The 288358-nt window shown below is 41.4% G+C and overlaps 6 protein-coding genes across 7 annotated transcripts; 2 read left to right on the forward strand and 4 right to left on the reverse strand.

Annotated features, from left to right (window-relative positions):
• Nucleotides 1-1911: 1911 nt before the first annotated feature.
• Nucleotides 1912-86140, reverse strand: LOC128125730 (phospholipid-transporting ATPase ABCA3-like). The gene is made up of 28 exons (XM_052763379.1): nucleotides 85561-86140; nucleotides 80612-80698; nucleotides 79985-80249; nucleotides 77773-77900; nucleotides 75284-75434; nucleotides 67822-68081; nucleotides 57924-58023; nucleotides 57147-57325; nucleotides 52224-52358; nucleotides 50893-51022; nucleotides 43016-43170; nucleotides 42212-42367; nucleotides 41699-41909; nucleotides 38083-38233; nucleotides 36615-36756; nucleotides 35345-35642; nucleotides 30184-30430; nucleotides 29841-30045; nucleotides 26980-27196; nucleotides 24015-24188; nucleotides 18663-18841; nucleotides 16338-16463; nucleotides 15920-16114; nucleotides 10678-10865; nucleotides 8674-8844; nucleotides 7201-7382; nucleotides 2513-2586; nucleotides 1912-2122 (listed from the first exon to the last, which is right to left on the reverse strand). Exons 2-28 carry the CDS (start codon nucleotides 80669-80671, stop codon nucleotides 1982-1984), a joined length of 4620 nt encoding a protein of 1539 aa, XP_052619339.1. The 5' UTR covers nucleotides 80672-80698; nucleotides 85561-86140; the 3' UTR covers nucleotides 1912-1981.
• A 4147-nt stretch (nucleotides 86141-90287) lies between these two features.
• On the reverse strand, nucleotides 90288-194171 carry LOC128124843 (phospholipid-transporting ATPase ABCA3-like). Its single transcript, XM_052761581.1, is given in 36 exon segments — nucleotides 90288-90534; nucleotides 90927-91000; nucleotides 95891-96081; nucleotides 96422-96592; nucleotides 97242-97429; nucleotides 101946-102140; nucleotides 102823-102948; nucleotides 110601-110779; nucleotides 113445-113603; nucleotides 118678-118900; nucleotides 124000-124204; nucleotides 124331-124577; nucleotides 131327-131393; nucleotides 131395-131430; nucleotides 131432-131464; nucleotides 131466-131579; nucleotides 131581-131610; nucleotides 132060-132077; nucleotides 133468-133630; nucleotides 134609-134707; nucleotides 137589-137739; nucleotides 140246-140456; nucleotides 141100-141255; nucleotides 141454-141608; nucleotides 147869-147998; nucleotides 152111-152242; nucleotides 157385-157566; nucleotides 161108-161281; nucleotides 161564-161681; nucleotides 162006-162122; nucleotides 176936-177195; nucleotides 180726-180885; nucleotides 183111-183238; nucleotides 187562-187811; nucleotides 188155-188276; nucleotides 193808-194171. Coding segments are annotated over 35 exon segments (5049 nt in total). The 5' UTR covers nucleotides 188215-188276; nucleotides 193808-194171; the 3' UTR covers nucleotides 90288-90387.
• A 2241-nt stretch (nucleotides 194172-196412) lies between these two features.
• Nucleotides 196413-210971, forward strand: Crym (crystallin mu). The gene is made up of 8 exons (XM_052763284.1): nucleotides 196413-196680; nucleotides 197240-197393; nucleotides 199243-199305; nucleotides 200220-200321; nucleotides 202008-202191; nucleotides 207552-207673; nucleotides 208302-208386; nucleotides 210649-210971. The coding sequence occupies exons 1-8, from the start codon at nucleotides 196511-196513 to the stop codon at nucleotides 210711-210713; spliced, it is 945 nt and encodes a 314-aa protein (XP_052619244.1). The 5' UTR covers nucleotides 196413-196510; the 3' UTR covers nucleotides 210714-210971.
• Nucleotides 210972-213009: 2038 nt separating this feature from the next.
• Nucleotides 213010-225107, reverse strand: Anks4b (ankyrin repeat and sterile alpha motif domain containing 4B). Its single transcript, XM_052760134.1, has 2 exons — nucleotides 224944-225107; nucleotides 213010-215624 (listed from the first exon to the last, which is right to left on the reverse strand). Exons 1-2 carry the CDS (start codon nucleotides 225105-225107, stop codon nucleotides 214511-214513), a joined length of 1278 nt encoding a protein of 425 aa, XP_052616094.1. The 3' UTR covers nucleotides 213010-214510.
• An 18873-nt stretch (nucleotides 225108-243980) lies between these two features.
• Zp2 (zona pellucida glycoprotein 2) lies at nucleotides 243981-255758 on the forward strand. Its single transcript, XM_052763534.1, has 18 exons — nucleotides 243981-244071; nucleotides 244166-244254; nucleotides 245150-245233; nucleotides 245799-245893; nucleotides 247548-247697; nucleotides 248462-248506; nucleotides 248670-248831; nucleotides 249943-250039; nucleotides 250137-250321; nucleotides 251021-251147; nucleotides 252024-252211; nucleotides 252289-252380; nucleotides 252479-252603; nucleotides 252734-252923; nucleotides 254093-254228; nucleotides 254305-254401; nucleotides 254717-254794; nucleotides 255609-255758. Exons 1-18 carry the CDS (start codon nucleotides 244022-244024, stop codon nucleotides 255752-255754), a joined length of 2136 nt encoding a protein of 711 aa, XP_052619494.1. The 5' UTR covers nucleotides 243981-244021; the 3' UTR covers nucleotides 255755-255758.
• A 12222-nt stretch (nucleotides 255759-267980) lies between these two features.
• Ldaf1 (lipid droplet assembly factor 1) lies at nucleotides 267981-283869 on the reverse strand. 2 transcript variants are annotated; one of them, XM_052713078.1, is made up of 5 exons: nucleotides 283737-283869; nucleotides 281413-281611; nucleotides 271417-271585; nucleotides 270788-270926; nucleotides 267981-268780 (listed from the first exon to the last, which is right to left on the reverse strand). In XM_052713078.1, exons 2-5 carry the CDS (start codon nucleotides 281506-281508, stop codon nucleotides 268699-268701), a joined length of 486 nt encoding a protein of 161 aa, XP_052569038.1. In that variant the 5' UTR covers nucleotides 281509-281611; nucleotides 283737-283869; the 3' UTR covers nucleotides 267981-268698. The 2 variants fall into 2 exon arrangements, with proteins under 2 accessions (XP_052569038.1, XP_052569039.1); XM_052713079.1 differs by lacking the exon at nucleotides 283737-283869 and adding an exon at nucleotides 283580-283724.
• Between the last annotated feature and the right edge of the window lie 4489 nt (nucleotides 283870-288358).

Here is a 288358-nt window from a genome sequence, read left to right on the forward strand (position 1 = left end):
CGTATTCTAGATAAAGATTTGTCCCTGTGTCTGTTTTCAAATAACTAAATTTTGTTTTCACTGATGTTTCCCTGTTGTCAGTTCTTTTTTTGGTGGTGTTGTTTGCTAGTGTATGCTTCCCCTATTTTTCTACTTCTTGTATTCTTAGGCTTACAGTTTGAAATTATTTCTTCGTTTTAGAAATCTTCATTTATAGCTACACATTTCCCTCAGCTCGGCTGTTGCCTTTTGAGGTTTGGTATGTTGTGATCTTATTTCATTTTCTGAAGACATTTTGTAATTTGTTTTCTTTTTTTGACTCATAATTCGTAGTATTTAATTTTCAAATACGTGTGAATTTTCCACTATTTCATCTGCTATTGATTTCTAGTTTTATTAACCATCTTGGGTAGATAAGGTTGTAAAATATCAGAATTTTTAAATTGAGTCTTGCTGTGTTTTTCCTGTTAGAGCTGCGAACCAAACCCAGGTGCTTGCTAAGCAAGTGCTCTACCATTGAACCAAATCACCAACCCACCCCTACTGTGGCTTAAGATTCAGTGAATTCTAGAGAATGTTCCAGATACACTTGAGAAGGATGTATATTCTGTTGTTATTTGTTGGAATGTTTATCATATGTATGTCTAAGTTCCTATTGGAGTGTTGTGCTGTTCCTACATTCTGTTTCCTCATCATGGCCACCATGAAGGTATTTTTATTGCTCAATCTATACCCTATGTATATGAGTTGTTGTAAGGCCAAAACAGAAGCACAGCTTTCCCCACTCAGTAAACAGGATAGCAATGAACGTTGCTTTAGACATTAATCATACCTTTCTGCTAACTTGCATCACGCTACATATACCAAAGGAAAAGCTACAAAGAGTGTTGATGGTCCTAGAGCTTCATAAAAATCAAATCCTTCTTTATATAAAAAGAACAGAAATGTGTCTTCTGTGTACAATTCAAACCATTTTAAATTACATTTTATTTATTTGGGGTAAGGGCATATCACTTGAATGTGGAGATCAGAAAACAACTAGCTGGAGTCAGTTCTCTCCTTCTACCATGGGGGTCCTGGGGATCAAACTCAGGCTGTCAAGCATGACAGCATGTGCCTTTACCCAATGAGCTGTTTCACTGGCCCTGGATATTATTTTATAATTGAAAAGTTCCAACTAAAGACTGAAAACTGAGGAAACCATCCTGACACACAGCAGCTTCATAGACTGTCTTGGGGATCCTACTTGTCGGCTCATGAATTGCAGAGAGATGGTAAGATGTCAGAACTCCTCCTAGAGGATACCAACTTCCTAGATAAGAATCAGGAAGAAAAAAAAAAACCTTTGTATCGCTCCATTTATACTTTACTCTCTTATTCTTTATTATAGGGGAAGCAAGAATAGAAAGAAAAGTACATTATTTTTAAAGGAACATTTTTTTTTTCTGTCCATGCCCTTCAATTTCTCTTTTTACTCTTGAAGGAAAAGTCCATTATTTGGAATTTTGGAAATAGTAATATCAAACTTTGATATTGATTTAACTTAAACATATCAGGGAATAAGTTGGTGTGTGTGCATATTTTTGTGTGCATGTTTGTGGAAAATTTGATTTGTTGCGTGTTTATGCTCTTCTTGTCCATAGTCAGCTGCTAAAATGAATGCATTTCTACTTGGGCAAATATGATGGCACCATCACTGCTAGATGTTTATGCTCAAATACTTAGACTCTGGGAGAATAGGTCCTTACAAAGATGAAAGCTGCACTTTCATTTTTCTAGGAGAGAAAAATGGCTCTAAGAAATTTTTTAGATTTTTTTACATATTAGAAACAGGACATTCAGATATATCTTCAGTGAAGAGGACACATTTTTTTTCTTTCAGGGAAGTATTTATTACACAAATATATTTACATGAAGATATACAAGCACAAGATGTCCTTCCCATCTACCCAGCTGATGTACAAAAAAAAAATGTATCAGAATCACCAGTTGTAACTGAATCTCAAGGCACCTCTGTCTCATGATCATTTCCTGTGTTGTCTTGATTAGCAAAAGCCAGGAAGACTTGGTCCAGGGTGATTTGACTGATGGAATAATCTTCTAAATTGAATTGTTCCTTTGCTTTCTCCAAAATGCCAAACATCTTAAACAACAACAAAAGCATGCAGTTGCCATTACAGTCTCCCTCTAGCTCCCAGAGGAGCCTCTCCTCCTCCTTTCCCCAGTTTCTGTCAAGTATATTAAGTTAGACAAAAGGACACACAGAAGGGCAAAATCAGAACGCAAAAGAAACAGGTAGTTGAGAAATGGAGAAGGCAGTTTTCTGTCTCCATTCTTTTGATGGACATGAACTAGTAATGGAATTTAAGGGTAGTAATTAAAGACATTTAAACTCTAGGCATTTGAAGAGGAACATAAACACTCCACAGCTTCCACAATGTCAGGCACAATTCCACTGCCTGGATCCCAAGTACCCCCTAATTGTTAGTGCTCCCCTAACATGCAGTGGTAGAAGGGCACAGTTTCTGATCACCTTTCCCCAGCTGTTGTCCTTGCTTGGAATGTAGTAATTAAGGATCCCTTGATTCTCTTGCTTCAAGTCACTACCTAAGACAGGAAATTAGGACAGGTGAGTAATCTTACAGATTTCTTTAAAAATTATCAAAATAGTGCTGTATCTGCTTAATGTTATATATCATATAAAGGTGAAGAGTTGGGTTAACACAGGAGGAGATGTGATCCCCTCCCCCCAAAACCTGCTATTTTTTGGTATACATATATAGTAAATTGTTGTAGAGAATTGACAACAATTGTTGATGCTTTTAAGTTCAGTAAATTGTCAACTCATGTACCCAATGTAAAAGTTTGAGCTTTTAAAATACTAATATATTTATTCCTAAACATAATGCTGAGGATAGATAGAGATTTTCTGGTTGTGTGTATATGAGGGCACAGTTTTGAGAGAGGAAGAAGAACAAGTATGATGGTTGTGATGAGAATGGCCCCCATAGGTTCATATATTTGAGTGTTTGGTCCCTAGTTGGTGGAATTGTTTGGGAAGGATTAAGAGGTGTGGTCTTATTGGAGGAGGTATGTCACAAAGGTGGGTTTTGATGTTACAAAAGATCATACCATGCCCAGATAATTCTCTCTCTCTCTCTGCCTCATGCTTGTGGATCAAGATGTAAAGCTCTCAATTACTGCTTTGGAACCATGTGTGCCTACCTGCTGCCATGTTCCCTGCTATGGTGGTTATGGACACTAATGCTTTAAAATTGTAAGCCCCTATTAAGTGCTTTCTTTTATAAGTTGCCTTATAAAAGACAAGATCATGGTGTTTTTTCATGACAATAGAAAAGTAACTAAGACAACAAGGTTGTCTCATGATTATACATTGTCCTTCCATGTGCAAGGAGAAATCATGTACAGAAACTACCAATCATACTACTATGATCTTGGTTTTGTTTTTTTGTTTTTTTCAAAGATAAGACTCTATGAATACAATTGAGGAAAGAAGTGAGTTCATAATTAACTTATGCAAATTTATAAATGATTACAACTTTAATTAAATGTTTTAATTTAAAATGTTTTAAAGAAAATGACATATTTGAAATGTGTGTGGATTTTGTTAATATTAATCTTAATGCATATATTATTGTATGATCATGTAGAGCTCCTTTCATTGTGGCATATTTCAAATATAAAGCATAATACATTTATTTTTAAAAGTACGGAAAAAAACCACCCATCCAGGTCAAGTAATATTTACCCATTCATTATCAGGTGCAATGTTCCAGTTTCTACACCCCATACAAATAAGCAATATCTCCAAAACTCCTGAAGACATTTCCATTTTTTCAGTTCATCTACTTACTTATTTAAATTAATATAGCAATAATAATGAAGTACATATGGATGCAGAAGGGCTAAATTGAGTTAAGAATATAGTATCTCTTGGAGCTAGAGAGATGGCTTAATGATTAGAAGTAGTTGGTTTTGCAGAGGATGCAGGTTCAGTTCCCAGGGCTGACATGACAGCCAACAATCATCCATAACTTTAGTTCCAAGGATCTGACACCCTCTTCTGACCTCTGTGAGCACCAGGCACATGTCTGGTACATAGACATATGTGCAAATAAAATAGTCACACATATGTAATTAAATAAATCTAAAAATGTGTCTCAAATACCTATCTTTTTATGTTTATAACAGACTATTAAGAGTATACTATATTAACTATAGTCATCACACTATATAATTTATCTCCTTTTGTTGTCGTTTTGAATAAGAATGTCCCCCCATAGGCTCATATATTTGAATGGTTTCAAAAGCCCACTCCAGGACCAGTGTCTCTCTCTCTCAGCCTATGGATTAGGATGTAGCTCTTAGTTACTTCTTCAGCACCACAATTACCTGCTACCATGCTCCTTGCCATGATGATAATGGACTAAACGTCTGAAACTGTAAGCAAGCCTCCAATTAAATGCTTTATTTTATAAGAGTTGCCTTGGTCATGGTGTCTCTTCACAGCAGTAGAACAGTGACTATGACACATTAGTATTCTTTGTTCAAAATCTCCCCAACCTCACCCCACCATAGCACCCACTAAGTACCAATCAACTGTACTTCCATGCAACTTCCTTAGATCCAATATCTAAATGCTGATCAGTTAGTGAGATCATATGGCATTTGTTTTTTTATGCATGGCTCTTTTCGTTGAATATAATGCCATCTAACTTCATCCATGTTACCGAAAATGACAAGATTTCCTTCTTTTTTAGGGTTAGTTTCCCTACTGTGTATGTGCATGCTAGCTCCCATATGTGTATCATATTTATCCGTCATTCCTCAATAAATCCTTAAATTGTTTTCTTTTTTGACTGTTGTGAGTAATGCTACAGTAAACATGGGAGTGCATGTATCACTTTGACATTTTTTTTACTTGTTTTGGATATATAATCAGCAGTAGTTTGCTAGATCATAGGCTAGTGCTATTTTTATTTTTTTAAAGGAATTTCCATTTTTAAAAAATACTGGCTATACTAATTTACACCCCCACCAACTTTTTACTGATTTCTAAAATAGAAAAGCTATTGACTTTTGTCTTAGTCACTGTTCTGTTGCTGTAAAGACATACTATGACCAAAGTAACTCTTCTAAAGGAAAGCATTTAATTTGGGGCTCACAGTTCCAGAGGGTAGTAAAGTCTATGATCATTATGGATGGAAGCATACAGGTATGGTGCTGTATCAGTCACTGAGAGCTTTACATCCTGATCTGCAGGCAGCAGGCAGGGAGAAAGCTAACTGAGAATAGTATGGCCTTTTTGAAACCTCAAAGCCCACCCCCAGTGACACACCTCCTCCAACAAGGCAGCACCTCCTAATCCTTCCCAAACAGTCCCACCAACTGGGAACCAAGCATTCATTCTCATTTAAACCACCGCACAGCTTTATACTATAGAACTTGATGTCAGCTGTGGGCTTGTGGCATATGATATTATAAGTATTGAGGAGAATTCCTATTGTATCTAATCTGTTGAAAAATTTTAAAATCACAAAATGTTGGATTTTGTCTAAAGGTTTTTCTGTTTCCATTAAGATGAGTGAATACATTTGTTGTTCACTCGGCTATTTGGTATTACATTTACAGGTTTGTATATGTTAAGTGATACATCAGCCATTTGGTGATGGTGAATGATCATTTTTGTGTGCTCTTGAATGAAGTTTGCTAGTATTTTGTTAAGGATTTCTTTGCCATGCTCATTAGGGACACTGGCCTGTAATTTTTTTGTAGTGTCCGTGACTAGTTTTGGCATCAAATTTGAAAGTATTCCCTGTCCTGCAGCTTGTTGGAAAGAAGAAGGTCCTGCTCTTTGTTCTTTGAATAGTAATGAAATGAGAAGCATCCAAACTCAGCTTCTTATCCCCACGACAGGCATATCACCCATTGAGCCATCTCAGGTCAGAGACACATCAGCCAGTCCAGGCTCAGGGAGAGATCTTGCCTTAAAGCATAAGGTGGACAGTGATAGAGGAAAATGTCCTACCTCGACTTTGCCCTCCACACATTCATGCACAGGTGGTACATACCTGCACATATATATATGCACATATACATACCACATATAGGAACACATACAACAGGTTTGCTTAGTAAAATTACAAGTACATTCTTTTTTCTTTTGATGTAAAATTTTTATTATGTGAAGATATTACAATTCAATGTTTTTTTCCAACATAATGTTTTTATTATTTGGGAATTGTACATCATGTACCCCTATAAGTACTCACTTCCCAGTCTTCCCAGGGTTGAACCCCACCCTTTTGACCTCCCCCTGAAAAAAATAGAAGAGGAAGAAAAGAAAAAAGTTCAATTTATATTGCTCATATACTCACTGGTATGGAGCACAGTCAATTCTTTATGGATACCTACATCTGTATGTCTCATGGGGAAATCATAGTCACTGAGGCCAATGCTAAAGTGATTATTTGGTTTTCCTCACATCTGTTCACAATGTCTGCTCTACCATTGATTGTTAAAATATATTTTCAAAGTTACATTCCTACAGTATAACAAATAATATTTTCCATGGCCCAAAAGATGAAATTGCAGCTCAGCAGCCTGAGACACACCAGAAATTCCTATAAGAGTTTGCTAAAAATTGTTCTTGTATCAGTGCTTTATGGTTAGGAAAGAGGCTGAGAAAGAGAAAATACTTGCTAGTGCTTGCACTGTTCTCTGTGGGCAGAGAGGTGCTTACTGAGTTGTCACTCAAAAGCAGAAGGATTTTCGTCAGGAGAGACACACCTGCTAGAGCTTGCCTGCATTTCACAATTGTTTATCGGCACTGATAGCCGAAAGCCAGAATAAGATGCTTAATGACAAGGTGAGCATCCCTTAAACATTTTGCATAGATAATGTGTGAAAAAAAATGAGAAATGTGTTAAAATATGACTTTAGAGGTGTAATTTATCTGGATAGGACAAATTAGGAAGAGGTCCTAGAAGGTGATGTCAGAGTTTGGTGCCAGCCTCTGTTGTCTGGGAGACTTCTTAGTGTAACCTGGCAACAGAGGTTTGCGGTGACAAAGGAAGTATGGAGGATCACTGAACATCAGTAACACGTGGAGATGAGATTTCAAACATAGACATTATGCATGGTGAGAACAAACCACAGAAGTTAACACATCTCTAACACCATTGGAACAATTAAACTTACCTGGAAATGTCAATCTGATGAAACTTTTAAAGTCCTTTACTGTTTCCTCAGACTTGACCTTGGCCTTCAGAATATAAATATCACCAAACTTGTTCTTGAGGTACTGAGGGCTACCCAGGCATGTGAGCTTTCCTTTCACCATTATGGATAGCCTTGTACAGAGAGCTTCACATTCTTCCATGCTTGCAAAACAAGGAGACAAAGCAACATGAAACCAAGACAGACATTCATTGAAAGCAATTGTACATTGTACATCCAAACATTGCCAGGATCTTGTTTTCAACCACAAGTATTAAAAAGAAATCTTGAGCCGGGCGGTGGTGGCGCACGCCTTTAATCCCAGCACTCGGGAGGCAGAGCCAGGCGGATCTCTGTGAGTTCGAGGCCAGCCTGGGCTACCAAGTGAGTTCCAGGAAAGGCGCAAAGCTACACAGAGAAACCCTGTCTCGAAAAAAACCAAAAAAAAAAAAAAAAAAAAAAAAAAAAATCTTGTAAATGGAGAATGTTGTAAGGGTATTGAAAAGAAACAGTCTTTTAAATCAATAACTATGAGAGGCCATCCTTTTGGTAACACACAAGTTGTGTTTTCCAATAACCAAATTCATGGTTAGGAAGTATATTGTGATGTCTAGAGGTAAACCTTGGGTGTCATCCCTTTAGCGCCATCTGCCTTGTCTCTGACTGGGCCCTGGGGTGAGGGCCACTGATTGAGGCTAGGCTGCCTGGTCGGCCCCAGGGTTCTACCTGTTTCTGTCCAGGACCGGGATTGCAAGCATGCATCACCACATCCACCTTTAAACATACTTTACAGTTTATTTTTCTATGTATGGGTATTTTGCCTGCATGCGTGTGTGTGTGTGTGTGTGTGTGTGTGTTTATGTGTGTGCATGTGTACAGTGCCATGAAGACCAGAAGAGGGCATTGGATTCTTGGGACTAGAGTTACAGATGGTGATGAACTGCCATGTGGATGCTGGGAATTGAACCTGGGTCCTCTGGAAGAGCAGCTTAACTGCTTTCAACTGCTGAGCCATCTCTCCAGTCCTCACACCCAGTTGTTTTTTTTTTTTTTCTTTCTTCCTTTTTTTTTTTTTTTTTTTTTTTTTTTTTTTTTTTTGTATGTGAGCTCTGGGGATTCAGCTCAGGTCCTCATACTTGAATAGCAAGCACTTTACTAATTGAGCTATCTCCCCAAGCCCTGAGAAGTGTGTATTTTTAAAGGATAAATAACAGAACACTGAATCCTCAAATGTAATACATCTCCAACTTTCTGTTTTCTATTCTTCATTTTTAAAAATACACTGAAGATTCTTTGCTATCCCATTTATTAGGATTAACACAAATCTTAATTCCTAACAATAAACTTATCACTCAATCAAGTATACTGCTCAATAGTCCTAGACCCCAAATAATTGGCCTGTATAGCTACTATATTTCTTGCCTATCCTTAGCCAAGCCTTCCAAAGAGCCATACCTGTGGGATGTTATAATGATGGCCTTTCCACTTTCTCGAGTCTTTATTACTGTGTCCCAGAGAAGGCGTCTAGCTTTTGGGTCCATGCCAGTTGATGGTTCATCCAGTAAGATAACTGAAGGCTTTCCCATTGTGGCAATAGCAGTGCTCAGCCTACGTTTATTTCCTCCACTTCAGATCAATGAAGGGGGAAAAATGGAAGAAGTGAAACTATATCAGTTATATCCAGGAAAGACTTAGCACAGACACTCCTAGTACTGACAGTTCCAACAAAACACAAGTGTAGACATCTTCATGCAGATTCAATATGGCTTTAACAAAGCATCAGGTCCAAGTACATACACCAAGTGCGTGCACATATATAACGTAGAAGGTGTGGTTTTGGTTCCATTTGTTTACCTATTGCTATTAGGATATATAATCCCCACCCTAATTTGAAGGCCTACATTTCTCTCTGTTGCAAGACAGAATTATAGGAACAGTAGGGGGAGGAAAACACACCCTATTTAGGTTTCAGAAGCCGTATTTCAAATAGAGTCAGGATATGAAGTTTCATTTCTGAAATGTGGAACTGTTACTGGCATCTGAAACCCAATAGAATAAGATGTTATTCAACTTAGCATTAACTGTCGACATAGCCTCAAATCACCTGAAGAAGTCTCAATCAAGTAATTAACTTCCCTTATCAGGTGGGTTTGTGATTATGTCTGTGAGGAACTGATTCAAGAGGGCTCATCTAGGTAGGTGGTCCTGAGCTAGATAAGAAAGTTCACTAAATGTGAGCCTGTGAGCAAGCCAGCTAGCAAGCAGCATCCTCTGTACATTCTATCTGTACAATATTGGTTATGAGTGAATTCCCCGGTTGGAGGTAATGGTGCACAGAAAAGTAAGCAATCCTGACCAGGTCTGGGCCTTGACTTCCTTTGATGATGGACTGTGACCTGGAAGTGAAAGTCAAATGGACCCTTTTCTCCCTGAATTTGCTTTTGCTCAGAGTGTTTTAACACAGCAACAGGATGAAGCTAGGACATATGGTAACACAATCAGTTAACTGTGTGGCAGAGAAGCTTAGGTGGAGCTTTGGGCACTTGTATCAAACACCAGGAACAAAGGGTTCTGTTGGCAAATATTATTTTTAAGCTATGTTACTTTTGCTTATGTGTTTTAGTTTAAGTCCGTGAAGCTGTGTTACTTTGCCTGTCTAAAATACCTGATGTTCTAATAAAGAACTGAACAGCCAATAGCAAGGCAGGAGAGAGAGATAGGTGGGGCTGGCAGGCAGAGAGAATATATAGAAGGAGAAATCTGGGAGGAAGAAAAGAAGTAGCCAGAGAACGAGGATGACTTCAGGGGCCAGCCACCCAGCTACACAGCAAAACATGGAGTAAGCCGGGCGGTGGTGGCGCACGCCTTTAATCCCAGCACTCGGGAGGCAGAGCCAGGCGGATCTCTGTGAGTTCGAGGCCAGCCTGGGCTACCAAGCGAGTTCCAGGAAAGGCGCAAAGATACACAGAGAAACCCTGTCTCGAAAAACCAAAAAAAAAAAAAAAAACCATGGAGTAAGAGTAAGATTTATAGAAGTAAGAGAACAGGAAAAGCCCAGAGGCAAAAGACAAATGGGCTAATTTAAAGTTAAGGAAAGCAGGCAAAAAATAAGCCAAGCTAAGGCCAGCATTCATAATTAAGAATAAGCCTTCCCGCCGGGCGGTGGTGGCGCATGCCTTTAATCCCAGCACTCGGGAGGCAGAGCCAGGCGGATCTCTGTGAGTTCGAGGCCAGCCTGGGCTACCAAGCGAGTTCCAGGAAAGGCGCAAAGCTACACAGAGAAACCCTGTCTCGAAAAACCAAAAAAAAAAAAAAAAAAAAAGCCTCCCTATGTGTGATTTATTTGGGAGCTGGGTGGTGGGCCCCCCAAAAGAGCCAAAAACCCCCAACATCAGGATACTTAAATATTATGTGCATCAATGACAACAGTAGTCAAGAAGCTATGGCATAATGACTCACCTGTAGGTGCTGATAAGATAGTTGGAATGGGGCTCCAGATCCAAGGAGTTCAAGTACTTGTTCACATAGGACTGAATCTGATGCTCAGGGACTCCCCAAATTCTTGCATACATGATCATTATTTCCCGACCAGTCATGTATTCCAGCAGAGCATCAAATTGAGGACAATAGCCAATTTTTGACCTCACCTAATTACAATAATTGCTGTAAGTGAAAACCCAAGCCATCTAGCACCATGTGGATATTCGTAGACAAGGCAGGAGGCCTGGGGTTCTCCAGACCATGTTTCTAAGAGTCCTATCAAGAAGTTTTCTTTTTTGAAGGGCTACAAAATTATAGCTGGTGAATCTATTGTAGTCTAATGGAGTGACTGGTTCTCATATTCAGTTCTAATGGTCATGGGGATTAAAAAGTCAGAAACCAAGTCCCAGGTCTCGTTCAGTTTGAAGGAGTGTTAAGATGTATGTCTTCCTCTTAATTGGGGGCTCCAAGGAGCATGACCAGCATGGATCCTTTCTTTACTGTTCAGCCTGCACTGCCCTGTACATGCCTGTCACTTAGTGAGGTTGAACAAAACCAAAGATAGCCCTCAGCTTTGCAAATAGGAGCTCAAAAGTTATGGTTGCTTTAGGACTTAAATTTGTTTCCAGTAGGTGCACACAGCCTAGTTAGCTAGAGAAAAAGGCTATGAACTTAAATTAATAATTAATATTTATCCTAGATTATTCATGCTTGTAGAGTTGGCATGGTGCAGTTCCCTTCCTCTCTGGCTAAAACGGCTCTTAATAATGTATTTTCCACTCACACCTTTATTTTTTTTCTCTTGACCTCTCTTTAGGATCCATACACTAAAGATATAATAAAAAATACAATTAGCACAAGTAAAGTTAGAAAATTTATTACCTGTGTACAGAAAATAATTCAGACATTATCAGAAAATACCCATGATGACCCTTAGCTTCTATCTCAGGCTGATTCTAAGCACAGAGATGGTAAAAACAAACAAACAAACAAACAAACAAACAAACCAAAAACAAAACAAAAAACCCCATTAAACTCCCTAGAAACAATAAACAACATCAAACAGAGAATGGGGAAGACTGTAATTGCTAGAGTTACCACACTGTCAGTCCAGTTTTTAGCAAAATCGACAAGCATACAATGAAATGGACAATGCAGTTCATTGATGGGAGCAGGAATCAGAAACTCTGCCAACCTGAAAGAAGTTTTGATGGCAAATCTGCTCGCCAAAGACTTTGAAATAGCCATCTTTGATGCTAAAGTAACTAAAAGAACTTGTGGGGAAAGTCAAGAAAATGGCATATAACTATTAATAGAGAGATAGAAACCCCCAAAGGAAACATAATAGGCATGCATTACTATAAGGGCAGGGTGTGGGAACTCCAAAGGTGTAGAAGTTAAAGATCTCATTAGTCAATGAATGGATTATGAAATAAACCATAAAAGAATTTAGAAATTATTTAGAGATTAGTGAAAAATGAAAATACAGCATATCTCAGTTTATCAGACTTAGTAAAATCAGAGTGTGGAAGTATTTATAATTATACTGTCTAGCTGAGCTCATAGCTGGAGTTGTCCCAAAGTAGTGACTGGTGAGTTACCAAAGGGACTGGCCCAAGCCACTCAGAGGTGGGTAGTGACTTGAAAGAGACGCACAAAATACAGAAGGCAGCAATGTCCTCTCCATAGATGGTAGGAAAGGAAATATATGACCTTAAGTGAAGGGGTGCTCTGTGGAGTTCATATGAAGCTTTGTGGAACTCAACTTGGAATTGGGGCTAATTTCTACATGGTTAACAATATACCTAACCCTTTGGTTTGAAGTAACAACCTAAAAATCTCGGTATATTAAAATGGTCCTTCACACCATGCAGGCCCTGATCATTTTTCTCCGAGCAAAGATTGCAACTGCATGGCTCTCATAGTAGTCCAGGGCCCTGTGCTTTCTTGATCAGGGATCAAATGTAAAAAGCAGGGGGATCTGGAGGACAGGTACACACTATAAACACACTACAAAGTCAGAAAACAGGCTGCGGTCATCGAACATGCCTCTAGTCTAGCACTTGGAGTGTGGAGGCAGGGGCCTGATTAAAGGTCCTCTTTGTTTGAATAGAAGGTTTCATGGTGAACAGGTGTTCTGGGAAGCCAAATTGCAGCTTGGCCCTGAACATGGCAACTAAAGTCATTCTTTCTCTAAGTTCACATATTACTTCATCAATGTCTCCTCTGGATGGATTTTGTTTTCTTGAGTTCTCTTTTCTCAAACCCCTCATTTTCTTAATCTGTTAACTTTTATGTTTTTTAATTTGTAATATAACATGTTTAATATATTGAAAGTATTGGTTCTACTTGTATTCACTAAATATATAATCTGAAGGGATTCTAAAAATACAATTCCATTTATAACATCAGTCAATATAATAAAGTAGAAAAAGGGGTTAATCAAAGAGTTTAAAATGTTATATACTCAAAACTATAAAACACTTCCGAAATAAGCAGGTGTATAGATAAATCATGTTTGTGAATTGAAAGACTTAATATTGTTAAGAATCCAAAAATACCCCCAAATTTACAGTTTTGAGGTAATCACCATCAAAATTATAATGATACAATTTCCTTTTTGTGAAAACAGAAAAACCTATTCTAAAGATAATCTGTAATCTTCAGGGAGCCTAATCCCCCAAAATATCTTAAAAATGAAGAAGGAAGTTGAAGGACTCGTCTCAAATTAAAAATGTATCAAAATGTTACAATAATCAAACAACTGGTACTGTCAATAAAGGCAGATATATAGGCCAGTGCAACATAATAAAGACCTAGAGTAGAACCTTAGGCCTGGCGTACTGGCTCCTGCCTGTAACCCAGCATTCCAAAGGCTGAGGGAGAAGGAGTGCCAGGACTTTCAAGCCAGTTCGGTTTACATAGAAATTTCCAGCCCCATCTTTCAAATACCTTAATTGGTTAATTATTTTGATAAGGATGCCAATGAGTAAAGGATAATCTTTCCAACAAATGCTACTGGGAAGACCAAAGTTGGACCTGTCACACAAAATAGAACAAAGAGCTAAATACAGAATTTATGAAGTTCTTAGAAGAAACCATATGGAGAGAGCTTCATTATAGTGACTTGGCAATGGACTTTTGGATGTGGTAACAAACTCCACAGACAACAAAATAAAAATTGTTCTTCATGAGATTAAAATCATTTGTATACTAGAGAACAAGGGAAGGGAAACATCAGCTCATAGAATGGGTTAAATATTTACATATAGCGATTAGTGTATAGAATACATAAGTGCTCCTCCAGCTCAGCAACAGAAAAGCATCCAAAGGACTTGAATACACACTTTCCCAATAAAGACATAAATGGCAGCAGTATGTAGGAAAAGTGCCCAATATCACTAATCTTTAGGGAAATGCGAATCAAAACTACAGTGGGAAACGATTTCACATATTAGCATGCATACTATAAAACAATCCAGTGACACAAGAAAGAGAAGCGCCCATCACGTACAGAAATTGCAACTGTTATGTGCTGCTGACAAGGATGTAGATGGTGAAGCTCATGTGGAATATACTATGACACTCAAATCTCTAAATATATACTTTAAACAACCTGAAGCGGGTACCCAAATGAATGTTTGTTGCTATGGTTCTGGCTGGGATATGTATTGAATGCTGGCTCCCTGGCTTGGCCTATTGGGAGGCTGTGGACTCTATGATGTGGGACCTGGTGGGAGATCCAGAGGTCAAGTTCTTGAAGAGGATAGTGGGTCCCTGTCTCCTGCCATTTTCTTGTTTGTATCCTGGCGGTGAAATATATGGTTTTGATCTGCCATGCATTCCTGTCATGATGTGCAACCTTGCCATAAAACCAAATGCCACAGAGCCAGCAAATCATACCCTTGAACATTTGAAACTACACAAAATGACTCTTTTAAAAAACAAGTTGACAAAGGTATTTTTTTATAGCTATAGAAAGCTGATTAGTGCATTTCATACTGATGTGATACTATTATTTGTAATAGTCAGATAGTAGATGAATGGGTAAACAAAATGTCCTATAATTATACAATAGAGTGAACATCTAATACATATATTAACCTTAAAGACAGTGGCAGCTGAAATATGCCAGGCAAAAAGGAACATTTTTATGTACAATATCTAAAACAGAGTCAAATTCTTACAGTCAGAAAGTAGGACAGTGGTTCCCAAGGGGTGAGTGAAGGAATGGACAGTTATTGTTTAATGGGTAAATTTTTCAGTTTGGGATGACTAAATACTTCTAGAGACAAACTGTGGTGATGTGCACAATGTCACTGAATTATAGAATTATTCAGAAATGCATTAGATAGTAAATTTTATATCATCTATTGCCATCACGATAAGAAGATATGCTAAAGAACATTTTAAAGACAAAACAAATTAAATATCATCACCAGTCACATAAAATGTGAGAGAATTTCAAATGGCAACCTGGAAAGATGCCCCAGGCTTGAGAACATTTCTCAGACTTTGTGATGCAGAGCCAGCCGCTGGCAAGCTTATGTTGGGCTTGTGTGCCTGGTCTCCTTTTAAATTTGGTACTTTCTCTGACCATGATGTTGATTCTTAATGCAGGCTTTGTTCCCTGGTGATAAATCACCTAATTCCCTTTGCATCCTGACAGTCCCAGGTGGGCAGTGGGACTTCTATCTCCTCAGGGGCCTGATAAGTGCTGTAGACTTCTGGAATGTGAAACTTTGACATTCTTTTCTGCTTGAAGCTCTCAGCATATGTCATCTCCAGCTCCTGCAGCCAGTAGCCAGCACAGGTACAAAGGCTGGTGGTTTTGCTTTGATTTGCAAGCATTCTGAAAGGCCATCCTGTTTCAGAGCTCTCAGTGACATGGATCAAGGCCCTGGTTGCAGCTAAACTCCCTACAGGCAGGTCATCCTCTGCTTATTTTCGCTGCCTTACACCCTTCCAGCCCCATGGGATACTTGTCTTCTCCACTGTGGTGAGAACTTGCCTTTCACTCCTACAGTTTCAGAAGACACTCTTGTCATAGGTTATGCTCTTATTACCTTACTTTCTCTTTGAAAATTTATTTTCCTCTCCAGAAGCCACAGCATCGGCATCTGTACCTACCACCATTGCCATGTGTTATCCCTAGCATTCTGCCTGCTGCCTGCAATCTAGAGTCATCGCTCTGTTCACCTCTTAGCCTGGAATAGCTTACCTTTAGGATGTTCTTGATGATGCTAATGCCATCAATGAACACATCTCCGGTGGTAGGAGTTTTTTCTCCGGTCAAAATTTGGAAAGTAGTTGTTTTACCTGCTCCATTGAATCCAAGTAATCCAAAGCACTCCCTCTCTTGGACAGCAAAGGAAATATTTTTCACAGCCAGAATGAATGGGTACTTAAAGTATATCTTTAAAAAAACACACACACACAACACAACACAATTTAGTAAAGGATATTTGTAGGTTATATAAAGAAATATCATGGACAAAGCAGTCATGCCCTCAGATAGTGTCACAAGAAGTTCACAGAAGAGTTTGCAAAGGTCCTGAAGAACCACAGTGAGACTGATGCCCACAGTGTTCTCTTGATGGAGCTGAAGGCAGAATATGAGTGCCATGGAATACCCTTACCTTTGTGAGCTCCTTAATAAGAACTGGGGAATTCAGAAACTCTTCAGGCTGGTGTAGAATTTTCTTTCTCTCATTTTCTACATCTTTATCTTCAGATTCCCCAGATAATTCCTTGGAAATTATATCCTGTATTTTTCAAGACAAGAATCGTACATGTGGATATCTTGTTAGAGGCATCTGTCCTAAATGTAGTGGATTTGTGAAATCTAAACACATGTCTAAATGGATGCTTTGAGCAATTTCCAAGGGGCTTTCTGAGTATTATTTCAGTGGTCACATCCAAAAGTAACAAGTAGTTCATCACAGAAATGAAGGTGGGGAGCCAAGAGAGGGAAAAGGGGCTTTCTGAGTATTATTTCAGTGGTCACATCCAAAAGTAACAAGTAGTTCATCACAGAAATGAAGGTGGGGAGCCAAGAGAGGGAAAAGCTATTCTCAAGGTAGAAACCATGAATTTGTGTGCTCTAAAGAATGACTCAAAACTTTCAAACACTTATGGGCATGATTGGATCTCTTTATCTATTTCTGTGTCTTGTGCCTTTTCTTTGGCTCTTTTCCTTCTGTTCTGTCCTATTCTGATTAGTTTGTTTTTATTTTATTTTATTATATTATATCTTATTGTTATCCTTTAGAAGCCTATTTGTTTTCTAATGAGAGAGAAAGGGGGTGGATCTGGATGGGAGGGGACGTGGGAAGGAGCTTGGAGTAGGGGAAGGGGAAACTGTTATCGGGATAGATCATGTGAGACAAAATATTTTTAGTAAAAACAAACATGCAGAGAAGTTATTTTGTCACCTGAACCTAAGGATGGAATTCATCCAAAGAGATGAGGGAAGCTGAAACACATGGTAATGGGGATGGAAAGATGGCTCAGCAGTTAAGAGCACTTACTGCTCTTGCAGAAGACCCAGGTTCAGTTCCCAAGACCTGCATGGCAACTGACAACCACTTCTAACTCCAGTTCCAGGGGAGCTAACACCTCTGCTGGCCTCCACAGGCTCTTGCACACATGTGGGACACATACATTCACCAAGTCACATACATATACATAAATAAAAATAAATAAATCATTGATGCCTTTAATCTCAGCACTTAGGAGGCAGAGAGGCAAGCTAATCTCTGTAAATTCAAGGCCTGGTCCACATTGTGAGTTCCAGGCTACCTGGGACTACATAGTAAGACCCTGTCTCAAAAAAAGAAAATGCATTTTTAAAATGTGGTAATAAGTAAACTTTGAAGATCTAAAAGGGAATTAGATGAACATGGTGGGGAACACTGGTAACCTCAGCACCTGGGAGGTAGAGGCAGGAGAATGTGAGTCCCAGGCTAGCTTGTGCTTTTTGTAGGTAGTTGTGTATGAAGGTCTTTGAGGATGAATCCTCTATCACAACCATCATTTTGTAAAACCAGGAATGGAAGCTGTAGGATTCTGATTACCACCAAAAAGAACTAGATTCGTGTCAAATCTCATTCAGAACTGCCAGTGTCTTCAGTTGAATTATTTGGCTTGCCTTTTAGATGAAGCTGCTGCTCCCCTACCAGGAAGCCATGTGTCTGGAGCTGCATGTGGCTTGGTTCCCTCTCTTTCATGGGTACCCATCTTTACCTCGGTATTCTTTAGCTGTACTGTCATGTCATGACCTTCATGAATTTCTCCAATTACCTCTTTCAGCCTTTAGAATACAATCTACTCTCTTATACTAACTTTTCCTTACCCCAGTCACGTGGAAACAGCTCTGTCATCTTACCTAGGAGCCTACATTATTACTTTCCACTTTTGAGACAGTGTCTAAGTTACCTAGGCTGGCCTTGAACTCCCTCTGTAGCCCAGGAGTGCCTTGAACTTGTGATCCTCTTGTCTCAGGTTCCTGAGTAGCTGGAACTATAGACCTGTATCACCATATATGGTTTGATGTATGTATTGTTAAATGCTCATGTTGGAATCAATGAGAGCTTTAAGAGCCATGACTTTAAGCTTGCTAAAAAGAAATCGGGAAACATAACAAAGGAGAAGAAAAACTGAAAGTGAGTAGAACAAAGGAAATTAGAAAAGTAAATATAAAAAACTGAATGCAAGAGAAAGTTGTCAGCAATAGATAAAATTCATAAAGACAAACTCTAGCTCTTCAAAATGATAATCGAAATGAATGTACTTTATTGTAGGTAATATCTCAGCAGGACTTTAAGGACAGACATTCCAGTAGACACTGTTATTTTTCTCTATTAACTGAGGTAGTAATATACAACACCTACTTTCCTTATCTAATTTCTATGCTACTAGAGTTTTTTTTTTTTTCTTGGCTTGTTCCATGCTTAAGTACTTACTGACTTGTATTTCTTGTAGATACCAAAGTAAATGTATTGATGGATAAGCATTCTTAATTTCCAAACAATATTCTCCCAAAAGAAAATAAAGAGAAGGAAAACTAAGCCTGTGATGCTCATAGCAATTAAATACTTTCCGATCATATGCTCCTTTAAAGAATAAATATTCTTCTCAATACCTGAGGATGGAGGGGAGAAAGATGAAGGAATCACACTTAATCTTATTGTGCAACACTGACATAATAAAACGCCAAATAAGAAACAGGAAAAAGTGAGATGTTGGGCTAAACTTAGACACAGTATTCAGAGCTTGAGGAGTGTTTATTCTGCTCTGAAAATGCAGTTTGAGAGAAAAACTTTGAAGACTGACCCTCATTAGTATATTGCATAGTAACATAGTAAGAATATAGCAGAGACAGCTAACAATATAACATCAAATAGATACTCAAGTCAATATTAGTAGAACTAATTCACACTGATAATATCCACCTCATTTTCTTTTTTTTTTTTTTTGGTTTTTCGAGACAGGGTTTCTCTGTGTAGCTTTGCGCCTCTCCTGGAACTCACTTGGTAGCCCAGGCTGGCCTCGAACTCACAGAGATCCACCTGGCTCTGCCTCCCGAGTGCTGGGATTAAAGGCGTGCGCCACCACCGCCCGGCCCCACCTCATTTTCAATATGATGAAAGGGCACCTCCATGGGCTTCCTTTCCAAAGACAGCAACTATATTCTTACTATGTTACTATGCAATATACTAATATAGTACCAGATTCAGTCACATTTCCTAGCTTTTAATGTAATGTCTCTTTTCTGTTCCACATTACAATTCCAGATACATTATCCTTAGTAGTTATCTGCAGTTTCTTGGCTGATTATATTCCTGTTCATGATTATAGTGGTGTTGCTGTCTTTGGAAAGGAAGCCCATGGAGGTGCCCTTCATCATATTGTAAGAAAGCAGGCTGAGAAAGCCATGGGGAGCAAGGCAGTAAGCAGCATCCCTCCATGGCCTCTGCACTAGCTCCTGCCTCCAGGTTCCCGCCCTGATTTCCTTCAATGATGAACAACCATGTGGAAGTGTAGGCCTAATAAATCCTTTCCTTCCCAACTTGCTTTTTGTCATGGTGTTTCATCACTATAGTAACTACAACTAGGACACCAAGAATGAGAATTTTCCCAAACTTTCCCAATACATCAAATCATAAACCCTGTAAGTTCTCACAATATAAGCAGAAGAAATGTTGATTTACCCTAAGCTACATGGAAATAATGCTAATCATGAAAGAGAATAAACATATTAACAATAAATAGCTTATTAAATTTTCTTATGATCTTAGGCAGTTAGTCTCCCAACACAGAACATAATAAAACACACAAGTCAATACATTGGAAACAAACACAAAATGAATCAATAAAATTGAAAGCTTATTTTCTGACAAGTCTGATAAAATTGATAAGGCATTTCAGGATTGATCAAGACACCTTAAAATTTATGAGCCCGAATGTAGCCATTATAAGACCATTAATTATGCTCCTTGTGAGCTGCCTGTTTTTTCTTTATGGTTCTTAGCTGTTCTTTTGCAGAGCTGCCAGCTTAAGTCGTGCTGGGATCAAGAAAAATGGGCCTTAGCTGTTTGTGTTCCTGGAGTTGTATCCATGCCAGTGGATGCCCACAAGCTCAGAAGAGAATTTGACATCGCTGCTGCCATTGTTGCTGTTATAGCAGTGGCAGCCACCGCTGCTACTGTTTCTGGGATTACCATTTCATAATTGCTTACTACAGCTAGCACAGTGGAGACCCTGGCAGCAAAAGTAGCTACCACAGTTAGTTAATCTTTCATTCTATTGGGCATGATAAATTTAATTCAATAGTTACATACATTTCGATTGGCTTTGAAAATTATAAATTTATAAACTCAAGTTCCATTTGCTTTTGGGATACCATCTTATAAGGATTCCAATTTGCAGTAGGGCTCATTAAGGAAGGGAATGGCTCAGTTGCCTTTAGCCTACTGGCTATGGGTGGGTTAGGACTTCTGTTGGTCTTTTTTGTGTCAAACACACAGATTGCAAGTCCAGCGCCACTTTGAGATCTTTGGCAGCAGTTAATTCTGCAGCTCACACACGATTGAGCCTGTATGATAATGAGTATTCAGAGACAGGTAATGTCTGGGGGGCCCTCACCAACCTAAGACAGAACGCCTGTATGGCCTGGGCAGGCATCTCCATGACGGGTAAGGTGACCTGCTAATGTCCCACGCAACCTAAGTCAGAAGCTCATTTTTTAGTAAAAGGGGGACCTGTAGGTTCCTGGCCCCCGTTTTGGATAACTGTTGCCTTGCTTGCTGACCTTGACCTTGATATCCTCCCTATGCTAATTCCCTGCCTGGTTCCACCCTCATGAATGCTTAAGGGAAGTTCCTTGTCTGTGTATCCTGCATAATGGGCATTAACAGCTTAGATGCAAGATTGTAAAACATCGCTAGTGAACTTCTGCCCTCTGGAGTTCTCCCATTGTGCTATAAGCCTGTATTTAAGACCTCTTCCCTCCTTCAATAAATGGCATTTGGCATTAAAAAAAAAAGGATGAAAAGAAGGGCCAGCAAGATGGCTGATTGAATAAAGGCACTTGACACCAAACCTGATGACCTGAGCTTGACCTCAGGGTCTACTTTGTAGAAGAACTGATAATTATAAGTTTTACAAGTTGTTTTCTGACCTCCATACATGTGCCCCCAACAGTCCCTCAAAATACATGCACGTACCTGTTGGGGAGTATTATTTTAAAGTGTGTTGCACTATTTCATACTGCTTTTGTTAAAAATTCAAAGATGTGTTTGATTAAATAAAGTTAACTGGGAGCAGGAGGCTGAGTCAGCAAGTAGGTGCCAGGAAGTGGTAAGGAGGAACCACGTGTAGCAAGGGTTTTTTTAAGTGGGCCTGAGAGAAGGACGCTGGGTTTTTTGGAAGATGCAGCAAAGGGAGAAGGTTAGCTACTTGCTATTCAGTCTTTCTGAGAGAGCAGAATTCCACCTGAACCACTGAATGTGAGTTCTTTAGATTTAGGTAAAGTTTCCCTTAGCAGCTTGAGGGAAGAGAATCCCCTCAGGCTGTGGCCCTTGTGGCTGAACTTATTGCTGGTAGCAGTGGAGTTGCAATCTCTGATTAGGACAGCCATTACTTAAGGGGCAGCCACTGTAGATAACAGAAAACAGATAACAACACGTACACACACACACACACACACACACACACACAGAGAGAGAGAGAGAGAGAGAGAGAGAGAGAGAGAGAGAGAGAGAGAGAGAGAGAAAGTCAAGTGGCAACAGGATATTACAGATGCTAAAACTATCCTAAGGTATTCTGAATAAACTTACCCCAATAAAACTGAAAGTTTAGATGGAATGAAATAATCCCATGAAACCATGATAAACACCTCCCTCAATGTATTAAATAACCAAAGCATGAGACCACAGAATGCAGGCTTTATTTTCAAAAAAACCAACTACAAGCAATACAGCTATACCCATAAAACCCTTAGAGGAAGTATAGGGCTAATTGTGACAACTTTGTTGTTTTGCTATAACATCTAAAAACCTCAGGGACAATCACTGAAACAGTAGAGAAGCCAGGCCTCATGTGCATTGTAATTGTATTACACTTGATTTTGCCACTGTCCTACATAATTCCATTAAAACTATTGGGCATCAAAGAAAGAGAAGCAGATCACAGAACTGAAGAAAATGTTTATAAGTCACATATCAAAGGGACATCTAGTGTCTAGAATATATAAAAACAAGGGGCCCAACTAAAAATGGGCAAAGACCTTTTTACAAGAGAAAAGATACCCATGTGGGCAATAGGCACATGGAAAGAGGCTAATGTCACTAGACATTAGGGAAAAGCAAATCAAAATCTAAATGAGATTCGACACCTGCTAAGATGGCTGTGATAAACGGAAAGGAAAATAACAAGTGTTAGGTGGGGATATGATGAAACTAGATCCCTCCTTTATTCCTGCATGAAAATGTTACCAGATTTCACTGAGACCCAACCATACCAACCCTTGGTGTTTATTTTCTGTACAGTTGACCCAGTTGGATGCCCTCTGAGGCCACTCATGATTGTTTTAGATACGACCAATCTTATTAAACACTCTTTCCCTTCCCCATTCTCCTGCAAATAAGACATTTTCAGAATTACATATTGAGTGATGCTTTCCACCATAAGGGATTCCCAAGGTCAATGAGTCATTCTATGCTTTCCTTTACCACAAATCTTTTTTTCTTGCTTTTGTTTCTAGCCTTTCACTCTACATTGTACTGATTTCTTCACCCAAATGGCTGCTGCCTACTTTAATTTACCTATTAAAAAGTCTTGTTGAGTCCCTCATGTACCAGGTACTACTCTGTTAGACACTGAAAATGGGTTTTGCCTGCTCCTTTATAAGCTGTGGCCTGGCGAGGGTGTGAATTATATGGGACAGTGGTATAACAAAAGCAAATATAACGCAGTTGCAGTACAGATCTTTCCCCTAGAAGCTCTGTCCCTATGGGAGTTCTGGTTCATAAAGGCTGTGGGACAGGGGCTAGGGAGATGACTCAATGGATAACATAATTGCCTTGCAAGTGTGAGGACCAGATTCCACCTACCACACATGTAAATGTCCAGCAGGCATGGCAAGGGCAAGCTGGCTACATAGACTAGCCAAATTGGTGAGCTTTGTTTTCAGAATGAAACACTGTCTCATTAAACAATGTGGGGAGTGACCCAGGAAGGCACCCAGTGGCAACCTCTGGCCTCCACTTGCACATTAACATGTAAATATGCACTCCCACATATAGATATACACATGCAAAATAAAAAATAAAAAATAAAAAAGGCTGTGTGACACAGGCAAAAAGTCAGTTTTCTTAAGTGAATACAAAAACCATAACTTGAGTTTGCTGTGAAGATGTAAAGCTCATAGACAGCTTATTCCTAGTAGATCTTTTTCCCTGTATGATCACAGGCCTTTAAGCTTAACTTGGACTTGATTTTGATACCACATTCATTGCTCTCATCTCCCTAGGCTGTGTACCAAATCTAGGGACATATGCATACCAGAAAGGCATGCTGCCACTGAGTTAGAGCCACAGCCTTCATGACAGTTGTGCTAAGTCGCCCAGGATGACCTTGAACCCGAGACCCCAACTCACAATCCTCTGTCAGTGTTCCAAGTAGTTATAGACCTGCCTAGTGAAAATGGTTTGTGAATTAAGACTGTTCCCTTTGAAAGATATGCAGGTTCCTCATCCCATCCATGCTTTGGGCATCTGATAGCCTAGAGACTTAGACATCCCCAATATACTTACTTTCTTTGCTACAATTCAGGTATTTGGGGACATTCTTTTTCTGGATGCACTGTATTTTCCTCTGGTAAATGACAGTGTAGTCACCAATGCACTTCCCAAGGTTGTATGTGGGAAAGAGCAGCAGTGCGTTGAGCAGGAAGGTTTTGGTGGTGTTAGACATGGTGGTTGGTAATTCTAAAAGGTGACAAGAACAGGTTATGTAAGAGGAAACGAACCACCTCCATGATAAGACGTCCCCTAGGAACTATCAAATCAGGCTCAGGGAACTGAAACCCACATGATTATCTTGCTAACAGGTTTTGGCATCGTTTACAGCTTGAGTTTGTGCTGATGATTACAGAATTCTGGAAAGTCTTTTTGGTGAAGTAGAGCTACCTGTGGCTAGTATTTCCTCTACGAAAAGAATTTTAGCTAACTACTTGATGCTCATAGTATATTTCCGATTTTCTACCTTTTCTGAAATCTGGTTTAGTAAATTGCACTTTAAGAAGTACAAGTTTTTGTTTGTTGGCCCAAGCTTGTCATGTGTATGAGGACATTTTTTCCTCCCTCCCTCCCTCCCTCCCTCCCTCCCTCCCTCCCTCCCTCCCTCCCTCCCTCCCTTCCTTCCTTCCTTCCTTCCTTCCTTCCTTCCTTCCTCATGAAACAATGTGTTTGCTTCGTAGGTACCATTTGTCAACCTCTCCCCACTGTCTTGTCCATCAGTCCTAAGAAAGGTGTAGAAAAATCTTCTTTTATGATAGTGTGTTTTTGCAGCTACTTGGAGTAGTTCTGGAAATTCTGAGTATGTTTACTTCCTGATTATATTGTCAGGTAAATAAAATTTTAGAATTCTTAGCAATTTATGCTAAAGTGAATCTGTTATCACGTTGTAATCCTCTGTGTCTCCAATAATTTTAACATGAAAATACATTTGCTCATATTACTGTAACAGCTCAAGTTTTCGTTTTCCATATACACATCTTTTGTGACTACTTACTTTGTGTATGTTAGTTTCTGAAACCGTGCTTCTTGTAAACAGCATGAACCTAGAACTCGGGCTGGGAGAATCCATTCTGCCAACCTTGTCATTTATCTAATGATCCTGCTTTGTCACTTAGCTCTAGTACTGGTGTTCTGGGCTAATAATTACTGTCCCATCTCTCTCTATCTACTGTTTCCCACTTCCCTCTCTCCTCTCCCCTTGCTTCCTCCTTCTGGACTGGACACATTGTGCTTTGCAAGTTAAACTTTAAGGTGTTGCTCTAGCGGTGACACTGGACATTCAGAAACGTCCCTTTCTGGTTCAGCTTTGGGCTGTGGCTGTGGCTGTGGCTGTGGTATTCCTTTAGCCTCACTTGTTGGAGCCTGGACATTCTAAAGTTTTCAAATACTAATTGTTTGTCCTTTACAATTTCTTTCTAAACTTTATTTGGCTATATATTAGAAACTCTCTAACCTCCAATGATTTTAATTTTCATGTTTTTTGTTGTTTCTGTGTCATGGGATAGCTTAAGTATATTTCTTTTGTGTTAATCTTTAACCTATTCCTTCTCACTTTAACTATGGATGATATTTTAAAACTCTAATCTGCAGAAGCTGTTTTAGCTTTATTTTTAATTGGCTTGAAATAATTGTATATATTTATGGAATAATATATGTTATGATAGATGTACATACTGTGGAATGATCAAATAAGAATAGTTAGAGTATTCCTCACATCAAATATTTTCATTTGTGGTGAGATTATTTAAAATAATCTCTTAAATATTTAATTACGTATTACTATGAAGAATAATTACCTTGATGTGCAATATAACCCTAGAATGGATTCTTCCTGCCTAACCATACTTGAGTTTAAGTATTTTCATTTAAAGGTTTTATTTGTAAATACTTTCCAAATCTATTTGTTTTGAGTGTTTTTATTATTTGTTTATACTCTGAGACTCTGTTACTGCGTACATTTTAAAGTATACACTATATATTTAGGTTTGAAGTATATTCAGGTTTGGTTCTTTTACTTCAGTATTTTCTTTGGGGGATGGATGGATGGCTCAGCAGTTAAGAGCACTGACTAATCTTGTAGAGGACCTGAGTTCAGTTCCCAGTACCCACATAGTGACTTATAACCACCTGCATCTCTAGTTCTAGGGGTTTGATGCCCTGTTCTTGTCTCCAGAGACATCTGTATGCACATAGTATACACACAAACAAGCAGACACACATACACAAAAGTAAAAACAAATGAAAAATTTTAAATCTTATGTATATGGAATTTAACTTTGAGATTATCAGGAAGCCAGGGAATTTGTATATGTTTTTATTATTCACCTGGGACCATAGTCATCTGAAATTATTTAAAACAAACTATCAATGTTTTTTGTTTTTTCTCACATAGTTACTATACTTTTAGAATAAAATGTATGCAAGTACTGATGAATTCTTAAGAAAAATACTTGTTTCTGTATCTATCCAGGTCAAATAATCCTGAGTTTTCTGAAATTGGGTGTAAAAGGTCCATGTAACTACCAGCCTTGTGAGATTTGTCAAAAATGCCAAAAGTACACAATGAAGAAAAAAAAATACAGCATTTTCAACAAATGGTGCTAGAAAAAATGGATGTCTACATGTAGAAAAATGAAACTAGATACGTATCTCTCACCCTGCATTAAATCAATTCCAAAGGTTCAGAGATCTCAATGTATACCCCAAACTCTAAAATTACTACAGAATCATTGAATCTAAACTATTGGAAGTGATAGAGAGGTTCTACTGAGGACCTGAAGCTCAGGCTGGGTCTTCACTTTAATACAAGGATTCTGGGTAGCATGATCATAGAAACTCAAGAAAGATTATTGAGATATACCTAATACAGATGTATCCCAAACTGTCTACTAATGTCCATCTCTTTGGGCCTGTTGCTGCTACTGATTTATTTATTGCTATCTCCAGGGAAGGGGACATTTTGTGAAGTGCTCACACTTACGGGATACTAATACAGTATCTATCAAGATACTGAAAATGCCAGAGACATAATTGAACATGATAAGCTTGATATAGGCAGAGGTGCTTTTAGAAAACAGGAAGCTCATCAGGTATGTGAGGGGAATGGCAGACCATCCAAACAGTGTGAGGATCAGCATTGTTTCCAGAATGTGGTAGTCTGTAACATAAATATCAATTTTGCAGTATTTGAACACAACCTGAAACAGAGGGGACAGAGACAAAAGTTAGGCCAGGGTCTCTCTCTCTCTCTCTCTCTCTCTCTCTCTCTCTCTCTCTCTCTCTCTCTGTGTTTCTCTCTCTCTCTCTCTCTCTCTCTCTCTCTCTCACACACACACACACACACACACCCTAAGCCACAACACTCAAAAAAAAATTCCAAGACTTTAATTTTTTGCCTCTTTGCAGTTAATAGCACCCATAGCTTATGAGCATGGGTTCAGGCCAGGTGCACATTCTCTTCACTAGAGGACATTCCAGCAAGCAGAATCATTACCATGGTCATTTCTTATTTAATTTTTCTCCTTAGAAGAGTTTCTCTAAAGATTCTTACACAGATATTAGACACAAAGCAAAGGGTAACCAGGCTACCATCCACAACCCAGAGAAGCTAGGTAACAAGGAGAGACATGCATGGAATGTCTAGGAAGGGGAAATAGATAAGATCTCTTGAGTAAATTGGGAGCATGGTGAGGGGCGGTGGTGGAGGTAAGGGGAGGTGGCAGGAGAACATGTGGGAACGGGATGGTTGAGTTGGGAGAGGGACAGAGAGGGAGATCAATGAAAGAGGTATCTTCATAGAGGGAGCCATTATGGGGTTAGGGGGAAACCTAGTGCTAGGGAAATTCCCAGTAATCCATAAGGATGACCCCAGCTAAGATTCCAAACAGTAGTGGAGAGGATCCTTGAACTGGCCTTCCCCTGTAATCAGATTGATGACTACCCTAATTGTCATCATAGAACCTTCCTCCAGTAACTGATGAAAGTAGATGCAGAGACGCACAGCTAAGCACTGGGTGGAGCTTCTGGAGTCCAGTCGAAGAGAGGGAGGAGGGATTGTAGGAGCAAGGTGGTGGTGGGGGGGTCAAGATCATGATGGGGAAACCCACAGAGACAGCTGTGACAGTTGGATCTCATGGACTCTGGACCAACAGCTGGGGAACCTGCATGGGACGGAACTAGGCCTTCTGAATGTGGTGACAGTTATATGGCTTGGGCAGTTTGTGGGGCCACTGCAGTGGGACCAGGATTTATCTCTAGTGGCATGAACTGGCTTTTTGGAGCCCATTCTCTATGGAGGGATACCTTGCTCAGCCTCTATACAGGGGGAGGGGCTTGGTCCTGCCTCAACTTGATATGCCAGACTTTGTTAACTCCCCATCGGAAGCCTTACCCTCTCTGAGGAGTGGATGGGGGTGGGAGGAAAGTGGGGGGTGAGCGGTGGGGGGGGCTGTAGTTGGTATGTAAAATGGAAAAAAATCTTTTAAATAAAAAAAAAGAAACTAAAAAAATTCATATACAGAACCAGGAGACTCTCATACTAACGACAGCTACCAGCTTTCCTAGAAAATAGATGATTTCTCTAAACATTTTCCTCATATTTCATCAGTTGCCTCTCATTGATATTCCTTGCTTTTGTAGTTCTAGTCTACTTCTCACAGTCATTCCAGAACCTCCTTCTTTGTTACTTATAATTCACATGGAAAACCAGAAAAGGAAACGTAAATTTAGAGAGACCTAAATTGAAATCTTGTTTGACTGAATCTTCTCCAAAGGCCTGGAAACCACCATTCTACACTCTGATTCTCGGAATCTGACTGTTTTGTATATTTTGTAAAGTAGAATCACACAGTGTTTGGCTTTGGGTGGTTGCTGTATTTTGTGTAAATATCTTCTGCCTTCATCTACAGTAACAGCAAATGTGAGGAGCAACTTCTTTCTAAGGGTAACTGATGCTGCATTGCATGCAGATACCATATTCTCTTTCTCTATGCGTCTGTTGGTGGTCATAAGGTCTCCTCCACATTTTGACTGCTGTGATTAGTATATAGTGAAAGTAGGAAGATGATGTATCTTTGAGATTCTGGTTCTATCTCTTACATCTACGAATGGGATGTTTAATTATAGGGTAGTACCATTGAATACCTTGAGAACGCTGCCATGTTGTTCTTGGCAATATCCATCTTTCTGATTATCACCAACAGGTTGAAAGTTTTCCAATTTTTGGAAAACTACTTAGTTTGTCGTATTTTTTTGTAATAGCTATACTAACAAATATTTGAACAAAGGTTTAAGATAAATTGATGGAGACTTAAAGCTAGGAAAGGTGGCAATAGTCTAGTTCAGAATACTGGGAGACAAAATTTAACACAGCTGGCTAGGATGAAGTATGAAGCACAGTAAGAAGCGTTCTACTTTCAACAGTTTTAGAACTCAGCAAAAGGTTCAAAGGAAACACTGGGAAATCAGTTCAGAGATACACTTGTACTATGACAAAGGAAGGCTACTTCCTTTAATAAAGCACTTGGAAGTTATTTTCTTAGTCTACCTTAAGACTTTTGGATTACTTGTTTATTTAGACAGGTTCTTGTGCACCCCAAGCTGACTTTGAACTAGGTATGTAGTTGAGGATGAACTTGAACTCCTAACCTTCACTTCTCCACCTCCCAAGTGCTGAGATTCCAGATCATCACCACCATTCCAGTGCTGAAATGTGCTTGATAAGATAATGAGCAAAGATTGTTTATTGGCATAGCTATGTTTATGAGAACATCAGTTAGAAGAGGGATTTTTCTTGTGGAACCAAAGGAAAATAAACCCTCACAAACATTGTCTGGCACTCACCAGTAGTAGGCAGCAAGAAATGAAGAAGATGATGAAGTCAAACATGAGAGCAGAAAGCCAGTACACAAGGACAGGGACCCCACTCAGAAACTGCATGTGCTTTGCCTTGGTGGTTCTTTCAGTCACTGTCAGGAGGCAAAAGCCACTGACCAAAAGAGCCATGCCCAGCTGGATTTTTAAGGCAACCACCTTTCCTTCTATACTTCTATAGAAGAAACAAAAAAAGATAAATCAGAAGATGCAGATTTCCATCAATGGCTATTTTTAATCACAGAAATATAATTGGATAGGGTGGGAAGAATGCATTTCAAGTGCAAAAGTAAAAACATGGAACAAAACATACCCTAGACTTTTCTTAGCCTGATTGTATGGCTGAGGTTTATTGGAGACCGTTATGGAAGCATCAGCACCAGAAAGTGACATGAAAAGAATGTTGTCTAAAACTGCCAGGGACAGAGATGGTGAATGGTAAGCTTCATTGTTGAACAGAACAGTAAGCTCTGTTCTATTTGCAACCACCTCCATAGAAAGTGCAATAATACATGAATGGATGCATTCTTCATTTCTCTCCAAGTATTTGAGTAGGTCACCTAGGGCGAAGATACAATACTGGTCAGTGAATCCGACATACAGATCACACTAATGTATGGCATCCAAGAACAAATAATTGCAGTTTTCACCTCATTAAATTTTGTCAAGATAATTATTTCAAAATTTTGCTGTTATCCTTGGGACTTTATTCCATCATTAAATTCCAGGATTTCTCATTGTATTTACTATAACCCAGACTATAATTTTGCTGAGAAAACACAGCCCTATGTAACTCCTTCAACTTACCTACCTGTCTTTAACAGATTGGTAAGAAATGCCACTCACATCACAGAGGTCACAAAACTCTGCTCTGATAAAATGGAAAAACTAGGTGAACAATTTTTAAAATCACCTTTTGAGAATAGGGCAGAGCTAGAAAGCAACAACAGTTTTTGGTCCAGACCCTAAGAGGAATAAAAGCATGGAGGGGAGCCCAACAGTCTGCTCCCTTCTAAGTGGTGGGAAAGCTCCATAAGCCCCCAGTATCCTGCCCTGCACAGTAGTGAGGAGGAGACAGACTAAGCTGGACAAATGTCGTCCAGCCCCAAATAAGGATCACACAGCCCTGCAGTGGGTTGGATGATGCCCACCCACATGGGTATCAGCTTGCAGATTATTTCACTGTGTCTACTGATTGTAACACTGATCTATTCTGGAAATACCCTAATGGGCACACTTGGAAATGGGTTTTACCAGCTATGGGCGAATCCCAGTAAAACTGACATCAGATTCACCACAAGGTGTGTGTAGAGTCATTTATAATAGCACTTCATTATCCTTATTATTTTCAAACCACTTGTCTTCTATTCCCCAATCTATTTCTTAACCCATTTTACAGGCTAGAATTACCTTAACATCCAAGAAATACAAACCTAACATTTAAAGAATTATGTACCCTGAGAAATGGAATCTATCTCAAGAATATAAGGCTGGCTCAATGTGTGAAAACAAATACTATACATGATACCCATTGGCTAACCAAAATTACATACTCAAGTAAGTCTATGAAGAAAAAGTTTAAGGTACAGAAGAACTGGGTCATTTACATATTACTGGGAAAACTTCAGATGTCTTTCAATGAGTGAATGGCTAAATAAACTGTGGTATGCCCATGTGAAAGAATAGTAAGTAGTTAGCCATTAAAGAGACAAACGTTGGATACACACAATTATCACAAAATCACGCTAAGTGAAAATGCCCATTCCAAAATGTTATACACTGTGTGATTCCATTTTTATATCACTCTTGAAGTGATCAATCTACAGAAACAGAGTAGAGACTAGTAGTTCCGGGATAAGGGCGGGACTAGACAGGAAGTTAGTGTGGTAGTGAGGGCAACAGGAAGGAAAAATGTGGTGGAAATGTTCTTTATGTTAACTGTATTTCAATAGCCTGACTCCATTTTCATATTGTAGCTTTGCTAAAGGTTCCATCAGTGCACAATGTGTCTCAATATTTTGTAAATCTAATAAACCACAAAATAAAATATTAGCAAAACAATACAGCTAAATGGTACTTATTCTGACTCTCTTCCACATATAGAGAATAAAATCTATGCAATCCACTTAGTGTATCTTTTGAACACATCCTCTTTCCTCTAGCCCTGTTATTCTTGTTCTGCTGCCTAGACTGCCACTGTAACGCCACAGCTGATTTGACTGTAGTTTCCCCCTTTTTCGGTGTTTTCCCAATATTGCATATGAGAAGATGATGTTGATCTGTATGCTTGTTACGTGACAGGAACTGGGTTAGGAACTAGAGATTCAGAGAAGGTTCTCACCTCCTCACAATTTCTGTTGAGAGGCAGATAACTAATGCACAGTTGCCATTTGGTGTGATGAAGCCCACCAGTGAGCCATGCTTCTAAATGAATGAAGGGGAGGCAGTTTTGTTCTGTCTAAGAAGGCAGGCAGTGCTTCCTAAGTTACTACGATGCTAGAATACTCTTCCAGAGCTCACGTTCTGTCAATTCATGGTGCTGCATTGCTCCCAGAATTGACAGGAAATGAGTCTCAGTGCAAGGTCTGACTTACTTATTGCATTACCTGTAAGTAACTGGGCAGCAAAGCCCCAGAAGTCTCCAAATCAACTATTGCCACTGCCCTTGGTCACCCACCCTAATGTCACAATAAGACCATATCACTGAAGATGCTACACATTTGTCTATAGGACAGAGAAAAATGAATCCCCAATGGACCAGGGACCCCCCCCCCCCCCCCGCTTATTGGCTAGCCTTCGTAGTGCTAGCAGGTGCTGTAGAGATTGGTGAGGGGAAAAAAGACAATGGTCTACCCCAGCACTGGACTGCATGCTACAAACTGACCTATCAGGCAAGATATAACCACTGGTACAGTAGTGCCATGATTGTTATGGGGTAACTAATCACTTTGTGATTGGATTTGAGATCGGCTCCACAGGAGGGAATTTCACGCATAGTACTGAATTACTGGTCAAAAGCCCATGGAGTGGGAGGTCCAGATAAAACGTGCTATTTTTATTTTGCTAAATAGTCATACTGTCAAATTAATGTCTAAATATTTACGTTTAGACCAATAGACCTGAGGTCACTCAGCCTTGACCAGAGAAGCTTCTTTTTGCAGTGGGCACCAGTCAAGGGGAAGATGCACAGCTGGTAATTTTGCTGAGAATAAGAGATTGCATGCTCAAGCCTAAATATGGGGCATCTATATTAACCCTCTAACCACAGCTCAGGGGATATCTCGGAGGAGGAGGCAGAAAGAGTGCAAATGCCAGAGGATGGGGAGGAGTGCTATGAAACGCTGTCTTTTAGACACCACGTGGCAGTTGCACCCATGGACTCACAGCAGCTGTGATCGCCTGCACAAGACCTTCACAAGATCAAGCCAGTCAGAATTCCAACACAGATGGGGTAGATGATCTCTATACCTCATACTTTACTGAGGAGCTATTAGCAATTAATAGTTTCTAGGGGACAGAAATTACTTTTTGAGTGTGTGGCCACTGGTAGGCTTCCCATGGTCCAGAGGCTGGTTCCACGCATGCACATATGGGAAGCACTAATTGGTTTAGTGGGTTATAAAGAAAAATATTGTTGTGAGAGGAATATGTTGGGAAGATATGTGAGGAATTGGAGGGGGAAAATAGGTGGTTTATATTTTTGTATTTTGTTGTACATCATTATGAAATTCTTAAGAATTAAAAATATTTAGTGTTGCTAAAGCATAGATCATTTCAAAAGAAAAGAACAGATCCAAAATTACCTAGAATCTATTTCCCCACTGGAAAACATTTTTCTATTGTCTATGGCAAAGAAAGCAAGTTCTAAAGGATTTAATGTCAATTCTTTATCATAAACAGCAAATTTTATATGCATTTTTAAATATAGAGACAATACAAAACTTAATAAAACATACTTATGAAAGGTCTGTGACTAAGATAATTAGAACAAAATTTAAAAATTGATGTGTCAATTTCTTAAAAGAAAGTTGGGTTGAGAAAGTATAAAGATATTTCTCTGTACTTGACTAAGTTTCAGCAAAGGAACAGATATTAACATTTCATTGAAGGCAGGTGATAATGGTGGGTCTATTATATTATTCTGTTGTGTTTCTACCCTTGTTCTTAATAAAATATAGCATATTCAGTTATTTATTTGATGTTTTAATGTACAAAACATCCTTCAATCTAACCAATCTTTTCATGAGTCACGATACTGCTTTCATCTGGTATCTTTTCCGTGTGGTTTTGGTTAACAGCTGCTTATTTCTTTCTCTCCCTTTCCCCGTCAGCCTCTCCATGTGGGCCTCATGCATAGTATTCAAGTTCTATTCCACTGAACTAAATCCTATGCCTTGTTTGAGTCTCACTGTGTAGCCCAGACTGGCCTTGAATTTGTGATTCTTCTTTCTCAGCCTCCAGGTAGAAGGGATAAGTTCAGCTCATCTATTATTGTGAATAAAAGGATTGCTCAAATTAAATGACAAGTATTCTGCAGAGAAAATGTAAAATTTATTGCTGTGTTTTTAGTACCCTGCCCTGACAGTCTTCAGGATTCTTGTTTTAGGTATAATTAATAGATTTTCTGCCTCCCCCCCCATAATAAGTTTGTCCACCAACACAGTAAGCCAGATCAAGCCAAACAGAAGTATAACAGGTATATTGAGCAAAGTAACTCCCAGGCAGGTTCACTGGCCTCAAAGAATGAGGCCAGAGAAGTTGTGCCCTGAAGTAAAGCAGGGAGATTTTATAGAGTGTAGGTGAGGAGTGATGATGTGTCTGCCACAAGCTGTGTTTGTGCCCAAGTCTGGTCAAAAGTTGAGCACTTAGGTGGGGACTTGGGAGGCTGGTGGCATCAGGGAGGAAGCTGCAATAGTTGCCAAGAATGCAGAACTGGGCTTTTGGCACCTTTCCTTTGTTTGGAGACTCTCTGGGCAGGCGAGGTTTGGAGAGAGAGAAAGAGATAGGAATGGGGCTTCTCAGACTGTACAGAGGCAAGCTGGAGGTTCCAACTGAACAGTTATCACTACAAGAAAACTGAAGTTCAGAACTGGAGGCCACAACTTCATGCTGTCTTTCATTGTGCCCAAAAAGTACAACTGTGCTCAATTTCATAAAACTTGTACTTGGGCACCTCCTTTTATCTATCTATCTATCTATCTATCTATCTATCTATCTATCTATCTATCTATCTAGTGTGTTTAACTAGAAAGAAACAGTAAATGCTCACAGTCAAAGTGCAACCAATACCAATTAACTTTTGAGACCAGTAGCTTTAATAAGGACATTGCTATTGTTTAATTTTCTCTGTGGTATAATGGGTGTCAGGAAAAGAATGGACCAAGTTAACATGTTATATTATGACTTTTCTTTGGAAGTGACCCAGGGACATCATTGAAAAGACAACTTTCTGTTTCTTTCTAAGTTAGTGTCACCTTGTACTTCCTTAAGCTTGTGGTTGCCAGGTTTTAGCATATTCTCAAGGTGTGTTAAGAGACTTGTCATCAAATTAGATTTCCCAGAAGTAGAAAAAGGCACAATAGTTTGACCATATTCATCCAAATTCATTAGCCTTGTTTTCTCATCTTCATAACTAAGGTCATGAGACTTCAGGAGAAAGAGAGCAGAGATGACAAGTCCCAGTATCTGCACCAAAAGTATATTCCAGTTTCGCCAATTGTACATCATCCTCTTTATGAACATGGCGTGGAACTGCTGACAGTAGAGGGAACACTAAGCAAAGAGGAGAGAAAGAGCATTACCGCAACCCTTAGACCTCAATACATCATTCACACTGATATTCATTGACATCGATGTTCTGAATTTTTGTGGTGTGAAAGTTTTATGGCATAAATACACACAATTTAAGCACACACAGCTTATGTAAGTAAATAAGTTCTTGGAGGAGTCCCCAAACATATAATGTGGCACCAAATAATATGATCATCCATTTAGTCTAAGGCAAGGGACAACAAACCATGGCCTTTTTATAAATAACTCTTTACTAGAATGCAGCCAAGCATATTGTTCCTATACCCTTGTGGCTGCTTCTTGTGCAATGATAGTTGAGTGATGGTGACAGAGACCATGTAGTCTACAGAACCCTCAACATTTGTTATCTCTTTACATTGACTTGTCTGACTTCTGACATAGCATAGTATGTGAAGTGCTTAAGTTTAATGTATATGTTACCAAAAATGGCAACAGGATGATTTTTCCTGACTGCTGGAAACTACTATGACTAGGATGTGTTATAGATGCAAAAACCAGGAAGGAAATGCTTGGCAGCCCAAACGGGCTTTTCATGGTGAGGCCCTCACTGATTTGGAAACAATCTCATATACAGAAGCTACTCCTCTTGAAAGACTTAGAACTCCCAGTTGATAATTTGAAAAATCAGTCTTCCTAGTATGCTATGCCAACTTGAAGGAGCAGATAAGTTTCTGGGTTTTCAATGTGGGAAAAAAATAAGAAAACAAGAACTGTAGAATAATGGTAGTGACAATAAAAAGTGGATCTGTCTTTCTGGAGTCCATCCCTCTGCATTGAAACACTCATTAGGCTGGGGTCCCAACTGCTTCACACCATGTTGGTCCTGCAGTGGCTGAGAACTCTACATTCTTTTGGTTTATGTATTAATACAAAAAGAAACTCTTGAATCCTAACTCTTGCTTCAGACACCTGTTTCTTAGCAAAGGTTCTTACCCCAGTGTTTAACACGGTGGGCGGGTCTTCACTCTGGGTGGGAAAGCCTCCCCTCGTGCTTCTTGGAACACCCTTATTTTTGTTCTCTTTGCTTCCCACTGTGGGAGACTGAGTAGCTTGGATATCTTGCATGTGACTGACCCTATATTAAAAAACAAACAAAGCTGGTCATTTCAACTTATCCCACTATCCCTTGCTTGAAGAATGTGAGTTGCAACCCCTGACTCCAAAGGCCTCTTGGGTTATTGTTTAATGGTGACCCAGTAAGTAAGAGTGATGTTAGTTCCCAAACACCAGCACACCTCCAACCCTTGTCATGCTTAAATTTCTAACGTGTACAATCTCCAAGTTTGTCAAGAGTCTTTCCCTCTGAGGATTTCCCTTTTCCTGTATACACTTACTAACCTAAGGAAGACTTCTTCCATGGTAGTGATAGAGACGCCAAAACTAGAAATGCCAAGTCTCTCCTGATTCTCTTCCAGAGCAGTAAAGAGAGCTTCAAACCTCAAGTAGGAGAAGAAAACAGGCTTGGACTAAAGGAGATGATTTTCCTACTTAATTCTTTTTATTTGAAAGTGATATCCCCTCACCAACACTTCAATGCTTATTATAAATTCATGCTTCTGTTCTGTTAATTCAGAAAGGTGAGACAAACAGACAAAGCAAGACAACAACAAACTGTCATAGTAGATTGTTTTCCATGATACTTTATTCTTGGCTACATATAATTTTGATTTTCTAATAAAACGATTAAGATATTCTATGAGGAGCTTGACAGTTGATGGCTGACAGTCAAAGGAGAGTCACTATTCTTTGGAGGCATGGCCACTGTAAGGTTGTACGTGGATCACACACTGTTGGATCACACACCAGCTTGGCCACTGTAAGGTTGTACGTGGATCACACACTGTTGGATCACACACCAGCTGCCTATTCCTGGTGGATTTTTGTCATCTTCACTCCAAGAGCCACCATTTAAACTGTCCTAGTTATTTTTCATTATATTTTTGAGACAGTGTCTCACTTTATGGCTCATGTTGGCAACAAACTCATAATCCTGTTTCATGTCTCATTCTAGGATTGCAGGTATGTATCACCATACCTAGTTTTGAAGGCTGTTATTATGGGGAGTGGTGGAGTTTGTATGCATGCTCTGAGATTGAATTTAGAGCCTTGTGCATGCTAGCAAAGCACTTTACCACTACCCTTTCATTATCTTAGTACTTTTCTTCACTCCATGTACGAGTAGTCACATTGACTCTATTTACAACAAAACACTCAACATCACTAGTCAACCCTGGGAAGCTATAATAAGCAGGTGACATCTGTCTCTTCAGTGCAAGTGGCCATTATAACAGAAGTTTTGACTCCTTAAATAAACAATATTTGCTAAGCCAGAAGAAACAAGGAAAAACAATTATTTATAAGTCTTTAAAAACCAACTGGTTAGCATTCTCTATAGCCATACCTCTGAGTATATTCTAGAGGTAGAATAAAAGATAACTCATTTCCAACATTAGTCTTCAGAGTGGCTGTTGATGCATAGTCATGGATCAGTTTTGAGATTTCATCAGTGTCACAGTGAGGTTCCTTCACCATGACTACGTGGTATCCAATACCTGAGAAAACACATTCAGAAAAGCAAATTGAATGGTTTTGTACTTCCCATATTCTCATGAGGCCATACCTGCTTTCTGTGGTTTGGATAAACTAGAAGAAGATAGAGTATGTCACAAGTTATTTGACTACAACTCTAAGAAGCACAGCATTGTGCAATATGGTCATAATTAATGATATAATTGTAAATAGGTCTACAAGGGATTAATGATGTTCTGGATTATAAAATCAGATAGAGCAGAGATAACATTAAAAGCTACCTGACCTCTCTTTCTACTGATGCTGAAATTAGGGAAATCAAGATTAATATTCATTGAACAGATGATTCCTGGGTCCATGTTATACGTCAGAAACTACATAAATTGAATGACATTTATTCCTTCAGAGATTTTCACAGCAGAGAAATCTTTGCTGAATATTCTATGTTTACACTCTGTCATCATCTCCTCCCCACTACCCTGCACCTCCTCCTTTTTCTTCTCTCACTGTTCCACTTTAGACTCCTCTTCTTTCTCCTCCTTCTTCACAAATCTTCCCAAAGGTGTGGGAAATCCCTCCATGGTACTCTAGGATCTGTGCTCCTAGCAATGACATTCTGGTACCCTAGGCTTGGGCAGCAGAACTAAGGGAAGTACCTCTGGGATATCTGGGCCCATCACCTGACAAGAGTCCTTTGAGAAAGGAAGGGGGAAGGGAGGGAGAGAAGGAGAGAGGGAGCACAAGAGAGCAAGTGAGAAGCAGGGTACTGAAGAAATTAATGAGGTGGGTAAGGAAATCAAGGAGGATATGCCAGAGTCAGAAGGCCTGTGATTGGGTCACAGCCTGAAGGGAGTACCATCTTCCTATATGTATGGAAGCTCATGTCTCAAGCTCTCTTAACAGTAACATTCTGTTTCCTTCCTAAAACATTTGAAGACAATGATGAGCAGAATCCACACAAAGCTGTACCACATTGCAGGATTGCCCAAATATAGATTCTGTTGACTTTGTCTTTCATAAACATGCCTGACAAAGATAAGGTTATATGCTTCTTTGAGATAAATATTACATACTTTAGTTTCTACTGTCATTTTGTTCATAAAAATTATAAACTATGCCAATAAATAAGCAAGTATATATAATAAACATAATACTATATATTATGGAAAGTTAGAAGCAGAGATTGGCCTAGATGTAGAAATTACAGGATAAAGACAGTAAAATACCATGATAAATATATTAACCAATCTACTAGAAATAGGAAAACAAGGTGTTATGTCAATCAGACATTTTTCAGACTAATGAAAACTATAAAAGAAAGCCAATGGGAACAGCAGAAAAGTACAAATAAAGGGGTCACTTAATAGTCTCAGTGGCAGAGTAGAAAGAGGAAAAGAAAGAATCAATAACTCTGAAAAAAAAGATCACTAAAAGTGATCCAAATGGGAATTCAAAATGTTAAGTGTAAAAGAACAGAGAAGACCACAAGTGGAAAATCACAGTTATCATGAAGTAGAAAATAATTGGAGAATTCAACATGTCCTTGTAAAATTCCATCCTGAAAAATCAATCAAAATGCTGTCAAACAAAAATTGTATATCCATTGAAAACATAAGAAATGAGGATGAGTTTAGTTCATGGCCCAATGATGTCAGTGTATCCTAACAGAACTTCCACTGTGACCATCGGAAAGAAATGGGCAAATGTGAATGCACAGCTTCAGTTGGCAGACAAGAGGTGGCTGAGGGTGTCCACGCCTGTGAGATGAAGACGAGATGAGATGTGCGATCATACCACTTTTGCTTTGAGGTGCAGCAAAGGGGAATACCAACAGCTTCCAGTGCCACATCTGAATCGAGAAGTTGGAAATCAGAGTGAGGGAAGACTCAGACTACAGCCACAAGTTGTGAAGATGATTTGAGTGCAGAGCTCTGCAGCGAAATAGCTCTGAAACCAGAACTAGAGAGACATGCATGTGTGGGAACCTGAGTTTGAATCCCTGGCACCAACATAAACATCCAGCATGTCATGCATGCCTCTAACTTTAGAGTGGGAGGGTGAAGACAGGTAGATCCTGGTGCCTATAACCCCAGAGTTGGAGGGTGAAGACAGCCAGATCCTGGGAGATCATTATGTGATTCTGGTTCACTGAGAGACTCTGTCTCGGGAATAAGGCAGAGAACAATAGAGGAAGATGCCCAGTGTCTTCCTTTGGTCTCTATGTGTGAGCACATAAGCATGTACACCAGTACACACACAACACGTACACACACAAATAAACATTAAAAGAAGTAATCACAGAAACCTTATAAGGGTGTCTCCGTTAGTCTTTGCTGAGTGACAGGGTATATAAACACCAAGAGGAATTCTATGTGATTGGATTTACATTTTTATCCCTTTATCACCTCACAAAAGACTAGAGCTCACATAGCTAAACCAAAGTGGAGAACCAGTGATGATCATCCAGGATATTTAATGAAGACTCCATGGGGCTCATGCTTTGGCAGTAGAACTGAAATATGCTTAGTGGATGGTAACCTAGACACACATTAGAAAAAGTAAAAAGTGGGTCTCGATGAACAAAATGCTCCAACTGGATGTTGGAAGAGAGCACAAAATTCTTGAAAGATACATCCTCAACAAAAGTCTACATATTCAACAACACAGCATATAAGCTTTAGCAGCTGGTCAAAAGGTTCTGGGTACATAAGTAGCATGAAATGATGCTTAGCCAGGGATAAAACAACACAGAGGTGGACCCAGAAGCTAAGGCATAGCAGAAAAGCAAAACCTGAGAGTTCACCAGCGTTAGGCATGTCTAGAGACCTCTCACAGGTCTTCACAGTGAAAAAAGAGAAGCTTCACAAAAGACAGAAGTAGGGAGTGCTCTGACACAGCAGAATGCCCATTCTTTTGTGACCATGGGACCATCTCCAGAATAGAACACAGAACTACAAATCAAGTATAGATTTTAAAAGATAGGCAAAGGATCTTTTTAGACAAAAACATGGTGAAGTTAAAAATCAGTAACAGAAAAAGGCTGGGGACTTCAGAATTGTGAGGGAATTAAACAGCATACACCAAAGAGCCAAAAAAAAAAAAAAAAAAAAAGAAAGAAAAAAAAAGAAAGAAAGAAAAAAGAAAATCACCAGGAAAATTAGAAAGTTATCTACCCCCCTCTGATTTTTATTTCTATAGCTCTGTATCTACTCACAATCTCACTGATGGACAATTGCATTAGATCATATTTATCTAGAAATCATATGAGAGAAATGAGTGTCAGCACCAGACAATACAAAAAACACAGAAATGGGAGATAATTTTGAAGAAAATAGAACCACCATTCAAAGGACTTACAGCTGAATGTTAGTTGAATACAGCATAGGGATCACTCAAGTTTTGACTATATATACAAAACTAATAGGAATTAGGTTAAAAGAATATTATTAAGGCAACAACCACCCTAAGAATAATCAAATGAAATGGACCATATTGTCTTTTCAGGAAGACAGAAGAGCCGCAGCACCGCAAGGTTCCCTGGACCATGATAGCAATGCGATCTCCCAGCACATCAGCTTCGTCCATGTAGTGGGTGGTCAGCAGGATGATACGGTCCTGTTTATAGGCTTGAAGGCGATCCCAGGTGGCCCTCCTTGAGGCTGGGTCCATGCCGGATGTTGGCTCATCAAGTATCACCACCTAGAGACAGAACAATTCTATGACTATGTAAAAATGCACTGGTCCCACGGGTGTCCTACCACTGCTGGGCTTGTTCTTATTTTTATTTTTAAACCAAATGTTCAACTGAGCAAAGATAGTAAGTTTACATAAAACTAGGACTTCTGTACTAAAACCAAATCCATGGTCATTTTATACCAATGAGGTTGACAGTGTGAATTCCATCTGAGCTGCTTTCAGTGTTAAAATCTATGTCAGCTTTCAGGTTTGTGTCACTGGATATTTAAATCAGCCACAGTACAGAATTCGTTTGTCCCCTTTACCTTGGAGCCCCCTATCAGTGCTATAATGATGGCGAGTTTGCGCTTCATTCCTCCACTCAGTGACTTCGAAAATGCGTCATGTTTTTCCAGCAGGTTAAAAGTTGACAGCATGTTGTTAGTTTCCTCAAGATACACCTTTTGAGGTACCCCTTTTACCTAAAAGAAGGAGGTAGAGCTTGTATAGCACTTTCAACTTTAGTCTTAGAAGTTTCTTTAGAAAATCATTTTCTGTTTTTGAGATTTCTATATGTGTATATAATGTATTTTGATCGTATCAATCTCTCCCCTCCTCTTCTGACCCCTCTCAGCACTCCCTACCATGTTTCCCTCCCAACTGCACACTGACTTTCATAACCCACTGAGTGAAGTCAGTGCTGTCTGTCTGTGGATGCATGTGGGGCTGTCGACTGGAGCATGAGTCACCTACCAGCAGCCACCTTTCTTATTCAGCAGCAATCAACTGCCAAAGCTCCTCATCCAGAGGCAGGGCTTTATGAGTCCCTCTACAGTCTATGCTGGGGTCTTGACTGGCTCTATCTTGCGCAGGCAAGCCCAGCCGCTCTGGGTTCCTGAGCATAGCTGTCCTGAAGTAAGGTTTCACTCCAGTCCTCCTGACCTCTGGATCTTACAAATATCTCACAGTAGCTCCTTCCTCACATCAACTCCAGAGTCGTTTATCCCCCTTTCCATTCCTTAAGTTTAGAGGAAAATTAATCTAAAATCATTTCTTAAACTTTATAAGAGTAAGAATATTGGTAGTTGGTGATCTGAATGAATGAGGAGGAAAAGACCTCCTTGACTCACCCTACAGTAGAAATAAAGGTGTTCTGATACTGTCAAGTGATCAAACAACAGGTTCTGCTGAGGACACAAGCCCAAGGATTTCCTGATTTGTGCCATATTCTGTGAGATGTCATATCCGTAAACATAGGCCTCTCCTCTGGTTGGGGGATAGAGACCTAGAATCAGGCAGATTATCAAACAGAACAGCTTTTGTGAGAAAACATGCTCATTAGCAACTTGGCCAAAATCTCTACATGGTTTGTTCACTAATGTTGTAGATTACAAAAAAAATATTCGTTGGCCACTTTTGGGATCATATTAGAAATAGTTTACAGCATTTTTCCTGTTTAATCTGAATATTGTGTTTTTTATTATTTAGTGGAGAAGGGATAATAACTTGGAGTAATAAAGGTATGAAAGTGTAACATAGGGACAGTCTAGTACCACCACCAGCCACTTGTCAACAGTTACTATTTATAGTACAGCCTGTTCACAGCAATAGATTCGGGCACACACCTTTTAAACTGGAAAACCCACACCATAAAACTGTTATCCTTGAAGAACTTAAATTTTGCTTGGAATAAAAAAGTACACAGTCACCTAAAATAATTTCAAAATGGTTCAGATGGTAATACAGCCTTAGGCAGCTGTAATGAGTGGTTAATTTTAATAAGGAGAAATATCATGTTAAATGTGATAACTCAAATCTTTTTCGAGAAAGGATCTTATGTTGCTCAGAGTGGTCTGTTGAACTCCTGGGCTCAAGAGATCCTCCTACCCCAGTCTCCCAAGTAGCTGGGACTGCAGGCTTGCTGGATTCCCTATCAATAAATTCTGTTTGAAAACAGCCAGAGTGACCATGGTCATAAAGTGCCCCTGTTGTCCTGGAATCTGATCCCTTTTCATGATTGTTACAAAGTTTTCATAATAAACAAATTACCCTAATTTTAGTTGTTCTAAAATGAAACTATCATTTTCTGACATCTAGTTTTTATCATGGACCTTCCACTCCTGGGTTTAGTAATTATAAAGTATGCCTCTATGCTTCTAGTCAGATTTTGTTTAAAAGTTTGTTTTGTCTGACATTTGGATTTCCACTCCAACTTTCTTACCATTGCTATTTGCATGATACAATTTCTTTTTACTGTCAATGTATTTCCACTTTAGCATTTAACCTGTGTCTCCTAAAGAAAGGTATTATAGTGATGAAGCTTAATATTTTATCCCATCTGGCAATCCTTTTTTACATAGACCAATGATCTGAATTTTTAAGTAATTTTATTTTTGAGAACTTCATATATGAACATTACCTCTGTACATCACTTCCACCCCCATTTAGCTCCTTCAGTATCCCACTCCCAAATTCATGGTGTTTTGTTATTGTTACTTGCACATGCACATATACACACATATGTATAAATGTATGTATATATGTATATGTATATGTATATATAAGCTACCAAGACCACTTTGCTTTGCCCATATGTAAGTGTCCAGTGCTGACCACTTGGGATTGAACAACTGATGTATGAGCTCTTCTCTCCATCTCTCAGCAGTTATTGACCACCTGTAGCTTTTTGTATAGGGATGGGACCATATGGAATTTCCCCTGTTTTCATTAGCATGTCAATTCATTGTGCTAGTCTTGCTCAGGTAACCATGTTGTTGAGGGTCATGGTGTCATGTCCAGGGGGCATGAATAGCATATTTCCTGGGCCTCTGGCTCTAAACAATCTTTCTGCTCTCTTTTCCTCAATTTTCTTTGAGCCTTAGATGTAGGAGTTGTGTTGCAGGTGTATCAGTCGGGGTTAGCATTTTGTGCAGTTGTGGACTTTCTGTAATAGAATCCACATGTTGCACAAAGAATTTTCTTTGGTGAGTGGCAAAAACTACACCTATCTGTGAGTATAAGGGTGAGTATTTAGAATACAGTTAGAAATTTTGTTTGCTTAGTAAAATGGTGGTAGTAGGTTTTCCTATAGGATCCATAGCCTCTCCAGCCATGGGTAGTTGGCTAGGTGTACAGTACCAGGCAAGAATTCCTGTTGTGCAGGCCATACTGCTGTGGGATGGTCTGTATGTCAAATGTGTTGCTGATTGGTCAATGAATAAATCACTGATTGGCAGTGGCCAGGCAGGAAGTATAGGCGGGACTAACAAAGAGGAAAACTGAGAGAACAGGAAGCTGGAGGGGGAGACACTGCCAGCCGCCATCAGGATAAGGAAGATGTAAAGTACCGGTAAGCCACAAGCCACGTGGCAAGGTATAGATTAATAGAAATGGATTAATTTAAGCTGTAAGAACAGTTAGCAAGAAGCCTGCGGCAGGAAGTATAGACGGGACTAACAAAGAGGAAAATTGAGAGAACAGGAAGCTGGAGGGGGAGACACTGCCAGCCGCCATCAGGATAAGGAAGATGTAAAGTACTGGTAAGCCACAAGCCACGTGGCAAGGTATAGATTAATAGAAATGGATTAATTTAAGCTGTAAGAACAGTTAGCAAGAAGCCTGCCACGGCCATACAGTTTGAAACCAATATAAGTCTCTGTGTTTATTTGATTGGGTTTAAGCGGCTTGGGACTGGCGGGTGAGAGAGATTTGTCCTGACTGTGGGCCAGGCAGGAAAACTCTAGCAACACCATACATTCAACCAGACAGCAGTTGGCTACCCCCCAGATAAAGTGCCACTATTGTACCCTCGGGACCTCCTGTCATGAGGGCCATTGTTATGGCTCATGCGCTTTACATTTGGGTAGGGCTTTTCTCCCTTGACAGCTTGCATATCCCCTTCTGATACTGTGAGAGCTAGTCCTAAGGAGGAGGCTGATGGGTCCGTCCCAGGTCATTGCCTTCAAATCCTGTGTGGTATCTTCAAAAAAAAAATATTATACTGAGTGAGGTAATCCAAACCCAGAAAGACAAATGTGTATGTATAACCTATAGTAACCCTAGAAACCAGGACAGTAAAAAGGGACCGGAGGTCAGGAAGGAGTGCCAGAAGGGGGGAAAAAGCAGGACACAGGTGCTATGAATGGGAGAATGGGAAAAGGTGGGGAAGGGATTCAACTATAGGGGGAGAGAGAGGCAGGTGGAAAAACTAAACACTAAGGATATTTCAAAAATACATAGGGAATCATATTAGTTTGTATTTACATAAAATTATATATATATGATATGATATATGTGTATATATATCATTTTATTTTAAATGAAGTTATGCCATTTGGGATAATAATGCTCTTCCAGGATCAGGTCTGAGAAACCCTATCCAGCATTTTCTGGGGCATCTAAGAGACACCTGAAACAACACAGGCCATTGCTATTGTTCCTGCATGCCTCCTGGATTTTGAAGCAAATAATCCATATTTAATACAATTATTGATGCAGCTGGGTTTCCAGCTGCCACCTTCTTTTGACTTTTGTGCCTGTGTTCTTTAGTCCTCTAAGTCCATTGGTGCTTTCTTTTGCATTGAGTAAACATTTCTACCGTAATATTTTTATTCTTTCATTCTTTCCTCACTATTGCTTGTTTGTTTGAGATAAGGTCTCATGCAACCCTAGATGCCTTGAACTTGGTATGTAGTAAGGATGACCTTGAACTGCTTATCTGCCTGCATCTACCTCTTAAGCACTGGGTCACAGGCACACACCCTCACTCTTGACTGCCAATGGGTTTTGTTTATCTTTATAGTTGTTTTGGAGCTATTTCAAATTCATAGTAATTTAATTCCAGAGAAGTGAATGATTGTGACCTCTGTATAGCTCCCCTGCCCTTCTTTCTGATACTATTGATTACACATGGTATCTGTATGTGTTACCACTATAATGTAGTAGTATATTTTGTTTATTAAGGGAACAGTAAAAATATATTAGTAGAGACTTTTACATGTCCCTTCTTCTTTAACACTTGTGGTTGTTTGAATAGGAATGGCTCCAGTAGACTCGTAGATTTGAATGCTTGGTCACCAGAAAGTGGCTCTATTAGGAGGTGTGGCCTTATTGAAATAGATGTGGCCTTGTTGGAGGAAGGGTGTCACTGAGGGTGGGCTTTAAAGTTTTAAATGTTCAAGCCAGGCCCAGTGTCTCTCTCTTCCTGCTACCTGCTGATCCAGATGTAGAACTCTTGGCTGCTTCTCCAGCACCATGTCTGCCTGTGTGCCATCATGCTTTCTGCTATGACAATAATAGATTAAACCTCTAACCTGTAAGGCAGCCCCAATGAAATGTTTTCCTTTATAAGAGTTGCCATGGTCATGCTATGTCTTCATCTCAACAGAAACCTTAACTAAGACAGAAGTTGGTACCAGGGACTGGAGTATTGTTGTGATAGGCCTGGCCATGCTTTTATTTGGAGGAATGTGGACTTTGGGCCTTTGGGTTAGGAAAGCTGTGGAATGCTGTAAGTGGAGCTTACTACTAGGCCATACTAGTAGGAGCATGGGGGACAGTGGTGCTGAGGGTGACTTGAACTGTGGGGGCCTGGCTCAAGAGATTTCAGAATAGAGAAATATTAACATGTGACCTAGAGACTAGTCTTGCGATATTTTGGTGAAGAATGTGGCTTCTTTCTGCCCTTGTCCAAAAAAAGCTGCCTGAGACTGAATTGAAGAGTTTTTGATTAATTCCGTTGGCAGAGGAAAATCTCAAAAAAGCCTAGTATTGACTTTGTCATGTGGTTATTAGTGTTCCTCTTGTGAAGATCTATAATGAAAAGGAGCAAGTTGAGCAAGGAAAAATATGAAGTGTACAGTTTAAGGAGCAAAGGGACCCCAGGAAGTGGGATGGAGCTAAATCCTATGTTCATGGAGATAAGCAGATTAAAGAGAAGCCTGTTGTGAGATGGAATGAAGGGAGCGATGACCTTAGGGCAAGACCCCACTCAGCTGAGTTTCCAACTTGTGAGAAGGAGTGAAAGAAAAATGTAGGCTGGCATAGTAGTTCACACCTTTAATCCCAGCATGGCAGAGGCAGAGGCAGGAGGCAGGAGGCAGGAGGCAGGAGGCAGGAGGCAGGAGGCAGGAGGCAGGAGGCAGGAGGCAGGAGGCAGAGGCAGAGGCAAGCAGATCTCTAAGTTTGAGGCCAGCCAGGTCTACAAATCCAGTTTCAGGAAAGCCAAGCTTAGGTAGTGAAGGAAACCATAAAAACCAGAAAGATGGTGAAGATGTAATTGGATGAGAGGGCCATGTTCCAGTCCCAGCAAGCAGCAGAACTTGGCACCTTCACCCATGTGATTCTGGCTTTAGAGTCAAGGATAGAAGAAAGGGGTTATGGAATTGCCCTAACTAAGGAAAGCCACTGAGGCTGGGCATATGGTAGGGGTGTCCCTGCATGGAGGTCTAGAGAGGCCATTGCGTAAAGCTGTGAAGGCAAAGAAGCCTGGATTGCCCTGGAGGTCCTAAGATGTTGGAGATGCCAGAGCTATGGGATACTTACTGAGAAGAGCTGCTAACAAGGAGTGGAATCAGCCAAAGGGAAAGAAATGTGTTGCAGTCAACAAAGCTGGAAGAGTTGGGAGATCTGAATAAAGAGTGCTTGACATCAGACCTGGATGCAGAGTTTGGAGTTTGCTCAGCTGGTTTTCAGTCTTGCTTTGCTTTGGTGCAGTATTTCCTCATTATTATATATATATATATATATATATATATATATATATATATATATATATATATATATAAAATTTTGATTTTACAAGGGGTTGCAGTTAAGAGATTGCATGAATCTCAGAAGACACTTTGAATTTTGGACTTTTAAACAGTATTGAAACTGTTATAGGCTATTAGGACTTTGAAGTGGGACTGAATACCTTTTTGCATTATGATATGGCTACAAGCCTATGGTGGCCAGGGAGAAAAGTGGTGGTTTTTTAGAATTTACTATAACATGTTAGGTATGGACTTCAATTTATCTTATTGAAGATTTGTTGATTTCTTGCATAAGACATTTGATGTTTTCAACAAATCTGGCAAATTTTCAACTTTTATTTTCTAGAATACTTTTCTCCTGCTTTCTCCTTTTCTTCCCCATCTGACACTGATAATACACATACATTCAGTGCACATAAAGGTGCCTGTATTTCTCTGATGCTGTTAATTTTTCTTTTTCTGTTACTCACATAGTGTCTATCAATTTTTCTTCAAATTCACTGATTATTCTGTCATTTCATACCAACTGTTAATTTCTAATAATGAACTTTTTACTTTGGTTCCTGTACTTCTTCTGTAAGTCACACTTGATCCCTCCTCCTCCACTTCCGTCTCTCCTCCTCCTTCCCCTGCTCTTCCTCCTCCCTCTGCTCCTCCTCTCCCTCCTCTTGCTCCTGCTCCTCCTCCTCCTCCTTTTTCTTTTTTTTAAGCTATCTAGGTCTGAGGAGATGGATTAGTTAGTAAGGTGTTTGCATGCTTGTTGTACAAGCATGAAGCCCTGAGTTTGGATTCCCAGTACTCACAGAAAACCCAAGTACAGTGGTATGACCTACAACCCCAGCAGTGAAAAGGTGGTGGAGGGTAGAACTGGAGTAGGGGCTTAGGCAGGGACAAAGTCATTCCTGGGGCTCCCAGACGAGGCATAATAGCTGAAAGGCTGAGCTCTTGTTTCAGTGAGAAACTGTCTCAAAATATATAAATAAATAAGGTGGAGAAGTGACTTTTAGCCGCCTCACACAAGCACACACAACTGTAGTAACTTTACATACTGATTACCCTGAATCCTCAGCAGGCTGTTGTCTGTTTGTGTATTGAATTTCGGACTTAGCTGGAGGATTTCAGTAAATTCCCTTTCTCCTGCGATGTGATGTGGAGTGTTGGGTGTTACTCTGTGAAGTAGCTATTTGTGGTCTTTATTTAGATGGCTTTCTTGGGTTGTCTCTTTCTTTTCTCAATTAAGCTTCCCTGATCCGTTGGGGATTATGCCTGGCAGTTAGACTCAGTTATGGATTGGTCTTCTGTCCTTTGCCATAATATACTGGGGCCCATTCTGCTTTGCAGTTGGATTGGGGGGACGTTTTTAAAGCAAGTCTTCGCGGTTGTTCTGACCCTAGCAGGACTCCTGCCAGCGATCTTGATTCTTAGCTCCCTAAGGACCATCTACTCCGTTGTTCGTCTACCTTGTTTTTCTCAGTTTTCAGACACTGCAAATGGTTTGGTCTTTTGTTTTTCTTCTAGCTTTGTCAGCTTCACTGGAGCACTTGATGTGGTTGGCCTTGTGGGCCAAAAGTTGAATATTGTTTTTATCTAAGTGTTTGATAGATTCAAAAGGAAAATGTATATATAAAAATGTTGAGATTGTTTCTTACATGTATCGATGGTTTCACCATATTTGGTACTCTTGAATTCTTCTTAAAAATCCAAGTTTCAGTCTAGAATCATTTTCTTCCTGCCTGAACATTTCATACTTCTTGGTTCTCTCTACCCCTTTCCCTGGGCAGCCTAGGAGCTGATGTACCAGCTCATAGTGGGCTATAAACAATGTGTGCTTGGCTGTTGTCGGGCTGCCGCTTTCCAAAAACAGGAACTGGAGCCTGGTGACTAAGTCCTCAGCATTCTTCCCGCTGTCCTGTCTACTGGCTCCACCAATGGCTGCAGGAGTGGTGTGGAAGCCTCTAAATGCACATGTGTCTGCTGCCTTTTCAAATCTTTCAGGTTGGGCTTTGAGGATTTTGGTGCTCTGTTTTTAGACACATACACATTAAGAAACATACCTGTCTTCTTCATAAACTTTTAGTCATTATGTAATCCTCCCAGAACACTAACTTTTACATTTTTATATTATTTACAAACACTAACTTTTATATTTTTATATTGTTTACAAAGTGGACTATTACACTATATCATGTCAGTTTCATTGCATTAACCCCAGTGTCTGGGTAAGGAATGCCTTCTTGATAGAGCTGAACACCGACCTGAGAGGATGGACAGAGTTGTGGACTTTCCTGCCCCGTTGTGACCTAGAAGAACAGTGATCTGTCCCTCATATATGTTCAAAGACAAGTCCTCAATGGCTATCTTGGTGGTGTTATTCTCTTGGAATACCTGTTGGTGGAAGCCCGTAAATGTTATGTAGCCTTCGTAGCAGTTTGGAAGAACAAGAGCAAAGAGCAACTCTTTACATAGAAGAAAAGGACTACACATTAATATAATGGGAAATAGAGTGTAGTAAGGAGGAACAGCAAAGAGGGAGGATCTATTTGAAGAAACAAGGTGAGTTTTAGAATTTCACAGTAGGGGTGCAATCTTTCCATGGTCAATCCCATCCCTCCCTTCGTTGTTTCAGTTACCACCTTGAAGCTGGCAATGCCACAGTCTTCTTCAGTCAGTCTTTATTTTGCCCACTGAGCCATTTGAGGAAATGGGTCAGTGGGCAAAAGCACTTGCCATAAAAGTATAAGGATCTGAGTTCAAATCCCCAGAACCCACATAAAAACCAGACACATCCTTGATCCCACCAGGGACATGGAAGGCAGAAACAGGAGAATTCTTGGAAGCTAGTGGGCCACCTTATCTGGCATGTACAGTCAAAAAACAACAGAGACTATATTACAGTTTACTAACATCCATAAAAAAAGTTTATCAAAATGTTTGGAGTTCTGGAGAAGTCTAGGGAAAAAGCTGAATTTTGCACCTAGGTTGAAAAAAGCAAAATAGAGATGTCTTGTAAAATAATGAAGCTGGGAAAGGTCTATAAGAGAATAAACACTCTCTACCCTCCAGAGTCTTTTGCAGCTCTAGAGTTAGGAGCTCAGATCTCAAGTTTATGCAGACCCTTGAGAAGGAAGGAAATATCAGAGAACATGAACCACCTGAGCTGCACGCCTGCAGAAAATCCAGCAAAACTGATAGATCAAGTGTCGCCTCCACCCTCCCCCAACAACCACCCAGGCCAAAGAGATCACAAGTAGATGAATGGAAAGCATCAGTGAACAGAAATTAATGTTTACCCACTCAAGCCACAAAGCTCCATTAGATACACTTTAAAATGGCAGCACATATAGACAACATGGCACAGGTCAGAGGGAATCTGATTATCTTCTAGTAGAAAGATCCACTATTTACTAAGTACTGTACAGATACCATTTTTATCTTTCTCTGGAGAAGTAAATGCAATGGCTACGAACTCTTATTAGCATAAATAAATAAAAATTGGTGAATATTTGTGTATTTCTCATATTGAAGGTTTACAGTGAATACAAGGTAAATTCCAGCTTCATTAGGAAGGGAGGTCATGAAAGAATACCTTGTGCAGGTGTTTGATCTGGATGCCTGGCATCAAATCAGCTGGTTCAGTTTCAAAATACTTGCTTTGAATTGTCTCATGAAATTGGGTGATTTCAGGATTTGTTTGAGGTGTGTCTCCAAACCAGTAGGAGCGCTAAGAAGGAATAGAACTGATGTAACTGGTGGCATGGAAAAGAAAACACTAGAAAATACATTGACCCAACAGCGTTTGCACTGAGCTAGGCTGCATACAGTTCTTGATATCAGATTTTAGAGCAAGCTAGCTATAGACTACCCATGTCCCCCTCCAGGGTCTAGCCTGGTAAGTATCCCCTACAAGCAGATTCTATTTTTTCCCCTTAACCCACCAGACTTATCCCACATCCCACAGCAAGTGCTCAGTCCTAGTCTGGCCTCCCACACCTGTGCAGCATGGGACCTCAAGACCCCCAACAGGGTCCCACATCCCATACCACTGCCTAGTCAACTCCTCCTGGGCTGTAGCTAACTTCCTAAGTTTCTGCCAGGACCTAGCCTGGAAAGTACCCCTGATCCCATCATCCACACCTTTCCCTTAATCCCACCAAATTTAGCCTGGTTCTCATAACCTGTGTATCAGCCTAGTCTGGCCTTCCATTGCCTCACTTTGAAGGAGCTTAGGCTTGAGTCAGAATCTTCCCCACCCAGCCGCAAACCACAGGACTCTCTCACATAATATCTGACCTTTCCACTCAGACCTATCTATCCTCACAGTCTGGCTTCAAGCAGGAAACACATGAATACCAGGACAGTCCCCTCTGTCCACCTGACTTTATTCCACCCAAGACATTCCCAACCTCTAGTCCCAACCCACTCCCACATCTTTTTGTCTTCCCTAGCCTGTTGTGTCCATAACAAATTTAGAACTAAAAGGAAAGCTTTGCGAGTAGAATGAGGCAAGCAGAAGACAGAACATCAGGTCTCAAAGATAAAACAGAGGATCAAGACCAAATGAGCAAGGAACAAGAAAATTTAACTGCCCCCCAAAAATATGAAAAGAAACACATGGGAAATGTGGGACACCATGACAAGGCCAAACCTTCAAATCATAGGAATAGATGAAGCAGAAGCATTTCAAGTCAATGGTATAGACCAGAACCTTAAAAAGATCACAGAAGAAGACTTTCCCAAACCAAGGAAAGACACACCCATATGGATACAAGAAGCACACAAGATACCAAATAGACAATAAAATAGAAATAAAATAGACAATAAAATAGAAAATCCCCATGGCATACCAGAGTTAAAACACTAAGTATATATTACAAAGAAAACATATTGAAAGTTGCAAGAGAAAAATATTCCAGTCACATATAAAGAAATATCAATAAGAACAATAGTTGATTTCTCAATGGAAACTTTGAAAGCTGCAAGAGTTTAGAGCAATTCATTCCAAGTCCTAAAAGACTATGACAGCCAACATAAAATAATATACCCTGCAAAGCTCTCTGCCATGTTTGAAGGAGAAAGAAAAACTTTCTACAACATAAGGAACCTGAAAAAAATCTATATCCAACAAACCAAAACTAAGAAATGCCATGGACCATGATATAAATGCAGCAGATGGCAATTGATATTCAAGGGAGTCAACACACTAGGTTCTCTGATGGGGGAACCTTATTCAAGCAAGGCTTATGAGGCCACAGACTCTGGAATATCATTTTCTTCTGTCTGTAATTTCACTTGTGCAAAACAGCTATGGGAATCTCCCCACTACCTATACTGTAATGTGTCTATCTCATGATTATATTTCAACCTTACGGGCATTTACATCTGTGGACTGTCTAGAAGATGACTGACTCCTCATTAAGCTGTATTGTTCATTTGGTATCTATAATGTTAGCTTACACAGAGATTGATGAATAAATAAGAATACAAAGAATTACTACACAAGTCAGGAATTATATATTCCTGAGAACTGTTTAATATCACAGCTTAGGTTGACATAAGAAAATAGTTGCATCTCCCCAGCTCTAAGACAACTGTATACCATTAGCTGATTTAATGCTTCAAAGTAACTTTAGATTAAGACCAAGTGCCTTGGTAATGGGTTTTTAGATAACCACTCCCTATCTTAGTTCACAAGGACATACTGAGCTGTCTGGCTAGGTTGTAAATACAAAAAAGCCCAGTTATTGCTAGCTGGCAAATGATCTAGTCTTTGTATCCATTCCTGACCTCAACTTGTGAAAATATATTTTGACTAGTCAAGGCTACAGATAATAACTTGACTCTGTAGCCCCTAATGAGGGCTGCAGGTGTTCTTAGACAATCAGAAATTACATGCAAAATAGGAAAATATATTTCAAGATTTAAAACACTTTTTATGTCACTGTGCCTTGGAAAATGCCAAGTAGGCTTATATTAGGGGATTTAAGATAAACCTGAGTTCTAACCAAAGCATTTACAACACAACTCTCTTTCTGTAAACACTTCGAGAAAGCCCAGCATTTCTGTTAATCACAAAATCTTAGTTTAAAATGTTACTACATTTAGAAATATAGGATGTATACACAAATTCCTTATTTTTCTTAGACTCCTCAATAGCTTAGTTTTATAAAGCTCTCTCTCTAAATAGATAACAATAACTAGATCTTTCTTTGTAACTGCAACTACACTTTACAGCCAATTAAGAAGTTGAGGTTTCTGATTAGTATGTTATCAGGATGGCTCTGTCCCTTGTTGTTTACTGAAATGTGACCTTACAATGCAGTTCCTATATTCAACATGAAAGTTTCTGTTGAGTATATATAGCTGTAAGAACAAAGAGAGTAGGGAGCCAACATGAGAAAATAGGCAGGGAAGCTAACATGAGAAAAGAGAGCAACATGAGAGAATAAAGAAAGTTACCACCAGAACGAGTGTGTTCCTTTCCTAAAACCCTCAGATAGAAAAAGTTCCTGAAGCCCCACTACTCTGCAGGGTCCTCTCTACAACCCTGGAGCAGCCTGGATGCTGCTCTTACAGGCTGCATTAAAGAAGCAATATTTTTGATTGAAGAGAAAAATTCGCATAGCAGAGAGACTGTGGAAAGACATATGAGGTCATAATTATTAAAACATGAAGGACCAGTGAGAAGACAAACAAAGTCAAAAATCAACAACACGTTGATCACAATGAACACACACATTTCAGTAATAATTTTAAATATCAATGACCTCAATTCCCTAATCAAAAGACCCAGACTGACTGAATGGATCCAGAACAAAATCCACCTGTCTGCTGCCTACAAGAAACATATCTTAGACTTAAAGATAGGCATTGCTTTAAAGTAAAAGGATGGACAAAAGTAATCCAATGGAAGAGGACCAAAAAGCAAGCAGGTGCCACTATCCTAATATCTGAAAGCATAGATTTTAAATTAGAACTAATTAGAAAAGATTTTTAAAGGGACACTTCATTCTAATCAAGGGAACAGCTAACCAAGAAGACATTATTATCTGACATATTGGCACCGAACTCAGTGTCCCCAATTTCGTTAAAAAAAATCTATCATTGGATTTAAAGACAGAGATTAACATCAATCAATTAATAAAAGGTGATTTTGATATATCACTTTGTCCAATAGACAGGTCATCTGGACAAAAAATAAACAGAAAAGCTTCCATGTGCTGCAGAGTTGAACGTGAATTCTTTGGTGTTTGAATAGAATAACTGCAGATCTCTGTTAAGTCCATTTGCCTTTAAACCCACAGATATGTGTTGTCTGCACCCCTCGTCAAAGAAACTTCTCTTTGCAACAGATGGAGAACATAACAGAAAAGCACAACTAGTCAAAATACAGAGTTGTGGAGCCCAGTCCCAATGGATACATTTACAAAACACTCCCCCACCTAAGGCTCAGAGAACATTACAGAAGTGGGCCTCAAGGATTCTAAGGATCAGGGAACTTGCTGTGATTATGTCTCCCAATACTATCAGAAGCTACTCCCATAGAGTCACCAACACGACTGCCCAAAAGTGAGCTGAACAAGGAACATGCTGAACTCGAAAGAGGAGCTCATGAGTCCTCAGCCCTACACAAAGAACTACCGGCAGCTGAGGAAAGCTGGGAATGGGAGGGGCAGTCTTACCCAGGGAAGAGCACACCAACTGGTTGTCCAGTTTTAAGAGGTCAGCCCTGAAAATTTATATACAGGTAGCATTACATGGACTGAACAGGCTATACTTAGGGATTTTTATGTATATACATATACACATATAATAACAGATTTTTTTTAAAGAGGCCATGATTTTGAAGGAGGGTATGGAGAGAGGAAAATGACAGGAGAAATGTACTTAAATTATAATCTTAAAAAAAAAAAACCTGACACCCCCCCCCCAAGTAAATATTTGAGAGGGGTAAAGGGAAACTATTGCCAACTGATGTCGGAGAGAGAGTGCTATATCTCTGTCACATCTTCTCTAAGCAACACGTAGGCCAAAGATTTCCATGCTATTTTCTGGAGCTCGGTAAGAAATCTGGACCAAAGGTGATGAGGATCCAGACATAATTAAACTTCTCTGTGTTAGTGTCCAGAGTCTCAATGCTGTTACCTTCTTTAAGCATAGCCTTTCTGAAATACACTCCTGACAATGTGTGGACTCGTTGCTCACAATTTATACACTTTGGTTAGTTTCCAGCTCTTACCCATGGGTTATGTTTCCCCACATATAGTTATAGATATCTGCAATAATAACTTAGGACTCCACGATCTTACCTACATCATCTATCTATGTAAGTATGAGGGCTCAGGCTGTGTTAGGGAAACAGTAGTGGATTAGTATGGCAGGAACATAGATAAGGATGGCTCTCCTACCTCGTCTACATACTCAGTGTAAAACTGACTACTGATTTTCTTTTAAGATGTTTTAGAACAAATTCACAAGGATTCACCTATGAATAACAGGCACCAAGACTCACCATCATGAAAAAGTTCCATGGCTTGGGCACACCGTACTCTCCTGGAAAGACAGCTTCTATATACCAGGCCACAAGGGCATATAGGAAAGCATCAACTAAAAGCATTCCTAGCACGTAGGCAAATGAAAAGCTGTCTTTATCCGCTGATGAGAATATGTTACTCCATTTCACTCCAGTTTCTAAGATAAATTATGAAACATTCAATTAGATGCCAGAGGGACTAAAATAGTTCTTCATCTGTATCATAACTGAGTGGTGTGTTGGTGCTCTCTAGAGGTTCCTGTATGAATCCACTACCTTCTTACACCCTTAGCATGTCAGACTGCAAGAGGACATCTGAGTAAGTTATCAGGAAACTGTCTCTCACTATACCCAAACAGAGAAACAATTGGAAATGAATTCAATAAAAATGAACTACACAAACTTCAGGAAAATAGAATTTAATAAAAATAAGCAGACCTATGGACTAGGATGATGATTCCTCTCGTCACTGCTTTGCATGCTAGAAATCTCACTGGAATGCATAATTTTGGAAAAACATAATCATTGAAATGTAGGGATAGATTCCTGCTCCAGAAGAAACAGAAAGGGGCTCTTTTGGACTCCTAATAAATTTTTGGAGAGATTGTGAAGTCATTCATATACTAATATGTTAGTATAAAGTAGAAGAAAATTTTGGAGGACAGTTTAGCAATCAAAATTAAACTACGAATAACCAGCAAGCTATTAACTATGCATCTTCTAGAACACAGCAAAGTTTACAAGGTCACTACTCACTCTTTGTCTCTGCATCGATTAGGAATTTAAATCCAAATGCCATCCCAACATTGTAGTCGAAGGACCAAATCAGCTTTTGCTTGAATGTCATCTGTTCATACTTAGAATACATGATAACATATGGGAAGTAGGTGAGGAGAAAAAAGGAACTTCCTAAGCTCATAGCAAAATTGACTGCAAATGTAAAGGGAAGTGTGGTCAATTTAAGCAATTTTGAGAAACACAACATATAAATTGGCTTTTTTATGTGTACACTAAGTAAGCGTTACAAGAAATCAAAATGTCTGTTTTGTTTACCACTATTTTCCCCAGAACATAAATGCCATGTTTGGAATGCAGTGTGTGCACAAAGATATTTCTGGAAGAAAAGGGCTAAAATCAAACACACAAAGAGCTCATATTTCTGGATTTGTTCATTCTATACGCAATGAATATGAATATTCTAACAGTTATTAGAAATTTATAATTTTATTACCACTCAACACCAGAAATTATAAATATAAACAAACTATCGGAAAAATCAAAATATTCATCCAGGCATTATGAGATTGGTCTAAGTCATGGTAATGGATGAAAAGAAGGATTCCTGAATAAGTCAAGAAACTACAATTCAGTGTTTAAAACAACACAACAACAAAAACCCAACTATACAGTTTTTAAAAAAAATTTTCTTTATTTTATTTTACATACCAACCACAGTTTCCCCTCCCTCCTCTCCTCCTATTTCCTCCCCCCACCTCCCCTCTAACTCCCCATCCATTCCTCCTCCCTCTCCATCAGATAGGGTAAGGCCTCCCTTGGGAATCCACAAAGCATGGCATATCAAAGCATGGCTCTGTTGCTGCAGGACCAGGCTCCTCCCCACTGCATCAAGGCTGAACAAGGCATCCCACCATAGGGTATAGGTTACAAAGAGCCAGCTCGTTCATCAGGGACAGTTCCTGGTCCCCCTGCTAGGGGCCCCACAAAAGATCAAGCCACATAACTGTCACCCAGATGCAGAGGGTGGATGGGTTTTAGAGTATTTTTGGAGTTCCAAAATTTGATTTTCAGAGTTGCCATTTAATAATAGTTAAAATATTGCTGTATTCAGTCAAGAATTATGAAGAATGCAAAGAATATGATACAAGCTATTCATATACAAAAGCAAAATGAAACAAACAATACCACAAAGAAAATACTTGCCCCTGTGGAAGGCCAGAGGCTGGACTTCTGTAAACAATCCATCTTAAATAAGCTGGTTCCTGAAAGAAAGAGCTGAGGGGAAGTAGGAAAAAGAGATCTCTACTTCTAGAGATTATCAGTGAAGTGATGGACATTATGAAAGGAACCAAGCAGATGCTCAGACTGCAAAGTACACAAAATGAAGACTTTACATGGCTGAGTAGACAAAGGGGAAAATCAGCAGTTAAAAATAGCACAATTGGCATTAAGGAGCAGTATGAAAATAGAATAAAAACTTGACAAAGCCTAAGAGGCCTGGGACTGCTCTCAAAGTCACCTCCATATGCAAAGAGCAGTCACAGAAGAAGAAAGCAAGTATCTGATTTGAAGAATTGTGGTTGAAAATCTTTACACTTAAAAAAAAGGGCACAAACCTCATCTAAACAAAACAAAACAAAAACACCACTTCAAATAGGGCAGTCAAAGAAGCTTACGCTGAGACACATCTAGAATTTTTTTAAAAAAGTCAAATTCCAAAAGCAGAGAATTGGCAAAATAAAGTGCTGAAGGTGTCACTCAATGGTAGTGTGCTTGCCTAGTATACTTGAGGTCCTGGGTTACATTGTAGCATTAGAAAACAAAAGGCTATAGAGTCTTAAGGGAGAGAATTCTGTCCAGTACAAGACTACGGCATACTTCCCTCTTGGACTCTAGAGGCTAGAAGTCACTGGAGTGACACTGTGAAAACAAAATAAAAACTTGTCAACCAATAATTCTCTGTGTGGCAAAAACCATCATTTAAGAATCCAAAAGAGACTTCTTGGTTCTGGGACCACATATCAGGAGTTTGGTGTCCTTAGCAAATTTATTATTATTTTATTATATTATATTATTTACTAATAACAAACATAGAGCTGGAGAAAACATTTTTACTCTAGTGTCTTTCTGAGAAGAGAGGGGATACCATTGATACTCCAGCTCAACAAAAGTCTTTTTTTTTAAAAAATGTTATTGAAGCTAACGTCATAAATTGCTCATGATTATGGCATCAACTATAATTTATATAAGAAAATAATCAAAAGCTATATAGGAGAGGAAATGAGATGGGAATCAAAATGGAAGACACAAGGAAGAAAAAGATGAGGCATATATAAAATAAATGGCTGACGGGCAGATGCAAACCCAATTAGTCATTACTATACTTTGTCAGTGTACTAAATGCAATGGCATGAGTTAAATTCGGGAAAGGCAAGGTGTCAGAATGTATTAGAAGTCAAAGATACAAATTAATCATGAGTCTAGAAAAAGTCATCCATGCCAGAGGGAAGTGGCTAAACTATCAGACAGAATGATAGACTTTAAGAAATAAAGAAGGATGTTGTGAATAAGTTTTTGAGATGGGGTCTAGCTATGTAGCCCTGGCTGGCCTGGAACTCACTATGTAGACCAGACTGGACTCCAACTTTTGGTACTCTTTCTGCCTTGGCCTCCCAAGTGCTGGGATTATAAGTGTGTGCTACCACACCTGCCCAACATGGCCAAATTTTCCAGAAGAGAAAATACTCCTGAATCATTACACTTAAGCTTCATTAGTAACTGATGAAATGAAAATTTATTTTTAATTTCTCTTCTGTGGTACTGAAAACTGAACCTAGGGTATCACATATGCCAACCAAGGGCTCTGCCATCTAACTATACTTCCAGTTTGAAAAAAAAACGCAGATTTAAATTGCTTTTATATAACACTTCGTATCCCCAATTTGGTACAAGTCTATTATTATTATTTTTTTACAGCCTTAAGTCAAAGTTTTTATTGATTCAAGACAAAACTTTTTTTGAAAAGACATGAGAACAATTTTTCCACAAAGTTCATTTTTTAGATATAATATTTGAACATATATGATATACACTTCAACACACGTGAAAGGATAGCCAGTCAAAGGCCATTCTTTCCCCACCCAGCTGGCAATCATCTACTATTCCTGTTTTAACATGAGACATAGAAAAATAGGAATTCTCACATTCCAGTGGGACTGTAATTTCACAAAAATCCCTTGGCATATGAACCCTCAAAGGGCAGAAGGAAAGTTTTATTTGTCTTTGTTGTTAGAGACCATGCTAAGCACAACTTATGAGAATGTGTGAGTGGATGAATAGATGGATGAACGAATAGCCATTGATTGTACTTTCTTTCTTTCTTTTTCTTTTTTCTTTTTTTTTTTTTTTGGTTTTTCAAGACAGGGTTTCTCTGTGTAGCTTTGCGCTTTTCCTGGAACTCGCTTTGGAGACCAGGCTGGCCTCGAACTCACAGAGATCCGCCTGCCTCTGCCTCCCGAGTGCTGGGATTAAAGGCGTGCGCCACCACCGCCCGGCTCTATTCTCATCTTTCAATCCTCCAAAAACTTTCAAAACCTACCTACTACCTCTTAAGTCCACTTTCACTTGCAATATTGTGATCTAGGATCTTCTTGTATGTATGCTATGACTTATTAATTTTCATTGCTTGCTGCATGTCTTCTGGTGGCTAGTTTCATACATCATCCTGAATGTACTGTGGGACACACAGATTAAACATTATTTCTGTGTGTGTCTGAGTGCCCCTAGTTAAGGTCAGCATTTGAATCTGTGGACTTAAATCAGTTTGATTGTCCTACCTTACACTGAGAACCCCGAAGGAACAAACAGAGGGTGGGAGAATTCTTTTTCTTCCTGACAGCCTTCATGGCCAGAACACTAGTCTTATCCTGCTTGGTACTAGACTGACTCACTAACTCCTCTCCTTATTAGGTATTAGGACACATACTGAAATTAATCAATGGCTTTCCTGGATCCCCTGGTAACAGATTTCAGATGTGTGTGTGTGTGTGTGTGTGTGTGTGTGTGTGTGTGTGTGTGTGTGTGTGTGTGTGTGTGTGTTGGGGGGCTTTTTGGCCTCCATAACCAAATAAACCAATTCATCATAATATCCCTCTATCTCCCATTGTTTCTGCTTCTTTGGAGAATTCTACAATAATTTTTGTGCATATGATATCCATACTCCAGAGGTCAAACCCAGCTCTGTGGGGGTAGGAACTGCATTTCAAATACCTAACAGACCAACAACACACATTTAAAACACACAAAAAGCAATTCTGCTCTTTTCTGGATTTTCTCGTCATCAAACTAGCAGACACTGGTCTCTTCAGGTCAAAAGCTATCTGCATCTCAACAGTTTCTGGTGGAAGGGCTAGATGGATACAAGAGGCAGTTCAGGTTAGAAAGAACACCCACATGTGATCAAATATGATCATAGCATCACACAAATGCTGTACTTATCAATTTTCACCACTCACCTCATTCCATTTCTTCTTTTTTAAAAGACAAAATCTCATTAGTCCGTGCTGGCTTCGAACTTACTATATTGTTGAAGACATCCATAAACTCCTGATCCCCCTACTTCTGCCTCACAACCGCTGGTGCTACAGGTGTAAACTATCACTCTACATTTGCTCTATTTCAAGGGCACAGGCCATCTCAGAGCACAGAGGCTAGGGGTGTGGTGGTAGATAACATTTAGAAGGCGTGTTCAAACACAGTGTTTGTTTGTTATTGAGCCTCGTTCCCAGGAGGAATCATGTACTCACCTCTATTAAACAGTGTGCTAACCATAAAACTGAAGAATATTGATGAGCTGGCATAAAGTGACAAAAAGACAAAGACAAGGATTGGGTCATTGTAGTGGAAGATTCGTGCAGGTTCAATCTAGCAAAAGAATTAGAAATCTGGTTTAGTCATGTATGATGTGTTATCATGACAAAGTATAAGAAAAGAAATGCCCTTAAATACATTATTGTTCCTGGTCAACACGAGTGACACACTCAAGGAGATGAAAAATTAATACTTATTTTGGACAGGGTCTCATAGAGGCCAGACTGGCCTTGAACTCTTGGTAGCTGATGATGACCTGCCTCTGCCTGCTGGGATTCCAGGCATGCGCCATTACTCGCTGTTTATGCAGGGATTTGTATATGTTAGACAAGTACCTTAAAAACCCTCATCTCCAGCACCAAATGACTCATTTCTCACAGAAGGTCCACCCACCTAGGCTTGAACTGAAGTCTGCCGAGAGACCAAGCAGCTCAGATTCTACAATGACGTCCACACAAGCTAAGTTTTCCTTTCCTAGTAACAGAGATGTTAGGCTGGTTCTATACTTCTGTTTCCCTCTTAAAGTTTAGCCACAACATACTGGACTCAAAAAGACACTTGCCTTGAAAAATAAAATCATGCATATAAATATGATGTTAATAAAATACAAACAGAAGAATGTGACGAAATAGGCAACCCAGAGCATCCAGTTGCTCAGTCCTATCATGAGCTGGTATTCCTGTGGGAGAATTACCACAAATTAAATAAACATGAAAAAACACATACACAACCACACAGTGCCTTAGAGTTCTCAAAATGTACTGACACATTATCTAATTTCGTATTTATGGCCCAAATCTCCAAGTTAAAGAGGATAAAATTTGGCCCAGGATCTCCTGTAATTTCATTAAAATTGTTCAGCTAGTGAATGAGTCCTGTAGTTTTTATAAGTTCAGAGGTCATTTCTTCAATAATTGCCTGATACTGTTAAAGACACAGAGTGCATGTAAGCAAAGCTACAAACCACTTAAATATATCTTTCTTATAATTATATTTCTAGAAAAAGATATAATAATATTTAAATTTAATCATAAAACTTGAGAGTCCTAAAATTAAGATGAAAAGAGGGAAATTCTCACAGCTTTAGCAATAATCCTTATAAACAATCTATTTTCTTCAGAAGTAGTTATTTATAGAAATATGAGGTATTTTGAGCTTTAACAAAAGCATATTTAAAGCATTTCATAATGAATATAATGTTAGCCTAGATTAAGAAAGGTCAGTTGAGCCGGGCGGTGGTGGCGCACGCCTTTAATCCCAGTACTCGGGAGGCAGAGCCAGGCGGATCTCTGTGAGTTCGAGGCCAGCCTGGGCTACCAAGTGAGTCCCAGGAAAGGCGCAAAGCTACACAGAGAAACCCTGTCTCGAAAAACCAAAAAAAAAAAAAAAAAAGGTCAGTTGAAAGGTCTGAATATTCAGAGGCTACTTAAAATATTTTTATTGAATTTTACTAATATGTCAATATTTAAATTCTATGACTATAGCCCACCCCCTAATTTCTACCTGCTTGATACATACAAGATTCTCAAGGAATGTCTTTTGAATTAATTAATGTATGACTAGAAAGTGTGAACATATGCATGCTATTCAAATCTCTTTAGAGTGGTTACAGGTTCATACTATTACCTGTAAGAGACAAATACAAGATAAAATGTGCCATTAAATTTTCTAGCGTCTAATACTTGAAACATATTCAATTTGCAAAATTTTACCTATCTATCTATCTATCTATCTATCTATCTATCTATTATTTATTCTTGTGTCTGTGCATGCACATGTGTGTGCATGAGGTATGCATGTGGCATGGTGCACATGGAAGTCAGAAGACAATTCTTGGAAGTTGGTTCTCTCCTGTCACCTTCTGGGATCCAGGTTTAAAATTCAGGTCATCAGGCCTGTGTGCAAGTGCCCTGCCTGTGAGCCATCTTATAGACCCTTACTTAGCAAACTTTAATAAGCACTTACAGTGACAAAGTACATTTAACAAAAGTAGTGCAAGACTTGTACATAGAAAATGCAAAACACAGTTGAATGAGATGACAGAAAGTCAGAATAAATGCAGAGCTCCCCATTTCATGAACCAGAACACTTAATATTGCTAACATGGTAAGATCCCTTAAATTAGTGTACAAACTAAACACAATCCCTTTTCAAAGATCTTGGTACATAGTTACATGAAACTGCAGAATCTACATAAAGCCCAGAATGGCAGCATGTCAGTAATTTTAATACTCCTATGACAAGATAAGAGGTGGCAACAGGGGACTCTCTAGAGGCTCATGAGCCAGCCTGCTGCACACAGCCATGAAGAACAAAGAGACCCTGTCACAAGCAAGGTGGAAGGTGAAGACCAACACCCAAAGCTGTCCTCTGACAAGCATGGTGTGGCATGTAGGCACCTGCACTCAGACACATAAACATATACACAGATATGTATCATATGCACGTACATAAACTTAGAGATTGACAAACACTAATAAAATTCATATGGATATTCAAAAGACCCAGGGTAGTCAAAACAGTCTTGAAGAAACCATAACACTATCTGGTTTCAACACACACTGCAATGAGCTTGCTGTGCACAGATCACCAGAAAGGTCTGAATGTACCTTACAGCTCACCTTAGACATATATCATTAATCTCGATGAACTTCACATTTGCTAACAGGTGGGAATATTTTCTAGTTTTCCCTGTATTATTCTTCGATCTATATGTTGTTTATATAAGTTTGTTGTTTAATTGCTAAATAACTGTGAGATCTATTCTTCACTCTGCTGTTCCCAGAGAAAAACACGCTTTATATTGTTCAGGCCTTTTCTGTTCCCTGAGACATGTTCTGTGACTGTTTCATATCCAGTCTTGGTTTAATGTTCAAATATTTGTGTTTTTCTACTTCTGTGACTCTTATTAAATATGTAATTTAATTCTCTTGGGATAGAGATCATACTCTATTATTTCAGGCTTCTAGTGTACCCACTATACTTACAAAGAATGTGATATTGCAGATGCATTGGATGTAGTATCTATAAACATCATTTAATATATTTGTGAGTTTTGTTGAAATTCACCTCATATCTAACAACAGAATTGAGTTGAAGTGGAAAGACAAAAATATATCCTATGAAATAGTCACTAAAACGGAGTTGAGGTAGCAATAGTAATATGAAACAAAAATATTTTTACATCAAAATTATTATAGAAATCAAGGATATTGTGTTTTGAAAAAAAAGGGCCATTTTATCATGAAGATGCTACAGTGAAAGACATGTATGAACCAAAAGCAACATCAACAAAATACACGAAGAAAAACACCAACAGAATTAAATGAGGCAATAATCACTGGAGACTTCAACATAACATTTTCAGTAACAGAAAAACTGGACACAAAGAAGCTCCGTGAAAAATGGAAGATTTCAAACAACACTCTACCCAACTGTACTCAAGTGACAGAACATGAAATCAAACAAAATAAATTCTCATCTCCTCCTTAACCATCTCCAGAATAAACCTTAGCCTATAAAGAGAGTCTTAATATATTTCATTTTTTTACATCTTAGTTTTTTGTTTACTTTGCCTATTGTAATTTTAAATTTTATTCTTTTCTATGGTGGTATTTTATTTGTACTGAAATGTGATTTTAATTGTATGTTAATAAATAAAGTTGCCCGGGGGTCAGAGCTATTAGAGCCATAGCAAAAGCTGGACATTGGTGGTGCACGCCTTTAATCCCAGCACTTGGTAGGCAGAGCTAGGTAGATCTCTGTGTGTTCAAGGATACAGTCAGCATTGGAGACACACGCCTTTAATTTCAATACCATAGAAGACCTGGAGGGCTGAACATACAGGCAGTGACGAGGCAGTCATGTGTTTGGGTTTACAACCAATGAGAAGGCAGAACAGAAAGTCTATATAAAGACAAACAGACAGGAAGTAGGTCTCTTTCGGAGAGGTCTCTTGGCTGAAGAGGCTAGCTTCAGCAGGAATGGTAAGGCTCTTAGCTCTGATCTCTTGGCTTTCTTCTTTGCATTGGTTCTGTGTTTCTTATTTAATAAGACGGTTGGTTACATCTACACTTTTCTTTTTTTCTGAGCCTGATATTATGTGAATTATCTTTTCTTATCACAAAGGGATGAAACCAGAAATCAATAACAGGAAAACTGAAAAAAAAATCATTAACAGGAAGAAATTAACAATGCATCCTTCAACGACCACTCAAGAAATAACAAGGAAAAGTAGAAAACAAAAACACAAGACACCAAAACTTATGGGACGTAGTGAAAATGGAGCTGGAAGAGAACTTTACAGCTAGAGAGGCCTAAGTTAAAGAAGAAACAACTATGACAAATAGCCTAACTTTATACCCCATGAGCCTAGAAAAGAAGGAGGAGCTAGACACAGGGAGAGGGTAACCCAGATTAGAATGAGATAAATAAAGCAGAGAAGTTGCAGACAGCAGAAAAAAAGTCAACAACACCAAAATTAATCAGAATGGCAGAAATCAGTCAGACCGACATGACAATTGAGAAAACACATTACTCAAAACCAGCAAAGAGACTGGTAGCATTGCTTCTGATTTTATAGAAATGAGTCACAAGAGAGGATTGTGAACCGCTGAATGGCAAGCAAAAATTTGAATAATGGAGAGAAAATGGAGAAATGTGTAAGAACATGATACCTATTAAGATCAGATAAAAGAAGAACAGAAAAAATGTCCGGACTTATAACTAATGAGTATTCAAAAACCACCTGATAAATCACTAACCCTGGACTGGATGCATTGAGGAGTTTGTGGGTAGTTGATATTCAAATTATATCTGGAATGTTCCTTAAAGTAGTTTTCCATATACTGAAACTAAGAGTCATCTAAAAAAATTTGAATAAAGACAAAATTATAGAGAATTGCCACAAATGTGTGTGCTGAATGGCTGCAAGTGAAACCAAACTACTGGTTTTGAACATGAAGAGCTAATTCAACCTTCCATGTAAGTTCACCCCACACTTTCAATTTTTTAATATAAATGCTGTCTACAAGAAAAATAGAGTTACCTTCAGTTGGTTTTCCTTTTCCCACACAATGGACTGAACCAGGGTAAGATAATTCATAAAGAAGGTACACGCCACTGTTAGAGGGATGAAAATATTAGCAAGTTTATGGAAGAAATCATGATGAAAAGCAGGGGTTGGGAATCTCTGAATGAAAAGGCTGGTGTCATTAAAGAGTGCTGTCGCAGCAGCACCGCCATGATGTAGCATGATGGCCTTGTCTAAGGCGTGTTGCATGGCCAGGAACCCTTCACTGATGTACCCTAAATGAGAAAATAAAGATTCTAAGTAAAATGCCTAACAACATCTGAGCTGAACAAAGAAAAACAGTGATTCACGTACAGCCATGCATTGTATATAAATGTTCTGGCAACGAAGGTGATCTCATACCTTTGTCATCTATGACAAAGTGAGACAGCCACCCTAGCCTGTGTGAACTCACGTTGATGTCCACATGATGAGATGGGAGGTGTCTAGCAATGTCCCTCTGAGGCCTTATGCCCTTGGTAGGTGACAAATGACTAGATGTCAATGAGAAAGAGCAAAGTTAATTTTATCCAGGCTCTTCTCTTGGTCTAAGATCCTGAGCAGCCCCCACAGTTTCTCCACACAAACTCAGAATGAGTCCATCTGCTGTGAATAAAGATAGTATAGCTCTTTCAAGCGTTAGGACTTTCTAGTTTCTCTTTCTGGGACAGACAAGAATTTAGAGTAATTTGTTGCACAGAATTGGTGAGAACAAATATATTTGCTTTGTTCCTGACGTTAGGAGGGGAATGCACAATGTTGAAGTGGTAAACTACACATCTTCCACAGGTGTGCTGTACTGGATAGGGAAAATGTACTTTTATTAGTACCTTTGGGTGAGGGAGTTTGGGGTTAGTTTTTTAAAAATATGTTTTCATGCTGGAAAAAATCAATATGATGGAAAATTACAAAAGCAGTACAGAGGGTTTCTGTATGCCAAGCATCCTCAAAGGGAGGTTGGATCACCCCATGCCATCCTGCATAAACAGAAATATCTCTGTGATGTTGAAATTTCATGAAAGGGAAGGGCTAGGTTTTTTAAAGTCCCCAAAGGCTCTTAGAGGGGCAATAAATACAAAGACTGAGGAAAACTGCTGTTGACCGTGCATCATGCTTCCTTAGTCTCAGATGCTATGCTATCACAGCACAGTTCTCAAAACTAAGAACCTAACACGGGTGCAATACTATGTATAATACGTAAGCTCCATTTGCATTTCATCAAGTGTTTTTCCTCAGTGTTCCTTCTCTGTTCCAGTTTCCTGCACAGAATGATGCATTGCACTTACTTAGGAGGCTGACATGCTCTCCTCTCATCTATGGAAACTGCTCATGTTGTTTTTCCCTCTTTTTTTTTTTTATCAAAAATAGATATGTTTCCCTCATAGAAAATATCATGATTACTGTTTCCCCTCCTCTGCTCCTACCAGTCACTCCTCATCTCCCCTCCTATCCAAATCTATACCTTTTGGTAGTCACTCATCAGAAAACAGGCTCCTAAGGGGTAATAATAAAATAAAATAAAATAAGATAAGATAAGATAAAATAAAAACTAACACATCAGAATAGAACAAAACAAACAGAAGGGAAAGAGCCCAAGAGAAGGCCCAAGAATCAGAGACCCACTCATTCACACATTCAGAAATCCAATAAAAACACTAAACTAGAAGCATGTGTGTGTGTGTGTGTGTGTGTGTGTGTGTGTGTGTGTGTGTGTGTGTGTGTGTGTGTGTGTGTATATATATACACACACACACAAAAGACCCAATATATATATATGAAATTCATATATTTATATATGAAAATAAGGCAAAATTTTAGAAAAAATAAAAAGCCCTGACATGATATTATGAGACAAAAAAAAAAAAAACTCTCCAAAGATGCCGTTGAATTCATTTTCTGTTGGCCATCTATGGCTGGGCCTGCAGCCTACCATTAAAAGTCGTTTGTTTTACCCACAGACTCCTTTGTAGGAAACTAAATTTTCATTTGCAAGTGATTATCAATTGGAGACTGCTTATGGGTTAGGGATGGAGGCATGTGTCCATTTCTTCTTTCCACTCTAAGACTCTATCTGGTGCAGACCCATGCAGGCCCCATGCATGCTGCCAAGTGTCTGTGAGTTCATATGCATGTCGATCTTGTTGATTTAGAGGGCCTTGATTTCTTGGTGCCCTCCATCCCCTCTGTCTCTTACACTCACTCCACCTCTTCTTCCACGGAGTTCCTTGAGCTCTCAGGTGAGGGATTTGATGGAGATATCCCATTTGGAGCTGAGTATCCCAAGGTTTCTATTTCTGCATGATATCTGTCTGTGGGTCTCTCTGTATTTGTTCCTATCTGCTATAGGAGGAAGCTTCTCTGATTGGCAGAGCAGGGCATTGATCTATGAGTATAGCAGGAGGTCATTAGGAGTTATGTGAGTAGTATTTTGTTTTGTCATAAGTTCCTAGGCTATCTAGTCTTGGGTTCTTGGTCACTCAAGCAGGGCTGGGTATAGGTTTTATCTCCTGGATTGGGCCGTACGTCAAATCAGATATTGGTCGGTTACTCCTACAGGCCTTGTGCCACCCTTGCACTAGCAAATCCTGCAGTCAGGACACCATTGTAGATCAAACAGTCTGTGACTGGGTGGCCGTTTACGTTTCTCCTTTGGTGGTGTTAACTGTACCTTCCTGTACCAAAAGTGCTACCACGTAGGAGTGAAGGCTCTATGTAGGCATCAGCTTGACTTATCCATGTTCAATGAGTTGCCTAAGTGTAGTCTTCAACAATGGGGTTTGCCTTAAGTTTGTGGAGAGCAACCTGTAGTCTTAATAACAGCCTTGGTAGTTTAAGGGTTCCCATGGGACCCCTTTGGCCAACATCTGAAATAGAGGTAACTAAAGTCTGGTACTGGAAACTTCATTTGATGACAAGAGATGTCCAGTTGGGGGTCTGTCTCCACATTATTTGGTGACTTTATTTAGATCACCTTCACATATATATACATGAAGGCTTCTACTGTATTAGGTTTCCATACTACCCCTCAAACGGCCCTTACTTTTTAGCTGTCTCTTCCTATATTCCCTTCCCTTTTTCCCCATTTGCATCCCCTTCTCCAGTTGATCTTCCTGTTCCAGTCCCACCCCCATCCATCCATAAATATCTATTCTATTTCCCTTTCCTAGGGAGCTCTATCGATCTATCTCTACTTCCCTAGTTCCTCCATGGGACTATGGATTGTAGCTTGGTCATCACTGAGTTAACAGTTAATATCCCCATATAAGCAAATACATAACATATTTGTCTTTCTGGGTTTGAGTTACCACACTCAGGATGATTTTTTTTCTAGTTCCATTTATACCTGTATAAGTATAAATGAGCAGCAATGAATATGGTGTAGCAAGTGTCTCCATGGTATGATGAAGCATCCTTTAGGTATATGCCCAAGATTGGGAGAGCAACTGCCATACTGATTTCCATAGTGGAAGTACAAGCACATTCCAACCAACAAAGGTGAATGTTCCTTAACTCCACATCCTTGCCAGCATGAGCTGTCACTTGTTTATTGGCCTTAGCCATTCTGATGAGTGTAAGATGAAATCTCAAAGTAGTTTTGATTTGCATTTCCATGATGGCTAAGGGTGTTGAAGATTTCTTTAGGTGTTTCTCAACCATGTGAGTTTCCTCTTTTGAGAATTCTATGTTTAGATCTGTACCCCATCTTAAAATTGGGTTATTTGTTTTCTTTATATCTAGTTCCTTGAGAACTTTATATATTTTGGATATTAGCCCTCTATCAGATGTGTAGTTGGTAAAAATATTTTCCCATTTGTAGGCTGCCACTTTGTGCAAATGATGGTGTCTTATTCTGCATAGAAGCTTTTCAGTTTCATGAGGTCCCGTGTATTAATTGTTGATCTTAGTGCCTGTGGTAACAGTGTTCTGTTCAGAAAGTCATCCCCTATGCCAATGAGTTCAAGGTTATTGGCCACTTTCTCTTCTATCAGGTTCAGTGTATCTGGTTTTATGTTGAGGTCTTTGATCCACTTGGAGTTGAGTTTTTTTTCAAAGTGATAAGTATGACTCTATTTGGATTCTTCTACAAGCAACCATCCAGTTTGACCAGTATCATTTGTTAAAGATGCTGTCTTTTTTATCCAGTGTGTATTTCTGGCTTTTTTTTTTAATCAAAAATCATGTCTTCATAGGTGTGTTGATTTGTATCTGAGTATGCAATTCAACTCCATTGATGAACATGTCTGTTTTTTTGTGCCAATACCATGTTGTTTTTATTACCATAGCTCTGTAGTACAACTTGAAATCAGGGATGGTGATAACTCTAGCAGTTCTTTAATTATTCAATATTGTTTTAGCTGTCCTGGGTTTTGTGTTTCCTATGAAGCTGAAAATTGTCCTTTTGAGATTTGTGAAAAATTGTGTTGGAATTTTGATGGAAATTGCATTCAATCTGTAGATTGCTTTTGGTAGGATGGCCATTTTTACTATATTAATACTACTGATCAATAAGCACGGGAAATACTTCCATATTCTGATGGCTTCTTCAATTTCTTTCTTTAGTGTCTTACAGGTTTTTTTCATACAAGTCTTTCACTTGCTTTGTTAGAAATACCTCAGATATTTGATATTATTTGAGGATATTGTAAAAGGTGTTATTTCCCTGATTTCTTTCTCAGACCATTTGTTGTATGTGTATAGGATGGCTACTGATTTTTGTAAGTTAATTTTATATCTAGTTACATTGCTGAAAGCATTTATCAACTGTAGGAGTTTCCAAGTGGAATTTTTAGGGTCACTTATGTATACTATCATATCATCTGCAAATAAAGATACTTCTTTCTTTCCAATTTGTATCCCTTTGATCTCCTGTCTTATTGCTCTAAGACTTTAAGTACTATATTGAATAGGTATGGAAAGAGTGGACACCCTTGTCTCATTCCTGATTTTAGTGGAATTGCTTTGAGTTTCTCTCCATTTAAGTTGATGTTAGCTATAAGCTTGTAAACTATAATTATTATGTCGAGGTAAGTCCCTTGTATCCCTGATCTTTGCAAGACTTTTATCATGAAAGGGTGTTGGATTTTGTCAAAGACCTTTTCTGCATCTAATGAGATGATCATGTGGTTTTTGTCTTTTAGTTTGTTTATATGGCTTATACTATATAAATTTATATATGTTGATCCATCCCTGCATCTCTGGAATGAAGCCTACTTGATCATGGTGGATGATTTTTTAATGTGTTCTTGGATTCAGTTTGCAAGTATTTTACTGAGAATTTCTGCATCTAAGTTCATAAGGGAAACTGGTCTGTAATTCTCTTTCTTTGTTGGGTCTTTATGTGGTTTGTGTATCATGGCCATCTATGGTGATATTTTAATTGTACTGAAATGTGATTTTATTTGTATGTTAATAAATAAAGTTGCCTGGGGGTCAGAGCTAATAGCAAGCCATAGCAGAAGCTGGATGATGGTGGTGCATGCCTTTAATCCCAGCTCTTGAGAGGCAGAGCTAAGTGGATCTCTGTGTGTTCAAGGATACAGCCAGCATGGAGACACACGCCTTTAATCTCAATACCAACCATAGAAGACCTGGAGGTCTGTACAGACAGGCAGTGACCAGGAGGTCATGTGTTTGGGTTTACAACCAATGAGAAGGCAGTACAACCAATAGAAAGTCTATAAAAAAGACAAACAGACAGGAAGTAGCTCTCTTGCTGAGAAGGACAGAAGCGACAGTGAAGGGTAAGGTTTTTAGCTCTTAGCTATTACTCTAACCTCTTGGGCTTTCATCTTTGCATTGGCTCTGTGTTTCTTATTTAATAAGACGGTTACACCTACAGCCATAATATTTTATGGCCTCATAAAATGAATGGGCAATGTTCTTTCTGGTTCTATTGTGTGGAATAATTTGAGGAGTAGTGACGCTAACTCTTCTTTGAAAGTCTGATAGAATTCTGCATTAAACCATCATGCCCACTTGGGCGGTGGTGGCACATGCCTTTAATCCCAGTATTCATGAGGCAGAGGCAGAGGCAGATGGATCTCTGAGTTAGAGGCCATCCTGGTCTACAGAGTGAATTATAGGACAGCCAGAGCTACACAGAGAAACTCTGGAGAGAGAGAGACAGAGAGAGGAAAAGAAAAGAAAAGAAAAGAAAATAGAAAATAAAATAAAATAAAATAAAATTAGAAAACCCATCAAGCCCTGGGCATTTTTTATTTGAGAGACTTTTAATGACTGTCTATTTCACTAGGTAATTATAGGTATGTTTAAGTTGTTTATTTGACCTTGATTTGACTTTGGTAAGTGGTACCTATTAAGAAAATTATCCATTTTTTAAGATTTTCCAATTTGGTGGAGGACAAGTTTTTAAAGTATGTTCTTTTGAGTCTTTGGTTTTGCTCAGTATCTGTTGTTATATCTCCCTTTTTTCTGATTTTATTAATTTAGATATTCTCTCTCTATTTTAGTTAGTTTGGATAAGGGTTAGTCCATCTTATGTTGTTAATTTTCTCAAAGAACCAACTCTTTATTTCATTGATTCTTTGTATTGTTCTTTTTGTTTCTATTTTATTGATTTCAGGCTTCAGTTTGATTATTTCTTGCCATCTACTCCTTTAGGGTGTGATTTCTTCTTTATGTTCTAGAGCTTTTAGATGTGCTGTTAAGTTGCATGAGATCTTTACAGCTTTTTTTTATATAGGCACTTATTTCTGTGATTCCCTCTTAGCACTGCTTTCATTATGTCCCATAAGTGGATATGATGTATATTTATTTTCATTCAACTCTAGGAAGTCCTTAATTTCTTTATTTATGTCTTGACCCATTTTTCATTTAGTAGAGAGTTATTCAGTTTCTGTGAATGTTAGCTTTCTGTTGTTTCTTTTGTTGATATCCATCTTTAATTCTCGGTGGTCTGATAGGATTCAGGAAATTGTTTCAGTTTGCTTGTATCTGTTGTTTGCTTTGTATCTGAGTATGTGATCAATTTTGGAGGAAGTTCCATGAGGTACAGAGAAAGTATATTCTCTTGTGTTTGGGTAAAACGTTCTAAAAATATCTGTTAGGTCCATTTGGTTTATAATGTCTATTAGCTTCAGTATTTCTCTGTTTAGTTTTTGTGTGGATGACCTGTCTACTGGTGAGAGTGGGGTATTGAAATCTCCCACTATCCATGTGTGAGGGTCAAACTGTGATTAAAGCTATAATAGTGTTTGAGAGTGGGGGCAATGGGAGGAGTTGGAGGGACCTTACCTGAAAGGGGTGGGAGGGAGAAAAGGGACGGGGAAAAGTAATGTAATTCTATTTTAATTTAGACTGTATTAAAATTAATTAATTAATTGATTGATTAAACACTTTTCACTGCAGGACTGAAGAAACATGAATTGGCCCATCTTACAATACAATGAGATAATAAGTAGGTTAAACATCTGCTCACCAGGACTGCCTCCATCTTCATCAAATAGGTTTCTGGGTCCCTCAAGATGCCCAGGCGGAAAGAGAAAGCTTGTAAACCAGCTGTGCCCTTGAAAATATGCGCTAGCCTTCCTGTTCTTTTTAATATTACTAAAACGCAGGTGGTATTTTACCTAAGAGGAGCAATAGAAACAAATTATATATATGAAAAACATGGCAAGAATCAGAAACAAATGGCAAAGTGTATCAGGAATATGAAATTCTGAGGGTGTATAGATGAGTATCTGAGTAGGTTCTGGACTTCAGAAAGTGACAGCAAACCTGTCATGTGGCACATCACGTGTGAGATATTTTTGAAGTGTCAACAACCGTTAGATTTTTGCTGTGGGTTTGTAGTAAGCAAGCACAGCAGGAACTCATGGATATAAAGAACGCATTTTCCCTAGGAGGACGTCTGACAAGCATACTGAAATGAGATGTTCCAAAAGGGAGTATCAATTTACATTTCCTGTATGTTAGCCAACTATTCCTAAAGACAAATCTCTTCCTTTCCTAAAAGTGGTCGAGGAGGACAGAGAAGGAAGGAGTTAAGAGAGAAATGGGGAAAGTTGCATAATCCCCGAAAGAAAAGATCACTAATCTTAGAGAGCTGAGAAAACTTCAGGGTACATTATGTTAGGCCAAAAAAAAAAACCTCTCTGAGACAAACAGGTAATTGTAAGAGTCAGACCAGAGAAATTGGTTCGATTAGCAGGGACAGGCAGGTGTGAGTAACTAACCATATGTTGAAATTTCAATACAAACATTTGAGGCATTACTCCACATTCGAGGACAGCTGCTGCTTCTGGGAGAGCTCCTGTCCTAGTCAACGATGTGTTTACTCACGGCAAGTTCAAATTTGGTGATCATGGTGTGTTTAGAATATTTGTGGGAGGGTGGAAGAGGCTGCGGGGTTAGGAGACAACGTGGAGCCTAGCAGAGGAAGGCAAGCAGGTAGACAGGACCGGGGAGACTGAGATGAAGGCGGAAGAGGGGAGTTTTGAAGCTGCACTGGAAACATTTCTATACACTGATGAGCCTACATCAGCTCTCAAGGAGCCAATAACTTGAGGGGCGGGGGGTGACGGGTAGAAGCACCAAAGGGACAAAACAGAATGAAGAGAAAACAATGACTCCCTGCAGGCCCCACCTTACCTCCCATTGACAGCTGCTTGTACCTTGAACACAGAATTTTGTCTCTATACACATCTACATTCTATACTTTGTTCATTTCCCCCAGTACCAGGGACATTAAATTCAAAACATTGTCTATGTCTCTCCTTCTTGGGTGCAGTTACCAGAATCATCCCCAGTGTTTGTAAATGTTCTATTTCTAATTCAGTGTGGCTTGGTTGAATACATGTTGTGGTGGTTTGAAAGAAAATGGCCCCCAAAGGGAGTGGCACTATTAGGAGGTGTGGCTTTGTTGGAGTAGGTATGGCCTTGTTGGAAGAAGTGTGTCACTGTGGAGTTGGGCTTTGAGGTCTCATATATATTCAAGATCCCGTCCAGTGTGACAGTTCACTTCCTGTTGCCTGCAAGATATAGAATTCTCAGCTACTTTTCCAGTACTATGTTTGCCTGCATGCTGCCATACTCCAGCCGCCATGCTCCCTGCCATGATGATAGTGGACTAAACCTCTAAAACTGTAAGCCTCCACCTCAATTAAATGTTTCCCTTTGCTATGGTTATGGAGTCTCTTCATAGCAATAGGAACCTTAACTAAGACACATGTGTTCTCAACTACCATTTAGTTCCTTGAGGAATAGGATCTGTCCTTGACCATGCAAAAAGTTCTTAAAACTTCTGTCTTGAAATTCCATTTGAATATTCACTTATTACTCTGCATCTACCTGTGATCCTTACCCAATGGAAAGGGGGCATTCTTAGCATTTGTGAAGATACACTCACTTTATCATAGTAAGCTTTTTGAACTAGGAAACATGTGCATACTCCAGCAACATCAGCAGGGTACATGCTGCTGCCACCTTGGACACAGCAGCAGAAGTAATATCCTTACCTGTCTATATTTCTCAAGACCCCAGTTTGTGCAGAAGGCCTGGAAGGCAGTAAATACAATCCTTTCCTCCTTAGCACAGTAATAGACACTGGAATCAGTGAGAATTGGACCTAAATCCATGCTGTGGTCAAGGGGCAAGTTATTCTCTTAATTATTAAATGCATATGTGTGGTTCATTAACTCCAGAAATCAGAAGTACAGCTATGAGGCTTCTCTTTTAAAAACTTTTATTTTATTTATGTATACTTGTATGTTTCTATAGAGGGGTATATATGCACATGGGTGTGTCAGATCTCTTGGAGCTGGAGTTACAGGTGGTTATAAACTGCCCAGTGTGAGTGTTAAGAATTGAACTCAGGTCCTCCGGAAAAGCAGTACACTCTGTGTATTCTTTTCCACTGAGCCACCTCTCCAGCCCCCAGCCACAGACGTCTGTGGAGAACTGTCTCACCTTCTTTGACAGGGGGTCATTACTGTTTGTGAAGCTGTGGTCAAACACAATGGCAGCCAGAACATTTTTAGAGTTGACAGTTGACCTCATGTAGTCTTCAAAATCACTTTCTGAAGAAAACCCTGTAACTGTAGAGAGAGGAAAAGTCTAGAAAAGCAGAGTGAATGACAGCGCTTCCTACCTGTAAGATAGGAGCCACGAACACTTGCTGAAGTAAGCTGGGTGATCAAAGTGTCCCAGTGCTACGGAAGTTCCAGGTTGAGGAGAAATTAGGGGAAAGGTGTTATGCCATGGTTTCATAATATTTTAATATCTAAATTGAAAATACACATGATTTTAATGTTTGAGGTGAGTATATTTCAGTAATTGAGATTTTCAATCAATGAATTGAACTTTGAAATTCAACCTGATTGACCTTAGGAAAGGTGTAATTTATATTTTCCTAAGTCGAAAAATTTAGTCGCTCAGTATACAGTACATTTGTGCACAGTCTATTGTATACCCTGAAGATTTCCCTAGAACTGCGTGGTTGATGTAAACGGAACGTCCAAGATTCAACAGCTGCTGCAGGGAAAACCATGTCCCATGTAGTTTTACTCCTCAGACTGCAATGGCTTTATTGGTGTAATTTTTCCTCCAGCGAATCCCTGATTCCCCAAGACATGCAATAAAAGCTCCACCGTGGACTCTGTCGACGGTGCTGGCTGGCGTTCTCACTCCTGCTTCAGAGTTCCCACTCTCAAAACACACTCTCCTCCACACTTGCCTCCTGTGCTTCCGGGAGTCCCTGTTTCTCTATCTCACCAGAACTATCACGAAGCCAGTTCCCTCCGCTAATTTTCTCCATTCATTTCTGTAAGCAAATCCATAAGCAAAAAACCAGTCCATTCTAAAGAATTCTCCATCATCTTAGCCTGTATTTTCTATCCAGTAAACATAGGAAACCTTGCTTGAGTTCACCCTTTGAAAGGCCTGCATTTAAGTGAGTATGGTGGCTGAGTATTCATTTATGTTTGCATAAAAAAGAGTCACTCCTGTGCTGTTTGGAAACCAAAGGTATAGCTAGCCATGCTCTAAGAAAGAAGGTAGGTTGAGGTTACAGATTTAGGAGCTGACTCTGATTCTGATGCTCCTGAGGCAGAGGAGTTGGACTGTATGCTATTTAAAGAGAGGACAGTATTAGAGGGAAGTCCACAAAATTTCTAATAGTATTTGCCCCCATGAGAAACGGGAGAAATTGGTCTGAGAGTGTGAAGGTAAGTGAGGAAGTGGAAACTTAAAATAATTCTACATAGCTCCTCTACCAATACGTGGTGGTCTGGACATGCTTTGAGCATGTCCCCCAAAGGCCTATGAGTGTGTAGCTCCATTGTCATTGTCACAACTTGGAGGAGGTAGAAACTTGAAGAGGTGCCTGTGGAAAGTAGTTAAGTCATCGGAGGGACTGCTCTGGGGAAGGGTTAAGGAAGCTTTTGCAGGACTCAGGTTTAGCTCCTGTGTGAGAGGGTGGTTAGAAAAGGGCCGGCCTGGACCTGCTTTGTATATCTTGTAGCCTCCTGTCTCTCCAGGTGATCTCTCTCTATCAAATGTGCTTCCATCACAATGCCATCAATTACAGTGTGATGTAGCCAAGATGGTCCCCAGGTGGGGGCTGAATAGATGGGGACACCAATCTTGTTCTTTTTGCCTCCAAAACTGTGTGTTAAATAAACTTCTTTTCTTTATATGCCACCTGCCTCAGGTACTTTTTTATATCTAAATAAAATGGACTCAGATATAATCTTCTACGGATTGTGCAGTAATGTTTTAAATAATTGACCACAAATTTAGAGTAAAGACGTATTTATCCTGTATGTACCTGCTGCACACAGCAATACTCCTGATATTATTCTTGCCCAGAGTTTAAAAACTCATTCAGAAACAATGAGGACTTGGCATCACAGAGCTGGATAATAACTTGGAAAACATCAATTGATCATCCAGTGCTAAAATATTACTTTGTTTTTTGGGAGGGTTATAGAAAAAAATTTATATGAACTTAACTTCAAGTTTAACCAACTTTATAATAGTATACTTAGAAAGCTGACCCTTGGTTATGAGGATATCCTGTAGTATTTTGTGTGGAAGATAATGCCCACTTAAAAAGATAATTTTTTCCTAAAATAATTAAATAATATGCTTTTTTTAAAAATAATGAAAATCTTAAACTAACCTTTCATATGGACGTTTAAATCCCTTTTCACATTTTCAATAATATTCTGTACCACGATGCTGTTGGCAGGCACATAAGCCAGTTCCCAAGGATGAGAATAAGTGGTGAAGACTTGGATGAAGGAAGGAACATTACTGACCAGTTGAACAGGATAATGGAAAGATTCCATCTTCTTTATAGCAAGAAGTTTGCGGGCTACCAAAAGTATACCACTGCATACAAACATCAGGATTATTTCGAAAACCAAAGCCCTAAACTTCCGCTTCTAGAAAAAAAAAAAAAAGAAAGAACAATACCATTAGTTTTTCCAAGAGGTCAATGATTGAACAAATGGTAATTTGTATGTATTAAGGTAATAATTTACTTCATTCAGACTACATAGGTGACTAATAGGCCATGCTTCACTCTGGGAGAGACAAAACTTCATAGACTGTAATTGTTCTCTCTCCCATGTAACATTCTGCTATGACCTCACTCTGTGTAGAGTCTATGTTTGGAATAGATAGCCCCAGCTCTGGAACAGAGAAGAGTAAAACTGTGTAAATTAAAAGGCAGTGACTGCGGCGTGAGAATCACCCTTTACTATCTCTGAGCTGTTGCAACAATACTATGCAGAGTTCAACTTACCTTTAAAGTAAAGTTCTTCCACAGTAGAATCAAAAGCTTTTGGGACTCCAGTGAAGCCATTCCTCTGAACTGAGTGGGAGTTCAACTCTGGAGGAAGAAAAGATGTTTTTTAGAGAAAAGAAAATTAAGATTATCTGAATCTTCAGATATGTGTGTTTCATTTGGAACACCCATTGTAGGTCAGGAAATCGGGGGGAGGGGGAAGGGGAGGAGTTTCAACAGGCAAGAGAGACAACTAGATGGTATAAATACAAAGGGGGGGGGAATAATGAATTAGGAAGTGTTAAATTTGGGTAGAGGATGGGAGGGCAAGGTAAAGGAGGTAATATAGGGAGAGATAAATAACTCCAAAGACCTTTAGGAAATTCATATGAAAACCTAACTACTACTTTAGAAGCATACACACACACACACACACACACACACACACACACACACACACACACACACGAGAGAGAGAGAGAGAGAGAGAGAGAGAGAGAGAGAGAGAGAGAGAGAGAGAGAATTAAAATGGAATCATCTTTAATGCCCCACTAGATACCACAAGCTAACTAAAATTCCAATACCAAGAATGGGTTACCTCTTTTGGAGTTGTTGGCCAGTGAGGGACCATAGACTTCCCCCTAAACATCAAAGGCTATTGCCAATGCTACACTCCAGAACTTGGCTGTAAGACCATAATTCTGAAGACACTGCACACTTGAGTCAGAGAACATGAAAAAAAAATCAAGTTAGTTTTCACTGGAAGTTTCATCCCTAACTATCTAGCTTTTGTGGTGCCAGAAGATGCTATTGGTACAACCGAATTAAAAGTTATCATCAGTCTCACCTAGCTCTGAACTTTGTGAACTACAGTAATGGCTGACCTGGTAAGACATGCCCACTGGTACAATAGTAATCATAAATGTTATGGGAGAACCAATGGCTGATTTAAGGAAGATAAAACCTATACCCATCACAATTATCAGGGCCAAGAACCCTGAGCTTAGATAGATCATGGGCCCTCAGGGAGAACCTATTACTGTTATTCTGCTAAATGGACATAGTATTAAACTGACTACTAATGACTTGTCATTATACCAATAGCTTATTAATCCATCTCCCAATCTTCATCAGACAAACATCTCCTTGCAGGAAATAGTGACTAACACAGAGACCTACAAATGATCAAAGTCCAGAGAATAAGAGACTGCAGAATGCTTAGTCCTACATGGGCCATCCATATCATATACACTACCCCCAAAAGATCAGGGAGCCTTGTGGAAGAGGGGACAGAAAGACTGTAAGAATCAGAGGTACTGCACATGTCTTCTGGACGTAACAGGGCATCCGCACATAGGAACTCATAGTAGTTATGACAACATGCCCAGGACCTGAGAAAGTGAAAGCTAGATCAAATCCCAACATGGAGAGGGGGAGGTGTGGTGATATTGTGTCCCCCAATATATTGTGCACCCTAATAAACTTATCTGGGGTCAGAGAACAGAACAGCTGCTAGACAGACATAGAGGCCAGAAAATGGTGGCACACACACCTTTAATCCTATCACTTGGAAGGCAGAGATCCATTCGGATCTCTGTGAGTTCAAAGCCACACTGGAAACAGCCAAGCATGGTGACTCACGCCTTTAATCCCAGGAAGTGATGGCAGGAAGCAGAAAGGTATATTAGGCATGAGGACCAGAAACTAGAGGCCTTTTTAAGCTTTTAGCTTTTAGCAGCAGTTCAGCTGAGATCCATTCGGATGAGGATTCAGAGGCCTTCAGTCTGAGGAAATAGGATCGGCTGAGAAGTTGGTGAGGTGAGGAAGCTGTGGCTTGTTCTGTTTCTCTGATCTTTCATCGTTCACCCCAATACCTGGCTCCAGGTTTGTTTTTTATTAATAAGACCTTTTAAGATTCGTGCTACAGGGAGGTGAACACAAAGTCCCACACCTATCCAACTAGGTGTTGGTAAATGATATGATCTGGCAGAGGAAGAGTTTCCTTCAGGAGTGTGGCCCCTGCTATATCAATCATACTCCAGTGGAAGATCACACACCCAAAAATATATGGGCAGCAGAAACTGCTCAATTAATTTTTTAAAAAAAATAAAAGATGACAAAGTCGAGTGACTAGGGAAAGGGAGGAGTTGGTGGAGGAGGCAAATATGATCAGAACATATTGCACAAAATTCTCAAAGAACTAATACAAAGTTTTAAAGCAAAAAATATTATCTAGCAGCGTGTGGCTTTTAGACAAGGAAATTACTTAAATTGTATTCATTTAATTTTCTAATACAGTTTTAAAATAACCAATCATTTGGGATAGCCGAGTAGTTATATATCCTACATTTTAATGTGTCTGGCATCTGTGGAGATCTTAATATCTACAAAATGCCATGCTCAGAACAAAGATTAATTAGTTATTCAAGTTTCATGTATGAGAGTAACTACCAACAATCACAATGCTAATTGGGAAATGGTTTGTAATGGACTGAACATCTATGTTTATGTCCCTACCAAACTCATATGTTAAATCTTAACAGCAGAGATGATGTTGTTTGGAAATGGGGATTTTGAGTGGTGATATAAATGGGATTGGTGTATATTAAGCCCTGAAGACAGCCTCTCATCTCATCCCTCTGTCATGTGAGTACATAAAGACATTATAGCTGCCTGTGAGTCAGGAAAGGGACTTCCCAAGACACTGAATCTGCTGGCCCTTTCATTTCAGACATTCCAGCCTCCAAAACCTCACCAAAAGGTTCTGCAGTTTATAAGCCATCTAGCTTATGGGTTTTGTTATAGCAGCCAAAATGAACTATGGGGAGATTAATTCTTAAATTTAATGACTATTTTATCTATCATATGCTTACACTAGGTACACATGTATAATTGGGAAAAATGAAATCCATTCCTCATGGAATGGATGGCATGGCAGGTATTGACATTAAAACCTCAGCTCTTATCTTAACAGGAATAAGAGACAGTTTCTGGAGCCATTATGAGTGGCCATCGCCCAGGAACACAGATTTTGGTTACTCCAAATTTCATGTTCCTATGTGGTGGTAGTTTCACAGGGTTTTTACAATTTCACAGAACAATGAAAGTCATACATCAAGGCAACTTTAAAATACATTGGTGGGTACATCAGAGAGGCGGGTACAACGAGATGGGGGGAGCTGTTTTCATAGGCCCCAGATGCTGTCTGATGACATTCTGAGCTCTTGATGGGTGGAAGCTAGTGTTCTGCTAAGTCAATAGCTTCTAAAATGTTCTTATTTATTATCATGAGGTATCAGTTCAGATACAGAACGGGGCAAGGAATGACTGTTCCTGAAGGCTAAAACTAGCCCCAGATAAAGAAATTACCTTCTGAACCTACAGAATTCCAGACTCTCCACAGCACTGGAATTCCAGTTGGTCCATCAGTCTCTGCAGACAGAGACTCCTTCCTGGAGGTGGTTGTTGCTGTTGCTCACAGCCGACAGAGCTTCTGCTCAGGGATTGCCATTCACTTGGGCAATGATCAGTGCCTCCTTCTCTGCAATCAGGCTGTTTGGGTCCAACGCTGGACCACCAACAGCACGACCTTGCACAACTGACAGAAATTTGGGGGGAGGCGGCTCTGAGGAGAAGAGCTGGAGCTCACAGCCATAAAGGAGAGTCATTAGATTAAAGCTTCATTTAATCTTAAGGAAAGTGAGGATAGACCTGAGGGAGATTGTCAATTACAGGGACTGTAATCCAAATTCAGGCACAGCAATCAGATCAGGAGCCTTATCAGCATGTGCATACACACACAAACACAAATATTCTCTGGGAAAATGATGTCTGAGTAAAGGACATAATATTTTGGAATATAATAACAAAATATAAATAACCATAACATTACTTTTTTTTTTTAGTTTTTTGAGACAGGGTTTCTCTGTGTAGCTTTGCGCCTTTCCTGGAAATCACTCTGTAGACCAGGCTGGCCTCGACCTCACAAAGATCCGCCTGCCTCTGCCTCCCGAGTGCGGGATTAAAGGCGTGTGCCACTACTACCTGGCAAATAACCATAATATTACTAGAAAAATCTTTACTACTGTTTTTAAATAATTATTTATTATTGTTACTATGTATATGCATCACATGACCAAAAACAAAAGTTAAAAATAAAATAAAATACATCCCAAGCAAATGGTAACCAAAAGAGTACAGAAGTAGCTGTATTGGTTAAAACAGACACATGCTTTTAATTTCAACCACTCAGGAGGCTGAGACAGGCGCTAATGGAGACTGAGCTTGCTTCATGGATCTTTTCTGACAACAGTGTTATGAAACTTTGATATAAATAACAGGAAGTACTTTCAGAAAATCCACAGATACATTTGGAAATTACAACAGCATACTTCTCATGAACAAAGGTGTCAATGACATTTTTTAAAAAGTGATTATTGGTAACTTGAGACAAGGAAATAGGAACAACATACCAAACTTACAAGAGGCAGCAAAAAATCACTCTACCAGGAAAGTTTAGAGGGTTAAAACTCACACCCCAGACTCTCAGATAAACAACCTGCCAACACACCAGGGAACTAGACTAACAGGAATATAACTAACTGAGCACAAAACTGAAGCTCAGGGGCCATCGCATCCAAACCCCGGAAGTCCGAATGTCTCGCTAGTCTGTGTTCCAGGTGAAGGAAAAATTTTTCTTTCGAGACAGGGTCTCACTGTGTAGATTTGATCTACAACTCAAGGGACACTGATGGAGCATCCTGCCCCTTCACTTTTAACCTCCTGTGACCTTACACCCTGAGCTGTGGTCCTGGCATCCCCCTTCCTTATATAAAGGGGAGGGGGTGAGGCGGGGAGGGGAAACAGAGACAGAGACAGAGAGACAGACAGAGATAAAGAGAAAGGGAAACTGAGCATCTGAACGCTGTGTCAGAGCAGGGAACACAGGGAAGGCTCGAAGGACTCACCACTGCCGCTCCAATTCAGCAACTTCAACCACTAGCACCTTTTCCACTGAAAAGCACCAGACCTCCTAGTTGGGGAGAATCATCCTGCACACAGCGCTTTAGCCAACCCTCTTGCAGGGCAGTGCTCTCCTTCCCAAGGTTGTGGCCTGGGCCTCCAGCAAACCAATTCAAAGTACAGACGTGGGCGGACCCAAAGTCACGTGCCAAGTGCGGTGAACGGTCAAGGAGAGTCAGGTGCAGGGGAGAAGACCGAGGCACGTGCTGAGGGAGGAACAGGGGATGGGTTGGGAGCAGTCGCAGCCAGCAAACAGGACCACGGAACATAGGCCACGACCATATGTTTCTCCTGCTCCCCAACTTCATCAGTACAGGGGGAAACAGTATGTGAGGGGTGGTGGGAAGCTTCAGATATGCACAGTAGCTGGCGAGGGGCCACTAAGGGGCGCCAGACATAGTAGGTGATGCTTGCTCCAAATCCTTCTCAGCATCACCTCCTACTTAGCCCAGCACTCACCATCCTTTGCTTACTTTCCAAAACGTGGGGTTGTCTGTCCATGACCCCAGCAGCGTAGGGTTTCACTCACTCCCCTATCTTCTCCCCCGCCCCCCGCCCCCGTCCGTCTCTCTGTCTCTCCTACGCTCCCCCCTCCCCCACCAAGTCCCGGATAGATTGCTACACTTCTCAGTCCTTTGTAAGTCCGCACTGATTTAACCCTGCGCCTGGGTGCAGGAGCCACCTCAACCCTTTGGCGACTCCCAATCCGCTTCCTCTGGGTTCATCAACTAGCCTGTCAATCACCCAGCGGACTCCACGCCTATATCACACATCCCCCAGCTGTGCAGGGTCATGAATGCTCACTCTTCTCGGATCTATCCCATCCAGATCCCCTCTTCCAGTGTAGCTTCATGTTAGAGTCACAGGTTGAGTTCTGGCAAGCACCGCAAGTTTTCTATCTCTCTGATGTGCGATAGGAGTGTTATTGATTCTTGGCACCAGAGGAGCAGGAACTAACGTGGCGTTACGCCTTGTCAGGAGGGGGCGCTGTAGGAACACCGCAGAAGCTTCTCTCTCAGCTTGTCTCTGGCGTATTTCTGGCTCTGGCCTGTCACCTGCCCTCAGCAGTGTGAACCATGAGTTCCCTTGCGCTCACAGTCCAGGATCATGAGAGCCAGCCGCAGCAATCTACTTCTCAGCGGGAGCCTGCCAACAACCCAGACCCAATAGCTGTTTCCACTGAGACTATTGCTGCTTGAAGAAGAATCTCTGCAGTAGCTGTGGTCCAGAGCTCAGGACCTTCCCCACACTGAGGAGGAGACGCCTCTATCTTGATCCTTGGATGTTTTCATTCATCAGCGATATCCCGTCAGGGTTAGTAACTCTTTAAACTTTCGCTGTGCAAATTGCAGCATGACACCTTGTCTCGAGGGGAACAGTGACTGGCACACCTTGGTCAAACCTTTGAGCACCTGCCAATCTCGATGACGGAAATCAAGTAGCAAAACCTACCTTCCTTGGTCCTGAGACGATTAGATGATGCCGTCATGGAGAGTGAACAGTGGAAGCCCCAACACATGTTTTCTGTTACGGAGAAAACCCAAAGAAAGCTGTACTGTTGATAAAACAATAAAACGCCGATTGACTTCTCAGTGTCATTTTGTTGCCAGTTTTTTTTGTTTGTTTGTTTTTGTTTTTGAGGAGGGTGGTGGTCTGGCCAGGGTTTTGCAGATGCTTAGCCTCTTATCTAAAGAATTAAAAACAAGGACTCGCCGGGCGGTGGTGGCGCAAGCCTTTAATCCCAGCACTTGGGAGGCAGAGGCAGGCGGATCTCTGTGAGTTCAAGACCAGCCTGGGCTACCAAGTGAGTTCCAGGAAAAGGCGCAAAGCTACACAGAGAAACCCTGTCTTGAAAAAAAACAAAAAACAAAAAACAAAAAACAAGGACTCAAACAGATTTGCAAAAGTAGCAAGATAATCGTATGCATGTAATTAGAGGATTCTCTCTGGAAGTTCTCTTGACGGGAGTTTGCATTCCTGGACATGCACCCCAAACTAGTTCAGGCCAGACCAGCCTTTTCACTCCTCCTACAAGGATAGTTGAGACTATTCTTGGGTAGTAATCATTTAAATTTGATTTTTGCTGGGGGCAGAGAAATGTATAGTACAGTTCACAGAGAGCCCAATCAATGCAGGTAAAGATGTGAGTGGGTTATGGGGTTCCTAAGTGCACTGTGCACAGGTGTTTGTGCACAGTACATGCAGGCAAAGGAACAGGCTGCCACGTGTATTATTACAAGAGGGGGCACACTTTTAACCAAACCAAATAAGGTCCCAGGCTCCTAACCTGTCTCCTATGCTTGCCTGCTTTCATTTCATTACTCACAGAATCAACTGAGAATGCAAAAGCCTTGAACGAACCACCCCAAAGCACAGCAGCCACAGACTGTTTGCTGGACAATTCCACATTGCCTATCCTACTTGTCTGCTTCTCTGTGAATCCTGAAGAGAGAATTAGTTCCTCATGGTACTCACAGCTCGATCCCCCTGCCTAGACTGTAAGAATTCATCCCACCTGCTTTCCATCTTGAGTTGGGCCAGAGTAGAAACGAAGACACATAATTCCTTTTTGCTGTGGTTTTGTTTTTGAGACAAAGTCTCATGTAGCCCAGGCTGGTCTCATAGCTGCTCTGCAGCTGGAGCTGGCTGGCCTTAAACTCCTGATCCCCCTGCTTCCACCTTCTTAAAAATAGGGTTACAAGTGTATGTGGCTCAAAACACACAGAAATGTTTCCTTTCTGTTCTTTGACTTTGCATGTTCTTGGTGAAAAGACTCCTGATTTGTTCTCATCCACCATTCTTTGCCCTTCATTACTGCCCCTCACTCCCAGTTTGCTTATGTAGATTTCATCTATTTCTCCTTCGCTGGGCTATCTATGTGTCCCTCTTAGGCCCCTCCTTGTTAGCTAGCTTCTCTGGAGCTGTGGGTTGTAGTCTGGTTATCCTTTGCCTTACATCTAGTAACCACTTATGAGTGAGCACATACCATGTTTGTCCTTCTGAGTCTGGGTTACCTCACTCAGGATGATATTTTCTAGTTCTATCCATTTGCCTGCAAATTTCATGATATCATTGTTTTTTACTGCTGAGTAGTACTCCATTGTGTATATGTACCACATTTTCTTTATCCATTCTTCAGTTGAGGGGCATCTAGATTGTTTCCAGGCTCTGGTTATTATGAATAATGCTATGAACATAGTTGAGCATGTGTCCTTGTGGTAAGATTGAGCATTCCTTGGGTATATGCCCAAGAGTGGTATAGCTGGGTCCTGAGGTAGATTGATTCCCAATTTTCTGAGAAACTGCCATACTGATTTCCAAAGTGACTGTACAAGTTTGCATTCCCACCTACAGTGGAGGAGTGATCCCCTTGCTCTGCATCCTCTCCAACATAAGCTGTCTTCAGTGTTTTTGATCATAGCCATTTTGACAGGTATAAGATGGTATCTCAGAGTCATTTTGATTTGCATTTCCCTGATGAGCTGAAACAGGGACAGAGTAGGAAAGCAAGGAAAGAGATACCATGGTAAATGAAGACATCATGGGAACAGGAAGAGGCAGGGTGTTGGGGAAGGTCCCAGGAATCTGCAAGGATGACCCTACCTTGGACTAATGGCAGTAGTCGAGAGGGTGCCTGGACTGGTCTACTCCGATGACCAGATTAGTGGCTACCCTAACTATCATCATAGAGCCTTCATCCAGTAACTGATGGAAGCAGATGCAGAGATCCACGGCCGGGTGCCAGGCCAAGCTCCAGGAATCCAATCAATGAGAGAGTAGGGATTCTGTGGGCAGGGCACGTTGAGATCATGATGGGAAAATGTGAAGAGATGACCAGCCACACTAGTGGAAACCCATGAACTGTAGACCAATCGCTGTGGAGCACCCAGAGGACTGGACTAGGCCCTCTGGATACATGAGACAGTTGTTTAGCATGAACTATTTGGGGGGCCCCCAGGCAAGGAGATCCATCCCTGGTGCATGGGCAGACCTTTTGGAGCCCAGTGCCTAGGGTGTGACACCTTGCGCAGGCTTGGTGTAGGGGGAGGGCTTGGACCTGCCTCAGCTGAGTGTGCCAGGCTCTGCTGACTCCCCATGGGACACCTTGACTTGGAGGAGGTAGGAATGGGGAGGGATTTGGGGGGGAAGCTGAGGGGCGGAAAGAGGGGGGAATCTGTGGTTGGTATGTAAAGTAAATAGAAAATCTCTTAATAATAAAAAAGTTCAATGTCTCTTAAAAAATACTCTTGAATTGAATTTGGGAAATTACTATTTAACTGACCTTTTAATTATTGACATTAGCTGTGTGCTTACATGAATATGTGTATGTCGTGGGAAAGATGATTTGCCCTGGGCCTTTTCCTCCTCCTATGCACAAGTAGCTGCTAAAACACAATGCTATTGCTTTTCATGTTGTCTTATCTATACTGCCATCCTTTTTGGATGTCTCTGTTCTCAGAACACTACAGAAAAAGACCTTGTCTCCACCCTGGTAAATGCTGCTCTTTCATGTTTCTAGGAGGGAAAACAGGATATTTTACCAACACCTTTACATTTGTACATGCTAGATACACCAGTGACTGAGTCTATAATGAAGGGTTTACACTTTCTCCAGCAGGAAAGTCTTTATTATGTAAACATATTTACACAAAGTTTTATACACACACACACACACACACACACACACACACACACACACACACACACACGTCCCTCTCCAGATCCCAGTACAGGTGAATAAAGACATCGTAATTACTGGCTGGAACGGAATCTCAAGGCACCGATTTTGCTTTTGCAGAATCACTTTCTATGTTATCTGGGTTGGCAAAGGTCAGGAAAACTTGCTCCAGGGTGATCTGACTGATAGAATAGTCTTCTAAACTGTATTGCTCTTTAGCTTTCTCCAGAATGCCAAACACCTTCAACAGCAACAGAAAACATGCAGTCACCATTGACAAGTTCCCTCCAGACTCCAACCGAGAGAAGTCACCCCTTCCTCTCCCAGTGTCCACTGGGTTCACATTAGAGGACAAAAGGCTCTGAAGGGTGAGAGGGGAAAGCTGGAGAAATAGGTAATTGAGAAACTAAGAGCAGGCAGTTCTCTGTCTCAGTTCTCTTGATGGACATAGACTAGTCATAGGATTTAGGGGCAGAAATAAAAGGCAACTAAATTCTAAAGGTGTCTGAAAAGTAACATAAATGTACTACTGACACCATAATGCCAGGCATGATTCCACTGCCTGGACCCCCAGCACCCCATCATTAGTGCTCCCCTAACATGCAATGGTAGAAGGGCACTGTTTCTGATCACCTTTCCCCAGCTGTTGTCCTTGCTGGGAATGTGGTAATTAAGGATCCCTTGATTCTCTTGCTTCAAGTTACTACCTAAGACAGGAAAATAGGACAGGTGAGTATTCTTCCAGATTTGATTTAAAACTGACAAAATAATAGTACATCTACATAATATTATTATATACAGTGAAGAGACTAATGGGTCTATATATAAGTGGATAGGACCAAGTACTCAGAAACATGTGTCTTATGGGGAACATTCTCATCCAAGCCACCATGGACAGTATGGCTCATGTTTTCAGAAGATTTATTACTGAAAATCATATTATTATGTGGAGTACATGGCAATTATTGAGCATATATTTTTCAACTCACATGTCTAATGTTAGATACTGATCCTCCTAAAATTAACATTATGAGACTTTACTCCTAACCCAATGCTGAGAATGTGGGCTGGGGCAATGTACTCCTGGCTGTGCATCTTTCTATGGTGGCTTTGGAGAGCAGGAAGACACTGCCACAATAATTCTTGTGATTATACAATCTCTCTGCCACGTGAAAGGAAATATCCATACTGCATACAGACCGCCAAAGCCCGTTAGTTTGCTTTACAAGTGTGTAAGAATTCACTAGTACAATTACAAGGAAAACAGTAGTATGCTTTATGAATTTTGAACAATACTTGTTTATACCTGAATTGTGTATTTGTATATTAAGTTGACTTGGTTTTAAAATTGAAAGTAACTCATATGCAGTTATAATAATGCAAGATTTTCTTTACTATTAGACCTAAAGGATGTATTGTCACACAAATCTTTTTATTATATACTGTTTCAAACATAGAACTTAATTATTTAAAATCATCACACAGGAAACCTCTCATTCAGGTCAAATAATAACAATTCAATTACAGATGTGTACTACCTAATAAACCCAGCCCAACACTCACTGTTAGTTCTTATGCAGATGCTTCTCCAATATTTTCAATTGATCTGTAGTCTTTCACCTGCATATTTTTCAGAAATGACTTATGGGAACAATAATGCCTGGATGTGCTTATGTTCATGTTTTTGTGACTCTGAATCTTTAAGATCATTTTGGGGTTAAAAATTGTTTTTTGCAATTTTCCTTCCCTGAGTTTTAAAAAAATATATTACATGCTGTCAAATCTTAAAACATTCTTGTCAAAGGCTGGGAGATGGCTCAGTTGGTAAAGTGCTTGTCATATAAGCATGGGGACTTAGACTTGAGCCCCAGAACCCACATACAAACCTGGGTATGGTGGCATTCGCTTCTAATCCTTGTGCTGGGAAGTAGAGACAGGTGGATCTTGGGATTCACGGGCCAGCCAGCCTGGCCTACTTGGTGAGGTCTAGACCAGTAAAAGACCATGACACAACAAAAACAAAACACCATCCCTGGGGAGATGGCTCAGTGGGTAAAACTCTGGCTGCACAAGCATGAGGCCCTGAGTTCAGGTCCCCAGCCCCCACATCAAAGCTGGCAGTGGTAGCATATGTTGTAACCCCAGCCTAGCAGGGCAGAGACAGGTTACTCCTTATTACTTCAGTGAAAGACAATGCCTCAAAATATAGAGAGCAACTGAGGACCTCATTGACCTGAGGACTACACTGACCTCTGTCCTCCACAATTATATATACACATACACTTGAATGTATAGGTACACATACCCACAGGACAAAAATATACACTACACACATATGCGTGTGTGTGTGTGTGTGTGTAGGTAAGATAGGTAGCTTGTGAGGAAAGATATCTGAGGTTTTCTTCTGGCTTCCTCATGCATTTATATATATAAACAGACACCCACAGCCACACACACACACACACACACACACACACACACACACACACACACACACCCACACACACACACAATCTACTTCTGCTTGTCACTGACTTGGCTTTTGGTCTACAGAGTGAGCTGTACCTCTGTACTCCATTACCAAAGGGCAGTGATTTCATTAGAATATGCCCTGGTGCTCAGTTTTTCCAGATACCTGGTTGACTTTTTCATGTTGGGTTTGTCTTCTTTGGCTTCGGGACAATGGCTGACAAGTTTCCCTATAGCTTCTCTTTTGCTGACTTCACGCCCCCTTGTGACTGGCTTCCACCGACTTGTCATCGCCTTACTTTACTTTCTCACAAATGTACACCTGTCTGCCTTTTTCCTATTGTTCTTTTCTGCAGTCACCATCCCTCTGCACATTGCATGTTGCTTGCTCTTTAGTTACATATTCATGAAACTTTGCTGAGAAAATCCTCTCTAATGCCATTGGCTGTAGATACTTCTATTAGTCAAGCAATTTCTCGGTTACTCTTTCATGATAGCTGTCCCACTTGTGGCTTGTTAGGCTCACACTGTGAGATAATATTTTTCTGTTTTATAGCATTGTAAGTGCTTCCATCATGTTAGGGATTCTACTTTGTACTAGCAGCGTTTTTCTGTGGAGACCAACCACAACCTTTCAATTCTTTGTGCTTATGGGAGATGAGTTGCCTTGTAGTTTAGGAATGTAAGAAATGGAGTAGGACAAAATAATGTCCGTAGCTTCCCAGCTGAGAGTCTTCCGGGATCTATTAAATAACAGACACCAGCGAGGTAGCTCTGCCGTGTGCTCTTCTGAATCTCCTTCCCTTCCAAGCCCGGCTAAGGAAGGCTTTCCTCCAGAGCAGAGCTGTGTTGGCTTCTGCTGGGAGTCAGAAGATGCTGCTAAGGACTGACTTTTGTCCTCTTTGAAGGTCCTGCCTTTATGTGGCCCTCTCAGTACACACTCCCCAGAGGTAGCCCAAGGCATCACCTCAGATCCCAGCCATGCCATGGCCGTTAGCTTCTAGGATTTATAATTTCTTATAGTTTACTTTCCTGTTTTGTGTCTTTTATGTTTCCCTTCCTTTTTATTAATCTTTTATCTTTGGGACTAAGAGGGATTATTCTACTTTTATTTTTGAGCCTATTATTGCATTAAAACCTTTTGTTGTAATTTTACAAGATTCTAGTTTAATTTTACCCACATTGCCTTTCAGAGATAAAAGATAAAAGACTCATCCTATTTGTGACTTTTTAATAGAATGAATATATGGCCATTTAAATTTCCTTGAGATTATATAAAATTTATATGCTAAAAACATCTGCTTTCTTGTGGTAACCCCTTTTAGAAATGCTAATTGAAACTGCCCTTTGGCTAATGTTTATTTCTTATTTTTAAGGGTTAATATCTATGCACACATCCAACATCAGTTCCCTCCTTTGTTGTCATATATAATAGCTATTTGCTCAAGAATAATATAGGGAAGGACTGGGAAATGACATCTTACACTTAAGACCTTTCTCAAACCCACATTCCCATATGTGTGTCCACATCCTTAATGGGAGTTAGTATTTGGTGTTCCTCCTTCAGAACAGCAGACAGTAAATGAATTTCTGGGATCACAAGGCACCACAGAAAATAAAACTTTGATAAAATGAGTACTCAAAAAATGTTTGCCAAATGAACACACAAGCAGATGTTTAACTTTTTGGACATATGCACCTGCATTTTCATACCACATCGTTATTACCATGACCAATGCTTAGGTGATGATGTCTCCACACATCTATTCTCCACATCTGTTCTACTATTCATTTACTTGGTGATCCCAATTTCTCTTGTGTTATTTCCTATTGCTTTAGACTATAAAATTCCAAATCCTTAGCTTAACTCCAGTGGAATTTCTGTTATGTTTTGCTCAGCCCAATAAGGTAGAAATGAAGAAAAAACCCACCCATGTTAGAATCCTGCTAGGAATGTGCTTTAAGTTTGGGAGGGAGACGTGAGAAACTGAAAGTAAGGACAGCCTGTGACTGGCTGTGCCGTACCATGTGACCAGCAGACAGATTCTAGCTGGATTTAACATACAGAAACAGAATTCTTTTTAATTTTTCTTCTCAAATGAATACGGCATCAGAGTCATAACATTTATAAAATAAATTTCTTGGCATCATTGAGTTATCAGATTTTTAAGACCAACCAACATCAGAAACAGAATTCTTGAGAGGGAAGAAACCATACTCATTTGCATTTCAAAACCATTTCCTGGCTGAGACAACAAAAGGTCAGAGCTACAATTTTTATTACAAGACAAAAAGAACTTAATATTTTTCTAGATTATGCTATGGCCTGAATTTTTATCTCTTTCAAAATGCATACATTGAAGTCCTAACTCCCCAGGAGACTTTGGAGATAGGGTCTTTATGGAAGGAATTGAGTTTAAATGAGGTTGTAAGTGTGACATTGCTAATCCACTGTGTCTGGTGTTCCTTTGCAGAAACAACAACAAAATCAACAACAACAAAAACTAGAAACCAGGGCACCAGGGAAATGCAAAAATATGGAAAACAACCCATGACAATAAAGTGGGAAAGCCGGTGTCTGCAGTGTGAGCCAGAAAGGACTCAGATGAAGCTGCTGGCGGCTTGACCTTGGACTTCTGACCTCCAAAGCTGTGAGAAAATACGTGCTGTTGAAGCTACTCATTCTTTTGGCCATTTAAATTTCCTTGAGATTATATAAAATTTATATGCTAAATTATATGCTGTTGAAGCTATAGTTTGCTATTGGAGTCAGTCCTAGCAGACTGATATGGGATAGGAATTTTGCTTAAAAAAAAAAAAAAGTAAAGAAAACCCAAACCTTCAAACTTTAAATCCTATGACTTCAGATAGTAAATCATATGCCCGCTCATATGAGTAACTATCTGACTCATTCACATAAGAGATTAACAAATACCATTTTTCTTGAACTCTTTGCACGAACAGATACAGTTACAGACACAAATATCTGCCCCCCCCCCACAAGACCTCATTATTGGGTGTCAGACACACCAAAAGCTCATGAGAAACTACTGTTAGAGACACACAGCATGGAGGTGGTGAGACAACAGATACGGCTTAACCGGCAAAGTTAACCTGACCCGACTTACCTGGGAAAACGTTGGTAACAAATTTATTAAAATCCGTTATCACTTTGTCACCAGTGCCAGTTTTGAACTTGATAGTCATGGTGTAAACATTGCCAAATTTGTTCTTGAGATGCTGAGGGCTACCCAGGCACATGAACTTTCCCTGCACCATGATGGCCAGCCTGGTACAGAGAGCTTCACACTCCTCCATACTAGAAAAACAAGATGCCAGAAGGACAGAAGGCCAAATGATCTCTGTGGGAGGATATTCAAATACCCGATATTTTGTGATCCCCTTTGAAGAGATGTTTTTTCATTTGCCTATTATCAGGGCCACAGGGAATGGAGGCATTTCAAAATTCAAAACAGTAGAGGAGCAAGTCTTCAAATGGAAGAGCTCATGAATATCCTTCCCTTATATATTCAAATAGTCCTTAGGATTCCACCCATAAGAAGCTCACATACTCAGGCAAATTTTCTATACACTATTCCTGGCCCCAGAGATTCCCTCTCATAGTCATAAACTTCTGCCCCGCCCCATGTGAGCCACACCTGTGAGAGGTTATGATGATGACCTTGCCACTCTCTCGGGTCCTTATCACTGTGTTCCAGAGCATGCGCCGGGCTAAGGGGTCCATGCCAGTGGACGGCTCATCCAGGAAGACGACTGACGACTTTCCCATTACGGCAATAGCGGCGCTCAGCCTACGTTTGTTTCCTCCACTTCAGAGTCAAGGGAGGGCAGAAGCGGCAGCACATATAGCTTTACGTTACAGTAATTTAGTAGGTAACACATCTAATTAACACTCGGATTTTATTTAGAGGAAGAAAAACTGCTAAGATTTCAGGACTGAGTACATTTGCTAAAAAACATTAAAAAGCACTGATTACATGTAACTGTACTAGGACGTGAGACCAAACCCAACTGTACACAGCAATTCACTTTCATCTGCAATGCAGAAAGATGACTTTTTTTTTCCAATTTGTTTTTAGCTATACTCTCAGTTAAACTCTCATTCTTGCAGTTCCTTGGAATTTTCCTAACATATAAGCTACCTGGTGGCCAGGCAGAACAATACAGAGAACATCATCTTTGTCCTTTATGAGGAGATAAAGAGCCACAGCAGACAGGAAGAGAGACACTCGTTTTTCTAGTTCACTGGCTAGAATTCCAAGTGAACCAGGTTTGTGAGTTTATTATCTCTACAAAGCAAAGTTGCAATGCTGCTAAGGTCTGCTTCATTGCAGAACACGTGAGTACACCAGTCTTTGCCTGTCTGTTATGGAGCTTGGTTAGACTGGTGGCAATTCATTCCAAACATGAAAGGTGTCAGAATACTGCTGCAATGGGAGCACCAGCATATGATCTCACCTCAAAGTGTAAATAAACTTCTCAGCTTGTGGTTGCAGGTACAGCATTTCCAACAAGTTGTCCACATAGGGTCTAATATTCTTCTCTGGAACCCCCCACACCCTGGCATACATGGTCAATATCTCCCGAGAGGTCATGAAATCCAGCAAGGCATCAAATTGTGGACAATAGCCAATTTTTGACCTAACCTAAAAATAAGAGAATGTTTACAGAGATAAGATAACTACCACACTGAGCATCACACGGTGAATATGGAGAAAATAAAAAACGCAAAGTTTTCTGGCCTATGACCCTGGGACAAATTGATGCACTTCTAGCAAAGAATTGTGTGTCTTCCAGTGGTCACAGAATCACTATGGCTGGGGGTGACTCCATGTATTAGAACTCTAACGCATGAAGAACTTCATGCATGAAGGTGCATGTGCCCAGGATAACTCTTAGAAGCTGATATCAGAGCTAGAGCCATAGAATTATATTTGCCTGGAGGAGGCTGATCTTCCATTGCTCAACCTATATAGTCTTTGTAATCAGTGGTGTGAAATCTACCCTCAACAAGTAAATGGATGCTTTTGAAACTTGGGACTTTTTTCATTAATTAAACCTTCATTTTTTCTGTCCCAAGGGAACACCAGGATATCAAGAGTGAAGCCTACTATAGGGGTGAGAGGATGATTAGCAATATCTAGGTTAGGTTTAGTAAGGCCCTAACTTCTTAGTTGTGATGGTAAATGGATGAGTGAAATGTTGTGGGATATTTTGATCACACACTGACACTCCTGAGACTGACAATAAAGTTTACCTTTAATCAGAGGGCAGAGCTGGCTACTAGCTGACCAGAATTAGCCATAGAGGTTTTGGAGGACCCAGGACATATAGAGAGACAGAGAAGTAGTAGGAAGGGGCTTAGAAAGATGTGTGGGCCCCTTTGGATGGAGAGAGAGAGGAGGTCACTGTTCACTAATCAGCTGCTTCTCTAATCAATCAGGTTTTTACCCCAATACTTGACACCTGAGTTTTATTTAATAATAGAATAATATAAACAATCACTTCGGTGGAGTCCTTAATCATTCTCTTATGTGTAATGTGGCTTTTTGAGCGTTTTCTAAAATATAAGTAAGTGTAGTTGGGATCCTAGCTCTTATTTTAGACATCTTAGTCATAAACTAACATTCAAAATATACTACAGAAAACAAATTACCTAAAGACAAAACATTTACCCACTGTGCAATTAAAAGTCAACAGTAAAGTGATTAACAGTTCAAATGTTTATTTTATTGGAAGACTAATAGTTTTAGAATCTCTGTATTTTGGAACTATCAAACAAAGTTCTCAGAGAACAATCCTAACTCATGGGTTAAGGGAATTGAACGCAATTTCTGGAACATTTTAAGCATTGTGAGCTTCAGTGAAAGGGCTACTTTCAAACACAGAGGAGAAACAAATAAGCTAAATGACTAAAAAGTCAACTCAAAAGCTGTGGAAGGAATACATACTAATTTGTTTAAACTCAAGGCTTAAGTTTGTGGATTAATTCTTTGGGGAAAAACACTGAATGATGCTATCTATGTAAGACATGTTTTAATATCTCACTTAAAGCACTGGAAAGCTGTAACTATAATGAAACAGAATTAAAATTGAAACCAAGTATATTTTTAGAAAATCATGTCTTTAGGAATGGATAAATGAAGTCCAGGTGTATGGTGGTCTAGGGTTAACAGCCAGTTGTAGTGGTGCAGGTCCATAGGGTATGCTGAAAAGGAAGAGGCAGGAGGAACAAGGAGAAAGATTGAAGATTAAATACAGTCATCAACAGGGTCATGAATCTGTGTAATGAACCTGTTTTCAGAGCTAGGTTTGTGACTAAATAAATAAATAATGCAGTGCTAGGTGTGGTGGTGCACCCTTTAATCCCAGAACTTGGGAGGCAGAGGCAGGAAGATCTCTGTGAGTTCAGAACCAGCATAATCTACATAGTGAGCTGCAGGCCAACCAGGACTATACAGTGAGAACCTGTCTCAAAAACACAATAGAAATTGTTTAAAATATGGAAGACCTGAAAAAGGAACTAATTAACAGGTCAACATTTTTAAGAGGTCAAGAATACTGAGAAATAATTATAATGTCAAAGCTGTGTTCTCTCTAAAAGCATTTAAAGATCTGGAGAAATAGAAATTTTATAATTGATACATATAAGAAAAAGCTAAGATATTTGAAAAATGAAGACATGTTAATCAGGGATTCCAAAGTATCTGGATACAGAGGATGAACCTACACTGTACATATTTCTGACAGTATCTGGAGGTGTTGACAAAGACCAGGTTAGGTTTATTCACATCCTGACTCATCCTGGAAAAGCTAAATGGAAGGAAATCGACCCATTGCAGCTTCTGGGCATGGAGCTAACCCCACACATGTCCTTCTCATTTCCTCTCACGTTGTCGAACAAGTCCCAGAGAATCCCAAAGCATAAATTTAGTTTAAAATGTTCTGAAATTAAAAAAATATTTATCTTCCTAGTAAACCAATTTCCTTGTTTGTTCAAGATCTTAAATTACTCCCGAACATTATGCTTTAAAAACAATGTAACAGAAATTAAAAACATATATATATATATATATATATATATATATATATATATATATATTTGAGTATACAAATTAATAAGCAGTTACAAATGGCATACAACAAAGTGGTGGGCAATCAGAGAAAATATATATCTGATACTGAAATTAGCATATCCAGATGGCAGAAAAGCTATGTTGATCACTTGAAGAAAATAAGAGACTGCCATAAATGTTTCCCCCCATTTTATTTTGAAAATTTCCAAACATAAAAGAGAACTTAAAATAACAGTCCATGAACACTCTTAGAACCTGCAAGGAGAAGAGCTGAACAAGCTTTGTTCCAGCAATAGGAAACACTCATCCTGCACCGGCGTACACAAGACCAGACCCAACATCTAAAAGTGAAACGTGCCACAATTAAGATGACTATAGAGGCTGGGCTTAACACCGCCTAACTGCAGCTGAAGCGCTATGAATTAGAAGACTCGTCTGCCGTGGAAACTATTTATATATCCGCTTCAAGAGGTATTGTATTCAGCACAGTAATGTACTTTAAGAACTCTCAAGTTTCTTGGTTCATATTAATTTTTCAATAAATGTCAAGTACAACTGCATAATAATGAAGGGAGTCAGGAAATAACCTCAGCGGAGTTCTTTTCTAATTGGAGAGCTAGGTCATATGTCTAAGATAGGCATGGATTATTTCAATTCTCCTATTATAGGTGCATTCTTTGAAAAACAAAAATAATCCAACAAATCCTAAAATCAGGAACAAGGCAAGGATGTCTATTCTCTCTGATTATGTCGACTACAATGCTTGAAGTTGTAGCTTCATCAATTAACGTGGTTTAAGTAGGTGCTTCTCGATTCTCCCTCTTCCGTTTAGGTGGGACTAATGGCCTGAGCTTGTTGGAGTTGAGCATTTCCTTCACCTTGCTCTTTCAGGCTCTGGTTAAACAACTCCTCCTGTGTGCAGACTTCTTAAGGACAGAATGCGCTGTGTATTGGTTCCCGTTTCCTTTCCTCCTGCAGGCTGTCTAAGGGATTTTTTTCTGTCAGTCACACTAAGAACCTGGTTGAGATAAAATTCACAGAAGTGTGGGCCAGCCAGATGTGCCAGCCAGATGACCAGCTCCCTGTTGAAGGTTTGTGTCCTTGCCTGCTGAAGAGTTGAAGATGTGTTCTGCCTGAGCTTCCAGTAATTCATCATTAAAGGTTCAGTTCTTTCTATTCCAATATTATAGTCCCCCCCCCCCTCACTGGAATTTCTACTCTGAAGTTGTTTTGTCTGGGTCTGGATGTGTCTGGATGTCTAATGTGTCTATGTGCTCACATTGATCTGAGTATGGGGACTCACACGAGGTCAGAGGACAACTTCTACCGTATTTGAGGCTGTGTTTCTTGATTTTCACCACTATGTACACTCAACTAGCGGCCACTCTCCTTCCTCTGCCTTCTTGCCAGAGGAATGCTGGGGTTACCTGTGAGTGTCCTACTGCATCTGGCTTTTATGTGGGCTCTGGGTATCCAAACTCAGATTGTCAGGCTTGGACATTGGGCACTCCTGATCCTGCCTTGGAACTTGGTGGTGATTCGCTGTTTTCACTTTCTCAGTGCCTTAATTTGGGGTGTCAGTTGGTTTCCAGTTCAGTTTTTCTTTTTTTGAGACAGGGTCTCACTGTGTAGACAAGGCTGGCCTAGAACTCCAGAGAGCCACATGCCTCTGCCTCCTGAGTGCTGGCATTAAAAGCATGTGCCACCATGCACATCTGGTTCAGAGTTTTAATTATTAGGCTTGGACTGGGAACCTCAATTTTCTTCTTAAATACTAGGCTGGAGATTCCGAGTCTATTGGGTCTGCACACACACCAAGGACATTGTGTGGTGTGTTGATGTTGCTGCTGAGAGAGCTTGTAATTCACTCAGAGCATACTTGTGACTTAGCTCTCAAGGTGACACTGCCCTACATACCCCCATGTGTCCCCTTACATTTTACTTCTCTTCCCAGAAGCGTCTGATGGAATGTACAGAATCATCTCAACACCTGTCACAATTCCTCTTTGGGGTCTCCTACCATTTGTTCCCCTTCAGCACCCCTAAGTCATCATGCTTCTCACTTTCAGACTGCATACTAGCATACCTTTCGGATATTTTTGGTGATGCTGTAGCCTTCAATGAACACATCCCCAGATGTAGCAATCTCTTCTCCAGTCAGAATTTCAAAGGTAGTAGTTTTTCCAGCTCCATTTAGTCCAAGCAATCCAAAACACTCCTCCTTTTTAATGGTGACAGAGATATTTCTCACAGCCAGAGTGGGTGGTATTTTAAAATATATCTTAAAAACAAAGAAAACACAAAATACATGGAAACTATGTATTTGGATGGGTCAAACACAAAGTTTCAAACCTTTACAGACCACAGTTTGTCAGAAAGTTTCATAAGAGCCCTACTTAGAGAACAGCCATAGATCCCAAAGGTCCACAGTAAGCCCTTGGTGCTCATCTTAGGGAATGGAGCCATATGCTGGCCACTGACAATTATGGTGGTATTTTACTTGTACTGAAATGTGATTTTAATTGTATGTTAATAAATAAAGTTGCCCGGGGGTCAGAGCTATTAGAGCCATAGCAAGAGCGTGGCAGTGGTGGCACACGCCTTTAATCCCAGCACTTGGTAGACAGAGCTAGGTAGATCTCTGTGTGTTCAAGGATACAGCCAGCATTGGAGACACACGCCTTTAATCTCAATCCCAACCATAGAAGACCTGGAAGTCTCTACAGAGAGGCAGTGACGAGGCAGTCATGTGTTTGGGTTTACAACCAATGAGAAGGCAGAACAGAAAGGCTATAAAGACAAACACACAGGAAGTAGCTCCTTTTCGGAGAGCTCTCTTGGCTGAAGAGGATCGCTGAAGCAGGAAGGGTGAGGCTCTTAGCTCTGACCTCTTGGGTTTCTTCTCTGAATCGGCTCTGTGTTTCTTATTTAATAAGACGGTTGGTTACATCTACAGACAATACCTTTATGAGCTCTTTTATGAGCACAGTAGATTTCAGTGCCTTCTGAGGATACTTCAGGATAGTCTTCCTTTCATTTTGTACATCTTCATCTTCAGATTCCCCGGATAACTCTTTGGACACTCTAGCCTGTATTGTGAAGACGAGAATGGACAGTGAGTACCGTTTGAGCATCTGGTCTACACTGGATGAATTTATGGATGTTAAACTGGAGGATTATTTCAGAGTATCAAAACGAAAGTCAAGAGACTTCCTGCATATGACCACAGCTCTCTGGTAAAAACTTATTTCCCATTTCCAAAGCTTAGAAACTAGGCTTCCTGCCATGAGCAAGCAGAGTTCTCTCAAAGCAGATGTCACAAAAACTACAGCTACAGCAAATACCATTTATTATGATTAAAAAGCTGTTTGCTAATAATAAAGTATAGATGAACAATCAGAGAAATAATATTTTCAGTTCTCTCTCTCTCTCTCTCTCTCTCTCTCTCTCTTTCTCTCTTTCTCTCTCCCCACCCCCACTTTTCTCCCCCACCTTGTGGTTGGGGATCAAGATGTACACTCTCAGCTCTCTCCCTTTGCTCTGCCATTAGGGACTCTAACCCTCTGAAACTGTAAGCCAAATTATATGTTTCCTTTTATTAAAAAATTGAAGTATTTTCTCAGAGAAAATGAGAACTAGGGGACAGTTCAGTGTATGAAATGGCTGAGGTGAAATCCATAAACAGAAGCTCAGCAGTCCACTCACAGCAGGGAACAGAGAGGGAGGAAAGGGCACTCCACCCGATGCAGGGTGAAGGGAGCTTGAAGAGCCAGCCCATGTATCTAGTTCATTTCAAGTGATAGACTTCTTATCTTGAAACATATTTGACTAAACTCTTAACTAAGAGTTTACAGTGTAGCTCTGCTTAAGGTTAGCATTTCCTAAGGGTGGCACCTTAAACAACTTTGGTTCCCTGGTCAAAGGTAAGAAACTAACACTGGGTTCATTGTCTTTACTCTAGACCTTACTCAGTACCATTTTTAGTGTCAACTCCTGAAGTCTGGCATATTTCCAGACAGATGAATAAATCACAACCTACCTCTTCATGGATTTTCACAAAGTGTGTGTCTGGCTGTGCTTTTCATTCCAGAAAAAATATTCTGACAATAACTACAGTCCTCACTTTCTCAGCTTATAACACCATACATATCTATTACATACTAGTTTCATCTATTTTGTGTCTAGTTCCTTTTGTGTCAAATCATATATGAGCAAGTTATAGGCTGTCCCTTCTCACCACTGCCTGCTGTAAGACACATTTTTGTCCATTATAGAGCTTACAATAATGAGGCTTTTGTCCTGTTCTTTTATGGCTAATGCAGTACAAACATTCTTTTACATATTTTACACATATTTTTATAAATATACATTCCACACACATATCTTTAGAGGATAAATATATGCATTTCTGTCATGTATGTGTGTGTGCCTGAGGAATGTATAAACCTACATTGTGGTGTCCCTCAGTGGCTCTTATATACTTTTATCTTATAAATAGAACATAGTGTGGCAGTTTGAATAGGTATGGCCCCTATAGATTCATGTGTTTGAATGCTTGACCCATAGAGAGTGGCATTACTAGAAGGTATGACCTTGTTGGAGGAAGTGTGTCACTGTGCGGGCAGGCTTTGAGGTCTCATATGTCAAGCTATGCCCAGTGTGACAGTTCACTTCCTGTTGCCTACTGATCAAGATGTAGAACTCTCAGCTCCTTCTCCAGCATCATGTCTGCCTACATGCTGCTATGCTTCTCACCATGATGATAATGGGTTAAATCTCTAAAACTATAAGCCAGCCCTGATTAAATGTTTTCCTTTATAAAAGTTGCTGTGGTCATGATGTCTCTTCACAGGAATAGAAACCCTAAGACACATAATATGCCTTTATATGTGCTTATGGGATATGTAGATTTTATGTGGCCAGTATCTAAATCTTACCTGTTTTTAAATCAAGCTGTGTCTGCCTTCTCCTTACTGATTTGATCCAGAAACCACTGTGACCTGCCTATTCACTCACTTCATGATTGATATCTTTTGCTACCATGAGGTTTTTTTCCTTTCGTTTGTAGTTGTGACTGTTGTTACAAAACTTTATTTCTACTGTTGGGCCTCTAAGAGTTAAACCTATAACTCATCTGTAAGGGACAAAGGCAGAGTCAAAGTTCATTATTTTCAGATGCTTACCTAAGAGTAGGAGTGTCATTTATTGAGAACATTCTTTCCCTACTGTACTCTGTGCCAAGCTTGTCACAAGCCATATTACTATGTATTTGTGCCCCTGTCTGTCTCTAGACATCCTATTCCAGTTGTTCTCGGGCTACAGCATGCACTGGTTTTATATAGGTGGTGTCTTAAAACGTACTATGTGGGCTAGAGAGACGGCCCAGCTATTGAGAGCACTTGCTGCTGTAGCAGAGGACCCATGCTAGTTCCTAGCACACACATCAAACACACAAAAACATGTAACTCTAGTTACAGAGATCCAACCTATTTTCCGTCCTCCACAGGCACCTACACACATGTGGTGATACACACACACACACACACACACACACACACACACACACACACACACACTCAGGGACACACATACACATAAAATAAAATCAATAAATCTTTTGCAAAAACACAGAATGCCAGTTTCTACCAATACAGCATCTGATTTACTAGGTTTGGGGTAAGGATTAAGAATTCGCATTTCGAATGGAAACACATGAACTATGAACCAATGGCTGAGGGGTCCCCACTGGATCAGGCCCTCTGAATGGGTGAGACAGCTGATTGGCTTGGTCTGTTTGGGAGGCATCCAGGCAGTGGGACCGGATCTTGTGCTCATTGCATGGGTTGGCTGTTTGAAACCTGGGGCCTATGCAGGATTGTTTGGCTCGGCCTGGGAGGAGGGGACTAGACCTACCTGGACTGAGTCTACCAGGTTGACCTCAGTCTGTGGGGAAGGCTTTGCCCTGGAGGATATGGGAATGGGGGGGGGTTGGGGGGAGGGTGAGGGGGACGGGAGGGGGGGAACGGGGGAATCCGTGGCTGATATGTAGAACTGAATTGTATTGCAAAATAAATTTAAAAAAAAAAAAAAAAAGAATTCGCATTTCTAGGCAATCCCTAGCTGACGACAAGGGCCGCACATAGACAAGTGTGGCTCCTTCCTAGAACATATTTTTTTCTTGATGTGTTGTTTTGACTAGCTTCTTTCTTAGAGGTTTAATTAATTAATTAATTAATTGTGTGGGGGTGGCATGTACCACTGCATGTATGTGGGTCAGGGGATGAGTTTGTAAAATTCCTTCCCTTATTCCACCTTTACATAGGCTCCATGGATGGAACTCATATCACCAGGTGTGTGGGGCAAGTGCCTTTGTGTGCTGAGCCATCTTGCCAATCCCTTAAAGTTTAAAGATATACTGATCTGTGTGATGGCCTCCTTTTGCTCTGTCTCAAGATTTCCTTAGTTATCTGTGGTCCTTTACTTTTCCCACACTTGCAAAATTTAGAGTCTTCTGGTCAGCAAATCTCCAGAACTTGAAATCATGTGCTTGGCTGGGATATGAACTGAGATTACATTGTCTGTTCAATCAGACCTGACAAGGAACAATCATCTTATCATTGTCAAGTTTCCTAGCATGATCATGGTATGTTGCTACATTTATGTAACTCTCCTTTGGTCTTCCAAATTATAACTTTCTGTGTGAAAGTTTTCCATATTATTTGTTAGAGTTCATCTTAGTTATTTTTTTTTAATTTCTGTGCTGTTTAAGTGGTATCCTTTTGTGTTTTACTTTTTGTGGATAGCATCTCAATACATACCTGACTTTTATACTCATTTATACTGACTTTTCATTTAGTAATGTTAATGCTAATACTTGTTTATAGATTTCCTTAGATCATATACAATACTACCATCTCTTATGAATTTTACATCTCTTTTTCCCAAACTTTATGCTTATATCTTATTTCTATCTTATCACACTGGCTACAATCAGCAGGAAATAGTTGCATACAAAAGCTGAAAGAAGACGTTTATATTCCTTTGATCTAAGAGGGAAACTTTCAAGAGTCTATCATGATATTTGCTGTGCCTTTTTATACATTTGTAACTACTCTTTTATCCCATTAAAAAGTTTCAATTTTTCTATTTCTAGTTTGTCTAGACATTTTATAATGAATTTCACAAAATGGTTTTTCTGAACTTGTCAATATTTTTTTTCTAATTTTATTAATGTGATGATTTTATTTTGGATTGTTACACTGTTGTCATGTTTCTGGAATAAACCTGGCCAGGTCATGAATTCAAGCTGCTAACACTTTTGTCAAAGATTTTGGCCTCTATATCATGACCTATCTTCAACCTTCTTGTTTTGAAAATTAGTCTCCATGTCTGTTGTTATGGCCTCATAAGAGAATGGATTAGAAATTTCAGAAGGTAAGAATGGAGATCAGTGAAATTGGGTGAAACATGTAAAAAAAAAAAAGGTAAAAAAACAAAAACCAAAACCTAAAGTTTGGAGCTTTGGAGATATTAACAAAACGAGTGAGGCCCTAGCAGGGCTAATGGAGTAAAATAAAATAAAATGAAAAAGAGTAGGTGGGGAGAAACCACAAATTTCTAACAAACATCAAATATACAAAAATCAATTGTAAACAAACGATTCTTCTTCTGATCATCCCCTAATGTCTCAAGATAGTCCTGTGTCCTCCTAGCACTTGTGAGGATTTCCCCGACTTAGTCTGTCATCATCGAGAGGCTACCTGCACTCAGGTCTTGACCTGTGGAATCCATTTGCAGTTCTTTGAATAGACTTCATTGCCTGAGTTGATACCCCCCACCCACCCAATGCCTTGAATTTACTCCCTTAAGTATCACACAATTGCCAGAACTTAGTTTGGTTCCTATTAGATACAGTCCCAGCATTTCATATTTCCTTTTATCAAAAATCTTATTCCCATGACTGGTATTTGTCTGGTCTCTGATTTGGTTCCCATCCTGGGGCCCTTTCTTTGGAATACCTACAGATTTCTCCTTTTACCTCTCCTCCAAGACCTGGGATCTGCTTGTTCCTCCCAGACATCTAAAGAAATTGAGTCCTGTCCAGCATTCACTGTTACGTTGAGCAACAGTGGCACTTGAGGGATATCTTTCAAATGTATTGCAACCCTGGAATTGAGCATCAGGTTTTACTTCCAAGGAGTAATATTTCTACTGTTGGCCAGCTATATGCTGATCTGGCCTGATTCCCTAGTCCTGAGGCTATGCCCCACCATTAAGGTAATTCTTCCTTCATTCTGTAGATGAGTGTCTCAACTGAATAGGAGACTCTCATCAGCTCTGGACACCAAGCTGCCACTAGTGCTGTCCTCAAGGCTGAGTCTGTGTTTTGGGGTCTGTCCAACCTATACAACACAGCCTGGAAACTCCTGCATTCTATACCTCACTTAACCTCAATATTCATTTCTATGAGCAGCAGCAGAATCACTGGGGGACATGCTACATATGCAAATTTTCAAGGCATACCCTAAATTGACTACGTCAGAAACACAGGAGGTGTAGAGCAGCAATTTATAGTTTAACAAGCCCTATACATAAGTCTAGGGCATGCTGCATGATGGGAATATCTATCACACAGCCTTTCTCTGGAATATGTGTTCTGTGGATTGGCAACCTAGGAGAGCTTTTACAATAGCCAGAGCCAAATTGGGACAAATGGGCAGACTGGGGAGGAAATGTGCACCTAACATACGGATTATTCAAAGGAAAAATTTCAACAATAATCAATGTATTAAAATTACAATAAAATCACAAATTCACATTTTATGTAGACCTCTGATTCATGTAGATGTCAGTCAACAGAGATTGATTTCCTTGATACACTGTTATGATTTGAGTATGAAATGTTTTCCACTGGTTTGGTTGTAGTGGGTAGCTGTTCCAGTTTTGACCTGGAAGTATTACCCCAAGTGAGGCTTCTGGTAACTATCACGCCTACCTATGGCCTGCCCCTGAGGCAGGACCAAGACAGGAGCGCTTAAGACTTGAGATCTGGATGTGCCAGCTCTCTTGGTCCTGGTAATACTGAATGTTGGATGGTAGACTGAGCAGAGTTCTCCGGAGAACACCACTGGACTGCACTTCACCTCTCCCAGGCCCTGTAACCTATCCCTTTACTTGTTGCAAGTAAAACTCCCAAATAAACATCCCTTTTAACTACGTGGAGTTGCCTTAATACTTCCACCAATATTTGGTCCCCAGGGTGTGGCATTATTTGGGAACCAAGGGGTAGAACTAAGCTGGAGGAAGTAGGTCCTTGGGAGCATCTTGTCCTTGGCCCCCTTTTTGTTTCATTCTGTGCTTACTCGTCATGGGGTAAAAATCTACTCAGCCATACACTTCTGCTTCCATGATGTTCTGCCCAAGCACATGGTGCCAAGCAACCATGAGTGAAGCCTTGGAAGCCATGAGCAAACTCCTCAAGTTGTTCTATCAGATGTTTTGGTCATGATGATAAAGCCAATAAATCCAGTAATGGAGTTAAGCATATGTATGTATGTGCTTTTCATTTTAAGAGTTACCTCTAACTCACAACTGGACAATGTACAGAGCGAGAGATTTTGAAACACTCAGTCCTAAATAGAATGTCTTCATCAAACCCCTCTCTTAAGGGCTCAGGGAATATGATGGTTTGAATAAGAATGGCCCCTGTGATAGTTTGAATGTAATTGGCCCCCATAAGCTCATTGGGAATGGCACTATTAGGAGGTGTGGCCTTGTTGGAGTAGGTGTGGTCTTGTTGGAAGAAGTGTGTCACTGTGTGTGTGGGGGTGGGCTTTGAGGTCTCATATATGCTCAAAATACTGCCCAGTGTCTCACACCACTTCCTGTTGCCTACAAAATATAGGACTCTCAGCTACTTCTCCAGCACCATGTCTGCCTGCACCCTGCTGTGTCCCACCATGATGATAATGGAATGAACCCCTGAACTCTAAGCCAGCCCCAGTTAAAGAGTTGCTGTGGTCATGGTAGCTCTTCACAGCAATAGAACACTAAGACAGGAAGCTGTGTGGAAGAGGAGGCAGAAAGATTGGAAGAGCCAGAGGGGATGGATGACACCAAGGAAACATGGCTGTCTAGACACAACAGGATGGTCACACATATGAACTCATAGAGACTGTGGCAGCACGCACAGGCCCTGCACAGTTCAAGTGAGACAGCATCCCAGCACTGAGAGGAAGAAGTGGACAAGATCTCCCATCTCTAACCAAGAAGCTATCTCCAATTGACATCCACTTGAAAAAGGAAAAATTAGTTTTCTCCAATGGAGTCTCACTGGGTTTGTAAACCACACTTGAGGGCAGGCCCTCATGCCCAGCAGTAGATGACCAGCACAAAATGAACTCAAAGGTATTTTTCTAGATTTTTTTTTGTCTCATATTGCTTTGTTCAGGCATATTTTGTCTTACTGGCCTTTTGCTTATATAATAGAGCTTCCGATTTTGTGATTTTATGGGCTGTGTGTCTGTGTTTCTACTTTTTTTCCTATTCCAGTTTGTTTCTTTGGCTGTTTGTTTTCTAAAGAGAGGGAGAAAGAAATGGCATAGAGTTGGGTGGGTGGGGAGGATCTTGGAGGAGTTGGGGGAGACAATGATAAGAATATATGGTATAAAAAAACTTTTTTCAATAAAAAATAAAAATGTATTTTAAAATGGATATCTAAGGTCTGTATTCTGCTACTTACCTTACTAAATATCTTATAGATTCCAAAAAAAACATAGCGATATATGAATGTTTTTAAATTCCATACGCTAAACTCCAGAAGGAAAATGAGGAGGAGGTATAGCACTCCTGTGGCAGCCATGGCAGTTATGTGCCTTCCAATTGCGTTTTTGTCCATACTGTAGATGGAAATTTTCATTACTGGTGAGAAGAACAACAAAAGAACGTTAACAGAATGAGGTGTTACCAAGGTGCTGGAGTGGGAGATCCCTGCCTTCACTCCCCTCACAAGTAGACCAACTGTCAGCTATTAGCAGAAATGCTTTGCTGTAACCCACCAAACATATGAAAATAAGGAGACACAGCTGTGCTCCAAGGGCCTGAGCAAAAATCCATATCAATTGATTTAGAGAAATGCACTCCTATGGAATGGTTCTCAATTCCCTTCCCATGGGATGGAATGGCAGCACACAGAAGAAACACCCCCAGGCAAAAGAGAATGTGGAGAGCAGATACCTAGTTTCCCTATCATTCTAAGGAGCCTTTTGAGAATTCTGAATCTTTTCTCAATTACTGGGAACCCTAGCAGGAAAACTTAATGTTGGACCACACACAGAGTCAACCACATACAATAGAAGTAAGCAGGCCAAACAGAGTCCCATAGAATCATTTTACTGAATGAGAAATACACCTGCCAGCAGCAGTACACTACCAGCCAACACAATTCTTCAGCTTAGCTACTCTCTCTGCTCCCAGAAGAGGTGGGCAGAGCTAACTTGGATTGATTTCAAAGAGAGCTAGCTCTCAGGTATACCATCATCCCATCTCCTCCCATGTGGCTTAAGCACCACTCCAGGAGGAATCTGCTATAGTATGAGAAAAAAACATCCCTGATCCAGCCAGATCAGTGGCATTTTATGCTAATTATATTCTATATCAAGTGATTTTTCTAGATAAGGGACAAAGGCAGTGGCTGCACCTAAATCAGAGCACAGCCAGTAACCAAGAGACCCAAAGAACAGCCATAACAACAGAGCACAAATGGAGCCTTGAAAACTACAAAATGTGTGGAGTGGGTGTAAGCAGGGGGATGGGAGAACACAGCTAAAATATAAAATTTTCTTTTCTTTCTTTCCTGTAATCAACATCACTAATCATGAGAGATGTATAGCTTGAAACCACAATAGTATTACCTCATTCCTTATGATCAAAAAGAGTAAAGATATCAAGGGCTCATGATGATATAGAGGCAAAGGAGAGGTGACTATTGGTTGGATATGAATTGGCATAGAAAATGAAAAATGTATGAAGGTCCTCAAAAAGTTAGTTGTAAAATTACCAAGACTCAGTAACAACAGTACCATGTTTATATCCAAAGGAAATGGAATGCAAGAGACATCTGTATATCTATGCTTATTGCAACACTAACAATGACCAAGGAATGAAAAATATAATGTCTATCTCCTGAAGACCAGGAAAAACATGGTATCAATAATATACAAGCAGGGGTACTACTCAACCATATAAAAGGATGAACTCTTGTCACTTGTTACAACCTTGATGGAACTTGGGGACATTAAATAATATAAAATAGGCACACACACACACACACACACACACACACACACACACACACACATACACACACACACACACACACACACACAGAGCGAGAGAGAGAGAGCGAGAGAGAGAGAGAGAGAGAGAGAGAGAGAGAGAGAGAGAGAGAGAGAGAGAGAAAGCTTTTACAAGCATTAAAGAGAACTGTTCTGTGGTCTGCATTGGTGAGCATTCTATGCACACACATGAAAAACATGCATTCTGCTGCTTTTGGATTGTTCTGCAGAAAACATGAACTTGGTGTAGCTGGTGGCTAGAACTGATCAGATCATATGTGTCTCCTCTGATCCCCAGACTTCTTGTTCTATTAATTCTTTTCAAAGAGCACTAAATCTCTAGCCAGCACTGTGAACTTACTTTTCCATTTGCTGCTCTCAAATTTGACTTCAAACTTCCTAACTCTTCTGAATTGATGAATGATCTGACTTCTTTGCTACACACCTACTGTGCTTCCATTCATACTTATTCTTACACGGTTTGCTGTATTCTGAGGCAAGACATTGGAAATGAGGCTGATAATGTCACCTGCTGTATCTTTCGCCAGACTTTACACAGACTCCCGCTCTTCTCTCGCTTCCCCTCTGGCTCCATCCTTTGAACTTTCTTAGCATGACTGGAATTTGGGGCACAACTGCTTCTATTTTCTCCTGTCCCACAAACCCACATTTACTGTGACATTTAGAGCCTGGCTTATGTTTTCTAGGCGCACTTGCCTTTCATCTTTCCATTTCCCCAGGAGTGTGAAAGCACTTCATAGTGTCACTTCATAGTGCAGCCTCCTTACTAGACGTCGCTGGAGTGTTTATCCCTGCCTCTGCACTGAACTTGCATCCTTTCTCTCGCCACGGAAATAACTCTTTCCACCCTTTAATCACTTGTTCACAAATATTTAAGTGTCTCTCGTGTGCCCAGGCCCATGTTAGACAAAAATTAATTCAACATTGATTTGGTACCTTCCCTTTAAATACTAGTGTGTAGGCAGGGCAGACTGACAAAAGCGTAAATTCAGTGCAGAATGTAACTCCTCTCTCTGGAGACTGACCCTTCTCACCAGGAGAAATGTGTATACATTGTTAATCTTAGCCAAGGCTGTGTTGGTGACATAGTGCAGGGTATACTCTCACACAGAGGGGGGCAACGTGTGCCTTTAGTGGTTGCACAGATGCATGGTGACACTGAAAGTTGTTTACAGTGTAAAGTGATTGTTCTTGACTCTCGTGAATCTCAGAGAACCTCAGATACTTACTTTTGTTTAAACACAAATCAGTGTCAGTAACATTTTGTGAAGAACACCATTTCTTCATATTTTGGATGTGATGGTATTTGAAGATGCTCATCCCAAGGTTATAAATGGGTAACAGCAGCAGCGAGTCAACTATGAGTGTCTTAGTACGGGTCGTAATGTCTGTGATTTAAAAGATAACATTTGCATGCTTTATGTAAAGTGAACTATGTGGAGAATATCTCAAGCTGACTAAATTAAACTGAGAAAATTACAAGGCATAGTATTATTCGCAAAGAATTCTAATTTCTTGCCATTATCTAGTCTACCTTTGATATCCTAGAACACAATTTATTTCAATGATTACAGCTTAGGAAAACCCTTTAAGAAGTTGATGTGCATATAATCTGTCATCTGAGAGAACAGAAGAGCAATGGGCATTACTTCTTGCATTTCCTTTCCTGTGTGATCCATGAAGAAGTAAAGTTACATCAGGCATGGTGGTATGTACCTGTAATCCTAGAACTCAGGAGCTGAGGCAGGAGGATCAGGAGTTTGAGAGCAGCTTGAACTACACAGTGAGAGTTCTAAGCCAAACTGCCTAAAGGAAATTTAGTTTAAGATTCAATGGTAAAGAGTGGATAAGAAGTGGTTGATCAATGAAGGAATGTATCTTTAAAGGAACAAATTTAAAGGTGAAGTTTCTCTAAGGAGTAACAGAACATAGCAGCTGGTAAGTGCGTGTGCAAGGACATAGGAACATACTGAAGGGTTAACATTCTGAATTCACACTTTTGAACTTAAAGAACAAGTTCAGATTGCTGGGAATGAAAATAAAGTGTTAATTGTGGGCAACATACATATTAATTATACAAAAAGAATATGTTTCATCAGGGCATTTTATTCTGATGTGTTATTTTAACGATATATAATCTATATATTTACTTTACATATTTATAAGAACAAAGTTGGCCACTGGTTCAGAAGAACAAATGATAGAGGATGAGAAGTTCTTATGTATTTCACCGTTTTTTTCAGTGGTTGATGTCACAACAAGCCTATTATAAAGAAGGTCATAATTTCTGTTAGTACATAAAGTCTGGAAGCCAAAAATAATTTGGGACATTGGCTTCTCATTTTGGGAGATACCAAAGCTTACAGGATAATGTTAAAGGGCAGTCACTTGGCATCTGTCACAGAACATAAAAATATCTTCTAAAGAGTAAACTGACTCCTTGGGAGATAACATGCTAAAAGCTGACATAATGGGGTATAGAGCAAGATGAAAATGGACAAAATGCAATGCAAAGGCATGGGTATTAAGTTATTTATCCCCTAGCAAGCATGCCACCTTCTGTGGCCAAGTATTGACCAATCAGAGAAGAATGCCAAAAACATCACACCATGTACCAATCATAGCGGCATGGCCTTCTTGTTGGTCTGCCACACAAGATTCCCCAGCCTACACTTAGAAAGTTCAGGGATCCACTTGAGGTCTTGCCATGATTCATGTGGCGAATTTGTGCCACCCTTTGAGATTCCACTGTAGCTTTAAATTCCATTTTCTAATGTGTAGTTAGGCTGAACATCTATCTTCTCATGTAGTTGGGATTTATACATCTTTCATGGGAATTGTCTATTTAAAGCCCTTCAATACACTTTATTGGGGGATATCTGTCTTTTTTGTTGTATTTTCTGTAGGACAGATTATGATAGATCATTGTCAAATATGGACATTGGAGATACTTGCTTTGATGTGGTTTGCTGTCCTTTTCACTGTCTGTCATTTGATGCACAAAGTGTTCCATTTTGGTGATGGCAGTCAATTCACATACTTTTTCCCTCATAGCCTGTACTTTTGGTGTCACATCTAAGAATGCTTTGCCAAGTTCAGAGCAATCTAGTCCTGATTTCTTCCCTAGATTTACGTTTCATCTCTGGAATAGAGACCACTGGGCTCCCTTTTGTCAATGGTGTAACACAAGGTTCAACGTCCCTCTTCTGGGTGCCACACTCATTTTTCTTGGCACAGTTTGTCAAAGACTCTCTATTCCACTGGATGATCTTGGAGTCTTGTTGCAAATCATGAGACCCTAGTATGTGAGGGCTTTGTATTTTGTAAATATCTGGTCTTTCTGATGCATTCACACAGCCTATACCTTTGTCACTGCACCAGTACTATAGCATTTTAAGGCTCTACATTCACAATAAGTTTTGATGACAGAGCCTGTGAGAGGTCCACCTTTGTTCCACTGGAATTCCTCGGGAGTCTGCGCATGCTCATTTCTGAGAAAATCAATGCTGGCAGAATCTTTCGAGGGACCAAGCTGGGTGTTATCTGTCAGTTTGGGTAGCATCTTAACACTGTTGATACATAGGCTCTGTGAAGTGGGCAGCTTCACCTTTGCTCCATTTTCAGTGAGGTTTTGCAATTTTAGTGCACAAGTTTTTCGCCTCCTTAAGAGTTTCCTGAAATATTTTCTTTAAATCGTATGATAAATTAAATTTCTTTAAGCTCATTTTAGATTGTTCATTGAAGATGTAGGGAAATAAGCTGAGGCTTATGTGTTAATCTTTTAGCCTGGAGTTGCACTGAATTTTCCTTAGCTACAATTGCTTTCCTATGGATTTCTTGTGATTTTTCTCTCTATATAATCATATTTCATTAATTATACAAAACAATGGGTTTCATTATCATATTTTATACATGTATATAATGTACTTTGGTCATGCACACACTTCCCTGTCCTGAGTCTCACTGATCTCTCACTCTTCCAAAATGTTCCCTAATCTGCTTCCATATCTTTAAAGGGGCTATTAGTGTATTCTAGATGTGATGTAAATTACACCATATATATGAAGGCTTTTGAATGCTCTAATTTCCATGTTTGGGGGTTTGTTGTTGTTCCTGCCCTTGGACATTCTGTTTTCTATCTTAACTGTAATGTCATCTTCCAAACATTGAAGAGTCATTTCATCATCTACAATCCTACTGAGCCACACACAGTGTCTCATAACAACTGGATTGTGAGCAAAGTGAAGCAAAGAGACAGTCTCTGAGCAATCCCTGGTTAGGGAAGAATGGACCAACACACAAACTTATGAAGAAATCTTGCTCCATTTTATCTACAGTCAAAGATTGGGTTCCGTACTGGTAGCATGAACTCCTTCAAGACTTCAGGACCGCCACAAAGCTGGCAAAGGGGTCAGGCAAGACATGTAAACCTGCCATTAATTTTTCCTACTGTCTTGTATTGCTTCTATATTGATCCAGTAGTCATTTATTTCCAGTAAGTTTTTGACACTTTCTAGAGCTCAGTCAGAGTCAGTTCTCATAGTTTTTGTTGCATTTCCCTGATGATTTTGTGAGGAGAAAATGGGAGTTTGGTGCTTGATATACAGCTATTTTTCCAATAAATAAACTTCTATTAGCTAAATATTCCTAGTACTTTTTATTACCTTCATTTTACAGTAGAGTTTTCAAGGTAGCAAAAGGTAAATACAGTTTCCCACAAATCCTTCCATGAAGTCATTTAGATATTCCAATGACTCTTTTTTCCCTCCTTTTTGATTCTTGAAAATTCTAAAGTTGTTCTCTCTCTCTCTCTCTCTCTCTCTCTCTCTCTCTCTCTCTCTCTCTCTCTCTCTCACACACACACACACACACACACACACACACACACACACACATTTAACCATTCAAACGGTTTATGCTGCCTATATACTCTTAGCTGTGGGGGCTTCACTATAGGACAGTTAACTCACTAGGGGCCACACCCTTAAAGAAAACCGACTCTTCCTTTCCCAGGACCTATCAACTGCCAATAGATGGAATTGTAGGTGGCTTAAGTTTGCCCAGCTCTTGTACATGCTGTCTCAACTGCTGTGCAACTGCCCTGATGTGTCCAGAAAACAGTTTTCTTGTAGTCATCCACAGCCTCCGGCTCTTCCAATCTTTCTGCCCACTCTTCTGGCATGATCCCCGAATCTTAGGAGGAGGGAATGTGATACAGATAACTTGTCAGGATTGAGCATTATCAAGTCATTCTCTGCACCTTGATTGGTTCTTTTATTTCCACGTGAAACTTCTGAAAGTCTCTAAAGATTCACGAGAGGAGATGTTCCTACATCTGCTCAGAGTTATTGCTAAATCAAATTCCTCTCATTTTAGGCAAACATGTAAGAGACTCTGTGCATTCAGATACTGGTTTTTTTTTGGTGACTGAAGAGTATTTTTTATTCTTGTTGCTTTTCCAATTATGTGAATAGTTCTTTTATCTAAAGTTACTATTCATCAAACCTATAAAAATGAAATGATACGCAGCAGCAATGATCTTCCTATCAAAGAATAGAATCCATCTCAAATCAGTCACTCTTGACTCACTTCTTGAACACCTGATCCCCAAATGTCAGGCAGATTTATGGGACACGTAACATGTAGTCATGTTTATTCAGTGGAGGTTATTAAATCAATATGAATTCTATATTAGTGATAATTTGTTATCACAAGGAAATAATACAGAGATAGCAATGTGATTAATTTGGGGAATAAGACTGAAGAATAACTTCTACAAATTAGAGAACAATTTCTTGCATTTGGCTTTAGCAGCACCCCTTGAAAAGTTACAAATATTAAAGTAGTCTCAGATAACCAAAGATCTAGTGGGAGGACAAGACTTGATGTCAGGGGGTTTGTCTCTTTCTTCTGGTTTTGGCAACACACATTGCCAAATAACTGAAAACATCAGTGTTTGCACTGTGCTTTGGAGAAGGAGAGGCATCCGTCTTCAGTTCAAGTCTCCCTATTTGTGAGCATCACCACTCCAGTTAGTTGTCCTTGGATGTCATGATCAAAGGAGGAAACCCAAGAAAACAAGGTCTTAAAAAAGTGATTGGTTTGTATTAGTGGCTCAATGTGTCCTTGGTTTCACTCAATATAGTGTTATAACAGTAAAAGTACTTAATAAAGTTGTTAACTAATATATTTTCCCCAGAAACCCAGAACAAAAGAACTTTGTAGTGCTACTTTTCCTCAAAGCCATTTTTCTTTACTTATAGGAAGTTCCTGTACCAGCACTTGGGAGGCAGGGGCAGGCAAATCTCTGTGAGTTCTAGGCTAGCCTGGGCTACAGAGTGAGTTCCAGGAAAGGCGCAAAACTACACAGAGAAACCCTGTCTCAAAAAACAAACAAACAACAGAAACAAACAAACAAACAAAAGAAGTGCCTGAAAGGAAGAAACTTTGTGAATTCCTTACCTGGTATTATCTCTACCACATCGTATATAATTATACTCATAAACCCTAAACAGTGGTTGAGGATGAAGATCTTGATATAGGCACTGGTGCTATTGTTGTACCGGAAGCTTAGCAGGTAGATGAAAGGGATGACAGACCATCCAAACATCATGAGGATGAACATCGTGTCCAGGAAGTGGTACTTCTCCAACAATATGTCTACGTCAGTGATTAGGAACACCAGCTGAGATAGACACCAAAACACAAAGCAAATGATGTGTCTTAGCTACTTTCTACATTGCTGAGTTCATGTTGCTGACAGTTTGCAGGGACTTTAGGTAGAAGCTCCTCAAGTTTTTGGCTGGCAAGGAGGCAAGGAGCTGCTGGAAGTAAGGGCTGAGCTGATAATGTTAAAAACTTGCCTGTCTTTTAGTACCCACAGCCAAGCACTGGGCCTAGCTCCAGGAGTCCAGTTGGGAAGAGGGAGGAGGGATTGCACGAGTCAGGAGGGGTGAAGGTCATGACAGGAACCCATAGAAATAGCTGACCTGAGCTAGTGGGAGCTCAGACTCTGGACCAACAGCTAGGGAGCCTGCATAGGACCGACCTAGGTCCTCTGCATATGGGTGACAGTTGACTAGCTTTGTCTGTTTGTGGGGTCCCTAGCAGTGGGATTAGGACCTGTCTCTGACTCATGAGCTGACTTTTGGGAACCTATTCCCCATGCTGGGTTGCCTTGCCCAGCCTTGATGCAGGGGGAGGAGCTTGGTCCTGCCTCAACTTGATATGCCATGCTTTGTTGACTCTCATGGGAGGCCTGCCCCTTTCTGAACAGGAATAGTGGATGCGGGGGTAGATAGGAGGTGGGGGGGATGGAATTGAAGGAGAGGAGGGAGGGGAAACTGTGGTTGATATGTAAAATAAATGAAAAAATCTAATAAAAAAAAACCCTTGCCTTTAATGACCTACTTCTGTAGATATAACCAACCGTCTTATTAAATAAGAAACACAGAGCGGATTCAGAGAAGAAAGCCAAGAGGTCAGAGCTAAGAGCCTCACCCTTCCTGATTCAGCGATCTTCTTCAGCCAAGAGAGCTCTCCGAAAAGGGGGCGTACTTCCTGTGTATATGTCTTTATATAGTCTAGCTGTTCTGCCTTCTCATTGGTTGTAAACCCAAACATGTGACTGCCTCGTCACTGTCTGTATATACCGCCCTCCAGGTCCTTAAAGGCGTGCGCCACCACCGCCACGCACTTGCTATGGCTCTAATAGCTCTGACCCCCAGGCAACTTTATTTATTAACATACAATTAAAATCACATTTTAGTACAAGTAAAATACCACCACATACTTCTGCTAGCTAGACCCCATCTCCTAAAGGTTCTATAGCCCCCAGATAGTTTTACCAAAAAGGGAACAAATTCTCCAACTGTGAGTCTTTGTGGGGCAGTTCAGATTCTGACCACAATACTCAATCCCTAACCTGAAAGCCTGAAAACTTAGTGAAGGGAAAAAGGGTCCCTTTGATGGACCGGACTCTTCACCAGCCAAACCGTTTTGTTGATGAGTGACTTCCTCACCACTGAGCATGGCCACAGCACTTGCCTTTCTACTTTGCCTTGATTTAGAATGTTTTCATTCTGTTCTTCTTCTATGGAATCAAATTGTATTTTTTCTTTTAACCCCAAGTAAACCCACTCTGGATATTTCTGTTTTTACAAATCAGTTCATTTTGTAGAAAAACTTCCTTTATTTCTTTCCTTCTTTTTATTGGCTTCCTTTTGATAAGGTGTAACACTAAAGGGTCACAACTCCATGTTGTAATAGTAATTAAAATAATGCTGTACTTACGTTGGTTATATTAATTACATTAGCTTAAATTTTCTCATCATTATAAGGTCCTATAAATCAATGTTAAGCTTGCTTCAAAAACGATTGTTGAAATAACTTTTCAATTACTTCCTAGTCAACTAAAGTATGAAAGAAATAATCTGACATTTCAATCCTTAAAAATGTTTTATGCAGTATACATTATGAAGAGCTAGTGGGAGAATAGAGAATCTGAGAGACGTTCCTCAAGTGCTTGCTCGGGAAGAAAGGAAAGGACAGCCCTCATCAAGACTGAGTGACTGCAACACAGCTTCTGTCACCACAATTTCTGACTAGATGAGGGGCTTTCTCTCTGTGTCAGCAGCTACCAGAGGCATGGCTTAAGACTCTAAAGGACATTAAAATCACGATGATTCTGTGGTAATTTCATTTCATTGTGTGACTTAATAAAGAATTAGAAGGAATACCAAAAGATCAAATGGTCAAAAACTGAGAGAAAATGTAAAAACAGAAACATATACCTACCTCAAAGTGCTCCAGATAGAAATTTTCCCATAATAAACTTAAAACATATGCATTTGAAATAGCCATTTAGTTAATAAATACAGTTAAATGGAAAAGTGGAAAGTACACGGCAGTTACTATAGTGAATGATATTTTGTTATATATTTTAGAAGCACCTAGAAGAATGGACCAATACAAACAACTGATAAGGGGTGAGGGCTGTGCTGACCACACCTATCTGATCATTGCATGCTGTTTTCACTTTCCAGAATAACAAACTTTACCCTGGAGCAGGCACAGCTGTAGTGTGTAAACTTACACAGATAGTAAAAGAGACAGAGAGCATCTGCTGATAGGTGAAGAATTTCACAAGATAATTTACATTTCAAAAAACAACCAGAAATTTTATACTCAAAGAAAATAAATGTGAACCTGAGTAAATGAGAAGACACAACATGAAACAAGGTTCATAAAATGGAGGAGCTGCTCATAGAAACCATGCCCAGAAATGCTCAATGGCAGAGGCAATATAATAGTGTGAGGTATGTGAGTGACCGAAAAAGAAGAAGCATGGTGTGTGTTCATGGAGCTATAAAATGTGAGAACATAAGACATCAAATCCAAGTGAATCACAACTAAACATCCAGTGATAATCTCTTACGGAAAATGAACATAAGAAATTAAAATGCTTGATCACAGTAGAGCAAAACCCTGAATAGGCTTGACTGGCATACTAAGGTTCTAAGATCTCAGATCTATCAGAGAAATGGAACAGCAATAGCTCACATGATAGTAGTTGATCACACATGCATATTCATCTTCAGGATGGATATGAAATAAGGTTTAACACATCCTAAGTAGGGAACAGAAAAAATGGTAGGCACATAAAATACAACAATATGATAATATAAACTCAACTATATGAATACTTATTTACTCCAATTGTAAGGCTCAGGTTGTCAGCCTGAAAAACAAATTAAAGCTAAGATTATATTACTTATGAATGATATTTTAAATTATGAGAATTGAAGTCTGATCAGTCACACATGTGCAGTTCCTGGTCCACAGGCTGGCCCCGGCCCTACATTCTTTGCACTAGTCTAGTCTGATCAGCCCACCTGTCCATGCCACATCTAACCTCCAGGCCTTGTTCAGGTTGCACATACCATACTCAGTCTGTTGAGTTCCCTGAACACTTGTTCCCTGAACATCCTCTCGAATACTCATACCTAGCCCAGGTTACACATCCTGTATGGATACTCAGTCTGATCAGTCCTGTCATTCTTAACCCTAAGCCTTTGTCATGGTCACAAATGCCCTGTACCAGTCTAATCTGGTGACTCCCTAGGACCCCAGACTACTTGCACCATATCCCACATCTATGCCTAGCCCATCCAGCCAATGAGTCCCTGAAACCTCATCTACCTATGTTACCCCCAACCCTCAAACCTCTCCTTGGCCATTCAGCCTGCATGTTAGACAAGGTGGAGCCAGTTTAGAATCTTGCATCGGACATACAAGTCCACGTACTCAGGTCTCACTGCAAAAACACAAATAATATGAAAGGCCAAGACAGTACATCTCACCGAAATCCACCAATCCAATAGCAATGTTCTTCAATGAAAGGCAATCATAAACTCCAAAGATTCAAGGAGTTTAAAGAAGACAAGACCAACATCCCAATAATCTTAAAGAAAATAAATAGCAAGAAATTCCTAAGCGATACCTAACACAAATATATGACTAAGTGAAATGATGAGTACAGCCCAAGGTTTAAAAACTGAATTCAGTGAAGAGATGCAAATACTGGAGAGAATCAAGCTGAAACGAAGATGGAATAGAAAAACTCGATAACCCAACTAGAGAACCTTACAAGTAGAATGGATCGAGTAGGGAAAAAAATGTCAGGACTATTAGATAAAGAAGGGAATTAGATCATATATGCTAAGAATATGAAAAATTAGGCAGGCACCCAAAAGGAATTCACAGCAACTGTGGAAAGCCATGAAAAGACCAAGACTTCAAATTATAGATATAGGAGAAGAATTCCACGTCAATAGCATAGACCAGATCTTTAACAAGTTCATAGAAAAAAATTTCCCCAAATTAGGACACACCCATAGAGATACACACATAACATCAAATTCTTCACCTATCAGCAGATGCTCTCTGTCTCTTTTACTATCTGTGTAAGTTTACACACTACAGCTGTGCCTGCTCCAGGGTAGAGTTTGTTATTCTGGAAAGTGAAAACAGCATGCAATGATCAGATAGGTGTGGTCGGCACAGCCCTCACCCCTTATCAGTTGTTTGTATTGGTCCATTCTTCTAGGTGCTTCTGAAATATATAACAAAATATCATTCACTGTAGTAACCACTGTGTACTTTAAGATTATTATGGGAAAATTTATATCTGGAGCACGAGAAAATAACAAATGTAAACAGACCAATTTTTCTCCTGGTCTTGTTTATTGAAGACTTGCATTCAGTGTTTATTTGGTATCTATTCTATTACCTGTGGGCTTCAAAACAAAAGGTTTACCCATATGTGAGTACACAGACACCCATGCACAATTTGAATGGTCCATGACATAATTTCAAAATTTCTAGAGAATACCTTTAAAAGGTGAGTACAGATATCTCTTGCATAAACCAGAATTCCAACACATGGGGAAATGGGGAAGCACTGGGAAGAGGAAAATTTCTGTAGTGTTTGTTACTATACCACTAGTCTGTTGTGACATATCCTTCCATACAGAAAACAGTTTTGAACGCAATATATCTTGGTGGCCAAGTATGTCAGGAGTTACCTGTTTCATTAAAAGAAATATAAGAGAAAGATTTTTTTAACTCTGAGAAATATTCCAAAATAGATTCTCTGACTTGATTGATTAGTCAAACTATTTTTATCTTTTCTGGAAAAATTTTGGTTTTAGTAAGTGTCAGACAAGTAGAAAATGTCTATAGTGTATGAGAGGCGGCCCTCGAGACAATGTGTGTAACACTTACCAGCAGTAGGACACAGGCAACAAAGTGGATGACGAGATCCCACAGCAGAGCAGAAAGCCAAAAATTAAAGGTGTAGACCCCACTCACATACTGGATATGCTTTGCTTTACTAACTCTCTCAGTCACAGTCATAAGGCAAAAGCCACTGGTGAAAATACTCATCCCAAAGAGCAAGTTAAAGACTATCTGGATTCCTGAGCTGTCTCTAAAAAAGAATAAATAAAGGACACACAATTGCATGATGACAACACTCAGTACTAACAACAGACATGGTGAAACAGGAAGAAAAGGATCGATTTAAAGTATCTCAGCTTAACAAGAATATACATACCTTTTCTCAGACTTTTTCTCACGTTGAGGCTGGGGCTTGTTGGAGACAGTAATGGTGGCATCGGGGCCGGAGAGAGACATAAAAATAATATTGTCTAAAACTGACAAGGATAAGGATGGTGAATGGAATGCCTCATTGTTGAACCAGAAGGTGAATTTCTTCTGGTCTCTAGTCACATCAAGGGAAAATGCAATGATGCATGAGTAAATGCAGTCTTTATTTTTCAGCAAGTAGGTCTGCACATCACCTGGAACGAGGACATAACAGTGGTCATGAGGTCAGCTGCAGGAAAGATCATGACTACATGGTTTTTTTTGTTTTTTGGGGGGGCAGGGAGCGCTGTTTTTGTTTGTCTGTTTTTTTTGTTATGGTGGTGGTTATTTTTTTGTTTTGGTTTTGGGTTTCTCTTTCTTTTTGTTTGTTTTTATTTTTTTTGTTTTGTTTTGTTTTTTTGAGACAGGGTTCCTCTGAGTGTCCCTGGCTGTCCTGAAACTCTTTCTGTAGACCACACTGGCCTCAAACTCTGAGATCCACCTGCCTCTGCCTCCCAAGTGCTGGGAATAAAGGCGTGCACCACCACACCTGGCAATTCAGTGTTTTAAAGAGAAATAACCCAATAGTTTACTTGTCTGGCACTTCACAGCAGCCTCAGAACATCTCAGCCATTAACTCCAAGAATCCATAACTCAGCCATACAAATGTTATGTCTTTTAGTTTAATTTCACTAAGAAAAGAAAAAAAATTATAGGCTAGTGATATGAACACTCTCAAATTTCTTTCTCACTCTCAGACCTTTCCATTTCTACATGAAAATGTTTGTAAGAACTCCTATTCCTAGCTTTTCCAAATTACCTCAAAGAAAATCAAACTCTTCCTCAGAGAATACAAAGGCTAAATAAAAACATAAGATAAGTCTACATGAAGGAGCAAAGGGCTACTGGGAATTGTGAAGACTTAAGAGGAAAAAAAAATCAGACAATTAAGTCCAACAATCTGTATGACTCTTTTTGTCCTGTCTTTGTAGAAAGATAAAGCGTGCCAGATCAGGGTGTTAAGAAGTACAGCAAAAAGGTAAACAAAAAGCTATACATTTGTAAGAACTTTCAGAGATTCCATGAATCCAAGAAGACACAAATTAAGAATTATAAATCTGGGCCGGGCGGTGGTGGCGCACGCCTTTAATCCCAGCACTCGGGAGGCAGAGCCAGGCGGATCTCTGTGAGTTCGAGGCCAGCCTGGTCTCCAAAGCGAGTTCCAGGACAGGCGCAAAGCTACACAGAGAAACCCTGTCTCGAAAAACCAAAAAAAAAAAAAAAAAAAAAAAAAAAAAAAAAAAAAGAATTATAAATCTGCCCAAACAGCTCCAAAATAAAAATCTAAGATCTAAAAAAAGAAGTTCCTACAAGTAAACTTCATATTTACAACAGACTTGTAAACTATTACCTATGACCTTGAAACTAAAAATAATTTTTAGATTCTTAATTGATAAAGAAAAAGAGGAGAAGGAAGAGGAGAAAGAGGGGGGATACCATTAGCTAAATTATCCAAAAGAAAGAGAAAGAAGGCAAAAACAATAAACTTAGAAATGAAAAGGAGACATTTCAACAGATACAAATAAATTTAGAAATCAGACTTAGCTTCAAAACTCATGTTCCACTCAATCGGAAAATTGAAAAAATTTTTAAAATGGATGAATCTCCAGACACATAAAACCTGCCAAAGTTAACTCAAGATGAAGTAAACAATTTAAACAGATTTGAAATGAAATTGAAGTAGTAATTAAAACTCTCCTAAGTTAAAAAGAAAATCAGGACCAGATCAATTCACTGCAGAATTCTACCACCCCTTCAGAGAGATACTACCAATACTACTAAAGTTATTCCATTAGATAGAAAAGGAAATAATGCTTGCAAACTGCTTTTTATAAATCCACAGTTACCTTGACACAAAAACCAAATAAAGACACAACAAAAAAAAATAAAATTATACACCAAGCTCTCTGATGAACACAGATGCAAAAATTCTCAACAAAAAACTGCCAGAATGCATTCAAGATTACATCAAAAAGATAATTCATAACAATCAAGTTAGCTTGGTACATACATACATACATACATACATACATACATAATCAAATTCATCACAGATAGATGCAATTACAGAAATCATGATTTTATCAATAGCTGCAGAAAAGGCTTTTTACAAAATCCAACATGGACTCTAGGGCAGAAATCACATGATCATCTTAATACATGCAGAAAAGACTTACTGACAAAATTCAAGACCCCTTCACAATAAAAGTCCTGAAGAAACTAGGAATTGATGGGACATCTCTAAACATAATGAAGGCTACCTACAACAGTATCTTAGTTACTTTTCTATTGCTGTGATAAAACACAATGACCAAACGCAACTTGGGGAGGAAAGGGTTTATTTTTCCCCTTATAACTCTCAGGTCACACTCTATTACTAAGGGAAGTCAGGGCAGGAACTCATGGCAGAGAACTGGAAGTAGGAACTGGAGCAGAGACCACGGAGGAACATTACTTCATGGTTTTCTCAGCTTTCTTTTTTTTTTTTTTTTTTTTTTTGGTTTTTCGAGACAGGGTTTCTCTGTGTAGCTTTGAGCCTCTCCTGGAACTCACTTGGTAGCCCAGGCTGGCCTCGAACTCACAGAGATCCGCCTGGCTCTGCCTCCCGAGTGCTGGGATTAAAGGCGTGCGCCACCACCGCCCGGCTTCAGCTTGCTTTCTTATACAACTCAGGACCACCTGCCCAGAGGTGGCACCACCTACAGTGAGCTGGGCCCTCCAGCATCAATCATTAATCAAGAAAGTGCTCTCCAGACCTGCGCATAGGAGAATCTTACAGAGACATTTCTCAATTGGCATGCCCTCTTCCCAGATGACTCTAGCTTGTGTCAAGTTAAGAAAAACTAACCAGGACAAACAGACATATTGCCAACATTATATGGGTAAAAGCTCAAAGTATTTTTGCTAAAATCAGGAGCAAGACCAGAGTGTTAATGTTCTTCATTCTTGTTAAATATCGTCCTGGAAGTCTTACCTGGAACAATAAGACAAACAAATAAAAGGAATATGAACAGGTAAATAAGTCAAAGTGTCCTTATTTACAGATCATATAATTTTATAGAAGACAATAATGACTTTGATAGAAAACTATTAGAGCTGATAAGTACTTAGCAAAGTGGAAAAATATTAAGGTAACACTGAACACATAGAAGAAAAATATAGTGGCCTTCCTAAATACCAATTACACACACACCAAGAAAAAGACCTAGGAGATAGTCCCTTCACCAGTGCCTACAAAATACCATTATATTAATTTAACCAAGGAAACGAAAGGCCTACACAAGAAAAACTAAAATACTCAACAGAAAAGCTGCAGAAAACATTACTGGAGAGAAACACCCCTGCCTCGCCATTCCCCGCTGCTGTGACAAATACCCTGAGAAGTAACTTAATGGGGAATGGGTTTGTTCTGGCTCACAGTTCAAGGGCAGCCCACCATAGAGGGGAAGTCAAAATGGAAACGCTGATGACATCACATCTGCAGTCCGCAGGAGGGTGAGGAATGCAGGCAGTAGGCTGCCTACCTCCTTTTTATGCGGACCAGGCCCAGGCCCAGCAAAGGGTGCCACATACTTTTAGTATGGGTCTTTCTACTTCAATTAACTTAACAACAACCCAATCATGTGCTTATGTAGAGACTAAATAATCTCTCTCAAGTGGGCCTGGGTGCTCGTCTCCTAAGTGATTCCAGATCCTGTTCAAACAAAAAGCAATACTAACCATCACAGTCTCCCTCGTTCATGTGCTGGAACGAGCAACATTGTGAAAAAGGCTGTCTTACCAAAGCAATCTAGAGGTTCACTGAAGTCCTTGCCAAAATTCCAATGTCATTCTTCACAGGAACATATAAAAGATTATTTAGGAGTGCAAAAAACCTCAGTTAGCCAAAGAAATATTAAGCAAAACTAAAGTAATAATAATAATAATAAGTCTGGAGTGTCCCCATAGCTGATTTCAAGGTGCATTACAGAACTCTAGTAACAAAAATAAAGGCATGGTACTGGAACAAAAACCATGCAGATCCATGTAGAATACGTTCTACAAATGAGACAATGTAGCTATAGTTACCTGAGTTTTCATAAAAATGATCCAAACATTAATTAGAGAAAAGAAAGCCTCTTTAATAAATGGTGTTAGAGAAACAGAGGTATCTACACATAGGAGAAGGAAACTAAATATTTATTTTCACTCTGCATAAAAACTCACTCCAAATGGATCGAAGATGGTAACATAGGGCCTAAAATTCTGAAGAGGAAAAGAGTAAGAGAAATACTTCAAGACAGAGGCAGAGGTAATGGTTTTCTGAACAGGACTGCAGTTGCTCGGAAAATAGAGGCAATACTTGACCGGCTGGATCTTATAAAATTAGTAACCTTTTGAACTGCAAAGGGGATGTTGACTGAGTGGAAACACTATCTACAGAACAGGAGAAAATCTTTGCCATCTATTCACTTGGCAAATAACTAATATCTAGAGTATACAAAGAAATAAAAGCAAAAACCAAACATCAAGAAAACAAACAACCCAGTATTGGCATATTCATTTATCACCTATAACAAAGTGTGTGTGTGTGTGTGTGTGTGTGTGTGTGTGTGTGTGTGTGTGTGTGTGAACAGAAATAGTTTTGCCTCTATAATCTCCAGCTGGGTGTCTTTCTATTTTCTATTTCTTGCCTAAATTTTCTAGGAGACGAGCACCCAGGCCCACCTGAGAGAGATTATTTAGTCTCTACATAAGAACATGATGGATTGTGTTAAGTTAATTGAAGTAGAAAGAACCATACTAAAAGTATGTGGGCACCCTTTGCTGGGCCTGGGCCCTGGTCTACATAAAAAGGAGGTAGGCAGCTACTGCCTGCATTCCTCACGCTCCTGTGGATTTCCAGTTTTATTCCATTAAGATCTTGCCCTAAATTTTCTAGGTAGGACTTAAAGTTTTATATGAGTAGAAGTAGAAAATCTACTTGCTATCTCTGCCATGTTCCTAATCTGAGAAAAGTCTGCCAGTCTTTTTGCATTATGGATGATGTTTACCTTTAACTCCAAGAATGACGTCCTACTTGATTGTGGAGTATAATCCTGTTAAATGATCCACTAAATTGTTTGCTACTATTTTGTTATAAACTTCTGCACCAGCACTCATCGGGGATATTAGCCCATAGTTTTATTTCCTTATAGTATCTTTTCCTGGCTTGGGTATTGAAGGAATTCTGGCCTTATAGGATTCATTTGGAACTATTCTTTTCTTTTCATTTTTTTTTTTTTTGGAATATTTTGAGGAGGGTTGGAACTCAACTGTCTTTTAGTTTTAGTAGAGACTGATAAGGATATCTGGTCTTGGATTGCTTTTTAATGGGCAGATATTTTTTATTACCAGCTTAATCTCATCAGTCACGGATCTACTGAGCCTTTATATGTTTTATGTTTGAATCTTGGTAGCATGTGAATTACTGAAATTTTGCTTATTTCATTTAGGGTAACTTATTTTGTTTGCTATATAGGTTACCATAGACCCTCCTTATAGTCTTTATTTCTATAAACTGAGAAGTAATGCCCTCTCATTAACTTCTCCTTGGGCTACTGAGCCTTTTTTTTTTCCTTTTCAACACATCTAAAATGTCTCAAGTTTGGTCTTTTCTAAGAAGCAGACTTTTGACTTGTTGGCTTTTTCCCATTGTATCTCTATTTTTTTTCTTTCCTTTGATAGCAGAGGCTTATTTTGTTCATCTAGTTACTTAAAAATTTATCGTTAGGTTTACCGATAGCGTTTCACAATTATTTTTTTCTCTTAGCATTTTTCACATATGATACATTTTGATGTATTATTATTTCATTTTTATTTGAATCCTTTATTTCCCTTACAAATTCTTTGCCCAATAGGCCTTTAAGAGTGTGCTATTTCTACTATAATGCATGAAGATTGTGACTTTCTTGCTGTTACTGATTTCCAGTTTTATTCCATTAAGATCTTAAGAGATATTTCATGTGGTTTCAATTTTTAAATTGTATTAAGGCTTACATTGGAACACAAGATATATATATATCTTTAATAATGATTCTTGTGCCCTTGACAAAAATATAAATTATAGCCGTGCTGTGGTGGTGCACGCCTTTAATCCCAGCACTCGGGAGGCAGAGTCAGGCAGATCTCTGTGAGTTCGAGGCCAGCCTGGTCTACAAGTGAGTTCCAGGAAAGGCACAAAGCTATACAGAGAAAACCCTGTCTTGAAAAAAAAACAAATATATATATATGTCTATATATTGTAGTAGTCTGGACAGGTTTATGTAGGTCTGTTAGGCTTGATTAAGTACACTGTTTATTGAAAGTAAAGTTTTAAAATGCCCTACTATTATTGTGGAGTCATTTATTTTCTCCTTCATTCTGTAAATGTTTAATTTACCATATTCAGGAACTTGGATCTTTTGATGAGAAAATAGCTGCCCTCTTGGGGTTTTGTGGACTTCATCCATGCTGAGAAATAACCTCTATAGTTAGAAGAGCACAGGCTTAAAAACTTTGAAGACCCCCCTTTTCCAGTTTCCTGAGATGTGACTGCTTCTAAATGTCTTAATTTCCCTATAAATCTCATCTTTGTTCCTCCTTATGGTAGATGACCTTTCCTATCTCAGAGTACCTCCATCACCAGTAACAATAATGGCCTTGAAGGGTGGTTCTCGTCTGTGACTGGCTGGCTTTGTGAAACTGATTACAAAATAAGAGAAGGGATGGGGAGAGATGAGATGGGAGAGGAGAAGAGGAAGGGGAGGAGAGGAAAGAGGAGGAGAAGGGACGGGAGAAGAGGAGAGGAACAAATAGCTAAACATTCCAGTTGAGACTGCCCTTTCAAACTAACACAAGGGGTCTTCATCTGCTGGCACTCTTTTTCTGTTTGTAAGACACTTACCTTGCACTTCATGAAGTTTTTGGTTTTTAGCCTTTAACATGATCTCAAGATTTTTGGTGAGCTTCTGGGGTCAAAACAGGATCTCCAGAAACTGAGAAAGGCACAAATGGTCTCACCATACTGCTCCAAGTCCATTACCCCTGGCAGGCTTTTTAGGTGTTGAGAAGCTTATGCCTGTTCATCAGAAGATACATGAGACCCAGAGTGCCAGCAACTGCAACAACAGCAGTTTCCAGTTGCGCCAAGAGAACATTGGCCCTTTTGATGAACATGGCTCGGAACTGCTGGGTGTAAAGAGGCCCACTACGAAGAGAGAGAAGGCGACATTACCGTGGTCATGGACCTTGAAGGAGGTCATTAGCATAATGACTTCAGTTGTGTGATGACACATTGCAGAAGGAAGAGTGCAGCTGGTAGACCAGGCACTCTGTGTTCTGAAGGCATTACAGCTTGGCACCAACTTCAGTATTGTGAAAGTTCCCAGAGGGGAATCGTTGTTATCAGTGTATTCATAGTGCCTCTTTGCAGAACACCATGCCCATCCTCTTACATTAAACACCATCTTTCAACATTACATTTCATATCAAGTTTCTGTGGCCAGCTTTTAATCTCTGGTCTGCCAGGATTGCAGCGCACCAGGAAACAGAGAAGAATTTAGTTTAAGATTGCAACAGTATATTTTCACCTAACCTCTAAGTTCAAAACAATCCCCATAGCTAATCTGAGAATGTACATAAATATACAAATTTGTCTATTTTCAAATTTTGGGGGCAATCTGTAGTGGAGTATGGTTTGTTTTCAGTTAAATAATGGAACCTTTGCTTTAAGGACAAACTTCTTTAGAGAAGGTGGCTGAGAGTCAAAGCAGAACCTATCACGCATATTGACATTTTAAAATCCAGTTATTGTATTCTCCCCAGTATGTAGACATCCCACAAATTCAGAGTGGGAAAAATATCCCTAATCAATAAAATATGTTCTGAATAAGAGAGACCCCACTGGTGCTCCCTTGACTGGACATAAGGTTAAATGTGGAGAGAGAACCTTTCTCTCCCGTCACAGTCCTAATAGGAAGAAAACAACTTCTGCTTTCAGGAGATTAGTTCCCACATGTATTTCTAAAATACCTGAAAGCTCTGACCTCACCCCTCAAAAACTGAAGAAAAGCAGGAGAGCAACGGAAATGCTCCACAGTTTATCTATGTCTGTACCTGAAGATGAAAGACAGAGCAGGGAGAGGAGGTGGCACAGTGTGGCATCCCACATCAGATGCTACACAGTGCACACTTGACTCTATTCCGCTCCCTGAAACAGCCTCATCTGTATTTAGCTCAGCTTGGCCAAAGACAACCGTGCAGTAAATGACAGCGGGGAATTACCATTTTAACACGAAATTCTAGACACTCATTGTATACAATATCCTATTTTCACAAGCTCCCAAGTCCCACGGGGAAAACATAGGAAGTGCTTCTAAGAAACTTGAACCAATATATCCATGGTCTAAGAATCTCTGCTGTACACACATGCAAAAAATTTTAAGCAAGACAAGTTAGGAGAGGAACAAGACAAACGTCAGACAAGAGGCGCCAGCCCCACGCTAACACGGGGACTCTGTGATTCAGCGACACCCAGAGTGAAATGTCTTGTGTGTGTGAGAGTAGTGAGTGTAATCGTTCGTATCAGCACTCTTCTTCAACTCTGAATGCACTCACAGGTCTGAAAGCTAAAATGACCCCTAGGAGGAAGACCAGCTGCGAAAGGAAATCCCGGCGGCAGGACGGCTTACTGGCTAAAGGGGCGGGCTGTAAACCTGCTGCTCCGAGTTCCCAGTTCCGTCTCCAGAACCCACGCGGCGGAAGGAGAGAACTGACTCCACATGTCATGTACGCATGTGCACACACATCCCACACAATGAGTAAATAAATGTAATAAAACAATTAAATAAAACTGGTTGTTACCTTCACTATTTTACAACTATTTACTATTATGAGTTAGAAAATTGAATTTCTTTACAAATTTTCCCTATGTGGATGAGCTTGGTCTAAGAACTCCAAACCTCTTCTGAATTAATACTAAAGTGAAACGTCATCTTTTCTTACTTCTAAACATACTAGCATTATATTCTTGGTGAAGGTGCTCACCCCAGTACTGAAGGAAGAATTAGAGTGTCCTCTTGGATAATCTGATCTATCAAAATTTCTGGGCACATTCATATTCTGGTTAGCTTCACTTATGCTTTGGTCCACTGTGGAAGTTGGTTGGACAATCTTAGTATTCAGCTTCATGTCTGCAAGATTACTGACCCTACAAAACACACACACACACACACACACACACACACACACACACACACACACACACACGTTAATATATATTATAAATATTAACATACATATAAAGAGATAACTTTTAACTACAATAGTAGTTCACTAACTCCTGCCCTTCATAGAGATATTTTTAATGAATATTACATACCAATGCTAACATTAATGATGGGATACATGCTCTGGGGGTGGGGGTGGGGAAACATTAAATCTCAGTGGTGAAGCAATTGCCCAGCATGGCTGAGGCCTGGGGATTTAATCCCCAGCATCCAAACATTTCTGGTGCTCTAGATTGAATGCAAGGCTTTGTGTATGCCAGAAAAGCACTTGGCCCCAGTCCTGAGGTACAAAATAAACTAAATATGAACAAAGTTCCAAGACAATGTGTTTCTTGTTGTTAGGGTAAAATGGTTATTAAATGTTCTATATTTTACAAAATTATAGTGATAATTGCAGTTTTATTTTCTATAATATTTACAATTCTATAGAAGTCTAATATATTTGTTTTTCTAAATTTTCTAGACTAAATAAATATATGGATTACTTTACAAAGCAAATGAATATACGGTTGATTTTTCCTCTTTGGTTTATGATTTCTATGAGAGAACTGTGTGTGTGTGTATGTGTGTGTGTGTGTGTGTGTGTCTCTCTGTGTGTGTATGTTTGTATATGTGTATGTGTGTGTGTGTGTGTGTGTGTGTGTGTCTGAGTTTGTGTGTGTATCTGTGTATGTGTGTGTTTCATATATAAGGGAAATGCTACACAGAATAACAGAACCATAGTATAAGAAGATGTTAAGGGCTTCTGGTACAAAATGGTGCTTTAGATAGAAGCTGCCTCCATGTGACATGATAAACAAGAAGAGTTGTGAGAACAAAGACTATTCCAAAGACAGGGCGCTGGGAATCACAGAGAGTATATGATGTCACCTGACAGGGGGCAGGACACAGGTACTCACTTGAAGAAAACCTCATCCATGGTAGTCATGGAGACACCAAAGCCAGTGATGCCCAGCTCTTCTTCTCTTTCTTCTAGGACTCTGAAAAGTTCTGCAAACCTAAAAGATAACAAAGACAGTATTTGTGCAAATATATATATATATATATATAAATATATATATAATATATATATATTATATATATATATACCCATAAACACAGATGTGTAAACATTCTGGGCTGATTTCCCTCAGTTGTGTAAAGAGTGCAGTTAATGCGTCACTGAAATGCTCCTGGTGTTAGTGGTTTCCATGTCCCTGACAAATCATGAATGTGGGGGGACCAGAAGGAAGATACACCAGCAAGTTGCTACAGCAAACTGCTTCCCAGTTTCCCGATAAAACCACCATTAACTTTCTGTATATATTGTCTTTCTGCTTCCCCTGCTAGATAAGATTTAATTTACTTATTACATGGCTGCTGTGAAACACTAACGCAAACAGACACCCAGAGCAGAAAATGAAAAACAATAATCCCAGAAGTTAGAGACTGGGTGGAACCCGCCCATCCCTACACTGGGGGGGAGGTCTTGAGCCATCTCAGCACATGTGGGTGGTGGTGCAAGACTAGTTTTCTGAAATGTCTTAGAACCTCATTCCTTAAAAATCCACTTACTCCAGGAAAGCTGCCGTTCTTCGCTGTGCTCTCTCTAAGGACTGCCATGGCCATAGGACACAAAATCCATTATGGAAACCTCTGACAAAAGTTTCTTACATTTTGAATCAAAGTTGGATACAAACTCCTTTCCCTCAAGATCAGAGGCAAGGGCAAGTTTTATACATTATTCTAATGTGTTTTCCAAGACAGTGACAAGTGTGTGCATGCACATGTTAACAAATGCACAGTGTAGCTTCAAGGTTGTACTAAATCCAGCAGTTAGTAACTGGTTATTTCTGTGGAGAGATATGACTAATTTTTAAATCCTTTTATTAAATTCATTCATCATGTAATAAAAAGCCTCTGCTATGTTCTCTCTGTGTGTGTGTTTATTATCAACATTCCAGTTTTTATATAATAAGTGATTTCAAAATAAAATACAATGCTAAGAAAGGATATATATATATATATACATATATACATATATACATGTTAAACAGCAAACTCAAAAATGAAAAAAATCAGAAAAAACACAAAAATTACAAGCATGATTTTTATTATTGTCGTTTTCTGGCTTTTTCACAGAAATAGCAAAAAATATTCAAAACTTCTCAGAGAAACATAAAGATTCCAAATACTGAAAGGACAAAACCGCAGTCACCAAAACAGACACTGAGCAACATGGCAGAAAAGGGGCCCAGGAGCTAACCCACACAGGTGACAGGCAGTCCTTAAAAGTGTGCCACAAACAACGGACAAAGTTTCTTCAATAAATGGTGCCAGGGAAGTGGGTTACTCACGTGCGGAAGAATTAAACTGAACCTTCCATTACATGGTATGAAAAAACAATCAGCCTACAATGCCAGTCAGGGCTACATAGTAAGACCTGGTGTCAAAGAACCAAAAATCATTCCCAAGTGGATGAAATTAAACATGAAATCTGAAAACTGTAAAACAACCTGAAGGAAACAGAGTAGAACCTCCATGACATTGATTTCAACAAATATTTCTTCTTAGATAAAATTCAAAAAGCATAACCAACAAGATCACTATTTATAAAGAAAAAAAGGGTTACATTAAACTAAAACCTTTCTAAAGTAATGCTAGACTAAAGAGACAGCTCATATTTGGGGGTAAGTGTTTACAAGCTATAGGGTTTGTAGGGTTAATATTTGAAGTAGAAGGAATGCAATATCAAGGAAACAATCCAATCAAAGGGGAAACTCCTAAACAGACATTTCTCAAAGGATGATTTACAAATGTTTAACATAGCAAAAAACAAGGAAATAAAAATTAAAAACACAGCAAATATCAGCCCTTGTTAGAACAGCTATTGTAAGAGAGACAAGCGTTCATCTGGACTGAAGGTGACTCTTACTCATTTATCCTTTGAGGGACTCTAACTAGCACAGCAGCACTCCTATGGAAGTTTCCAGAAAACTAAAATGTTGTATAATCCAGTCACCTACTTCTGGTTATATAGCTAAATAAACTGAGATTAGCATCCCTAAATTCCTTTGTTCATAACTCACAGTATCTGAGGTACAGGAGCAAAATGGTTAAAAAATGACATTACATTATGTAGGTGCACAGAACAGCACCATATGGCCTTTAAAGATAAGGAAAAAGAGTCATTATCTGTGTCAACCCATACATATCTAGAAGACATTATCTTCAATGAAAAAAAACCCACAGTCACAGAAAGGCAAATAGTGCATGGTTTCATGTATAAACTCACAGAAGTAGAAAGCACAAATGGAGGTATCAGCCTTTGTGGGGGTGGGGGTGGGGATGTGGCTGTTGATCAAAAAGTATAAACTCACAGTTAGATAGGAGCAGTAAGCTTCACTGATACCTAGCACAGAATGGTGGCTATAAATCTGATATATACTTTTAAGTGGTTTTTTTTTCTGTAAAAAGAAGTATATGAAGTAATGTATTTATTAATTATTTGGTCATTCATGTAACATAAGCATTTATCAAAGCATCACAATGTACCTTATACATTATATATATACTAAAGAGAAAACATTAAAAATCCTTTTTCTATAACAAAATAAATTCACTTGTCTCTACTCATCAAGAAGAAAAAAATATCAATATAGTGCCCTTTCTCATTAATTAATCCCAACTTTCAATGCTTGGACATGAAGATCTTGTGGAAGCTACCTTTTGTGGCATCCTTCTGTACAATTAGTGAAGTATTAGAGAGCCAATGCTCTTAATAGTATGTCTCAAAAGGCAAGTGGCAAGGATCTATTTTCCAAGCCTGAGAAAGCCTGGAAAGGTCATGGTGGTTTCTGGTGACCCAACGGCTACCGCACAGCACTTCTGGATCCGTACCTGTGTGTGTACTCCTTTGGCAGGACAAACGACAATTCAGCTGCGACATCCGTCTTCATCTCAGCAGTTGGTATGTAATCCCTAATCAGCTTGGAGATTTTTCCAACATCACATTCAGGAGTCTTCACCATGACTAGGTGATATCCCACACCTGAAAATTTCCGTTTAGAAAGTCAAATGAAGCCATTGAATAGTCTCTGCTATAGCATGCTTAATCTCCATGATTCAGGTCTGTTAGTCACATATGATAAGGGATTTCTTGTTCTATGATATGAAGACACACACACAATAGCATCAAACAGTTGTGCATGTTGTTAAGAATTTAGCACGCAGTACTGTTAATGCTTAGCTTTTTCTGAGTGATCCCCAGTTCTGAAGCTCTGATGCCCCTGGTGGAGTACAAGGTGGAAACCAGAGAAACTAACTTGACTGGGCATTTCAAGAAGTATCAAATCCACATATCCAGAGTGAGGAGGGGGAGTGCTGATAAAAGAGAGAAGCATGGACAGCTCAGGACTGACTGCCTTTGTGCCCTAGGCTACCCTCTCGCTATAATCTTCCAGCTAGAGACAAGGTGTTAGACAGATTTTTGGGCTATTTAATCCACCTTCTTCTGAAATGATCATTCTCTGAATAAAGCAAGGTTTAAAAGATTTGAGTCATGTCTCTGATCATTGACTTCTGCAAATGGCAGGTGGCAGTTTGCTCTGATATTCTGGCTACACATAGAAAATAAGGTGTAGTGTGTATCCTGTGCTGCAAGTCACTTGCTTACTCCTCTAAAGAGGTGTATTCCTGTGTGTGTGTGTGTGTGTGTGTGTGTGTGTGTGTGTGTGTGTGTGTGTGTGTGTGTGTGGTATGGGATTGAACCCATGGCCATGAGCATGTGAGGCAAGTGATCTTCCACGGAGCTACAATCCCCAACTCTTAAGGAATGCACTTCACTAGCTACCAAATAGTGCCATCAGAGACCAGAGTAAAGCAATAGCAATCTAAGTTACAAATCACAACCTGAGAACTATAGAAGATGTTCTCTGTTAGTATTCTCCTTTCCTGCTAAAGTGGTAACCAGTAACTAAGAGAGCCAAGACAAACATTATTTGAGACTCGATATATACTAAGTAAGCTCCCTGAGCTGGACTGCTGCTGCATCCTCTGCTAGGGCTTCTGAATTCTGTAATGTGCTGACGGACAGCAAATGGAAGCCACCATTATTGTCTGCAATTCCCTTCCATTGCCAACATGGTTATCAAACTTAATTTTTTATTAATAAAAAAATCCTTTCTGATTCAGGCTGACTTTTCTTTTATGATGTATTATGAATTATGTAGTATGTATTTATTCACTGTTTTAAAAATCTACTTTTCCATTGCTCTTCTTTTGTATGTGTATGGTGTGTGCATGAATGTATGTGAACTCTTGTGTGTGCAAGCATATGTGCACGTGTGTGTGTGTGTGTGTGTGTGTGTGTGTGTGTGTGTGTGTGTTCATGTGCGTGGATGGGGGACAGAGATTAACATTGGGTGTCATCCTTGAGTGCTATCCTCCTTATACATCGAGGCAGGGTCTCTTACTTGATCCCAGAGCTTGAAGACTTGGCTGTTCTAGCTAGCTAGCTTGCTCTGGGGATTCCAGTCTCAGTCTCCCTGGAGCTGGGATTACAGGCAGGCCACTACACCCACCCTGCATTTAAGCATTACATGGGACCCAAACTCAGTCCCGATACTGACGTGACACCTCACTTACTAAGCATGTTCCCAGTCCTCATTGCCCATTTCAGCTTCTTTTTCAACTGAAAACCCTATCAACAATCAATATATTCAGGCACTGATTGTGTGTGCCCAGTTGACCTACTATAAAAACAGTTTCTATTTACTGATCGTAAGTGCAAAGGCGCTCAACAATATTATTTACCCTACTTCTGACATTCAGAAAATTTACTACTAAAACCCACATTCCTCTTTGGAGGAGGGAAAAGAACAGGTGGTCTATCCTCCTGGAAGGTGATGAGTCACCATGAAGTACAGAAAAGCACTGGCTTTGGTGTCAGCTGCACCCAGGCTCAAATCTCTTCCAATTACTTTCTGGATTTCTTGCTACTGAAATACGAGCCCCGGCTTTCTTATCCATAAGAAGGGAGAGTTCTGCACATAATATTAAATAATGTATATGAAGAGTGAGATCTAACAACCCACCCATGGGAGAAACTGAATTTGAGTTGAATGAATTCAAATACTGTAATGAAGTCATCGTTAACTACATTCATTGATCTGTCTCTCCCAAGTTTGTATTTCTTACTAGTTTGAGACTGATTATTCTAAAGTCAATAACAAATGGTTTGTATGAACTCACTTTTTATATATTAGTCTTTGTTTTTGCAGTACTAAGGGTTAAATATAGGGCTTATGCATGCCAGGCAGGCATTCTACTGATGATCCGGCACTCTTTTTTTACTTTGTTGTGTAGAAAAGACAAAAAAGAATGAAAATGTTGTTGGAATAATGTTTTTTGAGACAAGGTCTTCCTTTGTAGAGCTTCCAACCCATCATTCCTACTTCCTCAGCCTACCAAGCACTACAGTTATAGGCACATACCACCACACCTAGCTAAAAGAATATTATTACAGCACCTATGTCCAAAGAATCAAATAGAGAGACCATATAATTTCTTCAGGAAAAGCGAAGAGCCACAGCACTTCAGGGACCCCATGACCAGGATGGCAATGCGGTCCCCCAGCACATCAGCTTCATCCATGTGATGTGTGGTCAGCAGGATGGTTCGGTTCTCTTTATATTGTTGAAGGAGGTTCCAGGTGGTCCTCCTGGAGACTGGATCCATGCCAGATGTTGGCTCATCAAGTATTACCACCTAGAGACAAGAATAAGTAACCATGGCTCTGTTTATTTCATGCTTGCTGCATGTGGGATAATCTACTGTACTTGGGAGACATATTTAAGCAAAGATACAGACTCCATCCAGCTCACCCTAGGATGAATAACTGCTAAATCATTAACTATCACACCTATGACCACATTACAGCTACATTAATAATGGGAAGCCCCTCTCCTTACAATTTGGGGGAGTTGGACTTATGCCAACTTTTGTGTTTGAATCTGGAGGAGTAGAGACCCATTTTATTTTATTTTATTTTATTTCTTACTATCTTTGTATGCATGTGTGGATGTCAGAGATGGATATCCAATGTCTTCCTCAATCACTCTACATCTTATCTTTTGAGACAAGGTCTCACATTGAACCCAGAATTCATCGATGAGCTGAACTGGTTGGACAGCAAGCTCTGGGGACCCGCCTGTCTCCATACCATCTTTGGTTTAAGATTATAGACACCCACAACCATGTCTGGCACTTTTACCTGGGTGTTGGGGATCTGATGGCAGGTCTCCACATGCCCTGTAGCTACTTTACCATGGAACCATCTTGCTAGCCCCACACAAGCCCATTTGGAACCATCTTGCTAGCCCCACACAAGCCCATTTGAACTGTTATTTACCTTAGCGTCCCCTATAAGAGCTATAATGATTGAGAGTTTGCGCTTCATCCCTCCGCTCAGATCCTTTGACATTGCATCCCTTTTCTGTAGCAGGCCAAAAGAAGTGAGCATCCTGTGAATTTCTCTGTATCGTTTACTTGGAGATATTCCTTTTATCTAAAAAGAGGAGCCAAAGTTTATGCAGTGTTTTTAACCTTGTGCTTAGAAAATTCTTACATTCGGGCTTTAACAGAGCTGTCGGCATATGCTCGTCCTTCTTGTTGCCTCCAGCATGAACTTTTGATGAAGGTAAAGCGGCAGGTCCTTTTTCACACTGCCTGGAGGATTTGAAGAGTGCAGAAAGCCAGTGCTCACCACAGAGTAGAAATGAAGGTGTTCTGACACTGTCAGCATCGGGAACAACAGGTCATCCTGGGGACACAAGCCCAAGCTTTTCCTAATTTGAACCATGTCAGATGAGATGTCATATCCACTAATATAGACCTTTCCTCTGGTAGGAAGATATAAACCTAGAATTAAGCAAAGACATGGCAGGGTTTAGCTTCAGCAAGGGCACATGACAGCAGGGTGCCTACTAGAGCATAGCCTGCAGTCTATGGATCATGCAAAAGCAACAGTGTCGCCCACAGAGATACATGGCGTCAATGGTCATAATCTGATGATGATGGAGAGAGAAATGACTTTTCCTTTTTGTTTAATTTTATATCCTTTTTGAAAATGGTTTGGAGCCGGGCGGTGGTGGCGCACGCCTTTAATCCCAGCACTTGGGAGGCAGAGGCAGGCTTGAATCTCTGTGAGTTCAAGGCCAGTCTGGTCTACAGAGCGAGATCCAGGAAAGGTGCAAAGCTACACAGAGAAACACTGTCTCAAAAAACCAAAACCAAAAAAAAAAAAAAAAGAAAAAAGAAAAGAAAAAAAAAGAAAGAAAAAAAATGGTTTGGTTTTGGAATTAAAATGATGTAATTACAGCATTTCCCCCTTCCCTTTCCTCCCACCAACCCTTCCCATTTGCTTCCCTCTACTATCAATTTTGTGACCTCTTTTTAAATTGTTGATAAGTAGGTACATATGGATTCCAAAATATATAAATATAACCTTCTCAGTCAATATAATGTTTCTTGTACATATATGATTTCAGGTAATGTATAGCCAATTAGGAGGTTCTTCCCTGAGGAAGACTTTCTCCCTCTCTTGACATCCCTTAGTTTACTGTAGCTCTTTGTGTATGGCTGGGGCCCTGTGAGATTTCCACTTCCACGTTAAGATATCTACTGCTATCCTCCTTGTTTGGGTCTTCTTTTTTTTTTTTTTTTAGTTTTTCGAGACAGGGTTTCTCTGTAGCTTTGGAGCCTGTCCTAGACTAGCTCTGTAGACCAGGCTGGCCTCGAACTCACAGATATCTACCTGCCTCTGCCTCCCAAGTGCTGGGATTACAGAAGTTCGCCACCAGCGCCTGGCCTGTTTGGGTCTTCTTTAGGCAGCCATGTCGTTGAGAGTTCACGGGTGTATTTTCCCTGACATTTCTAGGAGACACAATCTCAGAGCAGACTTTCTGTTCCTCTGGCTCTTACAATCTTTCCACACCCTCTTCCTTGATGGTCCCCGAGCCTTAGACACAAGAGTTGTGTTATAGATTTATCAGCTGAGCTGGGAACCACACACTTATTTTCTGGATTTTTGTCAGTTTTTGGAATGGTCTCCATTTATTGAAGTTTCTTTGATAAGGTGAGAAGTCTATATGTATCTGTGTTTACAAGGATAAATATTTAGAATATAGTTAGGAATCATGATGGTTTAGTAAAGCTGTGGTTTTAGGCTCTCCTCCAAGATCTGTGACCTCACTAGCCCTGGGTAGATGGCCAGATTCCAGCACCAGGCATGATTTCCCTCTTGCTGAGCAGGCCTTAAGTCCAATTAGAGAGTTGTTGGTTACTGCCAAGGCACACATGCCACCTGTGGGCATTTACCCACCAACTCCACAGCTCCCCAGAGTTTTCTTGAGTGTGAGCAGCAGGAAATATTAGATAGAAGGATTTATTGTGGAGAATCTTGTGGAGATAAACAGATAGAAAATAAAGGATAGCCTCGAGAGGGCTTGGAACCTTTTCCAACAGCCCCCGAATGTCTCTGCCCCAGGGTTTTTATAGAGACGCCAAGGGGTGGAGCAAAAGACCTCCTCCCTCAGCACAGCCAAGTGCAGACCATCTAAGACACCTGCACTCAGGCCCGTGGTCCTGATCATCCTCTATGTGGACCTGCTGGGTAAAGCCACGAGGAACCCGAGAACAGGCTCCCACAGCCACCACTGTGTCCTTCAGGTTATCGTTGGTCATTGTTGTGCACAGGTGTCCCAGTTGGATAGGACTGTTGATTGCCTCCCCCTTTGGAGGGTTAAATGGTATCTCCTGTTAACATGAAAGCTGGTCCTCTGGGAGGAGCCTTTCAGGGGAGATCCAGCTCAGATCCTCAGAATCCTGTGTCTGAAGTGTATGGTGTCATCAGGAATAGAGATTTACCTTCAAACCCTAGGATGAAAACCAATGGCAATAGCAATAGCCTATAAGATTTGCCCAGCCAACAACTTGAAAAGGGGCTTCTCATGTCTAGCATTGGGGTTTCTGTTACATAGTCTATGGTACTGTCAGCCCAGGTGGGAAATTTCCATTTAAACTATATATGCATACACACAGACTTGTATGTATTATAAGTAATTCTAGGTAAATAGAAATAATATGATTCTTTGTGGGGTTGATTTCAGACATCCTCACTGTTAGTTTACACTCTCCCTCTCTCTCCTTCTGTATTCATCTCCTTCTCACCTCCATTTTAATTTCTCTCTTCAAATCACTTGTACTCTGATATTCTCTCTGGTGCCACCCCACAGTCCCTTTTTGTTTTCCTGGTACCTGCAGTTACTCCAGGTTATTTACCCACACCTGAAGATTTGGAGCCAGGAGGCACAGATGAGAGGCAGCATTCCACGTTTGTCTTTCTGGGTCTCTGTTACCTCACTCAGTATAACCGTTTCTAGTTCCATCCATTTACCTGCAAAGTTCATGATTTCAGTTTGTCTGTTTGTTTTGACAGCTAAGTAGTATACCATAGTGTGTATGGACCACATTTTCATTACCCATCCATCAGTTGAAGGACATTTCCTAGCTATTGTGATTAGAGCAGCAATAAACATGACTGAGCAAGTCTCTTTGGAGTAGGCTATTGAGTCCTTGGGGCATATGCCAAGGGTTAAATAATGGGTCCAGAGAGCACATTCACATTCATCTTTTTGAGAATTCTCCACACTGATTTCTATAGTGGCTGAAGCAATTTGCAATCCCATCAATAGTGAATTCTTTATATATTCTGGATATTAATCTTCTTTCAGATGGTTAGCTGGAAAATATTCTCTTCCATTCTATGGGCTTCCTTTTCACTTCATTTTATTCCTTTGATGTACAGAAGCAAAAATGCTAAAAAGTTTTATGAAGTCCCACTTATCAAGTGTTGTCCTTAATTCCAGGGCAAATGGAGTCCTATTTAGAAAGTCCTTTCCTAGATCTATATCATATATAGGGTACTGCCTTCTGCCAGTTTCGGATTTCACATTAAGGTTGTTGATCCATTTGGAGTTAGTTTTTGTGCTTGGTGATAGATACAGGTCTAATTACATTCTTCTACGTGTGGACATGCAGTTTTCTAAGCACCATTCATTGAAGATGCTTTCTTTTGTCTAGCATATGTTTTTGGCATCTTTTTCAAATATCAGATGGCTGTAGCTACTTGTACTCGTGTTTGGATCTTCAATTTTGTTCACTTTCAAATTTGTTCACATGTGTTCAAAAAAGCACATCTGCTTTTCTCCAGTACTATATTGTCTTTATTCCTATGGCTCTGTAATATATCTTCATGTCTAGTGTATACATCCCTCTGGCATTGTTCTTTTTGCTCAGGATTGTTTTAGTTATGCAGAATCCTTTGTGGTTCCATGTAAATCATAGGATAGTTTTTCCATTTCTTTGAAGAATGATATGGGGATTTTAATTAAGATTACATCAAATCCGAGAATAGTTTTGGTAGAATGGCCATTTTCACAATATTAGTTCTATCAACCATGAGCCTGTGATGTCTTTCTGTTTTATAGTGTCTCTATCTCTTTCTTCAGAGGTTTAAGGTTTCCATTGTAGATGCCCTTCACCTCCTTGGTTAGGTTTATTCATAGATATTTTATTTTCATTGAAGCTATTGTAAATGGGAGTGTGTCCATGATCTCTTACTCTTTGTTGGGGCATAGAAAAGCTATCCATTTCTTGGTGTGTGTTGATTCTGTGTCCTACCATGTTACTGAAATTGTTGATTGATTTTTAGAAGTTTTCTGGTAGAATTTCTGGAATCTCTTATGTATAATGTCATCTGTAAACAGAGACAGTTTTGATTTCTTTTTTCCCTGTTTGTAGCTGTCTAATTTACTTCTCTTTCCTTATTTCTCCAGCTAGTGCTTTGAGCACATCTTTGCATCATTAGACAAATGTTCCCCCCAGCATAAACAAAGGTAACACATCTTGAACACTCCACAGCACTGATCCCTTGTGTTTTTTTCATTTCAGCAGGCCGCAGTGGCAGGTGGCAGTGCCTGGTAGGTGGCGGTGCCAGCCCCTCTTCTGCCTCCACTGTTGCATTGCCGGCTCTCTCTTGTGCATCCTCTTCTGCACTAGTCACTGCACTGGGCTTAAGGGACATTAAAAATCTCTGCCTTATAAAGCAACAGTAACGGGTTCTGGGACAAGGACGTGCCTTTGTGGACAACTGTCATGCACACATAATACATGGAGTGTGTTCCAAGACAGCAGATACAGGGACATCTGTGAGTGGGAGGAGATACTGCAGTGATATCAACCATGACAGTGATTCCTTTACAGTCACATGACACTACTTTAGAAAGAATGCCTTTAAGAAGAAGTTTTTGAACTGAGGTTCAGGAGAAATTCACTAACATTCAATCTTCATCACTCACTGTCTCAAAAGCCCTACCCATCCGGCACGCCCTAGAGATCTCAGGCCTGTCCCGGATTTCACCTGACACTGTCATGTTCTTTCTGCCATTCCTCACTCTTTTTCGCTTCTCTGGTCATGTGACAGTTGCTATGCTCTTGTTCCCAGGCCCTGTATGTCCTTGTAATACACATCACTCTTTCTATTCATGTTTTTTTCAATCTTTTCCTAGACTTAAAGCAGGAATTATTCAAGATTGCCAGGGTAGAACCCTCCCTTTGAGATGTGTTTCTCAAGCCACATTACAAAACTCCTGTCTACTCATCAGCATCCTCAACCAATATAAAATCCCTGGAGGGCCGGGCGATGGTGGCACACGCCTTTAATCCCAGCACTCGGGAGGCAGAGCCAGGCGGATCTCTGTGAGTTCGAGGCCAACCTGGGCTACCAAGTGAGTTCCAGGAAGGGCGCAAAGCTACACAGAGAAACCCTGTCTCGAAAAACCAAAAAAAAAAAAAAAAATCCCTGGAGGTAAGGACTCATGGCCTATCTGTTCACTTTGGGTTTCTATCTCAAAACCTTGCATGTTAATAATCTATATTAATGGAATAAACAAAGTTATTGGTTCATATGAAATGTATTGGTTGAAATGAATTAAATGTGGAATTTTGAGGTCCAGTGGGTAAAGGCTCTTGTTGCCACACCTGACAGCCTGAGTTCAATCACCAGCCCCATGGGAAGGAGACAGAGCTGCTGGGGTTGGCCTCCGACCTCTACATGTGTGCTATGGCACACATGTGCCTTTCCCCAGACACACAACGTAAGTAAATAAAAATGAGGTTTATTTTTAAGTGGACTATTTGAGAAATAAGAGAATTTTCTGCGTGTAGTTCCCCACCTTAAGAAGCAGTTGGGCTATACAGATGTATACATAGGTCAAAATTTAGCAAATAAAATTTAAACATTAAAAAATATTTTTATCAAAAGAAAATTTCTAAGTTACATAATGGAAAGAATATTTAATGTCTAAAATTAACTTTGAAATATTTTTAAATGGGTTGACAGGTATATAAAAAGTACAGTAAACGGGACTGGAGAGATGGCTCAGTGGTTAAGAGCACTGGCTGTTCTTCTCAAGGACTTGAGTTCAATTCTCAGCACCCATATGGTGGCTCACAACCATCTGTAGTGAAATCTGGCGCCCTCTTCTGGCCTGCAGGTGTACATGCAGACAGAATGCTGTATACATAATAAATAAATAAATCTTTTAAAAGAAAAAAAGTACAGTAAAATGTTGGAATAGTAGAATAGGTTTTATATATATAGGGATATCTGATTTAAAAAATTTCAGTTTAACTCTGTGTTTGAAATATTGTCAACAAATTAATATATATTCATGGTATGCATTCGCAGGGGGAGTAATGCACACCAAGAAAATCATAATGGTTTCCTGTGACGTGGAGAGAAGAACAGAAAGCAAAGCAAAGTGGGGACCAAATTAAGACGATGACCACAAACTTTAAAAGAGGGACTTGGATGATCAGTCCGAATGGCACACTCCAAAGAAAGGTGGGCTTGAAGCATCCGAGACATAGAAATAAGCACTAATCTAATTGTATAATAATGGTTTGTACTTTAAGAACTGAGTGAATTAAACTGTATTACAATGATGTCAGCTTCAAAAGTGTCAGCAGAAGCCTCACACTTGACCCTTGGTCCACTGAACTTGTCCCCGGTGTGATCCTAGATACACACCACCCTCAGTGTGACCCCAGATACACACCTGTGAGAATGGACAAGGTGGTAGTCTTTCCTGCCCCATTATGTCCTAGAAGAACTGTTATCTGTCCCTCGTACAAGTTCAAAGACAAGTCTTTTACCGCCACCAGGGTACTATTTTTTAAGGTGAATTCCTGTAAAAGGAAAAACAAGGACTAATTTGATTACTGTTACCTGTAAATGAGGACTCAGCAATTAGTCAGAGTTGGAGAAAAATGTCATTAATCTCAAGGCTGGAAATAAAAAAAAGGTCAAAGAGAGATTACATTATGGAGACCAAACAATGCTTTCAAGCAGTACATTGGGACGGTTTCAGGGCAGGCTACAGACTCCCCCTGACCAGTCTTAGGTTGTTGCTCTGCTCCAACCTTAAAGCTGATAAAACCCCAGCCAGCCCCAGCCAGTCAGGCCCAGTGACCTCAGTCAGTCTTTCTCTTATGTCTCAGAATGATCTATTGAAGATCCTGTTGCATTTCACCAGCTTGTGGACACTACTCATTACACCTAAGAGGAACGCATGAGCCACACAACTATCTACCTAGCTACACATTCCAAAATTTGGGACTGATAGACCCCAGACATCTCTCTCTACCACATACTAAAAGCTCATTAGTCATTAATCAGTGCTAATCAGCTCATTTGTTTATTCAACAAGAAATTATTGTTGTGTAGCATACATTGTAGAACATGCTTTGATTGTAGCTATGAAGAAGGTATACACGGCACCTTTTCCCATGACAGAAAAAAAATTGTAACAGGAGAACAGGAAAACACATATGCATATATACATATGAATGATTTAGCATTTTAGTAAACATTAGCCAAAGTATGCCTCAGTGGAACAAATAGAGAGCTCAGAACAACACTCCTGTAAATAGACAGATACTTAACAAAGGAAGAAAGGCAGCGTATCAGCTGGGCAACACGGGAAGCACACACCATGGAAACTGTATATCTAACAATGGGCAGGAAGTTGAAAAAGGAATCGCAAAGACTAGTTAGACACACCTTTCTCCACCTGTGCCTGAAGGAAACAGTACTTTGGATAAGATGGTAAATTGCAGATTTTCTGCTACAGGCTTAGAGCCGATCCAGACCTTCAATAGTACCAGGCAATCACAGTGCCATTTAAGTTCTTCACCAAACACTGAGAAGTGAACTCTTGCTACTAGACATTAGCTCCTCCCCTGAACCAAATTCCTTAAACCCCTACTTAAAAAAACTTCAACCTGACCTCTTTGTTGTTGTTGCAGACACACTTAAGTACGGTCTATTCTCCCACTCTTTCTTTCTCTCTTCCTCCCTCCTCAGGAATCTCCCTCTCTCCCTTCCTCCCATATTGTTGACATTTGAGGTGAAAATTCCATGTCATGTCTAGAAGATACTATCCCACAGCAGGCATTCTGTTCCTCTGGCTTTATAATTTTCCCTCCCGCTTTTCCATAATGTCCCCTGAGCATCATGTATAAGGTATAAGGGTTCACTGCAGTTATATCAATGGGGGTTCGTTACCCCATGGCTCAGAGGCTTTAAGTTGGCTAGGACTAGTCATGCAGCTGGGTGTAGCTAGAGTTTTCCTGCCTGGCCCACAGTCAAGACAAATCTCTCTCACTTGCCAGTCCCATAGTTGCTCAGACCCAACCAAGTAAACACAGAGACTTATATTGCTTACAAACTGTATGGCCGTGGCAGGCTTCTTGCTAACTGTTCTTATAGCTTAAATTAATACATTTCCACAAATCTATACCCTGCCACGTGGCTCGTGACTTACCAGCATCTTTACATGCTGTTTGTCATTGTGGCGGCTGGCAGTGTCTCTCTGACTCAGCCTTCCACTCCCAGCTTTATTCTCCTCCTTGTTCCACCTACACTTCCTGCCTAGCCAATGGCCAATCAGTGTTTTATTTATTGACCAATCAGCAACACACTTGACATACAGAACATCCCACAGCAGCTGGGTATGACTAATTACTGCTTTTCTTCTTAACACAACTGTCACAGCAGTTTGTGATAGTATAAGGGCTAGTCCTGAGGGAGGAGGCTTCCAGGTCCATTACAACTTAATTTCTCCAAGTCCTGTGTCCAAAATATGTGGTGTCTTCAGCAACAGGACCTTACTTTGAAGTTCTGGGAGACAAAGAAGGACAATAAGAATATATTCTCTTCTTTGACAGATGTCTTGGGTTTCCTGGTTATTTATCTTTTACTCTTTTTCCCACTCTGGTGATAAAAACATTCTGATTTCAATTTATGGTGAGATGTGCATTGTGATGGGCTTATGACATATACTAATCATTACTTTTAAATCTGTGCCTACTAGTCCTAACATCTATATCACATTCCTAATGAAACTCTTCTACTGTACATGTTTACTGTTAATGGTCACCATTTCATGCTTCTTCACATGTCTAACATTTTCATTTGTTCAATACATTTTGTTATGAGAAAACCATGGCTACGTGGTAGCTGTTATCATCCACCATAGACTACTAACTCCTTTGCTTATTAAATACACAGGAAAGAGGCCTTGCCTCCACTTAATCTGGGACTCAACAGAGTAAAGACAGAGTTTAGGCTCGGTCAGCTCACCTCAGAAATGTATTTTAGTGAATGCCCAGGAAAATCTCTTCTTGCTTTTTTACGAACTGCCGTTGTGCAGGTCTAAATTTCTTCAGTCTAGAAATATTCAGGGAGAGTTCCTTTTGTCCCAGGGTTTGGAATTATTTCTTTAGTCTGCTTCATTTCCAAGCTCTAAAATTGACTTTGTTTTTGGAGTACCCCAAGTATAGAAATTGTATGCTTCCTTTTAGAGTCATAGGTCCAGTTTCTCCATATCAATATAGAACACTAAATGACTGGCCATCTGTCTAGATCCTTCACCTTCCAATCTGTCATGCCAACCAACGATGACCCTCTTTCTCTCCCCCCAAAAAAACCTTTACATGCCTCTCATTACTCTAGTAGAGTTCTTTTTGTGGCAGGGGTGCTTGTCCATGGTTAGAATTATCAAATGGCTTCGAGGAGGAAAACATACAGAACTTGTAAGTTCAACTTAGAAGGCTTGTCATTCTTGGGTGTTGTAAGTAATCTAGTCCTTGTTGATTTTATAGCCTAGTTAATACAAGAATTTTATCTGATGTATTCATTTCTGTATCCCTAGTACCCGTCATCTTCTAGAAAACAATGCATTATCAGAAGGCAGCTGTTGAATTTCTTGAGTAAACAATCAATGCTACAGGAAAGGGCTTTGGGTTGGCTGAGCACTCATGACACTCCCTGTGCAAGTTTGGGGAGAGATCTGGAAAAAATGAACTACTGTAACAGCAGAGCTGTGTGTGTCAGAACAATTCTGGATGAACCACTGTAACAACAGAGGAGCATGGGAGGGCAGTTCTGCAGGGAAATAAAGATGAAGAGAGGAGAGACAGCAGAAAAGGGGCCCAACACACTTCCTTTGATATAGCACTGCCATATTAAGAAACTGTGTGATGTTAATAAATATCCAAAGAAAACCAGTGAAAAGGCTGTTTGACACCTGTACTAATACAATCAAAGCAGAGTGTGGGGGCAACTCATTGGCGGAAAAGGAGCCACATGACCTGTCCTCCACTGGCCCTTAACCCAGGTAGACAGCAGAAACTATGGAAAGAATTCAATTGCCACAAATTATGAAATTAAACATTCAAATGAAGTTGGGATAGCTCCGTGGGAGGCAAGGGAATGTCAGCAGGTATGAGTTTCCTGAAAAAGAAAAAAATACACCCTGCCGGATCCAGAAATGAATAAAAGCCTAACAAAACATGTCTGCCAAATATTTTGGCAGAAAATAGTACGAACAGTTTAATCACTAATAAAACAAATCAGGGTATAATTTTCAAATATCTAATAAAAGTAGCTTGCATTTTGACTCCACCATGGAGGACCATGGAAGATATCATTTTTAGCTACATAAAGGTAGCTCCTATTTTGAAGGAAGGAGAGAACTAGCACAGAGATGTTGTTTAGAGACAGACTTTCATTCTATAATCCAAGTGAGTGAAACTCACAATATCTCTGCCTCAGCCTCCCAAGGGCTGGGATAACAAACCTGCACTGCCATGCCCAGGCAACACTTAAATTTTATCTTACTAAAGGACTCTTCATTAGCATAGCTGTGGAATTGTGACCAGACCATGACAAACATTTAATCTTCATAGTAGACTGACTCTCCATCCTATCAAGAAACAGAAACCTGCTGAATAAATACCTTGTACAAATGTTGAATCCGGATTCCAGCCTCTAAGCCAATGGGTTCAGGCTCAACAAAATCATTTGTGGGTAAGTCAGTGATTTGGCTCTCTTCGTTGTCTGAGGCTTGCTCTCCAAACCAGTAGGCTTTCTAAAATAACAAGAACAACCAAAATCATGATCATCATCATCATGGTATTACTGGAAAGTTAAGTGTTCCAAAGATTTCAAAGTTCTCTGGCTCAGTTCACTCTAGTTTGAAGAGAGTACAATAAATGACTTTAAACTGTGAAGCGAATTGTCTGTCTGTAATATTACTTTCTAACATTACAATTACAGAACATGCGTTCTGCTGAAAGCTGGGCTTTACAAGAAGAAAGTCAATAATGTTGCCTCAGAAGGGCAGAGTGAGCAGCGCTGTCCACTCCGAGTCAGATCTTTCCAGCAGGGTTGATCTACATGTTGTGGAAATGCTAGAATTTTTCGGTGAGTCTGATGGACGAAATCATTTTCATAAATATTTTAAACCACTTTGCTTTTTTTTTAAACCAAGCAGTCCTTTTTTTAAAAAAAAATTATTTATTTGTTTTTCTTTTTTTTAAATATTTTTGTTTTATAATTGACTTAATTTCACATATCAGCCACGGATTCCCCAGTCCTCCCTCCTCCCATCCCCCTGCCCTCCACCCCCCATTCCCACCTCCTCCAAGGCAAGGTCTCCCCTGGGGAGTCAGCCCAGCCTGGTAGACTCAGCAGAGGCAGGTCCAGTCCCCTCCTCCCTACACCAAGGCTGAGCAAAGTGTCCCAGCATAGTCCTTTTTACTGATGTTATACAAACAATGAAAGGCAAGTCTATGGTGTCTTAGTTCAAAACCAAGTAGGGCAACTTACTGTACTGTGTAGTCCCTGCCTTCTTTACCATTTAACTATTTATGGAGGACAGCCCGCACCACTTAATTATATATTTGACAAATTATTAAGTTTTTATCCTTAAAAAATATAGCATCATCCCAATAGGGATGGAAAATGCATTTGGTAAAATTCAGAATATCTTCATTATACAAGTTTTCAAAAAATAAAGTATGGTAAGAATTTACTCAACACATTAAAGACGATTATAAGCCCACAGCCAACATCATCTCAAATGGGGGAACGTTGGAAGTGTTCATTCTAACATCTGGAACAAGGGTGTTCATATTTTACCATCCTTATTTAACTTGATAGTGGAAGTCTTAGCCAGGCAATTAAGTGAGAGAAATAAATAAAAGTCACCCAAACAGCAAAGGGGGAAGTCAGATGATTTCAGTTTGCAGGCAATAACTGATAAATTCAGTGAACTTCACCAGTTAACTACAGAATTGAATAATTTTTTAATATACTAAAAACACACTAGTTGAAATAGAAATCAAGAAAATAATCCCACCAACAATAGCAATAGCTACAAAAATGCCTGGGGATAAATTTAATCAAATACATGACTTCTTTAATAACATTAAGAAATTAAATAGGATGCCAAATGTGGGGCTTGCTTCCTTGCATCCACTTCCTTCCAGGTTCAGTAAGAGACCCTGTCTCAAAGGAGTAAGGAGGAGTGTGATAGAGAAAGACCCTGAGTGTCCTCCACTGCACTACATGCACGCACACAGGTATGTGTTGCATGAATCCTAAATGGTCTTATAATAAAAACAGATATTGGGGTAAATGCTGAAAGATCAGAGGAAACAAGCCACAGCCACTTCTCACCCCGCCAACACCTCAGTCGAAAAGAGAAGATCCTGTCTCCACGAATCCTCAGACTGAACGCCTCTGAGTCCTCAGCCTAAAGGCCTGCTTCCTGTCTCCTCTTGCCTTATATTCCTTTCTCTGCCCAGCCCTATCACTTCCTGTCTCAACCTTCCTAGTACTGGGATTAAAGGTGTGTGCCACCATTGCCTGACCTCTGTGGTCAACTTCGTGGCTGGCTTTGTCCTCTGATCTTCAAGCAAGTTTTATTAGAGTACTACAAAATATCACCACATTTCCCCTTTTTTGTCTATAATAAAAGGTTATAACTAATATAAGAAAAACTATATACAATAAGTACAATAACTATATACAATATACACAGTCAAGAATTACATTAACAATGTCCAGTCCATAAGCATTTGACAGATTCAGAGAAAATACTCCATTATTTATCCTATTTTGGTGAGTCCAAAATGTTGTATCTAATTCACATTCTATCCTAACTTGTATTACCAACCCCAAATTATCTTTTGATGTCTTTCAAACTTACACACTTTACATCTCTTTAGTGAGTTTCTTTTCTGAATTTGTTAACAAGGAAAACTATAACTATAACTATCTGGTCTTCAACTCCCTCAGAGACCAGAGAAGGAAATAATATTACCCAAGTAAATAGGAAGTGCAGGCAAGTAATTTCCAAAAAAATGTGAGAAATGACAGAAACAGCTGAATGCCTGGACAGTCACCCCAGGTTCATTTGCAATGTTGGGGCAGCCATCCTACAGGCCTAGCATATCTGACAGACTTATCTGTGAAGCAGGATATTATGAAGAGCCTTCCTATCTTGTCTCGGCAAGGTTCCGCAGTGCTTTCATTTGTGTCCTGCTTGTCCATTTTGGACAGCATACTGTCAGCAGTTGAAGCAAGGGTACTTTCTTGTCCAGTGGCTAACTTTTGCCACAATGAAAGTAAATTCCATAAGGAGTTTCTTCAATGCCCTTCATCTTCTCTGAAGTAGGTTGGTATTGCCAGGGGCAGACATGTCTCATTGTCATTAATAAAAGAATCTATGTTATTAAACCATCTTAAATGCCATATTCTGTAGATCTCTGAAGTGTTTGAAGATGATCTGTCTATCTAAAATATCTGTTTGACCTTGAAAACACACCTAATATAATGACAAGTTCGATTGTAATAGGTGACTAACTACTAACCTGAATTTCTTTATTATCCTAAACAGTTTATAATAATAACTTTCAAGGACTAACCATTTGTATTACATTGTTAAATGAACTGTATATGTACAATACCTTGAACAAGAGTAGAAATGTATGAACAGTATGTTTCAGCAAAAATGATCTCAATTTTGTATCAATATACACAATTTGTATACAATATACAAAAATCCAATCCAATGTAAAATATTTAAAACTAATAGTTGCTTTTTAAAAGTAGATTCAATAACCTACCTTTTTATCTTATCAGGAATGTGTTCCAATATATGTTTGTATACACACACACACACACACACACACACACACACACACACAGAATATCTGACCACAAAATCAACATCTCTGGTTTTTCCCTATATTGTAAAGCTGTGGTATCTGACTAAGATAACACTGGAATAACAACATACACAGATGAATGGAACACATTATAGAATCCAAATACAATCCATATATGTATAGGAAGTTGGTTTTTGACCAGGTGCCAAATATTAGAAATGTATTGAATTTTAAAAGTCTCTTCAATAAATGTTGCTGAGAAAATTGGATATCTGTGCACAGAAAGAGATCAGATGCCACTCTTACAGCACATATGAGAATCAAACATCTAAAAGTATTAGAAGAAAATGGGGCAATACTGTAAGATATTGGGATAGGTAATGCTTTTTTATAATAAAATCCCCACAGCTCAACAACATAAGCAAAATCAGCCCAATGGAATCACATTGAGCCAAGGACCATCTGCAAGCAGGTGTAATGATCAACACAGCAAAGCTTACCTGTGAACTCTGAACACTAGTTGTCCAAAAGGAGTGTTTTCAGAATATATAGGCAACTGAAACTTCTCAATAGTGAGAAAAACAAGTGTAATGCAATTTCAAAATGGCAAATTATATGAACAGGTATTTCTCAAAAGGCGTACAAAGGGCCAGTAAGTAAAAATTATTCACCATCACTAAGGGAGCTACAAATCAAAATCACACAAGGATATATAATCACACACACTGTTGACTATTAACATAAACACTAACATAACAAATGCTGCTGAATGTGGAGAGAAAGATCTCTCACACATCTCTAGTGGGAATCCAAATCAGTGCATCCATTATGTAAAACAGCACAGAAGGTCCTCAGAAGAACAAAGATAGAAATAGCAACCCAATTTTACTCTATGTTTACTGCAATACTATTCTCTGTAGCCAAGACAGATTGGATGGATGAATGGATATAGAAAATGGGGTATACGTGCAAATGGAATATGGTTTGATCATAAAAGAAGACTGTACCATTTGCTTACTTTGGCATGCATACCTGGAGGAAATAATGTTAAGCAAAATAACCCACAATGCAAGCTAAAATAAATGCCAATTTCTTAGAAATACAGAATAGTATATAGTCACTACAGTCTAGGAAATGGAGGGAGTAAAAGGAAAAATAAACTTAGAGGGAATATGATCTACTGTTCCACAGCATGGCAGGGTGACTATAATTTACAGTAATCTATTAATGTGTCTTCTAAGGGACTAAAAGAGAGGAATTTAAAGCTTCTCAAAACAAAGAAATGATAATTTTTTAAGGAAATACAAACAATAATTAACCTGATTTAATCAACTACTCATCACATATTTGTATTAAAATTGTATACCAGTTTCCATTAATATGCAGTCATTATATAAATAAAATATAAAAAATAGGCATGGGCATAATTTGTCCTCTCCTAACTAGGGTCTACAGACATCACCATGTATTCATTCAGATGGGATTTCTTTGCAGAAAACCACTTCATTTAATAAATACATATGGCAAACAATGACGTTAGAGTGCAATAAGAATGAGAAATTATGGTGACTGATCTTCACTGTCCATTTAATCGCCTTAAGATTTGTCTAGGTACTCAATACAACACATTTCTGAGTATGTCCCTGAGGGTTTTTCCAGAGAGGAATAACTAAGGGGAGGGAACAACATTGACTATGCAACACCCAGTAACCCAGGCACTGATGGAATAAAGGTGAAGAGGGCAGGATCCCACCAGCAAAGACATCCCAGCTCTGTTTCCTGATATCTAAGAGATGAGAAGATTTGTTTGGTCACACCTTTGCACAAATGTGTTCTGCCTCTCCTCAACTCAAAGTGACATGGCTATGGGACTGTGGACTGGGCCTAAATGAACCTTTGTTCCTTTAACTTGTCCCTCTGAGTTATTTGTCACTGGAACAAGAAGTCTGACATCACAGCCCCCATGCAGAGGCTGTTAGACTCAATCCTGCTTACTCTTTGCAGACAGGTACAGAATGACTGGGGGTTCTAAAGAACATGGGTGCAGGTGCGCTCACCTGCAGGAAAAAGTTCCACGGCTTGGGCACACCATACTTCCCTGGAAAGACGGCATCTATGTACCAGGCCACAAGGCCATACAGAAAAGCACTAAGTAAAAACATTCCTATTATATGAGCCAAAGTTAAGTCATCATTGGCTTTTATTTTCGTAGCAAAGTTGTACCACTGAGCGCCATCACCTGAAACAGAATGGGAGACAGTTACTTTAGATGTCCAACAATGGCTGAAACAAACATGTATGAGGCATGTAGGTCTTAAACCAGGAATGTTAAACAGGCAGTATTGATTCTTCAAAGGAACAGGTATATAACCTGTTTTCTTCCCAGTAGACTGGGAAGAAATTGCATGGTGCCTTGTGTGCTATCTCTAAGGCCAGGCCACACTGGCTCCCTCAGATCTTTATCTTGAGCCTGTTTATCTCAATCAATATATAGCACTATCCTCCCCCAGACCCCTATCATGAGCATTGTTTACCTTCATCTGCTTTCTCAGTTAATCTACAGAATCTATCTTGGAATATGAAAGATGTCACTTGTACTTTACAAGATTTTGATGTAGTTACATCTTAAGCTTTTTTGTGAACATGGAATTGAGTTAATTATCACCAGGAAACTTTATTCCAAATTTGCTGTGCTTAAATATGCCTAAAATAAACTAGCCAGGGTCAAACTCTTGAAGTTTGAACCAACACTGGCTACTGAGTCTTGTTGAAGCAGACTTCTATCTTGCCTCTTGCATATCAACACTGCTGGCCATGGTGTTTGTAGAGACCCCCACCATACCCAGCTGCTTTGAGATTAAATAAGGAAGAAATTGCACTTGTATTTTGGAGACACATGCTGTCTATTTGTTATTTGATGATGCCCTTACATTTAGGTTGCCCAGGAGAAAAAGGAAGTAAATAATAATGGAAGGAGACTTTCATTCAAGCCCAACTAAAAGTTACAGGGGCATAAAAACCACACAAAATCATAGAATCATTAAAGTAAATATCTGTGTTGTAAGGCAGCAGTACCCCAATTTTCTAAGGCAAATCTTCATGACAACAGCCAAGAAAACATATAAACTTATATTCATCAGTAAGAAGAAATAAGGTTCAACTTCTGTTACCCAGGCTAGCATGTAGGGGATTGGAAGTTACTACTGGGTAAAAGTAAAAGCTGCACTGATGAACACAAGAAAAATGAAAATAGGAGACAGTATTCCCCTTAAAGTGAGTAACTAGCAACAGGTTCCAAAGATATCAAAGTGTGTGATATGACAGGTAAAGAATTCAAAAGAATGATTTTTAAAAGAGGCTAATGAATGCAGATAAACAGTTAAATGAATTAAGGAAGATAATTCAGGATACAAATGAGAAAATTAGTAAAGATTCAGATTTTGAAAAAGAATCAAAGAGAAATCTTTAAAATTAGAAGCTTTGTAAATCAAGTATAAAAGACTCAACAGAGAGATCAGTTAGAAGAAAGAGTATCAGACCTTGAAATACTGTGTGCTAGAAAAATAAAAACAAAACACAAGATCTCTGAGACATCATCAAATGGTCAAATATTTGTCTAATCGGCCTTCCCAAGGGAGAAGGGCTACAGGTTGAGGGTACAGAAGACCTAGCCAATGAAATAATACCCCAAAGCATCCAAATGTTGGTAAAAAAAAAAAAAACATGGACATTAAAGTACAGGAAGCACTTGGAACAGCAAAAATAAATTACCCTACCCCAGAATAATCTCTCTGAAATGTTTTATGGTTAAATCTTTAAAAATCCAGAAGAAAAGAAAGAATATTAAAACATCCATGAGAGCAGCACCAAGTAACACACAGAGATAAACTGACTGGAGTAAAAGCAGATTTCTTGGAGCAAACACTAGAGGATGGGAGCGGATGGAATGGTGAATTATGTAAGAACTAGCAGCAATCCCACTCAGAGTCATGTATACAAAATGAAGTCAACGTGATACCTGCACACCCATGTGTGTTGAGGGACTATTCACAATATACAAAATATGAAATAAGTTTAGAAGTCTGTCTCAAGACAAAGGAATAAAGAACATGTGGTATACATGCATGGTAAAATATTATTTAGAAATAAAGAACAATGAAATCTTCATTTGCAGTAAATTTGGGTGGAGCTAGTCTTGTTAATTAAAATAAGCCAGACACAAATGTAAAAGTATTCTATTTTGTAATATATGGGAACAATAAACAGATGACCTGAAAGTAAGAAAAGAGTTACTAGATAGTAAGAACCATGCAACAGGAAGAATTGAGATAGGATATGAACTCAATGGCCATCAAGCCATGATATGTGAAAGTATAGAAATATTACAATTCTATTGATTTGCATAATATATATTAGAAATTAAAAACAAAAACAGAAAAGTTGAACAGATCTGCAAAAAGATTATGTGGTAGTTTGAATGAAAATGGCCCCAGAGGCTCATATGTTTGAAAGTTTTGTCCCCATTTGGTGGAACTGATTGGGAAGAGTTAGGGGTGTGGTCTTGCTGGAGGAGGTGTGTCACAGGGGTGGGCTTTGAGGCTTCCAAGGCCTCCCATCATCTTCACTGTTCTCTCTGCCTTCTGCCTGCAGTTTTAGGATGTGATCTCTCAGCTGTTCCTACCATCATGCCTTTGCTCTGCCATCATGAACCCTAACCCTCCAAAACGGTTAATTCAATTAAACACTTTCTTGTGTAAGCTGTCCTGGTCATGGTGTTTTATCACAGCAGCAGCAGAAGCCTAAGATAGGTTGTATCTGTAAAGAACAGAACAGCAAAAAGTTCAACAAAGAAACATCTAGCCGGGCGGTGGTGGCGCACGCCTTTAATCCCAGTACTCGGGAGGCAGAGCCAGGCGGATCTCTGTGAGTTTGAGGCCAGCCTGGGCTACCAAGTGAGTTACAGGAAAGGCGCAAAACTCCACAGAGAAACACTTGAAAAACCAAAAAAAAAAAAAAAAAGAAACATCTAAACTGTATGTTTTCATTGTGTATCTTACCAAATGTTTAAAGGCTAATTAACCCCACTCTTTCTCAGACTCTTCCCAAAAAGAAAACATAAAGAATGAAATAATTCCTGTGTCAATATATATGGTTAGCATTATTATGCTAATATACCAAAATCAAACAAAGATATCACAAGAAGAATCACAAAAACTTCTCTGGTTATAGGATGCAAGACTAAAACACAAAGCCAATCATACTGAAAATAACAAAGAATGAAAACACAAGGCCACTTACCATCATTCTAAATAAAGCTAAACACGTAAGCATATTCTTTTATGCACTACAATCCTACTCGAATTTTTCTCAGCTGGATAAACTCTCTATGAAAAAACTAAAATCATGTCAGTAGTAAAACACTAACATCTTTCAGTGTGATAGACTTCTGTTGTCTGGGGTGACAAAATTATCCCCTAGAAGAGACACAGGTAAGACATGGACATACATATGTGTGCAAACATAAATACCTAATATATTACTTGTAATACTGCTTATATAATTTTTAATTCTCATGTACATATATATATATATGTATGTGTGTGTGTGTGTGTGTGTGTGTGTGTGTGCGTGCACAGTGTGCATACAATGTTTTACAATAAAACCGATATGTGGGACCACTTGAACACATTTTACCCATGCTCTCGCCCAACCCTGGGTGTTCTGTCCTTTCCTTCTGGGGTGAAAACTAATGAAGGTGCTGTCACAAAGGGAAGGCTCACCTTTCATTTCCAACTTGCATATTATGTCAGTCCCAAAAGCTAGCGCTGTGTTTGTGATGAGACTGAGAGCCAGCTTCCCGCCGAGGCTTGTTTGTTCATATATCGGAGATATGATTAAGTAAGGAAAGAATGTGAGAAAGTGGAGGAAGCACGCAATAGAAGTGGCCAGAGAAGCTGGAAAGGGAGAAGGAAAAGACGGTCAGTAAACACAAGCTGCAGCAGCTAGGAACAAAGCTCTCCAAAGGGAGGGGACTCCTGCCCACCCCCGCATCACTGGCATCTTTCACTGGGTCTAGTGCGCAGAAGGTGCCCCATAAAGACTTTTGCTTAAACGATAGTATGAGAAGATGTTTTCCTGAAATTGATCCAGTGGCATCTGAAACTGGGGGAGCTTCCAAACAAGATTCCCTTTCAATCAACTCACAGGCTGTTTCACGGAAGGCGCCTTCGACTCACCTTTATCAAAGAATGTGCTAATCATAAAGCCAAGTAACACTGAGGAGGTGGCAAAACACAGGAAATAGAAGGCGATGAATAGCGGGTCACTGTGTTCAAAGACTCTCTCATGTGTAATCTGATGAAATAATTAGGAAGCTAGTTTAATCACATGTGAAGTGATGAGGAACAAAGGCTTGGAAGTAAAGCAGAATACTGAACACTGGCCCCAGTGAGGTGAGTCACGCCACTCACTTTACCGGGGCCATTGAATTCATTGTCTACAGAAGGGCCATTCACCTAGATCTGTTCTTCACTGTCTGATCGACTATGCCTTTTGAACTTCCACAGTGGAGTCAGTGCCAAACACATTTACTCTTTGGCAAACTAACACACTTTGCCCACACCTCAACTTCTCATCCCTCTTAAAGCTGTGGTATGCTGCATACAAATGGATACTTGCCTTGAGAAATAAAATCCCACACAGCAAACAGATGATAATGAAATACATCAATAAGAAGGTGACAAAATATGAAACCCAGAGCATAGCATTACTGAGTCCCACCATGAGCTGGTATTCCTGAAGGAGATCAACATAAGCCAGGTGTTAGGAAAAACACATTTCAAAATGCCTTCTCTCATCTTACCCTACACAGCCTGAATATCACAACCCAAATGGAAGCTTTGAACCTAATGAGTGGCGTAATTTCTACTCAGAATTCTGGGTGCAGAATTTATTTTTTTTTTCTCCTAAGACTTAGCAATTTCTGGTTCTGATATAAGAAACACCTTTAAAAACTAAAAATTAAAAAGCTAAGATTAAGCTAGGCATAGTGGCACATGCCTTTGATCCCAGTACTTGGGAGGCAGAGGCAGGCAGATCTATGAGTTTGAGGCTAGCCTGGTCTACAGAGTGAGTTCCAGGACAGCCGGGGCTACACAGAGAAACCCTGTCTCGAAAAACAGATAAGCAAGCTAAGATTACTCTTCTTTTCATTGTACCCTACTTCCAGGAAGTAATAAACCCAAAAGGTAAATACATTTCAATTCTAATGTAGATTTGAGCAGGGCTAGGCAAATTATGACCCACCTTACATTTTATAAATAACGTTTTATGAGCACAAAGCCATGTGTATTCATCTTAACACTGTCTAGAACTGCTTTTATCCTATAGTGTATCTATACAAATCTATTCTGGATTTGCAAATTAGAAATCCAGGGGCTAGAGAGATGGCCCAGTTGTTAAGAGCACTGGTTGCTTGGTTGAGTTAGGGTTTCTAATGTTGTAATAAAATACTACAACCAAAAACAACTTGGGGAGAAAAAGGTTTATTTTAGCTTAAAACTCTCAGGTTATACTTCAATCATGGAGGGAAGTCAGAGAAAGAATTGGAGGCAGGAGCTGAAACACAGGCCATGGAGGAACATTGCTTACTGGCTTGCTCGGCCGGCTTTCTTAGACAACTCAGGACCACCTGCCCAGAGGTGGCACCACCCACAATGGGCTGGGCTCTTCCCCATCAATCATCAATCAAGAAAACACCCTACAGACTTGCCTATAGGTCAGTCATATGGAGGCATTTCTCAGTTGGAAGTCCCTCTTCTCAAATGACTCTAGCTGGTGTCAAGTTGATAAAGGGGTTGGGGGAGGCGCAGGTAACTAGCACATTGCTCTTGCAGAGGGCCCAGAGACCCAGATTCAGTTCCAGCACCCACATGGTGCTCACAACCATCTGTAACTCCAATTCCAGGGATCTAACACCCTCTTCTGGCCTTTGCAGGAAACAGGCACGCATGTGGTGCACATACATACGCACATGCAGGAAAAATAAGTTTCAGATTAGAAAGCTAGACTGAGAGGAGGCAACAGTATTATGAATCATTCTGAAGGACTCCCTGTTCCTCCCTCTTCCAGTTGCCGCTGCATGTCTCCAATGCCTCTTTTTCCTAGTGGCTAGTGATAAAGGAGAAACTTTAGACAATTCAGTTTGGAAGTTTATTTGATAAAAGAAATGGTTCATTAAAAAAAAAAAGGTTGGGGATTTAGCTCAGTGGTAGAGCACTTGCCTAGCAAGCGCAAGGCCCTGGGTTTGGTCCTCAGCTCTGGAAAAAAAAAAAAAAAGGGTCACACCCTGCAACAGTAGAGTCACCAAGCCCTACTAGCAGTGTATACAGACAGTATTTGAGGACAATGACATAGAGAATGTCTGTTTGTGTGTGCTGAATGCTCAGTCAGTTCCTCCTTTTTATACAGTCCAAGACCCCAGCCCATGGAGCAGTGCTGCCCACAGTGGGCAGGTCTTCCAACCTCAGTTGACCTAATCAGGACGGCACCTCACAGGATTGCTCAGAGGTCTGGTGCTGGGTGATTCAGAGCCTGTTGAGGGGATAATATTGACTGTCGTGCAGTATTAGGTACAGAACGCTGCACTGAGAGGTGGCTTCAGGATAAATTTAATTTACATTTACAATTTTCTTTTGACCAGTCTCTCAGTTTAGATCACTGATAGCTGTCATAATTGATTGGTTTGGACTTAGAATGGAATTTATAATGTCAGACCTGTTGGGTGATTCTCTATGTTTTCCTCATGTTTGAGAATTTGCTGAAAGACATGCCCAAAATCTGTAAAATCTAAAATCCCTAAAGTCTAAAATCCTGAAAGATTAAAGTAAAATATAACAAAAATACAATGCTAGAAAAAATAACTAGAAATTTCTTTAAAAGACATTATTCATGATAATTTTAAAGGAGGCTATTTATTTAAGAAACACAAAAATGAGAAATTGACTTTTAGGACATGAGAGGTCAGGATTGAAAAGAAACAAAGCTTCCTACAATTGTGTTTAGTTTTAGCTGAACTTATGGCTAGAGTTACTCCAAAATCAACCATGGGGAGTCTCTCATGAAAGAATGGCCTAAACATCAGGGTGGATGCTCCTAAAATATATAAGAAATACTTAGAGACTGTTGCAGTACATCCTAATGATGATGCAAGAGAAAGCAATTTATCACCTAGATATAATGATCAATCTTAATTTTAAAATCAATTGGATTAAGAAGTAGGAGACTAGCAGAGTACATGCTGGGTAGGTATGTGGAATGTCTCTAGAGACAATTTGCTCATTTTGGATTTATTCTAATGAATGAATTGCTCACTTGATTCATAATATGACAACATTATTGGAAAATGGTGGAAGGTAGGGGGCATGCCCAGGGGAGTATGCCTTCCCTCAATCTCCTTAGCCTTCTCTTCACCCACCTCCCTTCTCTCTTTCTTGTTTGCCATGGTGTTGAGAGGACCAAGCAGGTGCCATAACAGGCTGCCCAGTCTTCTCTCAGAGATCTGACTCTCAGAGATTAGTCAATTTCAGTTTCCTGAGACTGAACAAGCAGTTTCTAAAGGTCCATGAACAAAGGGCAATTAATTACTGGTGCCCCTGACAACATGGACAAGGGAGAGAGGATGCACCAAGCCTGGGCCCCTGAGCCAGCCCCCAGTCAGTATGTACTAGGCCAGCCAGCCTCCACAGCAGCTCAAGGACAAAGCCTGGGACTTTCCAGGCCTGCCCCCAAATGGAAAACTGTAGCTCTGACCAGCCCTCAACTAGCCCTGGCCAATTAGAATGTACTAATATGATTATCACTTTCTTAAGCCAATCATATCTAAAATGCCTTAGAAACTCTCTTTCTGCTGTTCTTAAAAGGAGCTCACACGTCCCTCTTGGGGTCTTCGCCATTTTGCCTTTATGTGGGATGGCAGGCCCCAGCATGCTGGAATAAAAAACACTCTTGCTGATTGCATACATGAATGATGGTCTTTTGTGGGACTTCTCCAGGACCCTAACAATGTGAGCTGCTCTGTTCCACCACAGCATCACAGTTCCACATGTCATTCTACACTATGAAGTGGCAACAGTGAAACTAAGAACCAAAATAAATCACTCTTTCCTTGCTTCTGTCACATCAATGAGAAAAGTAACCACACACCAGGTTTGAGGGGCCAGGGGTAGTTCTTGCAGTGTTTTAGCCAATAGCCTAAGTTCATCAGTGCCTACAAATGATCAAGGCTCTGGATTTGGTCCACACCTGCAGTGAAAAAATATGCAGCTGGCTAAGTATCAAAGCTGTGAAAGCACTCTTTGTTTCTATGTAAGGACAAGAAGGAAAGGGCAAGGTGAACTGGGAGGGTCTACCCAGTGCTCAACTAATTGCTAGTAATTGTCTCGATGATTGGAGTAGGAAATGAAGCAGAGCCCAGCAGCTGCCTGGGGTGAAGAGACAGAGCAAGCCCAGAGAGGAAAAATCAGCTGAAGTTTCCAGGGCCAGATTTCAGAGAAGGTGGGAGCTTAGCAGGGTAAGTGCTCCAGACACCTTTAGATGGTGCTCCCGGCATCTCCATCTTACAACTCAGGAAGACATACCCCAGAGCCAGGACAGCAGCAACACTGGCATAGAAGGCATGGGTTCCAGTTCCCCAGCCAGGTTGAATCATAACCACAGTCAAAAGAAGATGACTAACAAGGACTTTATATGAGTAGTGTGTCCAATTTAGTAGGCCTAGACCTGGATTTTCAACCTAAATATTACTAAGAAAATCTGTATAGAACATTCTCCTGTGTCTTCATTGCATAGTAAGGTTTCTCAACTTTGATGTTGACAGTTCAGTTTTGCATTACAGGACACTATGTTGGGCACTGTAGGATATTCAACAACATCTGTGGCTTCTACCAACCAGGTGGAAGTAATATCTGTCTTAGTTGTGAAAATTCCCTCCAGACATTGCCAAGTGACCAATGGAGCAAAATTGCTCCAAACCAAGAACCAAACTTTAGAATAAATTCTACTGTCATCCCACCTATCAAAAAACTATAAAGTAATAGCTGAGTATGATGGCATATGCCTATAATCCCAGAACTTAGGGGGCACAATCAGAAGGATTGTGAGGAATTTGAGGCCATCCTGGGCTGTAGAGAATATTTAAGGCTAACCTGAGCTATATTTGAGACCTTGTCTTAAAAAAAAATCAAAACTTGGGACTATAATTCAGTGGAAGAATACTACCTTGGAATATGAAAGGCCCTGAGTTCCATCCCTAGCATTGAAAAAAGAGTAAGAAAAGATCTCAAAGGATAAACTGTTTTCAGAATACCTAAGTGTGCCTCAGAATAAAACATAAACACAGGAATGAAAGATTATCAAGTTCCCAATAAAGTAAACACCACAATGTCTGGAATTCATGTGTCATAAACAGTCTCCAAGTGACTTTGTCACTTGTGCCTTCTGGTGTTGAGATTCTTTTCTGGTTACTTCTCTTTGGTGTAAGTAGGTTACAAAACTTGTTTCAGTCAATGGAATGTGGCAAGAGTGATGAACTCTTGTGCCTGTAATTACACTGAACCCCATAAAGGAGGCTGCTGCACTTTGAGTTTTTCAGTTGCTCTGGCCAACATCAAGTCCTGTGACTTTAATGGGCTGAATTCTCTTCACAGCCATAAGAGCTAAGAAATGAATCTCTCTCCTCTGTAACCTCAGACAGGAGAACAACCTTGGCTGAAACCAAGACAGGGAGAGGACAAGATGAGACATGTGTGTCATTTGTTAAGTTCCAGTGATCATATATGGCAAAGGATAAATAGGACTCATCATGAGGAAATGGGTAAATTAGAAACCACGAGATAAAGACATTATGCTTTATTATAAGCCTAATAAAATATAATGAATAAAGAGCAACTTGCCATATAGGCACACTAACAGCGGTAGCATCAAATAAAGTGAAGGAGGAAGTTTCAAAGTGCCATTATCCAGTATAACGTAATTATTATCTGGTATCACATAATTATTATCCAGTATAACATAGTTATTATTCAGTATAACATAATTATTATTCAGTGTAATATAATTGCAGTCACAAGGGTTCATCACAGTTGCCACATTCCATCTGTTGAAACAAGTTGTATAGATTACAACTGCACAGAATATGAATGACTATCACATGCAAGAGAATCACTATCGCACAATTTTGTTTTTAAAAGTGAGCTAACAGCATTTTACACTTTAAAATATCAATAACCTTTGGAAATAGAGACATCACAAATGATTTGAAAGGGACAGGAGCACAAACTGGATTTTATTAGTTGTTTTTGTTTTAATGAAGGCATAAAGTTGGGTGGATATGAAAGAGGGTGTGGATCTGGAAGATGGGGGAGGGGTAAAAATAACCAAAGTACAATGTATGAAATTCTCAAATAATATTTTTTAATTTTTATTTTGTTAAAGATAGGGTCTCCCTGTGTAGCCTTGACTGGCCTGGAACTCTCTATGTAGACCAGGGTGGCCTCCAACTCACAGTGACCCACCTGTATGAGATTAAAGGTGTGCACCACCCATGCCTAGCAATGACAATATTTTTAATTAAATAAAACAAAGGAATAGTATCTTCAACTTAACTAAAACTGGGTAGTTTAAATTTCCATGACATGAAGAATAAACTGGCTGTTTCAACTAATAGTTAAAAATAGATTTGAAAACGATTACTCACCTGTTAGGGAAGAAGTAGAAAGGTTTTATCGTGAGAAAAAAATTAAAGAATGATTCAAAGTGAGCCATTTTCAGTGAGGGGCAAGGGACTGATATGAAATAACATTAGGGAGATTCAGTAGTTGGCAAAACCAGAGAGAGTCTGCTGGCATAGCCAGATGGTGAAAAATTAACCAAAGCTTGAACAACTAGAAGATGGCATTACCACAAATGGAAAAGTCAGAGGAGCCATGAGGGGACAGGAAGAAACAGGGTTTACATTAATTCCCACCTGCAATACTCGAGGGACAAAGAAAATAGAAAATAACCAAGACTGGTGTGCTCATTATGCTCTATGCACTAACATGCAGAGTCTCTAATCACTGTCATGGTAGAATATTCTTGTCTCCATTTTAAAGATGAAGGAGAGAGAGAGAGAGAGAGAGAGAGAGAGAGAGAGAGAGAGAGAGAGACTTTTCCAAAGATTACAACAGTAGGAAATGGTTAGAATATATGTTATGTAGTATGCCACACTGATAAAACTGAGGTTTCAAGCATGGATGATTTTGGGCACCATAACTTCACTCCCTTAGACAGGAAGAAGAGAATGATTATGTTCCCTATTGAAATCTGTCTTTATTAAACCCAAGTATCACGGTTCATTCAGGAATCAATGGACTTATTCAACCTGGACATCATCTGACAAGCAGCTCCAAATGCCTTAACCACAACCTAATGAGTGAGAAAATCCTTGAAAGATAAATTTCAAAACTTTGAATTCAATCATTTAGATATTCATTTCTACTTCACAAATATAACTCCATGCATCAGTCTCTGTCTGCACACATAGTAACCCAACTTAGCGCAGTCTTCCCTGCCTTTTCCCTGGGCTATCAGAAATACCTTAAAATTACCTTCTTATCTTTAATCTTGCCTTAATGGTCAAGCTTTATCAGCAGATAATGACCCATGAACCAATCCATCTCATATATCATTTCTGTATATCCCAAGACCTAAGGTAGTTTTTTCATTTTTAAGTGATTAAAAAGAAATAGAAAAAATTGTGTGGCAGCAGCTTTCTCCCCCACCCCTCATCAACCATCCACCCTGGGCACCAGTGGTCACCAGAGCCACACACAGCCTCCTGTACCAATTGGAAGCTACCCAGAGCTCTACCTGTACGGATTGAAGGAAGAAACTGGTAGAGGGCAGTGTAAGAACACATTCAACAACACAAAGAGCAACATGGCACCACCAGAACCCAGTGGTCCTATAACAGCAAGACCTGAACATCCCAACGCAGATGATCCAGAAGAAAACAACCTTAAAAATAACTTTATGAAGATGATAGCAGCCCTTAAAGTGGAAATGAAAAATTCTCTTAAAGAAATGGAAGAAAAGTCAAACAAAAAATTGGAAGAAACCAATAAATTCCCTAAAGAAAGACAAGAAACCCAAGAAAAAACAATCAAACAGGTGAAGGAAACAGCTCAAGACTTGAAAATTGAAACAGAGGCAATAAAGAAAACACAAACCAAGGGAATTCAGGAAAAGGGAAAATCTGAGTAAACAGACAGGAACTACAGATGCAAGTATAACTAACAGAATACAAGAGATGGAAGACAGAATCTCGGGCATTGAGGATACTATAGAGGAAATAGATTCATCTGTCAAAGAAAAATGTTAAATCCGGCAAATTTTTAACATAAAACATCCAGGAAGTCTGGGACACCATGAAAATACCAAACCAAAGAATAATAGTGATAGAAGAAGGAGAAGAATTCTAGCTAAAAAACCACAGAAAATATATTCAATAAAATCATAGAAGAAAACTTTCCCAACCTAAAGAAAGACATGCCTATGAAGGTACAAGAAGCTTACAGAATACCAAATAGATTGGACCCAAAAAAAATTACCTTGCCACATAATAATCAAAACATTAAACATATAGAACAAAGAAACAATATTAAGAGCAGAAAAGAAAAAAAAAAGCCAAGCAAAACATAAAGGTAGACCTATCAGAATAATACCCAACTTCTCAATGGAAACTTGGAAAGCAAGAAGGTCCTGGACAGATGTTCTGCAGACACTAAGAGACCACGGATGCCAGCCCAGACTACTATACCCAACAAAGCTTTCAATCACCATAGATGGAGGAAAATAAGATATTCTATGACAAATCCAGATTTAAACATTACATACCCACAAATCCAGCCCTACAGAAAGTACTAGAATGAAAACTCCAGCCCAAGGAAGTTAGCTGCAACCACCAAAACATAGGAAATAGATAACCTCATACCAGCAAATCCCAAAGAAGGCAAACACACACACACACACACACACACACACACACACACACACACACACACACAGAGAGAGAGAGAGAGAGAGAGAGAGAGAGAGAGAGAGAGAGAGAGAGAGAGAGAGAGAGAGAGAGAGAGAGAGAGAGAGAGAGAGAGAGAGAGAGAGAGAGCCACCACCACCACCAAAACCAAAATAACAAGAATTAACAACCACTGGTCATTAACATCTCTTAATATCAACAGACTCATTTCACCTATAAAAAGACACAGGCTCACAGAATGGGTACGAAAACAGGATCCATCCTTCTGCTGCATACAAGAAACACACCTCAACCTCAAAGACAGATATTAACTCAGAGTAAAGTGTTAGAAAAGGACTTTCTACTCAAATGGACCTAAGAAACAAGCTGGTGTAGCTATCCTAATATCTAACAAAATAGGCTTCAAACTAAAATTAATCAAAAGAGATGGAGAAGGACATTCCATATTCATCACAGGAAAAAAATCTATCAAGATTAAGTCTCAATTCTGAACATTTATGCCCCAAATACAAAGGCATTTACATTTGTAAAAGAAACATTACTAAAGCTTAAACCACACATCAAATCTCACACACTGATGACTTCAACACCCTACTCTCACCACTAGGTCTGCCAGACAGAAACTTAACAGAGAAATAACATAAGTTATGACTCAAATGGACCTAATAGACATCCAAAGAACATTTCACCCAAACACAAAAGAATATACCCTTTTCTCAGCACCTCATAGAACCTTCTCCAAAACTGACCACATACTTGGTAACAAAGCAAATCTCAACAGATACAAAAAAAAAAAAAAAAAACTGGAATAACCCCTGTATCTTATCAGACCACTATGCCTTAAGGTTATAATTCAACAAAAACACAAATTGCAGAAAGCCTGCAAACTCATAGAAATTGAACAATGATCAACTGAATCATCACTGGGTCAAGGAAGAAATAAAGAAAGAAATTAAAGACTTCCTAGAATTCAATGAAAATGAATGCACAATATACCCAAACTTACGGGACACCATGAAAGCAGTGCTAAGAGAAAAGTTCATAGCACTAAGTGCCCACATAAAGAAAGTAGAGATATCTCACACTAGTGACCCAACAGCACATCTGAAAGCTCTAGAACAAAAAGAAGCAAACTCACCCAAGAGGAATAGACAACAGGAAATAATCAAATTGAGGGCTGAAATCAATAAAATAGAAACAAAGAGAACAATACAAAGAATCAATGAAACAAAGAGTTGGTTCTTCAAGAAAATCAACAAGATAGACAAACCCTTATCTAAATTAACCAAAAAGCAGAGAGAGAATATCCAAATAACAAAATCAGAAATGAAAAGGGGGACATAATAACAGATACTGAAGAAATCCAGAAAATCATTAGGTCATATTTCAAAAGCCTGTACTCCACAAAATTGGAAAATCTAAAAGACATGGACAGTTTTCTGGATAGCACCACATACCAAAATTAAGTCAAGATCCGATAAACAATTTAAATAGATTTATAACCCCTAAGGAAATAGAAGCAGTCATCAAAAGTCTACAAACCAAAAAAAAAAAAAAAAAAAAAAAAAGCCCAAGGACAGAGGGTTTCAGCGCAGAATTCTACCAGAATTTCAAAGAGCTAATACCAATACTCCTCAAATTGTTCTGAACAATAGAAACTGAAGGAACATTGCCGAACTCTTTTTATGAGACTGCAGTTACCCTGATACCCAAACCACACAAAGACACAACTAGGAAAGAGGATTACAGATCAGTCTCCCTCATGAACATTGATGCAAAAATACTCAATAAAATACTAGCAAACCAAATCCAAGAACACATCAAAAAAATCATCCACCACGATCAAGCAGGCTTCATCCCAGACATGCAGGGATGGTTCAACATACGAAAATCTGTCAATGTAATCCACCATATAAACAAACTGAAAGAAAAAAAAAACACATGATAATCTCATTGGATGCTGAAAAGGCCTTTGACAAAATCCAACACCCCTTCATGATAAAGGTCTTGGAGAGATCAGGCATACAAGAAACATACCTAAACATAATAAAGGCAATATACAGCAAGCCAAGAGGCAACATTAAACTAAATGGAGAGAAACTCAAAGCAATTTCACTAAAATCAGGACAAGGATGTACACTCTCTCCATACCTATTCAATATAGCACTCAAAGTTCTAGCTAGAGCAATAAAACAACAAAAGGAGATCAAGGGGATACAACTTGGAAAGGAAGAAGTCAAATTTTCGCTATTTGCAGATGATATAATAGTATACATAAGTGACCCCAAAAATTCTGCCAGGGAACTCTAAAGCTAAAAATACCTTCAGTAATATGGCAGGATACAAGATTAACTCAAAAAATCAGTAGCCCTCCTATATACAAATGATAAATGGGCTGAGAAAGAAATTAGAGAAACAACACCCTTTTCAATAGCCACAAATGATATAAAATACCTTGAGGTAACTCTAAACAAACAAGTGAAAGACCTATATGACAAGAACTTTAAATCTTTGAAGAAAGAAACTGAAGAAGATACCAGAAAATGGAAAGATCTCCCATGCTCTTGGTGCTCTTTATGTGGGCACTTTGAGTTTCTCTCCATTTAGTTTAATGTTGGCTCTTGGCTTGCTGTATATTGCCTTTATTATGTTTAGGTATGTTTCTTGTATGCCTGATCTCTCCAAGTAAAAATGGCAATCTTACCAAAAGCAATCTACAGATGCAATGCAATCCCCCATCAAAATCCCAATGCAATTCTTCACAGACCACAAAAGAACAATACTCAACTTCATATGGAAAAAAAAAAAACCAGATAGCCAAAACAATCCTATATAATAAAGGAACTTCCGGAGGCATCACCATACCCGATTTCAAGCTCTACTATAGAGCTATAGTAATAAAAAACAGCCTGGTATTGGCATAAAAACAGACACGTGTATCAATGGAATCAAATTGAAGACCCTGATATTAATCCTCACACCTATGAACACCTGATTTCTGATGAAGAAGCCAAAATTATACAATGGAAAAAAGAAAGCATCTTCAACAAATGATGCTGGCATAACTGGATGTTGACATGTAGAAGAATGCAAAAAGATCCACATCTATCATCATGCACACAACTGAGTCCAAATGGATCAAAGACTTCAACCTAAATCCAGTCACACTGAACCTGATAGAAGAGAAAGTAGGTAGTAGCCTTCAATGCATTGGCACAAGAGACCACTTCTTAAATATAAGATCAGTAGTACAGACACTGAGAGCAACAATGAATAAATGGGACAGAACTTCTGAAACTGAGAAGCTTCTGTGAGGCAAAGGACACTGTCAATAAGACAAAATGGCAGCCTACAGAATGGGAAAAGATCTTTACTAACCCCACATCTAACAGAGGACTGATCTCCAAAATATATAAAGAACTCAAGAAACTAGACATCAAAATAATGAACAATCCAATTAAAAACGAGGTGCAGATCTAAACAGGGAATTCTCAACAGAAGACTCTCAAATGGCCGAAAGACATTTAAGGAAGTGTTCAACATCCTTAGCCACCAGGGAAATGCAAATCAAAATGACTCTGAGATACCATCTTATTCCTGTCAGAATGGCTAAGATCAAAAACACTGATAACAGCTTACGTTGGAAAGGATGTCGAGCAAGGGGAACACCCCTTCACTGCTGGTGGGAGTGCAATCTTGTACAGCCACTTTGGAAATCAGTATGGTGGTATCTCAGAATATTGGGAATTTTCAACCTACCTCAAGACCTAACAATATCACTCTTGGGCATATAACCAAAAGATGCTCAACCACACCACAAGGACATTTGCTCAACTATGTTAACAGCAGCACTATTCATAATAGCCAGAACCTGGAAACAACCTAGATACCCCTCAACCAAAGAATGGATAAGAAAATGTGGTACATAAAAACAATGGAGTTTTGCTCAGCAGTAAAAAACAATGCCATCATGAAATCTGTAGGCAGATGGATGGTACTAGAAAAAATCATCCTGAGTGAGGTAACCCAGACCCAGAAGGACAAACATGGTATGTACTCACCCATAAGTGAATATTAGATGCAAAGCAAAGGATAACCAGGCTACAATCCACAACTCCAGAGAAGCTAGGTAAAGAGGAGGACCCTAAGAGGGACACATATGGATCACCCCAGAAAGGGGAAAGGGTTAAGATCTCCTGGGTAAACTGGGAACGGGGAGTAGAGGAGAGGGTGGGGCGGGGGATTCGAGATGGCCTGTTGGGGGAGGGATGGAAAGAGAGAGCAATGAAAGAGATATCTTGACAGAGTGAGCCATTATGGGGTTAGGGACAAATCTGGTGCTAGGGAAATCCCCAGGAACTCACAAGAATATCCTCAGCTTGACTCATAGCAATGGTGGAGAGGGTGCTTGAACTAGCCTTCCCCTGTACTCAGATTGGTGACTACCCTAATTGTCTTCATAGAACCTACATCCAGAGACTGATGGAAGCAGATGCAGAGACCCACAGCCAAGCACTTGGCCGAGCTCCTGGAGTTCAGCTGAAGAGAAGGAAGAGGGACTATAGGAGCAAAGAGCATTAAGATCATGACGGGAAAAACCACAGAGACAGCTGACCCAAGCTAGTGGGAGCTCATAGACTCTGGACTGACAGCTGGGGAGCCTGCATGGGACTGCACTAGGCCCCCTGAATGAGGGTAACAGTTGTGTGGCTAGGCCCCCTGAATGAGGGTAACAGTTGTGTGGCTTGATCTGTTTGTGGGTCCCCTGGCAATGGAACCAGGACTCATCTTGGGTACATGAACTGGCTTTTTAGAGCCCATTCCCTATGGTATGGTGCCTTACTCAGCCTTGATGCAGGGGGGAAGGGGCTTGGTCTAGCCCCAACTTGGTATGTCAGCCTGTGTTGAATACCCAAGGGAGGCCTTACCCCCTATGAGGAGTTGGATGGGTGTGGGATTGGGGGAGGTTGGGGGGAGTGGGAGAAGTAGAGGGAGGGAGAACAGTGGTTGATATGTAAAATGAAAAAAATTAAATAAAAAAAAGAATGTGTAATGGTGATGTGTACAAACCCTAGAGTACTTACTATCCTCTGCTTCCCTTCAAGTCAACTTGTCCTCCACACCTCTCTCCACAGTTTCTCTTTCTAGAGGCAACAGTGATAGGCACACTACTGGCCAGTTTCAAACCCCTTTCTCTGCTAGTGTCTACCTACTGACCCATATTATTCTCCACTGCTCAGAACAGGCAAAACTATCTCTGTACTTCAAGAATAACTCTTTTTACTGGCTATTGTGAGTACAGCAGCAATGAACATGGATGAGCAAGTATCTCTGTAGTTGGATATAGAGTCCTTTGGGTGGTATAGTGAGCTCTTATGGCAGATCCAAATTTTGAGGAACCGCCACACTGATTTCCATAGTGGCTGCACCAGTTTGCACTCATTCCCACCAGTAATGAATAAGTGTTCTCCTTTCCCCACAACCATGTCAGAATTTGTTCTCATTAGATTTTTGTTTGCTTTTTTTTTAAATCTTAGCCACTATCTAAGATGAATTCTCAAGGCAGTTCTAACTGAATTTCCCTGATAGTTAAGGATATTGAACACTTTAAAAAAAAAACATTTTTCAGTCATTTGTATTTCTTTTTTTGAGAATTGTTTAGTTCTCTGCTCTGTTTTTTTAAACCAGGATGTTTTCTTGATGCTTATTTTTTCTGAGTTCTTCACATAGTCTAGACACTAACCCTCTCTCTAATGTCTGGCTGATAAACACCCACTGGGATGATTGTCACATCACATGCTAACTCACATTGGAATGAGACTTTGAACAATGTATAAGCAGAGTCTGTCTTCTCTTTTTAAACTACCAGTTGTAGGACGATTATAGACTGTTCTAGATACTTTAAAAATAATCTCTCACTTAACTACCCCAATAACTCTAAAGGAGCTATTACAGTCTTCAATTTACATCTAGAGAAACAGAGGATGATCACAGAGTTAGTCACTGATAAGGCCAGGCTTTAAACATAAAGGCCATCAGAGTCCTTGGAACAAAGGAGATAATTAGTAAATAAGCATTAAACAAATTAATAGACAGATTAGTGCTTTAACATCTTTCAGACTTTGTAGTCATAACTGTTGATAACACAGTCTTGACTTACTTCACACTGAAAATCATCTCAAAGAAGATCACAGGATGTAGCCAGCAATTAAAGTATATTTTAAATCATTCAATTCAAGATCTTGTCTGATTATTTCTTTGTTGCTCATTCATTCCATAGACAATTTGAGGGCATTAATATTTGACTTCTTTTCATAATATTCTCTCACATTTAGTCAAATCAAGAATTTATTTTTAAAAAAATAAAAACTCAGAAAATTGATCAATGGCATCATGCACACTCCAGCCAGCCCATATTTGCATGCTGTTTCCACAGGTTATTCATTAGCAGTGACAAGTGTGCATAAATCACCCAGCCCTCTGCACATATCTGTTCTATTGGCCAACAGTATTACAAGTAAAATGAAATTACCTTTAATCTCTTTTCCTTTTCCAACATAATGGTCCCAACAATGACAAGTGACATTTGAGTAAATGTAAATAAAATTGTCCAAGGAAACATAAATATGAAAGCCCACAAGAAACTGTCACGAATGGAAGCAGGGTATGGGAATCTCTTCGCATAAATGGTGGTGTTAGCAAACATGTCTTCAGCTGCTCTGCCACTATGATACACCATGATGGCCTTATCTAAAGAATGCTGCATGATAAGAAATCCTTCTCTGATGTATCCTAAACAAAACAAAAACAAACAACAAAAAAACTCTAAGACTGTCAAGTTCAGGATACTAACACATGGCAGGGAGATGACAGTAGCAAATCAGGAAATACAAAACTTTTAACAAAACAATTTCACGAATACCTATTGTGATTTGAGACACATAATGAATACTACGAAATCTTACTGCTGTTCTCAAAATTAAAATATTGCATGAAAATAATACCATAACCATATGTAGTATCTTCATCAGCCAAAACAATAATTTAAAAATATTAAACAAACCTCTTGTTTCTATGTCTGTGTCCTTCCAAAATTCCTATGCTGAAATCTAATACTTAGTACATTTTTAAGGGGTAAGGCCTGTCAGAAGTGATTGAGTCCTAAGTATTCTACCCTTGTGCATGGAATACTCTTAAAGGGGATGGAAGAGAGTGGCCTAGTCCCTTTTGTCCCTTCTCCTTCTACTATGAGATGAAATAACCAGTTTCCTCTCCAAAGGATGGAACAAAAAGCTACCACTTGGGAAGCACACATCAAGCCCTCACCAGAGATCTAGCTTGTTGGTGCTGGGAGCTTGGACTTCCTAGCTTCCAAAATTGTGAGAAACAACTTTCTATTATAAGCATCGTGGCATTTTGCTATGCCACCCTGGAATTGACTAAGATAGTTCTACACACTGGGATATGACATAGGAAGGAAGCTCTAAGCAAGAAGTAAATCCCATTTACAATAATATCAAAAAGAGTAAAGTCAACACAAAGAAACATCCAAGGAGATGAAAAACTTAAGACACTCAGAACTAAAAAACACTGGGAAGATAAAGGCAATGCATGTAAGTGAAAGAATGTCTCCTATGTTTGGGTTTGGAGAATGGATACTATCTAAAGGTCATGCCTAAAGAGACCCACAGACTCAGTGAACATCTATACAGAACCTCAAAGGACACAACAAATAACCAAAACAATCTACAGAAATAAGACCAAAGCTGGAATCTTCACATGCATTGATTTTAAAACTTACTACAAAGATATTGTAACCAAAAAGTTTATGTCATAGACTACGTGTAGAGATATATAGACAATAACATATCCATAGGTAATAACACTGTAGTGCATACTTTAAAGCATCATTGAAGGGAGACATCATGCTTGACATTTACCTGTAAAATTCATGGAGTCACCACTGGACATGGTGGCTCACACCTTTAATCCCAGCACTTGGGAAGCTGAGGCAGGTGGATCTCTGTGAGTTCAAGGCCAGTTTGGTCTACACAGCAAGTTCTAGGTCAGCCAGAAACTAAAACCCAAAACAAAACAAAAACCCCATGCAGCAAATTCTGCTCAACTCCTCTCACACACTACCATTCTCAGGCTTTCTAAGTGGCAGCTGCTGTTTGGATATGGTCTGCTGCCTCATGGGCTTCATCTACTGAAAACTGGGGCCCCAGTGTGGTAATGTGGAGGTGGGAACCATGTGGGAGATGACTGGGTTATGACTGACATCAGAACAAGTTAATGCTGATTTCATAGAGTAGACAGGTCTGGTGGGTGTCAATTAATTCCTGTAAGCCTCAATTATAAAAAGAGTAAGCCTGGCTCCTCACTGCTCTTTTGCCCCTTGGTCATATGCATGGTCCTTCAGCATTTAAATGGTCCTTTTCTGCTACACTATGTCACTGTGCAGCTAGGAGAAGAGGAAAACAGGAAGGAATGCTGTGGCCATGCTGCTTAAACAATCCAGCCACCAGAACTGTAATCTAGGTAAACATGACTCAGGCTCGGGTAGTCACAGAGACACAAAACAGATTAACATCAAGGTCCTAATAACTGGTATAACAGAACTTTGGTGCTGATGTGGAGCTTACGACTCTTCTCCCAATCTTTGTCAGATTACAAACAAGGCCCAGAGTGTTTAACACATACAATAGAATTTAAGCAAAAACAAACAAAAAAGCAGGCCAACTGACTCCTACTTGGCCACTTATAAACGCAATTTCAAATTTCATACCAATTAAAAATATTAGCTTACTATATATGCTCATTTGCATTTGTCTGTTTTTTTCTTTCTTTCTTGTTTTAAAGGCTTTTATTTTTTTAAGTGGAAAAAAAAAGAAACTTTTCAAAAGGACCTTTTTGATCTGGAGGTGGTGGCATCCTGTAAACCTAACACTTGGGAGGGTCAGCAGGAAGATCATCCCACGTTTGAGGACATCCTATGCTACATTGTGAGCTTAAGGCCATTCTGGGCTATACAGTCAGACACACCCCAAAAGCCAACAGTGATGGTAAATGGCCCGTCGAACTATTTTTATTAGACCATGTCTACATTTTTGGTGAGACTACTTTTATTCTACCAATATCATGGCATTTTCTATTATGTTCTTCCCAAAGAATATCTTTAGGAAGCAGTATATTAATTTTAAAAGGGACTAGACTCATTTTAAACTTATACTTAGAAAAATATTTAAGTGTTTTTGATAAAATAAGATACTACACAATCTTTCAACTCTAAAGTGACAACTGCTCAAATCTTTGTAGAGACCTACCAATATTTTCTATAGTTTTCATTCTATATACACAGATCGATATTCATCAGAGGTTATGATTATTTTAATAGTCACATCAAGTTGTCAAGCTGATACATTATTTTCAGGGCCGGGTCAGGGTGGGTAGGACGATGTATGTGCATGTGTGCATGGGTGCATGGCCCCTGCATGAGTTTTGCAGAAGTCAGGAGCTGACTTCAGCAGGAACTCTCCTCCACCCTTCTCTGCCTCACTTATTTGAGACAGGTCTCTCAGTCAACCTGCAGCTCCTGGCTTTGGCTAGGCTTGTTCACCAGTAAGCCTCAGTGGCATGCTTTGTCTCCACATCTCCAGCACTGGGGTCATGGGCACACCGGTGCCAGCTTTTCCATGGGCGATGGGAGCCTCATACTTGTGCACCAAAACAATAACTTTACCCACCGAGCCATCTCCCCAGCCCAGTATGATACATTCTGAACAATGTTCTTGTTTAGATGATTTTTACGCTTTCAACTTTTACTGACAATAGTAAAATCACACATAGTTTTGGTCTCCTGTTGAATAATTTCCATGAAAAACATTCTCAGTACTTGATATTTTAACACAAAGTTTTTACTGGTGTTACATTTTTCTTCCTTCAAGGTAATTTGTATCACTAAAAAATAATTTAAATTTATCATCATGACCTGATAAAAAGCTATTCATCAACATAAACATACAAGACATAAACATTATGGAATACATATATATATATATATATGTATATACATACATATTGAGTCAGAGAGGCAAAAGTTACTAACTAAAGCTATATAAATTCACAGTTACAAGAAAATTAATTCTGATGTATCAAGTTTTATGTTTGTTAATAAAAAATAAAATTTAAACAACAATGAACTATAATGAATAAATAAATCAGCTTGCTCATGCAGAGGAAAAAAAGGAAGAAGCCCATGCCTAATGACTGCCCATACACAGTAAAAATAATAATGTAAATGCACTTAAGGATCTGCTAACCAGGGTCTCCCCCATCGTCTTCAGAAGATCTTCGGGGTCCTAGAGAAGGCTCGGATGGGAAGAGAACCGATGTGTTCCAGTCATTTCCTTTCTGGTTCTCAGATGGCTCTAAGGGATTATTGGGATTATAGAGATGACCAAGACGCAAATTATATTTTACCTAGAACAAGAGTCAAATAGAAACATGTTAAACCAGTGGGCCTTGAAAAGCAAAGATTAGCAATGATAGGAAAGTTTTGTTTTTTAATTAAATGTTTTTGTTTGGGGAACAGAAGAACAACAGAATCATTATGACACAGAACAACTAATATGCCGCACAAGCTATAACCACAGTCAAAACATAAAATGATCTAAATTTCTAAATCCTCTCTCTTTCATCTTCATGACATTTTGCTTTTGAGTTGCAAAGGTGCAATAAGGGTACAATAGTCATCACTGTAACTGTATTTTTTAATCTCACCTTTGTTCTGCCTATTGAATGAGCATAAAAAAAATATCTACTAGAGAGCCTGGGAAGATGGCTCTGAGGTTAAGAACACTTGTTGCTCTTGTAGAGGACCTGAGTTCAGTTATCAGTACCCACAAGGCAGCTCACAACCATCCATAACTCTAATTTCAGGGGGTCTGATGCCCTCTTCTGACTTTTTGGGGCAACAGGTACACATGCTGTGCATATATACACATGCAGACAAAACAGTCACACACATAAAAGGGATTAAATAAATATAAAAATATTTTTCAAAATCTACTAGAGGAGTTGGGGAGATGATCCAGTCAGTAAAGTACTTGTTTCACAAGCATTATTAACTGAGTTCATATCTCCAGAATCTATATAAAAAGCTAGGCATGGTGGCATGTGCCTGTGATCACAGCACTGAGGATATTGAGACAAGAGGATCCCTAAGGCTTGCAAGCCAGACAGTCTAGCTGAATTAGCAAGTTTTGGGTTCAGTGAGAGACCCTGTCTCAAAAATTGAGGTGTAGAAGCAATTGAGGAAGACATCCAATGTCAGCCCCCTCATCTCCACATGTACGTATACATGCATGTACTTGCACATATGAGCACATACATATAAACAGTTACATACTACATACACACACATACACTCACTCACACTCACACAAATCTACTAGAATGTCATCAGCAAGATGGTAGAAATAAAACAGAGAATATGAACAGATAAAAAGCAAGACCCAAATTATGTTGCCTCTAAGAGTCACCTCACTTTTAAGAACATACAGAAATAAAAATAAAGGGGTGAGAAAAAGACACTGTAGGTACATGTATCCCAGAAAAGAGCATACTTAGATTTAGATATACCAAAGTCAAAAGTTATAGAAAGAGCAAACCCTGTGCATAGTGATGCATACCTGTAGCCCCTGTACTTGAGAAGTAGAAGCAAGAGGATCAGAAGTTCATGGACATTCTCGAATATATAGTGAGGCCCTTCCTCAAAAAATTTTAAAAAGAGCTAGACATTGGATAATATAAATAGATTGACGTGTCAACAGAATAAAATCATCATAAATATTATGTAGGCAATATCAGAAGATCCATGGGTCCACATGCACATGAGTACACTAAAGGAAAGTCATAAATTGGACTGCAGTTGTGATTGAGGGCTTCAATAACCCCACTTTCAACAATGAACTGATCATTCAGTCAGAAAATTAGTAAGAAAACACTAGATATCAACAACACATTGAACAAATAAGTAAACAGAATAGAGATACAGCACTTCATCCTATAGCAACAACTCATCCGCCTTCCAAGTAAGTACCTGTGGACCATTCTGCAGGACACTGGGCCAGGAGGCAAGTCTCAGTACATCGGAAGATTGAAACCATACAGGATACTGTTTCTGGCTGCTATAGCATGGAAACTAGAAATCAATAGGAGGAAGAATTCTAGAACTTAAAGCTAAACAATGTATCCCTTAATAACAGTAACCACTGAAGGAATTAAAAGGGAGGACTAGGAGAATGGCTCAGGCACCAAAGTGCCTACTATACAAGAATGATGTCCTGTATTAAATACCCAGAATATAAAGCCAGATGTGGTACCCACACATGTAATTCCAGTGACCCTATAGGGAGATGGAAGCAGATTCTCTTGTGGGCCAGTTAGCCTGGTGTATATACCTGTTGGTGAATAAAAGGCCCTGTCTCAAAAATAAGGTGCAAGGCAAGGATCAGCACCAAAGTTGTCCTCTGACCTCTACACTTGCGTACCAGTACTCATACATACACATACACACACACACACACACAAGCATGTACACACAGAGAGACATACACATGCATATAGACAAACACACAGACACACACATTCTCTCTCTCTCTCACACACACACCCCATCAGGTCTTTAGATAAGGCTTTCTCACCTGAAGTGGCAACCGTTCACTGTTGGTTTTGAACATGTGCTCAAACACAATAGCAGCCAGCACATACGAAGACTTGTTTTCATACTTAATGTATTTCTCAAAAGATTCTTCTGAAGAAAAGCCTCGAACTGTAGAGAGAAAAGTCCAAGGTGCCCACATAAATGTGCAAGGTCTAATACTCATTCTCGGCACCAAGAAACACAACCCTCACAACGGTGAAAATTCCAAACAGTGCCGCTTAACAAATGACACTCAGACCATCTAATATATACCTGGAGTATGGGAAACAAATGAAAAATATATATAAAATAAAAATAAATTACTAATATATCATACATAAGTGTATAATCTCACACACACACACACACACACACACACACACACACACACACACACACACAGAGCCCTTCTTCCAGAAGATAATGGAAAGACTGTCTTCGTGATTTTTGGAGGAAATAGAAGTTTTTAAATAGATTTAAATGTTCTTTAGAAAAGAAAAGGGCTGTGGCTGTAATTCAGTGGTAGAGCACTTGCCTAGCATGCAATGCAAAGCCCTAGGTTCAATCTCCATCTCTCTCTCTCTCTCTCTCTCTCTCTCTCTCTCTCTCTCTCTCTCTCTCTCTCTCTCTCACACACACACACACACACACACACACACACACAGAGAGAGAGAGAGAGAGAGAGAGAGAGAGAGAGAGAGAGAGAGAGAGAGGAAACCACTGACTGGAGTTTGCATTGACAGAGCAACAGATATGAAAAAAATCAAGAAATTGGGCTTAATGACATTTAAAAATCACTATTCTTCAAGACACCATTTAGGGAACAGACAAGTCACAGACTGAATCCAAAGTGGATAGATAATGTGTATAACCAACAAATACATCTGTAACAGCTATAAGCAAGGAAGAGAATAAGTCAACCCAACAGAAAACGGACAAAATCTGTCAACAGGCTTGCAGTAGTCAACAAGTGCCCAATTAGCCACTAATCACATGGAGGCTGAGTTCGGTCAGCATGTGGACTTTGATTATGTGCAGAATTTCAAAGAAGACATTCGTTCATGCTATGATTTTTTTTTTTTTTTTTTTTTTTTTTTTTTTTTTTTTTTTTGGTTTTTCAAGACAGGGTTTCTCTGTGTAGCTTTGCGCCTTTTCCTGGAACTCACTTGGTAGCCCAGGCTGGCCTCGAACTCACAGAGATTCGCCTGGCTCTGCCTCCCAAGTGCTGGGATTAAAGGCGTGTGCCACCACCGCCCGGCCATGATTTTTAATCCTCTTCCCCTGACATTAGGGTTGTGGCTTAGCTGTGGGGTGCTGGCCTTGCACAAGGAAGTCCTGAGTATGACTCCAGAAACAGCAACAACAAAACATTAACCAGAGGAAAGCAAATCAGGGCCAAGAGCATCTTACCACATACTCATCAAAATAACTAGTTTTGTAAAATTATATCAATATTTTATTCATCAACTTAAAATATTCATTATAATTTTGGCTTCTATATAAACAAAAATTTACTCGCTAAACTTTTAAGTGACTGATGCTTTCCTCTATGACTGCCTTTCAGTAGAATTCAGTGAGCTGCTCCTCATGTATACCCTGGTGATACACATGGTAACTGTGTTTATTGAGAAACTGCTACTGATTTTCAAAGTGGAGCCACATTTACCTTACCACTGGAGTTTCTCCACACACTAATCAACTTGCTGTTATCCTTTTGTTCCGGTTATGAACGGCATCTCGTTGTGTCTTCCATTACATTGCCCTGAACACCCTCCCATGCACTTCCTTATCATCTAGATATCCTCTTCAATCTGCAGCAAAGTATCCACTCACACCTTCTGTTGTTTCATAAATTGCACACTTGTCTTCTTATGATTAAGTTATTAAGAATGTTTTATAATTCTGTTACAAGCCTATCACATATATCGTCTGCAAATATTTTCTCTTGACCTTTAGTCTGTCTTTCATTTTCTTGATAGCTTCCTTTGGAAAATATTTTCAACTTTGTTGAAAACAAAGTATTTTTTATTGCATTTCATGGTTTTTCCTTTTTTGTTTTGTTTTTTTTTTTGTTTGTTTTTTGTTTGCTGGTCATAAATAAAAAACCTTTTCCAAATCCAAGGTCATGAAGACAATCCTTTTTTTTTCTTCTAAAATCTTTATAGTTTTGGCTCTCATATTTAGATTTTTGGCCCAATTTGAATTATTTTTACATAAGCTTCAAGTAAATGAGTCAACAACATTCTGTTGTATGAGAAACATTGTTTCTAAATAGCTCAAGACTATTCTTTCTCCATGGTTTAGTTTTGAAATAATATCAAAACATCAATTTACTATGCCAGTATCTTTATTTCTAGAATCTCAGTTCTATAACACTGATATATACATCTACTTTTGTACCAAAAGTGTGTGTGTGTGTGTGTTCAAAATTTCAATATTTCTTGATATTATTTTGGCTTATAGTGAATCATATTTTTGTATGAATTTAAGAATTGGTACATCAATTTCCACCAAGAAGCAAGCTCAAAACCCTGTGCAGGAAATGTGCCCGTTACTAGGCATTCAGACAGATTCAGGCTTCATTCATCCAGTTCTCTGGGAAGGCTCATACTTCCCTGGTCCATGGATGGGGATCTCTAAGTCAAGCTGCAGGGCTGCTTCAGATTCCATAGCAAAGACTGAGGTCAGCAGATCCCACTGGTACCTTTTCCCTCATGTGCCCTGTGTACCAGCAGGGCTGACCTCAGTCTACTGCAGAGGCAAACTATCTGAACCTTACATCAGTTTCAGGGTCTGGTGTAACTGTGGGGCAAGTGTGCCCCAGGGACTCAGACAAATACCTTCCTGGTTCTATACACGAGACTGCTCTCAGTCGACGGCTATAATTTGCCAAACAGAGTCCCATCATAGTCCCTTTTTCAGTCTACAGTCAAACTACCCCTCAACCATGGTGGGGCCGGGGGTGGCTCACACAGGAATCCCTCTCTCTATCTAGGTCTCTGAGCTGGGTCCTCACCCTGCCCACAAAGGTGGTCTCTAATCACTGCTGAGAGGACCTAGACCTGAGTCTCAGGGACATTTTTGGTCTGTGGCCAGAGTTGAGGTCAGGCGGTCCATCACTAGAGGCGCAGTGGGCACCCTTCACCCCAAATCCCCAGTGGACGGTTCTTACAGCAAGACTACCAAAGGAGGACACGACCAAGTCCATGAGGATATGGGGAATTTCTAGCTCTGAAGGCAGAAACACATCAGCTAAGTCTGCTACCTGGGGCACTGTCCCCTCAAGGTGGCTCTCCCAGGTCTTGGACTCACAAGCCCTTAACTTGATGGCATTCTTATCCACAGGGTTGCAAAATTATTGCTGTATTTAATATAAATAGACAAGTTCTAGCCCACTGGCTTGCCACCACTACTCCGGAAATATCATAGCTTTAAAAGTATAAACCAAAATAAACCTACAGTGACATGAGCCATGTGACGGGACTGGAGGCACAGATGCCACGTTCCCAGCAGTGTCAGGGAAGAAAAAGTTAATATGCAGAAATACGTTTGATAAAGAGATGTTTCTTCTGCTATGACTCTACATTATTTTTCTTTTCAGATACACTCATATATCATTCTTAAATAAGATTTTTAGAAAATTAGTGATGTTAATAAAATCTGTGCACCAAAAAACGCATCTGCTTTGCCCTAATACTTGACACAAATCATGTGCTTTTGGGTCAGAATGCATAATCACAGGACTGGTGAGAGGACTCCTGGGGTAAAGGCACGTGATGCCAAACCTGACGACCGCATCAGTGAAAGGAGAACCGGTGCCTACAAAATGTCCTCTGACGTCCACACCTGACACATAAGCACATGCATGCACATGCGTGTACACACACACAAAAGGTTTTCCATAGCATAATTATAAACAAAGAATAGTTCCCTACGAAATGTCCTCTGACGTCCACACCTGACACACAAGCACATGCATGCACATGCGTGTACACACACACACAAAAGGTTTTCCATAGCATAATTATAAACAAAGAATAGTTACCTACGAAATGTCCTCTGACGTCCACACCTGACACACAAGCACATGCATGCACATGCGTGTACACACACACAAAATGTTTTCCATAGCATAATTATAAACAAAGAATAGTTACCTACGAAATGTCCTCTGACGTCCACACCTGACACACAAGCACATGCATGCACATGCGTGTACACACACACACAAAATGTTTTCCATAGCATAATTATAAACAAAGAATAGTTATATATTTCTAGAACTAGAAATTAATTCAGTCATCTGATTTTAAATATTCTATTTCAATAGTGATTATGCCATGAAGGCATTTGAACCAACTATTTAGAGGAGACTAATGCATGACTTATGAAGGTTACTGAATCATACTAAAACATCTCCAGAGAAGTACTTCAAGTATTTTAATTTCTAACCTTTAAAGTTGAAATTTAAATCCTTTTTCACCATCTCAGTAATATTTCTTGCCGCATCACTCCCAGAAGGCACATAAGCCAATTCATATTCAAACTTTTTATTAACAAACTCGGGTAATGTCAGGGGAATAGGATTAAAAATCACAGCTTGAACAAATGTCTTCTTTGTAATTTTGCGCATAGTCAGAGTCCATGCAAACAATAGAAATATCAAGAGGATCTCCACCACTAAGCCAACCACGTTCCGCCTCTGTAAAAAATAAAACAGGAGGACTGTGTTAGTGAATACGTGAGCACGTGGATGTGTGTGCTCCTGTGTGTAGGTATGTACACACAACACAGACCTACATGATTCTGCTTCATTCAACAATGAGAATGGTTCCCCCGACTATCCTCCTCACTCTTTTCTATAGTTCATTTGATTCTACTGACTCTATTGATTCTCAGGGTGTTCTCCAGACTATGCAGTTCTAGCTCCAGCCTTGGAACCAAAGCAAGAAAATAAACTATAATCAAATGTGGTAGAGGAGATGTTAGTTCCCCCTCTGGCTTTATAGACTTTCCATCTAGCTCCCACAGATACCTCCACTTACCTTCAAAAGTAAATTTTTCCACAGGAGGATTGAAAATTGCTTCATGCGCAATGAAACCATTTTATGAGAAAGAGTGAGAGCTCAATGCTTGTGAAACAAAGATGTAACACAATTAAAGTCACCTGCCAAGATATGAAATGTCATTAAGAAAAAGTATTATTGCTTCATTGTTCCACACTTCCACAAACCTTGCAATGGTACGTGTCTGTTCTTCCATACCTTTATATCAATTCATTAAAACACTGGAGAATAGCAATGTAAGTGTGAGCAAGCTGCAGATCCATTTTCACAGTGGAGATATAAAATACAAATGTAAAATATCACTATTTGGGAAGCTTCTGCATGTCTCACAAACTACAGTGTTAAACACCTGCTTGTTTAATGCCTTCACATACAATGTTCTGTACCAAACATCTGGTCAGTTCACAGCATGCCCCTTTCCTCACAGCCATGGATTGCATGGCATAGTAACTATGAACCTAGGATCTGAGTTCAGAGAGCAACTCTTCAACATGCTGCATGCATGTAATTCTGAGCAAAACAATTAGCCCATGGCTCCTTATCATCTGTAAGTCAGGAAATGGTAGTACTTACCTTACAGGGACTTCCCCCTGCCCTTGGGGTTAACTGCTACTATGGGAACACTGAGGACTATTCATCACATTTGTTTAACTGTGATAAAACATATATTGCATAAAATTCGCCAGTATGAGTGTTTTTTAGTGCTTGGTTTAAGGGTATCAATCATATTGTCCCACAGCCAACACGGCCATTCATAACATTTTTATCTTCAAGAATCAAAGCTCTGACTCCTTAAATGGTAGCTTGCCATCTCCTCCATGCCCTGGTAGGTATAAGTCAGGGCAATCAGTGTGACTGTGCAGCCCCCTGAGGCTGGTAAAGAATGGTTGTGCAGGAAGGAGCTTCAGATACTTGTCAATGGGTGGACCTTGAAGACTATTTTATATTAAATGAAATAACCCAATCACAAAGTGCCAAATGCCAGAGAAGATATAAATACAAGAATCTGAAGAAAACTAAATAAAGATAAATGCAAAGATTTATGCACACAGACACATAATCAAACAGACAGGACACTAGACCTGAACATGGATGACACTACTAGACATGTTGACACAAAGAGGGACATCTCATGTGCCTCAACCCTAGTCAAAGAAAGCTCACAAGGTCTTAGCTCTAGACCATGGGCAAGGAAAAGAATGTGGAGAGCAGGAGAAACAGCCTTCCCCAGGGAAGAGCCCTTAAGTTGGTTATTCAATACCAAATGGCCAGCCCTGAAATCATATACACGCATATACAAACATATATATAATATATGTTTGATATATTATTAAATATATATTATATATACATATATAAAGATATGTAAATATATTTAATATTTTATATATATATAATTAAATAAAGGCCAAAGATTTAAGAGAGAGTAGAGCAAGGACATGGGAAGGGGTGGAGAAGGGAAGGGGGAATGATAGAAAACAGAAGAAAATAAAATACCTTTAAGGAAACAAACATTCAGAAAGTAGCAAAGCAGAAATCAGGGAGGCCAGAGGACATAACAAATGTACATGCATTTGTTTATTGTTTGTTTGAGATGGGGTCTTGCTATGCAGCCCAGGCTAGCCTAGATCTTGTGATCCTCCTGCCTCTGATTCCCCAAGTACTGGTGCTACAGGGGTGGGCTAACATTCCTAACTGCTGGAGGGTGAAACTATTAATCATGAAATGGATATTCTCAAACAACATGCTTCAGAAATTAAGGTCTGAAATAAAGACATTCACAGATGAAGGAAAAACTAAGAGACTTCACAGCTAGTAGGTTTGATCTGAAAGAATTAGTAAAGGAAGCTCTTTGGAGAATAAAAGAAATGATATCAGGAAAGATGAGCCATCAGAGATGAAAAAATACCTGGGAAGGGTGAGGATTCCTAGAGCAACCTGGCTAGTGAGACTGACCATTTCTGTGAGCTCTGAGTTTGATTGGGAGACCCTATCTCAAAGAAAAAGGTGAAGGAGCAATTGAGGGAGAGCCACATCAACTTCAGTCCTTAACACACACATATATATATATATATATATATAACATATATATATATATATATATATATGCCAATATAAACTTGTACCCACACACATGCGAACACACCTACAGAAATACATGTCCCACATGCACACACACCACACAAACATACACGCAAGAAAATAAAAAAGAAACTCAGTAAAGTGACAGAACTTCTTGACTGACCAAAACAAGATGATTCAAATTATTATTATTACTGTTGTTGTTGTTGTTTGTTTGTTTTGATTTCGAGACAGGGTTTCTCTGTGTAGCCCAGGTAGGCTGTCCTGGAACTCACTCTGTAGACCAGGCTGGCCTTGAACTCATAGAGATCCACCTGCCTCTGCTTCCCTGAGTGCTGGAATTAAAGGCAGGCACCACCACTGCCCAACTGATTCAAATTATTAAAATCTGGTCAGGTCCAAAAGAAGCTCCATTTCCCCAAATTTTAGCATTTAGACAAAAGCCAGCTTTCCTCAGGGCCTTGTGAAGCCGGTTCCCCTCTACCAAAAGGAGCCACTTCCCTTGACACTGGCAGAAGGGACAAATGGCTGTCAGTGGTGCCTATCAGCACACCAAAGCATGCTGGCCTCCAGGCTCCCACAGCATCACAAGAACCCAGCTCCGCTCGCCTGCCTCCCCCACAATAGACTTCTCCAGCTCAGGGGCGTCCGTCCCTCCCCTTACAACCCTGCTAGTTTGGCTATCCTCTCCTTGTCTTCCTCTCCCTGCTCCCCCCCACTCTCTCTCTGTTCTATGCTCTCCCTCCATCTAGCTCTCTTCTCTGTTACTGCTTCTTAGTGCCCGGTCCAGTCTGCTAGCCATGTACAGTCTACTTCTTTCTCTCTCTGCTCTGGACTCTTCAGATGCCTCTGGCTATTCTATCCCTCGTATCTACAAATGAGGAACTGCAGTGTAGTTTCTCAACATGACAGATACATCATAATCAATAAGGAAAGACTGACCGATAACCTCCTCATAGGTCTGTATCACCCCTCCCACTCAGCTAACTACAGCGCTTGGGCAGACAAAAAAATAAGTTCAAGAAGAACAGGGGAAGAAAGAAGACAAAAAAGAGAGGAAAGATGAACAGGATACAGAGAAGACGGGGAAGAAACCAAAGTCATTGAAACTGTAAAGGAAAACAATAAACCTTCCTTTCTTCTGGGATGTTACACTCACTATTCCATACAGAAAAGCCCCAATGAACCCACAAAAGAAAGTACTAGATCAAGTTAATAAGCTCAGCCAAGTCGAAAGAAACAAGATCACCATACAAAAATCCTTGTTTCTATACACTAGTAATGAACAATCTTTAAAACCCAATTCTATTTACCAGAGCATCAGAAAGTAAAACAGTAAAAATAAATTAAGGAAGTATAGGACTTGTACACAAAAAATCTAAAATATGGCTTTAAAAAAAGGAAAGAAGGAAAGAGAAGAAAAAAGCTAAGGCCTAAAGAAACAGAAGAGTGCCCTGTATTCGAAGACCCACTGTATGACAGAAACGCCTCTCAAGTTGATCTTCAGCTCAAAACTCAACTGCCTTGAACAGGCTGGTCCTAAAATTCATATGAAATCCTAAGAAATACTGCATAGACAAACCATTTTTGGAAGGAATCAAGTTGGAAGTCCCACACTTCATACTATTAACGTATCTGCAGAATGTCAGTCATTGTAACAGAACAAAACTGAGAAAAGCACAGGCAGAGTAGGGAAACGTTCCTTGCACCATGGACATCATGCTTGCTCACTCACCAGGAAAAAGACACAAGTTTCAACAAATGTGCTCAACTAATGATCCCAGGGCAAAGGAGTGAAACTGGGTGTGAATCTTGTGCCATACACAAAATGATCAGTGACATGACGTGGAGGCAAAAGCAAACACTTGGGATCAACAGAAGTCTCGAATCATCATTAACAACAATGCACTCTGGGACAAAGAGTGGAAGGAGGCACTGGCAAATCACATCCTGAACTTACAGAGTAACCCTACCACAACATGCAACCCAACCAAATAATGGGCAACGAGTCCTACAGACATTTCTACAAAGAAACCCTACAGACAGCCAATGTACTAAAAGATCCACACATTATTACTCACAGAAAAATGAAAATTACAAGCTCAATGGGTTCCTGCTTCACATGCCACACACTATACATTCTATATCAAAAACAAAATAGAAAACAATGTGTGCCAAGAAGGTAGAAAACTGGAACCTTTACCCACTGGTGTGGAATGGGGCAGCCCATATTGGAAAACAGATGGGTAGCTTGCTTCTCAAAAAGCCAAATGTCCAATTTTCACATGACTCTCCAATTTCACTCCTAGAAAGCATAAGTATGCCCATACCCTGTCCCTCCCCGCCACCTCCTGCCAAAAAAAAATGTGCAGGACCAGTGAGATGGCTTAGTAGGTGAGGGTGCTTGCTGTCAAGGTTGATGATCTGAGTTTGAGCCTGGGGACCCCCATGGCAGAAGGAGAGAACTTACTCCCACAAGTTGTCCTCTGGCCTCCACACATGTGCATACACACTAAGTAAATAAATGTAAAATAAGACATATATACAAATGTTCACGATGTCAGCATAACCCCAAAGTCCATTTAACTGATGAACAAATACATACAATGTAGTGATTCTCCACAATGGAGTCTCATTTGCCCATATAAGGTGAGGAATGATGCATGGCCCCTGTTACAACGGGTGGGAACTTTGAAAACAGTATGCTAAGCAAAACATATGATTCCATTCATATGAAATGTCCAGACTCCACAAACTCAGACAGAAAAAAGAACAGCAGTTGCCAGGGGCAGCAGGGAGTAGGCAATGGATATCGACTGCTTAGTTAGTGCAGGAGTGATGAAACATTCTGGAATCAGTGAAGACATTATGAGTGTAGTAAAGGACACTCAAAAATATGCTTAAGCTTATGTTGTGCTACTGTAATATTTTAAATAAACAGAACCATGAGATTGATAAAGAATTATTTCTAATTATAGATGAGATACAGCAGTCAACTGACTTAACCCAAGTCAGGTTAAGACTAAAACTGATCCTGGGTCCCAAACCCTTCTTCCCTCTAGCCCCTAAACTGTGAAAATTGTCCATGTCAAAATGGAGTCATGCTATGTGGGATGGTGCATGATGTTAATCACAGACTAAGTAGGCTGAGGCAAGAGGACTTTAGAGGACTGCTTTGGCTACATAGTGAGTTCAAGGCCAGGCAGGTCTAAAGGTCAACAAGACCCTGAATAATAATAATAATAATAATAACAACAACAACAATAATAATAATGATAATGGGACGGCAGGGGAGAGAAGGGGAGGGGAGGAGAGGGGAGGGGAGGGGGAGTCATAAACAAACCAGCCAAACTGGTAAGAATCAGGAGGTTAAAAGGGGAAAGCGTACTACACACATTGCACACGTGCCTATCATAAAACTTTTCCCAAGAATGTCTAAAGGCCCTTTTCTTCTGTTTGCTTTTGGAGACAGGATCTTGCTATGTAGCCCTGTTTGCCCTCAAACTTGCTATTCTCCTGCCTCAGCCTCCAGAATACGTGGATTACTTACGCACAGTTGCTCCTGTCGCCACTTGCTAGGGAAGTCACCGGGACATCTCGCCCCTCAGTCTCCTTAGTGAACGACAGTCAAGACCTGAAACAAACCCCGTGTCAGCCCCAGGCTCTGTTTCAAAACCCAGCACAACGGACTTCTTCAGAAGTGCCCCATCTCCATCTCCTTGGAGATGGATGTGCCTTGTGTGCACAGGATACACAGCCCAGACTCTAACTCTAATTTAGACAGTTACTCCTCTCTTTTAGGCTGGCAGCAAACATACACACGGAAATTGGTTCCCGTCCCTATGGGTGTGTGCGGAGGGAGCCACGCTGGACTCCTGGGGCGTCGAAGGGCAGCCGCAGAACAGGTCCACGACACACACCTCTCAGACCCCACAACAGCCGCCTCCACGGCCACGAGGGGACGCGCGTCGCCCGGGCACCGCTCCTCCTCTCAACGCTCTAGCCAACCGCCTGGCGGCGCGGACCAGTCGGGACCGACGGGGGCGCGCAATGGGCACGGGGACGCGCGCCGGAAGGAGCCGTCTGGATGTCGCCCGCGCATGCGCCCTGGAGCCTCCCCCCCACCCCCCCCCACTCCGCGGGTTCGGCTGGCGCGCTCGCTCGTCCGCATCCAGAGACTCCTAGTAAATAAAGCCAGCAAGACGGTTGAGGCGACGGCAGAACTCAGAAGCCCACATAAATACAATATTTTCAATCTTTTTGAAGCAAAAGCAAATGTTTAAGAAGCTGTCCTAGAGTCCAAAGCAAAAGAGAAACTCCGTTATTCTGATTTCTATTGAATTTTTTGATGTTTTGTCTAGTGTTGTTCTCCTTCGGTTAATTTTTTAAAATTTTCATTATTTTAATATTTCTCTTGAGTGCTGACTGTTATTTCCTGAGTGTGTCCAATAAATTTTGTTGAATCAGTATTGCTGCAGCCTGGGGACCACTCTGCCCTGCTGTCACTTTTAGCGCATTGGCAGCAGTCTAGGGAAGGGCAAGCGACCCACTCCTTCCTAGATCTGTAGGTGGTCAGCAGAGAATTTCCCCAGGCTTCGGGAGAGGGCAGGGGAGAGACACAGCAGCTTCCCCTGCATTCCTAGTGAGTTAATTAATAGCCTTTCTCTCAAGTCATTACTATGCTCAATAATAGTTGTATTATATTAATAATAATAACAAAAATTAAAGCTGGCTCTGGTGGTACACACCTGCTGTCCTAGCACCTGGGAAGTGGAGGCAGGAGCATGGGGAGTTCAAGGCCAGCGTTGGCTATGTAGGGATTTTGAAGCCTGTCTGGCCTAGGCGAGATACTATTTCAAAACCAAACAAGGGGCAGGAGGGAGGACTCTGCTGTTAAGAGCTCTTACTGCTCTTCCAGAGGACCCAGTTCGGTCCATAGCACCCATGTATGGTGGCGGCTTACAGCGGCCTGTAACCTCCACTTCCAGGAGATCAGATGCCCTCTTTTGTCCTCCTTGGAAACCTGCACACATGTCACACACACACACACACACACACACATACACACACACACACACACACACACACACGTACACACCCCAAATGAAGCCTAACTGCTGCTGACTCTGTGGACGACCTTGGACAGACCCCAGAACCTAAAATAATAAGGCTACCAACAGCACCTCCAGGCCTCAGCTGCTTTTGGTGTAGTCAAATGAGACAAGCTGTTGTTGCTGCTATTATTTTTTAGAACTCTGGCTTCTTTGCTCCTTCCTGACACCTTACCACCCTGGGTTAGAATAGTCCCTTTTCTTTGAGTTCCCGAAAGCACTTCCTCCGCCACTGGTTGAGGGTTAGGCATCTGTACTCCATCAACAGTGGAGGGTTAGCTGTCAAGATCGTGGCTGATTTCCTTCCATTTTATGCATGTTGTCTGTTCTTCAAATACAAGATGAACTTAAAAAAAAAAAAACAAACCCCATTTGGCTCTTTATGTGACCGGGTTACTCTTGCCTGAGACTTTAAGGTGAAGGTTGTTTTGTTTAACCTGAGTCAACTGTGTGCTTAAAACACCGGCTAATGTCTAGGTGTGGCTGTGGGAGAGAGACTGGGAATAGAAGAAACTCCAGAAGGAGTTAAAAGTATGAGCCGGGCGGTGGTGGCGCACGCCTTTAATCCCAGCACTCGGGAGGCAGAGCCAGGCGGATCTTTGTGAGTTCGAGGCCAGCCTGGTCTCCAAAGCGAGTTCCAGGAAAGGCGCAAAGCTACACAGAGAAACCCTGTCTCGAAAAACCAAAAAAAAAAAAAAAAAAAAAAAAAAAAAGTATGACATAACCCTCCAAGCCCCTTTTCACCGGAGCAAGCACTAAGAGCGCCCTGTCATCTCTCCTGTCTTTCTCACAATACCAGCCCCAGTGGAGCTGGTGTGGAGGGACAAAGGTGGAACCCCAAAGTCTCCACACACACAGCGTGCCCAGGGATGTGGCGATGGCTAATTACGGGAATGGGAATAGTAGATTCAAGAATTATCACTGCAGCCTGCTGCCTTGATTCCAATCTGGGGAGAAGTGTCCGGGAACCCTAGGAGTTGGGGTGGGCGGCGGGGGCGGGGCCGGGCCCGAGGGGCGGGGCGGACGATGCTCCGCCCCGGGAAGGCTGCCCAGCGCTGCTGCGCTGGCCCTGCGCTCATTTAGGGCTGGGATCAGGGAAAGTGGAGTGAGTCTCCAGCCCGGGTTTGAAGGCAGGTGGCGAGATGAGGCGGGCTCCAGCGTTCCTGAGCGCAGCCGAGGTGCAGGACCACCTTCGCAGCTCCAGCCTCCTCATCCCGCCCTTGGAGACCGCTCTGGCCAACTTCTCCAGAGGTCCCGATGGAGGGGTCATGCAGCCGGTGCGCACCGTGGTACCGGTAGCCAAGCACCGAGGGTGAGTGAAGAAGAGACCAGAAGGGGATGGGAGAAAGGGTTTCGAGAGAAAGACGAGGGGGAACCCAAGGGAAGAGGTGGGAGAAGAGAGGAGAGGTCTTGCTTGATCTCTGCTAATGACAGCTGCTGTTTAAGGAGCACTACCCTCCGGCCTTGTGCCGAGAGGTCGCTTTACAGGTGCCACCTGCTGGGATTCAACTCGCCCGCCCGCCGGCCTTACTTAGCAGGGGAGGAGGTTCTGAGGTAGTCACTCTGCTAGCTGAAAACTGGGACTCAGAGAGGTAAAGTGATTTACTGAAGCTTACACAGCTGAGAAGTGGCAGGGCTGTGATGGCTTTCTGGTCCAGAGCCAGGCTGGAAGTCCCGCCCCAGAGAAGGGCAGAAGGGCAGAGGAATGAAGGCACAGGGAGCAGCGTGCCAGCAGTGATGGAGGAAGGCAGATAAATGAGACTTTATAGATCACTTAGCATTGACTGGAAGGAGTTGAATCTCTCTCTCTCTCTCTCTCTCTCTCTCTCTCTCTCTCTCTCTCTCTCTCTCTCTCTCTCTCTCTCCTTCAGCTTCCTGGGAGTCATGCCAGCCTACAGTGCTGCTGAGGATGCCCTCACAACCAAGTTAGTCACCTTCTACGAGGGCCACAGCAACACATCCTCCGTCCCCTCCCACCAGGCTTCAGTGCTTCTCTTTGATCCCAACAATGGCTCCCTGCTGGCGGTGAGCAACCTTTTCTCCCTTGGGGCAGAGTGGGTAAAGCAAGTCCCCCCTGGAGTAGAGAGTGTCCCTTGGGCCCAGAATTAAGCCTAAAAGCTAGTTCTCCGTGAGAAGTAACATATAATCGCAAGTGATCAGACATGAGACCGCAAAGGTGACCTACGGCAGCATCTGTTTCTAGGACTGCTTTGAGCCCACAGAGGCTGCAAGTGTGTGGCTGTGGAAATAACAGTCCTGTTATGCCAATCCTGTTATTCGTGTTTGTGTTCTTGTCACACACTCAGACACTCCAAACTCACAGCTTGAACTAAAGCAGTAGCTGAGGAAACATTTGCTCATTGAACCCCTCCCCCAGAGGACTATCCCCTAGCCTGTGGGTGTCTTTCTGACATCTGGTTTAGGAAGGTGTGAAAAGAGCAGTAGCTCACATTTGTGTGTGTGTGTGTGTGTGTGTGTGTGTGTGTGTGAGAGAGAGAGAGAGAGAGAGAGAGAGAGAGAGAGAGAGAGAGAGAGAGAGAGAGAGAGAGAGAGAAACACACAGGGTTCTACAGCCAGGAAGTACATAATATTGTTGCCCCACTTTGGAGACTAGGAGTGAGTCACAGCCGCTGTGCTCAACTTACCCCCCTACTAAGCAAGGCTGGCCTTCAAACCTCTTCATTCTAAGACAATGGTGTATCAAGTCCTAGACTATGTTCTACTGCCCTGTCTGTCTGTCTGTCTGTTTGCTGTGTCCCAGGCCAGCCTCACACACATGATCTTCCTGCCTCAGCCTGCCAAGTGGTAAATGTGAACAAGGTGCTTCCCCTTTAATTTTTGTCGAGGTCCCTGAGGCTCAGGTTAGTAAAGATCCTTGGCTTGAGGTCAGACAGCCGGTAAGTGAAGATCACTCCTAGATTCATCTGACTAACACTGGTGTGATACTCTAACTCTTAGAGGGCTTCGAGCAGGCTCTCAGGCCCCCAACCCCTTCTCTGAATGTCCGAATCCTTAAGGAGTCTAGCCAGACTAGTTCTTCTTCCCCAACCTGTGCTCACCTGGTGGCAGTAGGTAGCATCTATGCTGCCTGTGACAATGAAGTTCCACTTCTGGAATCTCCACCTTTTGCACTAGATGGCAGGGCTTTGGGGCTCTGCTGAATATTCTGTAGCTATCGGATTCGGCTTCGTGCCCGTAAAACGAGAACAATAGCACTGGCTTTTTGAGAGTCGGCTGAGATGAGTGAAAGGGTGGCAGTTATTGTTAGCCAGGCAAAATGTTCAGCCCTCCTTGGGCATCAGAACCTCCTGGGGAGCCTTGGAAACCAAGGATAGCTGGATCCCACCCCTAGGGACTCAATTTTCTTGGTTCTCCTTGTGCCAGGAATGGGTCCCAAGACCTTGACCACTGAGCTGCATACCCCAAGCCAGAGAGTCAGCCTGAGTCATTCTGAAGTCCGTGGGTTCTGGGAATAGTGTCTTTCCAAAGCTCCTGATATGTGAAGTGACAATAATATCCCTGAAGTTTCACCTCGGCTTGGAGATCTGAGAATCCCAGGGCAAGAACACAAGAGGGGTGATGCTTGAGTGCTTCATGTACGCAGCGGCTTCCCTGTATGCAGATGTGTTTAGCGCTTGCTCTCAGTACCTTCTGCCCTTTGGCATCCTCTTCATTTTTGCAGGTGAAGGGTCCAATGCATAGAGATTAGTGCTCAAAGCCTCAGGGCTCCTAAGTGGAGGAATCGCATCTGAGCTGACCCCAAGTCTCATATTCACTGTAGCTCTACAGAGCTGCCCAGAGCTGCCTCCAGAGCGGCTCCTCTGGGTTGCAGTCCCAGGAGGGCACCTTCCTCACTGTCTTTCCTTCCTCCAAGGTCATGGATGGAAACGTCATAACTGCAAAGAGAACAGCAGCTGTGTCTGCCATTGCCACAAAGGTAAGACCAGTGGCTGCACTGTGCTAGCCAGATTAGATCTGGAGAGGGGAGGAGTGCGGAACATATTGCTGCCTCTGTTCATAGCTGGAACTCTGAGTACCAATATGAGTTATTAAGAAAGCACAGTAATTCACAAAGTTACTGATTGTGTGCCACGTAATTCCAAACACCTCCAATGCACAATTCCCTATCTTCCTATCTCAAAAAGTAAAGTGGAAAGTGATGTGACTTTTTAAAAATTAAATGGTATTAATCTGGGATAACGGTGCACAACTACACTCCCAGCATTTGGAGATGAGGCAGGAGGATCACCATGAGTTATAGGACAGCCTAGACTACATAATGAGACCATATCTCAAAAGAGTAAGTGGAAGAAAATGGAGTTCTGTGGGAATGATTGGAATTTGTTTTGTTTTGTTTTTGTTTTTGTTTTTTTCATTAAGAAGGACAAGGGCTTAGAATGCTAGTTTTCCTAGGTATAACAGAAGTGCCATGACCCAAGGGAGGGTTGGCATGACAAATCAGGTGTTTAGATTATTTAGAAGGTGCATGGCTCCTGAGTAACAACACCTAAGGTTAACCTGTTCTCCACAGGCATGTGCACACATGTATACACACACATGTATACACACAAACACACACACACACACACACACACACACACACACACACACACACACGGAGTGTCCATCTCATACAGTCCTTGCTCAGACCAAATGAGATCATGAGAGTTGAGAACTGGCACACAGTAGGTCCTCAGTGAAGGCTTCTTCCTCTGCAGAAGGCAAATGGAAACAAAGTGACATTTCTATGTTGCCCACCAGCTCTTGAGGGTAGCTGAAGCCTCCTGGCCACCTGATGTTCGGCTGTTTTTGCTTTTACCCGCTGACCTTTGCCACCCTGTTTCCTCTCAGTTTTTGAAACCCCCAAACAGTGACGTGCTGTGCATCCTTGGGGCTGGGGTCCAGGCGTACAGTCATTATGAGATCTTCACAGAACAGTTCTCCTTCAAGGAGGTGAGTGAGGGTGGGGTCTGGGGAGGGAGGAGATGGGCCAGGGGCCTCTGGGTACCACCCAACACAGGCAAACAGCGGGGTGAGTCCAGTGTAGATCACCTTTACCTTTATGACCTCCCCATGGAGACGAGAACTGGGATGCCTCTTTTCAGACTCGTGGCTCACAGGACACACACCTGGGGATGCCACCAGCCACCCAAGTGATTCTGTGACACTCCTTGGGTATCAGCTGCACTTCCAGCCCCTCCCCGTGCGTCTCTTAAAAGTCTCTGAGAGGCTTTAAGAATTTAGGGCCGTGGATCCAGAATCAGATCGTAGGCCTGGTGAGCAGAGGACACAGCTTCCTTCTGCTGCTGTGGACAGATCTTGCCACCTCCCACCTGCTGTGGCCCTCGCTTCGCTGGAAATGTTCAATGATTTTTTTTTTCATTTTAATGTATGCCTGTGAGAGTGGTGGAAGTGATGTGAAGTGTGCATTTTTTTTTTTGTTGTTTTGTTTTTCGAGACAGGGTTTCTCTGTGTAGCTTTGCGCCTTTCCTGGAACTCACTTGGTAGTCCAGGCTGGCCTCGAACTCACAGAGATCCGCCTGGCTCTGCCTCCCGAGTGCTGGGATTAAAGGCGTGCGCCACCACCGCCCGGCTGAAGTGTGCATTTTTATGATAAAAATAATCCTGCTGTCTCGAGAAATATAGATTGTAAAGAAGAAGAAGAAGAAAAATAACCATTTACCTGTTTGCAAAGACTGACAGGTAGTTTCCAGGCTCCTCTCATCTGCGTCTTCCAGCAGCTTTAACCTTGTTGGAGGCACACAGTGTGTATCCCACGTTTTCGTCAATGGTTCCAACATCACTGTTGCAGATTACCTAAATTTTGCATAATATTTGCACAGTTTTCTATCAGAAAAGATGACATAGCAGTGACTTATTACTGGGTGTGTTGAGTCATTCACCCTACTTGATGAGCTTAGATGTAAAGCTAATTTTTCCATATTTCTTGATGAGAGAGTCTTTGGGCCTTATTTTTAGTTGAAGACTGGCAGCCTCTGACCCAGACATTGAAACTCGCTAGTAAACTCACAAGAATACCGCTCTTGATGCTGCCAGCATCCATCTACCTCCAGCCCAGCACCTTCCAGGATTCTGTGGCTTTCATAATTGGTCTTTTTGTCAGTTACACCATTCACCTAAAATATGTTTGCTTTTTGATCCTTCCTTATACGTCAATGATCAAGCTCTTCCAAGACAAAGCACTCTTTTCATGAGTCTTGTATCTGCTGACACTCCAATACAGGGCTTCAAACATAGACTAGGTTCCACACTGTCTTTGCCCAGTTATCATTTCTATTTCACAGATGTGGAAACTGAGGCTGAATGGGAGGGGAAATCATCGCAGGGATAGCATAAAGGAAGAGTTGGTGCCAAGCCTGCATGGCTCCAGACCCTTCTTTGTAATCATTAAGCCATCAAAGCTGTGTCCTGGCCCAAGACTGGAAAGTACCCACTTTCTTTAAAGGAGAGGTCATTTTCATTTGTCTGAGCAGATATCGGTTCAGATTAATACTGTGTTCTTGATCAAATGTCCATTCTTTAAAGACACCTTTGTCACCACCTCAGAGCAGTGTCAGTTGGTGTGACATACGCAGTAAAGAAATGCATCAGTGTGTCCCTTTTGTTACCCACTCTAAGGTGAGAATATGGAACCGCACTAGGGAAAACGCAGAGAAGTTTGCAAGCACAGTGCAAGGAGATGTTCGGGTCTGTTCATCGGTGCAGGAGGCTGTGGCAGGTGCTGATGTCATCATCACAGTCACCATGGCAACAGAGCCCCTTTTATTTGGTGAATGGGTGAAGCCGGGGGCTCACATCAATGGTAAGTAGAAAGGCTTCGTGTTTGCAAACTGGACCCAGGCTCTGTGTGTAAAAGTGCTTCCTCCATCATACAGAATGCTCAAATCTTTTAGTTTTTCTCTGTGTCAGGGTCTCGCTTTAAACTTGCTATCCTCCTGCCTCGGCCTCCTGAGTGTTTAGATTATAGGTGTCTATCCCCAGTCCTGTCTCTGCCTGCTTTTTTAAGGGTATCAGAAGTATATGAGCCTACACTGAAATGCAAGGTGATAAGATGGAGAATTGAAGGCTAGCCTAGGCGACTTACAGAGAACCTGTTTCAGAACCCAAAGACAAGGGAAAGATGAGATAGGCCCAGAAAACTGTGTCTCAAAATGTGAAAGGAAAATTAAATGTAAAACTGGTGAATATTTCACTAATTAATGTCCTGTGGAATGGAACATTGCCACAAATGGTCAGCTATAACTTCATTCTTAAATATGACAACATTCAAATCCTAATGGACAAACAGTGTTTCATTTTGGTTTGTTTGGATGGACTTTTTGAGACAAAGTCCCTCTGTGTGACCTTGAACTTGTAATCTTCCCTCCTGTGCCTCCCAAGACTTGCACGACAGGCCTGATCCACCACTCTGGTCTGAATAGTTTGTTCTTAACATATAGAACTATAAACAATTTCCAAAAATAACCACAGCACAAAAAGGATTTAATGTGACATATGGTGTTTTAAATATGTGTAATAGGAGGTGGAGTCGGAGAGGGTATTCTAAGCATAAGACACTTGGGGCCTCTGAAGATCTTCAAATAACCTTAGAGATTATCGAAAGAAATGGGCTCTATAAAATACTTACCTATTGTAGATGTCTGTCGTGTGTGTGTGCATGTGCATGTGAACCCTTAAGTGTTTGTAGTGTATGTGTGTGTGCATGTTGATGTTGGATTTTCTACAGTTACTCTCCATCTTATTTTTGAGACATGTTTCTCACAGCATCCAACACTCACTAATTAGCTAGACTGGCTGGCCAGAGAACTGCAGGGACCACCTACTTCTGTCTAGTGTCCACCCACCCCACAGTGTCACAGATATGAATAACCATGACCACTGTTTTTACATGGATGCTGGGTACATAATTCCACAGCAAGTACTTTACTGTTTGATCTACCTCCCCAACCCTCTTGATTGTGATATATAAATATTTCATATGTATATATAGTATATATATGTTATATATGTATAATGTATATATGTTACATATAGTTACTTAATCCTTACAGCAACCTTTTAAGATAAGAGACAATGATTATTATAACCCCTAGTTTATAGGTGGGTAAACCAAGGCAGGGAGACATTCAGTAACTTTCAAGAGTCAGAGACTCTTGGGGACAAAGTTGGGTTTGAACTGAGGTAGTCTGTCCTCAGAGCTGGCTCTAGGCTCTTGAACAGTACTCAACATTATCTTCCAATAAGAAGTCTTTGATTGCCAGGCAGCCATCCAGCCAAGGATTGAGGATTCTAGCAGTGCTCCACCATGTAATGACAAGAACATGGTGTCATCTCAGAAGCTGAGTGCTCTGCACACATAGGCAGATGAGCAGGCAGGAAATCAAGTCGAGAGATTGTGTGTTCATTCATAAATGTTTACTGGCTCTACTCCATGGGACAGCCATTGTTCTAGCTGCTGGGGGGATGCCACAGTAAATGGAGCATCCGAGGTCAAGGCTTTCCTCTTGGCTTTATTATGCTTGTGAGGAGGCTGTACAACAAACAGGATGCTCTAAGAGCCTGACAGTGGACGCAGAAGGGGGAAGTTGAGGTAGATCCTTTTGATCCACTTACCAGAAAAGCTGCCTGGGGAGGTGACTTGGGGCTGTGACCCAAATGATAAGGAAGAGCAAGTCGTGTCAAGGACTGAAGAGAGGGTGTTCTAGGCAGACAGAAGACTACAAACAAGGGCTCTGAGGGGGGGCGAACACAGCAATCTGAGGACTAGGCCGAAGCGAAGCCAAGGTCTCAGTCTTCAGGGAAATGATGCCATGATACAGGTCCAGGAAGAAGCTAAGAGGTGGCTTAGTTGGCAGGTGAACGGTGGATCGAGGTGTGCTTCTTGGACTCAAAACTGTCTGGAAGGACTTGAGGAATCCAGAGGGACAGTTCTTGGTGAAATGTGTTCCCAAGGGCAGAACTGAAGCTGCAGCTGACTGACTTGGTTTTAATTTTGTTTTCAAACTTAACCAGTGAGAATCCATTCAAGGTTAGGCTGGTCCTCTGCTTAAAGTCTTGCAAGGATGAAATCTGTGTTCACTGGGCTATAAACTCATCTAGTATCAAAGGTCCTCTTCCAGGCTCTTGTGGTAGCAGGGTCCAGCCCCATATGCTATAGACAGAGGACCTGTTTCTGGAGGTTACTTTTAGTTCCTAAGCACCTTCCACCACACCCAAAGCCAGCTACAATGAGTTCTTTAAATTCATTGTCTATCTATCTATCTATCTATCTATCTATCTATCTATCTATCTATCTATCTATCTATCTATCTACATATCTATTTCAATATCTATATATTTCTAGAAGGGGATGGCCTGATATGGAGTCAAGATACTTCTTTTTGTGATCCCTTGACCTAGGCACAAAGTTTCTTTGTGTGTTCATAGATCTTTCAAATATGCTTTATTAAAGTGTGTCTCAGTGATAACAGTGAAACACCAAAGACATATTTTAGTTGTTTATAGCCCTGCTAAAGGGCAGACCTGGCTCTAACCTCCTCCACACATTACACTTCTTTACTACTAGACCCACTTCCCATTCATTTCATCAGCAAGTCTTCCAAGACCTTCACTCTTTCTAGCCCCGCTGAAGCAAGGCCAAGTTCTGATCTGGGTCAGACTGCTGATTTGCTGTTTGGTCCACTTGCGTCTGCCTGAGTGGCCTCACACAGCCCTTTGGGAATTCATCCTGCTGGAGGCAGGGGCTGTCTGTAAAAAGCAGGGAAGGGGGCAGCCCCAGAAACTGGGAGCTTTCCCCACCACCTTATGATTTATTTACAAGCTTCATTAGTGAGTACTTTTGTTCTATAGAATCCCCCACCAACAGCCTTCAAGATAAGCATCGTTACACTGCTCTCTGGAAATCAGAGCTCATAATGACAGAAAAGAGAACACATGAGGACATGGACAGCACTCTAAGGAGGCACATAAATGCTGCCTTGTATTTGGATAAAATTTTATAATATTTCAAAGACCACCTAGCTACCCTGGCTCCAGCCAGCAGACGGCTGGGTTTGGATGACAGAATAACATATGCAAATAGATTTCCTGCTCCTCTTCATAAACAGTGGGGAGAGAGGGCTGTCTGGTAACAGAGGATATGCACTCATACATAATAGCCATTAGCTAGAGCTGGATATGACTGTCCCCTGGAGAAATATGTGCTCTCTTCTGTGTGACCAGGACAACAATATTTCCAGTCCCGCTGTTGGCTTTGTTCCTGTTCATTTCTTCCTGGCTCTGCAGGCATTTGGTTACAGCCTGTGCATTATCCTATGTCCTTGTAACAGGAGACATGATACAATAGATTCATTGCTCCCGTCTGCAGAAGGACAAGGTCAATGATCAAGGCCTAACAGCCCGTTTGTGTTTTGTGGGGTGTTTAGTTTGTTTGTTTTTTTTCTTCCTCCTCCCTGATCCTCCTTTTCATCCTCCTTATCCTCCTCTTCCTGTTCTTCTTCTTTTAAAAAACATGTGTGCACACATGCATGACCCCCCCCCCCCAACACACACATATGGAAGTCAGAGGGCAAACTCAGCTATCGGTTCTGGCTCCCACTTTGTTTGAGACAGCATCTCTTGCTGTTCACCTATGTGTTCTCCAAGCTAACTGGCCTCAGAGGTTCCAGGGATTCTCCTGTTTCTGCCTCCCACTGGGATCCCAGATGTGCATTATGGCGTTCAGCTTTCTGCAGATTCTGGAGAGTTCAGTTCAGGTGGTCACATTTGCATGCTATGTGCTTTACCCACAGGGTCATTCCCCCATCATCAGTCTTCTTTTTGTCAAGACCATCTCAAGTCCAGGTTTTCTCTCTTCTCCCTCTTCTGCCAGTCCTGGGGATTGACCTTAGGGGCTCACACATGCGGGGCAGGTGCTGTGCCACGGAGCTACAGTTACAGCCCTCCCAACTGTCTTTTTCTTATGGCTTCTTTGTGGCCTTAACACTGGGCTCTTTGTCATGACTACAGAAAAAAAACAGTTTCAGGTGAGGAACAGGGATGACTGAGGAGCAAACCCACTGAAGACAAGGAGCAGTGGGTCTCGGTTCTGTGGCTTCTGCAATTGGCTGCCACTCCTGGGAAGAGGAGACCCTGGAGTGAAAGCCTGGGGCTCTCTCTGACCCAGATTCATTGATGACTTGGGTAGCAGGCCCCTTCACTCTTCACAGCGTCAATGTGTGCATCTATGAATGGAACCAGACACTGGAGACTACGTGAGGTCCATAAATAGCACATATGGAAAACACAACATGGACAGCATTTGCCTTAGAAGTGAGTGCTGTGCTGGAGAGATGGCTTAGCGGTTAGGAGTATGTACTGCTCCTGCAGAGGACCTGAGTTCAGCTCCTTCCATCCATGTTGGGTGGCTCACAACTGCCTATAAATCCGGTTCTAAAGAGCATCTGACCTCTGACCTACTCAGGCACCTGCACTCACATGCACATACCCACACCAGACACACACACATAAATTTAAAATAATGAAAGTAAATCTTTAAAAAAAAATGAGTGCTGCTAAGTGAACTTAAAATCTTGCAGGAATGAAATAGGGTGTGAGATAGAAAAAAAAAAGAGCTTTGGAGATGGCTCAGTTCATAAAGGGCTCACCGTGAGCATCAGAGCCTGAGTTTAATTCCCAGGCATGGAGGTGTGCACTTGTAATCCCAGTGCTGGGAAGGTGGAGATGGAAAAATCTCTAGGGCTCACTAACCATCCAGCTTGGCCTGACAGCAAGCTTTGTATCCCAGTGAGGGGCTCTGTCTCACAAAACAAGATAGATAGCAATCTTGGGGACCAACACCCTTAACCTCTGACCTTCAGATGCATCTGTACATATATGCACATGCACCTGCGCGCGCGCGCGCGCGCGCGCGCGCGCACGCACACACACACACACACACACACACACACACACACACACACACATAATTTTTAAAAGAATAAAGAAAAATTGTAGGTTGTTTTTTTTAAAACAAGTATTCTATCTTGCTGATTGGGAAGAGCTTGGTCTAAGAGATGAGAAGGAATTCTAGTCTAAATATCCCAACTGGTCCCCCGCTCAACTCTTTCTGTTAATGTGTCCTAGGATTTTCCTGGGCTCAGAGTCTGTTTTGCTATCTTGTAGCCGTTGGAGCCAGCAGACCTGACTGGCGAGAACTGGATGATGAGCTCATGAAGCAAGCGGTGCTGTATGTGGACTCCCGGGAGGCCGCCCTGAAGGAGTCAGGGGACGTTCTGTTGTCAGGGGTGAGCCACTCATGGGCAGAACATTGACTGGCCCTGGCCTGGTTCCCAGGGTTTCACTGCTTTTCCCTCTGGACCTTGGTCATCTCACCTTCTGGTGAGGAAGACATTCCTAAACATCTTGCAGCACTTTTTAATCCCATTCTAGAAAAACATAGCCATATGGCTATGACATGTGTCTTCTTGTCCTTCTGCTTGGAGGGAGAGTTGATTTTTTTTTCCAGTTTGCTGTGCGATCAGGCGGTGGGATGGGAAGTCTGTTGCAGCCTGGAAACCTTTCTGATATGACAGTGCAGTAAGACTGTGTATCCCCTGGCTGCCTATGCCCACTTATAATCGGGATATGGAAGCAAGAAGAGGCTGCCAAAGTGCATGGTCAGATACTAGCACACCAACTTCTTCACAGACAGGGACTTGGCAGGCAGCCTCCAGACAAAATGATCTCTGTGTCCATGGAGTTAAAAACACAAGTGCTACCCCCAAAGGATACCAGAGGGCAGATGCTTCCTAACACCATCCAGTTCACAGATGGTCTTTTCAAAAATTGCTTTTATACTCTCCTATTCAGGAAGGTCCTGTGCTGGCCTGGGATGGTGGCTTCAGCCCTAGTTAGCATGCATTTGTTTCACAGGCTGACATCTTCGCTGAGCTTGGAGAAGTGATATCAGGAGTGAAGCCTGCACAGTGTGAGAAGACCACGGTGTTCAAATCCTTGGGTAAGACCCACAGATTGCTCCCTGGGCACAAATACAACCAGAGCACAGGCAGATGAAAGGAGAAATGAATGGGTCACCAGGCTTTGTGGGTGAATGGTTGGGAAATCATCGCAGAGTCCATCATTTGGATCAATCATTTATGTGTTTGGGTGGAGTAGGTAAGCCTATGAACTCTGGAGTTGGGCAGTCCTGGATTAGATTCCTTCTATAGCATGCACTGGATATGTGACCTTAGGCAAGTGATCAGATGTCTCAGAGCCATAGTTTATTCACCACCTGTTACCTTGAGTTCTTGTGACATCAGTGAGCTATACAAGGAAAAATTTGCACACAGCCAGTGTTGTACTAAATCGCTCAGGTTAGACATAAATGGATTTAGAAGTCAATATCCCTCAGAGGAAGAGAGCAGGGAACAAAGCTGTTAACAGCTGGAAGGAAGTGATAGAGGCAACTGACCCAACGGAGATTGAAACAGGAAGTATCCAGCCTGAGACCCTTCATTTCCCCCTCCCCTCCCACCTGATGCTAATCCTGAGGAGTTCCAAACTGCATGGACCAGTATGGGTGGGGACTCAACAAAGGATGGGCTCACAGTGGAAAGTCTGCCCTTTGGATTAACTCTCTCATTCTGCCATGTTTAAAGAAACCAATGTCTGTGGGAACTGGAGTGATAATCAGCCATTACACTTAAAAATTTGTAAATTATAAGTGGTTAGTAAAGGGATATTACCAGGGCCCCTCACCTTCCATACTTCTTCATACTGAGCAGCAAAACCTTTAATGTTTGCCACAGTTTTAAGAGTACTCTGGATGGCGGGGCATGGTGGCACACACCTTTAATCTCAGCACTAGGGAGGCAGAGGCAGGCAGATCTCTGTGAGTTCAAGACTAGTCTGATCTACATAGCAAGTTCCGGTACATCCAGGACTATATAAAGAGACCCTATCTCAACACACACATACACACACCATACACACACACACACACACACACACACACACACACACACACACACACGCATGCACAGAAAGAGGAGGGGAGAATGAATGTTGGCCAGTAATGAAGCCACTACAGTGAAACAGTATTTGTTGGACATGACAGGACTATTGTACACATGAGCTCACAATGCTTTTACCCTTGCACAAGACCTGTACAAGATCAAGCCAACCAAAAGCATGGATGGGGAATAGGGCTCATTAAGTCTCACCCCTAGCTTAGAAGTTATTGGCAACTGATGGCAGACTGGGTGTTGAAGAGTCAGTTTTTGTCAAGGTCGTGACCCTTGAGAGGCTGCCATGCACATACAAATAGCACTAAGGGTGCTTAGTTTTCAAAAAAAAAAATGCAGGAAGTTTGGAGGGAAAAGTGTTGGGGGATGGGAAGGAATTGGAGACAAGGAAAAGGAGAGAGGATTTGACCAACCCTGTAGTTGTATGAACCATGAGCTACAAATAGTGTCTACATTGTTAAATGATTGGAATGAGGTAAATAAAGGATAGCTTTCAAGACACATAAGAACGATGGGAGAGATTGGGGAAGATGAGGTGGCTTAGTCAGGAAAATGCTTGTCACACAAGCAGGATGGGCTGAGTTTATCCATGTAAAGCGCCAGATGTGGCAGCACATGGTTGAGCTGGTAATTCTGGTGTTGTGGAGGCAGAAGCAGGAAGATCCCCCTGGGGTTCACTGGCCAGCTAGTCTAGCCAAATCAGTGAGCTTGGTGAGAGACCCTGTCTCGGAACAAGATGAAAAACAGGTAAGATGAAGAACAATTTAGTTGAGGAAGATAACTAACATCAACCTACAGCCATCAGCTACACAGACAGGGGAAGGGGATGGAGTGTGTGTGTGTGTGGGGGGGAGGGATTCAAGTTGTAGTGTCAATAAATAAAATCTTGTCAAAACACAGACTCATTTGCTTACCTATGACCTGTGGGTTCTTTCCCACTATAAGGACAGAACTGAACCATTGTAACAGAGACCATATGACTTACAGAGATTAGACTATTCACTGAGCCTCTACTGAAATGTTGCTGACCTCTGAACTAGACCTTGGAGGTTATAAAATGTGGGTGTTTCTTGCTTAGTATCATATTTCTTTTCTTGACCAGTCCTTTGTATACTGAGTCTGAGTGCGCCTCTGGAATAATAATTCCTATGGGCTTAGCAGTGTCCCCACACGGGGTATCAGAAGACAGCCAGGGTTCTTTGGGGCAAAGTTGTTCTGGAAGAAGAAGTGAATCAAATTTCTGTCCATTACAGGGATGGCAGTGGAAGACTTGGTGGCAGCCAAACTAGTGTATGATTCCTGGTCATCTGGCAAGTGAGAGGAAGGGCTGTGCACTGAACTCCGTTACAGCTCAAAGGCCGTCTCATGATGGATGTCCAGATCAATGAGGGAGCCTAGTCCCCGTGAACTGCAGTGGTTTTCATCTTTGAGTGCCGACATCCCTACTCGTGTTTGCAGTTGGGTAGCTAACCCAGGTAACTATTTCTTCTGTTACAAGGTGATGTCATCATTGCCTACTCTCCATCTCACTAGCTTTGTGTGTCTGTGAAATAAATAAAGCATTTCCATTTCTTCAGTGTGTCCTTTGATAACTTCCTGCGAAAGGAAATGAAGGGGTCAAATGCTCACTCAATCCTTAGAGGAGGTGGAATAATATTTTCTCCATTTTAATTGAGTAGAACTTACCATAAAACGTGTGTGTGTATGTGTGTATGTGTGTGTGTGTGTGTGTGTGTGTGTGTGTGCGTGTGTGTTACCATGCTGGGAATCAGACCCAGAGACTCACACATGCTAGGCAAACACAATTCCACTAAACTATGTCCCTAGCGTAGCTTATGACTTTAAGGTGTATCATTCAATGGGTTTGGGTGAGGTTTGTACAGCCAAGTCCAGAATGATCCCATCCCCCCCGAAGAAACCTGGTTCTCACAGAATCATTGCCTGCTTTCTTCCCAGTCTCTGGTTTATACAACTACAGATTTGCCTCTTCAAGAAATGTCACATACATCCAATCTCATGTTACATAGCTTTATGTGTCTATTTTAAATGTTTAAAGAAACATAGATAAGGAGGCTCCTTTGGTCAAAGGTAGCAGAAACTACAACATCATGTGATTCACTTGAACCTAGTGAATCCATGGTGAAAACAATCCATTTGTTCTTTATAACTGAGAGGCCAGTGGGTCCATAAAGAGAATATGTCTCATGGCCAATAGATAAAAAAAAAAAAGGATCAGGAGTCTCCTATTTAGGTTCATTCCCCCAATCTGACTGATGAACTCTCCTTACTATGTAAGCTTTGGTAAAATATGGAGACAGTGTCTCAGGTGGTTTCTAGGGAACTAGAGGGGATCCAGGCATCTACAAAGATGATATGAGATAGAGGCAGGCTCAGAATTCCTTCCTATGACAACTGCTGTTGTGCCCATTATTGAAGACAAGCACAGCTTTAGTCCATAACAAAACACAGTATTTGTAAACAACTACCCCCTAATGTAACATATCCAATATCACATATGCTTCCTGAATCCACTCACGGAAGGAATGAGTGAGTTCATCACCTTTGAGCATCTGTATCATGCATGGAGCCTCCTGAAATAACTCAGATGTGAATGGGAAATCAGCTGGCCAAAAAAAGCTTTTCTAATATTACACATACAGTCAATAGTAAATTCTACCTGGTGGTAGTCTGGCTACAGAATTTCAATAAAACTTAGCTATGGGTTAGGAGTGGTTTCAATTTGAGATTGCCTTTTAACAACTGTCAGCACTAAAAAAATGCAAGATTTTAGCCGGGCGGTGGTGGTGCACACCTTTAATCCCAGCACTCGGGAGGCAGAGCCAGGCGGATCTCTGTGAGTTCGAGGCCAGCCTGGACTACCAAGTGAGTCCCAGGAAAGGCACAAAGCTACACAGAGAAACCCTGTCTCGAAAAACCAAAAAAAAAATTGCAAGATTTTGGAGAGATGATCTATATACATTGCTGGTGGGAAAGTGAACTATGGAAATCAGGGTGGCAGCATTTCCAAAAACTGAAAACAGAGCTCTCATGTGACCCAGCTGTCCCAGTCAACATATCACACAGACCTGCACATCCACAGTTATTGCTGCACTGTTCACAATAACCAGGAAATGGGAGCAGCTGAGATGTCCATCAATAGATGAATGGAAAAAGAAAATGTAGCACATTACACAATGGAATTTTATTCAACTGTAAAGAATGAATTAATATATTTTTCTGGAATCAAGGATTGTTAAGCAAAATAAGCCTCACTCAGAAAGACTAGTATCCCATATTTTCTTCTCATATGCACAATCTAGATGTGTGTGTATGTGAGAGAGAGAGAGAAAAAAAAGAGAAGTTTAAAGAGGTGTAGAATGAAGAGTGAGGAACAATAGAGTAAAATGGAATATAGGTGTGTGTAACTATTACACACACATATTTATACATTGTGTAATATATAGAGATTATATAACCACAATGTAGCTGCTTCCTCTGAATTGAAACATTACCTGTTGGAGGGAGGAGAGAGTCTCAGAAGACTCGAGAAGTTATAGAGAATTTGCCAGGCTCAGGAAGCTTATGAAAATTGTAAGATTCACAAGACCCCTCCCAAGGTTGTGAAAGCAGTTGCTCGGGAGAAACGGTTCTTTTTGGTGGAGCTGCCTGCAACTTAAGGCAGGGAGCTCCCAGGATGCTCCCAGGATGTGAATCATCGCTCAGGGTAGAACTGTTTCTCTGGTCTGTCATTGGTGCCCTATCCCTAGGGGAATAGACATTTGTTCATGATTAAGAAAGAATGGTTTGTTTTAATTTATCACTTCCGAGGCTTTGCTTGGACCTGTGGCAAGGGGATCCATTAGAAGCATGTGGCAGGGGAAACCCGTTCACTTACGGTGGTTGGAAAGAAAAGAAAGGAATATTTGAAATCTCAATACCCACTTGAAGGGCATGTCTCAATAACCTAACTTCTTTCTACTATGCCCTGCCTGGGGGATGGATGTCTACCTCTTCCCCGTAGCTGCACAGGCAGATGACAAAGCCATTAGCATCTGAGTCTTTGGGCTACATCAAAGATCTACACTATAACATGCACTGACCTAGGAACAGCACCACTGATACACACTAACAGTGAAGGCATGCATGGCAAGCATGGAGATGTAAAACTAACTTTTGTCTTCACTCTTCCTGAAAACTGTACTTCTTCTCTCCCTTTTTAAATCTCAGAAGGCGCTTAACCCCTAGAAAGACTGTGAAATGGGACAGGCACTGTTTTCCTGAATCCTTCTTGCTCTCTCTCCCTTTTCTACCCTCTTGTTGACCCACCACACTTGTCAGCCCAGGCTGCCATAACAAAACCCTGCAGGCAGAGTGGTTCAAACAACAGAAACTGATTTTTCGAATCTCAGAGGGCTGGAAGTCCAAACTATTGTCAAGTTTGATTTTCCCGGGAGGTGGGGGGTGGGGTGCTCTCATTGGCTGATGGACAGCTGCCTTCCTGCTGTTCTCTTTCCTTCCTATGTGAGCACACCCTTGATTTATCTTCCTTTTCTTTTAAGTCACATGGAATTAAGAGCCCACCCTTATAACCTCACATAACCTTAATCACCTCTTTAAAGTACTAGTTCCAAAAATACTCAGAGGTTAGGGCTTCCATACACAAACGTTAGAAATTCATTCCACAAGAGGCACCCCACATTTTCTTTCTGCCATCCCCCCACCTGCTGTACTCTCCTATTTTTAAACAGGAATACTATAAACCCAACCCTGTTGCTTGTAAATAGCTGTTAAAAGATTAGATCCACTTAAGTTGGGCTTTGCACTTTAGATCAGTGAGAGCCTTTGGTCTAGACAGACTGCAAACTCGTGAAGAGAAACACAGTTTTCTTGTTCCAAGGTCTCCTGGCTTTTATTTTTTAACTGATGGTTTACTTGAATACAGACTATCTCCCAGAGTCTGGACCTCTGTTTTGAGGGTCCTCTCTAAAACCTTAACACCTATACCCAGAGGTCTTTTACTGGACAAAGATCAGGTCCAGGGTGCTTCCTGTGGTCCTCCCAAGGGAACTCAGCATGACCACATGCTCAGGTCACCCTGCTCACCAGTGGCCTCCATCAGAGGCTGGTGTCCACCAGCTGCCCAGGCTGCTGGAGTGCCTGCTTCCTCTTGTCTATGGCATTGAGGACTTTCTTTCTGGGGCCCAGCTGCATGTGGATATTCTGAAGGTCCTCGTCAGAGCAAAGCAGCAGGGCTTCTAGGTCCATCTGCTCTCTCATGAACATGGGAAGGAATTCCTCTAGTTGCTGAGACTGCAAGAACACTTCCAGCGGGGTGGCGTCCACCACGTCCTCCTCCCATTCTACTTCTTCATCCCAAGGAAGGTCACCTGCAATACTGTTTGCCTCCCCTTCTTCATCCTCCTCTTCATCAGCGGCTCCTGGTCTTTGGAACAACTCACTGGGTATTTTAAACCCCGACTCCCTCCTGCTGTCTGCGATGTCCTCAAGGTCCAGTACTCTGTTCCTTCTAAAAACAATGCTCCCTAGCCCTGGGCGGTTGAGAATAGACTCGTGTTGTACATCCCTGGCTTTCTCTGCTGACAACTGGAGCTTCTCTCTGATGTCCTCTGGAAATGAATCTTCCTCCTCCTCCTCTCTGAACACTTCCATTACATGCCTCTGCCCATTCCTGCCTTCCTTCTCCACCTGCTCTGCGGTATCTTTGTTCTTCTTAAATTTTATCTTAAAGGTATCTTTGATGCCTTTAGACAGTGACCCGAATCCACCAGCAGAAGCCTTGGAAAGCGACGAGCTGGGGAAGGTGCCATGGAAAGAAGAAAGAGTCCCTGAGTCCTCCTTACTGTAGGTGCGGGCCATCTTGCTTTGGTGCTTCTCCTGAAGTCGCCCGCATTCTTTCATCTGCCTCCTGGCATTCCTCAGAGCCTGCTCCTTCAGTCGGGTGACCCTCTTGGGGTTCGTGGTGTTCTGTATGGTAGCAGCCTTATCCAGGAGAGCAACACATTCCTTCTGCTCCCTGCTGGCAGCAGCGTCCAATGGGGACTTCAGGTCATTATCTAGGGCAAAGATGTTGGCACCAAAGTTGACTAGAAATGAGATGCAGTGGGTGTGGCCATTGGAGGCTGCATAATGTAGAGGAGTATTTCCCCAGATGTCGCACTTATCAGGATCCCCACTAGAGACGAAAATATGAAAGATGCATGTTAAATTTCTTTTTCACTGAACATGAGGCCTATAAAGAAAAACAAAAACAACCAACAAAATGCATGTTTATCCTGCCTTGACATTGACATATGATGGCTGCTGAGTTTAGCTGTGTCAGAGCCAGATACCAGATGGCCAGAAGTAGAGAGAGCCATCTCCATGCTAGGCCTCCCTTTTAGAAGGAAAAAACAACAACAACAAAAAAAACCTTCCAAAAAAACTTCCTGGCAGAGTCACTTTTATATCACATTGGCCAGAGTTGGATCACATGACTCAGAGAAAGGAAATAGAGTGCCTTGCCTAATTCTAATTGAGCTCAGTTAGAAGTTTCCCTGAAGCCAAGAATAATATCACCCAATGGTATACTCTTGAATGTTTGACAATGGGCTCATTCATGGAAAAAACATCAAAGCCCTGATTTATAGCATGTATGATAGTGTACGTCTGCCCACCATGAGAATCTTCATGTTGCCACATCAAGATTAGAAGAGACAAGCAATAGTATGCTATTTTACTTCCACCATAAAAATTTATAGAAATCTGTAACTTCAGAGCACACACACAAGAAAAATACTGAACTAACTATGAAGTGGTGAGTTTCAAGTGCTACACTTTAATACAATGTGTTCAATTGTAAGTTTATATCATTTCAATGATTTCTGTGTTTAATTGGCTTTCAATTGTCCTGACAACTTAGCAGTATTCTTGGAGGACTTGGAGAGAGCTGATTCTAGCCAATACATCAGCCCTCCCAGGAGTCAAAAGCAGAAAACAAAACAAAAATCAATCAGAAAAAAAGAGCTTCTATTTCCTGTGAGGCCTTGAGATACAAGTACAGACCCTACTGAAGCAGAGCAGGGAGATGAATTGAAAAAGCTCTCACCACTGCTGGTAGGAAGCTAACACAGAAGCAGAAAAGATCTACACCCTTGCAGAGGATGCTAAGGTACCATACTGATTCTACTCTGAGGAGTGTTTTGACCCAAACACACTGGCAGCAGCAGCAACAGATTACCCATGGTGTTAATGAAATGCAGAATTTGGAGCCCAACCCAGACTTATTGGATCAGAAACTAGAGCTTGACAAGATCTTCAGGTGATTCACAGGCTCCCTATGTATTAGCATATGTTTTAACACTTATGTTAATACAAATATTAACACGTATGTTAATACAAATGTCCCTATGTGGCACAACCAGAATCCTATAATTTGATAACTCAGACTTGGATCTCCTCCCTGTAAACCCCTGGTTGCCTCAGTTCTGAACCAATCACCATCCCAGGAGTAAAGTAAGACTCTTGGAGGGTGCAGTTGTTTTGCATGATGGTAACAGGCAGCACACTTCCATTTTTACTTTTGCAGCACTAAAGGTAGAGCCCAGGGCCTCAAATGTGCCTGCCACATGTTGTACCGTGGAGCTATAGCCCCAGCCCAACAGGTGGCATCCCTTGGATCAGGCCTGTCTCATGGTTAACCATCTGTGTCATAATAAAAGTCTTATGTGAATATAACCCAGCTTGTCCACTTAACCAGCCACAAGTCTTCTATCCTAACTGTTTATTGAGAATAATAATAATGCCTCTGATAGAGTTTTTGTTTGAATTTAAACACATACGTAACACAGAACAGTGCTTGGTAAACCATGCATATATACATTTAATATACATTATCATCATTGCTCTCTTCTCCACACTCATATATTTATCTTTTCTCGTGGCCACTTGGTCAATTTCTACCACTATAACACTCTTTGGGGGGTTTTAATTTTTAATTTTTTTCAGAAATTAAATGCGTTTGTCTCCTGTGTGTATTTGTGTGGGCATGAATGTCCCACAATATGCATATGGAGGTCAGAGGGCAACTTACAGTAGTTAGTTCTCTCCTTTCACCATGTGGGACCCAGGGGTCAATCTCAGGTCACCAGGCTCAGCAGCAAACACCATTCCCTACAGAGCCATCTCCCCAGTCATTTGTTTATTTGTTTGTTTGTTATTTTTGAGGTAGCATCTTGCTCTGTGTCTCAGACAGGCTGGAACTCACTATGTAGTCCAACCTTGCTCAGACTTGTGCTGATCCCTCACAGCAGCTTCCCCAGTACCAGGACTACAGGTGCAAACCACCATGCTGGCCTAGTTCTTGTAGCTAAGTATTTACAGGGTTGTTTTATTTATCAAGTAGTTGTGCTCCATTTACCCAATTAATTTTCCCAAGAGGGAAAAGCCTACATTATGTTTCTCCTTTTATCATCTGTAGTTTCTAGCAGAAATCTCAAAATCTGCTCCAAGAGGACACACAACTGGGTTTCTCAGCAAAGACCGGGAGATATGCTCACGCTCCTAGAAACGGCAGTAGGGGAGCAGCTCTGGCTATGCCCTAAGGAAGCAGAAATGGTGTTACCACGTCCACTTTTCAAATGAAGGCTGAACTCCAGATTTCCGTGGAACTCATTTAAATGTTGGCTCAATTTTAAAAGGAAACCACAGGGAAATCCAAGTAAAGCCCGTTTGTGGGCTATATCCAGCCACAGGTCGGCCTCCTGTTTCACACAGAGAACAGCATGGGCACAGACGAGAATGGGTGATATCACGTGGCATATTTGGGAAACCCAGAGTGTCCATCAGTGTGACCAGACAGCATGGAGTTATGGGTAAAGGAATGGGAACAGGAAGGAAAGAAAATGAAATTGAATCTAAGAAAAGCAAATGTTAAATAATGCTGTTCTGTCAGGGAGCCTCTGTGAAGAGGGCCCTAGCCAGTTAGCCCAATTTAATTATTTTGGATCAAAGGAGACCCCCCTTCCAGCATTGGCACATTCGAATCTTTGGGGAGCACAGTTCCTCATCCCCAAACACGTGGTTTCACTTTTTATTTACTTAACTAAACACCATATTCAAAGGACCACTTAAGTACCCTAGACATCAAAGCAGAGCTGGAAAAGAGCCAAGATGTCACTATGGCATAAACAAAAACACACTGATTAAATTTGCCTGAATTATCCTTGGATTGGCTAAACTAAAGAAGAAGTACTGGGCAGGGTGGGTTGTAGTGGGAAGTAACAGGGTGCTAAGAGTCTGGGTTAAATCCATAAACTTCAGGCAGAATGGAGTGAATTTCCCCAACTCCATGATGATTTTAAGATACAAGGAAGCCTGAGATGGGCAGAGGTGGATCTTCTTTAGAGAAAATTTCAAATGTAAAATTCCAAATGAAACTGTCAGGAAGATGATCCATTGGTTTTTCAATTGATATAAAAATTTATTAATGTCAAGCTTCATGAAGTCCTTCTAAATCTAATCACACTCTCCCCTGCCTCTATCTGTTTGTAAGGAGTCTTTCTATGTAACTAAGGCTGACTTTCAAGGCTGAATCCTCCTACCGCAGTTTCCTGATTTTTCTGGAATTACAGGCATGCACCACCATGCCTGACTCACACGTCTCTTTGCGTGTGTGTGTGTGTGTGTGTGTGTGTGTGTGTGTGTGTGTGTGCTCCAGCATGTACACATAGAGGGCAGAAGTTAACCTGGTTGTCTTTCTCAATTGCTTCTCTATCTTTATTGTTTTTGAAACAGGGTCTTTCACTGAAAGCAGAGCTTACCAACCATCTAGACTGGAGTGACCAGCAAGCCCCCAAGATGCTCCTTTCCCTGCCTTTCCAGAGCTGGGACTCCAGTGCATTTTACTAAACGCAGCTTTCTGGCTCACAATTCTTAGCAGCACCATGCAGATATCTGCCCAGCCACCTAAAACCAGCACCTTTGTTTGATGGACTAAATCTAATGCTAATATCCTATGGATCCTTTAGGATAGATTCAATCTACTGATGGTATTTTTTCCCAAAAGAGAAACTCTCTGAGAAGCAATTTAAAATAAGCTATATTTTGCCCTTGATTTTTTAGTAAGCAATCATTTTGATCAATAATTTTTAAATCAGCTTGTTATTGTTGCTAAGTGGGTAATTTGCTTAAATTACAACACTCTAGGCATCTGCTCCATTCCAATTTCTTCTTTTGAAGTTGATTTTAAATATGTGTAAAGCTGTTCTCAGAAAATAGTAATTCCATCAAAAATGTTTTTTTCTACATAAAAAGGAATTATTTGGACTTATAATAATGAAGGAAATGCCAATTAAAACCATACACTGCCAGTGTTTGCCTATCCAACAGGAAACGATTGAAAACTGTCAGTTGTTTGGTTTTAGCAGGATCACAAGGAGAGGACCATGCTGGGAAAAGCATTGTCTGGCTCAGATTTCTTGGCAGGATATACATCAAAAGACCAGGGCACCCCCAGAATCCACCGTTCTACTTTGAAGACTTTATCCCAAGGAAATGTGAGGCCTTGGACAAAGCTGAATGAGCTTTGTTACAACTCTACTTGCAACAGCCAACAAGACAAAAAGTTAAGTCTCTGCACTGAATTGAGGCGGAATAAAATGTTATGAATGGGCAACTAATTGAATAAATTACAGAATCAATTTGCCTGCACCAGTAAATGAATGAAAAAAGTGTATATGTGTGTGCATATATGTACATATGGAATACTATTTTGCCTTAAAGAAAAAGAAAATCTTGCATTTGGAAACATGGATGAGCCTGGAAGACATTATGTTCAGTGAAATAAGCTAGGCACAAAAAGACAAACACCTCATAATTTCACTTAAATGTAGAATCTAAAAAATATGGGACCTATAGAAGTCTCTTGAGTAGACAGCAGTTAGGGGTAGGAAGAGAAGTATGGTGATAGAGACTTAAAGATACACAATGTCCATTAAGAAGGAAGAGTTCAAGCAATTCACTCTATAATGTGGTGATGACATAAAAAAGACAATGCTTTACATACTTGAAAATTGTTAAGAAGATATATTTTAAATATCCTCACCACAAAAATGATAAGTGTGCAAGTTATCATATAATTAGCATGATCCAATCATTGCATAATACAAATGTATTTAAAATACCATATTGTATATCATAAATACATGCACAATTTTGGAGACAGGGACTTGCTATGAAGTCTGGGCTGGAATCAGTCTCAAATCTTCTTGACTCAAGGTGCTGGGAATATAGGCATGCACTATCATCATGTGTGGCTGTGCAATTTTTGATAGTTTAAAATAAATAAATAATGATAAAAACAATAAAATATCATGTAGTCATGAAAAGCAGTGGTATGCATATCAACATTTTAGTGCACATTGTTAACGATATATCGTTATTTTATCATTATGTACTATATGATTGCCTTTTTAAAGAAAACAATACACTTGTGCAGGTGTACAAAAGAAAATTTTGAAAGATCATATTTATCAGCTAATATTTTGGAATGAATGACCTTCAAGTTAGAATTATGTAGCAGAGATTGACACATTCATGCACATAAAATATGTATCACATATTCATGTATCCCATAAGTATATATAACATATTATATATGTGTACATTTATATTTTATTTATAAAGTATCAATTGTTAAAATACTAATTGTAAGCAAATTTTATATATATATATATATATATATATATATATATATATATATATATATGACAAATGGTTCAGATTGTTAACTTTAAAAGCATTTTGAAGGCCGTGGAGATGGTTCAGTGGGTAAATTGCTTGCTCCACCAGCATAAAGCCCTAAGTTCAGATCCCCAGAACTCACATAAAGCCAGATGCAGAGGCATATCTAATGCCAGTGCTCCTCTGGCAAGATGGGAGGCAGGGACAGGAGTCCTTGGAGGCTCACGGGCAGCTAGCCTGTGAGTAACAAGAGACCCACTCTCAAACACAGTGGAAAGTGTGCTGTGGATATCACTCTATATAAATAAAACACTGATTGGCCAGTAGCCAGACAGAAAGTATAGGCGGGACTAACAGAGAGGAGAATTGAGGAAACAGGAAGGGAAGGGAGAGACTGGCTGGAGCCGCACCAGGACAAGGAAGATGTAAGGTACCAATAAGTCACAAGCCACGTGGCAAAGTATAGATTAATAGAAATGGACTAAATATAAGAGTAAGAGCTAAACAATGATAGGCCTGAGCTAATGGCCAAGCAGTTTAAATAATGTAAGAGTCTGTGTGTTTATTTTATAAGTGGGCTCCGGGACTGGCGGAACTTGGTGGGAGCTGGAGAGAAATTCTCCAGCTACAAAAGTGAGGACTGACACAGGAAGCTCTGACCTCCTCACGTGCGCTGTGGCATGCTGGCACCATCACTCACCCTTTACACACACACGCCTTTGAAAATCAATGTTATAAACCAATGTTGAAGACCCCATTATAAAAGTGGGGCAGGGTTACAGATACAGAGCTTACGAAGGTGGGAATGCAATGGCGGTTCAGTGCTGGACTTTTCATACTCACTAGGAACCCCACCTTTCACCTTGTGGAAGGGATTCCTTATCAAGGGAGGGAATTTGCTTTTTCATTTTTTTTTTTTTTTTTGGTTTGCGTACCCCTTCTTCAGTCTCTTCTACTGTGTGAGGACTCCGCCTTTCTCCCCTTGAAGGCGGCAGCACTAAGGAGCCATCTTGGGGGCAGAGACTGGGTCTCTAGGCACTGAACTTCTTGCCAACTTGATTTTAGACTTCTGTACTACTCTTAGAACTATGAGAATAAGTTCTCTAGAAATCACCTTGCCTGAGGCATTCTGTTATCATAGCAGAAGTAGGCTAAGATGCATGCCAACTGATTAAAAAACTTCAGTTCTGAGAGTTGGACAAAGATTATGTAGAAAAATAATCATCACAACACTGAAAATTAGAAAAAATTGTGTATTCAACATAGGGATAACCTAGGAAGCAAATTTGCTGATTATAATACTAAAGTATCCCTATAAATTAAATTAAGGAAGTGTGTTAGATATTTTATTGCTATAACAAATAACTGAAGCATTAACTGAAAAGAGGAAAGATTTATCTTGACTTAAGTTTTCAGAAGATGTAATGCAGACAGTGGGCATGCTTTTTCTGACATGTCCCTCAATTCAATGAGGTGCCCATATCTACAATCTGTTTAATGAAAACATGGATGTTGAGCCTCTTTCCCTTATTTGCCCACATCTAATCACCAGCTATTCTGCATCCAAACTGCCACTGGAATCTCCCTGTGTCTACCCAGACCCATTGTCACCATGTGAGTTCAATTCACCTTGAATGTCCTTAAACATTCTCTGTAACCACTGTGTAACCACTGGAACAATATTTATAAGCATACATCTATCGGAAGACTTCCTTTGTAAATACGGGGTACGGTTTCCTGGCACTCAGGATGAGGTTCAAGTCCTTAACAGAAATTCAAGACTCCTGTTGTCTGGTTTTATCACTTAGGCTTGTCCTGTTGCTGTGCAAGTCACGTCCAGCCAAACTCAACGTCTTCCATCCTTGGAGCACACCGTGCTCTGTCTTAGAGGAAAGATGCTTCCTTCAGTCCTTGGTTATCTGCTTATCTTTCTAACATAAGCTTCACTTCCCATCTCTGAAACAGGCTCTGTTATGTCTGCCATAAGCCAGTTGTTTGTCTTTCCCTCTCAAATCTGATTGCCATGACAGAAACCAGGACATTCTGTTGATCAGCGTCCTCCAGATAGCACCACAAATGAAGGGGAAGAAGAATCAGAGGAGGAGGAAGAAAGAGCAAGAGGGGGGAGAGGGGGGAGGGAGGGAGGACTGTCACCTACCAGACGCTAACTGCATGGAATGCATTCACTTGGCTCCCTTACTCCTCCCCTCCTCTTCCTCTTGCTCTTCCTCACTCCCTCCCTCAGATTTCTCTCTTGCTCCGTCTCTCCCTTTCTCAAGGCAGAGCTGCCAACCCTGACTAGCCCTCTGATGATGGGCAGGACAAGCAGAATAGAAGAGTTAGCAAAGACTTGAATTAAAATTTAGGGGTGGGGTGTGTCTGTTTGTCTGTCTGTCTATTTCTCTCTCTCTCCCTCTCCCCCTCCTCCCTCTGTGTGTGTCTGTTTCTCTCATCTTCCCCTCTTCCATCTGTGTGTGTGTCTGTCTGTCTGTCTCTCCCCTGACACCCCCATGTATCTATCTGTGTTTCTCTCTCTCTCCCTCTCCCAGCTGACCCCCCTGTGTGTCTGTGTGTGTGTGTGTGTGTGTGTGTGTGTGTGTGTGTGTGTGTGTGTGTTGCCCAGAAATAAAATTTAAAGTAAAGATGGTATTTTGATGGGGATTGCATTGAATCTACGGCCAGGCCCCAAGTGGAGCTCCAGGAGTCCAGTTGGTGAGAAAGAGGAGGGTTTGTATGAGCGAGAATTGTTGAGACCAAGATTGGAAAAAGCACAGGGACAAATAGCCAAACGAATGAGAACACATGAACTATGAACCAATAGCTGAGGAGCCCCCAACTGGATCAGGCCCTCTGGATAAGTGAGACAGTTGACTAGCTTGAACTGTTTGGGAGGCATCCAGGCAGGGGACCAGGACCTGTCCTCAGTGCATGAGCTGGCTGTTTGGAACCTGGGGCTTATACAGGGACACTTAGCTCAGCCTGGGAGGAGGGGACAGGACCTGCCTGGACTGAATCTACCAGGTTGAACTCAATCCCCAGGGGAGTCTTTGCCCTGGAGGAGATGGGAATGGGGGAGGGGGTTAGGGGAAAGGGGGGGCGGGAGGGGGGGAGAACAAGGGAATCCATGGCTGATATGTAAAATTAAATTAAATTATAAAATAAAATAAAAAACAAAACAAAAAAAAAGTAAAGATGGACTGGAGATCCCTCTTACAGCTTGTAAAGCCAGAAATTTCATTCAAGAATCAGGGACTTACACCAAAACTGAGGGCTCATAAAAGGTGGATTTTGCCGGGCGGTGGTGGCGCACGCCTTTAATCCCAGCACTCAGGAGGCAGAGCCAGGAGGATCTCTGTGAGTTCGAGGCCAGCCTGGGCTACCAAGTGAGTTCCAGGACAGGCGCAAAGCTACACAGAGAAACCCTGTCTCGAAAAACCAAAAAAAAAAAAAAAAAAAAAAAAAGGGTGGATTTTAATGACACAATTGAAAAAGTCAAATAAAAACATGTCCTAACCAAGGAGGATGACTGAACTGAGTGGAATGGTGACCTCTTTTTAAAGAGTCAACCGTTTAAATCCATGGAAATGATTTTCAATGCATACAATTACAATACCCACCCACCCCTCTGGCTGAGTAACCCCCAGGTGGCTGTTCTTATAGGGAAAGAAACCATACCCAGCTTAGTCTTGTCTTTCTCTAAAAGTCAACTACTTAGAGAGCCTAGAAAGAGGCAAAATGTCTACTCAGACTCCCCCGCCTCTTGCTGCTGCTTTGGAGGACCCCAGGCTGCCCTGACAAAAATCACTCACCCTCTGCTGCAGATTATCTCCAGGGCCTCCAGGTTGCCGTGGTAGGCTGCCAGGAGAGTGGGTGTCATGCCATCGTCATCCGAGAGATTCAGATCACGCTTGGTGGCCTCCTTCAGAAGTTCCAGGTAGTTGTCACTCGCTGCTTGGTGATAGCGGGTGGACATTTTTTCTGCCGCCCAGGACTCGGCCAGGTGTCTTTGTGTGGGGAGTGCTGGTGGTGCAGCCTTCCAACAGGGCTGGTTAATCAGTGACAGGGACCATCACCCCAGGACAAAGCTCATTCCAGCCTCTCTCCCTGGAAGGCAGCCAGGAAGGCCTGCAGCCCTGGACTTGGACCTTTCCTTTCAGAACCAGTCCTGACAATGAACACATCGCGTCCGTCATGAGGGTGGTGAAGCACATTTAATCTTTGGTGTCCACTAACAAGTGTCAGATGTGATACTGGTCAGCCAGGCACAGAATGTAGAAAATACTCTCAATAAACTCAGAACTGTTTAAGTTCACTGGTGTGGGAGGATGGGATGTTTCCATAGATTTTTTTACAGGTATAATTTGTATAACTTGAAACTCAGCCATTTGAAGTATAAACAGAATGATTTTAGTAAATTTACAGTTGTAAAACCTTTACCATAGTGTGGAGAGAGGCTAACTGACAGACCAGAAAACAAACAGGTTACCATCCGGGAAATGCCACAATACAAGCCTGGTCTAGAAAATGCCACAAAAAGGAAACAGAGCACTTTCTGGCTGCAGAATGATGTAACCAAGTGCAACCAATCTAAACCAAAATCCTGACCAGAGGCTGCACCATGTGAACCCAGAGGCCCCTGGGAATAAAATATCAACCAATCAGGATGTCCCTCATTGCATAGTGGAGATTGCTGTAGGTCACCCTAACCACAGACGACAACTTCAATGTATCCCACTCCCATGCACCACTGTTTCATGTGGGTGATCTTTCTGTTGATGCTGCGATTGTCTGTTGAGTACTTGCAGCACAGCTAATAAATACACTTTTTTTCCTAGACTTGTAAATTCAAATACTGGCCAATTGCCCTCTTACAACTCAGTTTTGCAACATTTTCTCCACACTAAAACATCCCTTATGAGCCTATAATCTTGGAACTCATACCAACTCAGACTCTCACATCCTAAATAAACAAATGTAAAAACAAAACTTTTAAAAGATATCCTTTGTGTTTATTAGCAATGAATTCCTACTCTAAACCTTAGGAAACCATGAATCAATTTTCCCTCTATATAGCTGCATTTGTGAGCATTTCATATCAATGGAATCCTGGGCTACATAGTTTGGGGGGGATTTATTTATTTAAAGGAATATGTTTTGAAGTTCATTCTTTTTATTGCTGAATATTATTTCTCTATACTAGCATTTCAAATATCATTTATCCATTTAATACATGCATGTACACACACATTCTCTCTCTCTCTCTCTCTCTCTCTCTCTCTCTCTCTCTCTCCTCTCTCTCTCTCTCACACACACACACACACACTCACGGAAAGAGGGAGGGAGGGAGGGAGGGAGGGAGAGAGAGAGAGAGAGAGAGAGAGAGAGAGAGAGAGAGAGAGAAGTTGCCATTTTCCAAAGTGACTGGACCATTTCACATCGTAGGAGGGTATTACACATGAGGGTTCCAATTTCTCCACATCCTTGCCAGCTCTTGCTATAACCTGTTTTTTCCGTGGCCATCTTAGTGGGTATGAAATGACGTTACTATGGCTTTAATTTGCATTTTCCCAACAAGCACTTTTCAAGTGACTTTTAGCCATTCTTATATCTGGTATTCAAATCTTTTCCCCATGTTTTCACTCTGTCATTCTATTACCAATGGATTGTGAGAATCCTTTATATATTCTGTATGTAAAGTTCTCTGTTAACTATTTGGAACAGAATGAAAGGCGAAACAGATCAAAATTTACAAGATGGTAGTTGGAGCAGAGTTAGGAGAACATTTGTGAGTTTTATAACACCTAAATTGCAAATTTTTCTGTACCCAACCTAAAATTAAATGATTCAAATTCCTCAGTTACAAGACTCAACCATGTTTTATATTAATAGACAAAGCTAAGACATAAAATTGTCAAAAGACTGAAAGGAAAAATTATATCAAGCAAATACCAATAAAAATGATATAGATAAACTTGTATCAAAAAACAAAGCCAAAAAGTTTGTACAGATACCAAGACGTGATACTAAATAGGGAAAGAAAATTAATTTAAAATAATAATTTGGAGCTTTTATATACCTAATGTGATGTTTTCAATGAGGTGTCCCTCATAACCTCACAAGTCTCAGGCATTGAAATACTTGGTCCCCAAGTATTAGTGGCTGTTTGGGGAGCATTAGAAGGTGTGGCCTTGTTGAAGACAGTATGTCACTGGGAGTGGGTTTTGAGGTTTCAAAAGACTCATGCCATTTCAAGTTAGATGCTTGTTTGTGGTTCAAGATGTGAACTCTCAGCTGCTGCTCAGCCTCATGGACTGAGGAGCCGTAAGGCCAGAATAAACTCTTTCTTCTATAAATTGTCTTGGTGATGGTGTTTTATCACAGGATAGAAAAGTAACTAAGACAATAACAAAGACTGTGGACTTGGGTCAGCAGGTAGAGGCCCTTGCTGCCAAGCCTGAAAACCTGATCCCTGGGACCCACAGACTGGAGAGAACCAACTCCTACACATTGTTCTCTGACTTCCACACACACAGCATGGCACATGCACACCATACACAAAGAAACATGCCAGTGGCCATATCAGAGGAGCAGCTGTTGTTAGAGTTTTCCTGCCTGGCCCACAGTCAGGACAAATCTCTCTCACCTGCCAGTCCCAAGCCGCTCAAACCCGACCAAGTAAACACAGAGACTTATATTGGTTACAAACTGTATGGCTGTGGCAGGCTTCTTGCTAACTGTTCTTACAGCTTAAATTAATCCATTTTTATTCATCTATATCTTGCCACGTGGCTTGTGGCTTACCGGTACTTTACATCTTCCTTATCCTGATGGCGGCTGGCAGTGTCTCCCCCACCCAGCTTCCTGTTCTCTCAATTCTCCTCTCTGTTAGTCCCGCCTATACTTCCTGCCTGGCCACTGCCAATCAGTGATTTATTCATTGACCAATCAGCAACACATTTGACATACAGACCATCCCACAGCAAGCAGCAGGTTGCAATTGAAGTTCAAGGTGTCAGCCCACCAGGAGGAAACTCTCTGATGGGTGAATCTCGGATGGGCAAGGCCCGAGACCACAGACCCCAGAATGTCTTTTGCTTCTGCTGTACCTTTACATGTTGGCTGCTGCCGTCTTCCTCTGGTATCTGGCATGGTGTGAATGGGTCTGGGGAGATACCACTGCCTGTAATGCAGTGTGTTTATGCATAGAAACATCCAGTTCTACTGGGCATTTTTACCTGTAGATTATTATGAAGATGATTCCTTCCTAAGCTGTACTGTATAACTAATAATAATAATGTTAGTTTATACAGAGTTTTGATGAATAAAATTAAGTACAAGGAAGTGTCACACAGCTAGAACACATGAGTTTCTACTGAGGAGCCCTATAGACTGTGACTTAGGTTAATGATTAGAAAAGCAATTGAGACCCAGTAGCCCAGCAACTTAAATTCCTTTAATTTTAATGTCAGGAGATGTGTTCACTGGTTTCTGCGTGCATAGCAGAAACAAGGCTTTGAAAATAACAAAGTTAGACTAAGATGTTTTCATCAAATAGCTTTGAGGTGAAAAACTCAAGAAGATAATCTAAAGTGTTAGAAAGGCACATAGTTGAACGCAGAACTCCTTAAGGTCAGGGAACAAGAACAAAGGAGTCCAATTATTACTAGCTGACAAGCCTTTCTTGCTAGGATTGGTTGATGACCAAAGGTGATGATTAATTCCTTGTGTCCATTCCTGCCCTCAATCTTCTGATATAAGAAAGTATTGATGACTGGGTATGCACCCTAAAGGCTTAAAATAGAGCTGATTGATTCTTTTTTATATATAAAAGTTTAGGTTTGTGATTCCTTATAAGATTATCTTTCAAGATAAGTACTAAAGCAATTGGCCCTTTCTTTATAACTTCAAAATTCAGCCTGCCAGTAAAAGACCTGACTCAGAAGAATATCTTGCTTGCCTATATGATTAATCTATAACAAGTTGCTTGAGTATAAATGTATGTGGGTTCTTGGGATAATTTGTTTTTCACCTGTAATACAGAAAATATATAATCATGTAAGGGAGATGGAAAACATGTTTTTACCTATATTCATTATAATCATTCACTTGAAAATAGAATGTAATCACATAGTAATTCCTATGTTGCTTGAAAAACTTTATTGGGGTAGATAAGCTATAGGAAAAAAGTATATAGTAGAAATATCATAGAAGAAAATAGAATAAAGAAGGAAACCATCAAGAGAGAATATGAGTGTCTTTTTCCCTAACCCCTTCAGATAAAAAAGTCTAATATGTTTTTGTTTTTTTCGAGACAGGGTTTCTCTGTGTAACAGTCCAGGAACTCACTTTGTAGAACAGGCTGGACTGGAACTCACTGAGATCAGCCTGTGTCTGCCTCCTAAATGCTGGGATTAGAGAGGGAAGAGGGATTATATGAGCGGGGCGGGGAGGGGTGTCAAGATCATGATGGGAAAATCTACAGAAACAACTGAACCAAGCTCATAGGAACTCATGAACTTTAGACTGACAGCTGTGGAGCCTGCATGAGACCAGACTAGGCCCTCTGCACATAGGAGACAGTTGTGTAGCTTGGTCTGTTTGAGGGGCCCCTGGCAGTGGGATGAGGATCTATCCTTGGTGCATGAGCTGGCTTTCTGGAGCCCATTACCGATGGTGGGATGCCTTGCTCAGCCTAGATGCAGGAGGAGAGGCGTGGACCTGCCTCTTCTGAATGTACCAGGCTTTGCTGACTCCCATGGGAGGCCTTACCCTTTTGGAGGAGGGGATGGGAGTGGGTCTGGGTGTGGGGAGTGGGAGGAGGGATGAGAGGGGAATCTGTGGTTGGTATATAAAATGAATTTTAAAAATTTCTTAAATAGAAAACAAAAAGTCTAGTATGCTGGACTCTGCGGATTTCCCTTTGAGGCCTGTGTTACTGGAGGCTGGCCCCCCAGGCAGTGAGAGGAACAAAGAGTCAAATGTAATATATCTACCTAGTAACACAGCTTCCAAATAGAAGGTGGAATTAAGCAGAATTTAAAGAGAAAAAACTAATGTACTCTAATACAGCAATAAATATTAGTGGTGATATAAAGGACTTTAATGCAATTGCCAAGCTTTATCAAATAATTACATTTAGGGTCATATACCCAATAAAATGCCTGTATGTTTACATACACAATATTTATAAAATAAAAATTGATCAAACAAAAAGTTTTACAATACACACTCTCTGAAGACATAAGTAGCAATCTAGGCATATATGTTCCCTTACATATTTTCATACCATTTTCATTTTAAAATGTACTATTTACCATTTCCCCCTCTTTCACACACTGAAGTATTTTCCCACATTATTGAAAAAATAGTCTTCACGAAACTGATGTGAAGATGGTCTGTTTTTTTAAATCAATAATTGTGCATTCTGCTTAACTCTTTTTGTTCAAGACTTTATTCCAAGAGAATTTATTTGTTGCCCTACTCTGCAAGAATGCACAACTTCCATCTACAAGTTCTTCACAGTAATAAGTGCCCCAATGGTCACTAGAGTGTCTTCCCTTTTCCCATTTCTTTGTGAACAGCAAGCTACGGTAGCACTATTCAGCTCTAAGAAACAAGCCTTGTTTTAAGGAGAGAGGGAGAGAGAGAGAGAGAGAGAGAGAGAGAGAGAGAGAGAGAGAGAGAGAGAGAGAGAGAACACTTTAGGGAAAAAGGGAAAAAGGAGAAAGAAAAGGTCAGATCAGTTTCATATGAGCCTCTGTAATTTAGATACAATTGTGTTGTTAGTGCAGTGTAGCATAGAAAAAAAATAACCAGAGAAAAACTTCTCAAAAGTGAATTATTTATGATGCAATCTTAAGTGCCAATCTTCTAAGACTTGGCTGTCAGAAGATGATGCTGATGATAACAAAGAAGAAAATGAGAGGATGCAGATGAGGATGCAGGCAGAGGATGAAGAGAACAGAGTGAGGGCTGGTGAGATGGTTCAGTGGGTAAAGGTGCTTGCTACCAAACCTGATGACCTGGGTTCAATCCCCAGGACCCACTGGTGGAAGGAAAGAACTGACTCCCTCCAGTTGTCCTCTGACCTCAACAAATATGACAGGACATGTGTATGTACACATGCACAATAAATAACTATTATCAAAGGAAGAAGAAGAGGAGGAGGAAGAGCAAAGGAAGAAGAGGAGGAGGAGGAGGAAAAGGAGGAGGGAGAGGAGGAGAGAAAGAAGGAGAGGGAAGATGAAGAGTGAGAGCAGCAGGAGAAAGTAATTACAGAGAAGAAAGGTGAAAAGGTGAAGAGAAGTAGGTGAAAGGTTTGGTTTCAGACCCCCTTACAATCTGAACTTAAACTCACTTGTAAGTGGTAAAATGCCGGGGTCCAGCTTCAGCTTGGGTTCAGGTCCTACGGTGGGAAAGGGGTGTTGCCACAAGGAAAACTTCTGACCACCAAGTGGATTGCACTCAAGTGGCCCCAAATAGCTCGAGTTGTCTTGATTTATACTTAAATGGAGTTTTTCTTACCAGGGTTACATGAACAGCTTCTATTCTTGACTTTAAGAAATACATCACAATTTAAGGAATACATCCTGATCACTATGAAAGCCCCCATTGTTCCCCTTTATGCTTTCCCAAATACACCTTCTCACTCCCTGCATAATCTTATTCTAGACATAGGGTTCAGCATTTTTGCAGGCTTAAATAAATATCAAGCCAGACACAGCCTACTCTCACAGCACTTATATCAGCTGGCAGCTACTTGTGGTTAAAAAGTTAAAAAATATTATAGACATGGGTACAATGCTTTAAGGACAATAGTCAAACCCAGACAATTCTTTCATGTCTGCAAGATATGCTTTCATACAGTTCCTTTTTCTACAAGAGGGTCCCATGTCTCAATCTCTTTGTAAAAGGCAGACTTTGGCAAAGCACTTTTTCCCATCTCACTCACCATATTTCTTCTACCAATAAAAGCTCCTAAGTATGGTAAAGATGGATCTATCCATCCCACATTTTGCATTGTTTTTTTCCTCTTGGAGCATACCAGATCCTACCAATGATTCTATGCTTGGTGTCCAGGGAACTTACTCTCAATAGTTGGCACTGTGAATTCCTAAAGCTTTTTTCCTATTCTGTGTATGCATGCCTTAATCTCCTTTCCAAAACTATGAGACATGGTTAATGTTTTATAAGTGTTGTTTTCTCATGTGTACTTAACTATCTCTATTGAATCAGAAAAGTTCCCAGGATTGGGAGCTGTAATTAGTAATTCCAGATAAGAGATTTGAGAAACATTAGCCTCCTGTTGAATCTTAGGGGGAAATATTCAAGGAGGAGCAGAATTTCTAGGGAAAATTACAGGTATTGCATGCGTGACTGATAAAGTTAAACTAAAAACTACCCAAAGAATAACCAGTATAATGAGAGAGAAAAGAGCCTGCAAGCTGCACAAATTTTGCAAATTCCTTCACTGTCCCATGGACTACTAGTCCTAGCTAAGTGAGAGTCCATTTCCACAGGTGCCTCACCCTGAGGAAACCCACTGGACAGTGTAGTCATATGCTGATCCAAGACTAGGCTGCACAGCTGCCAGCAGAAGAACATCTGAACTCATGTTTTAAATGACCACGATCCTGGTACCCTCTGACATTTCCTTGGGCAAATGTCCTTGTGAGATTGGGTGGGGATGAAAAAGAAACAGAAACACATCCTGCCGAAGGTGAAGCTGCTTCTCACTCCCTCTCCTCGGGGTGAGGCTGAGAAGGAAGACTGAACTCAGAACTAGAAGAGCTGTAGCTTTAAGATCTGTGGTGCGCCGGGCGGTGGTGGCGCACGCCTTTAATCCCAGCACTCGGGAGGCAGAGCCAGGCGGATCTCTGTGAGTTCGAGGCCAGCCTGGACTACAGCGCGAGATCCAGGGAAGGCGCAAAGCTACACAGAGAAACCCTGTCTCGAAAAACGAAAAAAAAAAAAAAAAGATCTGTGGTGAGGTAGCCATCTGAGTCTCCATTTCCTTGTGTATGAAATTGGAGGATGTCACCAATAATCATACCACCAGCAAACAACTTTACAGTACTAAGAACAGAAAGAGAATGAACAATCTCTTACAAAATATAAAATATGGTTTTACATATTATGAGCAGACAGAAAGACGAAAACTATAGTCTAGGGATTGGTGCGTTTTCTATTCCCTGGAGGAAATAAACTGAATGTGAAATAGAAAATATTGTAGGGAAATTAAGTGTGCAGAAGTTAATTAAAAACAAAATAAAGCAAAAACATAGTCTTCCATATCCCGCAGACATCACTCCTGAGGAGCATTTGCAACAGTGAGCAACTGTGGATTCTGGGCACATTTGACTGCCCTGATCTTGTGGAAATGCAACATCTTTCCTCCCCAACAGTGAGCCACAGGGCTCTGGGAAAGCTGGAGAAGAATATTTCCTATATGCACAGTAGAGAGAGTTGAGCATCACATGTGAGTGGCAGTGACCTCTGTCACAGCCCTCTTTATGACAGTGTGACACAGCTCACCTCAGGGAAGTGCCCTGCCTGCCATTGTCTTGGGCCCCCTTTGTTGTCACTGCCCTGTGTCTCTGTAACACTCTTGGGAAGTGGCCTGTTATCCAGAAGCCCCACCACTGAGTTATTTTATGTGAAAGATTTTCTACCCAGATACCGTTTCATTTTGCCAACAACCAGAAGAAACAGGGTTAACAGACTCCCTGCCAGGCAACACCTGCTCCCACCCTCCACAGAACAACCATTGGCCACGGTCAACTGCCATTGTGTGTATGCTTTGGCTGCCTTGCCCAATATACCAGCAGCTGCCTGACAGTCACAGTGGGTTGTGCTGATTAGGCATTCCACCTACCATGGAGTCCAGTTCTGGCCAAGAGGAGCCAGTACACAGATGAAGAATTTACCTAGCCTTCTGTCTATGAAACAGAGTCCCAGTGTCCCTGTGCATGGGGGAGAAGGAAAGCAAAGATGAGTGGTATTTGGTACTTCCAATCTATTCATAAGATGAAGCAATGCTACAAATGTAAATCGAACATCTTTGTTATTTTGAAAACCTATTCATGGCTAATTGGGAGAGAAATTAAATGGACTGTGTGGCCCAGAAACACATATTTTCAGTAACAAGTTTGGCCTCTGTATCTAAGAAATCTGGTTTCCAAAGCAGATTGTTCTTTGAGGCTATTCATGACTAATTACTATTCATGACTAATTACAGAAGAAATGGGCTTTGGTGGGAAGCACATTTGTGTGAAATAAAGAGGAAGAAAGATCGGAGGAACACACAGCTTTTAACAAGATTAGCCCATCTAATGAGGATCTTATGAATTGTAATGGAAATAAAAGCAATAACAAAAAAAAAGGTGATTAAAAGGGATAACAAAAGTGCTGTTGTTACATGGAAAACCCACAGGAACCCGTAAGGGCAAAAGAAGGCATCGCCAGCAGCTTCTTACATGAACTTGGCTTTTGAGAAATCTTGAGAAAAAAACAGCCGATGCCTTGCCCAGAAAGATGGATGGTTTTCTCTATAGGATAGTAATAAAACTGTTTGAACTATTTGGTGTGGGATTTCCCTATTCAAAAGAGATTTCAACATCTCTGCTTCGGATCTAAACACATACATCCCATGCAGCGAAGGTCACTGGCGATGTTTTTCTTAGAAACATTGCCTTTAAAAACACAGACGTGAGCAATCAAGAGGAAGCATTGTCTGCACTTTTGTTTTTTCTTCTGCAAATAAAAACACTGATGAAAATATTTAGGTGGGAAAGTTGCCTATTGAAATTGTAATGTCCCTGAAGTATTGATTGGGCTTAATTTAGTCCCATAAGATTCAAGCTACTGAAGCCCTATTTTTCTGCCACAAAAAATAAAGACAGAATTGTTATTGTACCATCTGGTTTACATGAGGAATCTCTTGGCATTTCTTAACAGCACATTTTATAAATGCCAAATCCCAGATGGCATGCATTGTAACAGTGGGAAGTTTTATAAAGGCTTCAAAAAACAAATTCTTTACAATTTGAATACCAGCTAGTCTAAGCAAGGGCTATGAATACAATTCTAATGAATGAGCTGGCTTTGTTAGCAGGACATGATTCCCCTTTCCCTTCACACTTCTCTCCTTTCTCCTTTGTCACCTGCCCTATGACCTAGAGATTTCCATCAACAGAATTCTTCTCTGAGTGAGTCACCTGTATAAATCAATGACCTGAGTCCTCACTCAAAACCCAAACTCTAAACAAGCTTCGGGAACAATGGTTATTAAGAAAAATCAATATTAACTGCCAAATTAGTTCAAGATGGCAGAATTTACCACAGTGGAGATATTCCAACACCCTTCAGCAGACCCCCAAATAATATCCAAACCCGTCAACACTCTCAAAGCTCGCCTGGGGAAGGTGGGCAACCTTACGCTGAGCACTGTGCTGAAATAAAGCCAGGCTGGAGTGGTGGTCAGGAATACCAACTCTAAAGTCGGAATTGGTGGACATTGAGGCCCCAGATTGGATGTTACCATGCACTTGAGCAAATTACTTCTCTGGGAGCCTCAGTTTCCTTCTCAATAATGAAAACAACTTTCCAGCTGTTTATAAGTTTATTGCAAGTAATTACTGAATCGATTTTTTTTAAAATACTGAGCTATGTGGTGAGTGCTCACTGAGTATAAATGAACAAAAGAAGTACTTCTCCCCCATTAAGCCAATCACAACCCACAACATTTGCTACAGCATTTTCTTTCCTCTGCAGTTTTCTTCTCAATAACTATTTATTGAGATAGAAAATAAATAACTATCTTACAGTTGTAGAGTTAGTCTCATTTGGGGCTTTGTGTTCACTTTGCTCGGACTTCTGTGATAAAGTACCAGAAACCGGGCTGTTTTAACAACAGAAAGTAACTTTCTCGCAATTCTGGAGGTTGAGATCAAGGTCCACAGAGCTGGTTCCTTCTGAAACAGAGAGTGAGCTGTTCTGTGCCCCTCCCCTTGGCTCATAGAGTCCCTTCTGTGCTCTATGTATACGCCTGGGTCCGAATGCCTTTGTCTCCTAAGGACACCAGTCATTGGATTTAGGGCTCACTGTAGACTCTGTTTTAATGCAGTCACCCCTGTAAAGATTGCATCTCTGTCATGAACTTGGCAAGGGGAGGCACATCCAGCCCATCCTGGCTTTCTGTGAGCGAGCTACCAAACTGAGGGGTTCATCTCAAGGAGCCTGGAGCCACTATTCTGATTCCTCCCTGAATCATTTGTGGGTCAGTGTAGGCACAAGACGCACATAGACCTCCAGAAAAATGCCCTGCTTCTTCCTGCATCCACAAGCTCTCGTGGTTTCTGAGACCTGCTTACTCCTCCCCAACCTGCTGTGTGAGATAGTCGTGGCTCAAATATGGCTCATAAAACTTACAGGAGACCCGAAGAGAAAGGGCCGGATCACAGAACTGCTGAAAGGTCTTAACAGAACTCTGCTGTTACTTGAATATCAGGGTAAACCTCTGTGTGCGTGCGTGCGAATGTAAAAGATGTTTTAAAGGTGATACAAATGTGAGAATCAGCTTCTTTAAACAGAGGGAGGAGAGGAGGAGGCATGCAGATGGAGAGACTGCATTTCTGAGTGTCTGGAGGCCTCACACCTGTAATGTAGGGCTCACAAACAGTCCCAAAGTCACGTGCACAGATGCAGAGCTGTTCTGGGAGAAAACAGGACAGGATTTATTCTCGGGATTGGATTTACACAATTACAGCAGGCCCATAAAAACTGTTTGTTCTTCACCTGGTATCAGACCCGACTGAAGCCAGCCATTAGGAAGGGAAAATGAACAGGGAACAATGAAGAGAACGGACAGCTCCAAACCTGAACCAACCAGAACCCGAGAGAAAATGCAGCCCTGCCCGGGTCTCACCTGCCGCTGTGCATGTGCTGACTGAAGACGCTGGTGCGGGTCCTGCCGCACCCAGCTGCCTTTTGTCACCCAGCTTACAGGCACCTGACTCAGAACTTAAAAAGCTGAAAGGACCTGGAGGGGGTTGCAGCTGCTAAGGAGACTTGTGGCTCGGCCACAATACACGTGGTCTCCGTAGCGTTGGGAATCAAATGCCCTTGGTTGGTGGTGTAAATATGGCCTGTGGGTGTGTTTGGGGTGAGGGGTGCAGGATTTTAAAGCTATTATGCAAGCAAAACACTAATCCTTAAATTGAAGAAATTTAATAGACTCTGGGTGTTCGGCTTTAAGATTAAAAAGCTGAAGGCCATAGCAATGACCTTCACCTGAGTGGAGCTTTGAGAACACCTGGGCTTCCCAGGCCCTTTCAGCCTCCACTGTCCTGGGCTGTGATCCCACTCTGGGGGGGGGGGGGCAGTTAGTCCACTGTCATTTTTCAGCATATGGAAGCTGTCACCTTACACCAAGCCCACTTCGTATACAGACTCTAGCCGACATCAGGAAGCATAGTCAGATGCCTTTTTAAAGAGTTGTTTTATTTAGGGGATGGGAAGGTGGCTCAGTGTTTAACAGCAACTGGATGCTCTCCTAGAGACCGGGGTTTCATTCCAAGCACCCACATGGCAGCTACAACTGTAGGTATTTCCAGTCCCAGGGGACTTGACACCCTCCTCTAGCACATGGTGCAGAGACACACGTGCAGGCAAAACACCATTCACATTAAAAGAAGTAAATGAAAATGTAAAGGATTTTAAAATTATTATTATTTAAATTATTATTGAGTGCACACTGGAGGTCAGAGAAAACCTTGAGATAGTCAGTTCTCTCCTTCCTCAGTTCCAAGGACTGAACTCAGGTAACCAGGCTTTCATGGCAAGCACTTCTGCCCACTGAGCCATCTTGCCACAACATAATGGTTGCTTTTGTTTTTCTGGTGGTGCTGAGGTTTGAACCAAGGGCCTGGTGAATGCTAGACAAATTCTCTGCCACTGTGCTACCTGCAAGCACCAGGTGACTTCTGTGGCTGTTGTTCTGTGCTGGGTGTGGGGGTACAGATGTGTGTGTGCATAAGGAGGTCAGAGGTCAACCTTGAGTGTCCTTCCTCAGGAACCATCCACCTTGTTTTTCTTTGAGACAGGATCTCTCACTGAGACTGGAGCTCAACGATTAGGCTAGGCTGGCTGATGGCTGAGCTCCAGGGCTCCACCTGTCCCCTTCTCCCCAGCACTAGGGTTACAAGCATGCACTACATACCTAGCTTTATACCTGGGTTCTGAAAATTGGACTCAGGTTCTTGTGTTTGCCAGGCAAGCACTTTACCAACTGAACCAGCTCCCCAACTGCCTCAGATGACTTTTGAGTGTTACCCCCTCAATACCTCTAACACCAGTCACATCCTACCTGGTCTGCATTTCCCTAGGTGCCAGTCCATTAGCAAATATGTGTTTATCATACACTGGAGTAAAAACCCCTGTAGTTACCATTGGCTGCATTGCCCAACTCCCAGGCATAATAATGCTTGTCCTCTATGGGACAAGATGGTGTGGATACACACACTCACAGGACTGGGAGACTTGTATATCATACAACTGCAGGTGAGTCACTGTTCAAGCTAAGCTTGAACAAATGAAGATTTGTTTATCTTTGGGGACATACAAAGGGGTAAGCAGGAGGTCCTTGAACTAATCCCTCATAGATACCCAGGGAAAACTATATTTTATAGTCTATAAACTAAAAGAAATATGCTGCATTCCTAAGAAAACCTTGCCTCTGTTACTTTAATAACCATCACATCACTCTAGCTACTAGCAACAGTGTAGTCGATGTTAATATTTATTATGTAAGTGATTTAGTTAACCTTTGTTTATAAATGAGTTTTTTCATGGTGGGGGGCATACACATGCACATACATGTATGCCAGGGTGTTCCAAGGCACAAGTATGGAGGTCAGAGGACAATTTGCAGAATTCATTCTCTTCTCATCCAGGGATTGAACTCAGATCTTCAGGCTTGGCTGCAAGCACCTTTACCCACCAAGCCATCTCATTGGCCCTGTAATTGAGCTTTTGTGAAGAAGACTTAACCTTCTCTGACATCTACTCATCAAAGCTACCCTCCCTTTAATTTAGAGGGTGATCAACTTTTGTCCTGTTTGTTTCTGAATCCACATGGTCAGAAGGTTAATTCAACTTAGACCTACTAAAGTTCCCACATAGACCCTGAATTAACATCCCATACCAAGCTGTTGGGGGAGCTGCCATAGGATGTGAAAGAACATTCTCACTGACGTTGGCTTATTTTCCAAGTTAAATTCATATTTGATATTTGAAAGCTATTTTAATCTGTATTAGCATAACTATATTTTTAATTTATCTTATGCTGCTAAGTTTTAATTAATGTCATCTTGTACTTTTAAAACTACATGAACTATAAGAAAAACTCATGGGGAGAAAGAAAGGGAGAGAGGGAGAGAGGAAAAGGGAGAGGAAGAGAGAGCGGTGGGGGAGAAAGAGAAACTGAAACTCAAAATGAATGAGAAGGAACAGGATATGGAGACTAGGCTTCTCCTGCAGCTCCTTCGGATACTAGCATGGGTAGATGACCTTAGGCAAGTCACCAAACCTCTTCAGACTCATTACCTTCATTGTATGGTAGGCAGCTAGACTTGTTTGGAAGCCTCAGGTCTACAGCCACTCTCTTGGGCATTACACCATCTTACTGCTGAACTCCCACCCATGAGGCTCTGGTTCTCTCCCTTGCTCAGATGGAAACCAGACTTTAAAGTGAAGATAGCCACCATGGCAAACGAGCCAGTCTGAAAAGATAAGAGGAGAGGGGTCCCCCATTCTTCTGGATGCCTTTTCCTAGCCCCAGGGGGGGAGCATTACATAGATTTAAAACCTGGAGAGGGCCAGGTGTGCTTGCCGCACATCTGTGAACATCACTTGGAGGCTGAGGGAAGAGGATCCAGAGTTCAAAGGGACCCTGAGCTACCTAGCAGCCTTCTGACCAGCCTCATGTAGCGAGCAAGACCCTCTCTCAAGACAAAACAAAACAAACAAACACAGTCCCATCTCCCAAACCTAGAAAACCAGGAACGCAAAACACGTCAGAGCTGATTAGTTGCAAATACCCAGTCAAGCCACATGAGCTGCCTAACCAAACTCCTACACTGTCTCCTCCCTCCAGTGACACTGTTCACTCTGGCAGACCCTTCTAGACATTTCTGCAAGTACACAGCTGTGTACCCACTGACTTAAAAAGGAAGAAACATAGGTTTCCTATTTCCCTTTTATAAAAGCAAATCAGAGTAACATGCGAAGTAGGTACCTCTGAAACTCTGCTTTTCATGTCATCTTTCATGGTTCTGATAAATTCAGAGAATCACTCTTGGTAATTGAAGTGGCTGTCTCCTTCAGGCTGTCTTCAATGAATAATTTAATGATTGTAGAAAGTGTGACAAAAGATTCAATACTTAAGCGTTAAAAACTATTGCTTATACAAGCTATAACAAGCAGGGCTTCAGCTCAGGTATGGGGACAATAAAACTAATGACATCCTCACTTGCATAGGACCAACTTCAAACACCCTCAAGAAAAATGGTTTGTGACTAAAGTGATGGAGGGCTCCATGATACTCAGATGGAAACCAAGGCATTCAGAGGTGAAGACTCCGGGGACATGAACAGCAATTTTTAGAAGACTCATTGTAGGCCAGGTAGCAGTGGCGCATACCTTTAATCCCAGCACTTGGGAGGCAGAGCCAGGCGGATCTCTGTGAGTTCGAGGCCAGCCTGGTCTACAGAGCAAGATCCAGGAAAGGCACCAAAACTAAAAAAAAAAAAAAAAAAACCTCATTGGAAAGAGCATGGAAAATTCACACTTGAAAGAGATCTCCCTGTTTTGCGAACTGTTAAGAATCTGTAGTTTTGTAAAGACTTTAGAGTTTCTGACCTACAGGAGCATCTTCTTACTATGGTACAGCTACCTCCTCCCAAACCGGGCTACTCCGAACACATGTGCTTCCTAGCACACAGATGCAAGGCTTTTCCAGAGCAAAATCCTAGATATTGGTTCCCAGGCCCGGGACAGTTCAGTGGCTGTCCCAGGTGGGCACAGCATCAGTCTGGGTCAAGTGAGGCAGACAAATTTACTCTCTGGCCACTCACCGCCTCCACAAAAATTCACAGTCGGGCCCTTTCTCGGGCCCTCTAGACAGCCTCTCCATCTCCTAACAGTTCCCAGGTGCAGTCTCTTTCTAAGGCAAAACCCTCCCACTTTGGAGAAAGGCTGCAGTCTTGGGAAAGCAGGAGGCCTGGGGTGGTGGAGGAAACATACTGACCCTTCACCTCCCTGACTGGCTTCTCCACAGAGCTGAGTCCCAGGTCCTTTTATTGTCTCATCACAGTCTTAGCCTTCATGAGGCCCAGTCACCTTCACATTTGTGAGAAAGATGCCACATTAGGGAAAACGCACTCAGGATGGGTTGCTAGTGCTATCAGGTGTCTGCCCTTAGACAAAACCCTTTCCCCATCTCTGACGGCCTAACCCTGATTGTTTGCATGGCTCCACCTCACCTCCTCCACCAGCACATAATCTGCTCTATTTATTCCCACACAGAGATCAACCGCTGTAACTGTTCATTTCCATGCTTACCTCCCTCCAGGTATTTTCCTGATTTTTCTAATTATAACAAGCACCTGTGGTATTTGGTGAGCTAAACCACCTGGCCTCCACCCACCGGGATCTGATTCAGTGGCTGTTGGGTGAGCCCCAAGAATGATGTTAATGAGATGTCTTTGTGGGCCTTTTGATCAAAGGCACTGGGACCATGTGATTATAACCTGCACTGGTACTTTAGATGGACGAATAGAGATTACCCTTAAAATCACACTGGGAAAGGAACACAGACATCAGTAATTTCAAATGCCACACCATGATTGCCCAGAGTTTGCCCACTATATTCACCTGTTAGGGAACACAAGCTGAACATGTTTAGATGTCTCAAAGAGCAACAAGAGGTACCAAAAAGACCCATCAACCATTTCTGGAAATCTGAATTCTCCACTGACATTAAATTCTCAAAGCTCAGACAGGCTGTTCGGCCTCAGTTTCCTGACCTGTAAATGCCTAAGTGTTGCAAGATAGTCTGCTCTTATTTAGATTGCTATACTCTTTGACCCATGAGATACACTTTTAGGAATTATGCTAAGGGTTAGCCAGGCAAATGTAGAAAAATATCCATCATGTTAATCGTACCATGTGGCAGGTGGGGGCAGTAAGAGCTCTAATTCCAGACTAACCTGGGTTACATAGCAAGACTCTGTCTCAAAAAATGAATTCACCATCTTGCTTAAAATGATGAAAAACTGAAAACCACTTAACATCTATCAGTAAGGAACAGTTAAATAAATACTGGTTATCTAAACACTGACTATATAACCCTTAAAATGAGTATACAGTGATATGAGTATATGTGATACAACCACATACAAGAGTATATGTTATATGTAATATGTGACTATACAAGCTTAAAAAAGTGACTACATGTCATATGAGAATGTTGTAAGTGGTAACAGGAGGCTACAAAACAGTATTTAAACTATATCTTTAGGTCTGGTTTTTGTTTAAATTATATAATATTGTGGAGCTTGTGACCCTTGGGAAAAGACCATAGATACAATCCAATTATAATTAAAGGAGTTCTTGATTAGCTGCTAGCAGGGTGTCAGCCTTAAAGCCAAATCTCAGGCATGTCATAAAGGAGAAATGTGAGGAAGGGTGTTTTAAAGGTGAAAACCACAAGAAAACTTTCGATTCCTACACAAGCAAACAAAAAACGGTCTGTTCTGCCAAGTTAAGTGGTCAAGGTGATCCCAAACAATCTTTGGGTGTCTGCATAAGCAAGTTATAGAAGCCAAAAAAGCAGTTAGTCATATCATAACGGGTAGATGACCATGGCTGTACATTTCAGGGAGCAGGGGCTGAGTGGGGGTCACTGAGTCAGGGTAACTGAGAACTTACCTTCCAGGGACTGGAGTCAGAGACAAATGGCTGGTGGGTACCAAGATGGATGCCTAGCAAAAATGGAGTTTCTTTGGCCATCACTTGTGATATTTGTAGAAAAGGTCTGTGGTGTTTTATAATACGTGAATATTATCAGGAGCAAGTTTAAAAGTTACTGTCTCTTTTCTCTTTTGGGGAAGGATTGTTTTCCAGAGTAGGAGCTCATGGTATAGATGACCTCCAGCTCATGGGCCTTCTGCTTCAGCCTCGGAGTGCTAGAATTACAGAAGAATTAATCCAGGCTTCTGCACTCTTAAGCACCTTTTTTTTTTCACCAGTAAGCTTAAACTTTTATATGTGGGCACGAGTCCATATTCTTTTTTTTTTAATCCACTTTTTAAAAGTACCTCATGAGCATCATTGGAGTGACCTCTGACTTCCACAACAGTCAGGCATTCTGGGAGCAAGGGTAAGGGTTTAATGGCCTTATTTGCTTAAATTTATTCTTTCTTAACTCTCTCCCATGCAGCACTACAGCAAAGCTTTAGTGGTATGAACAAGTGCCATTCCTTAATGAACTCAAACCTCCTTCACTACACTGGAATTGTAAATATCTTGCATAAAAGATCTGAAACCTCCCCCACCCCAAACCATGGCAATAGGCCACGAATATACTCACCTGGGGCCAATTTCAGGGAACCCTGGTTTTACTTATGCCCCTCTGCTGGCAGAAAATGGAGGCAAGCATAAGGGAGGGCAGATGGCACTTTTTTTCCCCAAACACCTCCTTCTCAGCTGGGCTGGGAGATCCAGGTGCCCCCAATGGTGAGAGGGTGGGGTCACATCCTACCGTCTGCTATAACAGTGCAGAGCTGCCCACACAGCCTCAGCCTGCATGCTCTGCTGGTCTCTTCCGACATGGTGTGGAGGCAGAGGACAGAGTCTGTCAGCCCTCCATGCTGCAGGAGGTGAGGCATTCTGGGAATGAGGGTAGGGAATGCGATGGCTTTGTTTGTTTTAAGTTCATTTTTCCTTAATTCTCTCTCTCTCTCCCCCATCTAGCATCTACAGGTCACTTTCTCTCTTATTTGCCCTTGTGGCTTCAGTAAACTCATTAAGTCTTCCTCAGCCGAAGGATCCTGCCTTCCCAGGTATGTCTCGGGTGAGAGAACCCTCCTACTGAAGGGACCAGGCTGAAGAGGAATAGCTCTTCACCCCTTCCTCCCTACTTTCTCCCCATCCCTCCCAACAGGGACTTGCTGTGTAGCCCAGTCTGGCCTCAATCCAGTGTCTCACCCACCCTTCCCTGACCTCCCTGATGCTGGTTTTCCCGTGTGTGCCTCTGTGCCTCACTTCACTCCCTTCTTCCTTTCATCGGGCCATTAAAGAATTCCTCCTGCTCATCTGTGGGCTTGCTATGTCAGCCAGAGGCAAGGGTTCAAAACAACGTCTGTGCCACTTGCCGGTCCCTTAGTGTTTGCACTTTCTGGTACCTAGTACAAGCCATGTGCTGAGCTCTGTCCTCATAGACGGAGAGCAAGAGTCTCCATCTATGCCCCAAGCTTGAGGTATCAGAACCAGAACTCTTCTTGTGAAACAGTGCCCTTGAGACTCTCCCTGAGCCAGAGGCTGCAGAAAGGCTGGTCACAGGCGGAGTTTGGTCTTGGAAAAAAAAAAATCCCTGGGACTTAACCCAGGGCTTTCTTTTTAAAGCTTTAATTTGGAAGACAGCAGTAGAGCAACCTTCTGCTCTTGAGACCTTCCATCCGCACAGCCGGCAGCTCCTGGGAAGGTTTCTGAACCTAGTCTACTAGCACTAAGCTGGGGTTCTCCGGGGAGCCCTGAGTGTTGACTAGGAACATCCTTAAAGCTCTAGTATCTTCTGTTGGGTTTGTAAGTCTCAATCTGTGAGTTCCCTGAAGAGTGCCCTCCCTTCTCAACTGGTGGCATTCCTTCGTGCTGTTAAGATGGTGTTTCCACACTTACCTGTAGAAATAGTGTCCCCTGTAACTCGAAAGTCTTCCAAAGGCTCCATCTGTTCTCCAGGCACTGTCATTTGTGATGAAAAGGAAGTGAGAGTTGAGTTTCCCAGCAGGGTGGACATGGAAAAATGGCGACCTTCTGTGCCGGGTATGTTATATGTAACATTTAATCACTTTTAAAATTCTTTAATGATCCCTTTTTTAACTTTATGTGCATTCATGTTTTGCCTGCATGTATGTTTGTGTGAAGGTGTCTTATCCCCTGGAATTGGAGTTACAGACAGTTGTGAGCTGCCATGTGGGTGCTGGGAATTGAACCAGGGTCCTCTAAAAGAGCAGACAGTGCTCTTAGTCTCTAAGCCATCTCTCTCTCCCTGAACTATTCAATCTTCATTTCAATTTGTAGAAATCAGGACCACCTCTATTTGGGTACACAAGAGTCTAACCCTTGGAACAACTGGCATCCATCTCCCCTGGTGCTGTGGGGGTCCCTGACTTGCCCAATGCCACATAGAGGGGAGCACCAGTCTTTTTCTGGGTTGTATGACTTATTTGGGATCCACTGGGACACTTCTGGGTGTAAGTCACAGCACACAAACAAATGAGTGTTTGGATCACATCACCAAGTTGTGTCAAAAGTGATAGAAGTGCCTTAGATGTGGATGAGGAGTTCTGACCCTGGAATGTATTTCTTGCTTATCTGTCTTCTGTAGATGCCTCTGGGGTTGATATTTTGAACTGCACTTATGCCCTGGACTCAGAAAAGCTCATTATGAAGTTCCCTTATGAAACCTGTACTACAAGAGTGGTAAGTAATTGCTTTTAAGGAGTAATTTGGGGAGTAGGAACATAATCATTTACTGGTATTTGACTTGATGGCTAAGGATTTAGACTTTGAAATAGAACTTTAGTCCTCAATCAGATTGGCTTGTTCTATTGGGTTCCTAACATACCCAGAGGACACTTTTGATCATGCCTAGAAACATTCTGGAGGTGGGATGGACTCTACTACTGGCATCAATGTGGGTACAAGTCAAAGATATTGTCAAATAGCTTAGAATGCCCAGGGAAGGTGAAAAGGTCTAAAATATCGGTGTTGGAGAAGCCTGGTGCTTGAGCTATTGGTCCCGGGTTCGACTTGAAGTAAGCTTCCTAACCTTGCTAAGCCTCTATTTGCTTGTTGGAAAGTTGGAAAGATGCTGCCATTTACACAGGGTATAAAGACTGATGATACTGGGCACATGACTTAGACAGAGCAAATGCTTCAGCTTGGAGCTATTTTAATATAACCCCTCTGTGAGACTGAAGGCTATTTTTGGTGTTAGCAGAAAGAACCCAGCTTAAGAACAGGTGTTAAAAAGCAAACAGTTGCTAAGCAGTAAGTGTTACTCTATTGCCAAGAACCAGGATTGCCCAATCAGGGTCATTAGGTGTAATAAAGACCTGCCACATGGCAGAAGTTCTCAAGCTTCTGTGTGCAAAGACTCACCTAGGGGTTCTGGTCACGTTCTGGGCGTGTTCAAGGATTTCAGCTGATGTGGGTGTGGGTGGGTCCTGGGAAGTGTATGTTTAGCAGGCCACATCATCTGGCCCTAATGCTGGAGCCTACAGTGTAAGCTTTGTGTATATACAGACTCTGCTTTCTGAGCAGTCCTCTGGCCCACTAAGACCCTCTGTGATGGCCCAGAAAAGTAATTGTATATCTTTTGTGAAAATCTGTACTGATGTAAACTTTCCTGTTCTTTATTCTTTGAAGTTTCATACATGTATACAGTGTGTTTATCATATCTACCCCTCACTCACCCCCTCCAACTTCTCCCAGGACTTCCCATTACATATCCCTTCCAACTTGATGTCTTCCTATGAATACAGGCCTTCCCAACTCCAAGGAGCTTAGAATTGCATTCCCCAGGGCCTAGTTTCTGCTAACTGCAAGCTGTGAATTGCCAAGTCTAGTCTTATAGCCTTAATGTGATCTATGAATTGAACAGTTTGTAAAGTTAAAATGACATAAATTCTAAGAGTTACTATTCTAACATTTAGCATATAATTGTTAGGTAACAATTATCTTTCCTTAGACTAAGTTCTAAGGTCAGAGGTAACAAAGATAGCTCCACCCAGCTCTAGGGCATCTGCTTAGTTGCTGAGTGGGTATATTTGAAGAATAACCTGTGTAACTGTCTGGGAAGATGACAGTGATTCCCAACTTAAGACAATAGAACATAAATGTAACAGGAAAGCAGACTCTATCTCTGTTTGAACTCTCCTTTCCACCTGTAAGCCTTAGAAGGACATCTCAAAGAGCTAGCTAAAGTCTCTTGGCAAAGGAATAAAGTACCTTCAGGAACTTGTATTGCCTAACTTAAATATACTGCCACTCTAATGGTCAGATTCATGGTCTTCTGGAATTGCCTGTCCCGCTGAGGAGCCAACTTCCTCATTTGTACTATGTTTGCACACAGGTTGGTGGGTACCAGGTGAACATCAGGGTCCAGGACAACACTACTGATGGACAATATAAAGGTGGCATGTATCATTTCTTCTGTCCAGCTATGCAAACAGAGATCTTTGAGTTTTCAGAAGCTGTAGTCTGCACGAAGGATTTTGTGTATGTAAGTGAAGTGGGATGACAGCTTCTCGTATGGTTTTAGCAGGGGAAATAGAATGGTGTTGTGGACATAGTTGGACTTAGTAGCTGGGTGGATTTCAATTTCATTTTTACTGTATTTGCTTTGTGACTGACTATGATGCATTTTCTCAAGAACAGTTAGCCTTTGTTTCTAAGGCTAAAGTGGAAGAACATCATCATTCACCTGACAGGGTAGCTCTAAGAACTGAGTGTACACAGTACTGAGCACACCACTCCTAGCAATAGAAAAGGCTCAAATGATCTACGGTTACACTGATAGTCATAGGATTGACTGATAACACATTCCAGGCCTTGTCTCCAAACTAAAACATAGTAAATAGATAAAACAGCCTCTTGCTTTTGTGTTTATACTCAATAGGCTCATGTTGACAATGTTGACATGGACCACTACATAATACCCATACTTTTATCATGGCAGCAATGGCTTGATGTACTTGGTTCTGTGGATATAATAAAGATTGTGTGTCTAAGAACGTAGCGTTTCAACTTGTAATTGGACCTAGTCTACCTCTTCTAATGCCTTTTGATACTGGAAACCCAAAGGGGTAAAATCCAAGGGCAGGATGGGAAGATACGTCTGGCCATTCTTCCAAGAAGTCTGGCTGCTGCCACGCAGTAGGAAGAGCACATGACATTAATTATGTCAATTAAACTGGGTGTTTTCTGCAAAATAGTAGGTGGTAGAACTTCAGAAACTTTCCCCTAAATCTTTTTTTTTCTTTCCAGTTTTCCTTCCCACACATTTTCTCTAGGTTTGCTGATGATAATGAGGTAAGAGTACAGTTTGTTGGTGTTCTTGGTGTTGTTTTGTGTGTGTGTGTGTGTGTGTGTGTGTGTATGTGTGCGCGCATGCATTCATGAGTAGGTGTGCTGTTAGCATGCACGTGTTGGTCAGAGGACCACTTGGAATTATCTCCATGTCTTTTGACTTAAGAATGCATCGGAGACGGCCTGGATAGTTAAGCTTGGCAATGGTACAAGAGCTCACACTCTGCCCTTGAAGGATGCCTTAAGACAAGGATTTAATCTTCTGATTGACAGCCAGAAAATAACCCTCGATGTGCCAGTCAATGCTACCGGAGTTGCTCACTATGTGGTAGGTGTGAAAACCTTTATATTACCATCAGGAACTGGCCAGTTTTCTTAAGCCTAAGCATGGTCTCAACCACGTCTTCAAATGGGCTACATTGCCAATTAAAGAAGTATATTTAGCTGAGCATATACTTCGTAGTTCTAGTACATGGGATGCTGATGCAGGAGGCTTGTGAGTTTGAAGATAGCCTAGACTACATCATGAGAATCTGTCACAAACAACCTGTGAGTTCTGTTACCAAGTACTTCATCAGATGGTGGGAATGCAATGGTGAAGAGACATGAGCCTTGCTCCGGGTTCTTCCCTCTTTTTATAGTCTTACATTCAAGGTTTAATGTAGAGCAGGAGTATTCTTGTGAGTCTTAGGAGTTAAGGTGTTCTGTTTGGGTGACACTATTTACTTTGTCTTTCAGGCCATCTGTGAGACATTAAATTGATATTATAGTCATGTTCTGCAAAATGTTTACGCCAGTATTGGACCATATGACAGTAGTCCCACGAGACTGTAGTGTAGCTGAATTAGCCTGTTTTTGGTAGCTGTAGTAACATTATAGGGCAATGCCTTGTCCATGTTTGTAGTGGTGCCATATGAATCTATACTGACCACTGGATAAAGATATCACACCTACAACCGCATGTTAGGTGGATAATGTCTAAAGTAGGTGTTGTGTGACTATGCTCTACTGTACAAGGACAATTGTCTGATGGTGCATTTCCTAGGATCTATCCCACTGTTAAGTCATGCATGACTGTGCTTGAGACAGGTCCTGGCAAGTGTTCAAACACTGGCTACTTTAATAAAGACAGTTTTGTTTTACCTTGAGCATCATAGGATTGTTGGGTTCTGTAAGCACTCTGTCCAGAATATGGCCAGTTCTTGCTCCTGTCTCCCTAGAAATGGGTCAGCTATTGGTCATCCCCACAGACAGCACTAGTCTTCCAGGCATTCTAGAAGACAAGGTTAAGACCAGAGCACCTTGGCAGTGGTTGGATAAAATACCTACATCTCATTTATGCCAAAGTGATACCCAATGCTTGAGCATATTGGCTCTTATTGGTTAGAGACTCAAACTGATATTTTCCAAATCCTGATTCCCCCCCCCCCCGCCCCCAGCAAGGGAGCAGTCATCTCTATACTGTGCAGCTGAAGCTTTTGTTCTCGTCTCCTGGGCAGAAGATCACCTTCTCCTCACAAGCTGTCTGTGCATCAGGTGAGGCCTGAGAGACCACAGCTTCAGCAGTGGGAAACACGGTTCTTAGGACTTAACCAAAGCTGATAATGGGTATTCTATCAATCATTTCTTGCAGATCTTTCTGTGGCTTGTAATGCTACACACATGACTCTCACCATACCAGAATTTCCTGGGAAGCTAAAGTCTGTGGGCTTTGAAAAAAGGACCATCCCCGAGAGACAATGGCATGCCAGTGGGATCGACAAAGAAGCAACAAATGGCTTGAGACTGCATTTCCGAAAAACTCTCCTGAAAACAAAAGTATGTTATTCCCTGAATGCCACAAGAGCCTTCTGAAGTACTCTCTGGGTAATATGACTCATGACTTGGCCGTAGTCTATTTGCTATAATGATGGATTTAAATGGTGCAAGGCCTCTCTTGATCATTTCACACAAATGAATTAAGGAAAGTTCTCTCCAATACCATCTCTTTAACTTCTGCATGTGGACACTTTCTACATTTCTCACTTCATTTGATAAGTACAAAGTACCTATCGGCCATCTAATGCTGAACCTTCGCTATGCTCTGTTATATAACAGGGCAACTTGGTCTTTTTTTGTTTCAACCTTTTAAGGGTCTCCTATTGTCCCGAGGCTAGTCTTGATGGATGCAGTTGCCAGGGATAGAATGTCAGGGTGTGTGTAGCAATAACATTTCTTAACATCTGGAGTCCTTTTGAGCCCTTCAGGGGCTTGGCGAGGGATTCCACTATCTCACTTTGATTTGTTAATTCCAGCTTTAGTGACTAACAGTACAAAGAGCATGAAGTACTGGGCACTTTAGGACATGAGTTCAAAGCAATAAATCTCCTGCCTCGAGAAGCATCCTGATCTGAGGAAGTGACAGATTTTTTTTTTGGCTTAGAAGGAAGCTAAGTCTGAAGTGTGTTCTGCAAGTGCTGGGGACTAACGCCTACTTCCTGCTTCTGGAGATGGCTAGTTGGCATTCTCTCATTTCAGCCCTCTGAAACATGTCCCCCCTATCAGTTCTACATCTCTTCACTCAAGCTGACCTTTTACCTCCAACCGGACACGGTATCCATGGTGATTGATCCTGAGTGCCACTGTGAGTCACCAGTCTCTATAGGTAAAGATTTTTTTTTAATCAAAACTATCTGGGTTTTTTTTTTTTTTTTACTCCCCTTAAAGCATGTAGAAAAATGCAACGGAAGTCGAGATTTTTATTTCATACTTGTGGCTCAGAGACTGAAGATGAGCCATGTAGGAAGTTCTAGGATGGGGGCCTGTGTGTGCTGCCATTCTCAAACACGCATGCAGGTCATGGTGGAGCCTGGGTATACCGAGTCAGATATGAGGGTCTCACCACGTTTCTAACTCGGATCTAGGGACAATGGCTTCCAGCTTCTAGTTTGAGTTTCCTGAGACTCCTAGGAGCCCTGGAAAGGAACCCTGAGTGGGCGCCTTCTCTAGATGAGCCTTGCCCCTTTGCTCCTCACCTAGACCAGGTCAGGCCAATAATAAAAGCTACCTTCTCAATTCTCCTCAAGTTGCCTGTGAGTCCAGACTGAGTATCCCCCACCCAAGTGTGGAACCCTCAGGTTTAGGTTTCAGAGTTCTGCTGGATTGTTTTAATACTTGTGTGGCATCCTATACGGCTTCCCTAGTTTAAAAACATTCTGGAACCCAAACCTTGAGGAAGGGACACAATGAAACCTGGCACTTTATAGCCAACCCAGATTGAATCCTTAAGACACTCTAATCATTTATCAGGGTGTGGCCTCATCACCTAGTGATCCTTCTTCCGGTGTCTCCCGGTCTGTATGTTGATGACACTGATCATGGTAACTTACGTCCCTCTTGTAACTAAAGGTGTTTTATCAGTGTTTGCTCAAACAGACTGAAGACGGCTCAAGCTTAGCTGCTCGATGGATCTCAGACTTCAAGGCTGAAGGGTAATGTCACAGGGTGGGCTTAGTTTCTCTAAACCTTTACTGCTGTCCAGTTACAGATGAACTGTGTACACACGATGGGTTTATGGACTTCGAGGTCTACAGCCACCGAACAAAACCTGCTCTGAACCTGGACACCCTCCTGGTGGGAAACTCCTCCTGTCAGCCTATCCTCAAGGCTCGGTCACAGGGGCTCGCACGGTTTCACATACCTCTGAATGGATGTGGAACACGACAGAAAGTGAGTAGCAGCCAAGGCTAAGACGTTAAGACTTCTTTTTGAAGTGCTTTGTTGATCAACTTTATCTAACTTCTAAGTTTAAAGGTGATAAAGTCATCTATGAGAATGAAATACATGCTCTCTGGAAAAATCTACCACCAAGCATCATATTCAGGGATAGTGAGTTCAGGTGTGATAATTTCTACTTGGGTGTTTTTTTTTAAGCTCTTGTTTAAATTACAGGGATTTTGTTAACATAATTCTTATCTCTCTATCCACAATTTCCAGAATGACAGTGAGGTGTCATTACATGCGAGACAGTATGCTACTAAATGCCAATATCAAAAGCCTTCTTTCTCCAGTGGCCTCTGTGAAGCCAGGTCCACTAATGTTGGTCCTACAAACCTACCCAGGTGAGGTGTTGCAACTTGAGCTGATGAATAATAACAGTGCATTTTAGGGGAAAATCTCCCATCCAACGCTGCCATCCAATGTTGCAGCCAGCTTGTACCTCAGTGCTGAAGAAATTTCTGTTAATTGCAGACAAATCCTACCAACGACCTTATGGGAAGGATGAGTACCCTCTAGTGAGATATCTCCGCCAGCCCATCTACATGGAAGTGACTGTCTTGAACAGGAATGATCCCAATATCAAGCTGGTCTTAGATGACTGCTGGGCAACATCTTCTAGGGACCCAGCCTCTGTCCCCCAGTGGCATATTGTCGTGGATGGGTATGTATTCCCTGTACCGCAGGGTTGCCCAGGGAAAAATCAAAACTTATAGTGATTAAAAATCCTTCTGGGACTTAAAGGAGACCTTGGTGATGAATTTTCTGAAATAATCCTTATTCCATAGCCATCAGTCCTTGGTCTAATCGGGTGGCTCATGCTGCTTTTCTATTACTCTGAGCTCTTAAGAATGGGCTCCTGTCCAAAACGTCTGGCTCAATTGCATCTTTATCCTGACAGGGAGAAATCTAGTGTCTATTTACTAAACACCTACCATATGCCAGGCTGTCATGTATCCCATTGCATCACCTGAGGAACACTAGCCACCTTGGGGAGGGGAGGCAAGTTTACTAAGTGTGGCTTTAGGTGAGTTACTTCAACAGTAAGTGATGGAGCTGGGATCAGAACTCCCATTCTAACCCTAATGGGACAGTGCTTTTGGCAATAGGTGTCTGTGCTCTCAGCTCTGCCTGGAGTGTCCCCTCCAGGGTTCCTTAACTGCAAAGAGCTATACTTTAGCTTTCTTGGCTCTGGGGGAATATGTCACAAGGCTCCAAACCTCCACCTAGACCTGGGCAGACTCCTGCTTCAAGGAGTCCAGACAACCCCGTCCAATTCCACAACCCATTTCTTCACCTTTGGAGATCTGCCTGAGCATTCCTTCTGAGACCAGCCTTGATCCCCTATCCATCGATGTAATTCTTCAGAGCTTTGTTCTTTTCCGTTCTTAAGGCCATCATTACCTGTTAGTGTGGAAAGCAGAATGGCAACAATTCTCTACCTCTGTTACAAGCATTTACTACCTAGGACATAATAGAAACTCATTTTAGTGAAATGAGTAAACTGGTATCTTAAGGCTCTTTCTCTCTCTCTCTCTCTCTCTCTCTCTCTCTCTCTCTCTCTCTCTCTCTCTCTGAGTGATCACAACTTGAATCTCTTGATGAATTTTGGTAAACAAATACGTACTGACATTATACAGTACAATGCAGGTGTTGTACATAGGACTTCATGAATATTGATGACTAGATCCAGTCAGAAAGATATAAGCAAAGCAGAGGTGCTGTTAGGATGCAGACATAGCTGTAGCATAGTTGTCCCGTGACTCGCCTTGTCCAAGTGCTCACGTACGGGTTCCTGTGACTGATGCCCCCATCCCGGTGCCTGTTTCCTAGCTGTGAATATGAACTGGACAACTACCGCACTACCTTCCATCCAGCTGGCTCCTCTGTGGTCCATCCTGCTCACTACCAGAGGTTTGACGTGAAGACCTTTGCCTTCGTGTCAGAGGCACAGGCGCGCTCTAGCCTGGTATGTGGTCAAGAAGTTGCCTGGGGCGGGTTGACACTGAGTGCGCTGGTTCCACCTGACTCTTCCTCCTCTTCAGACCTACTTCCACTGCAGCGCCTTGATCTGCAGCCCAGGGTCCCTTGACTCCCCTCTGTGTGCTGTGACTTGCCCTGTACCATTGAGGAGAAAACGAGGTAATAACTCAATCCCTGTTCTTGTTGCTCAAAGCAAGTCTCAATTTTCTAGAATTGAGTAACTTCAGGATAATAACTTAGTCCTGAGAAAGCTAGTCCCAAGAAACCTCTTCCTTTACCAATGTGGTGAGCCTGAGATGCACAGGTTCTCACTTAGCCCAATGAATCCATCCTTTGAGAATCTATCCATGACAGACAGATAGAATTCACATCACAGGATACTCCATGGAGCATCTTCTAGGGACTTGGGTAGTGCCTCTGGCACACTACTCCCGAGGTCAAAACACAACCTTGATTATCTGTTTCCCACCACAGAGGCCATCAAAGAAGACACAATGACAGTTAGCCTTCCAGGACCCATTCTCTTGTTGTCCGATGACTCTTCGCTTAAAGGTATAGATTTAAAGTCTGGGGTACTTTGGGATGCAAGTTTTCGGGCAAAAATTTAATATGCTTAATGACAAACCTAAATAAGAGCAAAGTAAAGGAAGCTCCCCTCCCACGGAGCCTTGAACTTCTTGTATGTGCTCCTGAAAATCTTGACACCAGCAAGATCGTGCACAGTACCTACTGACAGACTTGCTTTATTGTTTTGGTCTCTGTTAGAACCATGTAGGATGCGTGGGGCTCTTAGCCATGGTCTTGTTGTGACCCATTCTGTTCTCACAGTTCTACTCTTGTGCTGGATGTTGTAATGTGTTCTTAATGTCACACTAGATATTTAAGAGGATTGCCTACCATACCAAGAAATTCAGTGTGTATTGCTAGCAGATTGGTAGGTTGGCAAGCATGAGTATCCCTTTAACTTCTGCCAAACTGAAATCATAGGAGATTATGCTCCTATAATCATCCCATAGCCTTACCCAGAGGGCCTCAACTCCAGGCCTAGAGTGTAAAATCAAGCTATCTGAAATCTCTAGCCAATCTTCCTGTGACATCACACTTCCAGGGATAGCTAAGCATCAGGGCATTGCATGAGTTAGGCTGAGAGGCTGGGACTTTCTCCAGGTATCAGCCCATCTGGCTTGAGAGAGAGGGCAAATGATAATAACAGTGGGGAGAGGAGGTGTGGAATGGGAGGGTAAAGGTGGCAGTAGAGAGGGTGAGGCTGTGTCCTACTGCAGACTCCCAAGGTCAAGTGATTGAGGCTTAACGTCTGTAGAGGGCCTCAGCACAACCATGACTTGAAAACCTGCTTTCTTTGTAGATGCTACGGTTCCCAAAAGGCACGAGATTGCCAAGGACTCTATTTCTAAAGCAGTAGCTGCTGTGGCTGCGTTAGTGGGTTCAGTGGTGATTATAGGCTTCATCTGTTACCTGAATAAGACAAGAACTGTGAGGTTGGATCACTGATTGGACTTGCAAATAAAGAGGCTGCAGGAAAATTCTTGTCTTCTGTGTTCATCTGTGGTCATGTGTGCACACACAGGTGAGGCCAGAGAACAGCCTTGAGTCAGTCCTCAGGTACCATCCCCTTTTTCCTTTTGGGAAGAGGAAGAAAAGTGGTCTCATGGGTCTGGAACTTGCCAATTAGGCTAGACTGGTTGTCCAGGAGCCATAAGGATCTGCCTGTCTCTGACCCCCTAGTACTGGTAATACGGTGTGTGCCACTGACTGGCCTTTAAAACACAAACCATGTGGAGCTCAAACTCAAGTCCTCGTGCTTGCAAGGCAAGCACTTTCCTGGCTAAGCCATCTCCATCTTTCTAGCCCTTTGCCTTATGTTTCAAGACTAGAAACTATTTAAGAACTGTTTCCTTTAGTCATTACTCTTTAGAACAGATCTGAGAGCTGTTCACAATCCCCTGTGTAGGACAGGAATAGGTAAATTTACAACTTGCTTCCTATGTGGGATTTTGTGACTTCCTTAGTCCTATCCCTGACACACTGTCATTTATATTCAATAGGGCTTAGCAGCCCACCTGAAGGAGTACTCTTACGTGAGTCCTTTGTGTTTGAGTCCCTCACTCAAAGACACAGGATTAGGGTCGGGGATAGGAAACCACTTGTGTCTAACTTTATCACAATGAAATACCAAATGTGGGGTACTTCAAGAGGCTTTGGGGGTTGTTTCCACCTCCTAGTTGTGGAAGCTCAAGTCTAAGGCTGGATGGTCCCATGGTGTAGGGTGATGGTGGGAGTATGTGCCAGCTAGTGATTACATCTGGTCCTGTGGTGTAGAGTGATGGTGTTTGTGTCAGCAAGTGATCCACATCATCTGGAGCCAGGAAGACATCCCTCACATGCCCTTGAGGGGCACATCCTCCATGGCCTAATGACCTCTTAAATGTCTATAGCATCTCTCAGTGCCACCACTCTGGAGGCCAAAATTTTAACTCAAGTATCTTTGGAGGACACTCAAATCAAAATACACCATCCTTAATCATTGACCAAAAATATTCCTTTCATGAAATTGTTCACAGCAGAGTTTCCTAACTCAACTCCCTCAAATAAAGTCTCCTTCTGAGACTTTAAAGTGATTGAGTCGCATCTCTGTAGCCCAGTTTAAAGATCATCTCCATAAGGGGGGAAAATGCTGTGAGTTCCATCTTTGGTGCAATCACAGTGTCCCTGGTCTCCTGGCTCTGTTGACCCTGGGCCTAGCTGACCATCTTTACTTGTGCTCACTCCCTGGGGGCCTAGTTTTCCCTAGACTGTTTGGAAGGAGTCATCCACATGACGAATCCACAACAACCAATCTAATGTTCAGACACCTTTCATATATCTAATATCAAAACTCACATCTTTTGACTAGAAAACACATGTTTTTTAAAAAGTTTAATCTCCATATAGGGGTGAGATTCGAATAGAAATACAATTATTGGGGGGGTGGATTTGGCTTACATTTCCTAATCAGTCCATCGTTGAGGAAAGCCAGTACAAGAACTGAAGCAGAGACCCTGGAGGAACAGTGCTTACTGAATTGCTTCCCATAGCTTGCTCAGTCAGCTTTCTTACAGTACCCAGGACCACCAGCCCTGGGGTGGCACTGTCTATAGTGGGCTGTGCTCTCACACGTCAATCAAGAAAACGACTCCACGGACTTGCCTACAAGCCAGTCTGACAGAAGCAACCTCTCCAGTAAGGATCTCTCTTCCCAGATGACTTGTGTCAAGTTGACATAAAACTAACACAATAAGGAAATAGTCCATGATCTACTGGTTTCTAGCCAGGAAGTACGATTTTTAACTATCCATTATGCTGTGGAAACTTTCAAACCTAACCTGGAGGTCAAAGCACATGTATCTATTATCTTGTAGCACATAGTGGGTCTCCAACATTATGTTGACTTGTCCTTTTCCAACATGCCCTGTGTTAGACTTTACATCACTGTGACAACACTCCTGGGGAGGCATAGGACAGACTTGTTTGGGCTCAGTTTCCAAAGTTAAAGTTGGTGCTTGGGCAGGATGTCATGACAGTGAGGGCCAGAGGAAGAGCTGGCCTCACTGAGGACAGTGAAGGAACCGGGGACCAGGTGTAGCCTTTGAAGGCATGCTCCTTAGAGCCCTACTGTTTAGCAAGGCCTCGCATCCCAAAGTTTTCACAGCCTACGAAAACTGCTACCAGTGGGGAATGAGGTGTTCACAGGAGCCTGTGAACTTAGACCACACCACATCCTTTCTTCTCCAGTCATGTTAAGAGTTTTGCAGAGTCAAACTCCTGGCCTGAGGAATGACTGTGCTTAGACTGTGTGGAAGGTCTGGCGTGTCCAGAGTAATAGGGGTTAAAAGCTCAAGTCATCAAAGCCATTCTTTGCACCTGGCTTTACAAGGGTATAAGGAGTTACTTTACTGATAAAGCAAGAATCTAGTTTGAACTCAAACTCTCCTGTATAGAACTTTATATCTCTATGTTGCCGCACATTTGAACCAGAAGTAAAACTTTTATGTGCTGTGCCCTTTAAATGACATTAAAATGAACACTGATTTAATAGCAGCCTGCACCACAAATGCAAAAATAAGTTGGTTGCTTAAATGGCTCCAGCACCTCATGTCCACATCCTAATCCTAAAAGCAAATCCATATGTATCAGCATTGGTAGCTTCCCATGGAGACATGGACTGTAGATGTGATAGATGGTCTTGATATGGTTAGATGATACAGGCGGGCCAATCACAGGAGTTCTATTAAAGCAGATACAGGAAACCTGGACTCCAAGAAGATGTGACACTGGTAGCCAAAATCTGAGTGGTGCAGGGTCACAAACCAAGGAGCCCAGGCAGCCACTAAGAGAGGAACAGGTGAGGAGACACTGATGGAACCTCCCAAGGCACACAGCTCTACTGCCCCATTTTGGACTTCGGACTTCCAGACTTGTAACTGCAATACTCTTGTTTTATGGTGCTAAGTTTGTGTTCAGTTGTTGAAGCAGCTAAGGGAAACCAATCCACCCTCTAATGACTCATGTGCCACAAATTAGAAAAATACATCACTGAAAATGCTCATGTTATCCATGAGTTACTCAAGCCCTGCTATAGCTCAGGATGTCACAGTCCCCTAAGCTCTTGGTAGACCCTCATCTGCAAGTTGGTACATGTGTGTGGGGATCAAGATTGCCTGGGCTTCTAGACTTCTCTGCAGCACAACTCCCTTCTGAAGTGTTTGCCACAAGCCCCAAAGCAGAACTTGGAGGGTGGAAAGTGGAACTTGCCTGGAGCAGCTGCCGGGATGAACACTTGTTGCCATGGTAGCCTGGAACAAGTACAGTGAGCAGTAGATTCAAGTCGGATTCTCAACTTCTGAAAGTACACATCCTACGGTATGTGGGGGAGGCAGCCTATTCAGAGAGGAACTGTGTGGGCTAGGAATCAAGTTCAAACCCCTAGAGGCTGCTCCCTCATCTACACTGGGTTTGTGACCTTCTGTAGTGGGTAGAGATGGGTTGTAATTGTGACACAGGTGTCAGGAATAGCATAAAGGCTCTTGGGTGGGTCTGAAGATGAAGGGTGCAGGGGCTGGGAAGGGGCTTGTATACTGTGGAAAGAGACCTCTAACTTAACTTTTCTTCCCTGACCTGGTATGTGGCTAGTGTAATTTTCTTGAGTACACGGGATTTCAAAATAGGAAGGTTTGGATTCTGGATGTATATCGCACTAGCTGTGTGGCCTTGAGCAGACAGAACAATCTCTGTGCCTGTTTTCTGTAGCAGGAATCTTAAAAGTTCTTATTAATAAAATCAAACCTGAGGCCAGTTGTTGGGGTGAATGCTGGTAGATCAGATGTAGAACAAGCCACAGCTATCTCACCTTGCCAATTCCTCAGCTGGTCTTCTTTCCTCAGACTGGAAGCCTCTGTGTCCTCATATCTGAATGGCTCTCAGCTGAACTGTGCTGCTAGAAGCCTGAAAGCATAACCAGCCAAATGCTTCTAGTTTCTGGTCCTCATGCCTTATATACCTTTCTGCTTTCTACCATCACTCCCTGGGATTAAAGGCTTGCTTTCTGGGTTTAAAGGTGTGTGTCACCATGCCTGGCCATTTCCAATGTGGCCTTGAACTCAGAGATCCAGAGGGATTTCTACCTCTGGAGTGCTAGGATTAAAGGTGTGAGTGCCACCATTTTCTAGCCTTTGTATCTAGTGGCTGTTCTCTGACCCCAGACAAGTTTGTTAGGGTGTACAATATTTTGGGGAACACAATACCACCATAGTTTTCCACACTCCAATCCATGTCACTGTCCTAATCTCATGGCAGGGAAGCTGGGACGAATTCAATGAAATAATCAGTGCCCTGACACAAAGCTGCATGGTCAGTCCTGAAGCATCTAGACACAATACTACAAAACACTCTAAATGAAGCCTCAGAGATCAATGAACCATTACTACAGGATGAACAAAGCCATAAACACAATACCAAAACACTCTAAATGAAGCCTCAGAGATCAATGAACCATTACTACAGGATGAACAAAGCCATAAACACAATACCAAAACACTCTAAATGAAGCCTCAGATCAGACAATGAACCATTACTACAGGATGAATAATGCCAAGTGCTACACCAGAGGTCCTCAGATGCATATTTTATGAAGTACACATGCTCTGACCTCACCCTCTAAATGAATAATGAGTGGATAAGTGACGGCCCCAGTGATATTCGAGTGTTAATCCCTGGGACCTGTGAATATTCCCTACATGGCAAGAATGGTTTTACTGTCGTGATAAACTTAAGATGGGGAAATTATCTGGATTATTGAAGCAGGACACGAATATAACTACACATATCCCTATAAAAGGGAAATCTGGCTGTGGAAAAAGGCAAGCTGAGGGGAGCAGAGATTGGAGTGGTCCATTGTGAAGATGGAGGAAGAGGAAGGTCTTGGGTTGTCTCAGCTTGTCCTTTTAGGTAAGATTTACTAGAACAGTAATTAGTACCACAAACATCCAGGCAGTGTGATGGGAGGGACTAAAGAGACAAATCGGGCCCCTCTCTCACAGGTTCAGATGTGGGGAAGGGCCTGTGCCACATGCATTAAATGAGCTCACAGTGCCTAAGTGCACTGTTCTCTCTGATTGTGGGAGAGCAAGAAAAGGCAGAAAGATCCAGTCCTTTTGACTGCGAGGTCACACACAGCAATGGGCTTGTGTTTCCTGGGGTCTAGTTCCCTGAGGAGCTTCCCAGGAAGCGAGGATTAGAGTTAAAGCCAGCCCCAGTACCAGTAGGATAGCTGTTGTCTCTTTTTAAAGCAGCTGTGATGAGGGGAGGGGGAGAGGGGAGGGAGGGGGATCTGCTGTAGGTTCTAACAGCCTGAGTAACCCCTTAACCCCAAGCCTGGTACTAGCCAGAGACCAGAAGTAGACACTATAAGATGAAAGGGACAAAGGGATAGTCTCCTGCAGGCCCTGAAGAAACAGACCAGATATCTCTCCTAGGTCCTTCAACGCACAGCCCTTAAAAATCCTCACTTTGTGACTAAAGATAAGCAAACACAAGAGCCCTGGGGCAGGTAGTATAGGGTTTAATCAAAACAGTTCTTGCCTTTTCTTTTCCTCTTTCCTTCCTGCCAGACTCTCCTGCTAAGAGAACTTCGCCTTTCTTCTGGCACAGCTCTGATCCCTCGGGGGACATTTCCTGACTAGCCTAAGATAACCAAAATAAAGCCCCCCTTCCCCCTGCCCATGGTTTAGAGGTGGGTGAGATCTATGGTTTCCGGTAATGAGATTTAAAAGGAAAGTGGTGGGGCCATCTCTGTCTTTCCCCATGTCCTTTTCAGCTAGCCCTTTCTTCTGTCTGCTTTTGAATGTGATTACGGGACCCTGTGATCCCTGGAACTGTAGCAGCCCTCCCATGCCCAAGAGGAAATAAACCTTGGGACACTCTGGGTATGAGAGAGCAGAAACACAGAGAGCTTAGATCCTTAGTGAGTTCCTTGTGTGGCCTGAATCAACCTATGAAGCACTCATCTCTGGAGTTCATGTTTAGTGGCATATTAAGGGGTCTTAATTTTTAAAGGAAGCACAGTGCTTTTTGCAAGTAATAGCATTCACACCCAGTCAGGCTTCAGGAGCTCCCGGATGCAGAGAGATTAGCTGTTCCTTCTGTTTCTCTTGTCTTTTTCTTTCAGATGCTGGCCGGAACCTAAGTGTGCTTTTTCTGGTTCTTCGGGCTTTCTCACTCTTTCCTAAAGCCCCCTCCCTGCCAAGTGGCTGCTTGTCCACCATGTGGGTGACTTCCATTCTGGCTTAACTCCATCAGTCAGGCTCTCCTGGCCCCCCTGGCCCCGTTCTACTCCTCCAGGCTGAGACTTACAGCTAGCCCACCTTGTTGATTTTCTTTAAACTCTAACAAAATTGCCCTTAGGCTTAAACAAAGAACTCCTATTTTTATAATAAATCCTACATAACACACCTTTTAAAATACATATAACACCAAGTTTTGGGGTTTCCTCTGATTAATAAGCAGACTTATATATAACAAATGTACAAGTAGCTTTTGCTTTTGGTCCAGCCGGTCCAAAGCCTGAAAGGACCAGATCTAGCTGTCTTCATCTTTCTATTCCCATAGACATTTCTGCAGGGAAGCAGTTTAATGGGAAATGTGTCCCAGTTGTCCTTTCCTAGAGGAAGTTAAAGGAAACTCAGAAAGTTACAATCACACAAGGCCCCTTCCCAAAGCTGTACAATCTATAACGATTGCCCGGGGGAACGAGTCACTCTTGTGGGAGACGACAGTTTGGGCAGGGAGTTCCAGGGAAACAGATTTTGTGAATCATCACCCACACTGGGATGGACTTTTCAGTGATGGAGTGGCCTGTGAGGATGTGATGAAGGAGCCCATGCTCCTGTAAATTATCGCTTAGCCTTGCTCCTGTCAGTAACCCCAGTAAACTCATGGGTTCACCAAGCATGGCTATTTTAATCATTAATCTTGGTCTATCGTTGTCAGGGACTAGGAATTGACAGACAGGAGGGGCCACAGATAAATAATAAAGATAGCGAACTTCTGGCCTCTTCCTTACCTTCTTGACCTGAGAAAAGGGTCTGGCAGCTTGAGACAAAAGCCTAGAGGGCTTTTGCTCAGTAAGGCCCCCTCCTCCGCCCCCACAACACACACATACCAGCAGACCAGTCCTATAAGTTCAAGGTTAGAAAAAGTTGTGGGCCTATCAGCATCCCTTTCTTTGTTTAAACCAACCAACCCTAAATTAAGGGAAGAAGACACGGCCCCATTCTAGCTAACCAAAGACCTTAAAGGCCCCAGCCCTTCAGGAGAGGCAAAGAATTAGCACCCGACTGCCCCCTCTGCCTTACAAAGGGTCTTCTCTCTGTGAGCCTTACTGTGCTTGTGCAGGTGCATGCACTCGCACGTGCTAACACACACACACACGTTTCCTCACCTTTAATAAAATTCTTTCTTCATTGACTGATTCTGGCTGCTGTGTCTGAAATTTCCCCTGCTGCTACTGTTGAGCTCAAGATTTTTTCCTGCCTTTTAATACTTTAACTGGCAGAGAAAACGAGCCCAATCCAGACCCCTAGAATGTAACAGTTGTGTCCTAGCTGGAGGAATAGGCATTTGCTCATATCTCTCTAGAAAAAGTCGCACAACACCCTTATATAAAAAGCCATATTAGTATAAAACCTACACATACCTCCCTCCACTGCTTTAACACCTAATAAATGTGAGCGCTATGTAAAGGCTTCTTGTATTGATTAGGAAATAACAATAAAAAGCCTGTGCATGTTCAGCACAGACGTGTTTGTTTTTCAAATATTCTTCATTCGTGGTTGGTTGAATTCAAGGACCAACTATGAAAAGAAGCTTGGTTCAGAACCGACAGTATCGCAGTTTCTTACTTCTTGCCCACATTTATTAGAAGTCATCTTCCCGGAATTCAGGAGATAGGAAACATGTCACAAAGTCAATGCTGGATACAGGAGTCCAGGTTTCCAGGTTGGCTATTGCAGACTCACAGCATGGCTCTGGGTAAGTTGTTATCCTCTCTGGGCCTCAGCTTTGCCGTCCACAATAGTGATTTTGGAGAAGATGCCTATTCCCTGGCTGCTCAGAGTGTGTTTGGTGAAAAGCCTTATCTGGAAGCTGGAGGAGGCACTGTCAAAGCTCTAGTGCTGTCTGCCATGCTTAAAGAAGCAAGGTTCTGATGCTTGGTTTCTGTGCTGGGGAGTTTCTGGCCTGCAGGCTTCAGTTGGCCTGGATGTTGGCTCCCTCTACTGGCTCAAAAACAAACTTTTTGGTGGGAGGAGCGGGGCATGACTGGAGCTCATTCCCTTCCGTGGTGGTTGTTGTTGTTGTAACATTTCCAGGTGTGGCTGGACGCTCCTGCACCCAGTTGTCACAGGGACTCCCATTCCTCATGGCTTCAACAGAAGTCACAAGGATTTGGTGTTTGACACACTGCTATTATAGATACTACTCCATCTGAAGCTGAACATTTGCAATCTGACACCAGTGACCCCTGGAGTCATTCTGCACAACCACAAAGGCCATGGGTACTCTGCTGCCTGGGAACCTCACATACCTGGGAATAGGGCTGACCCCAGAAGGCCTCAAAGGCAGGTAGAGGAACTCATACTGAACAACATACTGGTTACAGGGTGAGTTTTTCAGATGGGTAAACTGGGTTTGAGTCCCACCTCCCAAACTGCCCTCATGCAGTTTAAGGTCTCAATCTTTCCACCTCCTCACCTTTAAAATGGACAAGAGTTTGGACTGACCGGAAGCACAGACTACAGACTGAAGACAGCACCTAGCACACGGCAAGTCCTCAAAAGTAAAGGAAACAAAGTTTTCTGGACAGAAAGATAAGCAAAATGTATTACCGCATAAAGCTACAGTTTTCATGGTGTGGTACCAGTTACCTTTCCAACGAGCTATCCTTTGGACTGTGTCTAAAAGGCCAGTAGCTTCTGTGGCATGAGGCTAAATCAACCAAGCCTTGATTTAGATATCATGCTTCCTGGCTGAATTCAGCAAGTCATTTAATCTCCAAACCTTGGCTTCCTTTCTGAGGTCTAGAAGCTGATGCTTAAGAACATAAGCAGGTAGGGAAACTAATTGGTCTACCCATGAATAGAAGGGCCTAGTGCTTCTAAGTGCTGTGGGAAAGCACTTTGCACTTGGCTGTTTGAAGCAAGAGTGTTTATGTAATCAGAAATATGTTTTGAAAAGCTCTTGCCTAGTAGCTGAAAAGCCTCCCCAGAAGAGTTGCGCAAAGCCCTGCAAATACTCCCAAATCTTGTGTCCCAGCTGAGACCCTCCTCCAAGCCAGCTATCTACTTGACATATCCTCTTGGTGTCAAATGGCACAGCTGGACTCAGCAATTCAGGATGTGGATTTCTCCAGGCTCCATCTCCAGAAATAGCATCAGTGGCCCCCCACTGTTTGAAGGTAAATATCTAGGGGTCAACTTTGTGTTCCCTTTTCCTTCTCTACCTACACCAACCCACCAACAAATGTCCACACAAGGTCTTCATCCCCTCCAACCTGTTTTATGTCAAAGCCACAACCATCCTGTGTCCCCAGCCTCTGCAGACCTCTTAAGTGGCCTGCCTGCTCCCAGCCCTTTGACTATGAGCAACAAAAAAAAAAAAAAAAAAAAAAAAAAAAAAAAAAAATCCTCAATCTGATTGGGCAGATTACATGCCTCTAATCCAAATCCTTGGGAGGCTGGGGCAGAACAGAGTTCCAAGTAAATTAGAGCAGTGCCCTATCAGGAAGGGGAAGAGAGAAAGGGGAGGGAGAAGGCAGGCAAACAGAAAGGAAATTACAGAAATGAAAACCCTGAAGTCTGGCCATGACTCTTCTCCGTGTAAGATCCTGCATTACCCACACCCCTTGTGTTGGTATAAACCACTGCCCCTTCTCCATGTGCCTTACCGGGCCAGCCACACTAAGTTCCTTCTGGTTTTCAAGACTTTGGGACATTGTGCCCTCCTCTGGGAACACCTTTCTCCACAGGCACAACCTGTCCTCCTTTTGATCATAGAGCAGTCCCCAATCTCTGTGGCCCTCATATATTTATCACTTTCACTTTTCTTCTGTGTACTTATCACAGTTGAAGACCTTACGGACTTGAGGGGAGCCCATGATCCATCTGCGGTTCCATGCCCTTGTGTGACCCCTTCTCCCTGGTGTGGGACATTCCCAGGACTTACTTCTAAAGAACAGGAGACATGACAAGATATATATATATATATCTTGATGTGTGTGTGTGTGTGTGTGTGTGTGTGTGTGTGTGTGTGTGTGTGTATACGTGCCTGTGTTACTCAAAATGTAATACCCATCTCGTTAAGTCTCTTCCTTGGTGGCTTTGAAGACAGAGACTGCCACTTTGTTAGCTGTCACAAGGAGAGGTACATGAAGCAGGGAACCAGGGTCTCTGTCTGTAGCCCTCAAGGAGCTGAATGTGACCCATGACCATGTGTGCTTAGATGTAGATCCTTTCCCAGACACACCTCAGAGAAGAACCCCCACCCAACCCTGTTAATATTGCTATGTCCTTTTATGCCAGTAGTTACTGCAGATTGTCAATCAGTAATAAATAAATCACAAATACAACTGATAGTTGATCTCTAGTAGACAGTAAATCTTGAGAACAAGGCCAGAGACCTCTGTGTTGCCCAAGACTGAAGTCTCGGAACCCAGCAACTGGACAGCAGGATACCCAGGTCAGACCCTTGCATGAAGTAAAGAGCTGGTCAATAAACAGTAACTGCTACTACTACTACTTTGTGGTGTGGGCAGCCTTGGACAATTCTTGTTCTCTAATGGATGGATCCCTTTTAGGGTCAGGTGAAGCAGAATAGCATAGGATGCAGGAAAGTTGAGAACTTTACATCCCACCGGCCAGTGGCATTGTACCTCACCATTTGTTTCTCCCCAGCAAACTTTTCTTCTGGTATTCCTGTGGGGGCTCCTTCCTTCTCTCCAGCCCCACCCAACTGTGGGGCCAAAGCTGCTGATCTAGACCCTCTCCCAGTTCTTCCATATATACACATGCCATTTGAGCAAATGCTATTATACTGGCCACTGTGATTGGGGGCAAGGTTGGTCACATGACCGAGATCTATTCAATCAGAGCCAAACCTAAAATTTGCACGTACTACTGGTATAGAGCAGCTTCCTTGTGAAGCACAGGGTGCAACGAGAGCTTCAGAAACCTCTTTGTGGGACAGACATGCTGGGAAAGCAGCTCAGTCAGGAAAGCTGGGTGAAATCACATGTGCTCCAGATCTTTATAATGTGCGAAGATCTTGTAGCCAGCCTGGACTACAGGGAGGCCCTGTCTCAAACACAATAGCAAAGATCTCCTCACTGGGTTTTGGTTGATGAAATGATTACCTTTCCAAATCGCTCCAATCCTTTTGGAAACAGTTTTGAGTTGGATGTTGTCTCTAGCAACTAAATAAGCTGTGTTTTGTAGTATAAATGTGAGAAGTCCTCCATAGACTTGTGTGTTCAGTTCCTGGTACCTGCCAGGGGCAGGCCCTGAGGTTCTCAACTGGGCTCAGTTTCCAGTCCTCTAAATGCTTCCTGACGACGTGTGCAACATGACTTGCTGCCATTCCATCCCCACCATGCTGGGCTGCAGTTCCGTTAACTGTAAGCCAGATGAACCTTTCCACCCTGAAGTTGCTACTTGTTGGGTATTTGATCACAGTAAGAAAAGTAACTAATGCCCCAAATTACACAGGATGGGCTGTGAAATCAACAGAGAAATTGCTTTGTTTTGTATGTGTTCCCCAAGGTCCATGTGTCAAAGCCTTAGTCACCAGACCATGGTGTTAATGGTCTAAAAGGAACCTTTAGAGAATGGGGCCTAAGGGGAAGAAGTTAGGTCACTGGGGACTGCCCTTAAAGGGACTACTGGGACCCCAGGCTCTTCTTTCTGCTCCCTAGCCACCATGAGGTCAGCAGGCCCCCCGTCAGGAACTCCAGCCATGTACTATGCCATCACAGGCCCAAATCACCAGGACGAAGGGGCTCTGTGCTGAAACCTCTAAACCCACAAGCTGTGATTTTTCCTTTATAAAGACAATTAGCTCTGGTATTTTGTCATGATAGCAGAAATCTGATTAATGCATGTCTGACATATGAGAATGGGTAGGAAAGAGAACATAACAAGAACCAAATAAATATTTAATAGAATACCATAGTAAATGAAGAGGAAATCACACAGGCTTTTTTTTTTCTTTGTAGTCTTCAGTATGTGTTTGGTTTGTTTGTTTGTTTGTTAAGAAACTGCTTGACACTGCAAGCTCTTTGAAAAAACAATATAAACATATCAAGTGCAAGTATGTCAAAGATCAAGGCGCTCAACAACTAAGCCTTGAGACTTTTTCTAAAGGACTCCTGGCTGCAAGGTTAAGATTGCTTTTCAAGTTTAAAAAGGCCACGATTCCCAGATGTTGCTGCTCTTCTGAGAAAAAAAAGTGATAAAAGGTAGAAGAGCTGGCTCTCTTTGGGTTCTTTCTTTTTACCTCTTATTTCAAACAACTGGGGGAAAAACCCTCTTCTTCATCCCCCGCCCCCAATAAAATGAAACTAAACTTCACAAACAAATCTACCTTACTCCCAGTTGGGGCCTGGGACTCAACCCACAGTCCCTAGTGGTCAAGCTTCCCAGTTCAAGAAGCCTGGGACTCTGCCAAGGTCAAGACTGCATCCTGGGGAGTGGGGAGGGGTGGGGAGGCGGCCGGCCCCTGCAGAACTTTAGACACAGTGAGTGGTGAAGCAGAGCAAGCCTCCAGCCCTCTCTCTGAGTTATGATGCAAGCGGTGAAAGGGAGAGCTTTCCCGGCATGCTTCGAATGCAACCTCTGCTTCCGTTCGGCCCGTCATTCCTGGTAGAGCCCCTCGAAGTCTGTGGACTTCATAGCCAGCTGACAGTCAGTGTTGGCATTTTGCTGGATCAGTGGCCTGTGGGGTGAAAACACAAAATGATTAGCTTAGGAGCAACATCGTGAATGGCCCAGCCACATGTGCAGCACTCTTGGCTGGGGTGTTCTGTGAGTTCTTATCACAGCAGCCAAGAAAGCTGAACCTCTCTCCAAGCTGACTGACATCTGACTAAGTTCTAGCTAACAATGTGTCTTTGGGGAGCATGAGGAGCATCTCTAAGGAGAGACTTCACTTGGTAGGAAGGGTCTCTTGTGCTCGCTTGCGTGCTCGTGAGCTCTCTCTCATGGTGCCCCAGCACCACCCCACCGAACAATGGTCTCCCGTTGGCCTGGAACACTCTGAACAGGCTGGGCTGGCTGGCCAGCAAGCCACAGCAACCCAACTATCTCTGTCTCCCCAGTGCCGAGATTACAAGTGAATACCATGCCTGGCATGTTCATGTGGGTTCTGGGATTCCAAACTCGGATCCTCATTCTTGGGACTTCCACCAGAGCTGTCTCCCGAGCACCTCATCAGGCTACCTTCTGCAGTATAATCTTTAACTCGCAGCCTAATTAAAGCAGAGTTCAAGGATGGGGAGGGATTTTAGCTCCAAAGCATTGGAGGAATAAGCCAAATAGGGCACCATGTGTCCTTTAAAACTGATAGTGATCAAAGCAACTTATGAGAATCTGGCTATGACTCCAGGGATTATCACTTAAGCAATCGTGTGAGAACAACCCCTGAGCGATTTAAGATCACAGACGCATCAACAGAAGATAAGAACAGGATAAACTTTTTGAGGGGAAGGGGAAGGCTAGGGATCAGACCCAGGACCTTGACCAAGCTAGACAAGTGACAAGACAGCCTTTTGTGCTCAGGGTCCTAATGGTTTTTTTAGAGCATGGACTGGCAAATCAATCATGGCCATAGATTTGTAAAGTCTGAATAACGTTTCACTGGAGCACAGCCAGACCAGTTTATTTTCTTATTGCCTGCTCTCACGGTACAGCAGCAGAGCTGAGAGGCTGGCCATGGTTTAAATGCCCTAGAATATTTACTGTCTGTCCCTTTCCAGAGATTGTTGATTATCTATGCCTTATAGCCACTTTATATTTGGCTGAGAGTTTTACCAGACTCAGCTGACCTGGACTTAAGTCCCTTCTCGGCTAGTCTCAGCTTGTGCATTTGGCTTTCATTTCCCAATCACAGAATGAGGCTCACCCCAAGAGTTAAATGAGATGAGGCTGGAATGTGCTCAACAGAGACTTTGGCACTAAGCAATACAGGAAGCAAGTACCTTAGCCACAGTCATCAAATCAGCGAAAACTTAAGTACAAGAGAGACTTGGTATATGGGAACTTAAGAATCTAAAATCTATACGCAGCACAAAAATCAAGTATCAAAACAGTGGCCTTTGAAAACCCCCTGAATAGCAGGAGGTAGCACATTGTGAAAGATTGTCTCCCAAGCACTCCAGCACCGCTGGGTTTCCCTCCAGCATCTAAAAAGGTCACTGTTCCTCCAGCCCCAGGAGCCACACTATGGGGGCAAAAACTCCACATAGTAAACATGAGCCATATTCACCATGTGGAGAAGCTCACACTGTGACAAGCAGAGGAGACCAAGGTAGACTGTGTAGATAGCTACTTCCCAGCTCCTGTACCACCCTGGGAGGTAGGCATGGCAACCTGATGAACAAGCCTCCTGTTGTTTACCTGCCTCCCAAACCTCCTAAACTCTACCCCTCTTTGGCCTTTGTACATTAAAAAGATATCTTTTGAAGAGAGTAAGTAACTGCCTCACAAAGCTACTACAGCCAAGAGGTGAGCTCTATGGGTGATGGACGAGGGTAGTGATGCTTGTATGTATGTGTGTACGACACTCTACTGTGAACATGGAGCTGACATCTAATGTCTACAGGCAACTGTGAAGAACACCCATCTCTTATAATATGGCTGCTAGACACCAAGTGGGAGCAGAGAGTTAATCTGTGAGAACCCCTCAAATGCCCAAGATTGAGTTGTTCCATTGACATGTATTTACCTGGGAGAAAACCAGTAGCTCATGAGGCAGGACACGACCACATAGGACATCATGGCTATTCCTGACATGGCAAGCGATAGGAAGCCCAAGCCACAGAGGATGCAGAGCAGTGAGAGGCCGCACACAGAGATGATCAGTCCTAGGGGGAGAGCATGGTTAGGAGGTGCCTTCATCTGAAATGGACTGAAAATGAGAAGACCCTGGGCCAGGGTATTTAAAATAGTGCCAGCTAACTCGGATTTTTGAAGTCAGGAGGTTTGCCATAAAAATTCACATTTCTGACATCATTTTTAATGGCAGGAAGTTCAACACCTAGGTAGGCCTCAGCTTCTGGCATCAACCGGCTGGGCCTCTGGTTGCCTCCATTCCCTACTGTTCACAAACTATATTACACTTGGGGTCACTTTGCTTGTCTTGTTGCCTGTCTAATTTAAGGCTCATAAGGAGTAAGTCACATCCCAAATCACAATAGTGGTAATGGATGGCTGATGGAACATAAGAGACTGTGTTTTAACTACTCTGACAAGCTGCCTTGGACCAGAAAGACTTGTCTTTGATAAGAACGGCAGATGTTCAACAAAAACTGTCCACCCTATTGAATTACTTCCCAATAACCTTGGGCAGAGTACCTTCCAGTATTATGGCCCCCATAAGAGCACCCAGGGAGGTGAGCACCACGATGAGCAGGAAGAAGCCGACAGGGATGGCTGACATGCTAACAAACATCAGCATGGTGAGAGCCAGGAAAGGATGCTTGTCCAGGTACCGACCCACTGGGGACTTCATGAAGGCAACCACCTGCAGGCAAAGGACAAAAAGCCAGGGTTAAGCACTGTGTCTAAATCTCAGACTGAGCTGATCTGCCCCAGCTGTGGGAAGTACAGCCGGAGGCAGAGGCCTCTGGCAAGTCAGAGGCTCACAGACATCAGTACAAAACATCTCCCAAGACATGAGGCACCTGGCAGCAACATAAGGAAGCTGTGGGGAGGAGGGCAAGTGTGAGGTTCCCACCCAGTGTCAAGTCCTGTGAGAGGAGGAAAGGTCAGGTCACCGCTCTCTTGCCTAACACACACCCTCTCTGAATAACACCCTCTTATGTGTGCAATGTGCCTACTCCTCTGCAGACAAGGTTCTCATGACTAAGGTCACCAAGGAACAGAAGAGTTAAGTCCTAGCTACTCAGCATCACTCACAGGCTTATTGGAGATGAGGAGCATTAGGCTCCACCTGACACCTACTGCATCCAATTCTGCTTTTCAACAAGAACCCAGGTGCTCTGTGTACACATTAAAGTTTGAGATGCGATAGACTAAATGGCTTCTTTGGAGTCACCCAGTTTCCAAGGGACAAAGCCTAGATATTCAGACTTTGGATCTTTGACTCCAAATGCCAAATGCATACAATGACTTGCAACCTCATCAATGCTTCCATGGTACCAAGCTGGATGCTAGAGTTGGCTACAGACTGATGACGGCAACCATATATTGCTTTAAGAAACAGATTGCCCTCCTTCACCAGGCTAAGGGATAGGGGAACCACACTCTACGGAGAAGGCTGCTTTAGTGCAGAGTTGGTCTTAGTCAATCTCACAAGGATGAGCATCCCCCTCAGTTTTCAGGTCTCAGGGTTTCACTCTCCTCATTACCAGCACTGGAGCCCATTCCCTGAAAGACCCCATCACTCAAACACCTTCCTCTAGAAAAGTAACCACCAACCCAGCTACCAACTCTGCAGTCTACAGCAATGACTTGCCTGCATGTGCAACAGCAGCACAAATACTGTGGGTGTAACCACTCTATGATGAGATGTAAGGCCCACGCCACAAAATGGAACCCATGCATGCTTCACCCTGCTCCCGTGGCCAAGAATCTAGACTAGATAGGCCTAGGGGAAACCCAAATCCTATTGTTCTGCTAAAGAAGCAGTGGTAAAATGACCCTAACTACATTCTGCTATACTTATAGATCAGTGCCTCACTCAGCCGTCAGCAAAGACACTTCTTCCTGCAGGAGACAGGACTAATGCAGAGACACCCAGCTGGAAAACTGTATAGAGAATGAGAGATTTGGGAATATTCAGTCCTAAATGGGATGCCTTCATCAAACCCCTCCCCTCAGGGTTCACAGAGTGAAAGAGGAAGCAGAAAGATCTAAGAGTCAAGGGGAATGGAGGACTCCAAGGAAACAGCATCTTCCAGACACAACGGGACTACTGCACATATGAACTCACAGAGACGGTGGCAGCATGCACAGGGCCTGCACGATTTCAAGGTGGACATCTTCCCAGCACTGAGAGGGTCAAATGCACATGGGCTTCCATCCCTAACTAAGACGCTATCCACTTGCAAAGGAAAAATGAATTTCTTTAAATGAAGTCTCACTAGCATATGAGTAGGCTCCATGCCCAGCGGAAGATGGCCAACACGAAATGAACTCAATGGTATTTTTGTAGACTTTTTGTCTCATAGTGCTCTGTTTGGGCATTTTTTTTTTTTTGTCTTACTGGCCTTTTGTTTATATATTATGGTTTCCAATTTTGTGTTTTTATGGATTTTGTATGTGTGTGTTTCTTATGTTATTTTCTTTTTGTTTATTATGCTTTGTTTTTTGTTTGCCTGTTTAGGATTGGTTGTTTTTTGTTTGTTTTTTGTTTTTGTTTGTTTGTTTGTTTTGTAGTCCTGGAACTCGCTCTATAGACCAGACTGGCCTCAAACTCAGAGACCCACCTGCCTCTGCCTCCCAAATGCTGGGATTAAAGGTGTGCACCACCACTGTCCAGTGTGCCTGTTTGTTTTAAAGGGAGAGGAAGAAAGGGCATGGAGTTGGGTGGGTACCGACTATCTGGGAGGAGAAGGAGGAAGAGGAGGAAACCAGGACGGAATATATTGTATAAATTTTTTTTTTCAAAAACATAACAGTGAATAAAAAGAAAAAAAAAAGCTGGGGGCAGGGAGCACTTCCTCCATCAAAAACTGGTCTTTCCTGTGTCTCATTCCTTAGGACCTTGGAGGCCAGTGGCTGAAATGAAGTGCAATTATCAGAAGTGCCTTTTTCCAAATCACATACTTGTCCTAGAAAAAGATTTCCATCTAAGTAATCCTATGGGTGGGAATTTGGAGGCAAGTTAGAAACAGGAGGGTTTACAGCTCAGGTGATGGCAACCAAGCATGGCTCACCTTGCTTAAACAGAGAAGGCCATTCAGAGCATTCAGAGAAGCCACAGACACTGTCCTGGGCTTCATTCAACACTGCCTCCTAAAACATGACAAACTTCACTTCCTGGCACACCACACAATGTCTTCTAGCCATGCTGCCTCCTGCCTTCCAAGATCTTGTGGTAAGCACACCAGGAACCACCTCTGAGACCGACCTACATTAGGGCATTGAAGGAGAGGGAGGCGGATAAAGTTTGTGAATGCTGAAGAAATGGAAATCTGGCACCTGAATGAGACATGCTCCATGTGTTTGAGGGAAAAAAAATCAAGGATATCTCATTAATGGTTTCTTAAAATAACCACAGACTTAAATCATAGTTTAGGCTATATTCAGTTTCATTTCATGGGTTCCTTTTTTATTATTTATTTTTAATTTGAGATAGAGTGCCTTGAACTTATAATTCTCCTGCCTCATAACTGGAGTGCTAGGATGATAAGTAAAAGTCACCACCCCTGGCTCATTTTGTTTTAAAATAAAAACATTTTAATAAAAACATTTAAATTACTTTTGTGACTCAGATTTGTCTATTGTACTATGTAAGTTTTATCTCAGAGAAAAATAAATAAGGGGTAAATTGAGAGCACGTGGCTGGGGCTGTGACATACACAAAGGAGAAATTTAAGTAAGATGAACCTGGGATAGGTATGCAAGAGGCAATTAGGGAGATTTACAGGATACCAGGCAAGAGTATGAGTGGGCAAATCTGGGCCAGTGCGGGAGGGGAGGGATGTAGCCTGCAGATTAAATGACAAAAGAGAAACCAATAGGACCTGGGGACAGTTTTGGCATGGGGAATCCAAGAAGCAAAAGGTAAGAATGTCCTACTTCCAGTCCTCAGAGAACCACCCTCTTTCAGAACCTCTTCTGAGTTTGGCCTCTAAACACCCCCCAAACAGAAGATCATTCAGAAATGCAAAGACACTATTTTTAAAGAGTGTGCCAGTTAAAGCAGGAATGGTGGCACATAGATATAGCTAATTCCAGCACTTGGGAGGCAGGAGGATTGTGAGTTTGAGGCCAGCTTGGGCTGTCTATCAAGATCTCACATTAGGGAGGAAGGGAGGAAGGGAGGGAGGGAGGAAGGGAGGAAGGGAGGAAGGGAGGGTGAGGGAGGGAGGGAGGGAGACAAGAAGGAAGGAAGGAAGGAAGGAAGGAAGGAAGGAAGGAAGGAAGGAAGGAAGGAAGGAAGGAAGGAAGGAAGGAAAGCAGGCAGCAGGCTGGCAAACGATCCCCATCGCCAATACATTAAACCATGTGGTGGTTTGAATGAGAATGGCCCCATAGGCTCAGATATTGGAGTAACTGGTCCCCAGCCAGTGGTGCTGACTGGGTAGGTTTATGAGCTGTGACCTTGCTGGAGGAAGTGTGTCACACTGAGGGCGGGTTTTGAGAGTTTAAAGACTTACACCATCATGAGGTTGTTCTCTGCTTCGTGCTTGGGGTTGAGGTGTGAGCTCTCAGCTATTCCTGCCACCATGCCTGGTGCTTGCTGCCACGCTTCCCCGATGTGATGGTGAAGGACTCTTAGCCCTCTGGAGCCATCAACCCAAAATAAACCCTTCCTTCTGTAAGTTGCTTTGATCACAGCAATAGAAAAGTAACTAAGACAAAACAGTCAACCCAAGAATTGCTTTCTCTGGGAAAGAATGACCTTCGTCAGGACAGAATGTCGTGGGAGACAGCATGGTTCATGTGTACCTAATGATTACACTCATTAAACACAGGTTCCAGGCACCTTTTTAATAGTCTAACCAATGGGCTTGCATCTTGCCAAGTGCAAAGCCAAAATAAGCAGGGCCACAAAGACCCACTACCTGCAGCAGGAAAGGAGATTGCAGGGGTCATTCCCAAAGTAACACCCTCGAGCAAGGGAAGCGGGAGGTTCATCCAGAGAGCTACACATATCCACATAGGAAAACACTTTAGAGGTCAGCTTGAGAAGGAAAGATTCGGGAACATGCTTAACTCAAGGTCATAAAGCACATGTTCAAAAGGTAAAAACAGCATGCAGGAGTACTTTAGGGCACTCTAAGCTCATGCTACTAAAAATAGTGATGTGAACTCCTCTGGAAACACCCAGTTCTCTCTCTTTCTCTCTCTCTCTCTCTCTCTCTCTCTCTCTCTCTCTCTCTCTCTCTCTCTCTGTATGTGTGTGCATGCTCACTTGGGTGCACATGTGTGTGTAACACATTTGAAGGCCAAAGGATACCCTCAAGTGTTGTTCCTCAGGCACTGTATATCTACCTGTCTCTCACTGGCCTGGAACTCACCAAGTAGGCTAGACTGGCAGGCCACCGAGCCCCAGAGATCCACCTGTCTCCACCTCCCCAATACTGGCATCTAAGTATAAGCCATCACTCCTGTATTCTTTTTTAGTGACAGTTCTGAGAATTGAACTCAATTCCTCAGGCACCTTACCTGCTGACCATCCCTCCGCCCAAGCCACTTTTAATTGAAGAGAAACAAAGGCTACTTTGAAAGTATGCAGTAAGGGTTTCTCCCCTAAAGGTGCCTGGCTAGCTTAGCAGCTAACATGTCAGGCCCTCCATATATGTCTTCAGGTATTTTCCCCTACAAAGTTGCAGGGCAGATACTGAAGAGCATCTTAACAATACCCCAGACCAAAGGCTTCATACATCACCATGTTTCGCTTTCCTGGCAACAGACAGAATGTCACAATAGGAAGAAAGAGAGAGAGGTTAGCATGCTGTGGCATGCCCTGCAATTTTCTATCGCTAACCTGGAGGGAGAGATGGGACTCCTACCCAGGCTTTAACCGACGTGAGCTGCACTGAACAACCCAGGATGCCAGACTTCGAGAAAATGGCACCATCATAGCCAGACTAGTGCAAGAGCCTTCTCAAATGGCATCCCAGATAATCCTCCCAGCAGCCCAAGGCCTGGTGTTGCTCATTCCAGATAAGAGGAGCTGGAAACGAACTGAATTAATGTACCCAAGGTCAGACAAGAGCATTCATTTATAAATGCACTCTGGCTTGAGAGCTTCTAGAATCAGGCCCACGTGGTCAGGATGTGTGACAAGATGGTTCCACCTGAGGCTATTCACAGCCAGGAAAACTCTCTACTGTGAGAATGTAAGACAATCGACTCACTGTTTCTCACTGCCTTAGAGGAGAAGGACCTGGTGGACAGAGGACAGCGACAGCAGTCAGGATCACGACACAGTGATAACACGTCAGAGGCACCGTGCTACAACAGCCTCTCCCAGATTAGGCTCTGGGTACCTGCTGGTACATGATCTAGGTACGGCACATGGATTCCTGGGAGGTGGCCCTAAAATCTTCCTCATGCCAAGGAAGGTCCGAAATGAGAAGAAAATCATCTGTCACAGGTAATTCACATCAGGAGATGCCAACCTGGTCACCCACGTAGTGGTGTTCTGTGTTCCGCTTCCCTGAAAACTGCTCCTTCCCCCAGCAGGAGGGCACCCCTGACATGTACATTTCAAACAAAATCCAAGGTCCCAGTCCAACGGGCCACAGGTGAATGAATGTACCAACAACACTCGTGTTTCCACGGATAGGAAACTGAAACTCCTAGATCTTCAACAGGTGCTAAAGGAGACATGAGGAGAGGAGGGTACCAGCCTGGACAGCCGTGTGTGCCCGTGTGAATGGAAACACCAAGGGAAGTAGGCTGCAGAGTCTGGGGATGAAGGGAATACACAAGGAGCTAATGTGAGAAGCTACACAGCCAAGGAAGAGGCCTGTTGAGAGCTACTTCTGGCACCAGCCACCAGCTTGACCCTGGTTCTAGTCCAGAGACAGCCATGCTTTACTCCACCCACGGCTCCTGGGGACGGCTTAAAGTCTGTTAAAGTCATGGAAGGTCCTACTTGTTCGCTTGCTTAAACTATTTAAAGCAAGTTCTTGTCTCTTGAATTCTGGAAGTAAGACCATTAAGACCTGGACAAGCACTACAGACAGGATGGAGCAATTTCATACCCATTCCATCTAGAGGCCTATGCAGCCTCATCTGAAGTTCAAAGAGCTCATTAAACTGTGAGAAAAGAGCACAAATTACATGAGGGAAAGAAGCAATCTACATTTCCCAGAGACAAGGGGTGGCTATATGAATTATGGTATGTCAATCTGATATCTTATGTTGATGTTCTAGTGGTACCTGTAAATTATTCTGAAGTCCCACACTTCAGCATGAAAAAACAGCACCCTACCAAGTGAAAATAAGAATACACAATTACATCTGCTATGGTTACACTCACTAGTATGTAAACATTACACACTGAAGGGTCTTACTACTCACTGGGGTTACCACCACTGTTTGTAAGTGATGGCTTTTGTTACGATTTGAATATAAAGCAGCTCCTGCCGATTCACATGCTGTGAAGCCTTGGTCCCCAGCTGCTCCTGCTGGTTTGGATGGTTGTGGAAATTACAGGAGATAGAGCATAGCTACAGGAAGAGGGTCACTGGGGACATGTCCTTGGGGCTACGTTTTACCCTATGTATTCATGAAGCAATCTCTGTGTGTGTGTGTGTGTGTGTGTGTGTGTGTGTGTGTGTGTGTGTGTGTGTGTGTTGTCTGTTTGTCTGTCTATCCCCACCCCATCCCCCTGGTTACCGGCTACCATGATGTGAGTTACTCTGTTCTATCCTGCCCTCTGCCCCAGGATGATCTAAAACCATGAAAATACCTAAACCCTTCCTCCCTTATGTTGTTGCTCAGGTGTTTGTCAAAGCAACAGAGAGTCTGACTGACACAGTACATAGGTGCTTTGTTCTCCTTTTTCTCTCAAAGTCACTTTACACTAACGTAACCTGTGGGCTGGAGAGGTGGCTCGGTGGTTAAGAACACTCACTGGTTTTGAAGAGCATTTGAGTTCAGTTCCCAGAACCCACACAGGACAGCTCACAAGCGCCTGCAACTCCAGTTCCAAGGATCCAATGCCCTCTTCTGGCCTCTGTAGGTACTGCATGCATGTGATGCACATACATGCATTCAGGCACAAACCATCTAGCACACACATACACATAAAATGAATATTTTTAAAAGGAGAGGTAACATAACTTAATATACTAAAAACTTGTAAGAGACATAATTCCATCTCAAGACTACATGAGAACCCCAGGCCATAGAGAACTGACAGGTTCCCCACCTTTCTGAGTGGAACTAGCTGGGTAATTATCTCGCCCAAACCTACTCTGGTGTGCACAGCTGAGTTGTCGAAAGGAAAGAAGAAGAAGAAAATTCATCTGCTTTGAAATGCCTACTTCAGAAGGTAGGTATAAATATTAACTAAGATGTGCTAGATGCCTGGTAAAAGGTTGGAGTTTAGTAAGGCCTCAATCAGGTTAATAAACACACAATCCTTATCATCTGCAATCCCATGTTTGAGGATTTTTCTACTCACTTAAATTTATTTGGAACCTAAAATGAGTCCTTTGAGCATCTTTGATGTCAAGACTGAGTCATCTGACAAGCACATTCCCAGCTTGTTATGGTTTGAGCCTGAAACTCAATGAAGTCTCACCTCTGAAGATTCTAGCTCCCCACAACCACGCCTTGGCCAAGCCTTTAGCATGTGGGCCTCTCTGGGACACTGAAGAATCAAACTATAGCATCATGGCCTATTTAATGCCACAAAGTTCATATTTTTGATTTCTGGTTGACAATCTCAATATTTAAATTGCACATTTTTTAATGCACATTGCCATGACCACCACCACCAGTATCTTTTTGTTACAGTTCCTTATGAAGAAGATGTGTGTGTTTGTTTGAGACATGAATCAGCCTGCTGCTGGCCCTGCGTTCAATGCCAACAATCAACAGTGTGCATTATAGACATTAATGTATCTTTCCAGGAATACACATAAGATAAGGACCATATACTCATCTGTTGTGACTAGAAGCTTGAAGGACCTGAGTTCCTTATTTCCTGGAGAACCAGTGGTCTGTTTGGTATTTTTGAATCTAGTGTCTATGATGCCTTTACAGAGAACATCTCCCAGAAGTCATGAGAATGAACTGTAAATGTGCAAAGGCCATGAGGACCTTTCTTACTGAGCCAACTCACTAAATAGAGTCTTGGCCAACTAACTAAAAAGCTGCTGGTCCATTTTAAAAATAGCCTGGTAAATCATCAGTATGCCAAATGCATTCTGAAGCTTGTCCCAAAGAAGACTTCTGTGAAGCATATGACTTTAGATGGCAAAGAATCTGTTTTCTAGATGCTGGTGAAATGTGCTAATAGGAAAAAAAATTACAAAACAGTTCCCATCACTTTATATGCATACATATTTTAAGTATACATGGCATAGAAGTCCAGAAAGATAAAATTGTAATAGTATTAGCTAGCTAGCACTGGGTTTTTTTTTAAATCTTTTTGTATATATGTATATACAATGTAAGTGAATGTGTGTGTTTTCATGTATGTGAGTGCATACATGCAATGGTACCCATGTGGAAGTCTGAGGACAGCCTCAGGTGTTGGCCCTTGCCTCCTACCTGTTCTTTGTAACAGGGTCTCCTTGGGATTTTGTTTTGTTTTGCCACTGAATAAGATAGGCTAGCTGGCCCACAAGCTTTCCAGGACCCTCCTGTCTCCACCTCCCATGTTGCTATAGAAACACTGGGATAATAGAGATGTGCTTCTGCACCCATCTTTATGTGGATATGGGAATTAAAACCTACATGCTTATGATAGCCAGACAAGAGCTTCACCCACTTAACCTAGATTTCAGAGTCAGTACAAAAAGGAATGTAAAATATTTTCTTTTCTGTTAATATTTATAATGACTACATGCTGAAACGATACTATTTTTTGATATATTAACTAAGAGATATTCTTAAAATTAACCCATTGCTTCTTTGTACTCAGGGTTAGGTACCAAAAAATTTTAGTGCACATGTGACTAAAATCACATTTCTGTTGGGTGACGGATTTCTAATGAAACACAAAACACAGATCTTAAACTAGGTATTGGCTGGCCCCTTTCTTAGGGGAATAGATGAGCCAAACTTTTCATAGAAAAGAGTAGTGTCTGCCATGTGGACCTAAAGTGGCCTCTTTCAATCCAGGGGAAGATGGCAGTCGCCATGACAGGTGACTATCCAACCAAAGTCTGCATTCTGTGGGATGTAACTGGAAGTGGTCTGCAATTCTCTGTGACTTCCAGGAATCTTCCTTAGTTTGGAGGTGGCTTGAAAACAATTGTTCTTCCCACTCCCCTGCTGTCCTATCGCCTCAAATGTCAGTTTGGTGGCTGACGCTCTAGGAGCCACAATGAACATGGCCACAACCCAGACATAGCAAGGTGCTGTGAGAAAGACTCTTGACTTCCCTGTAAATTCCTATTTGAGGAAGAAACAGCGTTCTGTCTTGTTCAGCCCAGTGTTAACTTCCCATTATACATGGCATTGGAGACTGACCTTTGAGTTACTCTGGAAGGACTCCAGCACCAAACACAGTTTCCTCTGCAGCTCCTGTAAGTCTCTGGAGACACTCGGGGGCTCTTCTTTGGCCATCTTGAAACGTCCTTCAGTCTCGCTCTAGATTATTTCTTCTACCAGTAAGTTCACTGATGCAGCATGTAGCCCAATCTCTCATGTCGCCTGTCTCTTGCTATCACTGAAGAAAACAAAAAGTTTCTTGAATCATTAGTGGTCTCCAAGGAGCTTGTGCCATCCCCTACATACTGACGGTGGGCATGCGGATGGACATATCTTGATAATATTTATCAAATTTTTAAGCTGCACACACTTTGATTCAGCAATTTATTTATCGTGAACCTAAATGAAGATAATAGATATATGAAAATATACCCAAAGGTATATAAACAGAAAATCACATTCCTGTTTATAATACATAATGACTAGCAAGCTAGAAGGAAGAAATAAATCCATATATTACAAACACTTCACTGTTTTACACACACACACACACACACACACACACACACACACACACGGTATAGAAAAAGAGCTAGGAAGACATGTATATCTTTTAGCCTAATGTTGAAAGAACATTTGACAAACAAGAAAACTGAATTACTGTTCAATCTCCCACTCCCAGTCTCTCTTTTCTCCTCCAATGGGGACTTGGGATGCTCTCTCTTCTTTATTTGGCTCCTAGGCACATAACACAGTGCCACCCTTTATTTATGTATGGCGAGGTCCTCACTAACAATACCCGTCCCCAAGGCCGTGGCACAATTATTTTCTGTCACTCAACAGCCTGGAATTTGCAAGACTTCCCATTGTTTATGCGTTTTTCACGAAGGCAATGAGCCAAATTAGATACACTTTTAGCCCTGGTTGAGTTTTCAAATAAAAAAAATATTATTCTTATTTTCTGTTTCCCAGAACATCTGTCTGGGTTGGACAGAACGGGATCTCTGCCTGTCTCCTGGCAGACAACCTCCTGATCTCACATAATTGTGTCAGTAGATTCTGTCACAGTGCAAAAGTAACTGAGAGCGCCTCACGTCACGTTTATTTACCATATTGAATATCCCACTTGCCTATCATGTGTTACAGTGAGGAAACATACCTTACCACTGTCTACACTACAGTCTAGTGTGCAAAACAGTTCTCTCCTCTTGGCCAGGGAAGAACTAACTCCTGCACCCATATTTATGTCGTTAATGCAGCAGCTGGCATTGATACTGAATTTAGGATGGTCCCAGCCTTCAGGTCACCTAATCTCATATCTACTGCGGGCTAAAACAAGCCCAGCTGCCCCCTTACAAGTCTTCTTTGCCCTGGGAAAGAAGTGCCATCCAGACCTGTCTGGGGAGTCTGATGGAGGCAAGCGTGGGAAGAAGGCGGAGGACCACAGTCGGCACACGCATTTACCTAGCCACCAGCCAATTCCCAGGCCCTCTACTCCTTCTAGGGTCCCTGTGCAGACACTAAGCAGCGTCTTAGGGAAGGACAGAAGGCGCCACCCCAACTAGCCTAGGGCGCCCCGCCTACTCTGAGCTTGGGGGCCTAGCTAGGTTCTCAGAGAACAGGCCCCGCCCCTTACAAGGCTCCAAATAAAGCCTTGCCTCCCGACTCCAGCGTCCCAGGAGCAAACCGCCACCGTGAACGTTCCAGCTGCGGGTTGGGTCGAATCCCCAAGCTGTGGACAGGGCCTTCCGGACGCCTGGAAACCTATCCCGCCCGGTCCCCCTTTCCGATGAGTGTTGAGACTTTCCATCTAAGGGCGGGGATCCAGAGAGAAGGAAAGGGTGTGATGCAGATGTAAATTTGACCCCGGACCACCCGGCCCCAAAACTAAGAAACGGAACTCAGGGTAGTTGGGCACCCTGTCACTGATCTTCTGGGGCAAACCCACCTTTGACACCTGCAGCTCCCTCCTACTGTGCCTCATGGCACCCCTATTGACCAGTCCTAGGGAGGAGCTGTGGATGCCCAAGCAAGGCTCCAAGTCTTCCCATGCAGGTTTCCCAAAAAGGAGGCAGGGCCTCGTTCGCGGATTGGCACTGGCGTGTCCCCCCCCCCCTCCTTTTTTTAAACCAGATCTAGCTGCCGGTGTAAGCGCGGGGATGGCTGAAAATGGATCTCCCCGTGACCTCCCACCCGCATCAGGTACCTTCAAGACCAACCCAGAGGCCAACAGCTACAGACGGAGGAAGCTAGTGCACTCTCCCTTGGTCGCCCCTGAACTCTTCCACTTCCCAGGCCGAGCTTGGAGGATTCAGCTAGTCGAGGTCCCCTAAACTCCACACCCCACAGCTTTGCTTTCTCACCTGGTGCTAGCTGCCCCGATACCCAGCTCTGCAGCCACCGAGGGCGAGAAGCGAAGTGGAAGAAGAGACCCGACTCAGGCCTGATGGTGGACCCGAGCTAGACTTGCTCCTCCCCACCCGCAGCGCTCTTCCTTCAAAGGCCGAAGCCACGCCCTTCTATCACGCCCCTCTCCCAGGCCCCGCCCCTCAGCCAGGATTGGCACTGGTCCTCCACCCAGGCACAGGTCCCTGCCCTGCCTTTCCAGTCAGAAGAGGAAGGATCGGGTATCCTGGCACCCAGCCGCGCGGCTGCCAGCTTTGCTAGGCGCATTCGCTTCTTCCCACACACTCTAGGAACAACCCCTACAAACTTCTAGACTCTAGAGGATGACTAATGAGGAAATGAACGCTTGGAGACAGTCACTTCCTACAGCAGTGGCTTGGAGTGAAAGTCCTGGGGCCCCCGTCTCAGGTGGACTGGCAGCCAAATGTGGGTTTTTAGAGGAATTTAGGGTTTCCCCTTCTCCATACAGATCCAGTTCTGGACTCACCCCCGGAGTTCAAGTCTCACAAGTCCGTGAGATACCTCCTAGACTGGAAAGTCTAGGCGTTACGCAAGTGCAAATGTTAGCAGCCAGGGAATCTTAGAGATGGATTATCTCCATTTTACAGATTTAAATACAAAAATAACAACAACAAAGAAAAAAATGGAGAGCCAGAGGGCTAAGGTTTATGAATAAACTCAAATTCTCTTCTCAAGGATCCACGGCAGAGAAACCCATGTTTCCTGGTTCCAAATCCAGGCCTGAGGAGCACAATTACTCAGTGGCAGTGCTATTGGCATTTGAGATGCGATGAGTCTGTTTCTGAGATGTCCTGAGAGCACTGAGGGGTGTCTGGAAGCATTCTTGGGTTCTACCCACGAAAAAAATACAAATATGGTAACATCCCCTCCCAGCTGCGATGGCTGAAAATGTTTTCAAGGGACTGGGGGATGGGGCGCAATCATCTGGTATTCAGAAGCACTGCCTTTGAACTTACAGGGAAAAACTATGGGCTGGGACTCTGGAGTCCCCATCTCAGAGCCCAAGTCTATCTGTGGCTGTGTGGTGTTGGTGACCTTACCTCTCATAGGGGAGCATGGGGAAACAAAGGTGTGTCTCTGAAGTTTTTAATTTCAGACACTCTTGTCCGGCTACATGCACTTTCTGTAGCTGCAGTATGATACATTTCCCACCCGGGGGGGGGGGGGGGGGGGGGGGGGGGGGATGGGCTTGTTTTCCTTAGACCATCAGGCCCTGGTAGATACTGCTGTGGAAAATGGGGACTTCTTTGGGATTTCAGCTTAAGGGTGCCATCTAGGGGCACCTCTTTGAATCCTCTGCCTCCCCCCACCAACAGCATTTATTTTTAAAGGTCAGTAGGTTTTGCTTTTCCTGGAGTGTCACTGCCTCTTCTACAATACCTTGTGTTTCTCATCGGGGGGTCTAGCATCTCTGTAGCATCGAGAACTTGGCTCTTGGTTAACGTTCAAAGGATTCATAAAATAAACCCCTGTGAAGCCTCTCCGAGCTTTCCCAGAGTTTTCTACAGCAATGGACTGAATAGTTTTATCCCTTTGTCCCTCAGTGTGATGGTATTAGGAGGCGGGGAACTTTGGGAAGCCATTAGGTAAGAAGATGAATGGGATTAATGCCTTATAAAGGGGGGAGGGGGAGAGTTTTCTTGCCTCTTTCTACTAGGGGAGAGCAGAATAAAAATCTGGCAGTCTAGAATCCTCCCTGTAATCTCGCCATGTTGACATTCAAACTTCCATCCTTTTGAACTATGAGAAATAGTTTCTTGTTTTTCTTTGTTTTGTTTTGTTTTGAGGTTGTTTATTTGAATAAGCCACTCAGACTTCAGCCCTTTGTGATAGTAACCCCAATGAGCTAACACACTTGTCCTGGTTAAGCAATTCTTCCTCAGTCCTCTAAGATCTACTCTGACTGCTGGCTCTAAAGAATAGGAAATGGGGAGGGGGAGCAATTCTTTAACAATGAATTGACTCTGTTACTAGCCAGAGCCAGAACATGACCTAAATCCAGCTGACCTCTCCTCCCTAGGTTGCCAGATTTAGAAATTTGCCTGAAACTATAAGACTCTCAGTTAAATTCCTTTATGAGGCAAACAACTTATAACTTCTTGCTATAAGCATGTCTTATATGTATTTGGGGTATATTTATTTTAAAAGGTATTTTTGCCTTAGAAAAATGCTTACCTGAAATTCTGAGTCACTTGGCAACCCTGGGGATTTGGAGCTGAGGACAATGAGGGTCTTAAGGCTGACATCATTTCTTAAAAATAAACAGACAAGTGCCCTGAGAGATTAGTTCTCTCTCTCCCTCTTCCTTCCCCTGCCCCTTCTTCCATCCCCCCCTCTTCCTTTCCCATCTCTTTTCTCTTTTTGGAGACATGGTCTCACTTTTAGCCCAGCCTGGCTCTCATCGTTCCTCAGTCTACACATAAGTTTTTAACTAAAGCCGTGATCAGTTTTCATAACCACATTCAAGTCCCAATTTTGCTGTTGACCTATTGGAGTGACTGTAGGCAGGTTGCTTGGTTAGTTAGTTGGTTGGATGGTTGGTTAGTTTAGTGTCTATATTCCCAAACAAAAAAAATTGGGAAAATGAGACTTTCTCTTACATTGTTGAGAAGATGCCCTTTATGTAGTGGGCATGAATACCAGCCGATCACATGTCAGTAAACAGGTCTTCTTGTTTTAATGCCCGTGAACATAACTAGTTTTTAAAGCATATTAAATTTCAGATGGAGCCTATCTTGCTCCACAGGAGGCCATGGACTCATTAGTAACATACTCATCTCTTTCCACTTTTCACATACATGGATGAGAGTCTCTCAGACGTGCAATTCACTGATACAAAGGGCTGACTCTAATCACTCTATGTTTGTGTGTGTGCTGGGCGTCAAATCCAGACCTTGTGTGTGATAGGCAAGTGCTCTACTACACTTGAGCCACAGCCCAGACCCTCTACATACTTTATGGTAAGAAACATGAGCATAAGGGATGAAGACAGTCAGGTTATGTGGTGATATTGTGTGCCCCAATATATTGTGCACTCTAATAAACTTATCTGGGGTCAGAGAACAGAACAGCCACTAGACAGACATAGAGGCCAGAAAATGGTGGCACACACACTTTTAATCCTAGCGTTCTGGAGGCAGAGATCCATTTGGATCTCTGTAAGTTCAAAGCCACACTGGAAACAGCCAGGCATGGTGACACACACCTTTAATCCCAGGAAGTGATGGCAGGAAGCAGAAGGGTTTATAAGGCGTGAGGACCAGGAACTAGGCTGGTTAAGCTTTTAGCTTTTAGCAGCAGTTCAGCTGAGATCCATTCGGATGAGGATTCAGAGGCTTTCAGTCTGAGGAAACAGGATCAGCTGAAGAATTGGCAAGGTGAGGCTAGCTGTGGCTGGTTCTGTTTCTCTGATCATTCAGCGTTCACCCCAATACCTGGCTCCGGGTTTGTTTTTATTAATAAGACCTTGTAAGATTCGTGTTACAAGGTTATTTTGAAGTATAGAGAGCCAAATCTTGACTGTAAAGTGAGAAAAAAAGAAACCGAAGGAACTGCAAACGTTTGTGCCCTGGGCAGTTGTTCTATAGAAAGAACAGTAAAAAAGCTTCGTTCTGTAGCTGCTCTGATTAGGACAAGCTAAGGTTGGAAAACTATGCATCTCTGCATTGGTTTCCTCCCGATAAAATAGGAACATCATGAAGTTAAGGAGGAAACTGGATGAAGAAACAGACAGGCACCATAGCGTACTGAAAGAGCTTGATAAGTCTAACTTGGTTTTCAGAGAATTTTGAAAGCAACCATGTGATAAGTGCTCTGAATGTGGAGGCCGTGGTGGATCTTAGGTACTCATGTGTGAGAGTATATGTGCTTGGGTGCCTGTAACTATAATATTGGTGCTAGTCACAACATTCACAAAGAACCTATTGCATTGAGTGACAAGAGTATCCCAACCTGCTCTGGACAGACAGCTACACCTGCTGGGGGTGTAGGTCAGTCGGTAGAGTGTTAGCCTAGCAGGCACTGGGACTGATCTTCAGTCCTACATAAACTAAGTATGGGGGCTTCACACCTGTAATTCCAGCACTAAGGAGATGGAAGCAAATGATCAGAAGTTGAAGGTTATCTTCAAACCCTGTCTTGAAATGTGTGTGTGTGTGTGTGTGTGTGTGTGTGTGTGTGTGTGTGTGTGTGTGTAAAAGTCACAGGCAAATCAGGGTGAATTTACAGTGTGCAAACTGTTTTAGATGTATTAGCTCACTAAACTTGCAAACAAACCTGATGAGGTGGGTACTGACAATATTACCAGCAAATGGTAGGGAATTTGTACACGAAAGCTGACACATTCACTTGACACAAGCTGCACATTACTTAACGGGAAGCTCAGGAATTAGATCTGTTAGACCAGTCCAACTCTAGACTTCAGGGACTCAACCACCAGCCTCTGTGCCTTTAGACCTCTCCAAGATTGTGGTCTCTTATTGCTACATTCCAGGGCCGTTACTAAACACCTTCTCAAATTCCCTTCTGTCACTACAAAGAGTGACAGCCTCCTAAAGAG

Source organism: Peromyscus californicus, unplaced genomic scaffold (genome assembly GCF_007827085.1).
Source record: "Peromyscus californicus insignis strain IS unplaced genomic scaffold, ASM782708v3 Scaffold_4__1_contigs__length_199733344, whole genome shotgun sequence".
NCBI classification, from domain to species: Eukaryota; Metazoa; Chordata; class Mammalia; order Rodentia; family Cricetidae; genus Peromyscus; species Peromyscus californicus.

Excerpts from the sequence above, each read along its gene's own strand:
- Anks4b (XM_052760134.1), bottom strand. The coding sequence starts at position 225,107 with ATGTCCACCCGCTATCACCAAGCAGCGAGTGACAACTACCTGGAACTT. Across the intron at positions 215,625-224,943 it reads GAGATAATCTGCAGCAGAGG|AAATTTAACATGCATCTTTC; the intron begins GTGAGTGATTTT and ends TCAGTGAAAAAG.
- LOC128125730 (XM_052763379.1), bottom strand. The coding sequence starts at position 80,671 with ATGGCTTCACTGGAGTCCCAAAAGCTTTTGATTCTACTGTGGAAGAAC. Across the intron at positions 35,643-36,614 it reads CCACCGTGTTAAACACTGGG|TGTTCCCTCTACTGTCAGCA; the intron begins GTAAGAACCTTT and ends CTCTTTGCTTAG. Across the intron at positions 24,189-26,979 it reads AGATACTGTATTAGTATCCC|AATTACCAACCACCATGTCT; the intron begins GTAAGTGTGAGC and ends GTCACCTTTTAG.
- Ldaf1 (XM_052713078.1), bottom strand. The coding sequence starts at position 281,508 with ATGGCCAAAGAAGAGCCCCCGAGTGTCTCCAGAGACTTACAGGAGCTG. Across the intron at positions 270,927-271,416 it reads GGGGGCCATAATACTGGAAG|GACTGATCATCTCTGTGTGC; the intron begins GTACTCTGCCCA and ends CTCTCCCCCTAG. Across the intron at positions 268,781-270,787 it reads AGCTACTGGTTTTCTCCCAG|GCCACTGATCCAGCAAAATG; the intron begins GTAAATACATGT and ends TTCACCCCACAG.
- Zp2 (XM_052763534.1), top strand. The coding sequence starts at position 244,022 with ATGGTGTGGAGGCAGAGGACAGAGTCTGTCAGCCCTCCATGCTGCAGG. Across the intron at positions 244,072-244,165 it reads AGCCCTCCATGCTGCAGGAG|CATCTACAGGTCACTTTCTC; the intron begins GTGAGGCATTCT and ends TCCCCCATCTAG. Across the intron at positions 252,604-252,733 it reads GGTCCTACAAACCTACCCAG|ACAAATCCTACCAACGACCT; the intron begins GTGAGGTGTTGC and ends TGTTAATTGCAG.
- Crym (XM_052763284.1), top strand. The coding sequence starts at position 196,511 with ATGAGGCGGGCTCCAGCGTTCCTGAGCGCAGCCGAGGTGCAGGACCAC. Across the intron at positions 197,394-199,242 it reads ACAATGGCTCCCTGCTGGCG|GTCATGGATGGAAACGTCAT; the intron begins GTGAGCAACCTT and ends CCTTCCTCCAAG. Across the intron at positions 202,192-207,551 it reads GCCGGGGGCTCACATCAATG|CCGTTGGAGCCAGCAGACCT; the intron begins GTAAGTAGAAAG and ends GCTATCTTGTAG.